At 44.6% G+C, this 243793-nt stretch overlaps 1 protein-coding gene across 3 annotated transcripts; it reads left to right on the forward strand.

Moving 5' to 3' along the window:
• Window positions 1-88409: 88409 nt before the first annotated feature.
• LOC139260389 (TBC1 domain family member 12-like) lies at window positions 88410-243111 on the forward strand. Of its 3 annotated transcripts, XM_070876956.1 has the most exons (14): window positions 88410-89109; window positions 159801-159924; window positions 192137-192193; window positions 203397-203512; window positions 222190-222272; window positions 223456-223573; window positions 223682-223788; window positions 224755-224835; window positions 227653-227747; window positions 230240-230311; window positions 234408-234536; window positions 236146-236255; window positions 236533-236791; window positions 241257-243111. In XM_070876956.1, the coding sequence occupies exons 1-14, from the start codon at window positions 88463-88465 to the stop codon at window positions 241323-241325; spliced, it is 2067 nt and encodes a 688-aa protein (XP_070733057.1). In that variant the 5' UTR covers window positions 88410-88462; the 3' UTR covers window positions 241326-243111. The 3 variants fall into 3 exon arrangements, with proteins under 3 accessions (XP_070733057.1, XP_070733060.1, XP_070733058.1); XM_070876959.1 differs by lacking the exon at window positions 230240-230311; XM_070876957.1 differs by lacking the exon at window positions 192137-192193.
• Window positions 243112-243793: the final 682 nt, after the last annotated feature.

A 243793-nucleotide genomic window follows, 5' to 3' on the forward strand; every position in this document is an offset into this window, starting at 1 on the left:
AATGGCATCGAGTTTAGATTTTTCCTGTCATGTTTAGGTGAGCTCATCGAGGTGAGAGTTTATCGCAAGTAATGGAACCCATGTCAACACCAAACACTCCCAGGTAAGGTGTTTCATAGCCAGCAGCACAGCAAAATGGTTTGCTCTCCTCAGGTACTGTTCCGCTCTCCTTCAATTCTGCCGTCATCACCACTCTCCTCAAAAAAAAAACCCTTGCAAGCTTCCATCCAATCTCCAACCTCCCTTTCCTCTCTAAAGTCATTGAGCATGTTGCCGGCTCCCAAATGCATCTTTCCTGGAACTCCATGTCTGAATCCCTCCAATAGGGATTCCCCCCCTGCCACAGTACCGAAACGGCACTCCCCAAAGTCATAAATGACATCCTTTGTGAGTGTGACAAAGATAGACTATCCCTCCTCGTCCTCCTGGACCTGTCTGCAGCCTTTGACATGGTTGACCACTCAATCCTCCTCCATCGCCTCTCCACCAATGTCCAGCTGGGTGGGACTGCACTCGGCTGGTTCCATCCTTATCTATCTAATCGTAACCAGAAAATCTCCTGCCCCCGCATCATTATCTCTGGTGTACCCCAAGGCACCCTTGGCCGCCCCCCCCTCCTATTTCTCATCTACATGTTGCCCTTGTTGACATCATCCAAAAACATAGCTTCAATTTTGACATGTACGCTGACGACTCCCAGCTTAACCTCACCACCACTTCTCTTGACCCCTCCACGGTCTCTATATTATCAGACTACTTGTCCGACATCCAGTGCTGGATGAGCAGAAATTTTCTCCTATTAAATATTGAGAAGACCAAAGCCATTGTCTTCAGTCCCCATCACAAACTCCATTCCTTAGCCACCGGCTACATCCCTCTCCTTAGCATGTGTCTGAGGCTTAACCACACTGTACGCAACCTTGGTGTCATATTTGACCCCAAAATGAGGTTCCGACCACATATCCACGGCATAACTAAGACCGTCTATTTCCACCTCCATAACATCGCCCGTCTCCACCCCTGCCTCAGCTCATCCACTGTTGAAACCCTCATCCCTGCCTTTTCTAGCTCTTATTCCAACGCACTCCTGGCTGGCCTCCCACATTCTACCCTATGTAACCTCGTCTGCCCACGTATTAACTCGCACCAAGTCCTGTTCATCCATCACCCCAATGCTCGCTGATCTCCATTGGCTCCCGGTTAAACAACGCCTTGATTTCAACATTTTCATCTTTGTTTTCAAATCCCTCCATGGCCTCGCCCCTCCCTATCTCTGTAATCTCCTCCAGCCACAACCCCCCGAGATATCTGCAATTCTCAAATTCTGCCCTCTTGAGCATCACTGATTATAATCGCTCAACCAGCGATGGCTGTGCCTTTAGCTGCCTTGGCCCTAAACTCTGGAACTCCCTCCCTAAGCCTCTCCACCTCTCTACCTTTCTTTTCACCTTTAAGATGCTCCTTAAAACCTATCTCTTTGACCAAGTTTTTGGTCATCTGCCCTAATTTTTATTATATGGTTTGGTGTCAAATGTTTGTCTTATAATATTCTTGGGAAGTGCCTTGCGACGTTTTACTACGTTAAAGGCACTATTTAAATACAAGTTGTTGTTGTTGTTGCCCCCAGAAATATACTTCCCTTCAGTTTCATTGAACATCCAGTACGGCACCAATATGACCTCTCATTTTCCATACTAGCCATCCCTGTAGTCCCTCTTTGTACAATTACCGGTTTACTGCCGGATAGTGGTAAATTAGGGGAACTTTCTGACCGCACATGCCAAATTCAACTTGCATAACTATTCCAGCCAGCAGAAGAAGAAAACTTTCACCCATTCACACAGCACCTCACCATCCAGTCATGTAACATAGTGTTCATATGTTGTGTGGAAGATGTGAGCTGTCGGGAAGTGAGTGTTGCAATAGTTCTGAGAGTAGGAGGGGCAGAGTGTATGAGTACGAGGAGAATGAGGTGGAGTGAAGTGAAGGGAAGCAGTGCAGGGGAGTAGTGTGAGTAGTGAGGTCGCAGAGGGTGCAGGTGTGAGGAGAGAATAATAGAGGCAAGATTATTACCTTCACAATTCTGGTGAGGTCATTGAACTTATTTTGGCATGGCAGCCGTGTCCTGAGAGTTAAGCTTCTGGCATTAACCTCCTCAGCAACTTCTACGCACTGGCCATGAAGGTCTTGCCTCGATAGCTTTCTGCTCCCAGGGGGAAACTGGATCTCTCTACACCACCTGGACCAGGGCCTCTAACGCTGCATCAAAGCATCTAAGTGCCGTCTCTAGACCTTACAGCCAATTTTCTACTTGTAAAGTTACCCCGCTGTCTGCAGCCGGAGTGCAGAAGTTCGAGCCGCCTCTAAGTGACATCAATGAAGCCCGATTTCCCATCTCCCTCAAACAGACGCAGAGCCAATGAACAGCGTGGAACAGCAATGACTGCACGCCTAAGTCATGAAAGTGAACTGTCAGCACCAATTGCTCGTAGTCCCGGTGACCATGTGAATAGGAATGTGCTGCAGCGCCCTGTGCCTTGCACATCCATTTACGGGCATCAGCAAATATCTAAGCCATGTGCTTTATTTACCAACCACTTTTCTTAAAAAGGAGGGAGAGAGAAAACAGGGAATTTTTGACCGGTCAGCCTGACATCGGTAGTGGGTAAAATGATGGAATCAATTATTAAGGATGTCATAGCAGCGCATTTGGAAAATGGTGACATGATAGGTCCAAGTCAGCATGGATTTGTGAAAGGGAAATCATGCTTGACAAATCTTCTGGAATTTTTTGAGGATGTTTCCATTAGAGTGGATAAGGGAGAACCAGTTGATGTGGTGTATTTGAACTTTCAGAAGGCTTTCGACAAGGTCCCACACAAGAGATTAATGTGCAAAGTTAAAGCACATGGGATTGGGGGTAGTGTGCTGACGTGGATTGAGAACTGGTTGGCAGACAGGAAGCAAAGAGTAGGAGTAAATGGGTACTTTTCAGAATGGCAGGCAGTGACTAGTGGGGTACCGCAAAATTCTGTGCTGGGGCCCCAGCTGTTTACATTGTACATTAATGATTTAGACGAGGGGATTAAATGTAGTATCTCCAAATTTGCTGATGACACTACGTTGGGTGGCAGTGTGAGCTGCGAGGAGGATGCTATGAGGCTGCAGAGTGACTTGGATAGGTTAGGTGAGTGGGCAAATGCATGGCAGATGAAGTATAATGTGGATAAATGTGAGGTTATCCACTTTGGTGGTAAAAACAGAGAGACAGACTATTATCTGAATGGTGACAGATTAGGAAAAGGGGAGGTGCAACAAGACCTGGGTGTCATGGTACATCAGTCATTGAAGGTTGGCATGCAGGTACAGCAGGTGGTTAAGAAGGCAAATGGCATGTTGGCCTTCATAGCGAGGGGATTTGAGTACAGGGGCAGGGAGGTGTTACTACTGTTGTGCAGGGCCTTGGTGAGGCCACACCTGGAGTATTGTGTACAATTTTGATCTCCTAACTTGAGGAAGGACATTATTGCTATTGAAGGAGTGCAGCGAAGGTTCACCAGACTGATTCCCAGGATGGCAGGACTGACATATCAAGAAAGACTGGATCAACTGGGCTTGTACTCACTAGAGTTCAGAAGAATGAGAGGGGATCTTGTAGAAATGTTTAACATTCTGATGGGTTTAGACAGGTTAGATGCAGGAAGAATGTTCCCAATGTTGGGGAAGTCCAGAACCAGGGGTCACAGTCTAAGGATAACGAGTAAGCCATTTAGGACCGAGATGAGGAGAAACTTCTTCACCCAGAGAGTGCTGAACCTGTGGAATTCTCTACCACAGAAAGCTGTTGAGGTCAATTCACTAAATATATTCAAAAAGGAGTTAGATGAAGTCCTCACTACTCGGGGGATCAAGGGGTATGGTGAGAAAGCAGGAATGGGGTACTGAAGTTGCATGTTCAGCCATGAACTCATTGAATGGCGGTGCAGGCTCGAAGGGCCGAATGGCCTACTCCTGCACCTATTTTCTATGTTTCTATGTTTCTATGTTTTTCTGAAGTATACCAATCATTAACTGTGCACTGCCTTTACAATGACAGTGGCCCCGATTTTTAAGGGTGAGCGGTGATGGCGCAAACCCAAAAGCAGGCGGCGAACTCAGGGAGTCCAAGGACTTGGAGGCCCAGCCGAACTTAATGGCCAGGCCTCACTGCCATAACTTTCATTGGATTCCCACCCGAACCCAGCCAGATGCACTACCTGACTGGAGCAGAAGTCCGCAGACCGGGCCCCATGGGATCAGTCCCCGGTCTCCGTAGTTACATAAGTGGCAAGAGGCAGAGGGGGCAAAGGCAATTGGGGGAGGAGGGGGGAACCTGGGGTAAGGGAGGCCCAAGGCATCCTTGTGAGGGCAGAAAGAGCACCTTGGCCCACAAGGAAACCTAAGGAAAAATTTGAAACATACTTGCCTGGGCCTCTTCTGGCTCACGATCTCCCTCCTGACATGTTTGGACTGATGGGGAAGCTGTCACTGCTCCTCTGCTCAGGCCCCAACTAAAATTGCAGATCAGCTATTCTGCATCAACCCCCCCCCAAATGACTCAAAATATCATTTTAAAGGACTACTTGCATCAGTCAGAGCATTAATTCTCCTTTACCATGCGCATTTTTCTGTTTGATTAATCCAAGTTGCATGATTTTCTCAAACTTTATGAACAAGAAATTTTAATCTTATTCTGTAGTGTCCCAATGTTTCACAAAATCACAGATTCTTATATAATATTAATGGGGTTATAAGGCAACTGTGATAAGCTAGTCAAAGATTGAAAAGATTTCATGTACTGATTTTAAAAACATTAATAAATTACACAGGACATTTCACATTTCTAGCTCATACATTTTTATGATGTTATCAAAAAATGGTGACAGTAATTGCAGCATTCACTTGCCTCTATGATGTTGGAATAGAGAAATGTCAGGCAACAATTTGAGATGCTGCCACTAAATTGTAACTTGATATACATGAACCATCAGTTATCACCTACGTCTATTCAAGATTCATCAGTGGCCTGGCACATTAATTAATATACAATTATACATACTCAACTCTCTTTATACTTTCACAGACATTCATAAATATCTCTCCTCAGTAAGTTTTTGATGTTGTAGCCATCCATTTGAAATCAAAAGTGACACTTTTATTGCACAATTAGATAAAATATGATTTATGCCAATTGAACGTAGGTCCAATTCTTCCTATCATTTATTAAACACAGCTGAGGGAACAAACAGAATTGAAAGGCTCTGGATGTAATTATACAAGGCAATTAGTTGCTTATCATTCAATTTCAGCACGACAAGATAATTCCATATATTTAAGCTGTGTAATCAACGTTTGCCTATCACTATGTGGTTAGCATTTTATGAAATTAAAATAAGTTAATTGCAAACATTAAACCTCCAACGGGTTTAATGGTATAAAGGGTGCTGGTTGTTGGCATTGTGACAACTGTAATCAGCAAGATGAACCCAAAGCTGAATAAAATTATTGCCATGAGCTTCAGAGTCCTCCCAGAATGGTTTCAAGGATGTAATTTCAAGACTGGTACCCCTGGACAAATTCTTCAAGTCTTTCTATGCTATCAATAACTCTCAGGGTCAAATTCGCAAGACTTTCATTGTTGTTCTAGTTGTCTCTGGATGCCCCCTGTAGATATGCCACTAATATAGAGTCCAGAGGGTTGATTTTAACCCTGCTTGTGGGGTGGGGAATGGTGCAGGCATGGTGTTTCAATGATGAGAAGGGGTCGCACAGTATTTCTGCTGCGATCTTGCCTCAGATCAAGCACAGGAGGGCCGCCAGTCCCATGGGAAAGTCATGGCCCGATGACATCATTGGCATCGCAACCCCATTCCTGCCAGCTTCGAGCAGGAGGCAGTATCGCCTTATTTAAATAAGGCCCATAAGTTAAAATGGCCCGGGGCCCCATCTTGAGGAGTCCACGGGTGCTCCCAGCAACTGCCCCGTCCCCAAGTTAAAGTTGACCCTCTAATTGAGAGGCTGATTGTTCCAAGGGGGAGGGGGTTATGTACATTTGACCCCTAGTGAGGCAGATGTGAGAGTGGGAGTGGGGGTTGCTTCTGTATTTCCTGGGGAGGTGTTGAGACTTGAATCAGCAGCAGCTTTGGGATCTGACCGTGAGATTCAGTGTGTTGATTATCTGAAGCTGTGATGTCAAACTCAATGCCGAGTGTGGGTTTATATATGCTATATTTTTTGTTTGCTGATTATCTATCACAGATGGGACTTTTTGATATTTTTACACAAAGATTTAGAGGGAAAAAAATGTAGCATTAAATGGTCTATTTTAAAGCATAATGTATTCTAATCATAATTGGTGCTCTTGTGCGTTCATATGATGTGAAATAAAGCAGCTGAACAACGTGTCTTATCAAGTGCTTTCTCAGTCTGCCAGCGGAGAGATTGAAGAAGCTATGAAAGACACGAATGTCCAGTTGGCATCACATGGGGATATTGTTGTTACACCCCTGGATTATACTATTGTATAGTTAGATATTGGGCAGTATAGGAACACCTCTAAATGTAAGACACTCAGACTGGAATTTTCCCTATCGTGGCAAGTCCCGACCCTGCTGCTGGCTCCATCCCGCTATAGAAAATGAACTTGCCTTAATGGGGGCTATTAAGCCCGCCCAGCGCGTTACCCAGCCCAATTAGATGGAGCGGGTCTGGTGACGTCATTCATGACGCGTTTTAAGCTGGGATCCTTAAAGGGACCATGGCCACATTAAATTTTAAATTTAATCTAACATAGTGGGTGTTGAATCGTTACTGTGCAATAATATATGATTGACAAAGAAATATTTAAATAATATCATTAAGTAATATGACTCCATCTACAAATACAATCAAGAATTATTAAAAAGTACATTAATTGGGAATTACTGGTGCTTTAGTCACAAATCTATCAAATTTGGTATCAGTAACTGGTACACATAAAAGATGTGTGTGTATAGGCAATACATAAAATTAAGCAGATTTTAACTGTAATTGTAAAGGGGTGGATTTACAGTCTTATGCAAGTTCAGCGAAAGTGCTGTGGAATCCTTGACAAACAGTGTAAGTGGTGCTTACAATGTGTTTTTGGGGTTTCTACAGCTCTTCCATTGAAGTTAACAATGGACAAGTGAGAGAATCTCTGCAGAAATTCACCCTAAAGTCTCACACTGAAAAATTAAATTAGTTATATTCAGGGACTGAAATCAAATTGGACCAGTGGAATGAATGATGAGAATGAAATTGTTACGGTTGATGACTTGATTTAATTGATGTAACTCGACAATCACAGTATACTGTGAGAAAAACCTGACCAGAAACAACACAAAAATTTTATTAAAATATATGTGTAATTTTTTACAGTGCGGATTAATTCACTGCAATTACTGTTGAGTTGGAAGGCAACAGCCAAGAATGGCTAGTGAAAAATGTATTTCCCTCACCATTTACAACCCTGCAAGAATTTCTGAATGATAATTTACCAGTAGTTTTTCAAGTAGAACAGAATCTGCATCAATCTGTTAGCTGATGTAATCAACATATTTTTATTCTGGTTTGTTTTCCATGCTGTCACGTAATCAGCTGGAGCAATGGCCATGAAAATCACGCCTCAGGTTGACAAACGTGGTTCCCGAGCTGTGTGAATCCCGTGGCCATGCAGGGAAACTTAAAACGTAGGGTGAAAAGCCTCTTAAGTGCCTGTAAAGTACCTCAATGATTTCAATTGGGTCCCCGACCGCTGCCAGTTGGATCAAGCTCCACGTTGCCAGATGCGCCTGTGGGAAAGGCGCGTGGGAGCGAGTTAGCAGCGAGTTCCCAACCCACTGTCAAATAAAACAACTTCCCACCTGACCCACCACTGATCCCGCCCACTACCACCATGGAAAATTCCGCCCTCACACTGCTTGGGGGAGTAACTGGCACCACTGTAACTACTGAAAGACGCTAAACTTGTAACACTGCTAGTGAGTTTTGAATTTATTTTTATGATCTTTTTTATGGCCAGTTTAGAGATTGAGTTTTATCCTAAGAAGCTTATTAATGTATTGGGTGGAATTTTAAACCCCCCACCTTGCAGAAACCAGGCAGCGGGGCAGTTAAAATAAGGCTAGAAACTGACCCAAGGATTACGCTGGATTTTAACCTGTTTTTGAGTTTTCTTTTTGCACTTTAGCCCCAGATGTCTCTCTCCCGCACCCACCTTGTCGAGAGGGTTTGCAGATGTAAGGAGGTGTAGCTTGATGTGCTCACGCCTAGTCCTCATTCCTGAGGGGAGTCCCATATCTCACTGCTTTGTGATGCAGAACATTTTCACCTGCTTTAAAGCTGGTTTGCTGCAGTGTTAACAGCCACACCATTTGGGAGTACAAGCACCTCCTTATGCCTTCCTGCAAAGCTGTTCTTACTGCAATCCATGTTATTGCTCGGTCAAAATAGGCATTGTCAGAAATGTCGCATCATAACATATGTACACAATGGCCCAGAATTTATAAGAAAAGGAGGAGGACATTCAGCCCCTCGAGCCTGTTCCGCCATTCAATGAGAGCATGGCTGATCTGTGACCAAACTCCATATCCTCGTCTTTTGCCCATATCCCTTAATACATTTGGTCAATACAAAGTTATCAATCTCCCATTTAAAATTAACAATTGATCTAGCATTGATTGCAGCTTGCGGAATAGCGTTCCAAACCTCTATCATCCTTTGTGGGTAGAAGTGTTTCCTAATTTCACTCCTGAAAGGTCTGGCTCTAATGTTTAGACTATGCCCCTAGTGCTAGAATCCCCAACCAGCAGGAATAGTTTCTCTCATTCTACCCTATCTGTTCCCCCTTTACAGCTTGAAAACTTCGATCAGATCACCCTTCTAAACCTTCTAAATTCTAGGGAATACAACCCGAAATTGTGTAATCTCTCCTCGTAATGTAACCCTTGAAGATTGGGTATCAATGTGGTAAACTTACGCTGCACTCCCTCCAAGGCCAATATATCCTTCCCAAGGTGTGGTGCCCAAAACTGCTCACAGTGCTCTAGATGTGGTCTAACCATTGTTTTTTACAGCTGCAGCATAGCTACTATCCCCTTGTCATCATCATAGGCAGCCCCCCAGAGTTGAGGATGACTTGCTTCCACTTTAAATGTGAGTTCTCAGGTGACTGAGGAGTCCAATGCAGGACCTACAGTCTCTGTCACAGTTGGGGCAGACAGTGGTTGAAGGAAAGGGTGGGTGGGGAACTTGGGTTGACACACGCTCCTTCCACTGTCTGTGCTTGGTTTCTGCTTGTTCTCGGCGATGGGACTCGAGGTACTCAGCTCACACTTGCCGTGTCGGAGCTCAACATAGAGCGCTTGCTTTGGGAGTCTCATATCGGGCATACAGACGATTGTGGCCCGCCCAACGGAGCTGATCGAGCGTGGTCAATGCTTCGATGCTGGGGATGTTGGCCTGAGCGAGAACACCGACGTTGGTGCGTCTATCCTGCCAATGGATTTGCAGGATCTTGCGGAGGCAGCGCTGGTGGTACTTCTCCAGTGTTTTGAGGTGTCTGCTGTATATCGTCCACATCTCTGAGCCATATAGGAGGGCGGGTATCACTACTGCCCTGTAGACCATAAACCTGGTACCGGATTTGAGGTCCTGGTCTTCAAACACTCTCTTCCTCAGGTGACCGAAGGCTGCGTTGGCACACTGAAGGCGGTGTTGGACCTCATCGTCAATGTCTGCTCTTGCTGACAGTAGGCTCCCAAGGTATGGAAAATGTTCCACGTTGTCCAAAGCCTCGTCGTGGATTTTGATAATTGGGGGGCGGTACTGTATGGCAAGGTAAGGTTGGTAGAGGACCTTTGTCTTACGGATATTTAGCGTAAGGCCCATGCTCTTGTACACCTCAGTGAAGATGTTGACGATGGCTTGGAGTTCGGCCTCCGAGTGTGCGCAGACACAAGCACCGTCTGCATATTGTAGTTCAATGACAGAGGATGGGACAACCTTGGATCTGACCTGGAGGCGGCGGAGGTTGAACAGATTCCCATTTGTTCTATAATTTAGCTCCACTCCAGCGGGGAGCCTGCTAAAGGTGAGATGAAGCATTGTAGCAAGGAAGATCGAAAAGAGCATTGGTGCAATGACGCAGCCCTGCTAGACCCCGGTCCGGACGTGGAATAGGTCTGTGATGGACCCATTGGTCAGGATCACGGCCTGCATGTCATTGTGGAGCAGGCAGAGGATGGTGACAAACTTTTGAGGGCAGCCGAAACGGAGGAGGCCGCTCCATAGTCCCTCGTGGTTGACAGTGTCAAAGGCCTTTGTGAGGTCAAAGAAGGCCATGTACAAGGGTTGATGCTGTTCCCTGCATTTCTCTTGCAGTTGTCGCGCCGTGAAGATCATGTCCGCTGTACCCCTTAGTGGACGGAATCCGCATTGCGACTCTGGGAGGAGCTCTTCAATCACAGGGAGAAGACGATTGAGGAAGATTCTTGCAATGACTTTCCCTGTGGCCGACAACAGGGAGATTCCTCTGCAGTTACCACAGTCAGATTTGTCCCCTTTTTTGAAGATGGTCATGATTACAGCGTCTCTGAGATCTCCTGGCATGCTCTCCTACTTCCAGATAAGAGAAATGAGGTCATGTATTCGTGCCAATTGTGCTTCTCCTCCATGTTTTAATTCTTCGGCGGGGATTCCATCTGCTCCTGTTGCCTTATTATTCTTCAGCTGATGGATGACAGCATTCCATTAGCCTTTGATTATTTCCTGTACCTGTTCATGACATTTTAATGATCTATGTACCTGGACCCCCAAGTCTCTTTCGACCTCCACTGTTTTTAGCTTTTCACCATTTAGAAAGTACCCTGTTCTATCCTTTTTAGGTCCAAAATGGATGACCTCCGACCCTCCGACCTGTGAGAGAACACCGGCGGCAGTGGGGATAAAGGAGCCAGCCCCGCAGGGAGCATCAGGAGCAGCTCAGAGAAGGTGGCAAAGGCGAACAGGGTGACTACATTCGATGTCACAGGAAGTGATTGGTTGGTGAGTTCCTCTCTCTTTTCTTGGGCATTGCTTTAAATTACGGGCCGGGATTAAAAACTAAATCTAATTAATTAAATACATTGTAGATGGCAGGGCAGGCGATGTGTCATTGCTGGTGGACACCATTGAGGCCCACGGCGACCACAACTGCAGCAAGTGTCTGCAGCTCGAGAACTTCGGCCCCGCGGTGATGAGCTGGAGTCCGAGCTGCAGACACGGCGACACATCAGGGAGGGGGAGAGTTACCTGGACGCTGTGTTCCAGGAGCTAGTCACACCCCTCAGATTAATTAATTCAACTTTGATCCGTGGTCAGGGACAGGAGGGTGTGACTAAGATTGAGGCAGGTATGGGGAATGTCTTGCAATTCTCCAACAGGTTCGAGCCTCTTACTCCCCGTGTGGACGGGAGCAGGGACTGCAGGGAGGATGATCAAACTGACCACAGCACCGTGGTACAGGGGGCCGTTCAAGTGGGGGGAGTAAAAACAAATGTTGTAGTGGTAGGGGACAATATAGTTGGGGAGATAGATACAGTTCTCTGCAGCTGAGAGCGTGAGTCCCGAAGGTTGTGTTGCCGGCCCGGTGCCAGGGTTAAGGACATCTCCTCTGGGCTGGAGAGGAACTTGGAGTGGGAGGGGAAAGATCCAGTTGTCGTGGTCCAATGACATAGATAGGACAAAGAAAGAGGTTCTGCTCAGGGAGTATGAGCAGTTAGGGGCTAAATTAAAAAGCAGAACCACAAAGGTAATAATCTCTGGATTACTACCTGAGCCATGAGTAAATTTACACAGGGTCAATAAGATCAGAGAGTTAAACACGTGGCTCAAAGACTGGTGTGGGAGAAATGGGTTTTGGTTCGTGGGACACTAACACCAGTACTGGGGTAAGAGGGAGCTGTTCCGCTGGGACGGGCTCCACTTAGACCGTGCTGGGACTAGGGTCCTGGCGAATCAAATAATTAGGACCATAGAGATTGCTTTAAACTAAATAGTGGGGGGGAAGATTCAGGTGAGTGGAAATTTTAAAAGTCAAAGAGCAAGGAGAAGGCAATAGAACAGGGTAGCACTGGGGGAAATGATAACCAGAGTGTGACAGGAAGGGACAGAGTGTATAATAAAGGTGAATCAGAAAGTGGGGTCAAAGCAGGAAGAAATGGTTAAAAAAGCAAAATTAAAAGCTCCTTATCTGAATGCACGCAGCATTCAAACAAAATAGATGAGTTGACGGCACAAATAGATATAAATGGGTATGATCTGATAGCCATTACAGAGACGTGGTTGCAAGGTGACCAAGGCTGGGAACTGAATATTCAGGGGTATTTGACAATTTGGAAGGATAGACAGAAAGAAAAAGGAGGTGGAGTAGCTCTGTTAATAAAGGATGAGATCAGTGCGTTAGTGAGAAACGATATTGGCTCAGAGGATCAAGATGTGGAATCAGTTTTCCCCAATGCTGTTTTTTTGGCGTATTAAAGAGTTATGCCCGTTTATTTTGGCCCTGACTACTCAAAAAAAAATGCAGCCAGTTTCCCCGTTCTACTTTTTGAAATTGGCGCCGTGCAGACTGTTCTTTGACTTTGGGGGCTGGAGCCTAATGTCTGCGCCGAAAAAACGATGTAACACCCTCCTTCTGCACATGTGCGAAAAAAAAGGCCGGTTTTTACATGACTGCTATGGGCGCGCATGCGCAGTACAGCTCCCGGTCTGCACTCGGACAAGAGCCAGTTAATTCTCATTGGGAAAACCAGAGCTGCAATACAAGATGCAACGCGGCTCAAGGATTAGGAATTTCTCACCGGATGAAGTGGAGGCACTGGTTACTGTGATTGAGGCCAGGTAGCACAAGCTGGACACCAGCCGAGGTCACATCAAAGTTTCACCAAAAGAAACGAAGAAACACTGGAACCAACTTGCAGAAGATTACTGTGCAATGATGACCCAACCCGAGGTCTAGAAGCCAATGTAAAAAGAAGTGGCAGGACCTTGGTCAGGTAGTTAGTGTAAGTAAAATATTCATTTATTCACTGGAATTGCAATTGTAAATGTGACCATCTGTATATGTCCCACCCAGCAGAAAGACACTCTCTCTACAAAGCTGCATTTTCATCTTTGCAGAGCAAGGTGGCACATAATAAAAGGGAAAGAACTCGAACAGGAGGAGGCCCGGCAAATCTGCACCCACTGACACCCTTGGAAGAGAGGGTCGCTGCTTTGATGGGTCCTTCCTGGAGAAAAGCAACCACCTGGGCCCACACTCGAGGGAGAGGGTAAGTCCTGCAAATTCCACAGTCTGGCTTTGCTAAATGTTAAGTGTTAAGTACTGCGTAGGCTTCGGTTCATGGGGATGTCTCCGTCAGCTACGCTTCAGTTGATGCAATGTGCTTTCATTGATCATGGTCCTTCAAATCAGCCTGCTGCCTGCGCTGTGTGAGCCTGCTCATGCCACCCACCCTGCGCCCTCCTCTGCTGCTAACCATTTGTCTGCTCTGTTATATTTTGCAGAACTTGAGGACAACCCTGACGAGGCTGAAGCCGATGCAGAAGACGATTCAGACGCGGACAAGCCTGAAGAGGAGAACATCTTCCAATCCCACCTACCAGACCAAACTCATGGGGATGAGGGGGAGGGGCCGGGGGAGGGGAAGGGGATGGATGAAGCCCCCACTCTTGTACTCACTCTGGAGGAGGTCCAGGTGCCGCCCATTGCGGTGCCAGGCTCTTTCCTGAGTGGTACGAGTGTTGGGACATTCCATGGTTTCTCACTGTCCGAGGTTGCGGGTCCCAGTGCGATGCAGCGAGGCACACCCAGGGTCCCACTGTCCAAGGTTGCGGGTCCCAGTGCGATGCAGCGAGGCACATCCAGGGTCCCACCGTCCGAGGTTGCGGGTCCCAGTGCGATGCAGCGAGGCACACCCAGGGTCCCACCGTCCGAGGTTGCGGGTCCCAGTGCGATGCAGCGAGGCACACCCAGGGTCCCACCGTCCGAGGTTGCGGGTCCCAGTGCGATGCAGCGAGGCACACCCAGGATGAGGAGGGGAAGGAGAGCTCGACAATGCTCTCCTGAGGTGCAGGATCTAACAGATGTGGTTCAGATGATGACAATGAGTGGGGAGAGCATTGACCTAACAGGATCACTCCTGGACACCATCAGTGGGGTGGGTGATGAGGTATCGGGACTGTCGGGAGAAGTAACAACACTCTCACGAGAAATGGGAACACTGTCCGGGCACGTGAGGGAGGGAAGGTCACAGGCAGCTGATACAATGTCGGTGAAAATGAGGGAGGAAATGTTGCAGGTAGTTGATACACTTTCGGTGAACATGAGGGAGGGAATGTTACAGGTAGCTGATACACTGTCAGTGAACATGAGGGAGGGAATGTTACAGGTAGCTGATACACTGTCGGTGAACATGAGGGAGGGAATGTTACAGGTAGCTGATACACTGTCGGTGAACATGAGGGAGGGAATGTTACAGGTAGCTGATACACTTTCGGTGAACATGAGGGAGGGAATGTTACAGGTAGCTGATACACTTTCGGTGAACATGAGGGAGGGAATGTTACAGGTAACTGATACACTTTCGGTGAACATGAGGGAGGGAATGTTACAGGTAGCTGATACACTTTCGGTGAACATGAGGGAGGGAATGTTACAGGTAACTGATACACTGTCAGTGAACATGAGGGAGGGAATGTTACAGGTAACTGATACACTTTCGGTGAACATGAGGGAGGGAATGTTACAGGTAACTGATACACTTTCGGTGAACATGAGGGAGGGAATGTTACAGGTAGCTGATACACTTTCGGTGAACATGAGGGAGGGAATGTTACAGGTAACTGATACACTTTCGGTGAACATAAGGGAGGGAATGTTACAGGTAGCTGATACACTGTCAGTGAACATGAGGGAGGGAATGTTACAGGTAACTGATACACTTTCGGTGAACATGAGGGAGGGAATGTTACAGGTAACTGATACACTTTCGGTGAACATAAGGGAGGGAATGTTACAGGTAGCTGATACATTGTCAGTGAACATGAGGGAGGGAATGTTGTCGGTAGTTGAGACACTGTCAGGTCACATGAGGGAGGGAATGTCGGAATTAGCTGCTGCAATAAAGGAACACACCCCCACCCCGCTCCCATTGCCACTCCCACTCCAATCCCCAGACCAGCCAATGAAGAGCCCAAGCCGGGCCTTCCACATTACCACCTGCCCTCCACTCCCACCCCGCCCTCCCCATCAAGAAGTGCGCATTACCCAAAATGTTCGAAATAATACGCTTGGTACCAACCCGAGAAACGCTGTACCACCGCCTGCGGGCAGGGGTGGAGTCACCAAGACCAAGCGCAGCGGGCGGTCTTAGAATAATGTGGAGGAGAGATGGGTGTAGCCTTTCTTTGCTGCTGCTGTTGTTGTTATTATTATTATTGTTGTTACTGTTGTAATTGTTCTCAAATTAAAAGTTTTTTGTAAGTTATGTAAATTTACAAATGTAAAAGTTTGTAAGTAATCATGACTGAAAACTTTAAAATTTGATACAAGAATATTTTTATTAAAGTTAAGTTAAGTACAAACAAGTATTAAACTTTTGAATAAAATATATTTTAAATTATAACTGCATCAGTTACATTATTTGTTCCATTATTAACACAACTTTTTGAACAAAGAAGAATAATTTCTATTATTTTTTCCATTAACACAACACAACATTACGGAACAAGTCTAAACAGTAAACATGGTCCATGTGGAATAGTTGCCGCTGAGCCTTCAGGCAGCAAAGCGTTCACGGATGAGCTGCTGGCGCAAGGCTCGAGCATGAGGGTCCGCCTTCCTCCGCCGTCATGCTCTGGGTTCAGGTAGTTGCATGGCTTCCTCGTCCTCCTCCTCCTCGTCATCTGCGTCTTCCTCCTCATCATCAGCCACTCTCACCTCAAGTCGGTCTTCCACTACCAGTTGCTGACGCCTCATGATGGCTAAGTTATGCAGCAGGCAGCACACAACAGTGAACTGACCGACAATCTCAGGGGAGTATTGCAAGTAGCCTCTGGAATGGGCCAGTCATCGGAAACGCTGTTTCAATATGCCAATGGTCCTTTCTATTATGCTGCATGTCAGCTTCCATCCGGGTTACGCATGGGGCATCATGAGCCAGGTGGCTGCTGCTGAAACATGGAAGATATAACGCTCTCGCGTAGGATGAATGCATCATGGGTGCTCCCAGGATATCTCACATCAACTGACATGATGCGATGCATGTCGTCACACACGAGCTGCACATTCATGGAGTGGAAGCCTTTTCTGTTCCTGTACATCTCGGAATCCTCCAAAGGTGCTCGCAAGGCGATGTGGGCACAGTCAATGCAGCCCTGTACCTTTGGGAAGCCAGCAACCCTAGAGAAGCCCGCAGCCCTTTCACGCATTGCCTGAGTGGTCACGGGGAACATTATGTGGTCATTCGTATTTTAGTTGCACCTGTAAAACAATAAGTCATTAAATCAAGTGCCCCCTGATTAAAGGGGGTTGGCACTAAAACCGACAAACTTAAACAAATTAAACTTTAGACATTATGTGGTTCAAATGAAAATGGGGGGTGGTGATGCACTCCAGTCCCTCCGGCGCCCACCTCTCGCGGAAGGCCGCGAGCGTACCGGTGGACACCGCGTGCTCCATCGCCAGGGACACCTTGGGCTCGGACGTAACCGCGGAAGAGAAGCAGGCAGTCGGGCTGAACGACCCCCTCGACCGCCCGCTGCCTGGACCGGCCAACTTGGCCAACTTGGCCAGGCCCAAGAACAGTCCTACGAAAAGGCCTTCTGACCTGCCCGCTCCCCTCCGCACAGGGTGCCCCAAAATCAGGAGTATGGGACTGAAGTGCAACCAGAATTTGAGGAGCAGCCCCTTCAAATATTGGAAGAGGGGCTGCCAGCTCGCATACTCAACATAAACATGGAACACGGACTCTTCCAGACCGCAGAACTTGAGCCTCCTTCGGGGAATCCCCTCCATGCCTTTCAGTTCTGCACGGAGGGGATTCCTGTACAGGCTGCTCCTGCACACTCTCCATGTTGCCATCCTCGTCTACCGTCCGGACATGCCATGGCACACCATCTTGCCGTCTGGAGGATGCGGGGGTCCCCAATGGAATGCACTCTATGCGGGAGTCCTTGAACCAACTTAAAAACCTATTGCACGGGACTGCTCCGTGCACCACCCTCCAGGCCAAGTCCCCAATAAATAGAGGGAGGACTATAAATGTTTGACATTGCATATCCACCATCAACCCTTTAAGTATCACTTGCCAGTCTATTCGAGCCAATTGATGCTTCATGCTGTCAAAGTTAGCTTTCCTTAAGTTCAGGACCCTAGTTTCTGATTTAACTGTGTTGCTCTCCATCCGAATAAAGAATTCTACCATATTATGGTCACTCTTCCCCAAGGGGCCTCGCACAAGATTGCTAATTAGTCCTTCTCATTACACATCACCCAGTCTAGGATGGCCAGCTCTCTAGTTAGTTCCTCGATATATTGGTCAAGAAAACCATCCCTAATACACTCCAGGAAATCCTCCTCCACCATATTGCTACCAGTTTGGTTAGCCCAATCTATATGTAGATTAAAGTGGCCCATGATAACTGCTGTACCTTTATTGCACACATCCCTTATTTCTTGTTTGATGCTGTCCCCAACCTCACTACTACTGTTTGGTGGCCTGTACACAACTCCCACCAGTGTTTTCTGCCCTTTGGTATTTCGTAGCTCCACCCATACCGATTCCACATCATCCAGGCTAATATCCTTCCTTACTATTGCATTAATTTCCTCTTTAACCCACAACGCCACCCCGCCTCCTTTTCCTTTCTGTCTATCCTTCCTAAATGTTGAATACCCCTGGATGTTGAGTTCCCAGCCTTGGTCACCCTGGAGCCATGTCTCCGTGATGCCAATTACATCATATCCATTAACTGCTATCTGCACAGTTAATTCGTCCACCTTATTCTGAATACTCCTCGCATTGAGGCACAGAGCCTTCAGGCTTGTCTTTTTAACACACTTTGCCCCTTTAGAATTTTGCTGTAATGTGGCCCTTTTTGTTTTTTGCCTTGGGTTTCTCTGCCCTCCACTTTTACTATTCTCCTTTCTATCTTTTGCCTCTGTCTCCCTTTTATTTCCCTCTGCCTTCCTGCATAGGTTCCCATCCCCCTGCCATATTAGTTTAACTCCTCCCCAACAGCACTAGCAAACACTCTCCCTGGGACATTGGTTCCAGTCCTGCCCAGGTGCAGACCGTCTGGTTTGTACTGGTCCCACCTCCCCCAACCGGTTCCAATGTCCCATGAATTTGAATCCCTCCCTTCTGCACCACTCCTCAAGCCACGTATTCATCTGAGCTATCCTGCGATTCCTACTCTGACTAGCACGTGGCACTGGTAGCAATCCTGAGATTACTACTTTTGAGGTCCTACTTTTTAATTTAGCTCCTAGCTCCCTAAATTCGTCTCGTAGGACCTCATCCCGTTTTTACCTATATCGTTGGTACCTATATGTACGGCGATAACTGGCTGTTCACCTTCCCTTTTCAGAATGTCCTGCACCCGCTCCGAGACATCCTAGACCCTTGCACCAAGGAGGCAACATACCATCCTGGAGTCTCGGTTGCGGCCGCAGAAACGCCTAGCTATTCCCCTTACAATTGAATCCCCTTAAATATATTCAAGAAGGAGTTAGATGTAGTCCTTACTACTAGGGGGATCAAGAGGTATGGTGAGAAAGCAGGAATGGGGTACTGAAGTTGCATGTTCAGCCATGAACTCATTGAATGGCGGTACAGGCTCGAAGGGCCGAATGGCCTACTCCTGCACCTATTTTCTATGTTTCTATGTTTGTATGAATCCCCTATCACTATCGCTCTCCCACTCGTTTTCCTGCCCTCCTGTGCAGCAGAGCCAGCCACGGTGCCATGAACTTGGCTGCTGCTGCCTTCCCCTGATGAATCATCCCCCTCAACAGTACCCAAATCGGTGTACCTGTTTTGCAGGGGGATGACCGTAGGGGACCCCTGCACTACCTTCCTTGCACTGCTCTTCCTGTTGGTCATCCATTCCCTATCTGGCTGTGGACCCTTTACCTGCGGTGAGACCAACTCGCTAAACGTGCTATTCACGTCATTCTCAGCATCATTGATGCTCCAGAGTGAATCCACCCGCAGCTCCAGTGCCGCAATGCGGTCTGTCAGGAGCTGCAGGCGGATGCACTTCCCGCACACTTAGTCGTCAGGGACACTGGAAGCGTCCCTGAGTTCCCACATAGTACAGGAGGAGCACAACATGTGTCCGAGCTCTCCTGCCATGACTTAACCCTTAGATTAACCTAATTGAGCAACAACAATGTTAAACGGTTACTGATAAAGAAAGAAAAAGAAAAAGAAAAAGAAAAACTACTTACCAATCACCAGCCAATCACTTACCCCCTTGGCTGTGACGTCACCTTTTGATTTCTTTCTACTTCTTTTTTGCCTTCTCACCCTGCTGCAGCTGCGCCTCTCCAACGTGCTGGGCCTTTTTATAGGCCTCAGCGATGCACCTCCCAAGCCTCTCCACGCACCTGGAACTCCCGAGCCTCCTCCCGACGTGTGGATTTGGATGAAGGGAGCGAGTGTAATGTCGTCAAGTTTGCTGATGATACAAAGATAGGTGGGAAAACAAGTTGTGAGGAGGACACAAAAAATCTGCAAAGCGATATAGCCAGGCTAAGTGAGTGGGCAAAAATTTGCCAGATGGAGTATAATGTGGGAAAATGTGAGGTTGGCAGAAAAAATAAAAAAGCAAATTATTATTTAAATGTAGAAAAATTACAAAATGCTGCAGTACAGAGGGACCTGAGGGTCCTTGTGTATGAAACACAAAAAGTTAGTGTGCAGGTACAGCAAGTGATCAGGAAGGCAAATGGAATGTTGGCCTTTATTGGAAGTGGGATGGAGTATAAAAGCAGAGAAGTCCTGCTGCAACTATACAGGGTATTGGTGAGGCCACACCTAGAGTACTGCGTACAGTTTTGGTTTCCTTATTTAAGGAGGGATATACTTGCATTGGAGGCTGTTCAGAGAAGGTTCTTGAGATAAGGGGTTGACTTATGAAGATAGGTTGAGCAGGTTGGGCCTGTACTGGAGTTCAGAAGAAAGAGAGGTGATCTTATTGAGACATATCAGATAATGAGGGGGCTCGACAAGGTCGATGCAGAGAGGATGTTTCCACTTGTGGGGAAATCTCGAACTAGTTGTCGCCCATTTAAAACTGAGATGAGGAGGAATTTCTTCTCTCAGCAGGTTGTAAATCTATGGAATTCTCTGTCCCACAGAGCAGTGGAGGCTGGGTTATTGAATATATTTAAGGCAGAGATAGACATATTTTTGAGCGATAAAGGAGTAAAGGGTTATGGGGGAGCGGGCAGGGAAGTGGAGCTGAGTCCATGATCAGATCAGCCATGATCTTATTGAATATTGGGGCAGGCTCGAGAGACCAAATGGTCTACTCCTGCTCCTATTTCTTATGTTCTCATGTTCTCACATTTGCCTGGATTGAAATCCATTTGCCACAGTTTTGCCCATTCACTTAATCTGTCGATATCGCTTTGTAATTTTATACTTTCATCTACACTGCCTACAATGTCACCTATCTTTGTGTCATCGGAAAATTTGGATATATAATTTTCTATGTCATCATCTAAGTCGTTAATAAATATTGTGAATAGTTGAGGCTCCAACACCGATCCCTGCGGGACACCATAGGGAGGCGACCTGGCAATTTGATTATCTAACTACGGGCTAGAAATTGGGTGGCGTCCTGTTTAGGGCGTTCATTTTTGAAATATTGAAAAATTAGTAGCAAATGTTAATGATTCTGAACTTCCATTAAATTGGCTGTTAGCGCTCCAAGAAAGAACTGGAGTGCTAAATCAAGTGCTAATGATCTCATTACCAGCAGAGCAATAATGCATTTCAGGCGCAATGCGATCGAGCAAGATCCTACACAGTGACTCCTTCTAGCTTGAAAGGGGAGGCTCCATCATTATGCAAGTCCTCATTATCAGCATTGTGGCTGCAAAGGCGAGTTGTGAGCAACTGATTGCCCTGATGGAAATGGTTGATCCCACTCCCAGGGAAAGAGCCCGTCATTTCACGGATGAGGCTTCGGAGGCATTGGTCGCGGAAGTGGAGCGAAGGAGGGCAGTGCTGTTCCCGGACACTAGAAGAAGCCCTTGCCCCAGGTCTTCAGGGCAATGTGGAGGGAAGGGCCTATGAGGTTTCGGCCAGTAGTGTGGTCGTCCGGAGCCTGACACAGGACCGGAAAAAATTTCAACAATCATACTCGGGTGGTCAGAGTGAGTACATGGTTCAACAGGTCCTATATACACTATCACTATGTACAAATCATCATACCCCTACCACTCACCCACCAAGCATCTCCATTTACTAAAACTCACATACACATCTCTTGCGTTGCCTACAATTACAGCTTTCAACTATGGCAGGCACATCTCCCAAACACATAGCTGCGCTCTCACTCACACACATTAATTTCTCTTACAGGCCAAGATGGCCCACTACAGGAGGGAGCAGCAGAGAACAGGTGAGCATGATGCGCAGCTCCAGCAGCTTACAGACCTTGAGGAGTGAGTGCTGCGACTCATTGGTGGGCGCCATGGCGATCGGTGATGTTGATCCCATTGGGGGAAACAGTATCTTCATCCTCCTTCTCTCATCCCAATTCCCCTGACACCACAAGCTTTTCTCACTTTGCAGCTCCTGTTACTGTCTGCATTCCTCGCTCCATTCCTGCCCCCTGCCCTCACCTTAACGTGAGTCATGTGTCTTTATGCTATCAGATAATCAGCAACCAGATGACCAACCTGTCCCTGAGTCCCCCAGTGAGAGTGAGGAGGGAGAGGAGGGAGAGGAGGAGGAGGAGGAGGAGGAGGAGGAGGAGGAGAAGAAGGAGGATGAGGATGAGGATGAGGATCCAAGCACCGTGTCACTGCATCTCTCACCCGCAGGCACCACCTGAGAGACTACCACTGCGCGATCTTTAGAGGTAAGTTTAGTAGAGGGGTCCGCACTGGGTGATGCACCGGGGACGAGTGGGCTGCAGCAAGACCAAGGGGAAAGGATAGCTCGGGAGCCATATTCCCAGAGTGCGAGTTCGTATGCAGGTTCTGCTGCACAGGAATCAGATGAGGACCTCGATGGGGAGGCGTTCACAAGAAAGGACATGGGAATGCACTCCGAGACGATAGGTGCAATGGCAAGGGTGCCCGAGAGCCTCTCAGCAATGGTAAGGAGTGTGGAGGAGTCCACCTCCAACATTGCACAGAGCTCTGTCCACAGCATGGAGCCCATCAGTTCCACTCTGCAGAAGATGGTTGACTCCCAGAGAGACCGCGTGGATCCAAACGTCATGACGCGTGTCATGGGCGATGTGGCAGCTTCCATTGCAGCACAGGCAGAAGTCACGCAATGTCTTAGTGCTGTGATGCAGGCAATGGTTGGTGGCATCGGGTCCCTGACTGCTCTCATGCAGTCTCAGCTCTGACTGCTGCCACCGTCACTGGATCACCACAGTCCACCGGGGATCGCTCGGTATTACAGCAAACCAGCAATCTGTGCTCCAGCAGACCCCGGGGGAGTGGCAGTGGGCCACTCTGCCATTGCACTTGTCGCTGCCTGTCATCCAGCCAGCCCAGACTGCCGCCGCCCAGCCTGAGGTGGTGCAGTCTACAGCCGGGCCTTCCAGGCCCACAGCTGGTCAATGGCGTCTTACAAGGCCATCGGTAATTTCTGGCACCGACACCCAGCAGCCTTCCAGCAGCCCTGCTGCAGCCTCTGGGGAGACAGTATGTCGGAGCAGTAGATTAGGAAAAGGCACTGCAAAGAGGGGAAGTAAGGGTTTGCACAAGGGTGATTAATTAATATTGTTGTATACATGTGGTTACTGAATTTAGATACATTTCTTAATGCAATGTGTCAGATTTGGTGCTGTGTTTCATTTCAGCTTTTGGGTGTGATATGGAATGAGAAATTGATATAATGATGGGGACGTGCTGAGCGACCGAGAAGTGGCCTTGAATTCATTGGAAGTGAAGTCTGATCAGGTGCTTGCAGACTGTCCTTGCAGAAGGCCGATGAAGTGGCTGATTCCTCCCTCGCTGCTCTTCATTCTCCTGTTTGTCCTCCTCCTCCTCGTCTTCACCTCCCTCTTCCTCCTCCTGAGGTGGTGCGGCAATGGCTGCGCCCTCATGGTGGCCAAAGTTGTGAAGCATGCAGCAGATGACGACAAAAAGGGGCACCCATTCAGCCGAGTACTGGACAGCTCCTCCCGAGCGGTCATGGTAGCAGAACCCTCGCTTGAGCACGCCGGTAGTCTGCACAGTGACGTGCCTGGTCACAGCATGGCTGACATATGAGTGCTGGACATGAGTGTTGACGCTGAAAGGGGAGTCATGAGCCAGGTGAAGAATGGATAGCGCTTGTCTCCAACCAGCAGCCAGCCGCGAACTTGATGTGGTGGTTGGAACAGAGCTGGCACACACCGGTCTCACACAGGATGAAGCCATCGTGGCTGCTACCAGGATAGAATGCATTGATGGTCAGGATTCGTGTGTGTGGTCACACACCAACTGCACATTAAATATGTCATGTATTCTACATGGCTACTGTTGGTGCTATCACAAGGGGTGCCACCAGAGGGCACTGCAGTGGGAGACTTGTAGGTTACCTGTACAGGTGTGCCTGGCCTAGTATAAAAGGCAGGCCACCAGGTGTGATCCTCACTCTGGAGTTAACTAATGAAGGACTAAGGTCACGACAGTTCAAGTACAACACGTTGCCTCGTGGAGTCATTATTAGAGCATCGAAGGACATAGCAAAATAAGTGCAGCCTTTGTGGTTACAGAATACCTCAGGATTGTTATGCGGTGCCCGCAAAGCGACATCGGTGCAGTCAGTGGCGCCCTGCACCATGGGGAGGCCCGCTATCCTGGCAAACCTACATGCAACCTTGTGCTGCTTCACTCTGGAGATGGGGAAGGAAATGTGGTCCCTTCTCCTTCTGTAGAGAGCATCTGTGACCTCGCAGATGTAGTAATGCACGGCGAACTGCGACATGTTAGATATGTCTCCCGTTGCATACTGGGAGGATCCGCTGGCATAGAAATTGAGCACGATATTGACCTTGACTGGCACTGAGGCTGGAGGTCTGGTTGTCGGAGATGGAAGAGCTCTGTGATCACGGCCTCGGTAAGGTAGAACCTTCTAAAACAATGCTCCTCAGTGACATTGATGTCGGAGAACTTCTGCCGCAATGACCAAGAGGCCTGTTGGCCCTCCTCTTTCTCTCTGCCTCTGCTGCCTCTGACATGGATGCTGGAGAGTGAGGTCCAGTACCAGTACAGCCCCCCATTAACATGTGCAAATGTTGCACTTTTCAATCTCACCTAAATGATACTGAATCATTTTTTTCTGAAGCAGAGACTCCTGAAAGTGAAAAACGCTGAAATCGCTCAAAACGGCTCTTTGCCTATGTCAAACTGACAAGGCAGCATTCTTTACCGACGACAAACAAACCGGATGTTGATGCCTTTAACTACCGCTCCTCCTGCGGCCATCCAACTGCATACCGCCTCCTCTTCCTGCCATTGTTGGCGGCAGGCACTCCGGCAGGAAGCAAGAGGGAATTTATGATCAGGGACCGTAACGAGGTGCTGCGCACCAGATGACGTCACAATCAGCAGGGTGCTTGGGATTGAGGCGGTAAGTCTTAGCGCCAGCGCAAAACTGGCGAGGAAGTTTGCGGGCATCGTTGAATTCACTGCACCTGGTCGCAAACCCAATTGTGCCCCATTATCGCCCCCTGGAGGTGCTAATGGGAGGCGCAAAGGAAGCCAATTTCTCCCCTGTAATGTTTAACTGTCAGACTTGTGTTAGTTTGTGTGTGAGATTTTAAAGTACTCTGGGGAATTCTGTACTCTCTCGGCTGGCTATTCTTTTCCAAATTCCAACTCCGACACTGCAGCATAACTGACTGGCAACGAACAATGCGACAAGAGACCTATTGGTGTATCGAAATATCTATAATATTTTTTAAACAATCTAGTGTACGCACACACTCTTCCTGCTTGCACAAATTAACTTCATGTGATTTAATTTCTGTCACATGTTTTGTGTCAGCCTTTTCCTATTTATACATTGCTATGTCTACATTTACAATGCTTTTGTACATGTGAGCTCATTACACCATCTGGCCACTCACTTCCTACAAATCACTCAAAATGCTTTCTTAAATTAGTTACATGTGCACTTTTTCTCAGTAAATGAAATCTCTAATGTCCAAAATAAGATCGTAACAATTGCATATTTTGCAATAACATGACTAAATTAATCTATTGGTTTTTCTTTTGTAATTTAATGCCTTCATTGTTTCTTTTGTAATTTAACAGCCAGTTGTCGTGGTACATGTAGGTATCAACGATATAGGTAAGAAGCGGGAAGTGGTCCTACAAGCTGAATTTAGGGAGCTAGGAGTTAAATTAAAAAGTAGGACCTCAAAGGTAGTAATCTCTGGATTGCTACCAGTGCCACGTGCTAATCAGAGTAGAGGGAGCAGGATAGTTAGAATAAATACGTGGCTTGAGCAGTGGTGCAAGAGGGAGGGATTCAAATTCCTGGGACATTGGAACCAGTTCTGGGGGAAGTGGGACATGTACAAAAGGGACGGTCTGCACTTGGGCAGGACTGGAACTGATGTCCATGGGGTAACATTTGATAATGCAGTTCGGGAGTGTTTAAACTAATATGGCAGGGGGATGGGAACCTATGCAGCGAGACAGGGTGAAGTAATATGGAGTCAGAAACAAATGGTAGAAAGGTAAAAAGCAATAGTGGAAGGCCGAGTAAACAAAGGCAAGAAACAAAAAGGGCCACACTACATCATAATTCTAAAAGGACAAAGGGTGTTAAAAAAAACAAGCCTGAAGGCTTTGTGTCTTAATGCAAGGAGTATCTGTAATAAGGTAGATGAATTAACTGTGCAAATAGATGTTAACAGATATGATGTGATTGGGATTACAGAGACTTGGCTCCAGGATGATCAGGGCTGGGAACTCAACATCCATGGGTATTCAACATTCAGGAAGGATAGAATAAAGGGAAAAGGAGGTGGGGTAGCATTGCTGGTTAAAGAGGAGATTAATGCAATAGTTAGGAAGGACATTAGCTTGGATGATGTGGAATCTATATGGGTAGAGCTGCAGAACACCAAAGGGCAAAAAACGTTAGTGGGAGTTGTGTACAGACCTCCAAACAGTAGTAGTGATGTTGGGGAGGGTATCAACAGGAAATTAGGAGTGCATGCAATAAAGGTGCAGCAGTTATCATGGGTGACTTAAATATGCATATAGATTGGGCTAACCAAACTGGAAGCAATACGGTGGAGGAGGATTTCCTGGAGTGCATAAGGGATGGTTTTCTAGGCCAATATGTCGAGGAACCAATTGGGGGAAGGCCATCTTAGACTGGGTGTTGTGTAATGAGAGAGGATTAATTAGCAATCTCGTTGTGCGAGGTCTCTTGGGGAAGAGTGAACATAATATGGTGAAATTCTACATTAGGATGGAGAATGAAACAGTTAATTCAGAGACCATGGTCCAGAACTTAAAGAAGGGTAACTTTGAAGGTATGAGGCGTGAATTGGCTAGGATAGATTGGCGAATGATACTTAAGGGGTTGACTCCAATGGCAGACATTTAAAGACCGCATGGATGAACTACAACAATTGTACATCCCTGTCTGGCGTAAAAATAAAAAAGGGAAGGTGGCTCAACCGTGGCTATCAAGGGAAATCAGGGATAGTATTAAAGCCAAGGAAGTGGCATACAAATTGGCCAGAAATAGCAGTGAACCTGGGGACTGGGAGAAATTTAGAATTCAGCAGAGGAGGACAAAGGGTTTGATTAGGGCAGGGAAAATAGAGTACGAGAGGAAGCTTGCAGGGAACATTAAGATGGACTGCAAAAGTTTCTATAGGTATTTAAAGAGAAAAAGGTTAGTAAAGACAAACGTAGGTCCCCTGCAGTCAGAATCAGGGGAAGTCTGATGGCAGACCAATTGAATAAGTACTTTGGTTCGGCATTCACTAAGGAGGACACAAACAACCTTCCGGATATAAAAGGTGTCAGAGGGTCTAGTAAGGAGGAGGAATTGAGGGAAATCCTTATTAGTCGGGAAATTGTGTTGCGGAAATTGATAGGATTGAAGGCCGATAAATCCCTAGGGCCTGATGGACTGCATCCCAGAGTACTTAAGGAGGTGGCCTTGGAAATAGCGGATGCATTGACAGTCTTTTCCAACATTCCATAGACTCTGGATCAGTTCCTATCGAGTGGAGGGTAGCCAATGTAACCCCACTTTTTAAAAAAGGAGGGAGAGAGTAAACAGGGAATTATAGACCGGTCAGCCTGACATCAGTAGTGGGTAAAATGATGGAATCAATTATTAAGGATGTCATAGCAGCGCATTTGGAAAGAGGTGACATGATAGGTCCAAGTCAGCATGGATTTGTGAAAGGGAAATCATGCTTGACAAATCTTCTGGAATTTTTTGAGGATGTTTCCAGTAGAGTAGACAAGGGAGAACCAGTTGATGTGGTATATTTGGACTTTCAGAAGGCTTTCGACAAGGTCCCACACAAGAGATTAATGTGCAAAGTTAAAGCACATGGGATTGGGGGTAGTGTGCTGACATGGATTGAGAACTGGTTGTCAGACAGGAAGCAAAGAGTAGGAGTAAATGGGTACTTTTCAGAATGGCAGGCAGTGATTAGTGGGGTACCGCAAGGTTCTATGCTGGGGCCCCAGCTGTTTACATTGTACATTAATGATTTAGACGAGGGGATTAAATGTAGTATCTCCAAATTTGCGGATGACACTAAGTTGGGTGGCAGTGTGAGCTGCGAGGAGGATGTTATGAGACTGCAGAGTGACTTGGATAGGTTAGATGAGAGGGCAAATGCATGGCAGATGAAGTACAATGTGGATAAATGTGAGGTTATCCACTTTGGTGGTAAAAACAGAGAGACAGACTATTATCGGAATGGTGACAGATTAGGAAAAGAGGAGGTGCAATGAGACCTGGGTGTCATGGTACATCAGTCATTGAAGGTTGGCATGCAGGTACGGCAGGCGGTTAAGAAAGCAAATGGCATGTTGACCTTCATAGCGAGGTGATTTGAGTACAGGGGCAGGAAGGTGTTGCTACAGTTGTACAGGGCCTTGGTGAGGCCACACCTGGAGTATTGTGTACAGTTTTGGTCTCCTAACTTGAGGAAGGACATTCTTGCTATTGAGGGAGTGCGGCGAAGGTTCACCAGACTGATTCCCGGGATGGCGGGACTGACATATCAAGAAAGACTGGATCAACTGGGCTTGTATTCACTGGAGTTCAGAAGAATGAGAGGGGATCTCATAGAAATGTTTAAAATTCTGATGGGTTTAGACAGGTTAGATGCAGGAAGAATGTTCCCAATGTTGGGGAAGTCCAGAACCAGGGGTCACAGTCTAAAGATAAGGGGTAAGCCATTTAGGACCGAGATGAGGAGAGACTTCTTCACCCAGAGAGTGGTGAACCTGTGGAATTCTCTACCACAGAAAGGTGTTGAGGCCAATTCACTAAATATATTCAAAAAGGAGTTAGATGAAGTCCTTACTACTAGGGGGATCAAGGGGTATGGCGAGAAAGCAGGAAGGGGGTACTGAAGTTGCATGTACAGCCATGAACTCATTGAATGCCAGTGCAGGCTCGAAGGGCCGAATGGCCTACTCCTGCACCTGTTTTCTATGTTTCTATGTTTAAAGTCTTCACTCAAAGACCTCAGCCTCTTTGGAAAAAAAACAAGAGTTTGGATTTGATGTAATTAGCCAGAGCCATGTCTGTGCGGTGAATTTGGATCATGGAGTCTGAGCATGTGCAGTACTTCCCATGATGAATCAGTACTATTCAGTCAGCTATACTGATGGAATAATTTTCTTCAGCTTCTGGCACTTTCTGCTCAATTGTGTTTATGTGTGTAAAATAAAGTACCTTGGGAAAGTTTTACTACGTTAATGGCAATATAAATCCAAGCTGTTGCTGTATTAAGGTAAGGGACAAAGATTGAGATAGGAAAGTTTCGGTATGTGTATGCATTTCGTATTGCTTCAATATTCAAAAGTACAATTTGAAGCCAACTAATTATCTCACTTGTGTTTTCTTGACAGAAAAGCTCGATGGTGCTTGCTTACACCTGTTCGAATCTCTAGTTTATACCAGCTGAGACAGAGAGGAAAGGGCAGTTTATTTCCTCATTCTAATTTGATTTCTCTTTAAAAAAAACACAGTTGAATTTGGAAGTCAAACGTGGCCTCCTGAAGGAAGCAAATAGGAAGGCAGGGTAGATGGGGAACTGCTTCAGGGTGAGAGATGGTGGGGCCTCTGGACTATTAACAGAAGGGTTGGGTGAATGACAACAGAGCAAGCACAGAGGAGGAAACAGAAGTTGAGCAGCTAGTTCAAATGGAAAGAGTTATGGGAAGTATTGAGAGTGAGGAAGAGGAATTGGTAGTGGAAAAGCGATGGGTCTGAGGGAGACAAGAGGGTAGGGATGGTATACACAACTGGAGAGGGCTTGGAAAATGAGCTGCTGAGAATTCTGCTATTCCAGCCATACTTGCTCCAATGCAACTATTCGTGGCTCCAATCCCCACCTTGGCACCCACCACCTTTCACCGACAAGGAAAGAAGAAAAGTGAAAGAAGAGGATAGAGAAGTAAAACATAGAATAGAGGAGAAAGAGACACAGAGACAGAAGCAGATGAGGAAAGATAAGGGGAAGAGAGAGACAGAGACTGGGTAAGTTAGAAACTATATTCGGCCCCACATTCCATGGGGCTTTGCACGGCAAGTTGCTGTCAGCGCTTTCTACAGGGCATTTGTGCGGCGTTGGGAATCTCCCAAGAAAAGGTCTGAACACATGGGACAATAAATTTGTGAAGACACGCCCACCAATTCAGTCAGGAGTGTTTAGAGGGACAAATAGAGTCTTCAAATGACCTTTTAAATACAGAAAGTTAGTTTAATTTTTTCAAAAGCTTTTTATAAAAACACAAAACCATTGAAAGTTAACATTTACAAACAGAAAAAAAAATGGCATAGCAAATGATTGATGAGAACATGTGTCACAACTTTAGTGCTTAACGATCTCTGCAACCTCCCCGCAATGTGGTGGAGGCAAGGCAAGGTGGTTTCTGGGGACCAAGAAGTGTAGGGCGCCACGGAAAGTCAGCGTGTTGGTTTTGAAGGAATTGGCACATTCCCTGAGTGTGAATTGCACCATGCCAAGGACAGCGGAACAGGGCTGCAAAACATTTAATGACTGACCGCTGGGTTTGTAGAGATTGTTAGAGATTTTTTTTTAAATGTCCTTACTGTTGCTGATGAAATGAAATAGCAAAGAGCTTGTTTATGGGTGTTCATGGTTCATTCTAATGTCAATTGGTCGTAAACCTCAGTTGCCATTGAAGAAGCGCCTCACTAATCTGTACTCTGGAGATTTGAGGTGTCAAATTGCAAATAGTGAATTAGACCTTGTCTCCACACCATCAGTTTGTCTCTCTCACACCAACAAGCACAAACTAATTTTTATTTTTATGTCTGTGTGGAGCAAGATGACTCAATGCCCAATGACCGGTGGTGATGTGCACTGTTCTCTGTGCGCCCACGCAGAGTGGAGAGCTGGAGCGAGGTAGGGGCCCAAGGCGCTTTATTAAAATGGTGAAGTGCAATGCAACTCACTTCAAATCTGGATGAATTAATAAGGAATTGAAAATATAAGAGTAAAGACATCTTACTGCAATTATGTAGGGCCCTGGAGAGACCACACCTGGAGTATTGTGTACAGTTTTGGTCTCCTTACCTAAGGAAGGATATACTTGCCATAGAGGGAGTGCAACGAAGGTTCACCAGACTGATTCCTGGGATAGCGGATTGTCCTATGAGGAGAAATTGAGTAGACTAGGCCTGTATTCTCTAGAGTTAAGGTGATCTCATTGAGACATACAAAATTCTTACGGGGCTTGAGAGGGTAGATGCAGGGAGGATGTTTCCCCTGGTTGGGGAGTCTAGAACCAGGGGTCACAGTCTCAGATTAAGGGGTCGGCCATTTAGGACTGAGATGAGGAGAAACTTCTTCACTCAGAGGGTGGTGAATTTTTGGAATTCTCTACCCCAGAGGGCTGGGAGGCTCAGAGGTTGAATATATTCAAGACAGAGATCGATAGATTTTTGGACATTAAGGGAATCAAGGGATATGAGGATAGTGCAGGAAAGTAGAGTTGAGGGAGATGATCAGCCATGATCACATTGAATGACGGAGCCGGCTCTAGGGGCCAAATGGCCTCCTCCCATTCATAATTCTTATGTTCTTATGAACTGTTCTGAAGTGTCGGTGAGCAGATTATTGTAGCGACTTTCCGACTATATATTGCCAGAATTTGCACTGTATTTCCTGCTGCTCTTTCTCAATTGCTGCACGTGTTTATTTTGAGAAATGAATGTTTGGCCCTATCACCATTCAGGTAAGTAGCAACTGAACCCGACGAGCAGAACAGAGTTAGCGGTAAAACTGCTTTTCTGCAGGTCTGCGGATCTCCCCCATGTTTTAAGAGCAGAAGCAGCAGTACACCTGTAATTATTAGGATTGTACATTGTGGTTCGCCGATACAGCTAAATGACACGTTAATGGGAATTTTCATGTTCATAAATCTAAAATCGATTAAACGCAACAATAAAAAAAATCAGCAAACATAACTGGGGTGTTGCACAACAGAAGTATTTTGTTGGTTGGACAAGTTATACATTTGTTGATAATATTGTGGAATGAGCACTATTGCAAAATGCTGAGGGTGAGAGGGAGATCTCATTAACACCTGGGTGAGTTAGGTGATCCGTAGCCGGAACGCTAAGCTTCCGAAATCAGTTGCACTCACTTTTACCCAGAGATTAAAAATATGCTGTTTAATAAAAATGGCAATGATGGATTTCAGCAGCATGTAATGTCAGTGTGAAAGATCCCATTTAATATACTTTTTCAGCATTAATGAAATGATTCCCCCACAGTGCGGGGTGTTGGTTCTTGTATGAGTTTTCTGTGTTTGAGTCTCCCGTCCCTTGGTGTAAATTTATTATCTGATTACAATCCCTCTGAATCTCCTTGGGGAGCTTGCCCTACGTTAAAGGTGCTATATAAATGCAATTTGTTGATAAATGTGAACTGGAGCTTGGAATGTCCATTAGTATTAGTTAAAATTTAAAAAATATATCGAAAGATCAATGTGTGAACATAACCCTTTAGTTGTGAACCTGTTCCTCTCCTTAACTTCAATTCCGGAGTTCCTACTTTCCCTCGGTTTATTTTAAAAAGGGGATTGGCAATATCATTCGTGGCTTTTTAAAAATTTAGCACTTCAATAAATAGAACAAAGTCTTCATGTAGCAAAATACAATAACTGAATTTTAGTTTTGTAAATTGCATTGGTGATAAAGCAGAATCTAAGGACAATTTGTAACATCCCAGCATTAAAACTGATGGTTATACAAGGAATAAATTCAAACTTCACAGAGCCGGCTAAATATTGTTTACATATATATGTTTTAAGTTAACCTTTTCCCATTTGCATCTTTTGCTCTTTAGTGGGAGAATTTACTTCAAATGGTGAAGATTCCCTCCGTGTATTGGCTGCAGCAAAATCCTATAATCTTCCTTATAATCCACATATTAAGCTTGTTAGCAAAATTGAAGCTCATGGGATAAAGGGGGCAGTGGCAGAATAGATGCAAAACAGGCTAACGGATTGAAAACAGAGTTGTAGTGAGTGGCCATCTTTCAGACTGGAGGGAGATACACAGTGGCGTTTCCCAGGGTTCAGTACTCGGACCACTGCTGTTTTTGATATACATTAATTACTTAGATTTGGGGGTACAGGGCACAGTTTCGAAATTTGCAGATGACACAAAATTTGCAAGTGCAGTAAACAGTGAAGAAGATAGTAATATACTGCAAGGGGTTGGAATGGGCGGATACGTGGCAGATAGAATTCAATGCAGAAAAGTGTGAAATGATACATTTTGGGTAGGAAGAATGAGGAGAGACAATATAAGCTAAATGGTATAATTTTAAAGGGGCTGCACAGACAGGGAGACCTGGGGGTGTTAGTGCACATATCTTTGAAGGTGGCAGAGCAGGTTAACAAAGCAGTTAATAAAGCATGTGGGATCCTGGGCTATATAAATAGAGGCATAGAGTACAAAAGCCAGGAAGTTATGCTAAACCTATATAAAACCCTTGTTCGGCCCCAGCTGGAGGATTGGGTCCAATTCTGGACACTGCACTTTAGGAAGGACGTGAAGGCTTTGGAGAGGGTTCAGAATGGTTTCAGGGATGAGGGATTGTGGATACATGGATAGACTGGAGAAACTGGGGTTGTTCTCCTTAGAGCAGAGAAGGGTAAGAAGAGATTTGATAGCCGTGTTTAAAATCATGAAGGGTTAAAATAGAGTAAATAAATGTGAAAAAAATCTGACAGCCGGCTCTCCCAGCTGTTTTGTACAAGTCTGACAGCTAAAAGAAAATTATCTCTGGCAGAATCCTGGTTTAACTGGCTTCTCACGTCAATTCATACAGGCCCTAACTTTATGTTTAGTGAGTTTAGTCCGTATCTATGGATGTCACTGCAATAACTTCACACCGTTCAGTACATTTGAGTGGGAAGCCAGACAGCGGGATGCCGTTTTTGCGCAGCTTACGGAGGAGCTGCGTCTCTCGGACAGCAACTTCTGGATTTTTGCGAACTGCAACACAAGTGCACTTGCCGGAAGTTGCTGTCTGATTTGCGCATAAATAATGGTGAGCACTGGTGGCCTCGCCGTTGTTTTCACACCAAAATCCAGCCCATTCTCTTATTTACCTGGGGTAATTCTCAACTCCACTGCCTATGTGGTAATGTGGCGGAACGGGTTACTGACCCATTTTCAATAGAATGAAAGTCAAGCTAATTTTACAATTGGCGGGTGATCTGATCTGCTAGATTATCGAGCGCTGTGTGCAATACCACAGGAGATTGATTAGTAATATTAAATATATTATGCCTGTACACAATTTGTCATCTTTTCCCATCATAAATTTCGATTTTTCATATTTATTATAGGATCTGTCTAAGCTTTGTAATTACACTCTCATTAGTATTGGGACAGTAGCGCTTCAACTTTGTGTCTCCCAGTGCCTCAGCCTGAGTTGCAGAGAACTCCTACACTCCAACCAACGCTATCTCTGCTTCCTAAATAGTCATCAAATGTAACTATAAATATCAACTCAAAATATTGTATGAAAATAAGGACACCATTTCTGACTTTAAAATGGGAATAAATTATAATTGCACACCTTGATCCAATAATGCCCTGGCCTATAAACACATTTCATGTGAAGACGACCGATGTAAACGTTTACAATTTAACTTCCCTATGTAAACAGTTACCTATAACTTTAGTGAATTCACTGAATCACTCAAAATGTTTTTTGAAAACATTTGATGTCATATTTTCTCACTGACATGTACAATGTCCAAAAATAAGGTTTTAAATTTAAGAAAAATTTTAAATCAAGAAAATTACATATTTCACATGATGTGATTAAATTTACCTAATGAATGATGTGTCTTTTAATATCTTCAACGCTTCAGCCTGCCATAACAGCCTGAGCTTTGACTAGATCATTTTACCACACAACGGTTCAGAGAGCGCATTTTGAACATATGCGGTTTGCAGAATTTCCCGGAATGCAAGCTATGTTTTTGGTAGGCTTATAAAAAGAGAGGCAGTCACAAGAGCACACCAACTCGTGTGGAGAGGACACCACGGGAGGTACCACCACACTGGTCCTGGAGTGAAGTGGGAACCGAGTGACAACCGTACTTCCACAACAGGATTTTGGCTAGCGTGGGAGTAAGTAGTTCAGATTATTTTTCTCTTTTTTAACCGAACTTTAAATTGCTGGCAGTGGTAGACGAAGAAGTAGTGACTATCCACAGATCAGAGAAAATGAGAAGGGACAGGCTAGCGCCAAAGAAAATTATACTCTCCAATAGGTCATGTTGTTCCTATTTTCAAAAAAGAGGACAATCAGAGCCAGGGAACCACAAGCCTATCAGTCTGAAATTCATTATTGGGATCGTAAGAGATGCCCTTTATGATCACTGGGAAAGGGAAGGAGCCATTAGATAGTCACAACACGGCTTTCAAAAAATAGGTCTTGTCCAAAAAAATTTGAGTTTTTTGAGGAAGTCACTAGGGCAGTGGATGAAGTCTACCTGGATTTTCAGAACGCCTTTGATAAGATACCTCACGCTAGGTTACTTCACAAGATAGATTCTTGTGGGATCAGTAGAAATTTGAAAAGCTGAATCAGACATTGGCTCTAAACCGCAGCCAAAAAGTTGTAGTTACCGGATGTGATTCAGCATGGAGACATGTTACCATTGGTGGCCCACAGGGATCAGTCCTAGGCCCACTACTCTTCATGGTCTTTAATAATGACCTGGATAGTGGTGTCGCGAGTATAGTAAGTTTGCAGATTATACCAAAATCTAAAAGTTAAGATGGTAGATGGGTGCTGTCAAATCCAAAATGATTTTGATTGCCATAGGACGGGGGTTCACAACCAGGGGTCCGTGGGGGTCCAGAAGGTTTCAAGGGTCCATCTATGGCTCCCTGTTTCCACCGCAGAGACAATTTAAAGTTGATTTACTGCCAATCCCCGGAGGTTACTGCCATGTATCTTACATTATTATATATAATTGTATCCGAACATACTATACATGACTGCAATAAGATATGACCTGTAACCACCAGCATACCTTACCACCAGGGGTGCACTTGCAAGACACAGGTATATAAGGACAGGTTTCAGGCAAGTGCAGCATTCCAGAGCTGTGAAATAAAGGTGCAGGTCCAGAGTGACCTTGACTTCACTACATGCCTCGTGTGAATCTGTAGTGAGGGGACAGGACTTTACAGTGGCGACGGGTTACGGGATTACAGAATCCACAGAATGGCAAACAACGGCTCAGATGAAAAGTACAATGCTGGAGACAATTGGGAGGACTTTATAGAAAGGCTTCAGCAAAGCTTTGTAACCAAAGACTGGTTAGGCGACGATAAGGCAGACAAGAGAAGAGCCCATCTCTTGACCAGCTGTGGCTCGAAAACATACGCTTTAATGAAGGCACCCGAGAAACCAGCAAGCAAGTCGTTTGAAGAAATGAGCACACTGGTAAGAGACCACCTGAAGCCAGCGAGCAGCCTACACATGGCCAGACACAGGTTCTACAACTACAGACGCTGTGTGGGCCAGAGCATACCCGACTTCGTGGCGGAACTTCAGAGGTTGGCTAGTTTATGTGAGTTCTCCGATGAACTGAAGAGAGAAATGCTGAGAGACTTTTTCATTGAAGGAATAGGCCACGCAGGCATATTCCGAAAGCTCATAGAGACCAAGAACCTGACCTTAGAGGCAGCAGCACTGGTTGCACAGACATTCTTGACAGGGGAAGAAGAAACGAGGTTGATTTACAATGCAGGTACGACTACTAACGAAATATCGGAACAAGGAGTTCACAGCGTGAAACAAACTGCTACCCCCACACACAGACAAAAGTGGGAGAGCAGGCCCTCAACAGCAGGCAGTGGTGCCAGAAGCCATCAAGGGCCACAGGAACAGCCGTTCACACCTCATCAACCCACAATGCGAGCAATCAACTACAAACTGAGAGAAGCTCAAGAGAGATCAGCCAGACGCAGCTCATTCTTTGGAAACAATGGAAGCGGTCTGTACTGGAGGTGTGGGGGTGGGCACTCATCAAGGGGATGTTGATTTCAGCAGGCTGTTTCAAGGAACTGTGAATATACAGAGCATCTGGCCTGCATGTGCAAAACAATGGCAGCTCGGCTAGTATATGAATCGGATGGGTCGGAAAGTGGACCAGAAGATGGTGGGGACAGCACCTGGGACACCGATGAACAGTGGGTCAACACGATCAATGGCGGCTGCTTCTACAACAAGACGCCTCCTATAATGATGAGGGTCCTACTCAACGGGATACGTGTCAACATGGAGCTGGATATGGGAGCGAGTCAATCTCTCATGGGCACTCAACAATTCGAACAACTGTGGCCGCATAAAAGAGACAGACCAAAACTCACAAGGGTCGACACCAAACTAAGGATGTATACCAAAGAAATCGTCCCAGTCCTCGGCAGCGCCATGCTCTCCATCACACACAAAGGGAGAGTGAACCGACTTCCCCTGTGGATTGTCCCCGGAGACCCCGCAGCACTGCTGGGGAGAAGCTGGCTGGCAAAACTAAACTGGAAATGGGATGATGTTCATGCCATGTCGTTAGAGGAACAGATCTCCTGCTCAACAGTTATAAACATAGAAACATAGAAAATAGGTGCAGGAGTAGGCCATTCAGCCCTTCTAGCCTGCACCGCCATTCAATGAGTTCATGGCTGAACATGAAACTTCAGTACCCCATTCCTGCTTTCTCGCCATACCCCTTGATCCTCCTAATAGTAAGGACTTCAACTAACTCCCTTTTGAATATATTTAGTGAATTGGCCTCAACAACTTTCTGTGGTAGAAAATTCCACAGGTTCACCACTCTCTGGGTGAAGAAGTTTCTCCTCATCTCGGTCCTAAATGGCTTACCCCTTATCCTTAGACTGTGACCCCTGTTTCTGGACTTCCTCAACATTGGGAACATTCTTCCTGCATCTAACCTGTCTAAACCCGTCAGAATTTTAAACGTTTCTATGAGGTCCCTTCTCATTCTTCTGAACTCCAGTGAATACAAGCCCAGTTGATCCAGTCTTTCTTGATAGGTCAGTCCCACCATCCCGGGAATCAGTCTGGAGAACCTTCGCCGCACTCCCTCAATAGCAATAATGTTTTTCCTCAAGTTAGGAGACCAAAACTGTACACAATACTCCAGGTGTGGCCTCACCTAGGTCCTGTACAACTGTAGCAACACCTCCCTGCCCCTGTACTCAAATCCCCTCGCTATGAAGGCCAACATGCCATTTGCTTTCTTAACCGCCTGCTGTACCTGCATGCCAACCTTCAATGACTGATGTACCATGACACCCAGGTCTTGTTGCACCTCCCCTTTTCCTAATCTGTCACCATTCAGATAATAGTCTGTCTCTCTGTTTTTACCACCAAAGTGGATAACCTCACATTTATCCACATTATACTTCATCTGCCATGCATTTGCCCACTCACCTAACCTATCCAAGTCACTCTGCAGCCTCATAGCATCCTCCTCGCAGCTCACACTGCCACCCAACTTAGTGTCATCTGCAAATTTGGAGATACTACATTTAATCCCCTCGTCTAAATCATTAATGTACAGTGTAAACAGCTGGGGCACCAGCACAGAACCTTGCGGTACCCCACTAGTCATTGCCTGCCATTCTGAAAAGTACCCATTTACTCCTACTCTTTGCTTCCTGAATGCCAACCAGTTCTCAATCCATGTCAGCACACTACCCCCAATCCCATGTGCTTTAACTTTGCACATTAATCTCTTGTGTGGGACCTTGTCGAAAGACTTCTGAAAGTCCAAATATACCACATCAACTGGTTCTCCCTTGTCCACTCTACTGGAAACATCCTCAAAAAATTCCAGAAGATTTGTCAAGCATGATTTCCCTTTCACAAATCCATGCTGACTTGGACCTATCATGTCACCTCTTTCCAAATGCGCTGCTATGACATCCTTAATAATTGATTCCATCATTTTACCCACTACCAATGTCAGGCTGACCGGTCTATAATTCCCTGTTTTCTCTCTCCCTCCTTTTTTAAAAAGTGCGGGTTACATTGGCTAACCTCCACTCGATAGGAACTGATCCAGAGTCAATGGAATGTTGGAAAATGACTGTCAATGCATCCGCTATTTCCAAGGCCACCTCCTTAAGTACTCTGGGATGCAGTCCATCAGGCCCTGGGGATTTATCGGCCTTCAATCCCATCAATTTCCCCAACACAATTTCCCAACTAATAAAGATTTCCCTCAGTTCCTCCTCCTTACTAGACCCTCTGACCCCTTTTATATCCAGAAGATTGTTTGTGTCCTCCTTAGTGAATACCGAACCAAAGTACTTGTTTAATTGGTCTGCCATTTCTTTGTTCCCCGTTATGACTTCCCCTAATTCTGACTGCAGGGGACCTATGTTTGTCTTTATTAACCTTTTCCTGTTTACACATCTTTTGAAACTTTTGCAATCCGTCTTAATGTTCCCTGCAAGCTTCTTCTCGTACTCCATTTTCCCTGCCCTAATCAAACCCTTTGTCCTCCTCTGCTGAGTTCTAATTTTCTCCCAGCCCCCGGGTTCGCTGCTATTTCTGGCCAATTTGTATGCCACTTCCTTGGCTTTAATACTATCCCTGATTTCCCTTGATAGCCACGGTTGAGCCACCTTCCCTTTTTTATTTTTACGCCAGACAGGAATGTACAATTGTTGTAGTTCATTCATGCGGTCTCTAAATGTCTGCCATTGCCCATCCACAGTCAACCCCTTCAGTATCATTCGCCAATCTATCCTAGCCAATTCATGCCTCATACCTTCAAAGTTACCCTTCTTTAAGTTCTGGACCATGGTCTCTGAATTAACTGTTTCATTCTCCATCCTAATGTAGAATTCCACCATATTATGTTCACTCTTCCCCAAGGGGCCTCACACAACGAGATTGTTAATTAATCCTCTCTCATTACACAACATAAAGTGATTTGAACATCTCTTTCAGCCAGGTGTAGACACTTTCAAAGGGACCAAAGTCAGGATGCTAGACCGGTCCATCACAAGGCCAGAGCTGTACCCTATGTGATGAGGGAAAAGATTGAACACGAACTAGACAGGCTTCTGCGGGAAGGCATTATATCACCTGTGGAATTTAGCAACTGGGCAAGTCCCATCGTCCCAGTCATGAAGCCTGATGGATCTGTACGAATCTGTGGGGATTACAAATCTACCATAAACAGAGTCTCCCTACAGGACCAATACTCGCAGCCCAGAGCGGAGGACTTATTTGCCACATTGGCTGGAGGTAAACTTTTCTCAAAACTAGACCTCACATCTGACGCAAGAATTGACCGAGGAATCCAAGCTACTCACCACCATAAACACACATCGAGGCCTTTTCATGTACAATTGATGCCCATTAGGCATCAGGTCGGCAGCTGCCATATTCCAGCGCAACATGGAGAGACTGCTCAAGTCCATCCCGGGGACGGTTGTATTTCAAGACGACATACTTATCACGGGCAGGGACACCGACTCCCATCTCCGTAATTTGGAGGAAGTACTAAAGCGGTTGGATCGGGTAAGCCTACGAGTTAAGAAATCCAAGTGCCTGTTTCTCGCACCCGTGGTTGAATTTTTGGTCAGAAGGATTGCCGCTGATGGAATCCGCCCAACAGAGTCCAAAACAGAAGCAATTCACCTGGCACCCAGGCCCCGGAATGTCTTGGAACTGCACGCCTTTCTCGGGCTACTCAATTACTTTGGGAACTTTATGCAGAACTTAAGCACGCTGCTAGAGCCTCTCCACGTGCTACTCAGGAAGGGGTGCAATTGGTTTTGGGGGGACGCCCAGGAACGCGCCTTCAATAAGGCACGCAACCTTCTGTGTTCCAACAGTGTTTTGACTTTCTTTGATCCAGGTAAAAAGCTAGTTCTCACATGTGATGCGTCAGCGTATGGGATCGGGTGCGTTTTACAACATGTCAATAGTGCAGGCAAATTACAACTCATAGCTTATGCCTCCAGGTCACTTTCGCGGGCGGAGCGCGGGCACGGAATGGTAGAGAAGGCGGCGCTCGCGTGCGTGTACGGTGTCAAAAAGATGCACCAATACCTTTTCGGGGCCAAGTTCACGTTAGAAACCGACCACAAGCCCCTCACATCCCTCCTATCCGAGAGTAAGGCAATAAACGGCAATGCCTCGGCGCAAATTCAAACTCATGCTGGCGTCCTACGACTATACCACAAGGCACAGACCAGGCACCGACATGCTCAGCAGGCTACTGCTGGCGACCACGGAAGGGTCTGACGAACAGGACTGTGAGATAGTCATGGCAATCAATGCCTTTGAGTCCTCAGGTTCGCCCATGACGGCTCGCCAAATCAGACCCTGGACGGCCAGCGACACCACGTTATCCTTAGTAAAAAGATGTGTCCTAACCAGTGACTGAGCAGAGGCTCGCGATGCCTGCCCCAAGGAAATCAAACCCTTTCATAGGCGCATGCATGAGCTATCACTACAAGCGGACTGCCTGATGTGGGGCAGCCGAGTAGTCATGTCTCTGCGAGGCAGAGAGGCATTTGTCCGGGAGCCCCACTGCGAGCACCCGGGGATCATTCTCATGAAGGCCATAACCAGATCTCACGTCTGGTGGCCTGGTATTGACGCGGACTTGGAGCTCTGCGTCCGACAGTGCACCATTTGTGCCCAACTCAGCAACGCCCCCAGGGAGGCTGCACTGAGCCCCTGGCCCTGGCCTACCAAACCGTGGTCGCGGGTGCACGTAGACTATGCGGGCCCATTCATGGGCAAAATGTTCCTCGTAGTTGTAGATGCATTTTCAAAGTGGATCGAATGCACCATTTTAAACTCGAGCACAACCTCCACCACTGTGGAGAGCCTCACAACCATGTTTGCAATGCACGGAATCCCTGACATATTGGTCAGTGACAATGGTCCATGCTTCACCAGCGCAGAATTCCAAGATTTTATATTTGACCACGGCATAAATCACGTCAAGACAGCACCGTTCAAGCCGGCCTCCTACATCCAGGCAGAGAGAGCAGTGCAAATCATTAAACAAGGCATGCTTAAAATCCATGGTCCCACGCTGCATGGTCGCCTGTCGTGACTGTTGCTGGCATACAGATCTCATCCACACTCACTGACTGGGACTCCCCCCGCGCAACTGTTGATGAAAAGGACTTTAAAAACAAGGCTCTCATTAATCCTCCCAGACATGCATGAAATTGTTGAGGCAAAGCGCCGTAAGCTGACTGAGTACAATGACAGAAATTCGAGGGGGAGATGGAATGAGATAGGGGACAAAGTGTTTGTACTAAACTATGGCAGGGGTCCCAAATGGCTTGCAGGGACAGTAACGGGCAAGGAAGGAAACAGGCTACTGGTGGTACAAATGGACAATGGCCAAACCTGCCGGAGGCATGTAGACCAAGTCAAAAGCAGATTTACCAACAACACTGCGGAACCAGGGGCAGACTACAATGTGGAACTCGCACCACACCTGGTGGACAAACAGAGGGAACAACCTGAGGAAAGGGCAATCCCAACAGACAGCCCAGGCGAGTCAACAACAATCACACCAATCGAAACAGACAGCCCAGGCGAGATACCAGCAACCATACCCAAAGAAAAACAGACACCAAGGCAAACAACTGAACCACAACTCAGACGCTCCACGCGAGAGCGTAGACCACCTGAGAGACTGAACCTATAAAGACAATAAGACCTTGGGGGAGGGTGATGTCATGTATCTTACATTATTATATATAACTGTATCCCAACATGCTATACATGACTGTAATAAGATATGACCTGTAACCACCAGCAAACCTTACCACCAGGGGTGCACTTGCAGGAGACACTGGGATACCTGCCCCAGACAGGTATATAAGGACAGGTCTCAGGCAAGTGCAGCATTCCAGAGCTGTGAAATAAAGGTGCAGGTCCAGAGTGACCTTGACTTCACCAAATGCCTCGTGTGAATCTGTACTGAGGGGACAGGACTTTACAGTTACAATATCCAGGGCACCTTCCAACCCCGAGTTACCTAATCAACACCAGCACAGTCACACTTTAGTCCCCAGCCCCAGACCCCCACAGGACATGAGGAACCGGAAACCACCACTTGACCCCAGAGGCGCGTGGCTATAGGTCTGTCATGTTGCCAAGAAGATGGAGTCCAGACTCAGCGGGCGCGCTCCGCTCGGCTCATTAGTAACGGACAAGAGGAGAAGTGAGAGCTGGTACGGCCATCAACACCATGGCCGGAATTTTCTCGGGTCTGAGCGGGCAGGATTGGAGGCGGATCTGGAGGGAAATTTGAAATAACTTGGAGGGGATTGGGAACCGGCTGTCATCCCTCCTTTCCCTTGGGCACGTTTGCCAGTGTGGCAGCGACCTAAATGGCAGAGGCAGCTGAGCTAATTCGGGTGATTATTAGGTACTTGTCAGTCTCTTAAGTTTATTTTTAACCCTATCTTTCAAATTTCCATGGATAATCATGCAAATCACGCAGGTCGGGAACCATGTCTGTGAACCTGAGGCAGAAGTTCAGTGGTCATTGATCCAGCTCATTAGTGCACAACATGAAAAGCACAATAAATACTCCTATTTGATACCTGGTAACTTTCCTCTGAGTGCATTGTCAGTGCAGCTTTAGCTTTCTAGATGTTGCAAGTCTTTTCAGCAAAGTTGGGATTCACTGTCACCCCATTGGTATAACCTCTCACACCATTGACAGATTGCTTCTGTCATCTCTACTTGACCTGCCATATTACATAAGCATGGGTGCCGCTTATACTGTCTCACCTTGGTCCTCAGAATCGCATCCTCGATGAGCCCCAACACTAATAGCACCAGGCACACCAGCAGCACCAACAACAACACCACCAACCTTCTCCTCACTAACCCGATGCTGCACAGGAGAGAGGGCATCAGTGCAGTGCTGCACTGCGCCAGAGGCGATATCCCCAATACAGCGTATACAGGCAGAGAATGAGCTTCCTCAACATGACTGAGCAGCAGAGCCAAAGGAGGCTCAGGCTATCGCGCCAGGTTGTCGCAGACATTTGCACATTGCTGGAGCAAGACCTGCTGCCCAGAGGAACGGGTGGACACGCCTCATCAGTGGCTGTAAAAGTCACCCGCACCCTCAACCTCTTTGCCTCAGGTTCCTTTCAGTAATCTGCGCAGACATTTGCGCCATCTTGCAAGCAGCCGCCCGCAGATGCATCACCCAGGTCACCGACGCCCTGTTTCACAAGTCAGCCGATTGTATCAACTTTGCCACTGATCAACCCAGTGTTACTGAGTGGGTGCAACTATCGGGAGATCATCGTGCATGTGTGCGCCAATTTCCCTGGCGGCTGCCATGACTTTCATGCTGCACCAGTCCACCCTCCCTCAGCTCTTCACTCCTCCAAACAGACTTTCCGGCTGGCTGCTTGGGGACAAGGACTATCCACTGAAGACATGGCTCATGACACCCTTGAGGCGGCCAAGCACTGAGGCTCAAGAGAGATATAATGAAAGCCACATTTCCACCAGATGTGTTATACAGCAGACAATAGGCATGCTGAAAATACGCTTCAGATGCCTTGACAGATCTGGAGGAGCCCTTCAGTACACACCAGCCTGGGTCTCCAGAATCATCGTGGTCTGCTGCGCCCTGCACAACTTGGTGCAGCAGAGAGGATTAGCACTGCATGAGGAGCAAGGTTCTGAGCACACAACCTCTTCGGAGGAGGAGGAGGAGAACATATGAACATAAGAATTAGGAGCAGGAGTCGGCCATTTGGCCCTTTGAGTCTGCTCCGCCTTCAATAAGATTACGACTGATCTTCTACCTGCACTATCCCCATATCCTTTGCTTTCCTTAATATCCAAAAATCTATCGATCACCACCCTCTGAATGAAGAAGTTTCTCCTCATCTCAGTCCTAAATGGCTGACCTCTTATTCTGAGACTGTGACCCCTGGTTCTAGACTCCCCAGCCAGGGGAAACATCCTCCCTGCATCCACCCTGTAAAGCCGTGTAAGAATTTTGTATGTCTCAATGAGATCACCTCCCATTCTTCTGAACGCTAGAGAATATCGGCCCAGTCTACTCAATCTCTCCTCATAGGACAATCCCCCCATCCCACGAATCAGTCTGGTGAACCTTTGTTCCACTCCCTCTGTGGCAAGTATATCCTTCCTTAGGTAAGGAGACCAAAACTGTGCACAATACTCCAGGTGCGGTCTCACCAGGGCCCTATATAATTGCAGTAAGATGTCTTTACTCTTATACTCAAATCCTCTTGTAATAAAGGCCAACATACCATTTGCTTTCTTAATTGTTTGCTGTACCTGCATGTTAACTTTCAGTGATTCATGTACAAGGACACCCAGGTCCCTCTGAACACCAACATTTCCCAATCTCTCACCATTTAAAAAATACTCGGTTTTTCTATTTTTCCTACCAAAGTGGATAACTTCACATTTCTCCACATTATGTTCCATTTGCCATGTACTTGCCCACTCACTTAACCTGTCTATATCCCCTTGAAGCCTCCTTGCATCCTCCTCACAACTTACATTCCCATCAAGCTTTGTATCATCAGCAAACTTGGATATATTACATTTGGTCCCTTCATCCCAATCATTGATAGAGATTGTGAATAGCTGGGGCCCAAACACTGATCCTTACGGTACCCCACCAGTTACAGCCTGCCAACCCGAAAATGACCCGTTTATTCCTACCCTCTGTTTTCTGTCCGTTAACCAATCCTCAATCCATGCTAGTATATTACCCCCAATCCCATGAACCCTAATTTTGTTTAATAACCTGTGTGACACCTTAACAAATGCCTTCTGAAAATCCAAATACACCACATCCACTGATTCCCCCTTATCTATTCCATTAGTTACAACCTCAAAAAACTCCAGCAGATTTGTCAAACATGATTTCCCTTTCATAAATCCGGACGAGGACCAGTTGGAAGATGAGGAGGAGGAGGACCAGGAGGAAGCTGTGGTCCAGAACCCACCAGCAGCGGTGCACATTGCTCCCTGGGAGCCAAGAGATTACCTCAGCTTGGCCAACTTTACTTAACTTCAGGCATTACACCCACATGGCTGCCACATACTGCGCCAGGTTGGCACAATCCCACAACATCCCTCTTTCTGGATGGTCCCCGAGGCTCAGCCTCTGCATGCAGCTGAGCAGAACTGGGAGTGTCCTGTGTCTTCCGGCGAGGAGCCTCCACTGCTGTCCCTGTCTCCACCATCTGCTCTTGCTCACTTGTGACCCGTGAGACATCAGATGACAACACTGCCTCATCTCGCGTGGGACCCTATGTATCTGCACTGGTGCTGGGTGCACTTATGCCTGTTGACACTGTACTCTCAGAGGCTGCTGCTCATCTGAGGAGTCATCTTCCTCTTCCTCCTGGGCTGTGGGGGGATCTTGATGGACCTGTGGGAGAGTAAAGAGATGAATTAGATATGTCACATCAAGAATGGGTAACGATACCATTACGCACATGATGACCATTCACTGGCTGCTGACATCAGTCCCCATATGAGTGACTGCTGCATGCCATGTGGTTGAGATGTAATTCTGTCACCAGGTTGCTGAGATGTCCCCCTCTCTCTGTCTCCCACTTCCAGCTGCTCTGTGACTCCTGAAACTTCCAGGGCAACCTCCTCTGCTGCTGTTAAGACAGTTCTCTCTCTCTCTCCTGCAAGGAGGCAAAGAAGAGAAGTTTGAGTGAGAGTGCTGGAATGAGTGTAAGGTAACATCTTTAGAGGGTAACTATGAAGGTGTGTCGCGCCAATGCCAAGTGGCCTCCCTGTGTGTTGTGAGTTGGTATGATTGCATTAGGATGAAGGTGAGTGTGAGGGATGATTGGTCCAATAACGTAGAGAGAGAGAGAGGGATGGTTGGACACGCAAGGTATGTTGGTGTGAATAAGAATATGCAGGAGTAGGGTTGGGAAGGCAGAGTGATGGGATGTGATGAGAGGCACAGCAGAATGAAGTTGAGTGTGGCTTTGCACTCACCTTTCATGATCAAATGAAATAATTGAAGCATTTCCGGTGCTGCATCCTTCTGGCAACATCCCTGTTGTTGACCTTCTCTGCTATTTGGAGCCAGGCTGTTTTGTTCTCCCTTGGAGGTATCTTCTGCCCATCCGAAGGGTAAGGACCTCCCTGCATGCTCACTCCCTCCACAAGTATAAGGAGGGAGTCATCTGAGACCCTGGGTGCTGCCCTCTGCCTCTGTTCAGTCACGTTTGCAAGTGTTTGGAACACTCCAATGCTGCAGTACAGTGCCTGCACAAGATGAACCTTCAAATGCAATGTGGCCATGGCTCCTTTGAATATCCCAGCTGAAAACGCATCATTGATGACATCACCAGACCCACACCATTTAATCGGGCCGGATAACGTGCAGGCCTGCCTTAATCGGCGCCATTAATGGAACGTTGATCTCAGAAGCGGAATGCAATGAGTAGCGGGGTCACAATCGCCCCGGGCGACCACCCGCACTCAACCCGCCCAGCTGAACAGAATTCTGGCCCACGGGTCTCATCAGCACTCTATCAGCTCCAGTGACATTTTACCAACCTGTGGGCCTGAAATTGAAGACCTTACCGCCCACTGCCGTTGACATTCCTCTGGTGGACCAGACCAAGTGCCACTTTTTGACGTGGCCTGGAGAGGGGCGGGAGGAGAGAGCTGCCGGGCAGCACCCATCGAGGTCAGCGGACGGCTGAGTCACACAACTGACGTCCCGCCCGCCGAGCTGCGATATTCACGTGGGCGGGACTCGCGCGGCAGTCGGCGGCAAAACGTGGGTAGACCGCTGGCTGGAGGCTGGTCTGTCCCCGACGCGGTAGGTAGCAAGATGGCGAAAAAAGGCTGGTACACTTTTTTGTAATATATGTCGTTACAGGGACTTACCTGGACGGGGTTCCCTGAAGGTCTTCAGATGGTTTTTACGGTTTTTTTTTTTATGCTTTTGCTTTTTAGCTCTTCGACTCTGTGTGGGCCCCAACTCCACCCTCGGCGGCACTTGGGCAGCAAGCGGCTCTGCCGCCGACAATAGGAGCTCCCGCCGGCTGCCGCCCAGATTGGCGCTCATTGCCATATGTCGACCTTCGCGGGACCTCCCCGATGAAAATCCCGCCGAAAGTACCGTCAGGTACCTCGGCAGCCATCGAGGGACCTTTGGGCGGCACTTGGGCAGGCGGAGGCCTTCATCAATTTTGGGCCCTTGGTGACTCTTTACCAACCTTACTGACAGTCGACTAACTCGAACTGCGGAGCAGGCTCGAGGGGCCGTATGGCCTACTCCTGCCCCTATTTCTTATGTTCTTGCGTTCTACCAACCTCAGCAACATCCGACTAACTTGAACAGAACTCCACCAACCTTGCTAACAATCTGAACCTCATGATAAGTAAGTAAAACAAAAATAATAATAAATATATGCGTAACTGTATAACGAATTTTATACAGAAAATACATGTGTTGTGTTGCAGGGGGTCTGTATAATGTTTATAACACGGGAGGGGGGTCTCAGAAGCAAAATGGTTGAGAACGCCTGCCATAGGATATGATTTATGTACTCATGGGGACTGGAAATGATCCATGGGATAAGATTCATGCACTCATGGGGTTAAGGAATAATCATTGATACTAGACTCTGGTACGTTCAGTACCAAGTATTCTTCCTTTTCATGTTGAAGTTTTACTCATTTTAAAATGCAAATGAGGATATTATGAGGCGGTCTGTTTGGTACACAAATTATACAAACCAATGTATAAATACCTCAGGCTGTTAACTTCATTTATCCGTAACAATTAGTTTTAATTGCCTCATGCTTGAAATCAAAATTGACTTGATATATTTTGAGCAAAGCACAATAGTGACATCTAGTGGTATAAACTTGAAATTACACAGCCTTGAGATACCACAAAATGAAAGACTATGGAGCTGAAATTCGGTTGCTAACGCCAGCTGATAATGCCGCTGTTAGGCGTTGACTGGGCAGCCATGGCTTCACGCCGGTGTTAGGTGACATTGACGCCTAGTGCAAAATTCGGTTCTGGTTTTTCAAGGGCATAAAGATAAGCTGCCCTACCGACTCCTGCCATGGAAATCGTGACGTCAGTTCGCGGCAATGCCTCGTTGGCACCGGTCTCTCGCCAAATTCACTTTTGCCGCCTCACTTACCTGCTGGCAGCCACAAAAAGCTGGCGTTCACAAGGCAGGGTAAGGGGAGGCATGTAAACGGCGTTGTAGCCAGGGGCTGTGCAGCGTTTGGTGTTGTAGGAGTTGGCGTGCTGTGCCTGCTGACTACTCAGCTTGATTACTAGGATTTTCCAAACATTGGTGGGCTTCAGGTCGTTGACATTGGCCACTCGCATCTCACTGTTACCTCTGCAACTCAATGGGGGCAGTGATAGCACAACACGTCGTCCTGCGGCAAAGACTTCAAAGGCACCAGCTACACAGACAGCTTATGGCGAATGTGGGTCCATGCCAGAGGAGAGGCCCAGACGTCAGGGCAGGAGGCCATACACACACACACACAGGGTTTACCATGCCCGTTACTCTTACCTTGATATGTCCGATGAACAATGCATAAGACGTCTCCGGTTCGGCAAGGAGGTGGCGACGGAGCCTGGCACTGCTGTGGCTGGAAGGGCTGCTCATCAGAGAATCATCGCGCATCGATGCCAGTGAATGAGACTAGACGAGCCGCATGGCCACCCTATACCCCTTGGCATCTGCTGAACACATCGCTTAACTCAACGCAATAACGTAAAAAATCAAAAATTCATTTATTTAACTGAAAAACCATCGTGTGCTGTAAAATAACCACAACATAACGCCATAATCCTCAGCAAATAATCAGACCCACAAGACCCTTCAAACATTCCCAGCGACATCCAAGTGCAATGATTTACATGAGTTCATTTTACAACAAGGTAGCTGTTCAGTCCTGACTCTAATGTACTGACTTACACGAGGCACATGCTGAAGTCAAGGTCACTCAGGACCTGTACCTTTAATTCCAGCTCTCCAGTGCTGCACTTGCCTGAGACTTCCCTTTATATACCTCAGTGGGACAGGTATGGAGTGTCTCCTGCAAGTGCACCCCTGGTGGTAAGGTATGCTTATTGTTACAGGTCATATCCAGTTACAGTCATATATAGCATGGTAAGATACAGTTATGTACAGTAGTGTGAGATACATGACATCACCCTCCCCCAAGGTCTTATTGTCTTTATAGATTCAGTCTCTCAGGTGGTCTGCGCTCTCGCATGGAGCGTCTTAGTTGTGGTTCAGTTGTTTGCCTTGGTGCCTTTTTTTCATTCGGTGTGATTGCTGGTATCTCACCTGGGCTGTCTGTTTCGTTCGGTATGATTGCTGGTATCTCACCTGGGCTGTCTGTTGAGATTGCCCTTTCCTCAGGTTGTTCCCTCTGTCTGTCCACCAGGTGTGGTGTGAGTTCCACATTGTAGTCTGCCTCTGGTTCTGCAGTGTTGTTGGTGAATCTACTTTTGACTTGGTCAACATGCCTCCGGCAGGTTTGGCCATTGTCCATTTGTACAACCAGTAGCCTGTTTCCTTCCTTGCCTGTTACTGTCCCTGCAAGCCATTTGGGACCCCGGCCATAGCTTAGCACAAACACTTTGTCCCCTATCTCATTCCACCTCCCCCTTGAATTTCGGTCATGGTACTCAGTTAGCTTTTGAAGCTTAGCCTCAACAATTTCATGCATGTCTGGGAGGATTAACAAGAGGCTGGTCTTTAAGGTTCATTTCATCAATAGTTGCGCGGGGGGAACCCCAGTCAATGAATGCGGACGAGATCTGTATGCCAGCAGCAGTCGTGACAGGCGGCTCTGCAGCGTGGGACCTTGGATTCTGAGCATGCCTTGTTTAATGATTTGCACTGCTCTCTCCGCCTGGCCATTGGAGGCCGGCTTGAAAGGTGCCGTCTTAACGTGATTTATACTGTGGTCGTGAAATTCTGCGCTGGTGAAGCACGGACCATTATCACTGACCAATATGTCAGGAATTCCGTGCATTGCAAACATGGTTCTAAGGCTCTCCACAGTAGTGGAGGTGGTGCTCGAGTTTAAAATGGTGCACTCGATCCATTTTGAAAATGCATCAACAACTACGAGGAACATTTTGCCCATGAATGGGCCCGCATATTCTACATGCACCCGCGACCACGGTTTGGTGGGCCAGGGCCAGGGGCTCAGGGTGTCCTCCCTGGGGGCATTACTGAGTTGGGCACAAATGGTGCACCGCTGGATGCAGAGCTCCAAGTCTGCGTCAATACCAGGCCACTAGACGTGGGATCTGGCTATGGCCTTCATAAGGACGATCCCCGGGTGCTCGCGATGGAGCTCCCGGACAAATACCTCCCTGCCTCCTAAGGGCATAACTACTCGGCTGCCCCACATCAGGCAGTCTGCCTGTAGTGAGAGTTCATGCATGTGCCTATGGAAGGGTTTGACCTCCTCGGGGCAGGCATCGCGAGCCTCCGCCCAGTCACCGGTTAAAACACAGTTTTTAACTAGAGATAACGTGGGGTCGCTGGTCGTCCAGGCTCTGATTTGACGAGCTGACATGGGCGAACCTGTGGATTCAAAGGCATTGATTGCCTTTGAATCCACAGGTTCACCAGGGGTAGCCTGCTAAGCGCGTCGGCACAGTTGTCTGTGCCTGGTTTGTGCTTTATTATGTAGTCGTAAGACGCCAACATGAGTGCCCACCGCTGAATGCGTGCCGAGGTGTTGGTGTTTATTGCTTTGCTCTCGGATAGAAGGGATGTGAGAGGTTTGTGGTCGGTTTCTAACGCAAACTTGGCCCCGAAAAGGTATTGGTGCATCTTTTTTGACACCGTACACGCATGTGAGCGCCTCCTTCTCAACCATACCGTACCCGCGCTCCGACTGCGAAAGTGACCTGGAGGCATCAGCAACGGGCTGCAATTTACCCGCATCATTGACGTGCTGTAAAACGCACCTGACCCGTACGCTGACGCATCACACATAAGGACTAACTTTTTACCTGGGTCAAAAAAGGCTAAAACACTCTTGGAACATAGAAGGTTGCGTGCCTTATTGAAGGCGCATTCTTGGGCGTCCCCCCAAAACCAATCACACCCCTTTCTGAGTAGCACGTGGAGAGGCTCCAGCAGCGTGCTCAAGTTCTGCATAAAGTTCCCAAAGTAATTGAGTAGCCCGAGAAAGGCGCGCAGTTCCGAGACATTCCGGGGCCTGGGTGCCAGGCGAATTGCTTCGGTTTTGGATTTGGTTGGGCGGATTCCATCAGCAGCAATCCTTCTGCCCAAAAATTCAACCTCAGGCGCAAGAAACAGACACTTGGATTTCTTAACTCTTAGGCCTACCCGATCCAATCGACTTAGTACTTCCTCAAGATTGCAGAGATGAGAGTCGGTGTCCCTGCCCGTGATGAAACACAACCGTCCCCGGGATGGACTTGAGCAGACTTTCCATGTTGCGCTGGAATGTAGCAGCTGCCAACCTGATGCCGAATGGGCATCAATTTTACACAAAAAGGCCTTGAAGTGTGTTGATTGGGGTGAGTAGCTTAGACTCTTTGGTCAGTTCTTGCATCATATATGCAGATGTGAGGTCAAGTTTCAAGAAAAGTTTTCCTCCAGCCAACGTAGCAAATAGGTCCTCCGCTCTGGGCAGCAGCTATTGGTCCTGTAGGGAGACTCTATTTATGGTAGACTTGTAATCCCCACAGATTCGCACAGATCCATCAGGCTTCATGACGGGGACGATGTGGCTTGCCCAGTTGCTGAATTCCACGGGAGAAATTATGCCTTCACGCAGAAGCCGGTCCAGTTCGTTTTCAATCTTTTCCCTCATCACATAAGGCACAGCTCTTGCCTTGTGATGGACCGGTCTAGCATCCTGTGTGATGTAGATCCTAACTTTAGCCCTTTTGAAGGTGCCCACACCTGGCTGAAAGAGATGTTCAAAACGGCTTAGAACTGTTGAGCAGGAGGTCCGTTCCTCTGACGACATGGCGTGAACATCATCCCATTTCCAATTAAGTTCTGCTCGCCAGCTTCTCCCCAACAGGGCTGGGAGATCTCCGGGGACAATCCACAGGGAAAGTCGGTTCACCATCCCTTTGTGTGTGACTGAGAGCATGGCGCTGCCAAGGACTGGGACGATTTCTTTAGTATAGGTCCTTAGTTTTGTGTCGACCCTTGTGAGTTTTGGTCTGGCCACAGCTGTTCAAATTGTTGGACGCTCGTGAGGGATTGACTGGCCCCCGTGTCCAGTTCCACGTTGACGGGTATCCCATTGAGTAGGACCCTCATCATAATTGGGGGCATCTTGGTGTAAGAACAGTGGACATTGATCGTGTTAACCTGCTGTACCATGCACTGTTCCAACCGTCTTCTGGTCCGCTTTCCGACCCTTCCGATTCGTATACCAGCCGAGCTGCTGTTTTTCTGCACATGTGAGCCAGACGTCCTGTATAGTTGCAGTTTCTGCAAACGGCATGCTGAAATCGACACACCCTGGTTGAGTGCCTTCCCCCACATCTCCAACACAGACCGTTTCCATTATTTCCGAAGGATGAGCTGCGTCTGGCTGATCTCCCTTCAGCTTCTCGCAATCTGTTGTTGATTGCTCGCATTGTGGGTTGATGAGGTGTGATCGGCCGTTCATGTGGCCCTTGATGGCTTCTGGCACCACTGCCTGCTGTTGAAGACCTGCTCTTCTGTCTTTGTCTGTGTGTGGGGGTAGTGGTTTGTTTCACAATGTGAACCCCTTGTTCCGATGCCTCGTTGGTTGTCGTACCCGAAGTATAGATCAGCCTCGTTTCTTCTTCGCCTGCCAAGAACGTCTGTGCGACCAGTGCTGCTGCCTCTAGAGTCAAGTTCTTAGTCTCTATAAGCTTTCAGAATATGCCTGCGTGGCCTATTCCTTCAATAAAAAAGTCTCTCAGTACTTCTTTCCTTAGTTCATCGGGGAACTCACATGAACTAGCCAGCCTCCGAAGTGCCGCCACGAAGTCGGGTATGCTCTGGCCCACACAGCGTCTGTAGTTGTAGAACCTGTGTCTGGTCATGTGTAGGCTGCTCGCTGGCTTCAGGTGGTCTCTCACCAGTGTGCTCAACTCCTCAAACGACTTGCTTGCTGGTTTCTCGGGTGCCAGTGGGTCTTTCATTAAAGCGTATGTTTTCAAGCCACAGCTGGTCAAGAGATGGGCTCTTCTCTTGTCTGCCTTATCGTCGCCCAGCCAGTCTTTGGTCACAAAACTTTGCTGGAGCCTTTCGATAAAGTCATCCCAATTGTCTCCAGCATTGTATTTCTCATCTGAGCTGTTGGTAGCCATTCTGCGAATTCTGTGATCACGTAACTCATCGCCACTGTTAAGTCCTGACTCTAATGTACTGACTTACACGAGGCACATGCTGAAGTCAAGGTCACTCAGGACCTGCACCTTTAATTCACAGCTCTCCAGTGCTGCACTTGCCTGAGACCTCCCTTTCTATACCTCAATGGGACAGGTATGGAGTGTCTCCTGAAAGTGCACCCCTGGTGGTAAGGTATGCCTATTATTACAGGTCATATCCAGTTACAGTCATATATAGCATGGTAAGATACAGTTATATACAGTAATGTGAGATACATGACAGTAGCCACCATTCAGATTTAAACAAGGTTTAACAAGGCCAGCATTTGTGATCACCATCTCCCAGTTGTTTAATGGATTTTGCTGAGTGTTTTCCCATCCCTTCCCTTCTCCCCCCCCCCGCCCTCCCATGCCTACTGCTCCTCCTCAATGGGGTCTCAGGGCCTGCAGCAAGGCTGGTAGTCAGTTTCTCATTCTAAGCCACTGCCACACGTGATGGCTTAGCAGGATGTCCCTGACCAGCTCGGGCCCTGGAAGGCCCGGCTGCAGACTGCATCACCACAGCATGGGCGGCAGCATACTGGTGTGGATGGGTTGCAGAGAGCGGCAGGTGTAATGGCAGAATTATGTCGTCCTGAGAGAGGACATCAGGTTCCAACAGGCCCAACACGCTACTACTCCCCCGGGGCAGTGCCTCAGCATCTGGGGCAATCTGGGTGAGCACAGATTGCTGGCCTGCTTCGACAACGTTAGTTCCCCGTTGAACTGATGGGGCCCCAGACACAATGGCAGTGCTCAGTGCGTCCATGGCATCAATTCCCTCTGCATTAACACAGACTGCGACTGCAGCACACCACAGAGCTGATTGATGCCACCACGCACTGACAACATTACATTATGCAGGCCTCCAATAGCGTCGGCCTGGTGCTCGATGGCTACCTCAACGTCGGCCATAGTCCATGCCACCACGTCTGAGACCCCACGGTCACTTGTTGCATCCGACATCCGTTGGTCTCTACCAAGGATGGGCTCGGTGGGCTGCTGAGAGGCAGGTGCAAAGCTTGAGGTCGGCTCCTCTATCCTCACAGCGAGTGCACCGAGACTCTCGGTCAATCTTGCCAGTAACACCCAGCAGATCGTGCTGCAACCACAATGATTGTCTTGCGACCACCTGTGATTCAGCCTCATCATCAGAGTGCTGCTGAGCATCACTCGGGCGCACTCTCCCTCCGGGGAGCTGGTCCCCGGACTTCCTCTCCCCCCGTGGCATTGCTGCAGGCCACTGGGTCCCAGAGCAGCACCCATCTCCGCCTCCACGGCCACGCCCCCCTCCCGAGAGCTGCTGACCCCGCTCTCTGAGGCCGCTGTCTCCTGTGTGATGTCCATAGAGGTATCTGTCCTGTATTTCACCATCTTGCAATGACTATAAGTATGTAACTGTAACTCATGCACACTGTACCTGTACCCTTGTAATGCACACCCTGACCACCGGGAGTGAGCTCCTCACCTGGGCTTCCAGGTATAAAAGGGGAGGTCCCACCCAGGATCAACACTCTTTAGTCCTGGGAATAAAGTGAAGGTGACAGAGTGACCTTGTCTGATATATCCATGCCTCGTGTGAGTTTGTAACAAGGTGCAGAGACACTACAGTATCCTCCTCCTGTGCAACATCTCCTGCAGTCAAAGGCTGACGTGCAGGCTCCGGTCCGTCTGGTTGATCATCTGAAAGCACAAAGCCAGAGCAGAATGGTTACCTGCAGAGAATGGGGCCAGGACCAGGAAAAGCATTTGGAAATGCCAGTCTCATGGAAAGAGCTGAACGATTGTGGTGTCAAGGTTAAATGGCCTGCTAAACGCTGCAAAGGAACTCAGCGTATCGTCTCTGTCCCGTGGGGGTTGCGGCCTCATCCACCCCCACTGCATCAACTTGAGCGCCCATCAGGGCTGAGATGCGTCCCTCCAACGCAATAATGGGCTGGAGGTCAGGGTCCCCTCCTCCGTTCCTCATCTGCTCCCTTTGCCTGTGGGTGAGGTTGCCCTGCAAGATTAACATAAGAACATAAGAATTAGGAACAGGAGTAGGCCATCTAGCCCCTCGGGCCTGCTCCGCCATTCAACAAGATCATGGCTGATCTGGCCGTGGACTCAGCTCCACTTACCCGCCCTCTCCCCGTAACCCTTAATTCCCTTATTGGTTAAAAATCTATCTATCTGTGACTTGAATACATTCAATGAGCTAGCCTCAACTGCTTCCTTGGGCAGAGAATTCCACAGATTCACAACCCTCTGGGAGAAGAAATTCCCTCTCAACTCGGTTTTAAATTGGCTCCCCCGTCTTTTGAGGCTGTGCCCCCTAGTTCTAGTCTCCCCGACCAGTGGAAACAACCTCTCTGCCTCTATCTTGTGTATCCCTTTCATTATTTTAAATGTTTCCATAAGATCACCCCTCATCCTTCTGAACTCCAACGAGTAAAGACCCAGTCTACTTAAAGAGAACGTCAGAGTTAGTGTCCTTCTAACGGTCAGTCCCAAGTCCGTTACATAGTTGAGTACATGTTACCGTATGAGCGTCTTCACAGGTCAAGGAAACTTAGATTAGCTGCGTGTCCTTGGTTAGCCAATGAGGGGGCCAGGACCTGACAGTAATGGTGAGGTTACCGTCTTCTACATGAAGAGCGAGGAGGTAACAAGGTGAGGGGTGGCTGTAAAAAACAGATGAGGAAGGTTACCAGCGCTTGCAAGCCCTTGGAGTGGTTGAGACTGCAAATGCGAATGTTGCATTTCGCCTCACTAACGTAGAGCATGGGGCCCGGCACATTCACATTGAGGACAGGCTGCACATTGAGCTGACAGCATGGCATGGTCAGTTTAATGTTAAAGGTACCCCCAGCAGCTGCGTCATGTTGGTTCCACTTCTTGTGGCATTGAATGGCTGTCCTGTGCACAGCAAGTGTCACTCGCTGACACTCTTTCAGCCACTTCCCTCCATAGGCATTGAATAACCTGTGGCACTGGCCTTCTCCCAGCCTCTGGCCTCAGTAGTTTCGACGCCTCTCCAGGGCGTGAAGGAGTGCATCGCTGGCGGTGTCCGAGAAGCGGGGAGCGTGCTGGCGTGCTGCTGCTGCATCTGCCATCTTCACCGTCTGACTGAGTGCGTAGGAAGCGACTATAACCACGAGGCGGTCAGGCGCCCGGTCACCGCCTCAGTTGAGTACAGGTGACGCAGCTGCAAATGTTTCTTAATGCATTTGCCGAAAGTGGCAAATTATTAACCGAAAAAATACGGCAAATTTGTAAAAATGCTACTGCTGCCGCCCCACTTAATGCCATTTACGGCCTCCAGAGTAGTGTGCAAAGGCATGATTTAAAGCTGCAATCCACTTTGCAGACGGCAAAATTGAATTTCGCGGTTCCAGGCAGCAAATGCCGCCTGGCGTTAAAATCTGCACTCAGCCAGTATCATGGCCTCAAAACCGGCAATGCTGAATTTCAACCCTGAAAGACTTCAAAGAAAGAATACATTTGGATTTATATAGCACGGTTGATGTCCTCAGGATGTCCCAAAGTGCTTCACAGTAAATCCAGCACTTTTGAAGTGTAATCAGCTGTAGTGTTAGGCAAACATGATAATATTTGCACACAGCAAGGTCCCACAAACAGCAGAGATAAATGTACAGGTAATCTGTTCTGTGGTGTTGGTGGGGGGCTAAATGTTGCAGGAGAGCATAGAATATCATACACCACCTGAGAGGGCAGAAGCCTCTTGGTCTAACAACTCATCCAAAAACCGTTGTCTCCGACTGTGCAGCGCTCCCACAGTACTGCACTGGATGTGCTCAGGACCAAGGAAGTGGGCTTGAACCCATGACCTTCTGACTCTGAAGCAGGAATGCTACCTCTGAGCCGAGGCTGATACTGCAGAGAGAGATGACTTGCTGCTCTTTGTATTGACTGCTTTTTCCCTGGTCAGAAAAATGGGGACAATGTACATATGAGTTTGTCACAGTAAGGAAGAGTCAGAATCATTGGGCCATAAACTGCGGCCTCCCCAGGTGTGTACGATCGGCTGGATTTTACGGCGGTTTGCGACCGGGTTTTTGCCGCGTTTTGACCCTCCGCGGTGAAAACTCGGTCGCTCAGCCCGGTTGCGATCCTCGTTTCTTTTTTTTGCAGCGGCGCTTGGAAGCACCGCCAGAACGAGCAGCGCCTGGGATTGCATTACCCTCCAAGTTTCGGCATTCACTCAACCCGGACGCCACGCCCCGAAGACCGCCAGCTAAAACCTAGCGGTGCAGTCCTGCCGGCAGCGGTAAGTTGGAAAACCTGAAAAAAAGGTATGCTCATGTTTTTATTTTTTTGCAACGATTTGTTCGGTAAGGGACTTGGTAGTGTTTTTTGAATGTTTTTTTGAATTATTTCCCCCCCCCCCCCCCCTCCCAAGGTCTCTCGCAGCGCTCCTGACCCCACACTACAGTTGGCGAGGATCGTGTCTTTGCACCCCGATTAATATTGCAACGCCTCCCTTTGCGCTGCGCACCCCGGCGTAGACCCCAAGTGCCGAAAGTTGGGCCGTAAATCGGTAACGGAGCGAAAACGGTCATTTTCACGTATTGTTTACGTTTTCGCCCCGAAATGGAGAAAGTTGAAAATCCAGCCCTGACTCCCTCGGTGTCCTTGATGAGTGTTTCCCCGTTCTTGGCCAGCAGTGGGGTGGGGCCTTGGGAGTTTGGCCCGTTGGTGGCCTTGACTGCGATGAAGAATCCTCGCACATCATGGCTGTCGGCCAGCTGCTGTATCTCCTGTACTTTCTCCATCCACCACCTGTTCTTTAGGTCCCGGGTTTTTTGTTGGACCTCAGCCTTGAGCCGTCTGTAATGCTGCTTTGCTGCTCCCCAGTTGGGTTGTTGTTTAAGGCTCAGAAATACCCTGCGCTTGCGATCTATTAGCTCTTGGATCTCCTGATCATTCTCATCAAACCAGTCCTGGTGTTTCCTGGTTGAGTGACCGAGTGTCTTTTCGCAGGCGCTGGTTATGGAGGCCTGGAGGGCAGACCAAGCGCTGTGGGCATTCTGTGTCTCGGGCACCAGGTTAGCTGTGAGGTGCTGCCTGTATAGGGCTCTCTTAGCTGGGTCCTTAAGTGCCCCTGCATTAACTTTTTTGTGACACTGCTTCTGCTGCTCCCTCTGCTTTGAGGCTATGTTGATGTCGATGATGGATCGGATTAGGCGGTGGTCCGTCCAGCAGTCGTCAGCTCCTGTCATGACGCGGGTGATGCGCACATCCTTGCGATCCCTGGCTCGGACGATGACATAGTCGAGCAGGTGCCAGTGTTTGGAGCGAGGGTGTTGCCACGATGCCTTGTATTTCTCCCTCTGGAGGGACAAGGTGTTGGTGATGAGAAATTCATGTTCATCGCCCCAACCCTCTTCTCAATCTTCCTCGCTGCCATGCTCCACCTCACAGTCGACAAGTTCCCCACTGGAGTGGAACTAAACTACAGAACCAGTGGGAACTTTTTCAACCTGCGCCGTCTCCAGGCCAGGTCCAAGACCACCCCAACCTCTGTCGTCGAGCTACAGCACGCGGACGACGCCTGCGTCTGCGCACATACAGAGGCTGAACTCCAGAATATAGTCGACGTATTTACTGAGGCGCACGAAAGCATGGGCCTTATGCTTAACATCAGCAAGACAAAGGTCCTCCACCAGCCTGTCCTCGCCGCACAGCATTGTCCCCCAGTCATCAAACTACAGTCACTGCCGGGCGTGTATTATAGACCACCAAGCAGTGGGAGGGAGACATGAGGAGCAAATATGTAGGCAAATTGCTGTGAAGGGTAGTAATAGGGGATTTTAACTATCCAAATATTGATTGGGACAAATTTAGTGTGAAGGGTACAGAGGGTGCAGAATTCTTGAAATGCATTCAAGAGAATTTTTTTAGTCAGTATGTAGCAAGCCCAACATGAGAGGGGGTGGTCTTGGATTTAGTTTTGAGGAATGAAGCTGGGCAGGTTGAAGGGGTATTAGTGGGAGAGCACTTGGATTCCAGTGACCATAATTCAGTCAGATTCAAGTTGGTTATGAATAAGGACAAGGATAGGCCTGGAATAAAAGTTCTGAATTGGGGAAAAGCTAATTTTGCTAAGTTAAGGAGTGATTTGGCCATAGTGGACTGGAAAAAGCTACTTGTGGGTAAATCAGTGTCGGAACAGTGGCAGGCATTTAAGGAGGAGATCCGGAAGGCTCAGGCCAAACATGTGCCCTTAAAGAAAAAGGCTGGGGGAAAAAATTCTTGAGCCCTCTGGATGTCTAGGGACTTACAGGGGAGGATTAAGAATCTTTAGAAGAATATAGAAAGTTAAGAGGTAAAATTAAAAAGGATATTCGGAATGTTAAGAGAGAGCACGAGAAATTCTTGACCAGTAAAATTAAGAAAACCCTAAGATGTTCTATAAATATATTAAGAGTAAGAGGGTAACTAAAGAAAGGGTAAGGCCTATTAGAGACCATGAGGGTAATCTTTGTGTGGAGGCAGAAGATATTGGGAGGGTTCTTAACGAATACTTTGCATCTGTTTTCACAAAGGAAAGGGGCAATGCAGATACAGCTATCGAGGAGGAGTGTGAAATTCTGGATGAAGTAAATATAGTGTGAGATGAAGTATTGAGGGGTTTAGCAGCTTTGAAAGTAGATAAGTCCCCAGGCCTGAATGAAATTCATCCCAAGCTGTTGAGCGAAGTAAAAGAGGAAATAGCAGAGGCCTTTGACCATCATTTTCCAGTCCTCTTTGGATCCGGGCATGGTGCCGGAGGATTAGAGGACTGCTAATGTAGTACCCTTATTTAAAAATGGAGAAAGGGATCGGCCGAGTAATTACAGGCCTGTCACCGAACCTCAGTGGTGGGAAAATTATTGGAAAAAATCCTGAAAGACATAATAAATCTACATTTGTAAAGACAAGGATTAATTAGGGACAGTCAGCACGGATTTGTTAAGGGAAGATCGTGCTTGACTAACCTGATTGAATTTTTTGAGGAGGTGACCAGGAGGGTCGATGAGGGTAGTGCGTACGACGTAGTATATATGGACTTTAGTAAGGCTTTTGATAAGATCCCACATGGTAGACTGGTCATGAAGGTTAAAGCCCATGGGATACAGGGCAAAGTGTCAAGTTGGATCCAAAATTGATTTGGAGGTAGGAAGCAAAGGGTAATGATTGAGGGATGTTTTTGTGACTGGAAGGATGTTTCCAGTGGGGTTCCGCAGGGCTCAGTACTGGGTCCCTTGCTTTTTGTGGTATATATCAACGATTTAGATTTGAATATAGGAGTATGATTAAGAAGTTTGCAGACGAATTTAAAATTGGCTGTGTGGTTGATAATGAAGAGGAAAGTCATGAGCTGCAGGAGGATATCAATCTACTGGTCAGGTGGGCAGAGCAGTGGCAAATGGAATTTAATTCAGAGAAGTGTAAGATGCTGCCCTTTGGGAGGGCGAATTAGGAAAGGGTATACACATTAAGCGGTAGGCTACTTAATAGTGTAGATGAACAAAGGAACCTTGGACTGCTTGTCCACAGATCCCTGAAAGTAGCAGGCCAAGTGGATAAGGTGGTTAACATAAGAACATAAAAACATAAGAATTAGGAACAGGAGTAGGCCATCTAGCCCCTCGAGCCTGCTCCGCCATTCAACAAGATCATGGCTGATCTGGTCGTGGACTCAGCTCCACTTACCCGCCCGCTCCATATATTAATTCCCTTATTGGTTAAAAATCTATCTATCTGTGACTTGAATACATTCAATGAGCTAGCCTCAACTGCTTCCTTGGGCAAAGAATTCCACAGATTCACAACCCTCTGGGAGAAGAAATTCCTTCTCAACTCGGTTTTAAATTGGCTCCCCCGTATTTTGAGGCTGTGCCCCCTAGTTCTAGTCTCCCCGACCAGTGGAAACAATCTCTCTGCCTCTATCTTGTCTATCCCTTTCATTATTTTAAATGTTTCTATAAGATCACCCCTCATCCTTCTGAACTCCAACGAGTAAAGACCCAGTCTACTCAATCTATCATCATAAGGTAACCCCTCACCTCCGGAATCAGCCAAGTGAATCGTCTCTGTACCCCCTCCAAAGCTAGTATATCCTTCCTTAAGTAAGGTGACCAAAACTGCATGCTGTACTCCAGGTGCGGCCTCACCAATACACTATACAGTTGCAGAAGGACCTCCCTGCTTTTGTACTCCATCCCTCTCGCAATGAAGGCCAACATTCCATTCGCCTTCCTGATTACCTGCTGCACCTGCAAACTAACTTTTTGGGATTCATGCACAAGGACCCCCAGGTCCCTCTGCACCGCAGCATGTTGTAATTTCTCCCCATTCAAATAATATTCCCTTTTACTGTTTTTTTTCCCCAAGGTGGATGACCTCACACTTTCCGACATTGTAGTCCATCTGCCAAACCTTAGCCCATTCGCTTAACCTATCTAAATCTCTTTGCAGCCTCTCTGTGTCCTCTACATAACCCGCTTTCCCACTAATCTTTGTGTCATCTGCAAATTTTGTTACACTACACTCTGTCCCCTCTTCCAGGTCATCTATGTGTATTGTAAACAGTTGTGGTCCCAGCACCGATCCCTGTGGCACACCACTAACCACCGATTTCCAACCCGAAAAGGACCCATTTATCCCGACTTTCTGCTTTCTGTTAGCCAGCCAATTCTCGACCCATGCTAATACATTTCCACTGACTCTGCGTACCTTTATCTTCTGCAGTAACCTTTTGTGTGGCACCTTATCGAATGCCTTTTGAAAATCTAAATACACCACATCCATCGGTACACCTCTATCCACCTTGCTCATTATATCCTCAAAGAATTCCAGTAAATTAGTTAAACATGATTTCCCCTTCATGAATCCACGCTGCGTCTGCTTGATTGCACTATTCCTATCTAGATGTCCCGCTATTTCTTCCTTAATGATAGTTTCAAGCATTTTCCCCACTACAGATGTTAAACTAACCGGCCTATAGATACCTGCCTTTTGTCTGCCCCCTTTTTTAAACAGAGGAGTTACATTAGCTGCTTTCTAATCCGCTGGTACCTCCCCAGAGTCCAGAGAGTTTTGGTAGATTATAACGAATGCATCTGCTATAACTTCCGCCATCTCTTTTAATACTCTGGAATACATTTCATCAGGACCAGGAGACTTGTCTACCTTGAGTCCCATTAGCCTGTCCAGCACTACCCCCCTAATGATAGTGATTGTCTCAAGGTCCTCCCTTCCCACATTCCTTTGACCAGCAATTTCTGGCATGGTTTCTGTGTCTTCCACTGTGAAGACCGAAGCAAAATAATTGTTTAAGGTCTCAGCCATTTCCACATTTCCCATTATTAAATCCCCCTTCTCATCTTCTAAGGGACCAACATTTACTTTAGTCACTCTTTTCCATTTTATATATCTGTAAAAGCTTTCCGTTTTTATGTTTTGCGCAAGTTTACCTTCGTAATCTATCTTTCCTTTCTTTATTGCTTTCTTAGTCATTCTTTGCTGTCGTTTAAAATTTTCCCAATCTTCTATTTTCCCACTAACCTTGGCCACCTTATACGAATTGGTTTTTAATTTGATACTCTCCTTTATTTCCTTGGTTATCCACGGCTGGTTATCCCTTCTCTTACCGCCCTTCTTTTTCACTGGAATATATTTTTGTTGAGCACTATGAAAGAGCTCATTAAAAGCCCTCCACTGTTCCTCAATTGTGCTACTGTTTAGTCTGTGTTTCCAGTCTACTTTAGCTAACTCTGCCCTCATCCCACTATAGTCCCCTTTGTTTAAGCATAGTACGCTCGTTTGAGACACTACTTCCTCACCCTCAATCTGTATTACAAATTCAACCATACTGTGATCACTCATCCCGAGAGGATCTTTTACGAGATCGTTTATTATTCCTGTCTCATTACACAGGACCAGATCTAAGATAGCTTGCTCCCTTGTAGGTTCTGTAACATACTGTTCTAAGAAACAATCCCGTATGCATTCTATGAATTCCTCCTCAAGGCTACCCCTTGATTTGATTTGACCAATCGATATGTAGGTTAAAATCCCCCATGATTACTGCCATTCCTTTTTCACATGCCTCCATTATTCCCTTGATTATTGCCCGCCCCACCATGAAGTTATTATTTGGGGGCCTATAAACTATGCCCACCAGTGACTTTTTCCTCTTACTATCTCTAATCTCCACCCACAATGATTCAACATTTTGTTCATTAGAGCCAATATCGTCTCTCACAACTGCCCTGATATCATCCTTTATTAACAGAGCTACCCTACCTCCTTTCTCTTCTTGTCTATCTTTCCGAATTATCAGATACCTCTGTATGTTTAATTCCCAGTCTTGGCCACCCTGCAACCACGTTTCTGTAATGGCCACCAAATCATACCCATTTGTAATGATTTGTGCCGTCAACTCATTTACTTTATTTCGAATGCTGCGTGCGTTTAGGTAGAGTGTTTTAATACTAGTTTTTAAACCATGATTTTTAGTTTTGACCCCTCCTGCAGCCCCTTTAGATTCAGTGGCCCTTTTTGTTTTTTGCCTTGGGTTTCTCTGCCCTCCACTTTTACTCATCTTCTTTCTGTCTTTTGCTTTTGTCTCCTTTTTGTTTCCCTCTGTCTCCCTGCATTTATTCCCATCCCCCTGCCATATTAGTTTAACTCCTCCCCAACAGCACTAGCAAACACTCCCCCAAGGACATTGTTTCCGGTCCTGCCCAGGTGCAGACCGTCCGGTTTGTACTGGTCCCACCTCCCCCAGAACCGGTTCCAATGCCCCAGGAATTTGAATCCCTCCCTGCTGCACCACTGCTCAAGCCACGTATTCATCTGAGCTATCCTGCGATTCCTACTCTGACTAGCACGTGGCACTGGTGGCAATCCTGAGATTACTACTTTTGAGGTCCTACGTTTTAATTTAGCTCCTAGCTCCTTAAATTCGTCTCGTAGGACCTCATCCCATTTTTTACCTATATCATAGGTACCAATGTGCACCACGACAACTGGCTGTTCACCCTCACTTTTCAGAATGTCCTGCGCCCGCTCCGAGACATCCTTGACCCTTGCACCAGGGAGGCAACATACCATCCTGGAGTCTCGGTTGCGGCCGCAGAAACGCCTATCTATTCCCCTTACAATTGAAAACTCCTTAAGAAGGCATACGGAATGCTTGCCTTTATTGGCCGAGGCATTGAAAATAAGAGCAGGCAGATTATGCTTAAATTGCATAATACATTGGTTAGGCCACAGCTGGAGTACTGCGTGCAGTTCTGGTCGCTGTATTATAGGAAGGACGTGATTGCATTAGAGAGGGTGCAGAGGAGATTTACTAGGATGTTGCCTGGAATGGAGAATCTTAGTTATGAGGACAAATTGGATAGGCTGAGTTTGTTCTCATTGGAACAGAGGAGATTGAGAGGAGACCTCATTGAGATGTACAAAATATTGAGGGGCCTGCACATAGTGGATAATAAGGGCCTATTTCCATTGGTGGAGGGGTCTATTATGAGGGGGGCATAGTTTTAAGGTGGTTGGTGGAAGGTTTAGAGGGGATTTGAGTGGGGGCTTCTTTACGCAGAAGGTTGTGCAGATCTGGAACTCGCTGCCTGGAAGGGTGGTGGATGTAGAAACCCTCACCACATTTAAAAGGTGCTTGGATGGGCACTTAAAGTGCCGCAATCTGCAGGGTTACGGACCTAGAGCTGGTAATTGGGATTAGACAAGATGACCTTTTGTTGGACGGTGCAGATATAATAGTAAGTACTGCAGAGAATAGAATACGGCCAGTGTGATCTCCTGGACTAGTTTTGATCACCTGGATGTGTCGGAGAGGCATTTTCCCAGATTTTTTTCTCTCTAAATTGGCCTGGGTTTTTATCTGGTTTTTGCCTCTCCCAAGAGATCACATGGCTCCATTTGGGGTGGAGTGTAGAATGTTTCAGTTGTGTGAGGCGGACTGTTTTGGCTGGGTGCTCCTTGCCTTTCCATCATTGTTCATGGGTTTATATGTAACCTTTAGGGCTGCTGACCGAGGGCCGTGTGGCTCTTTGTCGACCGGCGTAGACACGATGGGCCGGAATGGCCTCCTTCTGCGCTGTAAATTTTTATGTTTCTATGTTTCTATCAGGATCCATGGTGCGGCCCTGGACAATGTGGACCACTTCCCCTATCTCGGGAGCCTCCCATCAACAAGCGCAGGCATTGACGACGAGATCCAACACCGCCTCCAGTGCACCTGTGCAACCTTCGGCTGCCTGAGGAAAAGAGTGTTTGAAGACCAGGCCCTCAAAAGTGCCACCAAGCTCATGGTCTACAGGGCTGCAGTAATACCTGCCCTCCTGTATGGCTCAGAAACATGGACAATGTACAGTAGACACCTCAAGTCGCTAGAGAAATACCACTAATGATTTCTCCACTGTTGTGTATAGAAGAACGCCACGAGGCTGAGTACTGTGAGCTAAACTTAGTGTGACCTTAGTCTTCTTTATTACAATTCCAGAGTGCCTAAACAACATGGCAGCCAACCTTTTATACTGGTCCTGTATGTGTGAGCAGGTGACCATTAGGACTCCAACAGTCGCGCCCTCTGGTGGCAAGTATTACATAGTTACATACATAACATCACTCCCCCCTCTTCGGTACAAGTTATTTACAAGTTGAGGCGATCCGGAGCCCTTCGCTCCCTGGTTGATTGTTTAAGTTCAAACCCTGGCGTGTGTGAGTTGGCCGGACCATTGCTGCACTGCACCGTGGCTGGTCTGACCGGACTTTCAGCAACGGTGGGTTCATCCTCGCGATTGACAGCGAGGTCGATTGCTGGTTGGGTGTGTGTTGGTGGATCGTCGATGATGATATCCTCTTCAAATCGTTCCTGGTTGTCAGTAAATCGCAATTTGTTCTGATCTAAATGCTTTCTGCACGTTTGGCCATTTAACAGTTTGATTATAAACACCCTATTCCCTTCCTTGGCCAAAACAGTGACAGCAACCCACTTGGGACCATGACCGTAATTCAGGACAAACACAGGGTCGTTAACATCAATGTCACGGGAAACAGCCGCGCGATCGTGGTACATGTTCTGCCGGTGTCGCCGGGTTTCCACATGATCATTAAGATCCGGGTAGACTAGGGAGAGGCTGATTTTGAGGGCTCCCTTCATGAACAATTCTGCCGAGGGAACCCCGGTGAGCGAGTGGGGTCGCGTCCGGTAACTGAGCATAATGCGAGACAAGCGGGTCTGCAGGGAGCCGTCCGTCACGCGTTTCATGCTCTGCTTGATTGTTTGGACTGCCGCTCCGCTTGACTGTTAGCCGCGGGCTTAAACGGAGCAGACCTGTCATGCTTGATGCCATTGCAGGTCACAAACTCTTTGAATTCCGAGCTGGTGAAACATGGTCCATTGTCACTGACAAGGACGTCGGGCAAGCCATGAGTGGCGAACATGGCCCGGAGGCTTTCAGTGGTGGCTGTGGACGTGCTGGATGACATGATTACGCATTCAATCCATTTGGAGTAAGCGTCCACGACTATTAAAAACATCTTTCCTAGAAAGGGGCCGGAAAAATCTACGTGGATCCTGGACCATGGTTTGGAGGGCCATGACCACAGACTTAGTGGAGCCTCTCTTGGTGCATTGCTCAGTTACGAGCAAGTGTTGCACTGATGCATGCATGACTCCAAGTCCGAGTCAATGCCAGGCCACCAAACAGACGACTTGGCAATTGCCTTCATCATGACAATGTATAGGTCACGTATAAATGTTTCCTTGTCTTTTTTTGGCAAAACCACGCGATTACCCCATAAGAGGCAAACCGACTGGATGGACATTTCATCTTTGTGTCGGTGAAACGGCTTAATTTCATCTTGCATTTCCTTGGGAACGGCCAACCAGTTCCCATTTAGGACACAGCTCTTTACTAATGATAGCACAGGATCCTGGCTGGTCCAGGTCCTGATCTGGCGAGCTGTGATGGGTGACCCCTCGCTCTCAAAAGCATCCATGACCAGCAGCAAGTCTGCGGGCTGCGCCATTTCCACCCTGGTAATGGGCAGTGGTAGCCGGCTGAAAGCATCGGCACAGTTTTCAGTGCCTGGTCTGTGGCGGATTACATAGTCATAAGTGGATAATGTTAGTGCCCATCTTTGGATGCGGGATGAAGCATTGGTGTTTATATCTTTGCTCTCTGAAAACAGAGAAATGAACGGCTTTGTGGTCAGTTTCAAGCTCAAACCGAAGTCCAAATAGGTACTGGTGCATTTTCTTAACCCCTATACACATGTTAACGCCTCTTTCTCGACCATACTGGAGGCTCTCTCGGCCTTAGACAGACTTCTAGACGTGTATGCAACCGGTTGGAGGTTGCCCGATATATTGGCTTGCTGTAACACACAGCCGACCCCGTACGATGAGGCGTCACAAGCTAGCACTAAACGTTTACATGGATCATAGTGTACAAGTAACTTATTTGAACATAGCAGGTTCCTGGTCTTCTCAAAGGCTGTGTCTTGAGATTTGCCCCAAACCCAGTCGTCACCCTTGTGTAGCAACATGTGTAAAGGCTCTAACAAAGTGCTCAACCCGGGTAGAAAGTTAACGAAATAGTTGAGGAGTCCCAGGAACGAATGCAGCTCCGTCACATTCCGTGGTCTGGGTGCATTCTTGATGGCCTCTGTCTTTGAGTCCGTGGGCCTGATGCCGTCTGCTGCAATCTTTCTCCCCAAAAATTCGACTTCTGGTGCCAGGAAAACACACTTGAAGCGTTTCAGCCCGAGTCCCACTCTGTCTAGGAGACTTAGAACCCCTTCCAGGTTGTGTAGATGTTCGATGGTGTCACGACCGGTGATCAGCACGTCATCTTGAAACACAATGGTGCGCAGAAAAGATTTCAGCAAACTTTCATTGTTTCTCTGGAAAATGGCTGCACCTGAACGAATCCCGAAAGGGCATCTGTGGTATATAAACAATCCTTTGTGTATGTTGATGCATGTCAGTTTTTTCGACTATTCAGCCAGCTCCTGTGTCATGTAGGCGGAGGTTAGGTCCAACTTGGTGAATGACTTCCCCCCGCTAACATTGCGAACAGGTCATCCACCTTGGGCAGTGGGTACTGGTCCTGTAGTGAGACTCAGTTAATCGTTACCTTGTAGTCTCCGCAGATTCTGACCGTGCCATCGCTTTTCAACACCGCAACAATTGGACTGGCCCACTCATTGAACTCGACTGGCAATATAATTCCTTCACGTTGGAGTCCATCCAGTTCGATCTCGACTTTCTCCCCCATCATGTACGGAACCACCCAAGCCTTGTGATGGACAGGCCTAGGTGAATCTGTATCTTGGCACCTGTGAAGTTGCCGATGCCTGGTTCGAATAATGAGGGAAACATGCACTTCAGCACACGAGGCATCATCCACTGAAGATAGTGCTTTGATGTTGTTCCAATTCCATCTAATCTTTTCGAGCCAGCTTCTGCTGAACAGCGTTGGGCCATTGCCTGGAACAATCCACAATGATAGGTCATGCACAGCTCCATCATACGAAATCTTCACTGCCGCACTTCCAATGACTGGTATGAGCTCTTTGGAGTAGGTACGCAGCTTTGCATTAATCGGGCTCAGTTTGGGCCTTTGTGCTTTATTGCACCACAGTTTCTCAAAAGTCTTCTGGCTCATTATTAACTGACTCGCACCCGTGTCCAACTCCATGGATACTGGAACTCCATTTAATTTGACTTTCAGCCTTATAGAAGAGGCTGAAGGTATGTACCCCATATACTACTTCCTCGGGTTGAGTTGCCTGTGCTGCGTGATCCGCGCCGGATCGATCATCCTCTGCCACGTGGTGTGTTGCAGCACATTTGTACATTCACTGGAGGTGTCCCATTGTTGCACAGCCTTTGCACACGTGGTGCTTGAATCGACATTGATGGGCCCAATGACTACCCCCGCAACGCCAACACGGTGCTAATGGATTCACATTCACCCCCGATGGCGGACTCTGAGTCACCACAGGTCCTGCAGCCACAGACGTATAGGCCCTGCCATATGCAGTTCGGTCTGCTAGTGACGTCATGTTATGCACAGTACTGGCCGGTGAGCTTCGATGTTGAGAAGATGTCGGTTTGGGTGTTATCATCCGTGGCCATGCTTGCCTGGGTGATCGCGATGGCCCTGCTCAGGTCTCGGGTTTTGGCAGCCAGCAGCTTTCGAAGAATGACCTCTTGGCCGATGCCCAGCACGAAAAAGTCCCGCAGCATTTGCCCCAACGCAGCTCCAAAATCACAATGTCCCGCGAGACGTCTCAGGTTGGCGACATAATCCGCCATGTATAAGATTCTGATGGGACTGGACAGGTTAGATGCGGGGAGAATGTTCCCGATGTTGGGGAAGTCTAGAACCAGGGGACACAGTCTGAGGATAAGGAGTAGGACATTTAGGACGAAGAAGACTAGAAACCGGAGCGATGGTGCGTGTAAAAACGATACCTGGCCATTCTCCTTCGGCTTGAGGAGGTCCCGAACCAGCGTGCACAGCTCTGTATGTTCCTTCTCATACAAACATAGAAACATAGAAAATAGGTGCAGGAGTAGGCCATTCGGCCTTTTGAGCCTGCACCACCATTCAATAAGATCATGGCTGATCATTCCCTCAGTACCTCATTCCTGCTTTCTCTCCATACCCCTTGATCCCTTTAGCCGTAAGGGCCATATCTAACTCCCTCTTGACTATATCCAATGAACTGGCATCAACAACTCTCTGCGGCAGGGAATTCCACAGGTTAACAACTCTCTGAGTGAAGAAGTTTCTCCTCATCTTCGTCCTAAATGTCCTACTCCTTATCCTCAGACTATGTCCCCTGGTTCTAGACTTCCCCAACATCGGGAACATTCTTCCCGCATCTAACCTGTCCAGTCCCATCAGAATCTTATACGTTTCTATGAGATCCCCTCTCATCCATCCAGTGTATAAAGGCCCAGTTGATCCAGTCTCTCCTCATATGTCAGTCCAGCCATCCCTGGAATCAGTCTGGTGAACCTTCGCTGAACTCCCTCAATAGCAAGAATATCCTTCCTCAGATTAAGAGACCAAAACTGAACACAATATTCCAGGTGAGGCCTCACCAAGGCTCTGTACAACTACAGTAAGACCTCCCTGCTCCTATATTCAAATCCCCTAGCTATGAAGGCCAACATGCCATTTGCCTTCTTCAACGCCTGCTATACCTGCATGCCAATGACTGATGAACCATGACACCCAGGTCTCATTGCACCAACCCTTTTCCTAATCTGCCGCCATTCAGATAATATTCTGCCTTCGTGTTTTTGCCCCAAAGTGGATAACCTCACATTTATCCACATTACACTGCATCTGCCATGCATTTGCCCACTCACCTAACCTGTCCAAATCACCCTGCAGCCTCTTAGTGTCCTCCTCACAGTTCACATCGCCACCCAGTTTAGTGTCATCTGCAAACTTGGAGATATTACACTCAATTCCTTCATCCAAATCATTAATGTATATTGTAAAGAGCTGGGGTCCCAGCACTGAGCCCTACACTTCACTAGTCACTGCTTCCCATTCCGAAAAGGATCTGTTTATCCCGAATCTCTGCTTCCTATCTGCCAACCAGTTCTCTATCTACGCCAGTACATTACCCCCAATACCATGTGCTTTGATTTTGCACACCAATCTCTTATGTGGGACCTTGTCAAAGTCCTTTTGAAAGTCCAAATACACAACATCCACTGGTTCTCCCTTGTCCACTCTACTAGTTACATCCTCAAAAAATTCCAGAAGATTTGTCAAACATGATTTCCCTTTCATAAATCCATGCTGACTTGGACCGATCCTGTCACTGCTTTCCAAATGCGCTGCTATTTCATCCTTAATAATTGATTCCAACATTTTCCCCACTACTGATGTCAGGCTAACCGGTCTATAATTACCTGTTTTCTCTCTCCCTCCTTTTTTAAAAAGTGGTGTTACATTAGCTAACCTCCAGTCCATAGGAACTGATCCAGAGTCGATAGACTGATGGAAAATGATCACCAATGCATCCATTATTTCTAGGGCCACTTCCTTAAGTACTCTGGGATGCAGACAATCAGACCCCGGGAATTTATCGGCCTTCAATCCCAGCAATTTCCCAAACACAATTTCCCGCCTAATAAGGATTTCCTTCAGTTCCTCCTTCTCACTAAACCCTCGGTTCCCGAGTACATCCAGAAGGTTATTTGTGTCTTCCATCGTGAAGACAGAACCAAAGTATTTGTTCAATTGGTCTGCCATTTCTTTGTTCCCCATTATAAATTCACCTGAATCCGACTGCAAGGGACCTACGTTTGTCTTCACTAATCTTTTTCTCTTCACATATCTATAGAAGCTTTTGCAGTCAGTTTTTATGTTCCCGGCAAGCTTCCTCTTGTACTCTATTTTCCCCCTCCTAATTAAACCCTTTGTCCTTCTCTGTTGAATTCTAAATTTCTCCTAGTCCTCAGGTTTGCTGCTTTTTCTGACCAATTTATATGCCTCTTCCTTGGATCTAACACTATCCTTAATTTCCTTTGTTAGCCACGGTTGAGCCACCTTCCCTGTTTTAATTTTACTCCAGACAGGGATGTACAATTGTTGAAGTTCATCCATGTGATCTATAAATGTTTGCCATTGCCTATCCACCGTCAACCCTTTAAGTATAATTTGCCTGTCTATTCTAGGCAATTCACGCCTCATGCCGTCAAAGTTAGCTTTCCTTAAGTTCAGGACCCTAGTTTCTGAATTAACTGTCTCACTCTCCACCTTAATAAAGAATTCTACCATATTATGGTCACTCTTCCCCAAGGGGCCTCGCACAACAAGATTGCTAATTAGTCCCTTCTCATTACACATTACCCAGTTTAGGATGGCCAGCTCTCTAGTTGGTTCCTCGACATATTGGTCTCGAAAACTATCCCTAATACACTCCAGGAAATCCTCTTCCACCGTATTGCTACCAGTTTGATTAGCCCAATCAATATGTAGATTAAAGTCGCCCATGATAACTGCTGTACCTTTATTGCACACATCCTATATTTCTTGTTTGATGCTGTCCCCAACCTCACTACTACTGTTTGGTGGTCTGTACGCAACTCCCACCAGCATTTTCTGCCCTTTGGTATTCCGTAGCTCCACCCATACCGATTCCACATCATCCAAGCTAATGTCCTTCCTTACAATTGCATTAATTTCCTCTTTAACCAGCAACGCCACCCCGCCTCTTTTTCCTTTGTCTATCCTTCCTAAATGTTGAATACCCCTGTTGGTTCTCTGTTGGTTTTGTCGGTGCGATCAGATACTTGATGAGGCCGTATATTTCAGGCCCACAGATGGTGAGGAAAACCGCCCTGCACTTGGCCATGTTAGTGTCTCCTTCCAACTCGTTGGCCACGAAGTACTGGTCAAGACGCTCGCCGAAAGTTTCCCAATCATCACCCTCTACGAATCTTTCTAATATTCCAATGGCAGCCATGGTTGCATGAAGGTTCGTATTCTGTTACTCGTCACCAATTGTTATGTATAGAGGAACTCCACGAGGCTGAGTACTGTGAACTAAACTTAGTGTGACCTTAGTTTTCTTTATTACAATGCCAGAGTGCCTAAAAAACATGGCAGCCAACCTTTCATACTGGTCCTGCACGTGTGTGCAGGTGACCATTAGGACTCCAACAGTCATGCCCTCTGGTGGCAAGTATTACATAGTTACATACATAACATCCGCAAGATCCTACAACGCCCCTGGGAGGACAGACGCACCAACATTAGCGTCCTCGACCAGGCCAACATCCCCAGCATTGAAGCACTGACCACACTCGATCAGCTCCACTGGGCAGGCCACAGTGTTCGCATGCCAGACACGAGACTCCAAAATCAAGCGCTCTACTCGGAACTCCTTCACGGCAAACGAGCCAAAGGTGGGCCGAGGAAACGTTACAAGGACATCCTCAAAGCCTCCCTGATAAAGTGCGACATCCCCACCGACACCTGGGAGACCCTGGCCAAAGACCACCCTAAGTGGAGGAAGCACATCCGGGAGGGCGCTGAGCACCTCGAGTCTCGGCGCCGAGAGCATGCAGAAATCAAGCGCAGGCAGCGGAAGGAGCGTGCGGCAAACCAGTCCCACCTACCCCTTCCCTCAACGACTATCTGCCCCACCTGTGACAGAGACTGTGGTTGTATTGGGCTGTACAGCCTCCGAAGAACTCACGTTAAGAGTGGAAACAAGTCTTCCTCGATTTCGAGGAACTGCCTATGATGATGATGATGATATGAGTTGAGAGTAATTTGAGGACTCCATGAGGTTATTTCATCACTGCTTTTCATCACTGACTCATGTTCAAATGTAACTGAAGATCCTTGCTAATGCTTTAGAATATTCATTTTTTGGGAACTGTGTGAAGTTAAATCATTTATTCTGTTTTTCTACAAATGTATTCCTGTTTCAGTATAATCTTACTTCTTACAATAAATTTTAATTGATAGATTAGGCTGAGTGTTGTAATTTCCACCAACTCTGAGAGATCTGGAGACACTGTGGATAGACCATATTCCAATCATTTAAGGTTTCAATTGTTTACTCTATGGCACTCTATCTCAACTGAGTACAGCCCCAACATTAAGAAGCTTGACACCATTCAGGACAAAGCACAGCATCCACCACTTTAAACAGTCACTCCCTCCACCACCGGCGCACCATGTCTGCAGTATGTGCCCTCTACAAGATGCACTGCAACAACTTGCCACGGTTTTTTCGATAGCACCTCCCAGACCTGCGACCTCTACCACCCAGAAGGACAAGGACAGCAGGCACATGGGAACAACACTACCTCCAAGTTCCCTTCCAAATCACTCAGCATCCTGACTTGGAAATATATCAGCCGTTCCTTCATCGTCGCTGGGTCAAAATTCTGGAACTCACTCCCTAACTGCATTGTGGGAGTACCTTCACCACACGGACTGCAGCGGTTCAAGAAGGCGGCTCACCACCACCTTCTCAAGAACAATTAGAAATAGGCTATAAATGCTGGCCTTGCCAGCGACACCCACATCCCATGAATGAATACAAAAGTATATATTTCAAGCTTCAGTCCAGAGGAAGTCGGGACATGCTAGTGGAAGCCAACTTTTTGTGAAGTTGTGAAGGCCTGAAATTTCCGCTAGATTGCACTGGGTTTTTCAGTGCATTTTGCTTGAAATCGGCCAAACAAGCGCAAAAGGTCAAGGAATTTCAAATGCAAATGACATCCAGCGCAAATCAAGCTTCTACGATCTTTTGCGTTAGTTTAAAAAACATCACGCTAGAAGCCGATCCCGCCCACACAAGAGATCACACTCCCAGATCGAATTAATCACCATTTTCACTAATTGCCCATTTGTGGATCTTCTCGGAGGCTCTTGAAATTAAACTGGTTATTTTAGACGCAAGAACGTTGGCATGTTGTAAAAGCTTTTTTAAAAAATTTACCCAGAAACCGACTAAAGTACACCAATGTAACTAGTAAATGGTTCGGTATAGTTTTTTAAGTCATTTTTCAGTTATTTGAAATCTGGTCACTCACAGATGGTGGACTAGGCACTGATTCAAAATTCATATAGAAACATAGAAACATAGAAAACAGGTGCAGGAGTAGGCCATTCGGCCCTTCGAGCCTGCACCGCCATTCAATGAGTTCATGGCTGAACATGCAACTTCAGTACCCCATTCCTGCTTTCTCGCCATACCCCTTGATTCCCCGAGTAGTAAGGACGACATCTAACTCCTTTTTTTGGTGATAAACCTATTTTCAGCTGTATTAATAAAACTGCACCAGGTTACCACTCTTAAATGTATTAAGGAATATTTTTTAATGCAAATTTTAAAAAAAATGTTCTGAAACACTGCTCGATTGTGAAAGTACCTGGCAGATTTTACATTTGCTGATGTACAAATGAGTTTGAACGGGAACTTGAACTAAAAAAAAAAATCACTTCTGAAAACAAGCGTAATTTTGAGCCTGGATCACTGATAGAGCCCAAAATGAAAATTGTTGGCCATGATCTTTTTCTTGCTGTAAGGAGCAAAATTGAAATCCATGAGTTGTTCTAAGGTGCACTGATGTACATGTGTGTGCAGGAAAACTTGCATTTAAAATAAAAGTCCACAGTGTTAGCTGTGGCTCAGTGGTTAACACCCCCTTGCCTCTGAGTCAGAAGGTTGGGGGTGCAAGTCCCACTCCAGGAACTTGAACACATAAATCTAGGCTGACATTCCAGTGCAGTGCTGAGGGAGTGCTGCACTGTCGAGTGTACCATTTTTCAGATGAGACGTTAAACCGAGGCCCAGTCTGCCTGCTCAGGTGGGCGTGTACTATTTTGAAGAAGAGCAGGGGAGTTATCCCCGATGTTGTGGCCAGTATTTATCTCTCAATCAACATCACAAAAACAGATTATCTGGTCATTATCACATTGCTGTGTGTGGGAGCTTGCTGTGCGCATGTTGGCTGCCATGTTTCCCACATTACAACAGTGACTACACTCCAAAAGTGCTTTGAGATGTCCGGTGGCCGTCTGCAAGTCTTTCTCTTCTTTTAATGCTGACCTATAACTTCAAAGTAAACAGTAAAGGTGGAGAATCATAGATTAAACTTCTAAAGCTAAGGAGCCAGGAGAAAATAATTTACAAAATGGGCAGAAAGCAAAAAATAAATATTGGGCCATAACTTGCAGACTGTCCGGGTGCGTACTGTGTGCAAATGTCAGTTCTCGGCGCGCAATGCGCATACACTAAGATCTGAAACTCCCTGCCTAAACCTCTCCTCCTCTCTATTTCTCTTTCCTCCTTCAAGACGCTCCTTAACACATACATCTTTGACCAAGGTTTTGGTCACCTGCACTAATTTCTACTTATGCGGCTCGGTGTCAAATTTTTAGCTCAGAATACTCCTGTGAAGCGCCTTGGGATGTTTCACTATGTTAAAGGCGCTATATAAATACAAGTTGTTGTGGTTGTTGTTGAAATCTATCAGCAGAACCCTCTATTCCCTTCTCCCCCATGTGCTTAAAGCATGATGGGAAAATGCACAAGTATGGGGAGGCATTTTGTCATGCTTCCCTGACAGACAACCTTAAACTTCTATGTGGACACTAGACAGTGGTCACCGTGCACCTTACATTGCAGCTGTTCTTGATCCACACCTGTTGGGCGGCTTGAAGATTCTTTTGGTACCAGACCTTTGAAACTGGTAGCTAGCTATTTGACTGGTTGTCAACTAAAATGTAGTTTGGCATTATCTATTTGTCAAATTGTGAGGTATCAACACAATTGTCTAACAATGGCTCTGCCTAGAAGCTAAAAAACATAAACTGGCTCCAAAGAAGCTATCCTAGAAATAGCAGATGAATGATTAACTCATCCCTCTGCCTGATTTAACTTAAATGGGTCAATACTGCTGCTAAAATACTGGACAGAGCAATGTTACAAGAATGCATCAAGCAGTCATCCACTAATATTGCCAACAGTAATTATTAAGCAATGTATCCTGCATCGTCGCCGTGAATCAGCATTGTTGATGGAGGGGCTGTGTGCTGTTGAAAGGTTTACTAAACAGTACAGGTTAGTTTGATATTGGTATCCTGCACACTTTGAATCAGTTTTATTGTAAACTGGATGGTAGTATCACAGGAAAGAAAACACCATTGCCTCATGAGGCAGAGATACATATGGGAAATGCTTTTAATTGGCTCATAGCTACAAGATGTCTAGTAAAAATACATGGCGTAAAGTTAGCTTCTTCTGGAAATAACAGGGGACAAAACAAGTAGCAATTTGCTATCAATGTATATTCTCAGAGCTTACTTGATTATTGCTGTAAATATTCTTCTCAAACAAATTAAGATGCTATTAGTATATTGGTTAATACAGCTCATTTAAATGAATGACTGAATCAGATAAGAAGATGTACTTTGGAAACTTGGTGGAGGCCAGCGAAGTTCATGCTATGGATTTCAGGAATGGGATGATGACTGATATTAGCCCAGTGATCAAAGGAATGAGGAGTAAGGAAATTACTACTGTAGAGTTTTTGGCTAAATCAACATCTCCATTTCTTGCTGCAGTAACTGCTAAACTGACAAAACTGTCTTTGGATATTGCACACCAATGGAAATAAAAGCACACATAAGACTTGCATCTATATAGTGCCTTTCACGACCACCGTACGTCCCAATGAAGTACTTTTTGGAGTGTAGTCACTGTTGTAATGTAGGAAATGCGGCAGCCAATTTGCACACAGCAAACTCCCACAAACAGCAATGTGATAATGACCAGATAATCTGTTTTTGTGAAGTTGATTGAGGGATAAATATTGTCCAGGACACCGGGGATAATTACCCTGCTCTTCTTCGAAATAGTGCCATGGGATCTTTTATGGACATAGTTATTTGCACAAGCAAAATGCTCTGATTGTCTCTGATAGGCTCTCCATGATCACATGACCTGATTGCTGATTGGTCCCCTTGGAGGATAAGACACACCCAGACGTTTCTTTGGAATCTGTAATTAGAACCACTTATCCCAAGTTCTGAGTGACTTTGCAAAGTGTAATTCGAGCCATTCTGACTACGGACCCCAGACAGGATAGAGCTTCCCCATCCCAGCCCAAGTTCCTGCCCCATCCCAGCCCAAGTTCCTGACACCCCCAGCCTTAGTTCCTGCCCCCTCCCAGTCCAAGTTACTGACACCCCCAGCCCAAGTTCCTGCCCCCCCGCCCAAATTCATGGCCCCCCTAGTCGAAGTTCCTTACCTCCCCCAGCCCAAGTTTATGAGTCTCCCCCCCACCCCCAGTTCATGAGTCTCCCCATCACCGCCCCCCACCCCTGGGTCGGGGCGGTTTGGCAGTGGTGTGGGTCGGGATGGCGGAGCAGCTCACAAAAGCACGATACGGGTTCGAGGAGTCTGTGCATGCACAGGAGGACAGGGGCGGAGTCCTGATGGGCGGCGGTGCAGAAGGATGCTCAAAAAACTAGTGCAAATAATCACACTGATCTTTTCTGTCCATCTGAGAGAGCAAATGGGGCCTTGGTTTAACAGCTCATCCGAAGGACAGCACCTCTGACAGTGCGGCACTCCCTCAGCACTGTACTGGAGTGTCAGCCTAGATTTTTGTGCTCAATTCTCTGGAGTGGGACTTGACCCACAACCTTCTGACTGAGAGACAAGGGTGCTACCCACTGAGCAACTGGCTGGCATCACACATTTAAAAAGTAAAACAGTTGAGACAAGATGGAACCGATTATATGAAATGTCAGCTGCCTTCTAAATGTACTGATACGTTTGACAAGGCACTGAAATTCATATATAATAGATTAATTGTAATGAGCAATGAGCTGGTTGGGAGTTGCCTGTAGGTGAGGTTGCATTTGTTACTTTTTCATTGAGTAAATTATAACCTTCACTCAGCAACTTTGATAAATGATTCTGGCTGTGTATTTCAAATCCAACATAAATGTCACACTCTTTTGCAATTTTGGCCAAAACATTTACAGTATGGAAATGTACCTACAATGCTGTGGAAATCCAAAACGAGATCACTGCTGTAATGTTGCTGCACATGTGCGAATCTAACAGAGAACAACTGGTGTAGTATGCCCTCCAAATGTAAGTGCAGTAGAAATTAGTCTGGGTCTCCTGACTCACTGCTGCGGGAGCAGTGTGCATCAACCTCTTTTGGTTATTTCCATCTGGTTTTGAATGTTTCTGCTTGAAAAGCAAGTATAATGGGAGGACCAGCTTTGAATTAAATCAGTAGCGATAATTGTTAACAGCTAAACATTGGAGTTGGCTGCAGGACACTCTAAGATGAGATCACAGATGACAGTCTTTAATTTTAAATATGTAGGTGATACCAAGGCTGCATTTATTGTCTGTTCTTAGATACCCAGAGGAAATGTTGACGGGCTTTCTCCTTGCGCTTTATGATAGTGTTAAGTAGGGAATTCCAGGATTTTACACACAGCGATGATGAAGGAACAATGCTTTGGGACCAATCCTAATGGTGTGTGATTTGGAAGGGGATTGTGAGATGACAGTGTTCCCATGATCTTGTTGCTTTTATCCTTCTCTAGTGGTAGAGGTCACGGATCTGGGCCATGCTGTTGAAGTAATCTTGGAGAGTGGCTGCAGTGCCTGCGGCAGCTGATACAACTATTTTGTTGAAGACATTAATACAAGTGCCCCCTGATTAATGGTTAGGGGGTGGGGGGGGGCAAAACCAACACAATTAAACTTAAATCAAATAAAAATTTGGTTGCCGGGGGTGATGATGCACTCCAGTCCCTCCGGCGCCCACCTCTGGCGGAAGGCCGCGAGCGTACCGGTGGACACCGCGTGCTCCATCTCCAGGGACACCCTGGCTCGGATGTAACCGCGGAAGAGAGGCAGGCAGTCGGGCTGAACGACCCCCTCGACCGCCCGCTGCATGGACCGGCTGATGGCCCCCTTGGCCAGGCCCAGGAGTAGTCCTACGAGGAGGCCTTCCGACCTGCCCGCTCCCCTCCGCACAGGCTGGGCAGCTGATAGATACTCCAGCCACAAGTACAGGTGGTGAAGGGGCTGGATTTTCAACCAGGGGCAGCAAGGCTGATCATAGCCAAATAACCCGCTGAATACGATCAAAGACAAATAGCAACTTGCAAAGGTACCAGCAGACTGTACACCATCATAAATTACCACCTTCAGCAGAAAGGGGAGAAACAACATACAATTCTTAGCGCTATACATGTTTGACAAATGCTACTAAAGTGAAACATAGGATTGTATAAGATATACAGTACAGGAACAGACCATTCAGCCCAACACGTCCATCCCAGCGTTTATGCTCCACTCGAGCCTCCCGTCTTTCCTCATATCTCCAATCCGCGCCTGCCACAGTACTGAACCGACTCTCATCAAAGTCACAAATGACATCCTTTGTGACTGTGACAAAGGCAAACTATCCCTCCTCGTCCTTCTTGACTTGTCTGCAGCCTTTGACATGGTTGACCACTCTATCTTTCTCCAACGCCTCTCCACTGTCGTCCAGCTGGGTGGGACTGCACTCGCCTGGTTCCATTCTTATCTATCTAATCATAGCCACAGAATCACCTGCAATGGCTTCTCTTCCCACCCCAGCATCGTTACCTCTGGTGTCCCCCAAGGATCTATCCTTGGCCCCCTCCTATTTCTCATCCACATGTTGCCCCTTGGCGACATCATCCGAAAACACAGCGTCAGTTTCCACATGTACGCTGATGGCACCCAGCTCTACCTCACCACCACTTCTCCCGACTTTCCACGGTCTCTAAACTGTCAGACTGCTTGTCCGACATCCAGTCCCGGATGAGCAGAAATTTTTTTCCAATTGAATATTGGGATGACTGAAGCCATTGTTTTCGGTCCCCGCCACAAACTCCTTTCCTTAACCACTGATTCCATCCCTCTCCCCAACTTCTGTCTGAGGCTGAACCAGACTGTTCGCAACCTTAGTATCATATTTGACCCTGAAATTAGCTTTCGAGCATGTTATGTCTTTAGATGCTCTGATAATGACTCCACGAAGCAATGTATTGTACTTGAACTGCAGAGACCTTAGTCCATTTAATGTAACTCCAGAGTGAGAATCACACCTGGTACACCTGTACAGACAACCTACAAGTCTCCCACTGCAGTGCCCTCTGGTGGCACACCTTCGTGACCATACAGCTGGTGTACAAGTTTCCCATAGTAGTGCCCTCTGGTGGCACATCATATGTAATAGTACAAGCAGTAAACATGTCTGGATACATGATATCACTCTCCCCAAAGTCCTTAGTGCAAATCGCCTTCATGCATTGACTGTGCTCTGGGTTTAGCTCTATCTAGTTGACTCTTGGAGGGTCGTTTCCATCTTGGGTGTGTCAGTGGTGTTTCGTTGGCAGTAGAGGTGCTGGTGGTTTCTGTTTGTGTGTCCATGACCACTCCATTCTCTCCCCCCCACATATAGATTATGTCGGTGGCTCATTACATTCATATACATGCAAGTCCAGAAAAAAAATTTGCATTTACATCATTACATTTGTGGTACAGTTGTGAGGAAAGTTCATTTGACTGGTGAGGTGCATACTTGGCACATACTTGGAATCAGTACTGGTGTGTGAGGACAGACTAGTACCAGAACTGCTGGATGGTGTCCAGGTAGTCTGGTGGTGGCGTGGTGCCCAGTGCTGGCAGTGGGAACCCGGTTGGCTCAAGTTGCCTGCTCCCGGGCCCTTTGCTGTTGCTCCTAGTGTCGGGCAGGTTCACAGATGCCTGTGACCTCTCTGTCCTCTCCTTGCGCCCCACATTGCTGCCGCTCCCTGAGGAACAGTCGTCTAGCAGTGTACAGGGAACTGCTGACTCGCTGGCCTGGGCGTTGTTTGGTTTGGGATCCTGGCTGGTCCCGGTCCCATTTGGGAGAACCATTGCGGGTGACCCTTCATTCCCGGGTGCAGCCTTGGTGATGATGGGGTCTGGGGTCTGCACCTTAGCGCAGTTTGCTCTTTCAGGCTCGTGGCGGTTGGTGCCATCGGGTGCCTGAGAGGCTGAGCCGATCAGGGGCAGGGTATCGATACCGGTGCCGTTGCCCTCCTGAGATCACTTGCTCTGCAGCTTGTATATATTAGCTGCTTGTGGCCATACTCTGTGGTGCATCACTCTGGTCCCAGGGACACAGGCTACAGCATTGGGTAGCCCGCTGGACCTGTGTGCTCCCGTGGGTGTTTGCCCGCTACATTAACTAAATGCAGTTGAAATCCTACATCGCTCAACGTTTCATTACTCATTGTAGATAAACTGTAGCTCCGATCGCAATCGCATGACTTTTCTTTGCTTATTACATGTATAAAACTCTGATCATCAATTACAAGCTTTACATTTAACTCACAGTTGCTGTTACATTGATTGAGTGTGTGGAACTGTCCCTTTAAGTGTGCTGAGTTGCAGGCCTCCTTTAAGAGAGCCTTGCTTTCTTTACCCCAATCCTCTTCTCCGTTTGGTGCCAGGTGTTGCTCCATCAGCGCTGCACCTCGTGGTCTGGCCGCCGCCATCTTTTTCTTCAGCGCTTCACCTCGTGATTCAGGCGCCATCTTTCCTCCATCCACGATGTCGACTGCGGTGATCATCTTCTCCCCCGGTTCTGCCACCGATGCTGGGAAGTCGCCTTTGGATCCGATTTTCTTCCTCCGGAGTCCTGCCACTGTAGCCTGGAAGGTGCATTCGGGGTGGTTGCCGAAATTTCGCAATCTCTTGGCCTTCGGGCCGTCGGTGGGTATAAAACCGGTGTCTGGCTGTGAGGATGCTCTCTTTGGGCTTGAGTTGTTCTTGGATCAGCGTTACAAGCTCGTCGTACGTCTTGGTCATTGTCTTCGCTGGTGCCAGCAAGTCCCTGACGAGGCCCTAGATGGTGGGCCCACAACTGGTTAGCAGGATAGCTCTGCGCTTGCCAGCCAGTGTGGCCAGATTGTCGCCTGCCAGATCATTTGCTGTGAAGAAATGGTGGAGCCTCTCCACAAAGGCCTCCCAATCATCACCATCGGCGAACTGCTGCAATGTACCAAGGGTAGTCATTTTCGCATGGAGGTCTGTAATCTCATCGCCAATTGTTATGTCTTTAGATGCTCTGATAATGACTCCACGAGGCAATGTATTGTATTTGAACTGTAGTGACCTTAGTCCATTTAATATAACTCCAGAGTGAGGATCACACATGGTGGCCTGCCTTTTATACTAGGCCTGGCACACCTGTACAGGTAACCTACAAGTCTCCCACTGCAGTGCCCTCTGGTGGCACACCTTAGTGACCATTCAGCTGGTGTACAAGTTTCCCATAGTAGTGCCCTCTGGTGGCACATCATATGTAATAGTATAACCAGTAAACATGTTTGGATACATGACAGACTACATATGCGCAGCGTATCTAAGACCGTCTATTTCCACCTCCATAACATCGCCCGCCTCAGCCCTTGCCTCAGCTCATCCGCTGTTGAAGCCCTCATCCATGCCTTTGTTACGCCTATACTTGACTGTTCCAATGCACTCCTGGACGGCCTCCCACATTCTATCCTACGTAAACTAGAGGTGAGCCAAAACTTAGCTGCCCGTGTCCTAACTCACACCGAGTCCCGCTCACCCATCGTCCCTGTGTTCGCTGAGTACATTGGCTTCCGGTTAAGCAACGCCTCAGTTTCAAAATTCTCATCCTTATTTTCAAATCCCTTCATGGCCTTGCTCCTCCCTATCTCTGTAACCTCCTTCAGCTCCACAACCCCCCCCCCCCCGAGATATCTGCACTCCTCTAATTCTGCCCTCTTGAGCAACCCTGATTATAATCGCTCAACCATCGGTGGCCGTGCCTTCTGTTGCCTAGATCCCAGGCTCTGGAACTCCCTGGCTAAACCTCTCCGCCTCTCTTTCCTCCTTCAAGATGCTCCTTAACACATACCTCTTTGATCAAGCTTTTGGTCACCTGCGCTAATTTCTACTTATGCGGCTCGGTGTCAAATTTTTAGCTCAGAATACTCCTGTGAAGCGCCCCTGGGACGTTTCACTACGTTACAGGCGCTATATAAATACGAGTTGTTGTTGTTGTTGAAATCTATCAGCAGAACCCTCTGTTCCCTTCTCCCCCATGTGCTTGTCTAGCCCCCCCCCCCCTTCAATGCATCTATACTATTCGCTTCAAACACTTCCTGTGTTAGCGAGTTCCACAGTCTCACCACTCTTCGGATTAAGAAGTTTCTTCTGAATACCCTATTGGACGATGTACCTGCATTAAGATAGCAGCAGTCTGACCTTAAAAGCAGGTTGCAGGAGCAGAGTGTGGGCCAGTCCATGGGATTGCGATTAGTGCGCAGCTCAGGGGCCCTGGGGAATGATGAATGAATTGGGAATCGCCGAAGGTAGTGAAACTCTGCCTGAAGTGTCAGCTCAGGCAGCGCCCCCACCCCTCACAGTCTTGTCTTGTCTTGGTTAAGTCGGCATTTACAACTGGAGTGCATGGGGTAGATGTTGCATAGCCCAGCCACAGTTCACAGGTGGTCAACCAACTACAACCAGGCTGATCATAGCCAAATAATCCGCTGTCTACGATCCACATACAAATATATAGCTGTACTCCGCCAACTTTGTAAAGGGTGAGGTCACGGCCAAGGGGGCCATCAGCCGGTCCAGGCAGCAGGCGGTCGAGGGGGTCGTTCAGCCCGACTGCCTGCCTCTGTTCCGCGGTTACATCCGAGCCCAGGGTGTCCCTGGAGATGGAGCACGCGGTATCCACCGGTACGCTCGCGGCCTTCCGCGAGAGGTGGGCGCCGGAGGGGCTGGAGTGCATCGTCACCCCCGGCAACCAAATTTTAATTTGAACCACATAATGTCTAAAGTTTAATTTGTTTAAGTTTTTCGGTTTTGGTGCCCCCTTTAATCAGGGGGCACTTGATTTAGTGATCTATTGTTTTACAGGTGCAACTAAAATAGTTGGTAAGAGGTGAGGTCACTGCGACATTATTAATTCAAATTTTTCAGCTTATAGTCAAACCATGCGCTATTTTCCAGGGGAGCAAGGAGGGCCTCTGAGATTCTTGACCTGACCCGACCCAGCACAAAAATCTAGACTGACACTCCAGTGCAGCACTGAGGGAGGGAGTGTCAGAGGTTAGATATGGCCCTTACGGCTAAAGGGATCAAGGGGTATGGAGAGAAAGCAGGAATGGGGTACTGAGGTGAATGATCAGCCATGATCTTATTGAATGGCGGTGCAGGCTCAAAGGGCCGAATGGCCTACTCCTGCACCTATTTTCTATGTTTCTATGTGTTGTCTTTCGGATGAGACGTTAAACATAGATACATAGAAAATAGGTGCAGGAGTAGGCCATTCGGCCCTTTGAGCCTGCACCACCATTCAATAAGATCATGGCTGATCATTCATCTCAGTACCCCTTTCCTGCTTTCTCTCCATTGATCCCCTTGGACGTAAGGGCCATATCTAACTCCCTCTTGAATATATCCAATGAACTGGCATCAACAACTCTCTGCGGCAGGGAATTCCACAGGTTAACAACTCTCTGAGTGAAGAAGTTTCTCCTCATCTCGGTCCTAAATGGCTTACCCCTTATCCTAAGACTGTGACCCGTTGTTCTGGACTTCCCCAACATTTGGGAACATCCTTCCCGCATCTCACCTGTCCAGTCCCGTCAGAATTTTATATGTTTCTATGAGATCCCCGCTCATCCTTCTGCTCTCTCGGGTGGATGTGAAAGATCTGGTGGCAGCATTTTATAGAAGAGCAGGCAAGTTATCCCTAGCATCTTGGCCAATATTTCACTTTAACAAAGAGATGATGTGGTCATTATCATATTGCTGTGTGTGGGAGCTTGCTGTGCACAAATTGGCTGGCACGGTTTCTTACATTACAACAGTGACTACACTCCAAAAATAAGTACCTGATTGACTATGAAGCGCTTTGGAAGCTCCTGAGGTGGTGAAAGGCGATATATAAATGCAAGTGTGGAAGGTCTCTCAGCCTTGCTGTCTCTCGCTTGTTGTCACGCACTTACCCGCCGGGGGTGGGGGGGTCCTGGGTAATGGTCAATAGCAGGACCCCTGCCTGAAGGGAGAGGGGTCCTGGCTAATGGTCAATAGCAGGACCCCTGCCTGAAGGGAGAGGGGTCCTGGCTAATGGTCAATAGCAGAACCCCTGCCTGACGGGAGGGGGGTCCTGGGTAATGGTCAATAGCAGAACCACTGCCTGAAGGGAGAGGGGTCCTGGCTAATGGTCAATAGCAGGACCCCTGCTTGAAGGGAGAGGGGTCCTGGCTAATGGTCAATAGCAGAATCCCTGCCTGACGGGAGGGGGGGTCCTGGGTAATGGTCAATTGCAGGACCCCTGCCTGACGGGAGGGGGGTCCTGGGTAATGGTCAATAGCAGGACCCCTGCCTGACGGGAGGGGCGTCCTGGGTAATGGTCAATAGCAGGACCCCTGCCTGACGGGAGAGGGGGGGGGGTCCTGTGTAATGGTCAATAGTAGGACCCCTGCCTGAAGGGAGGGGGGTCCTGGCTAATGGTCAATAGCAGAACCCCTGTCTGAGGGGGGGAGGGGGTCCTGGCTAATGGTCAATAACAGGACCCCTGCCTGAAGGAGGGGGGTCCTGGCTAATGGTCAATAGCAGGACCCCTGCCTGAAGGAGAGGGGTCCTGGCTAATGGTCAATAGCAGAACCCCTGTCTGAGGGGGGGGAGGGGGTCCTGGCTAATGGTCAATAGCAGGACCCCTGCCTGAAGGAGGGGGGTCCTGGCTAATGGTCAATAGCAGGACCCCTGCCTGAAGGAGGGGGGTCCTGGCTAATGGTCAATAACACGACCCCTGCCTGAAGGAGGGGGGTCCTGGCTAATGGTCAATAGCAGGACCCCTGCCTGAAGGAGGGGGGTCCTGGCTAATGGTCAATAACACGACCCCTGCCTGAAGGAGGCGGGTCCTGGCTAATGGTCAATAGCAGAACCCCTGCCTGAAGGAGGCGGGTCCTGGCTAATGGTCAATAGCAGAACCCCTGCCTGAAGGGAGGGGGGTCCTGGCTAATGGTCAATAGCAGGACCCCTGCCTGAAGGGAGAGGGGTCCTGGCTAATGGTCAATAGCAGGACCCCTGCCTGAAGGAGGGAGGGGGGTCCCGGCTAATGGTCAATAGCAGGACCCCTGCCTGAAGGAGGGAGGGGGGTCCCGGCTAATGGTCAATAGCAGAACCCCTGCCTGCAGGGTCCCGCCTCCTCCCGCGACGTCACGCGAGGGTGGCAGGCAGCCGCCCGCCCGCCGTGGACGCCGCGGCGGTTTCCGGTTTCCGGTGAGTAGCGCGCTGAGGCGGCGGAGCGGGCGCTCCATGTCGGGCATGATCTATCTCCACAGTAACCATGAGAGCTGCCTGCGGGGGCCCGACACACAGCGAGCGGCGGCCGCGGCCTCGGCCTCTCGCTTCCACAGCCGCACCGACCCCGCCTTAGGCGACGTCTTCAACGGCTGCTGCCCGGCGGCGGGGGGCAGCGCGGCGCCCCAGCCCCCGCCCGCGCCCGCCGCCTGTCCCGGGGCTGTGCGGAGCGGCAGCGGCAGCTCGGCCTCCTCCTCCTCCAGCCCGCTGCCACCGGCCGGCGGCTCGGCCTCCTGCTCGTCGGCCTCCTCGCTCTCCTCCTCCGCCTCCTCGTCGTCGTCGTCCCCCCCGAGGGAAGAAAACACTAACGCTCCCGTCACCTCTACCTCGGATGGACTCGGTGCCCGGCACGGCGGCTGTCCTGCGCCGGGCTTCAGGACTGAGCAAAGCGGCCGGCAGACTCCCGGCCCGCCGCCCGGCCCCGAGCTGCTGGATTTCATGGACGTCAGCCTGCATTCGAGGAACTCGTTCGAGTCGAGCCGCAGGCGGAGCGCCCCCGAGCAGCTGGCCGACGGGCTGGAGCCGCCCGCGCCCGCACCCGCACCGGCAAGTGACGAGGGAGCCAAGCCCAGGAGGCTGGGTATCGCCGACTACATCAGCAGGTACATGGTGCACCCACACACTCACTCACATAGTCACACTCACACTCACACTCACACACACTCACATAGACACACACACAGACACTCACTCACATAGACACACTCACACACACATTCATAGACAGACACTCACTCACATAGACACACTCACTCACACACAGACACTCACTCACACAGACACACTCACATAGACACTCACACACACACACACACACACACACACACACATAGACAGACACACTCACATAGACAGACACTCACTCACATAGACACACTCACACACACATTCATAGACAGACTCTCACATAGACACACACACAGACACTCACTCACATAGACACACTCACATAGACACTCACACACACACACACACATAGACAGACACACTCACATAGACACACTCACACACACATTCATAGACAGACTCTCACATAGACACAGACACTCACTCACATAGACACACTCACATAGACACACACACACACAGACACTCACATAGACACACCCACACACACACACACACACACACTCACATAGACACACTCACACACACATTCATAGACAGACTCTCACATAGACACACACTCTGACACACTCACATAGACACACACACTCAGACACACACACATTCATAGACAGACTCGCAGACACACACTCTCAGACACACACACATAGACACACTCACAGACACACACGTAGACACACTCACACACACATTCATAGACAGACTCACATAGACACACACTCTCAGACACACACACACACTCTTATACAGACGCACACACATACACCCCCCCACACACACACACATACACCCCCCCCACACACACACCCACACACACTCACTCTCAGACACACTCACACAGTAGGGGCTCCGCCCGTCTCATCCTCTCCCTGCAGGGTAGCCGTGCACTTCCCCTCACACTGGGGCACCCACAGCTGTCACTGGCACCAACAAGCTGACCCCAGCCCCACACAGCCTCTGGTCTGCTCGGTGGTAGCGAGTTACTAAGCACCACAAGTCGAGATCAGGAATATTTAAAATAAGGCTGAAAACAGAAGAGGCACCCCTGAATAGACGATGCACTAGTATTTGTTTTGATTGCACATCTGCTGAAGCAGAGCTAAGAATGAGCTTTCCTTGTAGAAATATTTAATGTTTTTACATATTCAAATGTTGAGTATGTGTCCTCTATAAATAAATCTTAAGTTGTAGTTCCGCTGTGTTTGGCTCATAGTAACTAGATTAGGGTGTGGTACAAATGCTCTTGCACAGCTGGAGTGAATGGAGTTTACATCACAAGATCGTTGTTTTCAAGTTTGCGTATTTAGTTTTCTCAAATTACAGAAGAAACACCTTTCGGAGTCACCCGTATCTCAACCGCAGATTTCCAACAAGACGTGGAGTTTGCATTTTGGCAATGCTGTATGAGGAACATTGTTTCTCTCTCCCCGTGTACCAAGTGTTTTTTGGTTACCTCCTTTCCAAAAATATATTAAATGCTAATTTACAAGTGTTTATAAAGCATCACCCCTTCCACCAGCAGTGCTTTTTATATGCTCTTAAACAGAAACGGTTTATAGACGATCGCAATGCAACAATTTTTTTGTAACTATTCCTAGACTCCCTCATCTCGAGTAAGAAGATGCAGTTTTCAAGACTTTACAAGTCCAATTAGTGCCGTTTATAAAATGAATTTGGATGCCTGCTATTTGAATGTTAATGAATCAAACTCCAAAACATTTTATAAACATTTATCTTGTAGCAAATATTTAAGTTTAGAACTTAATGTGATGCATTTTAGAAGGTCATTGACAAAAGGCAGTATAAATTAAATTTTAAAGGGTGCAGGAACAGAAACACGGGGGTTCTCGCACACACATCTTTGAAGGTGGCAGGGCATGGATAACACTTTAAAAAAAAAACATACAGTATCGTTGGCTTTATAAATAAAGGTAGAGTGCAAAAGCAAGGATGTTATGCTAAACCCTTAAAAATCACTGCATTCGATCTCGAGTATTATGTCCAATTCTGGGCACCACACTAGAAAGGACGTCAGAGCCTTGGAGAGGGTGCAGCAGAGATTTACTGGGGTGGTACCAGGGGTGAGGGGTTTCAGTTATCTGGAGAGACTGGGATTGTTCTCCTTAAAGCAGAGAGGTTCAGGGGAGAGAGATGCTCAAAATTTATGAGGGGTTTTGATAAAGTAGATAAGGAGAAACTGTTTCCACTTGCAGGAGGATCGATAATCAGAGGACACATTTAAAATAATTGGCAAAAGTTCCAGGGGGAAGATGAGAAATAGAGTTGTTGTGATCTGGAATGCACTGCCTGAAAGGGTGGAGGAAGTAGATTCAATAGTAACTTTCAAAAGGGAATTGGATAGATACTTTTTTTTTAAAAAAGCATTGCAGGGCTATGGGGCAGGAGAAGGGGAGTGGGACTAATTGGTAGCTCTATGAGCAGGACCGATGGACCGATGGCTGTGTGCTGTATGATTCTTGGAACTTTTTTCATATTCACTTTAATATGCTGTTATTTTAAGTGGTTTTTAACTGGCACCCTGACAACTTTTGCAAAGGGTTTGAGTTTGATGTCCCAGTCTGAACAATCACAGACATCAGTGAATGAAGTGTCTGCTAGGCCACTAGATGGGAGCATTTTGTGGCACCATCTCCTGGCCTGGCTGGGAAAACTGAGGACCCAATCTGCCTTGCATAAGAAATGTTGGGTGACAATGGAACACTTACTTTTGTGCAGATGTCCATAGCCTAGATTGCCCTCATCATCATCATAGGCAGTCCCTCGGAATCGAGGAAGACTTGCTTCTACTCTAAAAATGGGTCCTTAGGTGGCTGAGCAGTCCAATATGAGAACCACAGTCCCTGTCATGTTAAAGGAGTGGAGGATGCCTGTGGGTGAGTTCTTTTAACATGGGATGGCCGTTACACACCAGCTACCATGGGCTTAGCTGAGCAAGGTCTTGGTCCAGTGGCAAGGGGGTCCAAGACGACTGGAGACCAGGCACTGCTGTATGGGCCTAGTTGCCTACCACAAGCTGTTGGCCGCAAGCTCGGCACTGAGTAGCGCCCTTGATGGATGGCCGCCGGGATGGCAGCTCCCTGGGGAGCTCCCCTGCCAAGCAACTCCCATCTTCTGCCATCCGTCAACTTTCCACCCTCAACCTCCCGGCTCCCATTGTCTAAACTTCCCCTAGCCCTAATAGGGGGTGCATTCACTTAAATCCTTACTTTAAACCCAACCCTGCAAATCCCACAAGTTTGGGCCTATCTCATGCTTCCCACCACACCACCCATAGACAGCGACGACCGGGCCCAGGAGATTGCCCTCTCCCATTAATGGCATACAAAACTATTCATTAACTTGAACTTCTTCCAAATGTGTATTTTCTCAAAAATGTGGGATGTTAAAAGTTGGTGCAGTGCATGAGAGCCACAGTGTGTATTGTTTCAAAGTAGCAGGATGTGAGTTAATAACTGCAATTCCTTATACACCACACATGTTAGCTGTGCTTTGGGGAGATGTTAAACAGTTGTCAGATACATCCATACAGAAAATGGAGAAAATTGGAGCTTATCACTCGAGTCCACTCTGGGCTACCACTTGAGTACACGGCTTGAAGGATACTATGATGTTTAAGTGCAGGTTACCAGCTCATCATCTCGGTGAGGCAAGGGATATGATTCAGAGACACAAAAAGGGGAAAACATTTATTGATAAAATTCAAAAAGGGTTGTGGGCTCCCCCTGGGTGAAGAGCACTGGTTAAAGAGGTACGTTACAGTGCTGTATATTTGGTTTTCAGTGGTGAGATCCTTTGGGAAGACTCCTGTTTATTAGCATAGACATAACTTGTCACTTTAAGTGGAGTTGCCACACTTGATCACTTTCTAAGTAAATAAGTCCATGGTGAATTTTCTCCGAGTCAGATAAACAGATGTCTGAAAAATTAGTATGTTTGCCAAAGCTAATTCTTATGCCTTTATAATGAGAACTGTTCAGCTCGTGCCTGTTCTGGTGATTTTTTTTCTGCTTTTCAATTGGGCAGCAATTGATCATTTTTTGTAGCAATAATTAGATAATTTTAGCTGCCATACAGAAATATTTATCTATTGGCGAGAAAGCAGGAAGGGGGTACTGAAGTTTCATGTTCAGCCATGAACTCATTGAATGGCGGTGCAGGCTAGAAGGGCTGAATGGCCTGCTCCTGCACCTATTTTCTATGTTTCTATGTTTCTATGTTAAAGTTATATTTGTTTATAGTTTTCTGACCACACATTCCAGCACACACTAGCTGTTTTTATTTTGAGCCATCTACTATTGTGAAAACACTTTTTTACCAAACTACAAGGCCTGTGACATGATATGAAAATAATCAATTATGTTCCACACCATCTCTTTTGTAAAGCAGTTGATTTATAATTACTATTATAGGACATCAGTTTTTTCCCCCACTAAATGTGTAAATATTTTTGCCCATCCCTCCCCAACCACCACCGACACTACCAAAATAAAGAACATTTGTCTGCAGTTTAAGAATTTGTTAATCAAAGATGCCAGACACTGCAGAAGATCAATAACGTGTGGAAAAATGGCTACAAATATGTTAGCAAAGTGTAGTTTAAGATCCGTATATTAAATCAAGCTTCTATTTTCTACAAATGCTAATGGATTGTTGTCCTTTTAATTGCTGGTGTTGGAGGTTGGTAGTGGTGTAACAGTAGAAGCAGGGGTTTGAACAATCTGGCTATGCTGAACAGAGGCAAAGCATGATGTTGAGTCTTGCAATCCTATATCTATAATCAAACATTTAGTAGGCCAAAAGCTACAGCAACAAATTATTTATAAATTACAGTGACCAACTTTTGAAAAGCAAAACAATATTGAGCAGTGTTTTAAAAATTAAAATAGATATATAATACCTTTGTAAACTGTGATTCTATACTCTGGGTTACCTCTGCACTTTTTTTATTATGAATTTTGTATTTAAAATCACTGGCAACAATGGAAATGTTGTGTGCCAGTTTTTGAAAGGCAGTCAATTCCCAACTTTGTAACTACTGATTGTCCCTCAAGGATCAATCCTTGGCCCCCTCCTATTTCTCATCTACGTGCTGCTGCTTGGCGATATCATCTGAAAACACAGCGTCACTTTCCACATGTACGCTGATGACACCCAGTTCTACCTCACCACCACTTCTCTCGACTTTCCACAGTCTCTAAATTGTCAGACGGCTTGTCCGACATCCAGTTCTGGATGAGCAGAAATTTTCTCCAGTTGAATATTGGGAAGACCGAAGCCATTGTTTTTGGTCCCCGCCGCAAACTCCGTTCCCTAGCCACTGACTCCATCCCTCTCACCAACTTCTGTCTGAGGCTGAACCAGACTGTTCGCAACCTTGGTGTCATATTTGACCCTGAAATGAGCTTTCAACCTCTCATCCACAGCATCACTAAAAACGCCTATTTCCACCTCCGTAACATGCCCGTCTCAGCCCTTGCCTCAGCTCATCCGCTGCTGAAGCTCTCATCCATGCCTTTATTACCTCTAGACTTGACTCTTCCAATGCACTCCTGGCTGGCCTCCCACATTCTATCCTATGTAAACTAGAGGTGATTCAAAACTTGGCTGCCTGTGTCCTAACTCGCACCAAGTCCCGCTCACCCCATCACCCCTGTGCTCACTGATCTACATTGGCTTCCGGTTAAGCAATGCCTCGATTTCAAAATTCTCACCCTTATTTTCAAATCCCTCCATGCCTCACCCCTTCCTATCTCTGTAATCTCCTCCAGCCCCACAAGCCCCCGAGATGTCTGCGCTCCTCTAATTCTGCCCTCTTGAGCAGCATCCCTGATTATAATCGCTCAACCAGGCAGTGCCATGTTTTTTAGTATAAGGCGTGTTGCAGTGGTGTGCGGTGGACTGGTTGGACTGGGTGCTCTTTGCCTTTCCGTCATTGTTCATGGGTTTGTCTGTAACCTTTAGGGCTGCTGACCAAGGGCTGCGCGGCTCTTTGTTGGCCGGCGCAGACACGATGGGCTGAAATGGCCTCCTGGGCTGTAAGTTTCTATGTTTCTATCTGTTGCCTAGGCCCCAAGATCTGGAATTCGCTGCTTAAACCATTCCGCCTCTCTACCTCTTTCCTCCTTCAAGATGCTCCTTCAAACATACCTCTTTGACCAAGGTTTTGGTCATCTGCGCTAATTTCTACTTATGCGGCTCTGTGTCAAACTTTTTCATCTCATAATACTCGTGAAGCGCCTTGGGATGTTTCACTACGTTAAAGGCGCTATATAAATGCAAGTTGAATTCTTTTGAGTTTTGAATGTCACTATTTAATAAAATATGAATACATATATATGTGGTATCAGCCAATGTGGTATCAGACGAGAGTGGTGCAAGACTATTCCCTCTGAGGAGTCGCCCTCCTCTCCACTCCAGAGACAGATTAGACACTGAAGGCTGCATATAGCGTATAACATTAATCCTTAAATTTACCAGGCATAGCATTTGTTGTGCTAATTCTATTCCACTGCGTTAGGTTAGAACCTTGACATTTAGCATGGTCCTGCTTGATCAAAATTAGTGCAATACATTCAGCATTGGCTAACTCGACATTGGGAGTATGATGCACTGATGGATTAATGTAGATATTCCAATGTATGTTCTGTGTATTGTTTTGCAGGAAATTTCTTGTAATTTGCTTTTTAGAAACCACGGAATTTATCTACAAAAGCACTGGAATTACAATTGTTTTATTTTATAAAAGGCCAGTGCTTTTTACTGCAGTGATGGCCTCTTTGTCAGCCTTGATTTTCAGGTCTGAAATGTGTATTTGTATTTTCACTTGTGTGTGTCACTACTGTACAAATATCTGGGTTTAGGGTAAATAATCCCGAGTCATCTCAGCAGCCTAAAGGTGTTCTACTTCAAAATTGCTAATTTTTGTACGATCTTGCCTCTGCCTTCTGAGTTTGAATTCACTTTAAAATGGACTAATTTATATTCCTGACAGCTACAAATGTTTTACTTAAATTAGACTGCCTCGACCGCAATCTCGCCCACTGCACCAATTGGCGTTAAATTGATCATCTTACTCGAGCGGCCACAAAGATTACTTATGTAAAATATTCTACTGGTGCAATAGGTGTGCTCACTCAGCTGATGTTGGGGCATGTAGAAGACACGTTTCTGTGCATCTGGGAATGTTAATTGCGGTACTAAAGAGTGGAATTGTTTCATCTCCTAAAATGATGCTCCATAATTTTTAATTGAAATATTTACACATGAAAGCTTAAGATTTTCATAATTTCTAAATAAAACTTGTTTTTTCTTACCTAAAGTTTGTTTCCTGCAATCCTGTCACCAGAAAATGGGTAAGTTTGACTTAAGCCAGTATGCTTTCATGTGTTCTCATTTTGTGATACTTTTTAATTCATCACTTCAAATTATTCGAATTAACCTAACATAAGACTCTGCTGATGTTGCCAAAATTTGAAAGGACAAAATAAATAATTGCTCTATTATTAAAAGGTGTGCAACCTAGATGGGCATGGTATGAAAACATTCCACACCACGATTATTTTTTTAGTGAAATCCTAATGATTACACTGCAATAAACTAAAGATGGGTGGTAGCTGCCCTTTGCTTCTCCGTTTTCTGTAACTGCAAGCCATTTTGTTTACATTTTAAAATGATGCTTAAATGCCTTGATCCTGGCTAGCTTCGATCAGTTTTAACTGTATACCTGTAAAGTTAAACAATGGTGGTGGTGTACAGTAGTTCTGTTCCAATGTCCTAGTTTTGGATCCATTATTCATTTCAATTTTTATAAGCAATCGAGACACGGATGTAGGGAGCAGCATTATAAAGTTTGAGGATGTTAAAGTAGTAGATAGTGATGAGGATAGTTACTGGCTTCAGGATGACATGGGCAGGAGTGTGAAGTGATACACTTTGTGAGGACTAATATGGAAATGGGCGTATACTATAAATGGTATGTTTTTGGAAAATGTGGATGAACAGCGAGACCTTGGTGTCCATATACACAAATCCTTAAAGGTGGCAGTGCAAGTTGATCAGGTGGTTAAAAAAGCATATGGGTTACTTGGATTTATAAATGCAGAGGCATGGAATATAAAAGCAAAGCGATCACACTAGAACTTTATAAATCATGTTGGGCCTCAGCTGGAATATTGTGAACAATTCTAGGCACCACACTTGAGGAAAGATGTAAAGGCCTTCGAAAGGATTCCGAGGAAGTTTAACAGGATGTTGTCAGGGATGAGGGGAGGTTGGAAACCTTGCGACTGTTCTCCTTGGAACAGAGAAGTTTTCAGGATAATGAGGTTTCGATAGAGTAGATAGAGAAAAACTATTCCCTCTGGCGAGTGAATCAATAACCAACGGTCATAGATTTAAAATCATTGGCAAAAGATGCTAGAGGGGAGATGAAGAGAAATGTTTCACTGAGTTGTCGGGATCTGGAACGTTCTACCTGAAAAAGTGGTGGAAATGTCTGTCTGTCTGCTGTGAGGGATGATTTTACTATGGTGAAGTGGAATATTGTCCTGCCTTGCATCCATTAACAGCATCTATCACTTGCACATGTGGTTATGGCCAGATGGAGTGCAAATGTCACCGTTTATCAGTTGCAGGACAATCTGAGAGAACATCCTGATTGGACAAGTGCAGTAGTTTTTCCTAATCTAATTTTCATGAGTTTCTGAATTGATGCCAATTAATGCTCAAATTGGGTGCTTTTTTCTGCTGTTTACTAATACACATTTGGTAACTAGGAGGAGACTGTCCCGAGACACTTAAGTCTCTTCAACTATCTAACATTCAAAATCTTTCTTCGACCGAGCCTTCAGTCACCTCTCCGGTGGCTTGGTGTCTGTTATCTTATTTCTTGTAACATGCCTTGGGTCATCTTGGACATTAAGTGTTATGTAAATGAAAATTGCTATCTGATCTCAATAGATTGGAAGTGTAAAGGCAGTGAACTTGTATTCTATCTGGACTCTGGTATGGTCTGCAATAGAAAGATTTGCTCTATAATAAACTTTTCAGTGTTGGCAACATCTGCCTTTTAGTGTGCCCAAAATTGCCCCGTGGCATTTGTTTAATTGAAAAGGAGCTGCTAGCAAACACTGGTAATTTCAGTGGAGCTTTGCTTAATGACCTCCTGGGACTCTATGCTCTAAAATCATCACTTCTATAAATAGCTTTAAAAACCCAAATTGAAAGAGCTGTGCTTTCCATTTAAAAGGACAAGTAAATCCATGTGCTGACAAATTGTCTGGGGTCAATTCATCACCTCAATTTGCTCCCTCCATTACCAATCCAATGGACTCCAAACTTTTAAGAACAAAGTAAATTATTTTGCTCCTGAAGGCATGACAATGACCTGCAGTCCGCCCTAATAATCACGAACATAACTGATAAATCATCCCATTTGTCTTCATAATGTATTTTGTTTATACTATCCATCAAAAATTAGGTATATTTATGTATGATGGTGCAACGTGTTCCTTTGATTACTGATCCAGTGCATTGTAAGCTCTGCGAGAGTGCTTGCTAAGTTATGTGGTATGGATGTAGAATGTTTGGAATATTCTCCTCAGTGGCTGCTTGGAGAGATTATAATCTGAAGCGTTTGTTTGTCATTAAGAGGAGAAACGACCCCTTCCATTGCCCCCCCCACACCCCCGGAAGATGCCTGTTTTGAGGAAGAGATATTGGGCCTGAAATTGCGGTCGGAGGCTTCCCGCGGGGGAATGCCTTCGATCCGCAAATACAATCCGCGTCTACCTAGACCCTCGGGATTCACGGTGATTTGCGCTCCTTGGCCTCTCCGCGACCGCGCGGGTAAAGGCACACGTATCCCAGAGGTGCACGCAGTTTGCAAGCGTCTCTAGGATCACGTGGACCGGCCCAGCCACTAATAGAAGGGGGATCCACATTCATACTTCTGGAGATTCTGTATGTACGATTTATACAAAAATTTAAATTTTTGAAAAATAAATGTAAATGTTTTAAAGGGGCTAAAAATAACGAACTTATTTTACAGGTGTTTTAATGTGTAAATAATTAAACAAAATTATTTTTATATTAGGCTAAACTCTTACACTAGTAAAAGCAGGCCGTACGCTTTTACCAGGTGTAAGAATTTCCCGGGTATTCTGGACAGAGGTTGGGCAACTCCCCGCCCGCCTTTGCCCTTTTCCTGGGGATGAGTTAAGATCTGTCAAGAAGATTCTAGTATAAGTATGCAAGTTGACCGTTTCAATTTATAAAAAACAGTAAATATTGGTATTGCACTAGCTTTAGCTGCACATGTAAAGAGAAAAAAAGTTACTGTCTCAGATATAACCCAGTGTCAGAGTTCTGTCTTCCCAGCATTTTCTGTGTTTGTTTTCCAAAATTTTGCAGTTTTTAACAATTTATTGCCACTTATAGTTGACCAAACAAAGAATGTGGTTCTTTTACAAGCATCATTGATTTTCTTGGTAATATCTTAGTAATTAAATCAGTGCAACTTGTTTTACATGTGGGACATTTCACATGGATTTCACTATTGCTGCAGTTTAAAGGCAATTACATTGGGGACTGTAGAAGATCTAATTTTTGTCTCTATTCTTGGCAGAATCCGGTTAGCGAATGTTTTCCAGCTTCCAGTATGTGATTTATTTGACAATGTGGTCTATCTTTTTCTGTTATCCTGTGCGTCAGCAGAGCTGGTTGAATTGTGACCATAAACACCAATGTACAATATTTTGCTGAGATAATACTGGCCAGCTTGCCTGTTATCATGTTAATAACATAATAAAGTTCTATTATTGTGGTTCAAACATTCCTGGAATGCTTTTTTGCATAAGGTTGCAGCTGGTGATGACTAATGAGAACAATGTTAATGCTAGTATTTGCTGATGGACAAAGTGTATTGTAACAGGCAACACATTTCCTATAGCAATGCACGCTATCAGTACTGGATAGCCAAGTGTCTCATTCTACATTTAAACTTCTCTTTACAGTGACAGACTTCGAGCTTGTTTGGAAAATAGTTCCATAGAAAGTAGAAGAGATTTTGGAATGATGCAGAATGTTGATGTGCAGCTACAGCAGCTTTCGTACACTACTTTGTATAAAGCTGGAAGTTCTGGATTCAGTCTTTAAAATTGTCATGGTACTGTTTCAGTCAGTCGTATGTGAAATGACAGCATCAGTGCTTACTGGTGTTGTATCCTTCGAAATGCTCCCTACCGAAAACCCAACTTTGAAAGGACAAAGGCTGTGATCCTACAGCATAAGTGTCAATGGCATGAACATTTTATACAACCATTATTGTGTTTTGCTCAAACCCAATTTATAACATTGGATCATGTATATTTGATTCTGAAGTCATGCAGTTGAATGTTGGTGATTGAAACAAGTTGGCAACCATTGTAGAGTTTGGATAGCCAGGCAACATAAGTATTTTTTTTTCTTTTTCTCAAGTTGCTGGTTTGACATCGAACTGTTGGTGTTGAGGCTGGTTTAAAGTGCTTAGATTTCAATGTTTTGAGTGTCATGGTGGTTCCAGCCTTGTTCTCAATATATTTAACATTTTCTGGGAGATAGCAGATGTGTCTAAACACATTGGGATGAGTCAGATTTGTAGTTGGGTAGCGAAAACACAGTGCTGCTAACTAGCATACTAGATAACTACAGCCTATGATGTATAGTATTTTATTGGTTACGTATGCAATATCTCTCTCTCTCAATCTCTTTCTCCCCGCCCCCGACCCACCAACCTACCCTATCCTATAAATTGCTTCAAGCCGCCTCGTTCTACAACTCTACCTATTGCTACACCCTCGCTGAGTGCTCTTCCCTCATGCTGAAACTTGTTGCTCTCCTGGGCTGACTCACTGCTTTGCTCTTTCTCAACCTGGGAATTTTCAATGCATATGTCACTTGTTGCATTACAGCAGTTACTCTCATTACCTTAACTCTCTTCCCATGGTGCTTTCTCAAATTCTCTCCCCATTTTCCTGCACCTTTTCTGGTGCGCCCCCTTTTCTGAACCCCCTCGGGATCCTCCAGTGAATCTCTGGTTACCCACCTCTTGCACAATGCCCTACAAAATGCTTGCTCTCTTGCAACAAAAGACTCTCTTTATCCATAACTTCATCTTCGAGGAGCACACCAGCATCCTGGAGCTCACTAAAATCTGGTTTACCTGTGCAACTCCTTTCCACCTCGCTGAGGTTGCCCCACCTGGCTTCATGTTCCATCTCCTCTCTCATCCCTACTGCAGCATTAGCAGTTTAGCACTCGTCTTCAGATCCCAGCTTGGCTTATTCCCTTATTCTTCTGGCTCCTTCTCCATATTTGAACAACTCATCCTCTTGCCCCTCCAACTTCTTTCAGGATACACTTTGTCTACTGCCCCACTGCCTGTGTCTTTGTCTTCCTCCTACCCAACCAAATCTGCTACTCCAAGATCATCTTGGAGAACAGTAGCAACTCCATATACCTGCTTACCAACTCTGATCTCTGTCCTCTATATCCTCTATCTTCACTGAGGACCTTATGGGCTTCATATCTAACACAAGGCCACTACTGCAGCTGCCCCCCCCCCCCAGATTACAAGTTATTCAGAATACCTTGGCCCCTTTCCTCATCTGCACCAAGTTCTGCAACCTCATCTCGTTCTCTTCCCCCCCACCCCCCCACCCCCCCAAAAGCTCTATTGGCTACCCATGTCCTAGTGAATTGACTTCCAATATCAACCTCACTTTCAAATATCTCCATGTTCTTGTCCCAACCTAATTAGCGATCTTGTCTAGCCATATCTCTGCATCCATGTCATATGCTACTCTGACTAGCTCTTGTTTTGTGCTCTCAGCACTAGTCACCACTTTTTTAACCAGTACCCCTCGCTCCCTGAAACTTCCCCCCTCGATTACAGCATTAACTTGCATTTATATAGTGCCGTTAATGTATAAAACTGCCCCAAGGCGCTCTGTCATGTTTTCCCCCCTCCCGCCCCATTTTCAAAAAGTTCCTCAAAACTTTTTGGCTATACCGTTAGCCACCCCTCAATTTTCAGTTTCCTTTCCCCCTTCTTGATGAGGAGTGATACAACTCAGAATTGAAATCTGTTGATGTTTTAGGTTGCGTTGCATTTCAGTTATTTGAAACATGGCAAATTATAGTGCCCTGCATTCCAGTCAAAAGTTGCTGCAGTGTGTGTCTTGCTGTGTCACATCTGATTTTTCAAATCAAATCTTCTCTCCCTGCACCCCAAAAAAACACGTCCTGGGTTCATTTTAATAACTCTTGTATGTTCATTGATTTGAAATAGAAAGAGATAAGTTAGAGAAAGCAGGAAAGGGGTACTGAGGTGAATGATCAGCCATGATCTTATTGAATGGTGGTGCAGGCTCGAAGGGCCGAATGGCCTACTCCTGCACCTATTTTCTATGTTTCTATATTTTGTTTCCTTTCCACTTGGTATTTATGAAGCGAATGGGACTATGGGCCTTGCACTTGATTTTGATGCAAAGCCATATTTCCTTTTGCAGCTTGTATTCCAATGTCACAACTGTGTGTTTATTTTACAGCCTTGTACAAAGGCATCAGTGTACTTGCAGCTTGTTTAGTGTTTCACTTAAATAGAGCATTTACCTCAATTAACACTGAACACTGTGTTCCTTTTTTTGTGGTGTTTCACTCTTCACTTACTGGCAAACTGAACACAGTAATTTATATAGAACTATACTAGTTTACAGCACAGGAGGCTGTCATTAGGCCCATTGAGTCTATGCCAGCTCTTTGCTGGCATAGTGCAGAACTTCTTCCACTGCCCTGCCTTCTCCTCGTAGTCTGCTTTAAATATTTCTCATTTTCTCTGAAAAGATGCATGGGCCACTCATGGCAAAGTGTTCCATGTTTCAACAACCCTCTACATAATTTTTTTTTTCTAATGCCTCTCTCTCTCCTGGTGACCATTTTAAATTGATAACCCTTTGGTACTGACTCCCCCAACCAGAGGAAATAGGTTATCACTCCACACTTCATCAAAACCCTTCAGAATTAAAAAAAATTCTATGGAATCTTCCTCTCCTCTGCCTCAATGGACACTACAATAGCCCAGTATCTGTTTCCCATCCCTGGCATCATCCTGGTGAATCTGTTGCATGATCTCCAGCTGGATATATTGGGTATACAATTAGTACTTTACAAATGCTGTGGCCTTTTTATGGCTTTATCGAAGTGTTTGTACTTACACTTGTCTGTTCATTCACGCCCTTCAGCACCTTTTCGCTGAGTTCGTACTGACATTCCTTGTTTTTCCTTCCAAAATGTATTCTCTCACTTAGCCACCTTAAGTTACATCTTCCACTTGTTTGCTCACACTGCTAACCTGTCTTTCTTCCTGAAGTCATTTGTAGCTCTCGTCAGTACTTGCTAAATGCTAGAGCAACACCACAGGGATATCAGCTAGTGTATGAAATTGGGGAGCATTTAGAAATGCATGGGTTAATCTGTGGATTTTGAGATTGTGCTCTCATGTCCAAGTCCAAATAAATAAATATGCAAAAGTGGACCCATCACTGATCCTGAGGATACATCATTTCCGATCCTTTGCCACTCCAACCAACGCAAATTTGCCGTAACTGTTTCCTGTCCATCAATCCACGTTCCAGCCACGCACCTGAGTGTTTCAAGTCAACTTATCAACAGTGTTCTGAAAATCTCTATACACCAAAGCTACACTCACTTTATCCAATCAGTAACCTCTTCAAAACTCCAATTAAATTTGTCAAACATAGCTTGCTTTTAATAGATTTGTGCTGGCTGTCCTTGATGAATCCATGCAATTCTAAATGCTCACTCATTTTATACACTAGTTGGCCTCCTGTGGCATTGCCTATTGAAGGAAAATAAAACCATTTTAATTCAAGAGCACGCTGTTCAAATTTTTCTTGGTTCGTCCTTTTGGATTTACATTTTAACTCACTTTTTTAAAGATTTTTTTCTCTTTTTTTGTAAAATTCTGGTTGCAATGCCCAGCATCAGTTTCAAAATGCTGTACAAATATCCACCTGGACCCATGACCAGTGCCAGTTCCCCTCAGCAACATGCAAGAATTCTCATGTTAAACTAGCTGAATTTTTATTTGACGGCTTAAATTGTATAAAATGCTGACTTTAAAAAAAAAAAAAATTGTGCAAATTTTCTGCGAGGGTAGCAGTATATTCTGGGTATTCCAGTTTTCAGCCTGTTCCTGTGGAACTACAACTCCCAAAGTGCATCTTTCACGGATGGAGGATTTATCAACAGTAGTGGAAATTGTAGCTCCCAGTCCCAAGAGAAATTTCCACTGCAGCTTCCAAGTAGAGGGGCAGGACAATTGAGAGGAAGCTTGTTGCAGGTATTTCCTGGCCAATGTTCATCACTCAATCAGTACCAGCAAAAACAGATTAACTGGCCATCTCATTGCTCCTTGTGGGATCTTTTCCACGTGCAAATTGACTGTTTCCCAACATTACAACAGTGACTGTGTGTCATCGGCTGTGAAATGCTTTGGGCGTCCTGAAGACAGGTACTGCAAAAATAAAAGCTGCTCTTTCTTTCCTTCTTTCTCTCTTCGTGTTCACAATTGTATGGATAATTTGTGATTGTTTTTTCAGAAACAGCACAGCTGTTAGAATTGTACATAGTCCAAGCTATCAGCATCAAATAAGTGCCTACAAATATCTGACCAGACTAGTGCAGTGGTGCACCCCGCCCATCCATAACTAAAGCAGCAGGGCTAGAAATTGGGCAAATACCACTATCGCCGTTTTTTTTTAGCACTAATTGTGTTTAACGTCTTTTTTAAGCACCAAAATAGCGTCAAAAAATAAATATGCAAAATTGGCCAAGCATTTTTTGCCGATCGCTATAGCGGTAAAAGTGCGCCGTTTTTTTAAAAAAAAAACTTGTGTGCACCGAAACTAATTTTTCACTGGTTTAAAAAAATGCCGTTCTGTGTTTTTTTTTCTCTCGATCCTTTTGGCATCTACCAGGTCACGTGAAGGGTGTGCATGTGCAGTACATCCAGGGCTGAATCAACCATTTTTGGGAGGGGATTTAAACATCAGTAGAGTTCATCACCACACAGTTCATCACATTTCATCAAAAATTAAAAATGCAGGGTGATTGAGCAAGGAAGAGGGCCAGGAAATTCACTCGATGCAAATGAGGCCCTCATCACTGCTGTAGAAAGCAGATGGGGGGGGGAGGGGGAGATCTCGAGCAAGGGTCGTGGAAAATTACACTCATCTATTATAAAACGTGTGTGGAAAAGTGTGGCTGAGCAGGATTCCTCGATGGACTCTTATCAAGAGGGACCATGTCCAGTGCAGGAAGAGGCGGAATGACCATTGTAAGGTCGTCAGAGTAAGTAATATTTTTATTTATGCATTCCAATTACTCAAATTGTAAATGTGACGCATGTTGGTATCGCTAGACTTAGCATTGCACCTTATTTGCCATGAATGATCGTCACATATTATAAAGGCTGCCTTTCGACATCTTAAAAGATGTTTCTATACTTCGATGTTTTCCTGATGAACCACGGGCAGCTATCAGGCCCATTAAAAAGAGCACTATTAAATGCACACAGTATGGTATAGGTGCTTTGATGACTGTGTGCCACAAGAGCAGAAGGGCTCTCTTTTTAAAAAAAAAAAAAAAAATTTGTATTGTCATCTTTGGAGGAAAAGTTGTCCCACAGTTGCCGAGAGCAGCAGAAAACAGGTGGCGGACCGGCAAAACTGGTCCCACTCACCCACATTGAAAGTCGCGTGGCAGTTCTGATGGGTGCCTCGCAGAGATCGACTACACGTGGGGGTGCTGACCCCACGTTGGGGAGTGAGGGTAAGTCCTGCAAAATCCAAGGTCCTGGGTTGGCTCAATATTATGTACTGTCTGTGGGCTAGGCTTCAGTTTATAGAAACATAGAAAATAGGTGCAGGAGTAGGCCATTCGGCCCTTCTAGCCTGCACCGCCATTCAATGAGTTCATGGCTGAACATGCAACTTCAGTACCCCATTCCTGCTTTCTCACCATACCCCTTGATTCCCCTAGTAGTAAGGACTTCATCTAACTCCTCTTTGAATATATTTAGTGAATTGGCCTCAACAACTTTCTGTGGTAGAGAATTCCACAGGTTCACCACTCTCTGGGTGAAGAAATTCCTCCTCATCTCGGTCCTAAATGGCTTCCCCCTTATCCTTAGACTGTGTCCCCTGGATCTGGACTTCCCCAACATTGGGAACATTCTTCCTGCATCTAACCTGTCTAACCCCGTCAGAATTTTAAACGTTTCTATGAGGTCCCCTCTCATTCTTCTGAACTCCAGTGAATACAAGCCCAGTTGATCCAGTCTTTCTTGATAGGTCAGTCCCGCCATCCCGGGAATCAGTCTGGTGAACCTTCGCTGCACTCCCTCAATAGCAAGAATGTCCTTCCTCAGGTTAGGAGACCAAAACTGTACACAATACTCCAGGTGTGGCCTCACCAAGGCCCTGTACAATTGTAGCAACACCTCCCTGCCCCTGTACTCAAATCCCCTCGCTATGAAGGCCAACATGCCATTTGCTTTCTTAACTGCCTGCTGTACCTGCATGCCAACCTTCAATGACTGATGTACCATGACACCCAGGTCTCTCTGCACCTGCCCTTTTCCTAATCTGTCACCATTCAGATAATAGTCTGTCTCTCTGTGTTTACCACCAAAGTGAATAACCTCACATTTATCCACATTATACTTCATCTGCCATGCATTTGCCCACTCACCTAACCTATCCAAGTCGCTCTGCAGCCTCATAGCATCCTCCTCGCAGCTCACACTGCCACCCAACTTAGTGTCATCCGCAAATTTGGAGATACTACATTTAATCCCCTCATCTAAATCATTAATGTACAGTGTAAACAGCTGGGGCCCCAGCACAGAACCTTGCGGTACCCCACTAGTCACTGCCTGCCATTCTGAAAAGTCCCCATTTACTCCTACTCTTTGCTTCCTGTCTGACAACCAGTTCTCAATCCACGTCAGCACACTACCCCCAATCCCATGTGCTTTAACTTTGCACATTAATCTCTTGTGTGGGACCTTGTCGAAAGCCTGAAAGTCCAAATATACCACATCAACTGGTTCTCCCTTGTCCACTCTACTGGAAACATCCTCAAAAAATTCCAGAAGATTTGTCAAGCATGATTTCCCTTTCACAAATCCATGCTGACTTGGACCTATCATATTACCTCTTTCCAAATGCACTGCTATGACATCCTTAATAATTGATTCCATCATTTTACCCACTACCGATGTCAGGCTGACCGGTCTATAATTCCCTGTTTTCTGCCTCCCTCCTTTTTTAAAAAGTGGGGTTACATTGGCTACCCTCCACTCCATAGGAACTGATCCAGAGTCAATGGAATGTTGGAAAATGACTGTCAATGCATCCGCTATTTTCAAGGCCACCTCCTTAAGTACTCTGGGATGCAGTCCATCAGGCCCTGGGGATTTATCGGCCTTCAATCCCATCAATTTACCCAACACAATTTCCCGACTAATAAGGATTTCCCTCAGTTCCTCCTCCTTTCTAGACCCTCCGACCCCTTTTATTATCCGGAAGGTTGTTTGTGTCCTCCTCAGTGAATACCGAACCAAAGTACTTGTTCAATTGGTCCGCCATTTCTTTGTTCCCCGTTATGACTTCCCCTGATTCTGACTGCAGGGGACCTATGTTTGTCTTTACTAACCTTTTTCTCTTTACATATCTATAGAAACTTTTGCAATCCGTCTTAATGTTCCCTGCAAGCTTCTTCTCGTACTCCATTTTCCCTGCCCTAATCAAACCCTTTGTCCTCCTCTGCTGAGTTCTAAATTTCTCCCAGTCCCCGGGTTCGCTGCTATTTCTGGCCAATTTGTATGCCACTTCCTTGACTTTAATGCTATCCCTGATTTCCCTTGATAGCCATGGTTGAGCCACCTTCTCTTTTTTATTTTTACGCCAGACAGGAATGTACAATTGTTGTAGTTCATCCATGCGGTCTCTAAATGTCTGCCATTGCCCATCCACAGTCAACCTCTTCAGTATCATTTGCCAATCTATCCTAGCCAATTCATGCCTCATACCTTCAAAGTTACCCTTCTTTAAGTTCTGGACCATGGTCTCTGACTTAACTGTTTCATTCTCCATCCTAATGCAGAATTCCACCATATTATGGACACTCTTCCCCAAGGGGCCTCGCACAACGAGATTGCTAATTGATCCCCTCTCATTACACAACACCGAGTCTAAGATGGCCTCCCCCCTAGTTGGTTCGTCGACATATTGGTCTAAAAAACCATCCCTTATGCACTCCAGGAAATCCACCTCCACCGTATTGCTTCCAGTTTGGTTAACCCAATCTATGTGCATATTAAAGTCACCCATTATAACTGCTGCACCTTTATTGCATGCACCCCTAATTTCATGTTTGATGCCCTCACCAACATCACTACTACTGTTTGGAGGTCTGTACACAACTCCCACTAACGTTTTTTGCCCTTTGGTATTCTGCAGCTCTACCCATATAGATTCCACATCATCCAAGCTAATGTCCTTCCGAACTATTGCCTTAATTTGCTCCTTAACCAGCAATGCTACCCCACCTCCTTTTCCTTTTATTCTATCTTTCCTGTTCGTCGGATGAGGACACCACGTTCCGTGGTTATCCGAGGCCCTGGGTCCCTGTAGTTTGCAGTAAAGCACACCCAGGGCAGATGGCCGTATGCCGTCCGTGCGGAAGCTGAGTCGGCAAAGCCACTCTGCCGAAAAGCAGGCAGACAAGCAAATGTATTTGGTGGACTTTGGAGAGAGCATCCAGCTCAGCCAACAGCTCCTCGAGGTCATGGGTGGGATCTCTGGAAACATTGCAGCACTATATGTGGACAATAAGGGAGGGTTTTTCGCAGCTTGTAGTTGCAACAAGGCAGAACACCGAGGCTGTCAATGCCCAGCAGCAATTGACGGTCTTGACTCGAGGCACTCCAGACCCCAGTGTCGGGTGCGGGAGATCGAAAGGCCCATAAAAAGGGCGCGGAGTTCGGGATCTCATTTGGATCTCTTTCTTATTATTATTCTTCTCCCTCCTTCGCTCTCATGCATTGCCTCAGGGATAGGCTTCTCATGTGTTTGATGCTGATTATCGTAGTTGTCCCCAAGGAAGTGTCCCTGATTTCCCACATAGCACAGGAGGAGCATGACACGGGTCTGGGCTCTCCTGCCATGACTTGACCCTTAAATTAACTTAATTTGGCAACAATGCCAAAGGTTTCCTACTGATAAGAAAAGAAAAAGATAAAATACTCACCAATCCACCAGCCAGTCACTTACCCGCTTGGCTGTGACGTCACACTTCGATTTATTTTTACTACTTTGTTTTACTTTCGGGCCTTGCTCTCCCGCTCCCGCTGCTGTGGCTGCTTCCGAACTCCGCGCCTGTTTTATGGGCCTCTCGACTTCCCGCTCCTGCTGCTGTGGCTCCTCCCGGAGGTAAAGGTTACAAAGGCAGAAAGGAAATGGGTGACCATCAGGCAGAGCAAGAGTAGGAAGGTAGTGCAGGGGTCCCTTGCGCTCATCTCCCTCCAAAACAGATATATCACTTTGTATACTGTTGGGGGGAGATGGCTCATCAGGAGAAGGCAGTAGCAGCCAAGTTCATGGCACCGTGGGTGGCTCTGCTGCACAGGAGGGCAGGAAAAAGAGTGGGAGAGCTATGGTGGTAGGGGATTCTATTGTAAGGGGAAGAGATAGACATTTCTGCGGCCGCAATCGAGACTTCAGGATGGTATGTTGCCTCCCTGATGCAAGGGTCAAGGATGTCCCGGAGTGGCTGCAGGACATTCTGGAGGGGAAGGGTGAACAACCAGTTGTGGTGTGTATAGGTACCAACGATATAGGTAAAAAACGAGATGAGGTCCTACAAGCTGAATTTAGGGAGCGAGGAGTTAAATTAAAAAGTAGGACCTCAAAGGTAGTAATCTCAGGATTGCTACCAGTGCCACGTGCTAGTGAGAGTAGGAATCGCAGGATAGCTCAGATGAATACGTGGCTTGAGGAATGGTGCAAGAGGGAGGGATTCAAATTCCTCGGACATTGGAACCGGTTCTGGGGGAGGTGGGACCGGTACAAACCGGACGGTCTGCACCTGGGAAGGACCGGAACCGATGTCCTAGGGGGAGTGTTTGCTAGTGCTGTTGGGGAGGGTTTAAACTAATATGGAAGGGGGATGGGACCCTATGCAGGGAGACAGAGGGAAGTAAAATACGGGCAGAAGCAAAAGGTAGAAAGGAGAAAAGTAAAAGTAGAGGGCAGAGAAACGCAAGGCAAAAAGCCAAAAAGGGCCACATTACAGCAAAATTCTAAAAGGACCAAGAGTGTTTTTAAAAAAAAAAACAAGCCTGAAGGCTCGAAGTCTCAATGCAAGGAGCATTTGTAATAAGGTGGATGAATTAACTGCGCAGATAACTGTTAATGGATATAATGTAATTGGGATTACGGAGACATGGCTCCAGGGTGACCAAGGCTGGGAACTCAACATCCAGGGGTATTCAATATTCAGGAAGGATAGACAGAAAGGAAAAGGAGGTGGGGTAGCGTTGCTGGTTAAAGAGGAGATTAACGCAATAGTAAGGAAGGACATTAGCCTGGATGATGTATGGGTAGAGCTGCGGAACGCCAAAGGACAGAAAACGCTAATGGGCGTTGTGTACAGACTACCAAACAGTAGTCATGAGGTTGGGGATGGCATCAAACAGGAAATTAGGGATGCGTGCAATAAAGGTACAGCAGTTATCATGCGTGACTTTATTCTACGTATAGATTGGGCTAACCAAACTGGTAGCAATACAGTGGAGGAGGATTTTCTGGAGTGTATAAGGGATGGTTTTCCAGACCAATATGTCGAGGAACCAACTAGAGAGCTGGCCATCCTAGACTGGGTGTTGTGCAATGAGAAAGGATTAATTAGCAATCTTGTGCGAGGCCCCTTGGGGAAGAGTGACCATAATATGTTAGAATTCTTTATTAAGATGGAGAGTGACAGTTAATTCAGTAATTCAGAGACTAGGGTCCTGAACTTGAAGAAAGGTAACTTCGATGGTATGAGACGTGAATTGGCTAGGATAGACTGGCAAGTGATACTTAAAGGGCTGACGGTCGATAGGCAATGGCAGACATTTAAAGATCACATGGATGAACTTCAACAATTGTACATTCCTGTCTGGCGTAAAAATAAAACGGGGATGGTGGCGCAACTGTGGCTAACAAGGGTAATTAGGGATAGTGTTAAATCCAAGGAAGAGGCATATAAGTTGGCCAGAAAAGCAGCAAACCTGAGGACTGGGAGCAATTTAGAATTTAGCAGAGGAGGACAAAGGGTTTAATTAGGAGGGAGGAAATAGAGTATGAGAGTAAGCTTGCAGGAAACATAAAAACTGACTGCAAAAGCTTCTATAGATATGTGAAGAGAAAAAGATTAGTGAAGACAAATGTAGGTCCCTTGCAGTCAGAATCAGGTGAATTTATAATGGGGAACAAAGAAATGGCAGACCAGTTGAACAAATACTTTGGTTCTGTCTTCACTAAGGAAGATACAAATAAGCTTCCGGAAATATTGGGGACCGAGTGAGAAGGAGGAGCTGAAGGAAATCCTTATTAGTCAGGAAATAGTGTTAGGGAAATTGATGGCATTGAAGGCCGATAAATCCCCAGGGCCTGATAGTCTGCATCCCAGAGTACTTAAGGAAGTGGCTCTAGAAATAGTGGATGCATTGATGGTCATTTCCCAACATTCTATAGACTCTGGATCATTTCTTATGAATTGGAGGGTAGCTAATGTAACCCCACTTTTTAAAGAAGGAGGGAGAGTGAAAACACAGAATTTTCAACCGATCAGCCTGACATCGGTGGTGGGGAAAATGTTGGAATCAATTAAAGATGTAATAGCAGTGCATTTGGAAAGAATGACAGGATCGGTCCAAGTCGGCATGGATTTATGAAAGGGAAATCACGCTTGACAAATCTTCTAGAATTTTTTGAGAATGTAACTAGCAGAGTGGACAAGGGAGAAACAGTGGATGTGGTGTATTTGGACTTTCAAAAGGCTTTTGACAAGGTCCCACACAAGAGATTAGTGTGCAAAATTAAAGCACATGGTATTGGGAGGTAATGTATTGACATGGATAGAGAACTGGTTGGCAGACAGGAAGCAAAGAGTAGGAATAAACGGGTCCTTTTCAGAATGGCAGGCAGTGACTAGTGGGGTACCGCAAGGTTCAGTGCTGGGACCCCAGCTATTTACAATATACATTAATGATTTAGACGAAGGAAGTGAATGTAATATATCCAAGTTTGCAAATGACTCGAAGCTGGGTGGCAGTGTGAGCTGTGAGAAGGATGCTTAAGAGGCTGCAGGGTGACTTGGACAGGTTAGGTGAGTGGGCAAATGCATGGCAGATGCAGTATAATGTAGATAAATGTGAGGTTATCCACTTTAGTTGCAAAAACAGGAAGGCAGAATATTATCTGAATGGTGACAGATTAGGAAAAGGGGAGGTGCAACGAGACCTGGGTGTCATGGTACATCAGTCATTGAAAGTTGGCCTGCAGGTACAGCAGGTGGTGAAGAAGGCAAATGGCATGTTGGCCTTCATAGCATAGCGAGAGGATTTGAATATAGGAGTAGGGAGGTCTTACTGCAGTTGTACAGGGCTTTAGTGAGGCCACACCTTGAATATTCAGTTTTGGTCTCCTAATCTGAGGAAGGACATGCTTGCTATTGAGGGAGTGCAGCGAAGGTTCACCAGACTGATTCCCGGGATGGCAGGACTGACATATGAAGAAAGACTGGATTGACTAGGCTTCTATTCACTGGAATTTAGAAGAATGAGAGGGGATCTCATAGAAACATATAACATTTTGACGAGATTGGACAGGTTAGACGCAGGAAGAATGTTCCCGATGTTGGGAAAGTCCACAACCAGGGGGTCACAGTCTAAGGATAAGGGGTAAGCCATTTATTTCCGAGATGAGGAGAAACTTCTTCACTGAGAGAATTGTGAACCTGTGGAATTCTCTATCACAAAGTTGTTGAGGCCAGTTCGTTAGATATATTGAAAAGGGAGTTATGGCTAAAGGGATCAAGGAGTATGGAGAGAAAGCAGGAATGGGGTACTGAAGTTGCATGATCAGCCATGATCATACGGAATGGTGGTGCAAGATCGAAGGGCCGAATGGCCTGCTCCTGCACCTATTTTCTATGTCACCCAGACTGACAGCACCAGTGAGTGGTGAGGCTGAGCAACAGCCTTGCCACTCAGAAGCTTGCCTTCCACAGCCCCAGTTTCTGCAAGGGGTCCAGTGGCATCTCCTATGTCTCTTCCCCCAACAACACCAGCGCCCTGTGTGTGTTGCTGCAAAACATCTTGGACCCAACGTGGACAGGGGCAACAGGGGGGTTCAAATTAGGGGGCTGCACCTGAAGGATGTTTGGTGCAGGTTTTGTTTTGCTGCTGTTTAAAATTTACATTTGAGAAGTTTTAACATTCATAAATTTTATTGAAGTTACTAAATTAACATTTGCAAAGTTTCATTGTATAACTGTACAAATGTTTAATAAATTTGAATACTTTTTCACCTAAACCAAACATGTGCAGTGTCTCATTTGAAGAATCACAGGGGAAATAGTCAACATGGTGCGATAGTGGGTAGGCAATGATGAAACATGCCGATCAGCCTTCATGCAAAGCATTCAATTTTCAGCTGTTGTCACAAGGCTTTTGCAGTGGGGCAAGCTCCACAAAGCCCCCCTCCCCTGTTGTTGTGGGGGTTGTGGTGGCATTGGTTCCTCGCCGTCCTCTTCTCTCCCCCCACCCCAGTTGCGCAATCCCCAGTGGCAAATCCTGTCCACTCACGATGGCTAAGTTGTGTAGCATGCAGCACACCACAATGAACTCAACAACCTGCTGAGGGTAGATATGCAGGCAGCCTCCAGAGTGGTTCAGGAATCGGAAGCGCTGCTTCAGCACTCCAATTGTCTTTTCGACGACGATGTGTGTGGCTATATGGCAGATATTGTAGCAATGCTCGGCTTCTGTCTGGCGTGGGGGGGGCGGGGGGTGGTCATGAACCAAGTGGCAAGCCCGTAACCTTTGTCCCCCAGCATCCCGTTCTGGCTGAAGCTCAAACAGCTGTGAGACAGTGCTCTCACGCAAGATGAAAGTATCATGGATGCTCCTTGGAAATTGTGCCATGATGCGCTGAGTATGATCGTAGACAATCTGTACAATTCAGTGAGTGGGATCCCTTTCGGTTTTGATAAACCTCTGAATCCTCAAAAGGTGCTCGCAAGGGCATGCTGTCAATGGGTGCCTGTACCTTCGGAAGCCAGCAATTCATGCAAAGCCTATAGCCCTCGCGTTCTGTGCCTCCATGGTCATTGGTAAGTTTATGAAGTCCTCCCGCGTGCAAACAGTGCAGTCGTCACCTGGCGAATGCAGTGATGTGTAGCAAACTGCGAGATGCAGCATATGTCCCCTGCTGATGCCTGAAAGGAGCTGGAGGCATAGAAGGCAAGTGCCGCTGTCACCTTCACTTCGACAGGCAGTGCAGTCTTCCTCACGCTTGTAGCTGTATGTCTGCCTTTATGAGCTGGCATATCTCTGTGACCACCTCTTTTCAAAAGCGCAGCCTTCTAACTCACTGTGCCTCAGATAGGTGCAGGTATGAGCACTGTTCCCTGAAAACTCGTGGGGGAGCGGGGTAGGGCTTCCTCCCCATAAGTCTGCGAGCTCTTTGCTTACACAATAATGCTGTTCAATCAGCCCTCATCCAGGTCTCTGCTCCATAGAAAAAGCAGCCAGCAATAATAGCAGAGATACATAGGCCCCGTTCTTTTTAATGTCCTTAAAAATGAAGTATAATCTCTCAAAAAAGCTCAATGTAAAACGCAGCCGCCTTTCCAAATGCTTTCATTCACTGAACTGTAGCTCCATTTTTCAAGATGGTGTACCGTTGGCATCGATTTCGTTGTGAATTCAGTAAGACTTGCATTTTTTGGATGTTTCTTTCGCGGTATTTAAAAATGACTATTGGTCAATTTTTCAAAAACGGCGGTATCGGAGTGTTTTGACGCCGAGTGACGTCATGAAAACGGTCCCAAAAAAAAAGCGGACGGTATTTTATACCGCTGGCCAATATTGCAAAATTACAAAAACGATTTAGCGCCAAAAGACACACTTACCGCAAAAAAATGACAGTAAAATGGGTGGTATACCCGGCCAATTTCCAGCCCGCAGTGTCTGGTCAGACTAAACATTTCTGTGGGCTGTATTTAATCATTTGATGGTTTGAGAATCGAACAATGAATTCTAATTCGGATTGTCAGAAATATTCAATCTTTTGTGACTGTGCACGTGTAATAGTTTTGTAATTTCTGTGATATTTGATGGTGAGAATTTTTTCAAATTCAACACAAAATAAAATGAGGCAACGCGGTTTAATTTGGCAGCACTTTTATTTGTAAAATTCCAGTCATACAGTTAAAGTAGAAGCATGAAAAATGATACGGTTTCATGACCCAGGAAATGTCTCTTTCAGGACCACGCCCTATTTCACATTGTGAAGTCTGCTCATTTGAGTGAATTGGTTTGTGTTTCAGCCAAAACTCTGCAATGATTGGATTTTTGGAAACAAAATCTAATTTGTACCTGCAGCTTGAATTTAATATTGCTTTGTATAATCTCATCTCAAAATACTATGAACAGCAGCAATGCATCTCTCAGGAACTGCCATGCAGTCCACAACATGCACATTTATTTTTTTCAGTCTGGCTTCCAGCTGTTTGTACTCTTTGATGCTCTCCAGTGACCATTTATGTGACTGATTTCAACGCCCACAGTATAGAGTCCCAACTTTCCGAAACCTTTGTTTTGAGAACCTGTTCCTATATCTGAAAGTTTGGCTTATTTGCCTTTGTCTCTCCAGAACTGGTGTTTTTCAGTTAGTGGTGTCATCAATTAATAGGCTTTATAAATATTGCTGTAAAGTTGACCAGCTGCCTAGTTTGTATGATTTCACACTTAAGTAAATTAAACCTATAATTTATTTTAATCTATTCATAAAGAATACATTTTTAGTAATGTGGGTATTATTGCATAAAGGAATGAAACAGCAACAAAAATAAAATGTTCTCTGTCTCTAAATTGATTTGCGGTTAAAAGGAGAACGAATGGCATTTTTTCTGGAATAGTGGTGGAGTTGCATCTTTAGTGAAATGTCTTTGTTGAATGTTAACATTTCTGTTTTGCTGAGTATTTGAGTATGTGAAGACATGTAACTATGTTTGATCTGTGTGTTTTGTAAACTGCTGAGGGGTAATGGTACGGTACTGTATTAGCTTCCCCTACTGAGAGAGAAAAGCAGAGTTAATTGGCTTGTTTTTCAGTAGAACTATTTTCCGATTTCCTTTGGTCTTGTGGGCAATATAACTGACTAAAGTATGTTTGTCTAAGGTCTGCTTTTCATTTTCTTTGAACAGGAAATACAATTTGGGACTAGCCAAATGAACAAATCCACATGTTAAAAATTCTGTGTAAAGGATATGTGCAGACTTTGAATATAAAGAATGCATAAAAATAATTCCAAATGCATCTTACTAATGTATATGCTGTACTTACATACGGTTGCGTGAAGAAATAGCCACTCAGCTGAATAAGCATGTAAAAAGAGAAAACGTGGACTTTCAGAAAGCACTGCATAAGCTTGCTTCCCAAGTGCATACTATTAATTGAGTCAACTTAAGGTGATGCAGCTCTCTTCAAATGTCTACCACACTTGATTGGCTCAGATTTCATATTCATAAAACAACAGTAAATCACAGGTCAGCGACTTGCCAATCAAAAAGGGAAAAGTGCAAACAAAAATCAATGAGAGAGACTGCTAAAGGCATTAAACAACAAATCAAGCATAAGCAATAGTTGAAATAGATCAGCAAAGAGAGAAGTGAAGCTAATTTGCTTCTTATTTTTGAGAATCCTTTTAGCTGCTTTTTGATTTCTTCACTATACAGATAGAGCGTCCGAAATTCCAAAATTCGGACTTTTTTTTTTAAACCTATTACTGCTGCGAGTTGGGCCTAGGGAGGAGAGACACAGTGTCAGTCAGGTGTTTAAAGCTTAAAAATCACAACATTCACAAGACCCTTTTCTAGCGAATCGCTGCAAAAGAATTTAAAAAAAAATAAAAACTTTATCTTACCTTTTTTGCAGATCTTCATACCTACCCCGCTGTCCGATTGGCTGCAGGTTTTACCTGGGTGTTTTTTTCCAACTAACTGGGTCACCGCTGAGCGTTTTTTTTCACAACAGTAAATAAGCTCCTCCCCCACACACACTGACACACTCACCCCCAAAAAATTGCAAAGAATAAAGATTTACCTACTAAATCGTTGAAAAAGAATTAAAAAATAAAAAACATTAACTTTTTTGCAGGTCTTCATACCTATCGCTGTCCCAAAGGCTGCAACGCAGGTTTTTCCCGGACCTGCAGCACCTGAACAGTCGGCTGCCCCCACACCCGCAGCACCCGGACCTCAGCCCAGGTGGAATCCGAAATATCCGAACCTCGGTCCCGAGGTTTCCGGATTTCAAACGCTCTACCTGTACTAGGAATATGGATTGTAGCATAAACTGTAAAACCCCCAAATAATGAAGCATGTTTTCCATCAGAAGCTTGTGCTGTTAATTAAAAAGATTCAGCAGGCATCTGTATTTATAGATCCGAGAATTTTATTGATTGAACGAAATATACATTTGTTTTTATTGACTTAAAATTCCCGATGTAAAGCATAACTTATTTTGGTGAGTTGAGGTCCTCTTTGAGCAGAAAAATGGTTTACATACAAGGGGTTGTTTATGTTTGTTGAAGCTGGAGTGTGTTTATATACTGTTTCAAAGATCTTTCACTCCCAGTCACACTCCACACCCTCAGGAATATTAGCCTGGTTGCATTTTTATTCCCAATAAATGCAGGCCTGGATTCAAGTGTTTGGAGTTCTTTAAGCGCCTTGTATATTCTCTCAAGTTGATCTGGAACTGAACACACTGGCCATTTGCCACTATGCACTATACAGCTACTGTAGAAAAGAATTCAGCAGCTACAAGATCTTGAGCCACCCTTCTTTCCTACCCGACCGCCATCACCTTTTCCTCTCTCTCCTATCCTGCTCACCCCAGCTACATCACAGAGAGGATTGTTGATAAAGTTGCTGTCTTGTAATGGACTCCTTTATATTTACTCATCGCAATATATAGTTATATATTTTTAGTATGTAGTAGTATATTACTAGGAAGGATGATGTATGGGTGAACAAAAATTAACATTTTATCTATTTTACACAGTATAAATTAATTTGCCTGCCACAAGAGATTGTGATATTAGAGTGGGTAAATGTCACTTGGTTGCCTGAATGGGATGGGCTTTGATAGCCTTTTGTTTTCCTTTTGCTATGTCATTGTATGACTGGGTCAGCAGTTTTAGGACTTGTGCTGCTTATTAATGCAGTTCCTCTATCTAACCTATAGTAGCGTACACTTTATGGTAGGGTGAGTTAAATATCATGAGTATTATGTTGTATGATTTAGCATTTGCATGTTTTATGCACAATTCAACATTTTTAGTGCTTTCAATAGTTTTTACTGTAACCTCAGGAATATAACAGCCCTCTATTGGATTGCTGGGCCTATGATTAATAAATAATAGAGACCCATGAGAATATTACTGTTTTTAAATCGTTGACAAAATTAGATGAAGGGCTAAGGCCCAAAGTACAAAAGAATAGATATATTGGGTAATATTGATTAGGTACGGCCCAGCTTAGGTTTAAAAACTGTGGCCCATATCTTGCAGCCCCTACTGGTGCGTACGTGCCCGTAAGGGCTGCACAAGTTCCGGGTATTCGCACGTGAAGCGCATGCGCGAAAACCCAGCACTTGCGATCTGTCCAGAATCTTATTGACTGCTCATCCGCATCTCCAGGCCGAGAGTTGGGCTATTTGCCCAGCGAATGCCCGTGAAATTGTTACACCTAGCATAAGGCTTGCTTTTACCAACGTAAGAGTTCAGATAAATATAAAAATATATTTTTTCAATTATTTAAACAAAACACCTGTAAAATAAGTTAGTTATTTTTAGCCCTTTTAAAACATTTATATTTTTCAAAAAATTTAATTTTTGTTTTAAATGTTTAATGAAATTGTATTTTAATTAATTTAAAATGTATTTTTAAAAATGTTTTTATGTAAATGTGTAATTGTGATCACCATTCATGCTTATGAGGATTCCGTACATAAGTATGAATGAGGATACCCATTCTTTTATTGGTTGGGCCGGCCCATGTGATCCAGGGACTCTTGTGAACTGCCTAAACCCTGGGATATGTGGAACTCTACGCAGGCCTACGTCTACAGGCCCATGAGCGCGAGTCTGCATGAATCCAGAACCATCAGGTCGGTTCATAGATTTTTTGCCATTCGGAGGCATCCGCCTGCAGCAAGCCTCCGACCGCTAATTTAAGAAGGAAAAGCAGAATGGGGGAACTAAAGAGTTTGACAATTTTGAGGTCCTGGGAACAAATTTTAAAAATGATCTTGATTTCAAACTATGTAGGACAATTTTTTTGGAACGGAAGAGGAACAAGAAAGGAAAGTTCAGAGGAGCAATGAGCATAATCATATTGATTAAAATGGAACAACTTGAAAGGTAGTGATTATTGTAAACTTATTTGAACTTGTTCTCACACAGGTAGCCTTGCAATTCATTTGAGGCAATTTGAGCCACCTTTGATACATACCAAGATCCTAAAAATTGGATTGGTGAATAAGGTACATTTTTTTTCATGTAGTTAGAAAGTCTGTGGGTATTATGAAACATTATTCAAATTTTCCCAATCTTGTACACACCACAAGCGAATCCCAATGCCTTGAAATTATGCTGGGCAAATCTAAAAGGCTAAATGTTTAACATATTTGTACACCATTCCGGTCTGTGTTGACCGGTGTTGCCCTGTCTAGCTGAAATGGATTAACACTGCTTAGAATAGAGGCCAAAGAAATTGCATATAAAAGTATTTCAATTTTCATACTTACTCTGATGAGTAGGGCCAGTGGTGGATTTATTAAATGACTATTTTAGAGGAGACACTAGTAAAATAAGGAATTTGATCTTTTTGTAACGGTATAACTTGATTTTAAAAAGCTACATACAAAACACATATTAATCATTCAAGCATCCCTAACGCATCATAGAAACTTGCCTTGGTTTGAGAGCAATGCCATTTTCCTCTGACTTCATCAGGACTGCCCTTCATGTGACCCCCCTCTTTCTGCCCTGTGTAAAAGCCAAGGACCTGTGTGATAGCTAATTCTTTTTAAACGTGGTTTTACAAAGGTTTTCTAAACTACTTTGCTTTTTGACTTCCAGAGCCAGGCTCTGCAGTTTCATTAGAAAAGGCAAGTACTGTTTTTAAGCTATTTTAAGTACTTGGTTGTTAAACTTTTACATGTATTGGTTATTTCCCTTCTAGTTGATTCCTCGTGCACCCATGCTCTTTGGGGGTCACTGATTCCTTCCTATAACTCGAGGACACTGGTCTCTTTTTTAAAACTAATATGAAAAGAATTGCCCATTTGGAGCTTGAAATCTACTGTTCTCGAGCTCAAAATGCCAAGTCCTTGTTTGTTCAACAGATCTCATCCATAAAGCAATAAATGCTTGAGATTCTCTGATTAAACCAGTGCGGGTTTTGGTTACATCAGTTATATCTCGCGAGTATAACCTTTTGTTTTAAATTTTTTTTTAAATGTTCTGTCTGGAAGCTGCTGACACTGATACATCATGCTGGGGTATTATTCCATCATAATAAGGAGAGTAGGGGAAAGAGAAATCCTACAGATTAAGAAAAGACCTATAAAATTAGATTAACGGAGCTAATATCCAAGCTTAGTTTATCAGCTGGCAAAATCTCTAAGCGGTCTAGCTGGCTAACTTTTGTAGTTGTACATTACGATACAACAGTGACTAAACTTCAGAAGTACTTCATTGGCTGTAAAGCGCTCTGGGACGTCCCGAGGTTGCGAAAGGTGCTATATAAATGCAAGTTGTTTCTTTACATCTATAGTGCCTTTGTGCAGAAACCATCCATGCCAGATGTTGGACTTTTCAGCTTTTTAACCCATGTGTCGGCCTGTTGGTGTTTCATAAAGAAAAAAGTAGCATTTTTTCACCAGGGCTAGAAGCTATTGATAATCAATTGATCAGATTGGTTAATTGATAGTACTGAAGGCTGTTAGATGCTACTTACCTATCTTTTTAACTGTGTACAAACTTGAGACAGTAATTGTTCAGATAAGCTGAGTTGTGGTTACTTGTGAGCTCAATCAGTGTTTTCTTCTGAAGAAATTAAATATAACAAGTAAACTGATAAAATGAAGCATTTTTTTAAAAAAAATCATCTTCCTCCAAGAAACTTTTTGAAGCATGGCTGATCAGTTTTCCTATATAAAGGTTTATTTTCTTAACGTTGCAGAAACCTTTTTATGATAATGGTGTTGTTCCTATTGCGAATATATTAACCAGGTTACTTAAGCATTCCTGTTACTGCATTTGCAGAATTACTAGAGTTTGGGAATGAGGGGGATTGGGATTGGAATGGTGAGTTCGATTTCACTTACTGTTCTACAGGATATGCTGCAGACAGTGGGCTGGTTTGAGGTTGATATGTGGGGCCTGGTTATGTTGTAACACATTGAAAGTGCTTTTCAGAATGTTTACATGCTGGTGTGGAGGCCCCATTGTTAGCATGGAGCAATTGGGGAGTGAGCCAGCACCATCTGTATTAAAGTGATCAACATCCAATGAGGAAATGGGAAGGAGTGACAAACAGTAAGAGTATAATAGATTGCAAACCCCAATCTGAAATTCGCTCCATGATTCCTGCAGACCATGGCCCAGCAGTTGCTGTCAGTGGTGAAGCGGCAGCTATGGTGAGTTCCACAATGCAGCCTGTGGCCGAGCAGAGAATGACTGACCACAACTTTATCTACGCATGCGCTAAAATCACGAAGGTATGGCCAGTTTCAGAGGGGTAATGACTGCGATCGCTGACCGTTTTAGCATCATTACCACAGCAATTTCCTGGCCCATGTTTTGTGCAGAAGCAAAATTTTGCAGATGCTGGAAATCTGAAATAAAGACAGAAAATGCTGGAAACATTCAGCAGGCCAGGCAACATCTGTTTTGTGCATTTTAAGTTTGATAATAGTTGCAACGTGCAATCATTTTTATTTCCAGTTCAAGAAAATAAACATTTCTGACAGTTAAGAGAGCACCATAAACTCAAAATTACTGGGCCCGAACTTGGTGGAAGCTAAGTGCTGCCTAAGGACCGTTGAGACACCAGGCGGTACTCTGGGCGGGAGTTTCGTTAAAAAGTCCTTGAATGACTGGCCACCGGCAAAAAAACGACTTACACCATGAATCTGGGCGGGAGCTCCTAATCCCAGTGGCAAATGCAATGCTCGGCAAAGTACCATTGAGGATTGAGTCAGGCCGGGGGTGGGGGGGGGGGAGGGAGGAAGGAACACACACACACAAATTTACACACACAAAAAACACTGGAAAACCTACAGGGGAAACCCCATCCAGAATCGCTGAACTAAAAATAAAAGTTAACTTTTTTTGCAGGTCTTCATACTTACCGTTGACTTTAGACTTGCCTCCAAGCGGCGGTTCTTCCCCCTGCTGCCACCGACTCCTGCCCGGAGCAAACAGGCAGCTCGGCGGGCAGGAGGACGCTTATGTCAGTTGCGCACTAGCAGACGTCAGCGGGGTGGTTCCCCGTGGTCTTCCCTCCCCGCCAGCGGAAGGCCTCCACAGAACTGGCACCGAGGGGAGACCGCCCAGAAAACTCGGCAGAAGTCGGCCTCTGTGAGCGGCAACAGGCAGTGAGTCCACCAAGTTCGGGGCCCCTGTTTTTAGTAATAGATAAATGTTAAAACATACTGAGATGACTTTCCTCTGCCTGATATTTTAATAGAGGATATTAACTGATTTATTTTAAGTGAACTCCATTGTTAAAGTAGACAGAGGAATGTTCATTTATTAACACCAGCAGAAATTTCTATCCCCGTGTTAGAAAATGTTTGAAATGTGTAGTGGGTTGATCAGCATCTGAAAGAAGAGAAGGTTGGTTAATGATTGGGTGTGATCCTTCATAAGAACTCGCTTCTAAGGTTATGTTGCAATGATATTGACATATCTTGGTCCTTTCTGAAGCTACATAAAATAATTGTTTATTTAAAATAATTAAATGAGCATAACCTTACTGCGTGAGGATAGTGATGCTGAACCTGTTTGCTTTGAGCATGTAGAATACACTATTGCTTGTGATTACTGCTAGATGTGATCTTTCAGTTCACAAATTAACATGCTGTATCTGGGGTCAGATTTACTGGGCCCTGTAAAGCTGTATTGAAGTTCCTACAACTACTTTTATTTTCAAATTTGAAACCCTTCCAGGAGAGAAAATTTTTTTGTTAGAAAGACAGAACTGCAGTAGGCTCCAAATAATAAAAAATGCACTAAAATAAATGCCAAATTATAATTTTCTGGGTTTCCTTAGGCAATAAATCTCCTGCGTTCAGCATTTTGTCAATAATTTCTAAATTCACCACTGCTGCAAACTCTACTTCAGTATTTTTTTCTCCTACAATCAAAATGATGCAATGTTGAGTATACTTGTAGTTTATGACAAGCATGTGCTCCACTGCACTAAGTCTAGTTCCTTGTTTCCACATGTCATTAGACCTGTATATATGGCTGATTTCGACTGTCAGCAATTTGGCGGTTGTCTGCTTTCTTGCAGCTGTGGGTCAGCTTTTTGCCAGTTTCCTAGGTTATCATGTAGGAGAGTGTTCTGATCTCTCAGTTGCTGTTTCGTACAATCACAGCTGTTCCTCTGAGCAGTGAAGCCTAATTGCTGCTTTTTTTGTTTTCCTGTTTTTAGTCCATACTTCTGTGTTTGCCGTGTGGAAACTATGCGTTTACAGCGCCATTAGCTGTAGTGTGGCATTTTGCTCCTAAGATTGCCTCAAGCTGAGATTACAATCTTGATTTGTTTCTCAGGTGCTGCAGGATACATCAGTTCAGTGTTCTTGTGTGGTCTTTACCCGTTTCAAATTCCACTAATCCATTTTAAAAGCCAGCTGTTGAATTTGGATTTTGTAGTTTTTACACTGCTGCCCATGTGTTCAAAGTGATCAGAGAGCACGTAGCTATGTTTGTAAATGTACATTTGTACTGAGGTTGTATTTTGTCTTTTTGAAATGGTCATATCAAAGTAAGTAAAATACACAGCATATGTTGCTTCAAGCATCTAAAATTATTCCTGATATCCCTTGCTCCACCATTGATGGTTGTGCCTTTAGCCGTCGAGGTCCTAAGCTCTGGAATATCTCCCTAAACCTTTCCGTCTCTGTCTCCTCCTTTAAGATGCTGCTTAAAACCTACCTCTTTGATCAAGCTTTTTGTCACCTGGTCTAATTTTGTCTGTTAGCGCTCCGCCTTGGGACATTTTACAACGTTAAAGGCGCTATATAATGCAAGTTGTTGTTGAGTGGGGACATTATTAAAGTTGCTTTTATGTTGATGGGGCACCAGAATAGAAACATAGAAAATAGGTGCCACTCGGCCCTTCGAGCCTGCACCACCATTCAATATGATCATGGCTGATCATGCAACTTCAGTACCCCATTCCTGCCTTCTCTCCATACCCCTTGATTCCTTTAGCTGCAAGGGTCACATCTAACTCCCTGTTGAATACATCTAACGAACTGGCATCAACAACTTTCTGTGGTAGAGAATTCCACAGGTTCGCAATTCTCTGAGTGAAGAAGTTTCTCCTCATCTCGGTCCTAAATGGCTTACCTCTTATCCTTAAACTGTGTCCCCTGGTTCTGGACTTCCCCACATCAGGAACATTCTTCCTGCATCTAACTTGTCCAGTCCTGTCAGAATTTTATGTTTCTGAGACCCCCCCTCATCTAAATTCCAGTGAATATAAGCCTAGTCAATCTAGTCTTTCTTCATGTGTCAGTCCTGCCATCCCGGGAATCAGTCTGGTGAACCTTCGCTGCATTCCCGCAATAGCAAGAATGTCCTTCCTCAGATTAGGAGACCAAAACTGTACACAATATTCAAGGTGAGGCCTCACCAAGGCCCTGTACAGCTGCAGTAAGACCTCCCTGCTCCTATACTCAAATTCTCTCGCTATGAAGGCCAGCATGCCATTTGCCTTCTTAACTGCCTGCTGTACCGGCATGCCTACCTTCAATGACTGATGAACCATGACACCCAGGTCTCGTTGCACCTCCCCTTTTTCTAATCTGTCACCATTCAGAAAATAATCTGCCTTCCTGTTTTTGCAACCAAAGTGGATAACCTCACATTTATCCGCATTATACTGCATCTGTCATGCATTTGCCCACTCACCTAACCTGTCCAAGCCTTCCTGCAGCCTCCTAGCATCCTCCTCACAGCTCGCACTGCCACCCAGCTTATTGTCATCTGCAAACTTGGAGATATTACATTCAATTCCTTCGTCTAAATCATTAATGTATATTGTAAATAGCTGGGGTCCCAGCACTGAACCCTGCGGTACCCCACTAGTCACTGCCTGCCATTCTGAAAATTACCCGTTTATTCCTACTCTTTGTTTCCTGTCTGCCAAACAGTTCTCTTTCCACGTCAATACATTACCTCCAATACCCTGTGCTTTAATTATGCACACTAATCTCTTGTGTGGGACCTTGTCAAAAACCTTTTGAAAGTCAAATACACCACATCCACTGGTTCGCCCTTATCCACTCTACTAGTTACATCCTCAAAAAATAGAGCCATTCAGTCAGAGACAAAGGACCTGTGAGCGCTGCTCTTTTTAAAAAAAATAAATAAATAAAAAATAAATAAATAAATAAATTTTAAAAAATCCTTTTGTAGTGTGCTTTTGGTCAGTGTTTTGAACTTCCTGATAGCAGGACCCATAAAAATTAAGTCTTGGAGTCGAGCAGTTTGTTTTACTGATAAGATGCCAGAACCAGCAACACGTTAGAGTGCAAAAGTCCCACAAGTAATGCCTTGAGCAATCAGCTAAGCTAATTTACTATTATTTTGCTGCAATGGCAATTCATTTTGCCAGAATTAGTTTGTTGCTCTAATTAATGGTTTTACATAGAAAATGCGCAACAGATCCATCTAAATGTCTTAACAGAAAAGGGATTAACGTTTCAGATGTAAATGCTTTGTCCGAACAACAACAACTTGTATTTATATAGCGCTTTTATGTAGTGAAACGTCCCAAGGTGCTTCACAGGAGTATAAGACAAAAAATTTGACACCGAGCCACAAGTAGAAATTAGCACAGGGAAAGAGGTAGGTTTTAAGGAGTGTCTTGAAGGAGGAAGGAGAGGTAGAGAGGTTTAGGGAGGGAGTTTCAGAGCTTGGGGCCTAGGCAACAGAAAGCATAGCCACCAATGGTTGGGCGATTATAATCAGGGAAGCTCAAGAGGGCAAAATTAGAGGAACGCAGACATCTCGGGGGTTTTAAAACTTTCCCTTCGGATCTCGGGTACTTCAGTGGCAAAGCTATCTAAAGCCATTTTATATTGGTAATGCAGCATTCATGCAAAGTGTGCCAACTACATTACAATATAAAGGAGGCAAACCTCGTGCCTCTGCATCCTGGTCATAGCTTTTCATGGACCCCAGGAAGAGCTGTTAAAAACAGCAAATTCATCTGGTTCAAATTGGCCTCCCATGGAATTGTTAAAAAGAGCAGCAATGTTCCAATCTCGCCGGCCATTGCTTTAAGCAAATCTCTTCCAATATCCTGCATCAGTCTAAAAGTTCCTGGTTGTTTAGTTTGATGTCCAATGCTATTTCCAAGCAGAAATGTGAAAAAAAATAATGGGAACACATGTTCTGGAGAGTCTTCACATTCTTTGTGCATAGGCAGTTGGTAGTTTTAAACTCTTTAAATTCTGTGTTGTTCCCTTTGCAGAGTATTTCTGTTAATTGCATTGGATGTTTTTTTATAAACTTACAATGATTGAATTTTTAACTTACGTTTTAAAATTGAGAATACAAATCATTTCCAAAGACCTCACAATTAGCAAGAACCTTGTAGCTTTATTAGAAAGGAGAAGAAAGCAGAAGTATAAAACACAACTAATCTATTTATTGTGCTGCACCAGCTGAGCTCATTTAAATTTCTCAATTTGAAGCAAGTCCAAGAGAAAATGATTTTGCAGATTCTTCCTAAATAGTATGGACTGCAAGTACTATTTTTCAGATTTTGAGACTGTGGTTTCTCCCTTCCCTCTTCCAAAGTACTAAACCAGGTAAGTAAGTTGAAATTGTTTGATGGTCTACCAACTAGCTACTGCAAAGGCACAAGCAGTTTGTGAGCATAATGATTGATGTGCAAGTTCCCAGTCGTGGCCAGGCACCTTGTTCGGTGGATGAGATGGGGGTGGAAAAAATGCAGTCCAATTTTTTTTTTTCTTGTGGATTTCCAAGCAGCAGGCTCAACCAATGACCAAAAAGATTGTCTGAGGTAACAGCCGAGCACCATATGCCAGATATTCTACAGATTGATCAGGTTTGTTATGTTACTCACCATTCCTCCAACATACAGTTCTGATCAATTAATGGTGTGGTGCCTGTTTTTGGTACAGCCACTGAAATTGGAACCCATCTGATGTCCACAATAGATTGCATTGATGCTGCAAAGCAGGAAATTCTAAGGATTGGCTTTCTGATTTTGGCATGAGCAATGCTCAATAATCGCCCTGACTGAATTCTGGGACTGTTGATTGGTTAAAAAGGGAATTTTATGACTAAATTAAACTGTTAAGATAAACCGTATGCTACAAATTTGTCCGCTGATACCAGAAATTGCAGTCTCTCTATTGTTATAGTTGTACTTGAATGATGGAATGTGGTTTACAAAATGCCATTGAACTTTTATAATTTGCCAGGGAAAGCATTCAGATATTGTTAGGTGTAACTCCTTTATGTGACTGCTTACATTTTTTTCTCACCAGCAATGATTATTTTAGGGCTGCATACCAAAACAGCCATCAGTAAAAGCTGAATATGAAGTGTCACCTGTCAAGTGATAACTAAAATCATTTTTAGGCAACAACTATAGAAAGCTGTATGGCTCCTGTGAGATTTGGTGCATACAGTTTGAGCTTGTGGGACTTTATCTTCCTTTGCAGCAATCAGTGGCAGAAAAGCTATCATTTAGAAAATCTGAATTACTGAAATATTCACAGTGTGTATTGATTTTGAAAGTTAGTAAAATGAGGTGGCTATTGTGCCTTGCTATCTGCGCCACTGTATAACATTTTGCACATTTGGACAGGCATGTATGGAAGGTTTTTCCCCTAAGGGGAGCTGAAATTGGTTCTATTCATCAAAATAGTACTAGATTGCATGCATACTTTTTATTTTTCAGTTTCCATTTTGTAAAAGGGTGAGTTATACACACAATTGCACTTTCAAAGGCATGCCATTCTTTTTGACATTGTGTCTGCTGCCTTCAGACTCCTACTGTAGTGTATGCACCTGTCTTACGTTTTCATGAAATGCAAACTAATGCAAATAAACTTGCAGCTGGATATTCTCCAATAGTCACAGTCAAAGCTCCAACAATTTAAAGAAAATCTAGGCACTTTCTATTCGGAGCGCTGCTGCACACAGTCAGTGGAGAGATTTCTGGGGATTGACTGCATCAGGTCAGGTGTGCAGGCTGGTCCAAAATGATGGTTAGCACTGAAGTGAATAAATCCACCCTGGGACTTGCATTCCAGTTCCTGTAGGTGATGTCACCTGAGGTGTGTAGGTCTCTGCAAGACAGCCAATTGTCCAACGGTGATTTGTAAGAAATATTTATTACTATTATGTTACAAATTTGTGTTTGCCATAGGTACCTTCAATAGCACCACTCATTCCTGGAAGCGGATTCCAAGTCCCTTGTGTGCCAGAGTTGATTCACATGATCTAATATCTTGTTGTTCAGCAACATAACCCAACAGTTTCCCCCCTTGTTATTTGAACCAAGTATCTGTGTCTTTTGCATGTGCCGCACATGCCTTTCCAATCTTTTTGAATGTAGGCAGTGAAAATACTTGCTAAGACAAGGCTGAATACAAATGAAGCTGCTTTATTGTATAAGTGAACATACTCTTAGGCAGTCCCTTGGAGTCGAGGATGCCGAAGTGAACATACAGAGCAACAGTCATGATCAGACGCACTTAACTCAATCAGTACAACTTATGTAATACAACATACTGAACGCGGTATGGTTTTCACTTTAATGGGTTGTTTTGTTTGACTTAAACAAAATAGCTTCTAATGACCCTTCTACATTCCAGCCTTCTGTGCCTGGTGAAAGCTTGCCCTTACAGTTTTCTGGTTAAACACCTGACTGACACTGTGTGTCTCGCTATCTTTTTTAATCTCCTTGTGTTCACAACCTCGGGGAGGAGTTATGCCCAACAACCTTCAGTGCCTGGGCCCAGGGCTGCCCTCAATGCGTGAGAGATTTCTTGATACTGAGGAGCCACTATTTATTGTTTACACTCTTTGGGGAAAATTTTGTAAAGCCTAATTCATTTGTATTTTAACCACTTTTTGTCATTTTTAAGGGGCGGGGGGGAGGTGAAGGACTTTGAGCGGAAGGTATTCAGACTTTCTTTTTGTGCTCGTTGAGTTAATATTTTAGCTTGTTGTCTAATCACTTGACTAATTCCACAGTGCAGCGAAATTGTAGCACAAAATGATTTTATGCTAGAGTTTACAACTATATCTTCATGTTGCTCTAGTCTTTGCTCTGCTACCCCATTTAGTTTCTTACTTTCCAAGGTAAGGTTTTTTTTAAACAAAAATTAGTGCATGTGGCTAAAACGGTATTGTGGCTAGTCAGCAATGGAAGTATTCAGATTTTGTACAACATTAAAACTCACCATATTCATGAAGTATATGCTAAACATTTTTTTCATCAACTTGGTTAACTGGTATCACTAGAGTTTTATAGCACGTGTATGATGTCATGACTAAAGGATACAAGGCTCCAAACAAAATGGCTTTGTGAACACTTTGCAAAGAGCTTTTTAAAGGGCTTTAACCCTGGCCTTTGGAATGCTGGTGGTACATAAACAGCAGTAAGCTATTTCAGAGACTGTTGTTAACATTACCCCAAAATAAAATACTATAGATGCTGGAAATCTGAAGTAAAAACAGAAAATGCTACAAACGCTCAGCAGGTCAGGCAGCACCTGTGGAGAGAGGAAGGATGGGTTTGGTTTCAGGTCCATGACCGTTCGATCAAAACCATTTTTATTTTTATTGTCCACATTGAACCTGCCTTTACTGCAGTTTCTGATTACATCGAGATCATGCCATTAATGCTGTGAGTGCTGCACAATATTTAACATATATATTGCAAGACATTTTATTGCAAAACTTTTAAATTGTGTTAACAAGAGTTGATTGTGAAGCTAGCAACTTGCAAACTCCTACCTTGTATTGAGCTTCAGTAGTTTTAAAAAAAATTGTAAATGACTTGGAGTAGTTTTCAAAATACTTCAGATGGTACTGGAATCTCTTAATTGCTGCAAGTTGTTCTCCTTTTTACCCAGTAAGTTTGTAGATTGTTTAGTTAGTGAGTTGCTGCATGTGTTCTGATTGAATACCTGAAGTGAGTTAATAAAGTGAGATATTTTAAAGAATTAGTAGGATTAATTTTAACTCTGGTCGATAGTGTAACATGGCAGAAATCAGATCGGCCGTCCATTAATACATCTCCCGTTTTCTATCTGGTACTGTTTTTAATTCAATTCTGAGTCCCGTGAATTCCATTGTTAAAAGGGACGGAATCTAGCTCTGCTTTTAGATTTACCTAGAGACCTGACAGCAGCTTGTGTGAACTGGGAAAATATAAGTTATTGCATCTTTGCGGGTCAGGTCATTTATATTGTAGTGCCATCAGCTCCTGTGGATGATGTTTTATTAATGTAAAACAACCTCATGATTAAATTATCGAAGAATTTCTCGAACTAAATTTTCAGCGGAAAATGGGTGCTGAAATTTTACCAGCTTGGAGATGAGATGGGCATTTAGGAAGCAACCTTTTAAGATGTACATGAGCGAAAGTGTTGACCGAGCTCTGTTTTTGTCGGCACCTCCATTGACTGCCTGATGAAGGGGAATTAACAGAATCACATGGTTCAGCCATTATTATAAACAACGGTGTTCTGGTTTATCAAAGTTCCTATGACCAGTTGAACACCACGTTAATGAACAGCAAACATTAGAAATACACAGTAGTTCTGTCGACATCTGAAAAGATAGTTTAATGTTTTGAATGTAATCATTTGAGAGAACTGGGGACTAGTTCTGATTTATGGTCTACACTTGAAACTTTAATCCTATCTTTTCATTCTTTAAATGCTGACTGACCTGCTCTGTGTTTTATTTGATTTCTAGCATTTCCTTTTTGTTTTTTTCCTTTTCATCTCCGTATGGACTTGGAAGCAAGTTAGCAAGACGATACAAAACATGCCTGTCTAATCATATCGGCCTGCTCTTTTGGTCACTCTCTTCCACCTCCCCCACCAGTTGCCACAGGTGCAAGTACTTGATGGAAAACAATATTTAAAACTTTAAAATAATCTGTATTGTAACACTGATGTTTATAGTATTTGGTAGTGGGGCTAATTATGAAATACAAGTCATAATGAACTGTATACAAATGTACCCATCTGTTACTTTAGCTCTCGAGTTATGTCATCCTAGAATATTTCCCATACTCTTTCCAATACTTTTATTTTTGTAACTTGATCAAATCCAGACATGGCCACCATTGAGGTCCAGTGCTTTTCCAGCTGTACGTTATGAACCAAATTTTAAAGTAAATGCTGGCTCAGCAAAATGTGTTGGCTCTTACTGATTTCAAGTAACTGTGCAGTTGTGTAAAATGATTTTTTTTTTGTTCCATGTTCTAAGTAAGAAATGACTTGGTCCATAAAGCTGCCAGTATTATAAATTTCATGATCATGTTAGTCCTGTCTGACACTTTTAATATTGCTGTATTTTGTTAAAGCAAATTTACCACAGTATATGTCAATTTTACTGTGTCGAGGGGAATGGTACGATTATTATGTAAAAGGTCTGTAATTTGTCCCAAGTAGCTGAGTTGGTAGTCTTTGGTAAAAATAATTACAGGATCTTTGCGTACATTCTTTGCCAGTTCATAAACCACAATAGACTGAATTATCCACTAGTGGTTTTCAACTATTCTGCATGAAGGATCCTGTGCAAATATAGCGACCACTGTGGGAATTCCTTGCCTAACTTCTGAGAGTCAGACAGGAAAACGGTGCCTTAATTGCACAAAACATTATTATTCAGCAAAAGAAATAATATAAGTAGGAAGTAACATTGCAGGGAAAGTAGAGGGGAACAGAGCATATTGAGTTGGGGACAGGGAGCGGTACATAATTGGGGGGCAGAATGGGGCCAGGCAGTCGTGCACTAAGGAAGGGAATGCCACGGAGTAAAGCACAGTGGGTGGGAGGGGGTGGAATTGTGCGCAGCTGTTAAAACACTGACAAGCATATTACCCATTTGCAGATTTAAGAGCTCCCAGCATGCCCCACAAATGTATTGGGCTGGAAATTCATCAAAACCGGTATTTTGGCGGTATTTGCGGATCTAGTTTTTTTTTACAGCCGAAATACCGCTACGACTGAATGCCGCTAGTTTGGTCAATTGTTGACCGGTGGTAGCGATAGTGGTATTTTCAGTCTTGCACGACTCGGGTTTTTGGCGCCGAAAAGAAATGGACCCCCTGCACATGCGGAAAGTGCCCCCCCCCCCCTCCCCCGACCCCGCGATTCTAGTCAAGTGTCGGGGTCAGAGTGCGCCTGTGCATGCACAGTACACCCAGCTCTGTCATCCATTTTTCTGAGACTTTTGAAAGAGAGAAGATGCAGCACGGTCAGATAACCAGGCAGAGGGGCCAGGAAATTCAGCTTAGATGCCCAAAAAGACATTGGTGGCAACAGCGGAGGCCAGGTAGGGACAATTGTTTAGGGGTGGTTGAGCAAAACCCAGCCCAGCTGTTGCAAGAAGAATATGGGCTGCTATTGCTGAGGAGGTGTCCTCCTCAGACGACATCAACCGGTACTCCCAGTAGTGCAGGAAGAGGTGGATTGATCTTTGCACGCCCGCGAGAGTAAGTAATATTTTTATTCATGCACTCCTTGATTACTTACTTTGTAAATCTGACACGTGTTGCTGTAAGTAGTATTGCACCTTATTTGCCATAAATGATCTTTACAAATTATTAAGATGGCTTTCTGAGATCTTAAAAAATGTTTCTGCACTTCGATGTCTTCCTCATGAACCACGTGCAGCTTAATGGGACATTAAACAGAGGACTGTATTAAATGCACACAGTATATTGTAAGTGCTTTGATGGCTATCTGTGTGCCACAAGAGCAGTAGGGCAATTCGGTTAAGCATTGATGTTGTCATTTTTGCAAAAGAAACTGGCTTACAATCGAAGTGAGCAGCGACGCATGGGGGGGGGGGGGGTGATCCACCCAACATGCAGCTGTTGAGAGGTTGAGGAACGCGTGGTAGCCCTGGTTAGTGCCCACAACAGATCAACTACCCGTGTGGGTGCTGAACCTATGACTGCAACTGAGGGCAAGTCCTGCAAAGTTTCCCGGCTGGGTTGGGATATGTAATGTCATGTCGTGTCTGTGGACTCTGGTTCGGGTAATTTCATGTGTCTCTCGACGGCATATAATGCAGTAGTGGTGGTCCTTCAAATAAACCAGCGCTATGTGACTGTATTCATGTCACCCTGCCCCCTCCCCCGCTGCTAACCACTCGTCTATTTCTAGATGAGTCACATGCGCCACATATGGAAGCCTCCACCTCATACCATCATGCTTGGGTTGCCAAGGAAGAGGAGGACCCATGGGAGGAGACAGCTGTTGCGTGGGGGTCGTTGTCGGTGTCCGTGGGGGTGGAGGGGTTGAACGAGTCAGCGCCGATTTTAGCTGCAGCCACAACTCGGGAGGGATAAAAACTTCATGGGATCCCCACCTCTGAGGCAGTGGGACCAAGTGGTGTGCAGCAACGCACCCCCAGGGTAAAGCCCCGTATGCTGCACACCACTTGATCCCACTGCCTCAGAGGTGGGGATCCCATGAAGTTTTTATCCCTCCCAGGGAGTTGTGGCTGCAGCTAAAATCGGCGCTGACTCGTCCAACCCCTCCACCCCCACGGACACCGACAACGACCCCCACGCAACAGCTGTCTCCTCCCATGGGTCCTCCTCTTCCTTGTCGACCCAAGCATGATGGTTGAGTTGGCAAAGCCGCTCTGCTGAGAGACAGGCTGGCGCAAACCTGGACATGGTGGGACTGTCAAGGGAGAACGTCAAACTGGGTCGAGAGCTCCTCCAGGCCCTGGGTGGCATTTCCGGCAACATGGCCGCACAAGCTGCCAGACAAGCTGCGGACATGTCGCAGATGGTTGGTGCGATCCGAGAAAATACAGACAGTCAATGTCCTGCGGCAATTGATGGTCTCGACCTTTGGCACTGCAGCCCCCAGTGTCGCAGCACCTGTGAATGGGGAAGCAGAACAACAGCCTTCTGACTCAGAAGCCGGGCCTTCCATACCCCGAGCTTCTCCATTGGATCCACACATGGCGTCTCCATCGTCTATCCCCCGACAACAGCAGCGCTCTGGCCGTATTGCTGCACAACTTCCTGGTCCCAATGTAGGTAGGGGTGGTGGGAGGAGGCGGAGAGGCGATGGGAGAGGTGGCCGCGGTTAAAAATAAGTTTGGGGGTGGTCGTTCTTGTTGTTCTTGGGGTTTTTTTTTGTTATCATTACTGTTCTTAAAAAATTATTTGAAGAGAAAAAATTATTTCTTTATTTGGCTATCAAAGTTTTCAATGTTTCAAAAATGTAACATGTTTTATAAATTGCTTTGTTCAAAATCATTCCTATGCAGTGTCCCATTTTTAGAATAAGAGGGGCAATAGTCAACATGGTGGGATAGAGTGGCCAGGCAAAGGTGAACGTAATTTTCACTGTTCAAGCAGAGCGTTGATTTATGTGCTGCTGACATAAGAGTTTTACAGTGGCGAGAGCTCCAGGAGGCTTCCCCTGTCGTCATGGTGGGGGTGGGGGTGGGGGTGGTGGCATGGGTTCATTGCCAAGCTCCTAGTCATCCTCCTCCCCTCTCTCAGGTGGTCCTGCAGTCCCCATTGGCAATTCCTGTCCCCTCATGATAGCTAAGTTGTGCAGCATGCAGCACACCAGAATGAACTCAGCGACTGGCCGAGGGGAGTATTGTAGGCAGCCTCCAGAGTGGTCCAGGCATCGGAAGCGGTGCTTGAGCACTCCAATTGTCTGTTCGACAATATTGCATGTGGCTATATGGCTGTCATTGTAGCAATGCTTGGCTTCTGTCTGAGGGTTCCGGAGGGGGGGGGGGGTCATGAACCAGATGGCGAGGCCGTAACATTTGTCTCCCAGCATCCAGCTGTGACCTTGTGGCTGACGCTTAAAAGGGTCAGAGACGGTGTTCTCGCAAGATGAAAGTATCATGGATGCTCCCTGGAAACTGGGCATTGACTGCCATCATGCGCCTCGTACGGTCGCAGACAACCTGTTCATTCAGAGAGTGGAATCCCTTTTGATTTCGGTAAACTGCTGGCTCCTGTGAAGGTGCTCGCAGGGCGATGTGCGTACAGTCAATAGAACCCTGAACCTTAGAAGCCAGCAATTCGTGCAAAACCCACAGCCCTCTCATTCTGTGCCTCCCTGGTCATTGGGAAGTTTATGAAGTCCATCCTGCATGTGTACAGTGCAGTAGTCACCTGGCGAATGCAGCGATGTGTAGCGTGCTGCGAGATGGAGCATATGTGCCCAACTGTTGCCTGAAAGGAGCCGGAGGCATAGAATGCAAGTGCCGTGGTCACCTTCACCTCGACGGGCAGTGTAGTCCTGTTGGTGCTGGTGGGCTGCAGGTCTGCCTTTGAGCTGGCATATCTCTGACCACCTCTTTTTGAAAGCGTAGCCTCCTTAGGCACTGTGCCTCAGACATATGCAGGTATGAGCGCTTCTCCCTGAAAACTCGTTGGGGGTAACGCCGCAGCCTCATGTCTGGTGGTAAAAATGGTGATATTGGCGAAATTACTGCCGCGCTGCACAGATTGACGTCATAAAAACGGTGAAACTTTAGGGCCGGCGGCATTTTTTTTACCGCCAGCGGATAATCACCGATGAGTTTACCGCCGGAGGTATTTTGGTAGTAAATTATTAGATCGGCGGTATTTCAGTGGTAAATAATTTTATGGTGGTAAAACGGTGGTAAATGGACATAAAGCTGATGAATTTCCAGCCCGTGTTGTTTTAAGGAGTTCTCATCGCAGTTTGATGCTAGCTATTTCAAAAGTTAGGACTACCTAAGTCTTTAGTGCAGCATCAGCAGCCCTTTAAATTTTCTTTTCCTTCCCAGCCTTGATTAGCATTACCGTGGCTGCCACCACCTCTCCCTCCACCCAAATAGTGTTCATAACAAAAGCCATCTCCAAGGTAGTCATTGCCATTATATGTAATTGGCTACTGAGGGCTTCAGAAAATTGTTACGTAATTACAGTTTATTTCCTTTTCTACCTCCAGCGTTAACTTTTTGTTAAGCGAGATGAAATGTCACAGCCCAACAATCTGATGATATCTTGAGTATGGTAGTATGATTGACAGGGTTCTGGATCAACCAAGTTTGGATGTTAAATAGAATCATAGAAATTTACAGCACGGAAGGAGGCCATTCCGGCCCATCGTGTCCGCGCCAGCCAACAAAAAGCTATTCAGCTCAATCCCACTTTCCAGCTCTGGGCCCGTAGCCCTGCAGGCACTTCAGGTGCACATCCAAGCATTTTTTTTTAAAAGTGCCGAGGGTTTCTGCCTCTACCACCCTTTCAGGCAGCGAGTTCCAGACCCCCACCATCCTCTGGGTGAAGAAACTTCCCTCACTAGTTGTGTCTTTTAACCAAAAAAAGTGAACATTGCAAGCTCCCCTCTACCCATGCTCGCAGGCTCCTGTTGCATGTTCAGCCATGAACTCATTGAATGGCGGTGCAGGCTTGAAGGGCCGAATGGCCTACTCCTGCACCTATTTTCTATGTTTCTATGTTCCTTCAGACCCTCCCTTGAGTACCTCCAAGCTGAGCTCACTCTGCTGCCCCAGCTCCAATCCTGGACTGTCCACTTGCTTCTTGGTTGTGTCCTCGACTCCCTACTCATACCTAGCCCTCTCAATTTTCCACTAGTACATTCGAGCATTCATTCTTTCTTTGTCCAGTGCTAATATCTGCATCTCATCCAATATAAGTTGGCTGCCATTTTGCTGTGCTCCATGGTTTTTAAAAATGGAGAGAGATAGAAATTTGAGTGCATTGGTAAAGGGACATGAGTGACCATCAGAAATTGATTGGAGATGTATGGAATGCAGGAAAGAGAGTGGGTAGGAGAGACGTTCAGAAAAACATCGTTCAAAAAATAGTTAAATGAAACCATGAAAAAAAAAGTGTGACCCAAAGAGAGAAAGACATGGAAGACAAACAAAGGCAGAGAGTGATGCAAAGAATTAGATAGTTGGAAAGAAGAGAGAAACCATTACAAGAGGCACTTTTCTGGTTTGTGGGCAGGATGCAGCAGTGCTTATACTGTAATACTAATGTGATATCTAAAATGCGTAACATAGCGCCTCCAAGTAGGCGATAGCATTACTTATCTGGCACTGATAGCAAGTGAGACACTGGCACTGAATGAGAGGCATTGGCACTTTTTATTGCTAAGCAGCAATACAGGAAATCACTAGTGTGAACAAATGAATGATTGTGATGTGAATGACATATACTTTTTTGGGTGGAAATATTTCAACAGCGTATAAACTATGCATTGTTATTTTTGACATGTTTATTGAATTTATTTTTCTTTCTAAATGGGAGTATTAAAAGTGAAGAGCACTGCTGACTTACCTCCGTTACATTGAGAAGTTATTTAAGGTTTATTATTTTTGAGAGATTTTCTAGTGTGCTTTGGCTCCAAATTTCAGTATGTAGCTTTACTAGCTGATGTATAAAATTAGAAGTCTCCTGTTGAGATGTAGTGTGACTTGGCTGCAGACATGCGCTTTAGAAAATCACACGTCACTTCACCAGTAGGAATTTCCCCTTTTCCACAGCAGCAATCATCGTAGCCTCTGATTCAGATTGGCAGGTCGTTCTTATTGTGGGCAGTTTTGTGCTGTTGAACTGCCCAATCTCATTTCACATATGACTCTTACAGCAGTAAAGAAAACTGCAAATGTTGGAAATGTAAAATACGAACTCAAAGCTAGCAGTACACAGCTGGTTTCTCAACTAAAAAGAGAAAAATGGGTCGACATTCTGTTCTGTTCAAAATTTTACACTGAACCTTTAACTGATCATTTCTCCTGATAGGCCTGCTCTGTATTTCTAGCAAAGAGAACTTGAACCCATCATTCTGAGCTGATCCAAGCCAGGATTCCAGAGGTGAAAAGATAATATACTGTAGTAAGTAACTATGCCACCAGACTGCAATGCCTCCTATCTTTAACATTCTCTACAGAGGAAGTAAGTTGCAATTACATGCTCATCTTGGCTCCCAACTTAGTACTTGCTGCTGAACCGATTTGAATTTTCATATTTCTATTAATTAAACAAATCTGATTCACTGCTGTGCAGAAATTAAATTGGATTTACAACTTCAGTTCTGTACAGAAGCCTGCCACCCAGCTGATGGCTCTAACTATCAAAGGGACATGCTGTAACTGAAAGTGCTCTCTGCTTTGGGAAAAGGAAGGGTGGAGTAGAAAAGGATCCCACAGTTTAGATTGCAATCCTGTGTGCTATTTTGTAAGCCCATGCAGTCAGAACTACAGCAGCTTCGCAAAGTGGGTGTGTTTTCACCTTTTTGAAAGTTAATTTTGGTAGTTAATAAATGTCTGTGCTAATAATTCAAAACTCTATTTCCATTTTTCTTGCATTCTCTTCTGAAGGCACTGACTTCTGCAGCAGTACAATTATGTGGCCAGAGATAGCTCTCGGTATCTCGTACAAATGGTCATTTCTAAACTCTAAGCATAGACAAAGAAAAAACTTGCATTTATATGCTGCCGTCCACATCCTCCAGATGTCCAAACATACTTCCTAGCTAATCAGCTAGTTTTCAACTGTAATTATTATTTTGCAGGTAAACGTGGCAGTCAATTTGTGCAAAGCAAGATCCCACAAACAGCAAATTAAATACATGAATAATCTGTTTTGGTTGTGTTTAAGGTACCAGAAGAACTCCCCTGCTACTCTTTAAAATAGTGCCATGGGATCGTGTGTGTCCTCCTGAAAGAGAACACACAAGATGAGGACTTGGTTTAACATCTTGTCCAAAAGACAGGACCTCTAACAATGTTGCACTCACGTGTGAGCCTCAGATCAATGCTGAAATCCTGCACTGCTGCTTGAATTCAAACTTCTGACTCTGAGGTGAGAGTGTTGCCCACTGATTCAAGGATGACGCCGAGAATATTGGGTTATTTGACCACAGAGGGAGTCACAGTCAAGCCTGTCCTTGTTCTCTCCACCATCCACATATTAAATTTGCAGCAAAGGATACTGGATAGTAATTGGAAGCAAAACTGTCGCTGATAATTTTTACTCCCCGGTCTAGGGGTAAGGAAGCCCCAATAATTACCTTCATAACCCAGCAAACTTGGCATCAACAGGGAATCAAGCATGGGATCTAATCTATGTGGCAAAGTCCTAAAATTAAACAATTGAGAGCTTTTATTGCTAAATCCTTTTTGCTGGAAGTTGTATAAATTTTGCTCGTCTGTTGTGGCGTGCTTAGAAAGAGTTCAATCTGCGGTAAGTATATAAGTTCCATTCTGGGAGTGACTGTCTAAATATTGGGTGAGGCTGCAACTTCTACAGAGTAATTTGTGGTTTGTCTGTAATGTGCGATACTGTTGCTTAAGGTAGTAGTATATGAAGATATGTTTTAATCGATGGAACTGAAGAATGGACCTCATATGGTAAATGAACACCAATACAATACTGTATCAGACCTCAATTCTCTGTTACAATATAATTTAGTCTAACATGCAGGACTATGCTTTCATTTATTGGTTACAGTTCACATGTAATCGTTATAGATTAATTAACATTATTCAATATTTTCTATTCAGCACATTGACCCAAGACCCTACATTTGGGACCTTTGAGCCCATGGCCCCCTGTTCCTGGGAATTGTACAGTAAGCGTACTGTAGAAATGACCTACCGACCTGGCACAAATTACATTTGGCACATTGTCTTGATACTGGTATCATGGAAAAGAAAATTAAACTGAATTTGGTAAACCTGGCTGCGAGATGAAGTTGGGAAGGCAGTAAAGAACAAAGTACTGCCTTGTTTTACTCTTAACGTTTGGGAAATGCCTGAAAGTAAGATGATGGCAGGTCGATATTTGTTATAGAAGGTTCAACTCATTATCTCTCAATTATATTTGTGATGGTTTGTTTTGAGAGTTTGTTCAAGATTGTTCCTCGAATGAATGGAGAAACATTGTGGTGAAGTGTAGAATTTTCTGATCGAGTTACACCAATATGTATTTATATAACACCTTTAACCTAGTAAAACGTCCCAAGGCTTCGCAAGCGTTATCAAAGCATAATTTGACATCGAGCCACAGAAGGAGATATCAGGACAGATGAGAGATTTTAAGGAGCATCTTAAAGGAGAGAGAGGCAGAGAGGGTTCGGGAGGGAATTGCAGATCTTCGGGCCGGGGCAGCTGAAGGCACGGCTGCCAATGGTGAAGCGATTAAAATCGGGGATGCGCAAACGGCCTGAATTGGAGAAGCGCAGAGATCTCAAAGGGCTGTAGTGCCTGGAGGAGGTTACAAGAGATAGGGAGGGATTTGGAAAAAAAGCTGAAAATTTTAAAGCTGAAGCATTGCCAAACCTGGAGCCTGTAGATCAGCAAGCACAGAGATGACGATTGAACGGGATTTGGTGCGAGTTAGGATACAGGCAGCAGAGCTTTGGATGAGCTTCAGTTTAAGCAGGGTGGAAGATGAGAGGCCAGCCAGGAGAGCATTGGAATATTCAAGACTAGAGGTAACAAAGGCATGGATGAAGGATCAGCAGCAGATGAGTTGAAGCAGGGGCGGTGTCAGGCAAAGTTACGGAGGTGGGAGTAGGCAGTCTTGGTGATGAAGTGGATATGTGGTCGGTAGCTTATCTTGGTGTCTCATACACCACCAAGGTTGCGAACTGTCAGCTTCAGACAGTTGCCAGCGAGAGGGAAAGAGTCGATGACCAGGGAATGGAGTTTATGGCAGGGACCGAAGGCAGTGGCTTTGATCTTCCCAATATTTATTTGGAGGAAATTTCTGCTCCTTCGGTGTGACAAATCAGACAGTAGAAGGATCGAGAGAGGTCCTGGTGAGATAGAGCTGAGCGTCATCAGTGTACATGTGGAACCTGAAGTGTTTTTGGATGATATCGCCGAAGGGCAGCATGGAGATTTGATGTTTGGGGGACTCGAGGTAATGGTACACGGGAGCAGAGAAAGAAGCCATTGCAGGTGATTCTCTGGCTATGACTGGATATATAGGAAAGGAACAATGCAGGGACAGTTCCACCCAGTTGGACGACGGTGGAGAGGCATTGGAGGAGGATGGTATGGTCAATTATGTCAAAGGCTGTTGACAGGCTAAGGACAAGGATGGATCGTTTATCACAGTCAGTCACTCAGGATGTCATTTGTGACTTTGATAATGGGTCACCTCACCACACCTGAAAATAGTTTCGAATAGTCCTGGGAAAGTGTTTTTACTGTGTTACTATACAGCATTATATACAGGTATATAAAAAGGAAGAGAGTGGCTAAAGTAAATGTTGGTCCCTTAGAGGACGAGACCGGGGAATTAGTAATGGGGAACATGGAGATGGCAGAAAATCTGAACAAATATTTTGTATCAGTCTTTACGATAGAGGACACTAAAAATATCCCAACAGTCTAGGGGCTATGGGGGGTGAGGAACTTAACACAATCACAATCACTAAGGAGGTGGTACTTTGTAAGATAATGGGACTAAAGGCAGATAAATCCCCTGGACCTGATGGCTTGCATCCTTGGATCTTAAGAGAAGTCGTGGCAAGCTTTGTCGATACATTGTAATTTACCAAAATTCCCTGGATTCTGGGGAGGTCCCAGCAGATTGGAAAACTGCAAATGTAACGTCCCTATTTAAAAAAGGAGGCAGACAAAAAGCAGGAAACTATAGACCAGTTAGCCTAACGTCTGTGGTTGGGAAAATGTTGGAGTCCATTATTAAAGAAACAGTAGCAGGACATTTGGAAAATCAAATTCGGTCAGGCAGTGTCAGCATGGATTTATGAAGGGGAAGTCATGTTTGACAAATTTGCTGGAATTCTTTGAGGATGTAATGAACAGGGTGGATAAAGGGAAACCAGTGGATGTGATGTTTTTAGACTTTCAGAAGGCATTTGACAAGGTGCCGCATAAAAGGTAACTGAATAAAATAAAAGTTCATGGGGTTGGGGGTAATATATTAGCATGGATAGAGGATTGACTAACAGAAAACAGAGAGTCAGGATAAATGGTTCATTCTCTGGTTGGCAACCAGTAACTAGTGGAGTGCCGCAGGGATCAGTGCTGGTACCCCAACTATTTGCAATCTATAACGACTTGGAAGAAGGGACTGAGTGTAACGTAGCCAAGTTTGCGGACGATACAAAGATGGGAGGAAAAGCGATGTGTGAGGAGGACACACAAAATCTGCAAAAGGACATAGACAGGCCAAGTGAGTGGGCAAAAATTTGGCAGGTGGAGCATAATGTTGGAAAATGTGAGGTCATGCAATTTGGCAGAAAAAAAATCAAAGAGCAAGTTAGTATTTAAATGGAGAAAGATTGCGAAGTGCTGCAGTGCAGCGGGACCTGGGGGTACTTGTTCATGAAACACAAAAGGTTAGTATGCAGGTACAGCAAGTGATCAGGAAGGCCAATGGAATCTTGGCCTTTATTGCAAAGAGGATGGAGTATAAGAGCAGGGAAGTCTTGCTACAGCTATACAGGGTATTGGTGAGGCCACACCTGGAATACTGCGTGCAGTTTTGGTTTCCATATTTATGAAAGGATATACTTGCTTTGGAGGCAGTTCAGAGAAGGTTCACTCGGTTGATTCCGGGGATTGACTTATGAGGAAAGGTTGAGTAAGTTGGGCCTCTACTCATTGGAATTCAGAAGAATGGGAGGTGATCTTATCGAAACGTATAAGATTATGGGAGGGCTTGACAAGGTGGATGCAGAGAGTATGTTTCCAGTGATGGGGGAGACTAGAACTGGAGGGCATGATCTTAGAATAAGAGGCCGCCCATTTAAAAGAGATGAGAAATTTCTTCTGAAGGTTGTGGATCTGTGGAATTCGCTGTCTCAGAGAGCTGTGGAAGTTGCGACATTGAATAAATTTAAGACAGAAATGGACAGTTTCTTAAATGATAAAGGGTTATGGGGAGCGGGCAGGGAAGTGGAGCTGAGTCCGTGATAAGATCAGCCATGATCTTATTGAATGGCGGAGCAGGCTCGAGGGGCCGTATTGCCTACTCCTGTGCCGATTTCTTATGTTCTTATTACAGCATTGTATAAATACAGGGAATTGTACCCATTATGATGCATTGCTGAGTACATCAGTTGAATGGGAAACTGAGTGCCACGGATACGATTGATGAGTGTCTCCTTTTTTAACTCCTAAATTAGTCCGAGGGGCCGACTTTCATCGATGTCCCGCCCACAGCCACTGAGGTTCTGCCGGAAATGGCCGTTTTCTGGGCGATTCCTCTGGAACTGCCCATTTTCCGTCAAGGATCCGCCCGGTGGAAGATTGGTGGGGAAGGGTTCTGCCCACATTGCAGTGTCCCGCCCACTCATGACGGAGGTTCGATAATCGCCATTTTTGATCACTCTTGCTGCTGTCCCGCTGCCGCCCGCCAGAAGGACTGCTCTGGAAAAGCAGGTGTGAGCTGGGCAGCAGTGGGCCAGCAATCGCACATCGGGCGGGAGGCAGCACTATTTCGGTATCAATCGGGAGGGCGGAAGGGAGGGAGAGATGGAGGGCATTGGGCCAGCTCTGGCACATCGGCCGGGCGGGAGGGAGAGATGGAGGGCATTGGGGTAGCTCTGGCACATCGGCCGGGAGGGAGGGAGAGATGGAGGGCATTGGGGTAGCTCTGGCACATCGGCCGGGAGGGAGGGAGAGATGGAGGGCATTGGGGTAGCTCTGGCACATCGGCCGGGCGGGAGGGAGAGATGGAGGGCATTGGGGTAGCTCTGGCACATCGGCCGGGAGGGAGTGCTGGTGGCCATCACATCAGGGCAGCCAGTCGGATTCTGCACCATATCAGTGGGACTGCTGGAAAGAAGTTAGGTCAATGTTGCATTACTTTCTTGCTGATGGTGATGTTTAAATTGGATGTGATCAAACCGACTGAAATGTGTGTAAGCTAATGGAAGCTTTCTTGTTTCACCTTGTGGAAAGTCCTTCATTGAGAAGGCCAATGGCGAAGGGAAAATTATTCTGAGTGACAAGTGTTCAGCATCTCATGTTGTACATCCAAGCTGATTCATTAATTGTCTCTCACAATGTACTGCAATGTAACTGATAACCATGTTATCTCAGGGGTGGAACTCCTCCATCTTTGGCCTCGCAAAAAGAGGGCGGCAGTGCAAGCCTTAAGGTCTGCCCTGCAACTTGATAAACTCGAGTAATTGAATGGCAGCCTTCCTGCATTCATTGTCGATTTGCAATGGCCTGATGACAGGACCCATTATACAGTGCAGTCAGATGTGGATGGGAAGATATTCCTGATGAAGCAGATGACCTGAGGAACAGATGTGTGGTTGGCACAACGCACCACAAATATGATTTTAAAATGACACGCACAAACAGAGGGTCAACAATGTGTGTATTTACAAGTGCACAATGACGAACGTTTCATAATATTATCACGTATACATACATTTAGATGAGGAAGCAACACCCACCCCTCGATACGGCACCACCACCCCTCTTCCCTCCCTCCCCCCCTCACACCCCTCCCGGTCCTGCAGCCATGCCCGCGTTCCTCTTCCTCCCCACGCCTACAGGTCGGAGTGGCCCTCCCCTGCCCCTCACTGCCTCTGGTTCAGGAGTTGTGCAGGAGGGCAGCGTGAAGTGTATAGACGTGTGCGTCTCGGTGACGACGTAGGCACGGGGCCGAAGGTGCCGGGATCTCCTGCTCCTCCGCATCGGTGTGCCTTGAGGGTGTGGGGTCAGGGGCTTGCACCACACGTGCAGAAGCCATCTCCTGCCTTATGGCCACGACGCTTTCTGATGAGAGAAGGCACTCCATCCTTTGATCGTGCTGCTGAGCGATTGTGGCGATGCTGGCAGCTATTCCAGCCATGGTCTGCTGCATCTCGTGACCTACCTCCACGCCGGTGGTTGAGAGTTGGACCATCTGGCTCACTAGAGCGAGCCGTCCTGCATCCGCAGGTGGTTGCCCGATGCTGCTGGGTGCTGGGGCCTTGCTTCCCTTTGCACCACGGACGCTGCACTTGCTTGAGTGGAGCTGTTGTAAACCTCAGGAAATCTGAGCCCGATAGCCGAGGTTCTGCAGACACTTGGCTGACATGGCAGGGGGATGATGTCAGGCGCTTCCTGATCCTCAGGTGGAGGGGCACAAATATGGTCCCTTCTCCCTCCTCCTCTTCCTGGCCCTGGGTGGCAAAGGTGGGAGCGGTGATGTGGGCTGGGGGTGCAGAAAGGATGTGTCCTCTGATGTGGAGAACGTCTGGGTGGCTGATGCTGGGGTGTGAAGGCTTCTGTGAAGGCCAGAGGTCGATGGTCTCAAGATCCGTGATGTCCGAGTCAGCAGCTTCAAGTAGAGGACAACATTTCAGAATGTAGTAGGGGAGTGGTGGTGGTGAAAGTGAGATGTGAGCCGTTCCGTGTCACATTATGGCAGCAAGGAGTCCCATCCAAACATGTCCACATTAATAATGGGCGACAAAGTCTGCGTTCAACCACTAGTGCATTAACGTTGCAAGTACTTTCATGCAATGACCGTGGCTGACACCAGAGATGAGTGTAGCCTTACTCTGTGGTAGCACTGGATCTGCAGAAACATTGGTGCTGCTCCAAGAACAATCCGTTATTTTTGAAAGACTAAAAAGGGAAGCAATAAAACAACAAAGTCCCAGCCCGATAACTCGCAGGAGGGAGTCTGTTTGGACAGTGATTCGCTAATGGGGCATTTTCTGGGATGTTACCCCACTCAGCAATGGGGTGAAGGGGCGCATAGGCCCCGACCCGCAAGGGCCATCAGCAGGTCGGGGCCTTCAAAGGAGTATACCACTTAAAGGTACAGTGCATGCTGGAGTGCGACGGCTGTGAAGAGGTCGAATAGATTGGGGACATCACCATAATCCAGGTCGCTGATTGGAGCGTGGGCAGATACAGCAGGAGCGGCGAGTGATAGTGGAGCGACGTGGTCGGGGCCCACAAGAGGCACGGGACCAGGGGCAGCACGGGCCAGCCCACACTGTGATATGTGTACGCACTTGGTCCGTGCAGCAGAGTTGGTCTCCAGTCGTCTTGGTTAATCCTTGCCACTGGACCAAGAACTACCTCTGTCAAGAGTGACTAAAGTAAATGTTGGTCCCTTAGAAGATGAGAAGGGGGATTTAATAATGGGAAATGTTGAAATGGCTGAGACCTTAAACAATTATTTTGCTTCGGTCTTCACAGTGGAAGACACAAAAACCATGCCAAAGATTGCTGGTCATGGGAAGGGAGAACCTTGAGATAATCACTATCACTAGGGGGGTAGTGCTGGACAGGCTAATGGGACTCAAGGTAGGCATCCCAGGGTATTAAAAGAGATGGCGGAAGTTATAGCAGATGCATTGGTTATAATCTACCAAAATTCTCTGGACTCTGGGCAGGTACCAGCGGATTGGAAAGCAGCTAATGTAACGCCTCTGTTTATAAAAAAAAAAAAGGGGGCAGACAAAAGGCAGGTAACTATAGGCCGGTTAGTTTAACATCTGTAGTGGGGAAAATGCTTGAAGCTATCATTAAGGAAGAAATAGCGGAACATCTAGATAGGAATAGTGCAATCAAGCAGACACAACATGGATTCATGAAGGGGAAATCATGTTTAACTAATTTACTGGAATTCTTTGAGGATATAACGAGCATGGGGGATAGAAGTGTACCGATGGATGTGGTGTATTTAGATTTCCAAAAGGCATTCGATAAGGTGCCACACAAAAGGTTACTGCAGAAGATAAAGGTACGCGGAGTCAGAGGAAATGTATTAGCATGGATCGAGAATTGGCTGGCGAACAGAAAGCAGAGTTGGGATAAATGGGTCCTTTTCGGGTTGGAAATCGGTGGTTAGTGGTGTGCCACAGGGATCGGTGCTGGGACCACAACTGTTTACAATATACATAGATGACCTGGAAGAGGGGACAGAGTGTAGTGTAACAAAATTTGCAGATGACTACAAAGATTAGTGGGAAAGCGGGTTGTGTAGAGGACACAGAGGCTGCAAAGAGATTTGGATAGGTTAAGCGAATGGGCTAAGGTTTGGCAGATGGAATACAATGTCGGAAAGTGTGAGGTCATCCACCTTGGGGAAAAAAAACAGTAAAAGGGAATATTATTTGAATGGGGAGAAATTACAACATGCTGAGGTGCAGAGGGACCTGGGGGTCCTTGTGCATGAAACTCTTTTTGGAGTTTATCTGCAAAACAAAAAAACATTAAACCGTGCCACCCGACCTGGGTGACACACCAGACATTTACAAGGCCCCTTTTTTTTCCCTCTTTTTTTGTGTTTTTCTTTTTTTTTTGGGCACTAAAATCACAATTTTCCCCAGTGTCCCCAATAAAAGGGAAGGGGGACACTAAAAGCACCGGCAATTAAAACAAATTAAACTTTAAAACATAAAATCAAATTAAAATTTGGTTGCCGGGCGTGATGATGCACTCCAGTCCCTCCGGTGCCCACCTCTCGTGGAAGGCCGCGAGCGTACCGGTGGACACCGCGTGCTCCATCTCCAAGGACACCCTGGACCGGATGTAAGATCGGAAGAGAGGCAAGCAGTCAGGTTGAACGACCCCCTCGACCGCCCGCTGCCTGGACCGGCTGATGGCACCCTTGGCCGTGCCCAGGAGCAGTCCTACGAGGAGGCCTTCGGACCTACCCGCTCCCCTCCGCACAGGCTGCCCAAAGATCAGGAGAGTGGGACTGAAGTGCAGCCAGAATTTCAGGAGCAGCCCCTTCAAATAATAAAACAGGGGCTGCAACCTTGTGCATTCCATAAAAACATGGAACACGGACTCTTCCAGACCGCAGAAATTGCAGGCGGCCTGGGAGTCCGTGAACCGGCTTAAAAATTTGTTGCACGGCACTGCTCCGTGCACCACCCTCCAGGCCAAGTCCCCGATGAATAGTGGGAGGACCCCTGCGTAGAGTGCCCTCCATCGGGGACCCCCACCTCCTCCGGACGGCAGGATGGTACGCCATGGCGTGTCCGGACGGCAGGCGAGGATGGCAAAGTTGAGAGTGTGCAGGAGCAGCCCGTACAGGAAACCCCTCCGCGCGGAACTGAAGGGCACGGAGGGGATTTCCCCGAGCCGGCTCAAGTTGTGAGGCGCCGGCCCCTGAGGGAGGTTCCGGGGTTTGGCAAGTTAGTTTGCAGGTAATCAGGAAGGCGAATGGAATGTTGGCCTTCATTGCGAGAGGGATGGAGTACAAAAGCAGTGAGATGTTGCTGCAACTGTACAGGATATTGGTGAGGCCGCACCTGGAATACTGCGTGCAGTTTTGGTCACCTTAAGGAAGGATATACTAGCTTTGGAGCGGGTACAGAGACGATTCACTAGGCTGATTCTGGAGATGAGGAGGTTACCTTATGATGATAGATTGAGTAGACTGGGTCTTTACTCGGAGTTCAGAAGGATGAGGGGTGGTCTTATAGAAACATTTAAAATAATGAAAGGGATAGACAAGATAGAGGCAGAGAGGTTGTTTCCACTGGTCGGGGAGACTAGAACTAGGGGGCACAGCCTCAAAATACGGAGGAGCCAATTTAAAACTGAGTTGAGAAAGAATTTCTTCTCCCAGAGGGTTGTGAATCTGTGGAATTCTCTGCCCAAGGAAGCAGTTGAGGCTAGCTCATTGAATGTATTCAAATCACAGATTGATTTTTAACCAATAAGGGAATTAAGGGTTACGGGGAGCGGGCGGGTAAGTGGAGCTGAGTCCATGGCCAGATCAACCATGATCTTGTTGAATGGCGGAGCAGGCTCGAGGGGCTCGAGGGGCTAGATGGCCTACTCCTGTTCCTAATTCTTATGTTCTTATGTTATGATTTTCCCCTTTGATGCAATGGCAGTACTGCACCTATATCTTTTAGACCTTTTCTTTACAAGAGGCTGTGGGACATTTTAAACCTTCACACTACTCTGCTTTACAATTTTAAGAACATCATTGCAAAATTGGCAGAATTTGCATTCAAACATAACTAGTTTGATAACCAAAGTTTTTGTGTAGTTATTTTTGGAGTTTAGTTACTTTGCTATTCTCGAATACTATCTTTTTTTCTACTTTTCTCCTATTCTGAAGGCAGTGATGTGCCCAGTATGATTCCATGGATAATCGCAACTTGTCAAAATGGCCGTTGTGTTCGAGTCTCGACGGTGAATATTGATAGGATTAATCAAAGAGAAAATGGAGGAATGCACGTTGCAGCATTGTGGTCAAGCCGGATCATTATTTTGCCAACATCCACACGGGCATCCTTTGAACAAGTAACAGATTGAATAGTGATCAGGAATGGCAACTCCAGTTGATATTTCTACACCCTTCCTTTCCCCCAAAACAAGTTTGTTGATTTGATATGTATGCTCATTGGGTTGTACTCTCGCCACTGAGTCAGAAGGTCAGGGGCTCAAGCCCCACTCCAAACATCGAACACATTTTGGCTGACACTTTATTTAGTAAAGTACTGAGACACGTATTGTCTTTCGGATGAGTTGTTAAACCATCTGCCCATTCAGTTGAATATAAAAGATCCCACCCCTTTGTTCAAAGAATAGTGGGGCAATTATTGGGGGGACCTAGCCAATATTTATTCTTCAACCACCACAAAAAATATATTTTCTGGCCAGTTATCTTTGTTTCTGGAATCTTGCTGTGCACACATTGGCTGCATCACTTGTCCACATACATGACTACACTTCAAATTAATTCATTGACTGAAATGCTTTGGGCTATCCTGAGGTTATGATTGTGTCGTTGCCATAGCTGATCTCGGCCAATGCAGCACAGACCAGCGATCAAAAGTGAAACTTTGCTGTCTGTGTTGCATATATCCATCTTTGCTGTGCCTTTGTATAGTGAGCGATCGAAGGAGTTCCCTTTCTTGTGGTGTTCAAGAATATTGAAATGAATGTCATGTATGTGAAGAAATTTAATATCTCTCAATGCCATGGTCTGCACTATCAAGGAAAGCTCAATATAGTGGGGGAATGTGATCCTCTGATTCAGCTCTAGCTCTCTGAAAACTGTGGTAGAATTTCTGTGTCAGGCTGTTTAACAGTTGCAGGAAATATTGACATTGTGACTAACTACTCTATGCTCCTTTGGTTTTCATTATAATAGTAATTCACAACACACAGTTTAAGGAACCAAATCCTGTATTTGAAAGCTGCAGATGTACAGAATATCAAGGCCAAGTAAATTGGTAGAATCTATATAACAATATGAATTGTAAATGCATGTGCATAGAAATAAATCTGATTATTTTTCAGAGAAACAGTAACAAGGTAAAAATAAGGTGCAAATTTCCCCTTGTATAAATCATTTTTGCACATGTGCTCAAAAGTCAATAATGCATTGTTATTATAACTGAGCATAATTGCAGCACTGTATTAACATTGTTACTGGGTCCAATTATTTTATACAGAAAAGATTTATTAATGTAACTATGTTGTAAATATTGCAACTCTTCATAAAATCTGTAGGTGTGTTCGCCCATGCAGGGCCCACAGTCGCTAAGCTACCATTTGTCCTGTCATGTAGAATTACTCCTAGTCTGCTTTAATTACTCAGCTGAGAGCACTGTCCAGATTGGAAAGTGGTATTCTCAAGCTAGTGTGCAAATAAATTTGTCTTTGTAGACATTCACTGACACTGGCTGCCCAGAGTGACGCAGGCGTAGACACTGGCTGCCCAGAGTGACGCAGGCGTAGACACTGGCTGCCCAGAGTGACGCAGGCGTAGACACTGGCTGCCCAGAGTGACGCAGGCGTAGACACTGGCTGCCCAGAGTGACGCAGGCGTAGACACTGGCTGCCCAGAGTGACGCAGGCGTAGACACTGGCTGCCCAGAGTGACGCAGGCGTAGACACTGGCTGCCCAGAGTGACGCAGGCGTAGACACTGGCTGCCCAGAGTGACGCAGGCGTAGACACTGGCTGCCCAGAGTGACGCAGGCGTAGACACTGGCTGCCCAGAGTGACGCAGGCGTAGACACTGGCTGCCCAGAGTGACGCAGGCGTAGACACTGGCTGCCCAGAGTGACGCAGGCGTAGACACTGGCTGCCCAGAGTGACGCAGGCGTAGACACTGGCTGCCCAGAGTGACGCAGGCGTAGACACTGGCTGCCCAGAGTGACGCAGGCGTAGACACTGGCTGCCCAGAGTGACGCAGGCGTAGACACTGGCTGCCCAGAGTGACGCAGGCGTAGACACTGGCTGCCCAGAGTGACGCAGGCGTAGACACTGGCTGCCCAGAGTGACGCGTGGAACGTTGTCTTCAGTACCCTGAACTGCTCTATAGTTCTTAGTTTTCTTTTCCTTGATCTGGAAACTGTACTCAAAAGATCTAGTGCTGCATCAGAGAGTTTTGGTATATTCGATTTCCTGAATAGTATAGTCCAAGCCATCATTAAATACTTGATATACAAGTCAATGGTGTAGCAATATATAATATGGCCCGGATTTTGTGGTAGAAATAATGGTGAGGCTATCCGCGCGCTCAGTTATTGAGTAAATCAGGACGTTGCTGTCTGACTTGCCCTGCTCCTCCAGAAGCTTTGCTACAACAGTATCTCTTCCAAAGATTCGGCATTCAAATGCATGCAGTGGCATGAAGTTGGGGTACTTGACCACTGGGTACCGACTAGATAACAACACAGTGGGTAGCACTAGATACCCACTAGATAACAGCACAGTGGGTAGCGCACACACCTATGAGCCAGAAGGTTATGGGTTCAAATTCCACTCCAGGGTATTGAACACTTAAATCTAGGCTGACACTCCAGTGCAGTGCTGAGGGAGGTGCCTTCTTTCGGTTGAGACGTTAAACTGAGGCTCCGCCTGCCCCCTCGGGTGGACGTAAAAGATCCCATGGCACTATTTCGAAGAAGAGCAGGGGGGGTTATCCCCGGTGTCCTGGCCAATATTTATCCCTCAATCAACATAACAAAAACAATTTATCTGGTCATTATCACATTGCGGTTTGTGGGAGTTGCTATGCGCAAATTGGCTGCCGTGTTTCCCACATTACAAAAGTGACTACACGCCAAAAGTACATCATTGGCTGTAAAGCGCTTTGGGATGTCCGGTGAGCGTCTTTCATTTATTTGAGAAAAATATAGGGCTTGTCCATTTATGTGTATGTGATTTTTTTTTTTAACGGCTTGATCAGTTTTAATTACTGCCAAACAACCTCTCTGGTGCTGAAAATTTACTTTTACAAGCGTGGAGTCTCATTCCTTCAGATTTTAATTTTTGTTGGAGATTTAAATAAAATTGATTTCCAAAAATGTTTTCTTTCTCCTTTTCCTCTCTCTCTCCCATCTTTCTTTTCCTCTCTTTCGCTCTCTGTACATGATTTGACGTTGAATTAACTATTCTAACTGACACTTCCTGGGTTAGACTCTGCGTGTCTCAGTAAGGGATTCTTCAATCTGGTTCGAGAAACATATCGGTTCTTTCCCTGTTCACAGTTCCCAGATCCCCTGTAGAGAATTCCGGGCTGTTAATTTCTGATAACTGCAAAAGCTCATAGAAAGTCTGTGGGTAAGTGTAATGATTGGCGAGCGCCATTCATTCTCCACTAACTGCAAAATCGGAGTCATTATCTTTAAAAATAATTAATATCGTTTTTTTCCTCTACCGTGATTGTTCTTCAGTATCAATAATTCCAACTGAACTTAGATTTCAGAATAAGAACATAAGAAATAGGAGCAGGAGTAGGCCATTTGGCCCCTCGAGCCTGCTCCACCATATAATAAGATCATGGCTGATCGGATCATACGCTCAGCTCCACTACCCTACCCGTTCCTCATAACCCTTTTTTCCTTTATCGCTCAAAAATTTGTGTGTCTCCGCCTTAAATATAGTCAATGACCCAGCCTCCAAGCTCTCTCGGGCAGAGAAATCCACAAATTTACAGCCCTCAGAAGAAATTCATCTTCATGTCAATTTTAAATGGGCGACCCCTTATTCAGAAACTATGCCCCCTAGTTCTAGATTCCCCCATGAGTGGAAACATCCTCTCTGCATCTACCTTGTCGAGCCCCCTTGGTATCTTATATGTTTCAATAAGATCACCTCTCATTCTTCTGAACTCCAATGAGTAGAGGCCCAACCTACTCAACCTATCTTCATAAGTCAAACCCTTCATCTCAGGAATCAACCCAGTGAACCTTCTCTGAACTGCCTCCAATGCAAGTATATCCCCCCTTAAATAAGGAGACAAAAGTGTACGCAGTACTCCAGGTGTGGCCTCATCAATACGCTGTACAGTTGTAGCAGGACTTCTCTGCTTTTATACTCTACCCCCCTTGCAAAAAAGGCCAACATTCCATTTGCCTTCCTAATTACTTGCTGTACCTGTATAATAATCTTTTTGTGTTTCATGCACAAGGACCCCCAGCATTTTGCAATTTTTCTCCATTTAAATAATTTGCTTTTTCATTTTTTCTGCCAAAGTGGATAACCTCACACTTTCCCACATTATACTGCAGCTGCCAAATTTTTGCCCACTCGCTTAGCCTGTCTATATCCCGTTGCAGATTTTTTGTGTCCTCCTCACAACTTGCTTTCCCACCCATCTTTGTATCATCAGCAAACTTGGCTACATTACACTCGGTCCCTTCATCCAAATCATTAATATAGATTGTAAATAGTTGAGGACCCAGCACCGATCCCTGTGGCACCCCACTAGTCACTGTTTGCCAAACGGAAAATGACACATTTATCCCGACTCTGTTTTCTGTTAGTTAGCCAATCCTCTATCCATACTAATATATTTATCCCCAACCCCGTGAGCTTTTATCTTGTGCAGTAACCTTTTATGTGGCACCTTATCGCATGCCGTCTGAAAATCCAAATACACCACATACACTGATTCCCCAGAATTGTCGTACTGTTTTTGCCATTTACCATCCATTATACCATTTCTGAAAAACTCAGTGTGCTGTTTACACTGGGCCAACCAAGAGGGGCTTCAAGTAATATATCAAAACCTCCTTTCTTTCAAAAGGAATTTTTGGACCTTATTCTCTCCTGGTGATCTTTCCAGACATGTCACTGTCTCAAGTTACACAATAATCCGTGTGATAGTAGTATTATAAGGATATTGGTAGCTGTTAGTGAAGTGGGAATAGCAAGAATATCAGTTTTTATGGATAATTCCAGTGTTTTGAAGGGCTGTGGAGATATATATAATGTGTGTATCACCTGGCTGACCTCTCACATTGCACCCTCCATAAACTTCAGATCATCGTTGGTGGCAGTGCCTTCAGCTGCTTAGGCCCTTGAGCTCTGGAATTCGATCCTGTAAGGGGAGCTTTCGGGTGTGGGTTCGAATCCACACTCCCCTGGGGTTCTGTACGTGCGATTTATGAGGATGGGTGATTAACGAGGCACCAGACACGGTGGGTAAGAGTGCAAAATGGCTAATGTTGTTTATTTAGAATAGTAAACACCAAGATAGAGGGCATAGGAAGAGGTCGTAAATAGCAGTAATGGCACAATCTCACTCAATAACACGAAACATTCTCGCAACAGGGAAGGGGAAGATAAGAGGTTGAAACATTCCACCCACACACAACCCCACCTCCCACTTCCACCCTTCTTACCAATTCCTATCCTAAATTGAGTCTGTGAGGGGGTTTGGTCTATACTCTCAATCCTATCAACTCCGGGGTTCTGGGGGCACTTATTTCAGCTCGGGGTCCCTCTGGGATGGGTTTTACGTTGTCGGTCGGTTCGGTTTTCCTCCTCGATGTTGCGTCGGTTTCTTCTATTTGCCTCTCGGTTGGCTCCTAAGCAAAAAGCTGCTGGAGTTAAGCACACCTTCCCCAGAACGAGGGCCCTGTGAAAAGCTGACTCAACTCCCCTTTAACTCAACTCAACAACAACGAAAACTGACTCCCACCTTCTTAACTCAACTCTACAACTCAATGCAAAAGCTGACTCCAACCTCCAAACTCCAACTTCCAACCCCCTTGTGTGTTTTTGCAGCTTTTCTTATAGTCCGTTCATCTTCGCGCCAAAACTGCATGCCATTGTCTTGGGTCTTCCTTGAATAAAATGGGGTGTGAATGGCAGTTCGATGTGTTTCGATCTGTCTGGAATGGGAGATTAGCCACACCTCCTGTATCCTGTCGCTCGCTGATGGGGTGAATTGTTCACTATCTCGACAGAGGTGCCACTCTGTCTGGGCTGGCCAAAATGATTGCATCAGACCTCAAACTGACACCCTTTGTGTTGCCTTGTGTATTACTGGGGAGATTTTGCCTGGACATGTTGCCTCTTCTGTGAGGGTTTTACACGAAAAGCTGGAGAAATGTCCTTTTAAAATATAAAGTTGCCATGTATCCATTTTCCTGGAAGAACCAAATGTACACTCTTCCTCCTTACGGTAGCTGGCTCATCCCCCGTCCGATTCTGTGCCCCTGCAACACTGTCTGTTACTGTACAGAGTGGCCAGAGTCGGTTTACAGACTGTTGGCTGCAGTTGGTCATTTTAAACATGGCATCTTCCCATTCTCCCTGCCACATGTCTCCGTGGTTGGTTTTGCAGAACCTTACAATCCCTAGCTTTCCACCTTTCTATTCCTCTCTGCTCTTTTTAAGATGCTCCTTAAAAACTACCTGTCCTAATATCTCCTCATGCAGCTTGGTATCAATTTTGTCTGATAATGCTCCTGTGAAGCAGCTTGGGACATTTTGCTATGTTAAAGGTGCTATATAAATCCATGTATATCTGGCTCAGAAACATCGTTGTTGATTCACTAATTACAGGTAGTCCACAATTTTTCTGTGTCTGACATATAACTCAAAATTTCCTGTTCAGTAATCTAATTGTCCTACCTGAAGATTGTCTAGCTTTATAAATTGTTTGCCTTTCCAATGTACCTATCTGGGAAAGGCAAACAACTTTATAAAGTTAGACGACCCTGTAGTACAAGTACAAGTTTTAATATTTACTAGCATGGTATTTGAACAACCAAATAGTAGAACTTAATTTTGTAATATTGTTTTAATAAAAATGCCTTTCAGCCCATTCACTATTAAAATTTCATTTCAAAAGTACTGGCTCACCTACAGTGTCTGAACAGTAATGTTGAATAAGTAAACTGCTCAACTACTCGTACTGAATTCTCTATTTCTACTGCATGCTAACCTCTTGATTTAGAAATTTTAAAGCTCATTTTCATAATGGGGGCTTTGAAGGTCATTGTTCCAGCTGAACATTCAGTGTGCTGCGGCAGTAGAATTTGTAGAATAAATATGTGACCTGGTGAGATTATGAATTGAATATGCAAATTTTAAAAACGGCAGTATATGAAATAATTAGCAACAAATCTTTAAAGAGTTTGATTTGATTTGGAACTGTTACGTCCACTATGTGTGCGTTTCATGTGACGTGGGTTTTGGAAATCTAAAACTGATTGCACAAAGACTTTGTTTAATGTATTTATATTGAAGAATGACTTCAAGAAGCATTTCTCCAAACTCCTGTTGTTGCAGAAACTGTACCAGACTATGTAAACTTGTCATACTGTAATTACAACCTCCTGCCAGTAGTGGTACTGTGGCGGCACATTTTTGCAATTCCTAGTTCCCTTCATCTTCACACTCAGTTAAGAGAAACTCTTAGAATTATAAGTCTTGCAGCACTGTTGGGCCTGTGCCGGTTCTTTAAAAGAGCTGTCAATTTAGTCCCATGTCCCAGTTTTTTCCTCATAACACTACAGATCAGTTGTCCAATTACATGCCCAATTGCCTTTTGAAAGTTCCTTTTGAATCTGATTTCATAACACTTTCAGGTAGTACGTTCCAGGTATTAACCATCTGTGTGGAAAAAATTCTCACTTCCCCTCTAGTTCTATTGCCAGTTATTTTAAATCTATGACCTCTGGTTAATTTGCCAGAGGAAACCGATTCTCCCTACTTGCTCCATTAAAACCCCTCATAATTTTGGATACCTATATTAGGTCTCCCCTCTGCTCTAAGGAGAACAATCCCAGCTTCTCCAATCTCTCCACATAACTAAAGTCCCTCATCCCTGGTACCATCCTGGTAAACCTCCTCTGTACCCTCTCCAAGGCCTTGACATCCTTCCTAAAGTGTGGTGCCCAGAGTTGTGTACACTGCTCCAGCTGAGGCCTAACCAGTTATTTGTAAAGGTTTTGCATGAATTCCTTGGTTTTTATATTCAATGCCCTTAGTTACAAAGGTAACTATCCCAAAAGCTTATCAACCTTATGCATATAACGCATACCACATTATCAACTTGCCCTGCCACCTTCAAAGATTTGTGAATATGCAGGCCCAGGTCCCTCTGCTTTTGCACCAACCAGCTCTACTACTCTCACCCAATTGTTGTAAGTTTCTCTTTATAACTGCAAATCATATAAAATCAAATTATTGTATAAAAATACTTGACCTGGAGACAATGCTGATCTTAACTCCCATATTCAATGACACGGGAGATGAACTTTTATAAAATAGAAACAGAAAATGTCAATACACAGGTCAGTCGGCATCTACAAAGTCAAAAGATGGGTAAAAGTTTTAATTTTTAAGTTTGCATTTCTAGCATCTTTCACGACCTCAGGATGTCCCAAAATACTTGACAAATTGTTTATCCTCATACATATAGAACAAGGAAGGCCTGTGTAACTTATCAGAAGGCTCATTCATTAGCTGAATAATAAGGAGCAGTTTTAAAAAACAATGTTTTGCCTACCTTATGTGAAACACTAGTTTCTTCTGTTTTTATTTCAGGCCTAATCTGATTACACTGTTCTGATTTGAGCTTTCTTCTGTTCTGTTATTTCTAGACCTCAGTTCCTATGATTTCACAGCTGTTCAGGTATATGTAAAACTCACGTGACTATTGTAAGAAAAGCAGAGAGTTCTCCCGGTGGCCTGGACAGCATCAGTCCCTCAACCAACACCAAAGAAACCGATTAATTGGTTCTTTGTCTCATTTATTTGAAGGATCCTGCTGTGTACAACATTCTGTTGCAGTTCATATGGAATTCATTGGCTGTGAAGTGCTTTGGGACATCCTGAGGACAGGCTAAAGCTGCCATTATATTCAAAGTTCTTTCTATCTACTCTGGAAAAAGTAATGCTTTTTGACAATGTGTATTTGTTAAAATGTATGTTTTTCTCCCCTTAAATCCCAACTCCCTTTTAGATTCCCCTCACACCACACTTAAATTATTTCCAAAGAGGCTGAGCATGTAGTCTGCTGTCCAGTATCTGCGACTGTTGCTCTGTAATTAAGCCTAAATGAGGTGTATGAGGCACCCAGTGATGACTTTCTTGCTATTTTGATTTCTTCTCATGCCAGCCTAGTGCCTAGCATCAACCAATTGGACGAAATGAGGATCTCAATTGGTAGAGAATAGTCACTTCCTGTCACAGTGCTTCATGCAGCAACTGCTCTGCCTTTTTTTTGTTAATTTCTTAAAATTAAATCACTAAAAGTGAAGATATATTTATATGTATCCCTCCAATTGGGAGATTGTGGACATTGGGGGGCGAAGACATGCACCAACATAACTCCATTATTGAAAGAAGTAATCTTGTAAGATACAAAAGCTGTCGTACACGGAACTGTGTCGAAACAACTTTGTTTTGCCTTAATAGCAGTATAGAACTAACTGGTCAAATCTGAAATTTTCTCTGCAATATCTTTTGAAGTGATGAAATCACTGATCCATGTTTCTTCTTGTTTCTTAGAAGCTTTTTTACCAAGAAGACGAAGGAACCCATTTCTTCTGCTTTTAGTGCTCCTGGCTGGAAGTTATTTGGGAAAATACCCCCAAGGGAAAATTCACAGAAGGATTCCAAAACAATACAGCAGGTATACATTTACAAGAAAATTATGAAGTACCAAATATCTCTTATATAATGTACCTGTTTAGATTGAAAATGATGCTCTGTTTATCGCAATGCCTATAATATAAGAATGACACTATCCGTTTGAGTAATTTAATGTTAACTTGCTGGTTGCAATTTCTTTTCATTACAAAATCTCTCCATGATCTGCCAAAGCAATGACAAATGTAAATGATAAATATTTTCTGTGAATAAGATCAAACACTTCTATAAAAAAAAATATGAATGCTAACAGAAGCCTGTATAATTATGCTGTAGGTAAATAGATGGGAACGTGAAGCAGGAAAAGTTAAAATCACAAATTTGGTGCTTTTTTGCAAAAAAAAATGACTGCGATAAATGGGAGAAACATTGGGTAAATGGAGACAAATGATACAATTTAACATGTACTCAGAAGGTAATTGCTAAATAAACTACGGAAATTGAATTGCAATGTGCTATAACAGTTTTTCATAAGTAACCTTGTATTACACTATGTAGTGGAGTTCTTTTACATGGCTTGCCAGAGATGGCTTATATGAAAAAAGTGGTGCAAAATGGCAGCAACTGATCTACTTTCATGAGACTAGGCAGTGTCTTTGTGTTGAGTGCTTTAATTCCTATACCGTGTGGGAGGTGTACTTGAGTTTGTTCCAGATCATGTATCCTCATTCATAGTTTAGTGAGGTGGAAAGGTCTTTAGTGTTGTCTCAGTATTTCTGCTTCATTTGATGACCAAGGGTGGAAAAGTTGGTGTAAAGTTTCAGCTTTGGGAGTCATCAGCGATCTGGGCACAAACTGTGCCCAAAATTGCGCCCATTTTTGAGATGGCTTTATTTCTCGAGTTTCCGCTCAAACTTATTTACATATTGCCAAACGCAAATTTGCCATGAACCAGTGCAATTGGGCAGCATTTTAAACGGTCATTTTTTTTTTAGAATGTTGCTTTAAAAAATATTCCTTGATCTATGTGGCAATTGGTGTAGTTTGATGCAGCTGAAAATGGATTTATCACAAAAACTAAGCATTTATAATCCGTGTCTAATTTACCACCTATGAGTGACCCAATTTTTAAATTAGTGAAAATGACTTTAAAAAAAAATATACAGAACTATTTGCTAGTTATATTGGGGCACAGTGGTCAGTTTCTTAGTAAATTTAAAAAACAGCTGGATTCAAAAGCTTTTAAAATATGCCTACTGGTGTCTTGCGCCCAAAAGAACCAGCTTAATTTTTAGAGGCCTCCTTGAAGGCCCGCAAACGAGCGCAATTAGCAGAAACTCCCAATGGAGAGTAATTCACCCTGGGGGCGTGCCCAGTTTTATGGGCGGTGCCAGCTTTTAGCGCGATGTTTGTTTAATTCAGAGAAGTGTGAGGTGATGCACTTTGGGAGGGGTAATAGGAAAGGGTTTACACATTAAGCGGTAGGCCACTTAATAGTCTAGATGAACATAGGGACCTTGGAGTGCTTGTCCACAGATCCCTGAAATAGCAGGCCAGGTGGATAATGTGGTTAAGAAGGCATACGGAATGCTTTCCTTTATTGGCCGAGGCATAGAATATAAGTGCAGGGATTTGCGCTGAATGCAATTTCACGATCTTTTGCGCTGGTTACAGATTTCAGGCACATTGCGTCAAAAAAATCAATGCATAAGTGGAAACTCTACCCTGCTGTCTTTAGCCTAATTGGACCTGAAACAGCACTTCCCCTCAAATGTTTTCCTTCTTCTGATTTTTGAAGAAATTCAATGAATTTGGCTAAACAGGATTAGAGAGGTAGCCTATATCTGAGACTTTGAGAATGTTGGGTGCTGTTCCAACTTTACAAAGTCTACATTTTAAACTGCAGTGACAGACTGATGCTGGATTGTTCGTGAATTTGACTCTAACCATTAGAAACATAGAAATTTACAGCGCAGAAGGCGGCCATTTTGACCCATCGTGTCCGCGCCGGCCGACAAAGAGCCGCACGGCCCTTGGTCAGCAGCCTTAAAGGTTACATATAAACCTATGAACAATGACGGAAAGGCAAAGAACAACCAGTCCGCCTCACACAACTGCGACACCCCTTATACTAAAACATTCTACACTCCACCCCAACTGGAGCCATGTGATCTCCTGGGAGAGGCAAAAACCAGATAAAAACCCCAGGCCAATTTAGGGAGAGAAAATCTGGGAAAATTCCTCTCCAACCCATCCAGGTGAACGAAACTAGTCCAGGAGATCACCTTTGGCCGTATTTGATTCCTTGCAGTACTTACCATTATATCTGCGCCGTCCAACAAAAGGTCATCCAGTCTAATCCCAATTACCAGCTCTCGGTCCGTAACCCTGCAGGTTACTGCACTTTAAGTGCCCATCCAACCATTTCTTAAAAGTGGTGAGGGTTTCTGCATCCACCACCCTTCCAGGCAGTGAGTTCCAGATCTCCACAACCCTCTGCGTAAACAAGCCCCCCCCCCCCCCTCAAATCCCCTCTAAACCTTCCACCAACCACCATAAAACTATGTCCCCTCGTTATAGACCCCTCCACCAATGGAAATAGGCCCTTACTATCCACTATGTCCAGGCCCCTCAATATTTTGTACACCTCAATAAGGTCTCTCAACCTCCTCTGTTCCAATGAGAACAAACCCAGCCTATCCAATCTGTCCTCATAGCTAAGATTCTCCATTCCAGGCAACATCCTAGTAAATCTCCTCTGCACCCTCTCGAGTGCAATCACGTCCTTCCTATAATACGGTGACCAGAACTGCACGCAGTACTCCAGCTGTGGCCTAACCAAAGTATTATACAATTTAAGCATAACCTCCCTGCACTTATATTCTATGCCTCGGCCAATAAAGGAAAGCATTCCGTATGCCTTCTTAACCACATTATCCACCTGGCCTGCTATTTCAGGGATCTGTGGACAAGCACTCCAAGGTCCCTTTGTTCATCTAGACTATTAAGTGGCCTACCGCTTAATGTGTAAACCCTTTCCTATTACCCCTCCCAAAGTGCATCACCTCACACTTCTCTGAATTAAATTCCATTTGCCACTGCTCTGCCCACCTGACAGTAGATTGATATCCTCCTGCAGCCCATGACTTGCCTCTTCATTATCAACCACACAGCCAATTTTAGTGTTGTCTGTAAACTTCTTAATCATACTCCCTATGTTCAAATCTAAATCGTTGATATATACCACAAAAAGCAAGAGACCCAGTACTGAGCCCTGCGGAACCTCACTGGAAACATCCTTCCAGCCACAAAAACATCCATCAATCATTACCCTTTGCTTCCTACCTCTAAGCCAATTTTGGATTCAACTTGACACTTTGCTCTGGATCCCATGGGCTTTAACCACCTTGACCAGTCTACCATGTGGGACCTTATCAAAAGCTTTGCTAAAGTCCATATACACTACATCATACGCACTGCCCTCATCGGCCCTCTTGGTCACCGCCTCAAAAAATTCAATCAGGTTAGTCAGACACGATCTTCCCTTAACAAATCCATGTTGACTGTCCCTAATTAATCCTTGCCTTTCCAGATGCAAATTTTACCAATAATTTTCCCATCACTGAGGTTAGGCTGATAGGCCTGTAATTACTCGGCCGATCCCTTTCTCCCTTCTTAAACAAGGGTACTACATTAGCAGCCCTCCAATCCTCTGGCACCATGCCCAGATCCAAAGAGGACAGAAAAATAATGGTCAAGGCCTCTGTAGAAGTATAATCCAGTAGTTGATTATGGACCTTTGTACACTTTTCAAGGTTTGGTGTGTCTTATTGCTAAAATTACTTGAACATTACATTGTTTCTGTAAAAAATTTAGTTACCTGCTTAGCCATGTTAGGAGTTTTATTTATTCAAGAGGGCGAAAAATTAGCAAGTATCCTTTTCAGCTGAGGGTGACATAGTGGCTATGGAATCCTGTTTATTATTTATCAATTATATTTCATTGAAATCTAAATTTGCAGCATTTTAAAATGTATTCCTCCATAGTACATAAAAACTGCACCACATTTGGTGTGGTCCACTGTCTATCCCTTGTCTGCTGCACACACAGATTTCCTGCATCTGCTTTCCTAGTGGCCTTTTTGCAGCATGGTTGAAAAGGTCCTTTTGCCTGCTGCGTACCGAACTTCCCTCCATGTGCTCCTCCCATGCCTTTTTCCTGATGCACACGCACAATGGACATGGGTGGTGGGGGGGTAGCACATGGAGCAAAACTGTAGGCAGTCTTCATCGTCATTACAGCACAGAAGGAGGCCATTTGGCCCATCAAGTCCATGCTAGTTCTCTGTAGAGCAATCCAGTCAGTCCCATTCTCCTGCCCTGCAAGTTTATTTCCCTCAAGTGCCTATCCAATTTCCTTTTGAAGTCATTGATCATCTCCGCTTCCACCCCCCTCGTAGGCAGCGAGCTCTAGGTCATTACCACTCGCTGCGTAAAAATAATTCTTCCTCACATCCCCTCTGTATCTCTTGCTCGAAACCGTAAATCTATGTCCCCATATCCTTGTACCGTCAGCTAATGGGAACAGCTTTTCTTTGTCTACCTTACCTCATCATAATCTAGTACACCTCTATCAAATCTCCCTTCAACCTCCTTTGCTCCAAGGAGAATAACCCCACCGTCTCCAACCTAACCTTGTAGCTAAAATCCCTCATCTCTGGAACCATTCTGATAAATCCCCTCTGCACCCTGTCAAGAACCTTCACATCCTTCCGAAAGTGTGGTGACCAGAACTGGACGCCACACTCCAGTCGTGGCCTAACCAGAGCTTTATAAAGGTTCAGCATAACTTCCCTGCTTTTGTACGCAATACCTCTATTTATGAAACCAGAATCCCATATGATTAGCTAACTACTCTCTCAGTATGTCCTACCACCTTCAAAGATCTATGCATCTGAACTCCCAGGGTCTCTCTGTCCCTGCACACACTTTAGAACTGTGCCATTAAGTCTATATTGTCTCTCCCTACCCCTTTTGCCAAAATGCATCACTCCACACTTCTCGAAATCAAAAAAAGCAGTGGTCCTCCATCCTCTAGTCTGAAAAACAACCATTCACCACGACTCACTGTTTTCTGTCCTAAAGCCAATTTGTTATCCAAGCTGACACTGACCCTTCTATCCCATGAGCCTCACTTTTCTTAAACAGCCTTTTATGTGGCACTTTGTCAAACACCTTCCTAAAATCTATATAGACAATCTCCATTGCATTCACTTCATCAACTCTGTTACTTCATCAGAAAATTCATTTAGATTAATCAAACATAATCTGCCTTTACAAATCCATGCTGGCTCTCCTTAATGAACTTAAAGCTCTCCAAGTGCCTGTTAATTTTTTTCTTGATTATTGTTTTTAAAACCTTACCCACCACTGATGTTAAACTGACCGGCCTGTAGTTATTAGGAATGTCACATTTGCCATTTTCCAATCCTCTGGCACCTCCCCCTGCATCCGTTATCTCCATCCCCACTTCCCCTAGCAACCTGGGATGCAAGCCATCCGGACCGGGCGACTAATCCACTCTTAGCCTAGCCAGCCTTTTCATTACACCCTGTCTTATATCCAGCTGTTAGTACCTATACCATCCAATTTAACTTGACCACCCCTCGTCTGGAAAAATCCAATATCCGGCCAAGTCCCGAGGGTTCCGGATAAGGGAAATTCAACCTGTGCCAACTTTTAGAGATATTGTAGGTTTACCCCTCAGACTTCAGACAAAGCACAGTGCCAACACATCCTACAGAACACACAAAACACAGCGCTAACACTCACAGAAACATAGAAACATAGAAAATAGGTGCAGGAGTAGGCCATTTGGCCCTTCATGCCTGCACCACCATTCAATAAGATCATGGCTGATCATTCACCTCAGTACCCCTTTCCTGCTTTCTCTCCAGACCCCTTGATCCCTTTAGCTGTAAGGGCCATATCTAACTCATTCTTGAATATATCCAATGAACTGGCATCGACAACACTCGCGGTAGGGAATTCCACAGGTTAACAACTCTGTGAGTGAAGAAGTTTCTCCTCATCTCGGTCTTAAATGGCTTACCCCCTATCCCCAGACTATGTCCCCTGGTTCTGGACTTCCCCAACATTGGGAACATAAGAACATAAGAACAGGCCATCTAGCCCCTCGAGCCTGCTCCGCCATTCAATAAGATCATGGCTGATCTGGTCGTGGACTCAGCTCCACTTACCCGCCCTCTCCCCGTAACCCTTAATTCCCTTATTGCTTACAAATCTATCTATCTTTGACTTGAATACATTCAATGAGCTAGTCTCAACTGCTTCCTTGGGCAGAGAATTCCACAGGTTCACAACCCTCTGGGAGAAGAAATTCTTTCTCAACTCGGTTTTAAATTGGCTCCTCCATATTTTGAGGCTGTGCCCCCTAGTTCTAGTCTTCCCCCACCAGTGGAAACAACCTCTCTGCCTCTATCTTGTCTATCCCTTTCATTATTTTAAATGTTTCTATAAGATCACCCCTCATCCTTCTGAACTCCAAGGAGTAGAAGACCCAGTCTACTCAATATATCATAAGGTAACCCCCTCATTTCTCGAATCAGCCTAGTGAATCGTCTCTACCCCTTCCAAAGCTAGTATATCCTTCCTTAAGTAAGGTGACCAAAACTGCACGCAGTACTCCAGGTGCGGCCTTACCAATACCTTATACAGCTGCAGCAACAACTCCCTGCTTTTGTACTCCATCCCTCTCGCAATGAAGGCCAACATTCCATTTGCCTTCCTGATTACCTGCTGCACCATGCAAACTAACCTTTTAGGATTCATGCACAAGGACCCCCAGGTCCCTCTGCACCACAGCATGTTGTAATTTCTCCCCATTCAAATAATATTCCCTTTTACTGTTTTTTTTTCCCAAGGTGGATGACCTCACACTTTCCGACATTGTATTCCATCTGCCAAACCTTAGCCCATTCGCTTAACCTATCCAAATCTCCTTGCAGCCTCTCTGTGTCCTCTACACAACCCGCTTTCCCACTAATCTTAATGTAATCTGCAAATTTTGTTGCACTACACTCTGTCCCCTCTTCCAGGTCATCTATGTATATTGTAAACAGTTGTGGTCCCAGTACTGATCCCTGTGGCACACCACTAACCACTGATTTCCAACCGGAAAAGGACCCATTTATCCCGACTCTCTGCTTTCTGTTCGCCAGCCAATTCTCTATCCATGCTAATATATTTCCTCTGACTCCGCGTACCTTTATCTTCTGCAGTAACCTTTTGTGTGGCACCTTATCGAATGCCTTTTGGAAATCTAAATACACCACATCCATCGGTACACCTCTATCCACCATGCTCGTTATATCCTCAAAGAATTCCAGTAAGTTAGTTAAACATGATTTCCCTTTCATGAATCCATGCTGCGTCTGCTTGATTGCACTATTCCTATCCAGATGTCCCGCTATTTCTTCCTTAATAGTTTCAAGCATTTTCCCCACTACAGATGTTAAACTAACCGGCCTATAGTTACCTGCCTTTTGCCTGCCCCCTTTTTTAAACAGAGGCGTTACATTAGCTGCTCTCCAATCCGCTGGTACCTCCCCAGAGTCCAGAGAATTTTGGTAGATTATAACAAATGCATCTGCTATAACTTCCGCCATCTCTTTTAATACCCTGGGATGCATTTCATCAGGACCAGGGGACTTGTCTACCTTCAGTCCCATTAGTCTGTCCAGCACTACCTCCCTAGTGACAGTGATCATCTCAAGGTCCTCCCTTCCCACATTCCTATGACCAGCAATTTTTGGCATGGTTTTTGTGTCTTCCACTGTGAAGACTGAAGCAAAATAATTGTTTAAGGTCTCAGCCATTTCCACATTTCCCATTATTAAATCTCACTTTTCATCATCTAAGGGACCAACATTTACTTTAGTCACTCTTTTCCGTTTTATATATCTGTAAAAGCTTTTACAATCTGTTTTTATGTTTTGCGCAAGTTTACCTTCGTAATCTATCTTCCCTTTCTTTATTGCTTTTTTAGTCATTCTTTGCTGTTGCTTAAAATCTTCCCAATCCTCTAGTTTCCCACAAACCTTGGCCACCTTATACGCATTGGTCTTTGATTTGATACTTTCCTTTATTTCCTTGGTTATCCACGGCTGGTTATCTCTTCTCTTGCCGCCCTTCTTTTTCACTGGAATATATTTTTGTTGCGCATTATGAAAGAGCTCCTTAAAAGTCCTCCACTGATCCTCAATTGTGCCACCGTTTAGTCCTTGTTTCCAGTCTACTTCAGCCAACTCTGCCCTCATCCCACTGTAGTCCCCTTTGTTTAAGCATAGTACACTCGTTTCTGACACAACTTCCTCACCCTCAATCTGTATTACAAATTCAACCATATTGTGATCACTCATTCCGAGAGGATCTTTTACGAGGAGATCGTTTATTTTTCCTGCCTCGTTACACAGGACCAGATCCAAAATGGCTTGCTCCCTTGTAGGCTCTGTTACATACTGTTCTAAGAAACAATCCCGTATGCATTCTATGAATTCCTCCTCCAGGCTACCCCCTGCGATTTGAGTTGACCAATCGATATGTAGGTTAAAATCCCCCATAACTACTGCCGTTTATTTTTCACATGTCTCCATTATTCCCTTGATTATTGCCCGCCCCACCATGAAGTTATTATTTGGGGGCCTATAAACTACGCCGACCAGTGACTTTTTCCCCTTACTATCTCTAATCTCCACCCACAATGATTCAACATTTTGTTCATTGGAGCCAATATCATCCCTCACAACTGCCCTGATATCATCCCTTATTAACAGAGCTACCTCACCTCCCTTCCCTTCCTGCCTATCTTTCCGAATCGTCAGATACCCCTGTACGTTTAATTCTCAGTCCTGGCCACCTTGCAACCATGTCTCTGTAATGGCCACCAAATCATACCTATTTGTAATGATTTGTGCCGTCAACTCATTTACTTTATTTCTAATGCTGCGTGCATTTAGGTAGAGTGTTTTCATCCTAGTTTTTAAACCATGATTTTTAGTTTTTACCCCTCCTGCAGCCCTTTTATATTCAGTAGTCCTTTTTGTTTCCTGCCTTTGGTTTCTCTGCCCTCCACTTTTACTCATCTCTTTTCTGTCTTTTGTTTTTGTCTCCTTTTTGTTTCCCTCTGTCTCCCTGTATTGGTTCCCATCCCCCTGCCATATTAGTTTAACTCCTCACCAACAGCACTAGCAAACACTCCCCCTAGGACATTGGTTCCGTTCCTGCCCAAGTGCAGACCGTCTGGTTTGTACTGGTCCCATCTCCCCCAGAACCTGTTCCAATGCCCCATGAATTTGAATCCCTCCCTGCTGCACCACTGCTCAAGCCACGTATTCATCTGTGCTATCCTGCGATCCAAATATACCACATCAACTGGTTCTCCTTTGTCCACTTTACTGGAAACATCCTCAAAAAATTCCATGCTTGACAAATCTTCTGGAATTTTTTGAGGATGTTTCCAGTAAAGTGGACAAAGGAGAACCAGTTGATGTGGTATATTTGGACTTTCAGAAGGCTTTCGACAAGGTCCCACACAAGAGATTAATGTGCAAAGTTAAAGCACATGGGATTGGGGGTAGTGTGCTGACGTGGATTGAGAACTGGTTGTCAGACAGGAAGCAAAGAGTAGGAGTAAACGGGTACTTTTCAGAATGGCAGGCAGTGACTAGTGGAGTGCCGCAAGGTTCTGTGCTGGGGCCCCAGCTGTTTACATTGTACATTAATGATTTAGACGAGGGGATTAAATGCAGTATCTCCAAATTTGCGGATGATACTAAGTTGGGTGGCAGTGTGACCTGCGAGGAGGATGCTATTAGGCTGCAGAGTGACTTGGATAGGTTAGGTGAGTGGGCAAATGCATGGCAGATGAAGTATAATGTGGATAAATGTGAGGTTATCCACTTTGGTGGTAAAAACAGAGAGACAGACTATTATCTGAATGGTGACAGATTAGGAAAAGGGAAGGTGCAACGAGACCTGGGTGTCATGGTACATCAGTCATTGAAGGTTAGCATGCAGGTACAGCAGGCGGTTAAGAAAGCAAATGGCATGTTGGCCTTCATAGCGAGGGGATTTGAGTACAGGGGCAGGGAGGTGTTGCTACAGTTGTACAGGGCCTTGGTGAGGCCACACCTGGAGTATTGTGTACAGTTTTGGTCTCCTAACTTGAGGAAGGACATTCTTGCTATTGAGGGAGTGCAGCGAAGGTTCACCAGACTGATTCCCGGGATGGCGGGACTGACCTATCAAGAAAGATTGGATCAACTGGGCTTGTATTCACTGGAGTTCAGAAGAATGAGAGGGGACCTCATAGAAACGTTTAAAATTCTGACGGGTTTAGACAGGTTAGATGCAGAAAGAATGTTCCCAATGTTGGGGAAGTCCAGAACCAGGGGTCACAGTCTGAGGATAAGGGGTAAGCCATTTAGGACCGAGATGAGGAGAAACTTCTTCACCCAGAGAGTGGTGAACCTGTGGAATTCTCTACCACAGAAAGTAGTTGAGTCCAATTCACTAAATATGTTCAAAAGGGAGTTAGATGAAGTCCTTACTACTCGGGGGATCAAGGGTTATGGCGAGAAAGCAGGAAGGGGGTACTGAAGTTTCATGTTCAGCCATGAACTCATTGAATGGCGGTGCAGGCTAGAAGGGCTGAATGGCCTGCTCCTGCACCTATTTTCTATGTTTCTATGTTTCTACTCTGACTAGCACGTGGCACTGGTAGCAATCCCGAGATTACTACTTTTGAGGTCCTACTTTTTAATTTAACTCCTAGCTCCTTAAATTCGTCTCGTAGGACCTTATCCCTTTTTTTTACCTATGTCGTTGGTACCAATGTGCACCACGACAACTGGCTGTTCTCCCTCCCTTTTCAGAATGTCCTGCACTCGCTCGGAGACATCCTTTACCCTTGCATCCTGGAGTCTCGATTGCGGCCGCAGAAACGCCTATCTATTCCCCTTATGATTGAATCCCCGATCACTGTCGCTCTCCCACTCTTTTTTTATGCCCTCCTGTACAACAGAGCCAGCCACGGTGCCATGAACTTGGCTGCTGTTGCTCTCCCCTAATGAGTCATCTCCCTCAACAGCACTCAAAACAGTGTATCTGTTTTGCAGGGGGATGACCAGATGGGACCCCTGCACTACCTTCTTTGTACTACATGACCTGGTATAACTCTTGGGTTGTTATGCAAAATGTAATGTTGTTGAGTAACCATTCTTTATGTTATTGTTCAGTGACTTCTCCCATGCGGGCTATTTTGGTTTTCCCTGACTGGAAGCTTGCCTTGTGGATTGAAAGGCAGGGAGACCAAGTTATTGCTAAACAATATTATTTTGGCTTAGATGATGAATGAAGAGGCCTTGTGCTTCAGAAAATAAAGCCTTGCCTTTGCGCTGAAGTTTTTAATTTCCTCAACACAAGCATGTTAAATTAAATCTGTTGAACAAATATTTATCTAATTTTACTGATGAAATCTTGAACATACAGAAAGTGAAAAAAGTGCCGACAGGAAAACCATTCTGAAAATGGTTTTCTGTGCTGTGCCACCTGCTAATAATTAAACAAAAGTTTGTATTCTCCTGTGGCTGCACTGATTTGCATATTTCTATATGGTAGCAATGACACTGTGATTATACAGGTTAGCTGGGAGGTTATTTTTTATATGAAGGCAATCCTGAGTAAATTAGGCTTGTGGTTAGAAGACAACGTCGATTTTCTTTGAGTTGCATGCATACCACATAATTCTGCTCAGAAGTTGACCTCAAGGCACTGGAGAAGTACCACCAGCGCTGCCTCCGTAAAATCCTGCAAATCCATTGGCAAGATAGGCGTACCAATGTCGTTCTCTCTCAGGCCAACATCCCCAGTATCGAGGCATTGATCACACTCAATCAGCTCCGATGGACTTTCCATATTGCCCACATGCCTGATACAAGCACTCTACACCGAGCTTCGACACAGCAAGCGAGTCCCAGAAGGGCAGAGAAAACACTTCAAGGGCACCCTCAAAGCCTCCTTGAAAAAATGTAACATCCCTACCAACTCTTGGCAACTCTTGGCTCAAGACTGCTCAAAGTGGAGGAGAAGCATTCGAGAAGGCGCTGAACACTTCGAGTCTCTTCGTCGGGAGCACGCAGAAGCCAAGCACAAACAATGGAAGGAGTGTACGACAATCATCATCATCATAGGCAGTCCCTCGAAATCGAGGAAGACTTTTGCTTCCCCTCTGAGTTCTCGAGTGGCTGTATGGTCCAATGCGGGAATTACAGTCTCTAACAGGTCGTTGAAGGAAAAGGTGGGCGGGGAAGCCTGGTTTGCCGCACGCTCCTTCCGCTGCCTGCGGTTGTTTTCTGCATGCTCTCGGCGACGAGCCGCGAGGTGCTCAGCGCCCTCTCTGATGCTTTTCCTCCACTTTGGGCGGTCTTGGGCCAGGGAATCCCAAGTGCCAGTGGGGATGTTTCACTTCATCGAGGAGGCTTTGAGGGTGTCCTTGAAGCGTTTCCTCTGCCCACTTGGGGCTTGCTTAACCACGTAGGAGTTCTGAGTAGAGCATTTGCTTAGGGTACGACAAACCGACCACCCCACCCGCCCCTTCCTCCGACCACCCCTCCCTCCGACCACCCCACCTGCCCGTCCCTCCAACCACCCCACCCGTCCCTCCGACCACCCCATCCGCCCCTCCCTCCGACCACCCCACCCGCCCCTCCCTCCGACCACCCCACCCGCCCCTCCCTCCGACCACCCCACCCGCCCCTCCCTCCGACCACCCCACCCGCCCCTCCCTCCGACCACCCCACCCGCCCCTCCCTCCGACCACCCCACCCGCCCCTCCCTCCGACCACCCCACCCGCCTCTCCCTCCGACCACCCCTCCCTCCGACCACCCCTCCCTCCGACCACCACACCCGCCCCTCCCTCCGACCGCCCCTCCCTCCGACCGCCCCTCCCTCCGACCGCCCCTCCCTCCGACCGCCCCTCCCTCCGACCACCCCACCCGCCCCTCCCTCCGACCACCCCCTGCCCCACCTGTGACAGAGTCTGTCGATCCCACATTACCTTGGAACCTTAGTCACCTTAGAACTCATTAGTGTGGAGGCAAGTCGTCCAGGGGACTGCCTGAGAAGAATGCACGTGGTAACCAAATTGAGATCTGTACACATGGTTTGCCAAATTTATATTAAAACTAAATGGAAAGTAAGAGTAGGAAAAATACATTCTGAAATTTTTAATACATTTGTTATGAACCATTTGAAATAAGTGTATTGTTTGAAGAATAGCACATTTGATTAACACACTGCAATGCACAAAATCTGATTAGAAAGTTCTGTCAATTCCTCCAAATGAAGTTGAAATTGATCTCCCATCTTAGCTGTTTAAATTATTCCTGTTGCTGTTCTTGCCTGTGGTACTCCACACTGTAGAAAGCGTATGAATTGAAGAATAATAATCAGCACAAGAGGCAATTGTGTTGCTACAGTAGGTTTGACATTGAGTATATAATGAAACCGGTAGTAAATCTTGAATCCAATGAAAAAAGATATTTGGAGTTTAGAAGGATTGTTGAGGGATATCCTTGTAAATATTGCCATCATAACATGCAGAAATCTTCCTGATTCTTTGTTTTTCATTTTAAGGTGAACTGGACGGCTGTTGAAATAAGTAAACCAAGATTTGACTTCTAGGATTTAGATTACAGCAATATCAATATGATTGGTAATGAGCCAAGGCCAGCATAGGTATGGATTCATATTAGTCTAAAACCAGTATGCACTGGATTTACTCCGAAAATTAGATATTGGTGTGGTGAAAGTACTTGTACTTGGTATCAACCGAGCCTTTGCTTTTGGTCTCAATGGTGCAAATGTCTGAGAAACTTAGCAAATGGAGATTTGCTACCAGCTCCTCAAAAGCCTTTTGTTCATTTTTTCTTGGGGCAGGGTTAAGGTTAGAACAGTTTAAAGCAAATGTGTTGGTTGTATTTATAAGATTAACTTTACATATTGTGTGTCTGTCATTTAAAATAGCTGGAATGAGCGGTTTGGATGTGCTACGTTGATGTAAGAGAAAATTAGAATAATGTCTTCTAGACCTGTCAGAAGCACCCACTCACTGATTACTGGAAGCTCCCTCTAGTTGCCAAACACTGCAAGCACTGGCACCATACTGAGCAGATTTCCACTTTTAAGCTTTGGTTTCAAATCTCCAGATACTGCCAGAGCCGGAATTTATATGTCTATAAAACATTCTCAACCCTTGTAGTTGAGTCAGAGAATGAGCATACAACTTTTTCAATCGACATACTGTTCTGAGTTGTCTCTTGCAAGGACCTCTTACTTTTTATGGCTCCATCATACTGCAGCTTCAAAAGAGCTAACAACTCTAAATAACTTTGAATATAAGGCTATGACATTTGAAAATAAATAGTTGCGCCAGAAGTACAGCGGGACATACAACTTAAGCTGTAGGAATACCCAAAATTCATTCACATGTATTTATGGGTTATTTTTTACCAGTACATGAAAACCTAAAGAAATACAAGTCCCTGACGACTACGTGTGCGGAAAGTGTATCTGCCTCCAGCTCCTGATGGACCGCGTTGCGGAATTGGAGCTGAAGGTGGATTCACTCTGGAGCATCCACAATGCTGAGAATGATGTGAATAGCACGTGTAACGAGTTGGTCTTACCGAAGGTAAAGGGTCCACAGCCAGATAGAGAATGGAAGACCAGCAGAAAGAGCAGTGCAAGGAAGGTAGTGCAGCGATCCCCTGCGGTCATCCCCCTGCAAAACAGATGGGTAATGTTGAGGGGGATGACCCATCAGGGGAGGAGCAACAGCAGCCAAGTTCATGGCACCGTGGGTGGCTCTGCTGCACAGGAGGGCAGGAAAAAGAGTGGGTGAGCGATAGTGATCGGGGATTCAATTGTAAGGGGAATAGATAGGCGTTTCTGCGGCCGCAACCGAGACTCCAGGATGGTATGTTGCCTCCCTGGTGCAAGGGTCAAGGATGTTTGTGCGAGGCCCCTTGGGGAAGAGTGACCATAATATGGTGGAATTCTGCATTAGGATGGAGAATGAAACAGTTAATTCAGAGACCATGGTCCAGAACTTAAAGAAGGGTAACTTTGAAGGTATGAGGCATGAATTGGCTAAGATAGATTGGCAAATGATACTTAAGGGGTTGACTGTGGATGGGCAATGGCAGACATTTAGAGACCGCATGGATGAATTACAACAATTGTACATTCCTGTCTGGCGTAAAAATAAAAAAGGGAAGGTGGCTCAACCGTGGCTATCTAGGGAAATCAGGGATACTATTAAAGCCAAGGAAATGGCATACAAATTGGCCAGAAATAGCAGCGAACCTGGGGACTGGGAGAAATTTAGAACTCAGCAGAGGAGGACAAAGGGTTTGATTAGGGCAGGGAAAATGGAGTACGAGAAGAAGCTTGCAGGGAACATTAAGGCGGATTGCAAAAGTTTCTATAGGTATGTAAAGAGAAAAAGGTTAGTAAAGACAAACGTAGGTCCCCTGCAGTCAGAATCAGGGGAAGTCATAACGGGGAACAAAGAAATGGCAGACCAATTGAACAAGTACTTTGGTTCAGTATTCACTAAGGAGGACACAAACAACCTTCCGGATATAAAAGTGGTCAGAGGGTCTATTAAGGAGGAGGAACTGAGGGAAATCTTTATTAGTCGGGAAATTGTGTTGGGGAAATTGATGGGATTGAAGGCCGATAAATCCCCAGGGCCTGATGGACTGCATCCCAGAGTACTTAAGGAGGTGGCCTTGGAAATAGCTGATGCATTGACAGTCATTTTCCAACATTCCATTGACTCTGGATCAGTTCCTATCGAGTGGAGGGTAGCCAATGTAACCCCACTTTTTAAAAAAGGAGGGAGAGAGAAAGCAGGGAATTATAGACCGGTCAGCCTGACCTCAGTAGTGGGTAAAATGATGGAATCAATTATTAAGGATGTCATAGCAGCGCATTTGGAAAATGGTTACATGATAGGTCCAAGTCAGCATGGATTTGTGAAAGGGAGATCATGCTTGACAAATCTTCTGGAATTTTTTGAGGATGTTTCCAATAAAGTGGACAAAGGAGTACCAGTTGATGTGGTATATTTGGACTTTCAGAAGGCTTTCGACAAGGTCCCACACAGGAGATTAATGTGCAAAGTTAAAGCACATGGGATTGGGGGTAGTGTGCTGACGTGGATTGAGAACTGGTTGTCAGACAGGAAGCAAAGAGTAGGAGTAAATGGGTACTTTTCGGAATGGCAGGCAGTGACTAGTGGGGTACCGCAGGGTTCTGTGCTGGGGCCCCAGCTGTTTACATTGTACATTAATGATTTAGACGAGGGGATTAAATGTAGTATCTCCAAATTTGCGGATGACACTAAGTTGGGTGGCAGTGTGAGCTGCGAGGTGGATGCTATGAGGCTACAGAGTGACTTGGATAGGTTAGGTGAGTGGGCAAATGCATGGCAGATGAAGTATAATGTGGATAAATGTGAGGTTATCCACTTTGGTGGTAAAAACAGAGAGACAGACTATTATCTGAATGGTGACAGATTAGGAAAAGGGAAGGTGCAACGAGACCTGGGTGTCATGGTACATCAGTCATTGAAGGTTGGCATGCAGGTACAGCAGGCGGTTAAGAAAGCAAATGGCATGTTGGCCTTCATAGCGAGGGGATTTGAGTACAGGGGCAGGGAGGTGTTGCTACAGTTGTACAGGGCCTTGGTGAGGCCACACCTGGAGTATTGTGTACAGTTTTGGTCTCCTAACTTAAGGAAGGACATTCTTGCTATTGAGGGAGTGCAGCGAAGATTCACCAGACTGATTCCCGGGATGGTGGGACTGACCTATCAAGAAAGACTGGATCAACTGGGCTTGTATTCACTGGAGTTCAGAAGAGTGAGAGGGGACCTCATAGAAACGTTTAAAATTCTGACGGGTTTGGACAGGTTGGATGCAGGAAGAATGTTCCCAATGTTGGGGAAGTCCAGAACCAGGGGTCACAGTCTAAGGATAAGGGGTAAGCCATTTAGGACCGAGATAAGGAGAAACTTCTTCACCCAGAGAGTGGTGAACCTGTGGAATTCTCTACCACAGGAAGTAGTTGAGGCCAATTCACTAAATATATTCAAAAGGGAGTTAGATGAAGTCCTTACTACTCGGGGATCAAGGGGTATGGCGTGAAAGCAGGAAGTGGGTACTGAAGTTCATGTTCAGCCATGAACTCATTGAATGGCGGTGCAGGCTAGAAGGGCTGAATGGCTGCTCCTGCACCTATTTTCTATGTTTCTATGTTTCTATGTCTCGGAGTGGGTGCAGGACATTCTGAAAAGGGAGGGTGAACAGCCAGTTGTCGTGGTGCACATTGGTACTAACAACATCGGTAAAAAAATGGGATGAGGTCCGACGAGGCAAATTTAGAGAGCTAGGAGCTAAATTTAAAACGCAGGACCTCAAAAGTAGTAATCTCAGATTTGCTACCAGTGCCACGTGCTAGTCAGAGTAGGAATCGCAGGATACGTGGCTTGAGGAGTGGTGCAGAAGGGAGGGATTCAAATTCCTGGGGCATTGGAACCGGTTCTGGGGGAGGTGGGACCAGTACAAACCGGACGGTCTGCACCTGTGCAGGACTGGAACCAATGCCCTAGGGGGAGTGTTTGCTAGTGCTGCTGGGGATGAGTTAAACTAATATGGCAGGGGGATGGGAACCAATGCAGGGAGACACAGGGAAATAAAAAGGAGGCAGAAGCAAAATATAGAAAGGAGAAGAGTTAAAAGTGGAGGGCAGAGAAACCCAAGGCAAAAAACAAAAACAGCCACATTACAGCAAAATTCTAAAGGGGCAAAGTGTGTTTTAAAAAAAACAAGCCTGAAGGTTCTGTGCCTCAATGCTAGGAGGATTAGGAATAAGGTGGATGAATTAACTGCACAGATAGCAGTTAACGGATACGATGTGATTGGCATCACGGACACATAGCTCCAGGGGGACCAAGGCTGGGAACTCAACATCCAAGGGTATTCAGCATTTAGGAAGGATAAACAGAAAGGAAAAGGAGGCGGAGTGGCGTTGCTGTTTAAAGAGGAAATTAATGCAATTGTAAGGAAGGACATTAGCTTGGATGATGTGGAATCGGTATGGGTGGAGCTGTGGAATACCAAAGGGCTGAGAATGCTAGTGGGTGTTGTGTACAGACCAGCAAAGAGTAGTAGTGAGGTTGGGGACAGCATCAAGCTAGAAATAAGGGATATGTGTAATAAAAGTACAGCAGTAATCATGGGCGACTTGAATCTACACATTGATTGGACTAACCTAACTGGTTGCAGTGCGGTGGAGGAGGATTTCCTGGAGTGTATTAGGAATGGTATTCGAGACCAATATGTCGAGGAACCAACCAGGGAGCTGGCCATCCTAGACTGGGTGATGTGTAATGAGAAGGGACTAATTAGAAATCTTGTTGTGCGAGGCCCCTTGAGGAAAAGTGACCATAATATGGTAGAATTCTTTATTAAGATGGAGAGTGACACAGTTAATTCGGAAGCTAGGGTCCTGAACTTAAGGAAAGGTAACTTCGATGGTATGAGGCGTGAATTGGCTAGAATAGACTGGCAAACGATACTAAAAGGGTTGACGGTGGATAAGCAATGGCAAACATTTAAAGATCACATGGATGAACTTCAGCAAATGTACATCCCTGTCTGGAGTAAAAATAAAACTGGGAAGGTGGCTCAACCGTGGCTAACAAAGGAAATTAAGGATAGTGTAAAGGCCAAGGAAGAGGCATATAAATTGGCTAGAAAAAGCAACAAACTTGAGGACTGGGAGAAATTTAGAATTCAACAGAGGAGGAGGATTAAGGGTTTAATTAAGAGGGAGAAAATAAAGTACGAGAGGAAGCTTGCAGGGAGTATAAAAACTGACTGCAAAAGCTTCTATAAATATGTGAAGAGAAAAAGATTAGTGAAGACAAACGTAGGTCCCTTGCAGTCGGATTCAGGTGAAATTATAATGGGGAACAAAGAAATGGCAGACCAATTGAACCAATACTTTGGTTCTGTCTTCACGAAGGAAGTTACAAATAACCTTCCGAAGGTACTAGGGGACAGTGGGTCTAGTGAGAAGGAGGAACTGAAGGATATCCTTATTAGTCAGGAAATTGTGTTAGGGAAATTGATGGGATTGAAGGCCGATAAATCCCCGGGGCCTGATTGTCTGCATCCCAGAGTGCTCAAGGAAGTGGCCCTAGAAATAGTGGATGCATTGGTGATCATTTTCCAACAGTCTATCGACTCTGGATCGGTTCCCATGGACTGGAGGGTAGTTAATGTAACACCACTTTTTAAAAAAGGAGGGAGAGAGAAAACAGGTAATTATAGACCGGTTAGTCTGACATCAGTAGTGGGGAGAATGTTGGAATCGATCATGAAGGACGAAATAGCAGCGCATTTGGAAAGCGGTGACAGGATCGGATCAAGTCAGCATGGATTTATGAAAGGGAAATCATGCTTGACGAATCTTCTGGAATTTTTTGAGGATGTAACTAGCAGAGTGGGCAAGGGAGAATCAGTGGATGTGGTGTATTTGGACTTTCAGAAGGCTTTTGACAAGCTACCGCACAAGAGATTGTTGTGCAAAGTCAAAGCACATGGTATTGGGGGTAATGTACTGATGTGGATAGGGAACTGGTTGGCAGACAGGAAGCAGAGAGTCGGGATAAACGGGTCCTTTTCAGAATGGCAGGCAGTGACTAGTGGAGTGCCGCAGGGCTCAGTGCTGGGACCCCAGCTCTTTACAATATACATTAACGATTTGGATGAAGGAATTGAGTGTAATATCTCCAAGTTTGCAGGTGACACTAAACTGGGTGGCGGTGTGAGCTGTGAGGAGGACGCAAAAAGTCTGTAGGGTGACTTGGACAGGTTAGGTGAGTGGGCAAATGCATGGCAGATGCAGTATAATGTGGATAAATGTGAGGTTATCCATTTTTGGGGCAAAAACACAAAGGTAGAATATTATTTGAATGGTAGCAGACTAGGAAAACTGGAGGTGCAGCGAGACCTGGGTGTCATGGTTCATCAGTCACTGAAAGTGGGCATGCAGGTACAGCAGGCGGTAAAGAAGGCAAATGGTCTGTTGGCCTTCATAGCTAGGGGATTTGAGTATAGGAGCAGGGAGGTCTTACTGCAGTTGTACAGGGCCTTAGTGAGGCTTTACCTGGAATATTGTGTACAGTTTTGGTGGTCTAATCTGAGGAGGGAGTGCAGCGAAGGTTCACCAGACTGATTCCAGGGATGGCTGGGCTGTCATATGAGGAGAGACTGGATCAACTGGGTCTGTATTCACTGGAGTTTAGAAGGATGAGAGGGGATCTCATAGAAACATATAAGATTCTGACAGGACTGGACAGGTTAGATGTGGGAAGAATGTTCCCGACGTTTGGGAAGTCCAGAACCAGGGGTCATAGTCTTAGGATGAGGGGTAGGCCGTTTAGGACTGAGATGAGAAACTTCTTCAGTCAGAGAGTTGTTAACCTGTGGAATTCCCTGCCGCAGAGTGTTGTTGAGGCCAGTTCATTGGATATATTCAAGAGGGAGTTAGATATGGTCCTTACGGCTAAAGGGATCAAGGGGTATGGAGAGAAAGCAGGAAAGGGATACTGAGGGAATGATCAGCCATGATCTTATTGAATGGCGGTGCAGGCTCGAAGGGCCGAATGGCCTAATCCTGCACCTATTTTTCTATGTTTTTATGAAGACACATAATTTATTTTCTGAAGAGTGTCTGTGAGGCCAAATGCTTTTTGCCAATTTTAACTGTTTAAAAGTGCCAGACTTGGAAGACTAGTTCCCTGTCCGATGAGGCTTTTGTACACTTCTGTTGCTTTTGGACCATTTACAAGAAAAAGCTTTTTATCTGATGGTGATCTTTCTCTTATCTGCAATCTAAATATCTTTCTTGCTCTCTTTTTTTTGTTTGTTTTATAAGTATTATGCACAATGCTCCATTGAAGCTAAATGTATTATCTGTGTGCAAAAGCATTAACCACTCTAGCAATTGTGCTATAGGTACATTCCTATACATCTGGAATACCAGCTTATATCAGGACATCTGTGACCTGGAGCACCCCTTTATGAATCAGTCCTCTGCATCAGCTTTCAATCCAAAATACAAAAATAATGATTATTATTCAATGCTATTATTTATTTATTATATACTTTGAACCTTCAGAATGTGAAGAATGTAGGTTACAGTGACTGCTTTCCTTGTGATAATGGCAAGATGGGAAATTGCACAGTGTTGCCAGTAGTTATCGCATGCATTCTTTTTGACTCCTTTGTGCAAGGTAAGTTTACCATCTGCATTGTTATTGTAATGTACTCCAGCACTCAACTTAGTATTACCATTCTACAGTGAGGTTTCTTTACACCGGTCTTTACCGTGTCATATGGCTGAGTAATAACCTGACGCCTTGATGTAGAATGCAATTTTCCTGGCTGTCATGGCAAAGATAATCGAATTAATTAGCAGCAGACAAATAATGTTTGTGTATTTGCGTATACAGTATTTGTGAGTTATATTAAAATTCAACTGTTGGGGACATTGTATTGGAGGTAAAAGGTGGAGAAAGACAAAATAGTCTGTATTTTTGTATTTTAAGTACCTTTAAAATGCCTGAGCTACGTGTCTAAAATATTCAAGTAGAATGTATAATTAATCTTATACTGAGGTTCGGTTGTGCGTAAAATATTTTGAACCACACTGTTTCATTTGGCCTGGCAGGGTTATACTGTGAATAGTAGGAATGTCTGTTGGATGGTTAGATGTATACCTTGGAACTTCCCTACAAGTCCATGTGAAAATACAGAACCATGAAGAGCATTATATAAAATGAATAGTAAAGGACATCTGAAATCTATTTTCTCTAATGACTCCATAGAATCATAAAGTAGTACAGCACAGAAGGAGGCCATTTGGCCCAATGAGTCTGCGTCATTCCCCCACACCTGCCCCATATCCCTGCAATTTTTTTCTCCTATTTAGCCAATTCCCTTTTGAAAGCTACAGGTGCAGCGTCCCGAATCCAGAACCCTCAGGACTGAGGCCGTTCCAGATTTTGTCTTTTGCCGGATTTTGGAGCTCAGGTTCGGGTATTTCCATATTTCCGAACATCAAAGTGAGGTGGAGGGTGGGGTGGGGGGTCGGGGGGCGGGTGGGGGTCGCCGGTCGGGTGGGGGGGGGGGCGGGGGTCGCTGGTTGGGGCCTCGCTGCCGAGGAGCTGTTCACGGGGGGCCTGCCGCCAAGGAGCTGTTCACGGGGGGGCCCCGCCCACCGAGGAGCTGTTCCTGGGGGGCCCCACCGAGGAGCTGTTCCTGGGGGGCCCCACCGAGGAGCTGTTCACGGGGGGCCCCGCCCACCGAGGAGCTGTTCACGGGGGGCCCCGCCCACCGAGGAGCTGTTCACGGGGGGCCCCGCCCACCGAGGAGCTGTTCACGGGGGGCCCCACCCACCGAGGAGCTGTTCACGGGGGGCCCCGCCCACCGAGGAGCTGTTCACGGGGGGCCCCACCGAGGAGCTGTTCACGGGGAGCCCCGCCCACCGAGGAGCTGTTCACGGGGGGCCCCACCGAGGAGCTGTTCACTGGGGCCCCACCGAGGAGCTGTTTACTGGGGCCCCACCGAGGAGCTGTTCACGGGGGGGGCCCCACCGAGGAGCTGTTCACGGGGGGGGCACCACCGAGGAGCTGTTCACGGGGGGCCCCGCCCACCGAGGAGCTGTTCACGGGGGGCCCCGCCCACCGAGGAGCTGTTCACGGGGGGCCCCACCGAGGAGCTGTTCACGGGGGGCCCCACCGAGGAGCTGTTCACGGGGGGCCCCACCGAGGAGCTGTTCACGGGGGGCCCTACCGAGGAGCTGTTCACGGGGTGGGCACCACCGAGGAGCTGTTCACGGGGTGGGCACCACCGAGGAGCTGTTCACGGGGGGCCCCACCGAGGAGCTGTTCACGGGGGGCCCCACCGAGGAGCTGTTCACGGGGGGCCCCACCGAGGAGCTGTTCACGGGGGGCCCCACCGAGGAGCTGTTCACGGGGGGCCCCACCGAGGAGCTGTTCACGGGGGGCCCCACCGAGGAGCTGTTCACGGGGGGCCCCACTGAGGAGCTGTTCACAGGGGGGGCCCGCCGCCGAGGAGGTGTTTGCGGTGGCAAGGGGTGGTGTGGTGAGGCCCGAGATCCGGTGGCGGCACCTCGAGGTCGGCAGGGTCCGGATTCCAGAACATTTTACGGATTCCGGACTACCCTGTCACCAATTGGTTCGGATTCCGGAACTCCGGATTTTGGATGCTGCACCTGTGCTTGTGAATCTGTTTCCATCACCCTATCAGGCAGTGCATTCCAAACCCTAACCACTTATTGTGTAAAAATATTTTTCCTCATGTTGCCTTTGGATCTTTTGCCAATAACCTTTCATTGGTGCCCTCTGGTTATCAACTTTCAGCCATTGGTAAACAGGTTGCCCTTTACTCGCTCTTCTTAAAACGCCTCCATCAAATCTCTTAGCCATCTCGGCTCCAATCCATGACAACTCTATCCTTGTCCAATCTTTATGGTAGCCCATTTAGTTCCCTCATCTCCAACTTTTAATTCAGAAACCAAGGTGCATGGTGAAAAGCCATTGTGCAGTGCCAAAACAAGGTTGAAAAAAGTAAAAGATGATCAGGCACTTTGAAGGCTTTTTTCAGGCAGGTAAGTAACTCTTTTCCTCTGCTTAGTTTAAATATCAAAATTTGCCGCTCCTTTTTTTTTAAAAAAAAGACCCAGGCTACATTGAGTCCCTAACTAATTTGTTTTAAAGTTATTTGTACGAACTAAAACTTGCTATATGAACTTGAGTTTTACGTTTAGTTCATAGATGACTAGCTTGCTTAATTCATGTTACTCTGTCAATGAAGGGAGTTGGAAAAACTTGTTGATGTCAAGGGAAGTTGAGGTGGTGATTGGGACTGAAACTGGTCTCTGCTAATTCCAGTAATGGAGACGAGCGCTAGTGCGAAGCCATTGCCCTGATAGCTAACTCAGGACAGCACCAAGAGAGTGTTCATTTTTATCCTCCTGCCACAGAGATTCCATGTCAAGTTTCCAATGGACTGCCTCAGCACTCAGTATTGGACTGGAGTTATACTGAGGCACACTGAACTCAAAGTGGCGTGAGACGACATCCTCGAAGTTCTTCTCACACCACTTCATGTAGTAAGTTTGAAAGTCTGATCAAGACTGGCCACCTGAGTTATGCTGCTACTGTGTGTGGAACCGCACTGCATTCATACAAAGGTGCAGTATAACTACATCCGTGATCATATTGAAAAGGAATAATCAATAAGTGGCAACTAATGAGGAAAGAATGAGTCAAATACTCCTCTTGCCTGATAAGACATTGGCTACAACACTGGCATCTATCTGACAATGTGGAAAACTTCCCAGGTATGTCCTGTTCACAAAAAGCAGGACAGATCCAATCCGGCCAATTACAACTCCAGCAATCTACTGTCAATCATCAGCAAAGTGATGGAAGGTCGACTGTGCTATCAAGCAGCACTTACTCACCAATAACCTGCTCACTGATGCTCAGTTTGGGTTGCGGCTCCAGACCTCAGTACAGCCTTGGTCCAAACCTGGATAAAAGAGCTGAATTCTAGAGGTGAGGTGAGAGGAACCGCCCTTGACATCAAGGCAGAATTTGATCGAGTATGGCATCAAGAAACCCGAGTAAAATTGAAGTCAATGGGAATCGGGGGGGAAAGCTTTCCACTAGCTGAAACTCTCCATACCTAGCACAAAGGAGGATGGTTGTGGTTGTTGGAGGTCAATCATCCCAGCCCCAGAATATTGCTGCAGGAGTTCCTCAGGGCAGTGACTTAGGCCCAACCATCTTCAGCTGCTTCATCAATGACCTTCCCTCCATCATAAGGTCAGAAGTGGGGATGTTTGCTGGTAATTGCACAATGCAATTCGCAACTTCAGAAAATGAAGCAGTCCATGCCCGTGTGCAGCAAGACCTGAGCAACATTAAGGCTTGGGCTGATAATAAGAACATAACATAAGAATTAGGAACAGGAGTAGGCCATCTAGCCCCTCGAGCCTACTCCGCCATTGAACAAGATCATGGCTGATCTGGCCGTGGACTCGGCTCCACTTACCCGCCTGCTCCCCGTAACCCTCAATTCCCTTATTGGTTAAAATTCTATCTCTGTGATTTGAATACATTCAATGAGCTAGCCTCAACTGCTTCCTTGGGCAGAGAATTCCACAGATTCACAACCCTCTGGGAAAGGAAATTCCTTCTCAACTCGGTTTTAAATTGGCTCCCCCGTATTTTGAGGCTGTGCCCCCTAGTTCTAGTCTCCCCGACCAGTGGAAACAAGCTCTCTGCCTCTATCTTGTCTATCCCTTTCATTATTTTAAATGTTTCTATAATATCACCCCTCATCCTTCTGAACTCCAACGAGTAAAGACCCAGTCCACTCAATCTATCATCATAAGGTAACCCCCTCATCTTCGGAATCAGCCTCGTGAATCGTCTCTGTACCCCCTCCAAAGCTAGTATATCCTTCCTTAAGTAAAGTGACCAAAACTGCATGCAGTTCTCCAGGTGCGGCCTCACCAATACCCAGTACAATTGCAGCAGGATCTCCCTGCTTTTGTACTCCATTCCTCGCAATGAAGGCCAACATTCCATTTGCCTCCTGATTACCTGCTGCACCTGCAAACTAACTTTTTGGGATTCAGAGTTTCATGCACAAGGACCCCCAGGTCCCTCTGCACCGCAGCATGTTGTAATTTCTCCCCATTCAAATAATATTCCCTTTTACTGTTTTTTTTTCCAAGGTGGATGACCTCACACTTTCCGACATTGTATTCCATCTGCCAAACCTTAGCCCATTCGCTTAACCTATTTAAATCTCTTTGCAGCCTCTCTGTGTCCTCTACACAACCTGCTTTCCCACTAATCTTTGTGTCATCTGCAAATTTTGTTACACTACACTCTGTCCCCTCTTCCAGGTCATCTATGTATATCGTAAACAGTTGTGGTCCCAGTACCGATCCCTGTAGCACACCACTAACCACCGATTTCCAACCTGAAAAGGATCCATTTATCCTGACTCTCTGCTTTCTGTTAGCCAGCCAATTCTCTATCCACGCTAATACATTTCCTCTGACTCCGTGTATCTTTATCTTCTGCAGTAACCTTTTATGTGGCACCTTATCGAATGCCTTTTGGAAATCTAAATACACCACATCCATTGGTACACCTCTATCCACCATGTTCGTTATATCCTCAAAGAATTTCAGTAAATTAGTTAAACATGATTTCCCCTTCATGAATCCATGTTGCGTCTGCTTGATTGCACTATTCCTATCTAGATGTCCCGCTATTTCTTCCTTAATGATAGCTTCAAGCATTTTCCCCACTACAGATGTTAAACTAACCTGCCTTTTGTCTGCCCCCTTATTTAAACACAGTCGTTACATTAGCTGCTTCCCAATCCACTGGTACCTCCCCAGAGTCCAGAGAATTTTGGTAGATTATAACAAATGCATCTGCTATAACTTCCACCATCTCTTTTAATACCCTGGGATGCATTTCATCAGGACCAGGTGACTTGTCTACCTTAAGTCCCATTAGCCTGTCCAGCACTACCACCCGAGTGATAGTGATTGTCTCAAGGCCCTCCCTTCTCACATTCCTGTGACCAGCAATTTTTGGCATGGTTTTTGTCTTCCACTGTGAAGACCGAAGCAAAATAATTGTTTAAGGTCTCAGCCATTTCCACATTTCCCATTATTAAATCCCCCTTCTCATCTTCTAAGGGACCAACATTTACTTTAGTCACTCTTTTCCGTTTTATATATCTGTAAAAGCTTTTACTATCTGTTTTTATGTTTTGCGCAAGTTTACTTTCGTAATCTATCTTTCCTTTCTTTATTGCTTTCTTAGTCATTCTTTGCTGTTGTTTAAAATTTTCCCAATCTTCTATTTTCCCACTAACCTTGGCCACCTTATACGCATTGGTTTTTAATTTGATACTCCTTTATTTCCTTGGTTATCCATGGCTGGTTATCCCTTCTCTTACTGCCCTTCTTTTTCACTGGGATATATTTTTGTTGAGCACTATGAAAGAGCTCCTAAAAGTCCTCCACTGTTCCTCAATTGTGCCACCGTTTAGTCTGTGTTTCCAGTCTACTTTAGCCAACTCTGCCCTCATCCCACTGTAGTCCCCTTTGTTTAACATAGTACGCTTGTTTGAGACACTACTTCCTCACCCTCAATCTGTATTACAAATTCAACCATACTGTGATCACTCATTCCGAGAGGATCTTTTACTAGGAGATTGTTTATTATTTCTGTCTCATTACACAGGACCAGATCTAAGATCGCTTGCTCCCTTGTAGGTTCTGTAACATACTGTTCTAAGAAACAATCCCGTATGCATTCTATGAATTCCTCCTCAAGGCTACCCCGTGCGATTTGATTTGACCAATCAATATGTAGGTTAAAATCTCCCATGATTACTGCCGTTCCTTTTTCACATGCCTCCATTATTCGCTTTATTATTGCCCGCCCCACCGTGAAGTTATTATTTGGGAGCCTATAAACTACGCCCACCAGAGACTTTTTCCCCTTACTATCTCTAATCTCCACCCACAATGATTCAACATTTTGTTCATTAGAGCCAATATCGTCTCTCACAACTGCCCTGATATCATCCTTTATTAATAGAGCTACCCCACCTCCTTTCCCTTCTTTTCTATCTTTCCGAATCGTCAGATACCCCTGTATGTTTAATTCCCAGTCTTGGCCACCCTGCAACCAAGTTTCTGTAATGGCCACCAAATCATATCCATTTGTAATGATTTGTGCCGTCAACTCATTTACTTTATTTCGAATGCTGCGTGCGTTTAGAGAGTGTTTTAATACTAGTTTTTAAACCATGATTTTTAGTTTTGACCCCTCCTGCTGCCCCTTTATATTCATACTATTGTCCCTTCCTGTCACCTTGTGGTTTACACTTACCCCAGTGCTACTCTGCTCTGTTGCCTCCTGCCTTTTGCATTCTTTCTTGGGATCCTGTTCATCTGAGCTCTCACCCATTCTAACTAGCTCAGAGCCCTCTCCTGTGTTCCGAATACTCCTTGCATTGAGGCACCGAGCTTTCATGCTTGCCTTTTTATTACACTTTGACCCTTTAGAATTTTGCTGTACAGTGGCCCTTTTTGTTTTGTTTCTTGGGTTTCTCTGCCCTCCACTTTTACTCATCTCCTTTCTGTCTTTTGGTTTTGTCTCCTTTTTGGTGGCAAGTAACATTCGTGCCACAAAAGTGCCAGGCAATGACCATCTCCATCAACAAGCGAGAGTCTAACCACCACCTCTTGATATTCAACGGCATTACCATTGATGCATTACCCACTATCAACATTCTGGGGGTCGTCATTGACCAGAAACTTGACTGGACCAGCCACATTAAATACTGTGGCAACAAGAGCTGGGTATTCTGTGGCAAGTGTCTCACCTCATGACTCCCCAAAGCCTTTCCACCATCTACAAGGCACAAGTCAGGAGTGTGATGGAATACTCTCCACTTGCCTGGATGAGTGCAGCTCCAACAACACTCAAGAAGCTCAACACCATCCAGGACAAAGCAGTCCACTTGATTGGCACCCCATCCACCACCTTAAACATTCACTCCCTCCACCACCAGCGCACTGTGGCTGCAGTGTGTACCATCTGTAAGGTGCACTGCACCAACTTGCCAGGGCTGTTTCGGCAGCACCTCCCAAATCTGCAAGCTCTCCTACCTAGAAGGACAAAGGCAGCAGGTACATGGGAGTGCCATCACCTGCAAGTTCCCCTCCAAGTCACATTCTGACTCGGAAATATATTGCCGTTCCTTCATCGTCACTGACTCAAAATCCTGGAACTTCCTCCTAACAGCACTGTGGGAGTACCTTCACCACAAGCACTGCAGCGGTTCAAGAAGGCGGCTCACCACCTTCTCAAGGGCAATTAGGGATGGTCAATAAACGCTGGCCTTGCGAGCGACGCCCATATCCCGGAACATATTTTTAAAAAAACTGAACCAGGAAGTAACGGGGTTAGGAAATAGTAAGCCAGGTTTTAAAAGCCAGAAGACTCTGGAAAGAAGCAAACATTGAGGGAGGTCATAGTTCCATGGTTTGTGGTACTGGGAAAGAATTTAATTGGAACAATAGTCCATCTAATAAGTCTAGATTTCAACATAGTGAGAAAAGCTTGTACATTTGGAACTTGGAAGGAACAACAGCAAAAAGTTCAATTAAGCACTAACCCATAATATCATCAATTAAAATTGTTAGTGACAAAAAGAGATGTGATGGGAAAAAGCTGGAGACACGACATGAGAGACAATCAACTCTCCAACATCAAGCTTTTGTTGTCCAGGAACATGGGTGAGGTGTTTAAGAGCCTTTCTAATATGGACAGAGGTAAGGGTTGTTGCGGTGAGAAGAATTTAGGATGAAAGAGAGAGATTCTTGGAGGCAGCTTCAGCATCAAAGATGTGAGAATTCCATTTGAGATTGGAGGAGATAGTGAGGTCATGAAGATCAGTAGGTGAAGAAGGACTTAATGACATGCTGGTTAGTCTAGAGACATATCAAAAAACTGTCTTGAAGAAAGGAAAGAATTTTGACTTATTCTCTCATCAAAGAGCATGGAGGCAATCAAGACCAAGTGATTCAACCACTAGTTGCACTGGAGGTTGTGTATGTGTGAGTGGATTAATCAGCAAAAGAGTGTATAGGTTTGGATGATAGGTAGAGATCAGGATATGAAGGAACAGAGGGGAGAGAGGATGTTCAGTGGAGTTAATTGAACAAGAGCTGGAGGATAAGTCATCAAATGACAGCAGATAGAACAATTTTAGGAGTAGTTAAATAGCACTGACTACAACCCTGCTGACTGACCATATGATGGTAATTTGTTCAGAAGTGCACTGGGTTAGATCTGGCAAAGGCTTTGTAGATGTCCACTGCATTGACTGATGATTCACCAAAGTGCTCAAGAGCAGAAGGTGCCTCCAACAGAAGGAGCAAAATGACCAGTGAAGCAGGTATACCATGGAAATGACTACTGCAGTCGATGGTACTGTTCTTGCTTTAAGGCACACTACTAGCTTAGAGTAGCCGAGCTTTACTCTTTAACCAGTCCTGTCACTGACTTGGGAATACCTGATGTGGATACTAGGTGGCCAGAGAGAAAAAGTGTTATACTCCCAATACTTGCATCCTCCACTTTGACAGCTACAAAATCACTGCCCGTCATTGAACTCCAAATGTTTAACCATTCTAGACCAGTAGTTTTCAAACATTTAGGTTGAGACCCCTGCAAATATTGACACAGTTCTGCAGACCCCTTGTCCTAAATCCCAAAGACCATGTCAGCTGCCCACCGGTAAACAGTGCTGCCTTTGCAAGTAAATTGGCTCAGTATTGATACTAGCAACACAAGCAATGTTTGTCAAAGACTGAAAAGTACAGAGAGAAATTAAATATAGAATTCTCAAGACATGCTGGTGCAGTTAGGCACACTAGGGGTGTTAGTGTTGAGATGTGCTTGCTTCACCTTGCCCAACAAATGATTCATGAGGCAATGATTGACTGGATGGTAGCAAGCCAAAGTCTTTTTGAAAACAAATTCTCGGGTGAAGTGCGTCATGACTGGAAGATTGGCTTCAGATGGTGGAACAGGGGGAATGGGGAGGAAGCATAATTCAGAGCTGATTTGTTCAGTATTATTGGATAAGCTCATAATGACCGTGATGGCCAGGCCTATAAGCAGCTAGCAGTCTGTATGACACATGGGCCCCCATTATGGATCTTGTCTGTCATCCCTGGTTTGACATGTATAGGCTGCTGCTTGTTTCACAGCAGGATCAGCAAGAAGCACTGCTGATATGTTAGTGCATATACAAAATAACAGGTAATCAGCCATCCTGGCTATCAGCACAATGCACAGAATAACATGTACTTTAAGCACCAGACACTGTTTGACATTATTTCAAATTGTTTGCTGACATGGTTTTTGTTCTGTAATGCAGTTGCACATTGAGATATTTAACTTTAGTAAGACTCTCTCCTGTTGTTTCCAGTGTAGCACTGAACTAGAGAATTAATCCAAGAAAAAAAAAACTTTTTTTCAAGTATTAACTAAATAATTTAATCACGGTTTTATAGCCCAGTATTGATTTGAGCTACATCTCCAAACAGTGAGTAGTACGATGTGCACAGATTCAGAGCAGTTTAATTGTATAACAAAAAAAATAATGATTTAATACCAAATATATACTTATAATAGTGATTGTCCATTAGGTCGCATCTCTCTTGATTTGACATCTCGTGCAGCCAAAGCTTAGTGTGGAGGCTGTAATTTGCATGACTAATGTCGATAAGGGCAAATGATCTCCGGACCACTCCAAATAAGGGGTTGGTGGTACCATATGCCCCTAGAGTGCTGAATGGTATTAATGCCGCTTTTTTTCCTCCTCTTAACAATCTTGTGGATCATCTGAGATTATCTCATGGCCTAGTTGGAAAATCTTTAGATAAATTGATGTTTACATTTGCTGTGTCTGTTATGTGTGCTTTAATGAAAAAAAATTGATTATGACATGATTTCAAATTATGCAGAAAGTAGAAATATTTACTTTGTTGTCATTCTGTGATGGAATCATACTGCAAGTGATGTAATAAGCAGGTTGTATTATATACCCTGTTAGGGAGGGCTCCTTAAGTCTGCAATTCAAAATTGCCTTTTTGATCGGGCTGATTTGAGATGGAGGGGGTGGGAGGGAGGGAGATTAAAGGTGGAATAAAAACAACAAATGTAGATAAAGCTACATTTTCATTTTACACATTTATAGCTATTTCATGGACATTAGGTCATACATTTTAGATAGATTTGTAATGAGTCATCCTGTTGTAAAATTACCTTTTCATTCTTCAGGTTTTTATACCCAAGAACACTTGTGCTTATGAATTATTTTTTTAAAATGTGATTGTGTATCTATCTGTTTCTGTTGTCGCTGACTAAAGTTGGGCTCTGTTTCTTTCATCAGGACAGCTATGGTTGCAGTCTTGCGTCAGTGTCTGCACCTAACCTGTTCAATACAGGGGTATGAAATTCCTACATTTCCTTCGTCAACTTTCAAACCATGCATGACATTATGTTGACCTGTGTTTGTGTTTCACCTACACATCCCTTTATTTGAGCATGATGAGCACAATTCATATTACTGTACTGACATTAGAACATTGAAACACCCATTTGAATGCAATAAGGGAATGCATTTGAACTCACTATTGTCTTTAATCCCTAAAACACCATTTACCCAGTCATTATGCACTTTACATTGATAGCACCGTACTAGATAAAATATTCTAATATTGGTAAATTTAAACAATATATAGCAATGGTTTAATTTACCTTCAGGTAGGTTATTGTAACTTAGCCAATGTTTTATAGGTAACCACATTAACTTAGAGGTAGTTTCGTACTGTGATCCATGACTATTGCGAACAAAATTGAGACAGCCCAAACTAATTTCCAGTGTTGTCACTGAGATTTTTGGTACCAGTATGTTATAGGAAATGTTGCACTTAAACCTGTGCACTTGGGATATTCCACTATCCTACTTGGACAATACTTTTGATTCAGATACAACTCCAGTTTGGATGGGTAAAATGTATAAGTTAATTGTACTGTTCGAATTTTTTTTTCAGTTTAGTATGAAAATGTCTTCATATACCATTATGATTTACTAATATCCTAGTGGCAAAACTGTTGTAGGATTCTCTCAGCCAGTAAGTAGACTTTTATCCCATCAGTTTGTGCTGGATTTGAACACAGGTTCCAGAAATGAAAGACCATTGTCTGGCCCAGTCTCTACAGGCTGCTGTTAATTGTAACTGCTTAAATCTGCATGACTAGAAATTAACTTCTTCCCTTCTGATGGGAGGGGAACAGTTCATTTTCCCTCTTATTGTTTGAAATCACACCTGTAAATCAAATTTTTATCAAAAGCGGTTGAATAAGCTATTTCTGGACGATTACATAGTAAAATCTAATACTACTTGTTTAAACACAACATTGCAAAGGGCTTGCATGTGTTCTCAGTCTGTCTAATTGTACTATATCTAAAGCTTACCTTACAAAAAACTGCATTTTAAAATAATCTATGATAGTGCTAATTAAAATAAAGGAGAAGTGAATGCCCTATTCTAGCACATTATATGGCGGACCATTCACTATAGTAATTAAAGGTGTATGTGGATTGGGATAAGCCACTTTAATATTTGTTTTAGGCAAGCATACTTTCTTGGTGTGCAGAAATTTTAAATGCATTCTTAGTGTTTTAATAAATTTTGTTTTCCAATCCCAATTACTTTGCCAGGGATTAATGACCTTTGGCCTATCAACCAATTTTAGATTTGATTCCACGGCGTATTAACACACATTAACAGCTTTTAATTAAAGGTCATCGGCTTTATTTTGTCTTGCTTGTGAATTGTTCCAGGTTCAGAATGTTGAAGCATAGAATATTAAAAATGTATTTATATTATAAATGTATTTTAAGTTTAAAATAGAATACATAGGCACAGAAAATTCCAGGAGCATCCCTATGCAAGTTGTTTTTCAAGTGTGTATCTTTGCTGATATGTTTATTGTATAAATATTGTATTGTTATGGCTATATTGCTGAATTTCTCAGCTAAGATTACAGGAAAGCACAATACCTTGCAACTCTTGAGTTGAAATTCCATTGGAAAGATTTCTGGTGCACAACTGGTTCAGCCATCCATTGCCAGATCTGGCTGGGCCACAAAACACTGTCTCGCGCCTTGCACTCCTCTGGCAAAATCACTCTCAACTAGAAAACAGTTGGACAGCATTTTGGTGCTAGTGATCATAATTCAGTTAGATTTAGGGTAGTTATGGAAAAGAACAAAGATAGACCAAGAATAAAAGTGTTCAACTGGGGAAAAGCCAATGTGATAAGCTGAGAGGTGATTTAGCCAAAGTGGACTGGAAACTGCTACTTGAAGGTAAATCAGTGTCAGAGCACTGGGAGGTATTCAATGAGGAGATCCTGAGGGTTCTGAGCGAGTATGTTCCCTTAAAGAAAAAGGGTGGGACTATCAAATCTAGAGCCCCACTGATGTCAAGGGACATGCAGGGAAGGATAAAGTAAAAAAGGGAGGCTTATGACATACTGAGGGCTCAATACTGTAGAAACTCTGGAGGAGTATATAAAGTGCAGGGGTGAAATTAAAAAGGAAATTAGGAAACCAAAGCGAGAACATGAAAAAATATTGGCAAGTAAAATCAAGGAAAACCCAAAGATGTTTTATAAATGCATTAAGAGCAAGAGGATAACTAAAGAAAGAGTAGGGCCTATGGGGGACCTTAAAGGTAATGTGTGTGGAGGCGGAAAACAGGGGTATGGTTCTTAATGAATAACTTGCATCTGTTTTCACAAAAGAGAGGGGCGATGCAGACATTGCAATCAGGGAGGAGGAGCGTGAAATATTAGATGAAATAAACAGAGAGAGCAAGTATTAATGGGTTTACAAGCTTTGAAAGTGGATAAATCCCCATGCCTGGATGAAATGTATCCCAGGCTGTTAAGAGAAGCAAAAGAGGCAATAGCAGAGGCTCTGACCATCATTTTCCAATCCTACAGGCATGTCAGAGGACTGTTAATATGGTACCTTTGTTTAAAAAGGAAGAAAGGGAAAGACCGAGTAATTGCAGGCCAGTCAGCCTAACCTCGGTGGTATGAAAATTATTGGAAAAAATTCTGAGGGTCAGGATAAATCTTCATTTAGAAAGACACGAATTAATCAAGGACAGTCAGCATAGATTTGTTAAGGGAAGGTCATGAATGACTGACTTGATTGAATTTTTTGAGGAGGTAACAAGGAGGGTCGATGAGGGTAGTGTGTATGATGTAGTGTACAGGAATTTTAGCAAAGCTTTTGATAAGGCCCCACATGGCAGACTGATCACAAAAGTAAAAGCCCATGGGATCCAGGGCAAAGTGACAAGTTGGATCCAAAATTGGCTCAGAGGCAGGAAGCAAAGGGTAATGGTTGATGGGTGTTTTTGTGACTGGAAGGCTGTTTCCAGTGGGGCTCTGCAGGGCTCAGTACTAGGTCCCTTGCTTTTTGTGGTATATAATCAGTGATTTAGATGTGAATGTAAGGGGTATGATTTAGAGAAGTTTGCAGATGATACAAAAATTGGCTGTGGTTGACAATGAAGATGAAATCTGTAGACTGCAGGAAGATATCAGTGCACTGGTCAGGTGGGCAGAACAGTGGAAAATGAAATTCAATCTGGAGAAGTGCGAGATATTGCATTTGGGGAGGGCTAACAAGGCAAGGGAATACACATTAAATGGTACAACACTGAGGAGTGTAGAGGAACAAAGGGACCTTGGAATGCATGTCCACAGATCCCTGAAGGTAGCAGGCCAGGTAGATAAGGTGGTTAAGAAGGCCTACAGAATACATGCCTTTATTAGCCAAGGCATAGAAACATAGAAACATAGAAAATAGGTGCAGGAGTAGGCCATTCGGCCCTTCTAGCCTGCACCGCCATTCAATGAGTTCATGGCTGAACATGCAACTTCAGTACCCCATTCCTGCTTTCTCACCATACCCCTTGATTCCCCTAGTAGTAAGGACTTCATCTAACTCCTTTTTGAATATATTTAGTGAATTGGCCTCAACAACTTTCTGTGGTAGAGAATTCCACAGGTTCACCACTCTCTGGGTGAAGAAATTCCTCCTCATCTCAGTCCTAAATGGCTTCCCCCTTATCCTTGGACTGTGTCCCCTGGTTCTGGACTTCCCCAACATTGGGAACATTCTTCCTGCATCTAACCTGTCTAACCCCGTCAGAATTTTAAACGTTTCTATGAGGTCCCCTCTCATTCTTCTGAACTCCAGTGAATACAAGCCCAGTTGATCCAGTCTTTCTTGATAGGTCAGTCCCGCCATCCCGGGAATCAGTCTGGTGAACCTTCGCTGCACTCCCTCAATAGCAAGAATGTCCTTCCTCAGGTTAGGAGACCAAAATTGTACACAATACTCCAGGTGTGGCCTCACCAAGGCCCTGTACAATTGTAGCAACACCTCCCTGCCCTTGTACTCAAATCCCCTCGCTATGAAGGCCAACATGCCATTTGCTTTCTTAACCGCCTGCTGTACCTGCATGCCAACCTTCAATGACTGATGTACCATGACACCCAGGTCTCGTTGCACCTCTCCTTTTCCTAATCTGTCACCATTCAGATAATAGTCTGTCTCTCTGTTTTTACCACCAAAGTGGATAACCTCACATTTATCCACATTATACTTCATCTGCCATGCATTTGCCCACTCACCTAACCTATCCAAGTCGCTCTGCAGCCTCATAGAATCCTCCTTGCAGCTCACACTGCCACCCAACTTAGTGTCATCCGCAAATTTGGAGATACTACATTTAATCCCCTCGTCTAAATCATTAATGTACAGTGTAAACAGCTGGGGCCCCAGCACAGAACCTTGCGGTACCCCACTAGTCACTGCCTGCCATTCTGAAAAGTCCCCATTTACTCCTACTCTTTGCTTCCTGTCTGACAACCAGTTCTCAATCCATGTCAGCACACTACCCCCAATCCCATGTGCTTTAACTTTGCACATTAATCTCTTGTGTGGGACCTTGTCGAAAGCCTTCTGAAAGTCCAAATATACCACATCGACTGGTTCTCCCTTGTCCACTCTACTGGAAACATCCTCAAAAAAATTCCAGAAGATTTGTCAAGCATGATTTCCCTTTCACAAATCCATGCTGACTTGGACCTATCATATTACCTCTTTCCAAATGCACTGCTATGACATCCTTAATAATTGATTCCATCATTTTACCCACTACCGATGTCAGGCTGACCGGTCTGTAATTCCCTGTTTTCTCTCTCCCTCCTTTTTTAAAAAGTGGGGTTACATTGGCTACCCTCCACTCCATAGGAACTGATCCAGAGTCAATGGAATGTTGGAAAATGACTGTCAATGCATCCACTATTTCCAAGGCCACCTCCTTAAGTACTCTGGGATGCAGTCCATCAGGCCCTGGGGATTTATCGGCCTTCAATCAAGCCATAGAATACAAGAACAGGGAAGTTATGCTTGAACTATATAAAACACTAGTTAGGCCACAACTTGTGTGCAGTTCTGCTCACCACATTACAGGAAAGATGTGATTGCACTAGAGAGGGTACAGAGGAGATTTACGAGGATGTTTTGCCTGGACTGAAGAATTTTATCTATATTAACGACTTGGAAGAAGGGACTGAGTATAACGTAGCCAAGTTTGCTGACGCTACAAAGATGGGAGGAAAAGCAATGTGTGAGGAGGACACAAAAAATCTGCAAGAGGACATAGACAGGCTAAGTGAGTGGGCAAATATTTGGCCGATGGAGTATAATGTTGGAAAATGTGAGGTCATGCACTTTGGCAGAAAATAATCAAAGGGCAAGTTATTATTTAAATGGAGAAAGATTGCGAAGTGCTGCAGTACAGCGGGACCTGGGGGTACTTGTATAACGTAGCCAAGTTATGAAACACAAAAGGATAGTATGCGGGTACAGCAAGTGATCAGGAAGGCCAATGGAATCTTGGCCTTTATTGCAAAGGGGCTAAAGTATAAAAGCAGGAAGTCTTGCTACAGCAATACAGGGTATTGGTGAGGCCACACCTGGAATACTGCGTGCAGTTTTGGCTTCCATATTTACGAAAGGATATACTTTGGAGGCAGTTCAGAGAAGGCGAGGGGGTTGACTTATGAGGAAAAGTTGAGTAGGTTCGGCCCCTACTCATCGGAATTCAGAAGAATGAGAGGTGATCTTATTGAAACGTTTAAGATTATGAGGGGGCTTGACAAGGTGGATGCAGAGAGGATGTTTCCACTGATGGGGGAGACTAGGACTAGACGGCATAATCTTAGAATAAGGGGCTGCCCATTTAAAACTGAAATGAGGAGAAATTTCCTCTGAGGGTTGTAAATCTGTGGAATTCGCTGCCTCAGAGAGCTGTGGAAGCTGCGACATTGAATACATTTAAAACAGAAATACAGTTTCTTAAACGATAAGGGGTTATGGGGAGCAGGCAGAGAAGTGGCCATGATTGTATTAAATGGTGGAGCAGGCCCGAGGGGCCGTATGGCCTACTCCTGCTCCTATTTCTTATGTTCTTATGAAAGATTAGATCGGCTGGGGTCGTTTTCTTTGGAACAGAGGAGGCTGAGGGGGAGACCTTATTGAGGTGTATAAAATTATGAGGGGCCTAGATAGAGTGAATAGGACAGACCTATTTCCTTTAGCAGAAGGGCCAACAACCAGGAGACATAGATTTAAAGTAATTGCTCAAAGGATTTGGGGGGAAATTTCTTCATGCAAAGGGTGATGGGGGTCTGGAGCTCTCTGCCTGAAGTAGTTGGATGTGCATTTGAAGTGCCATAACCTACAGGGCGACGGACCAAGAGCTGGAAAGTGGGATTAGGCTGGATGGCTTTGTTGGCCGGTGCAGACACGATGGGCGAAAATGGCCTCCTTCCGTGCTGTAAATTTCTATGATTCTAAAGTAAAGATAACTGCTCCCCCCAACTTCTTGACCCATGACAGGCTGTCTCTTTTAAATCCCTTTTCCCTTACCCCTCCACCCTCACTTCCAACCAGAAGTGTGAGGAGCTCAAGACTACTTTGTCACTAAGATTGAGACCATTCATTAACGTGCCTCTGCCACTTCCCCTTGCCCAGCAAGCCAGACCGGAACTAAAATCCCCCCTACCCTGGCCTTAAACCCACATCTTCCTTGTTTCTCTCCCATCTCCCCTCATGCCCTCTCTGAGCCCATCTTGTCCATGACACCCACTTCCTGCTCCCATGTCCCCGTTCCCATTAAACTTTTGATGTCCCAACTTCCTATCCTCTCCCCTATGCTAGCAGACATAAATGCTTCCCTCTCCTCGGGTACTGTACCCATCCCTTTCAAAAACAGCATATTCACATTCTCCTTAAAAAAAATTAATTTTGTTCTTGCAAACCACTGCCCCTATCTACAACCTCCCTTTCCTTTCAAACTCTTGAATGTTTTGTAACTTCCCAATTCATGCCCATCTTTAATGCAACTCCATGTTTGAATCTCTCCAGTCAGGTTTTCATCTATGCCTGAGCACTGAAACGGCAGTAATCAAAGTCACAAATGACATCTCTGACCGTGTCCATGGTGCATAATCCCTCCTTGTCCTTCTCAACCCCTCTGTAGCCTTTGATGTGTTCAACCACACCATCATCCTCCCAATGCCTTTCCTCTGTTGTCCATCTCAATGGGACTGCCTTTACTTGCTTCCAATCTTAACTATTCAGTCGTAGCCAAAATATCTCCAGCAATGGCTTCTCATCAAGCCCTCGCACTGTTACATCTGGAGCCAAGGATCTATCCTTCGTCCTGCCTCTTTGACCAAGCTTTTGGTCACCTGTCCTAATACCTCTCCTTTGGCTTATTGACAATTTTTCTCTGATTATGCTTCTGAGAGGCACCATGGGGCATTGTTCTATAAAGGCACATTATTGGTGCTTTGTGCCACTTTTGCAAACATATTTCAGACCCTTCAACATTCTGTCATGCATTGTTTTTAGTCACAATAACTAGATTTCCTAGATATTAGATATAGATGCTGTGCTCTATGGTATACTCATTTCCTTTTATGTGCAGGATGATCCCATTATCTAGTACCTTCCAATGGAGAATTAATTGATTAGCATTTGTCTGAACAATTAAACTTTTGAGTTCAGACATGCCATTTCACTGCTCCTGAAATCTTGCCAATATGCAAATAAGTGACCCTAATTTAAGTTATCTGTGCAGTCATTACTTTAGAGCTGTTTTTGCATTAAGTGAAATGTTTCAAATGAATAATAGTCCACAGATGGTCTTTGAAATACTGCAGTGCCAGCTGTCCAATTTTTGCATTTAGTGGTTTCCCAACCCTTGAATGGTCTATTGTTATATTTAATAGGCTTCAGATCAGAGAATATTAAAGTGTAATTTTAAAAGCTGTGATGTTTTCTCTTGAATGGAAATGAATAATCTGCACCAGCTGTTGGATGAGCTGACTGGCACCATGTACTCGAATATGTGTGACTCAGATATTGTGCCTTTGTTCAGAATGCTGTTAAATTCACATCAGTCATGCTTGTGTTTCTGTTGATTTGATAGTTCTATAATTGTATTTTAATTATTCACCTAGAATTACTTCTAGCTGTTTTGTTGAGGTGTGTTGGAAGACAGAATACGGAGACAATTCTATTCCCTGCATTTTTTCTTTCAGCCAGCTGGACAATTAATTCTCAGAAGGGTTTACATGATTGCAATATTTGATAGAGTTTGACATTAATTTATGTTTATGATCAGTGTATCATTGTAACATTTATTTTGGTATATCTTGTAAAACTAACCAGAAAAGCATTTTTGTATTTTGGTGGAAAATGCCCCGAGATGCTTCAATTGGTCAATTCAAGTTATGCAACTTATTTCAATGCAGTATCGCTATTACATGAAAGTGGTTTGATATTCTGTAATCAATCAAGTATTTTGAGCAGAAGTATTACTTCTGATATTTTGAGTGTTAACACCTTTAATATTGCTTTTGTGCCTCCAAAGAAACAGCACAATTGAGAGTGGGAAAAATCTGCAAATTGGCTCTAGTTCACAATGAAACAAAATGCCAATGTCATTTTGGAATCTACATAAACTAGCGTCACTGTTTACAGTGATAAATAGAGTAGGCTCATAATTGCACCTGTCCTGGGGCCAGCATGATGTGCTGGATTGATGCTTGTGGGTGTGGGGGCAAGGAGAGAGAGGACTCCATTTTAAATTGCTTTATATTTAAAAAATTCAGCTTCCTATTGCATGACCAAACAATGACTAAAATAACTAAACTTATTTTTTGTTCTGAATATTATTAATATAGGAACGTGTCTTCTTTTGATCATTATATAAATAAACATACGTATAGTGCATTTATTTTGTTGGCACATAACAAACCACGTCCTTCAGTTTCCCAAATACACTCGAGATGCTGAATTACAGAAAATTATTGTCTCTGCTTGACAACTGCCATGATATTTTTTAGGACTTAAAACTTCATCTATTTTCTGAGTTTGAGAAATGTACCATAATATTTTTTTGAGGAAATATACTCAGAGGAAGGTTCCAAAATAGTTTGTGAGCTATACTTTTGGACCTGTAAGAAATTAAGTGGGGTGAAACATGTAAACTGGGATTTTCAGCTACTTTCTTTTAAAATGTTATAAATGAGTTGGGAATGACCATGCAAACAGTTTAACAAAAGTAGTGCAGCATGTAAGCAAAAATTCCGAGCAAACATACCACAGAATGGCAGTGATAAAACGAATCATGCACGCATTGGAATTACTGGGGCAAAAGTCACCCACTACACATGGGGCAAAGAGGTACCTCAGGCTCAGCTGATGTAAAAGAGGCAGCAAATCCTGACAATCCAAGTATGCTTAAAAGATGTGCTGAGCTAGATTGCATTCTTGGAGGGGCTCACTCATCCATGTTGTCTAAAAGAAACACTAACCCCAAACTAATAATAACCTTAAAACTGTGCTCTAAAGGGAAGAGAAGGTCAGGTAAGAGATGCCCAGATAAGTTCAAACCAAGCCTCAAAAGTCCTGTATCTGCAAACTCTTAGAAAGCCAAAGCCAAAATATTTTCAAAAATTCAATGTGTCAATTAGCAGGTTTCTTTTTGGACCTATTACCTTGTTTCCTGCACTAATTGTGTGCAAGCACTAAACATGGAATCTAGCACTCTCCCACTTCAGCAATGAACCTAGCCATGACTTGCATTGCAGCCTTGGTTTGAGTAGTCTGCATTCCCAGAAGGCGATATTTTCTAACTTTTTACAGCTGATGGATACGGCATGCAATAAACCACATACATGTCTGTCGAGCACAGGAATGGGTCGTGGTTACAGCTGTTCTGATGTGACATGGAATTTGATTATTTTAAACAAATGCAACAATGTAATTTGAGATTTATGTTTTAAATATCCTTTTGTAAGCCTTTCCTATAGTATTCCTTTCATTTAAAAAAAAATGTTAAACTGACATGAGTACATATAATATGTGTCTCCAATATATTTCTCTACTAATCTCCAATCATTCTGTTCCCTCCTCTTCTCCCCAGGAAGGGTATGCTTGTGTTTTTCCTCCATTAAGAGTATGTTTGCATGCCTTTCCCATTGAGTATGTTTATGTGTTTCCACTTTTCCTGCTGATTTATTTTACTAAAATTTATATTGGGCAGTCAGATATTAGTAAAGAAGTAACCTGTTCAAGGATTATCCAAATGGCAAAATAAAACGCACATAACTTTCCATATTTTATGGGCAGTTTGCTTAAAAATATAGTTTTAAGTTTGACTGTTGAAACAAAACCCCCAATCTGCAAGAACTGCCTTATTCTCATATATATCCAATTGTAGTCTGCTCCTGATAATTTGAAATTATTTTGTGATTAAAAAAAATTAAATGTCAATAATTTGAATTAAGCAACATAAATAACACAGCAAAGTGAAAATGCTTAAAAAGTACTTAATTCAAAGTTGCTTAATTGTAATTTAACAGGATTAACCTTAGTATGTTGTTGCAATATGACAGAAAATTGTTGGAGAGCAAAATAGTTTACGAAGCATATAGAATAGAGATTATTTCCTGTTTTAGAATTATCGCCCAAAACGACCAACAAAAAATGAGTTAACTGTTTAAAATGTCCCAAAGAAAGCACCATTATACTTGGCATGCCTTAGTGATGATCCAAAACGCAATTGTGCTATAATCAATGGAATTAAGCCTGGCTTACAGTTGTGCTCCTGAACAAAGGACACATTATGTGCCATAATTATTGCAAAAAAATTGAGGGCTACTGGTGAGTTAGAATTCGATCTGAGTTTATAATCTGGAATAGCAGAAGTAATTTGGAGGACAGGTTTTATCATGAAATGGTAACTATGTCCTGCTACTGAAAATATGGTGTCTTAAAACAGAACTGCAGAAACATTTACTTTCTTTGACTGACTGTCAGAAATGACTTTTGAACTATTGGTCAGTTTTTTCCCTCGTCCATTGGCTTGTCCTTTTTGTTTCCTTTGGTTTGAAGGGGGGAGAAGACTCTGAATCAATTTGAATTAAATTGTTAAAAGTATATTTGCAATGTGTTGATTTGTTCTTTCTGCTGAAAATAGGAATATGAAGCCCGAACTGGCAGAATGACCAAAACCCCACTCCAGTCTGGGCGACGACGAAATCTTGAATTTGAGCCACTGTCTACTACAGCGCTGATCCTAGAGGATCGGCCAGCGTAAGTAAAGTTTCTTATACAGTCTACAAAGATGATTGGTACAATTCACTGATGGTTACAGTCTTGTATTCCTTGAGTGTTGTCACACACTGCACTAATTACCATGCATAGTGCCCATTTTAGCATCTAATTCTGTAACAGGAATATATTTGTAGGAGAAGACATCAACTCTTGCAAATCTCAAACTTACCAATGCTATGAAAATTTGTCTGTGGCATTTTAACCAGATTCTTTCTGTTTGATAAGTTATGTATAAGAGCATGCTTCATTAACTAGTCATTTAACTTTATGGAACACATCATTTTAATGTCTATCCCTTTTGGATTTCTGTTTTTTCACACACTGCGCTCACCTTCGACCGAGTAAGCAGAGCCTCATTCCTAGCAGACTTGATATGCTCTGGCTTGTCACCTTACAACTCTGCACAATCTTAATTTCTGGAAAGACTTAAAAGTTTTTTCTTTTAGCTTCTGAGACCTTCCTCTAATGTTCTTTCACCTTCTATCTTTGTACAGTGCTCAATCTTAAATATCTTCACCTATAGTGATCATCGTGTTAAATGATCTGACCGATCATATCATCCATTTGTATAAATCATCTCAAAGCACTATCCCACTATACAAGCATGTTTTGGAAATTGTGCCATAGATTAATAAGGAAATTTAGCCCTGTCTTGGTTGAGCATATATTTTTAAAGGGCTCCCTCAAAATGCATGCTGTAGTGGATTTCTAAGCCATAGAATGGAAGCAGTTTGCTTTAATGTCTGGGTGAATAGGCAGTTTCTCTTTGATCAAGACTTAACTAAAATAAAATAAAGGCGCTCATTGATAACAGCATGTTTAAAATCCTAGTGTCTGCAGAGTGCCAATAGCCTGCCAATGTTTTGACTACTTTTAAGTTGTACCATTGGATCATAAAAAATATTCTTCGAGTATCTCAAGCGGTCAGCTCCTATAATGTATTTGAAACTTAGAAATGTTATGGGTATGTAATAAAGCAATACAGCTTTTAACTATTTGTTTAACCAAGCTTGATGCTGCCTTCAGAGAGAAAAGTGTTTGAGTTCTATACCCTTGGTTTGTCTTCGTTCTTTTTCATTGAGCATGTCAGAAGGAAGAAACTCTTAACAAAAACCAATGTTACCATATTTTCATGAAGGGGGACTTTACTGAATTGTTGGTGTTGATTGCTTTAACTGAAGGTAGTCTGAAACTTGTGGATTGTTTCTATATTGTGCTGTATAATACTTCTACAATATGTTTGCTGCTGTAAATTGTTTAATTGTAAATAAATTTGATAATTTTAGTCAACATAAAGTGGGTCCAGTGTTTGATATTTTCCACCTTCCGGAGTGACGGAAGATGATATAAAAATGCTAGAGCACAGCTTTGCTGTTAAAGGGGGTCATTGTTAGCCCTGAGCTGTGCAACCTAAGATGCAGAATACTAGACTATAAAGGCCGTGGTCACTTCTTGCACAACTATTGAGAGGGGAATATTTTTAAAAAACCTTAACTAACAGTACAGGCAAATTCAAATTTAATTATATAAAAAAGCTTGAACCTGTGCATGCACTGTGTGGAAACATTAGTAAAATGGCATGCTGTACTAATAATTCTGTCTCGAGGGTTTAATACACAATCCCATCAGCCAATAAGACTTGGTTTCTTGTCCCTTTCGAAGCCCAATGTCTTTTGGCACAAAGGATAAAAATGCTCCTTTGTTGAATTGATTGGAGATTTTCATCAGAGAGAGAGAGAAAGTGTAATGTTGCATGAATGTCAACTCATGGATTAGCCATCTGTCACTTAAGTCATCCTGTTCTGTGGCATGGGGCTTTCAAAAGGGCAGGAAAAAGAGATAAGATCATAGTTTAAAAATTGTCTAGGCTGTATGTTCAGATTTGCTTTTATTACCACACATGCGTACGGTGTCCAGTACATTTGTCTGTTGCTTCATCCACTGAATTTCTGAAAATCCAGATCTGCTTCCATTACAAAATACATCCAGCTCTAGTCTTATTGGTGCATGTAAGTCTTTCCCAAGCCCAAAATTGGTTGCGCTTTGGGTCTGGCTAGAGCTCTGCAATAAGGTTATCGTAGTAAGTCTCATTGTATGCAATGGGGTCCAAGTGAATTACATACTGTATCAGGTAGTCTGATAGCTTACGGTATTGGAACCTTAGAGCCTTAGATTCTCAATTAATATTTGCACTTTTATGTCATCTAGGACAGGAAAAACAGCTCTGCCCGTGCAGCTTGAATGTTTCAACACAGGCTGGTTGAATACCTTTGACTATCTACAGTGACATGCATAGGCAGGATAGTCTTAACTTGGGGGTATTAACATTAAGCATGGAATACAGAAAGTCCATTAGGCTCATCAGACCTGCTCCTTGATGGACAATTCAGCAAATGTTTCCCTGTCCGCTGAAGGTAATCAACTGAAACCCCATTCCTAATCAAATATTCAATGTAGCATTAACTTTCCATTTGTTAGATCTCTTAATTTCCAATGAAATACGAACTCCGATGGTAGTTTTAACTTTTTAATCTCGGCAGAGAGCAACAAACTGCTGGCTGATTGCCAGTTTCTTTGTCTTACTGAGACACATGGTCAAAATGGCTGTACTTTATACCTGGATCAATTTACAGAAAAGAACTCGCCGCCTTTGACCTTATTGGCTCAATTGAAAGTCTTTTAACGTTTTATTGGCTCGCTACCCAAGGTCCGAAAATGTCAAGTTGATTGATGAGTTAATGCAACATGCTGAGCAGCACGTAGTAGCTTTGACTTGGGGGTCTGTGAATTTTCAAAGCCTGTCTAAATGAGCCTGTTTGAATACTCTATCAATCCCCCCTTTGATTCTTTCACAAACTGAATCATAAAACTTCAGGTATCACTGGTTAAACATTCTACAAAATAATTTCATACATGTTAAGAGTTTCCTTCTAAAATTTGTTGATGTGTTTCGCCACATGTCCGGACTAGTAGCTTCCACACAAATTTACACCAACCCGAGTTCCATTGTGGCCACAATGGAAGTCTGGTTTTAATAGGTTAATTAACCTTATTCCAATTTAATCCAAATCAATATCTTAATTCAACTAGTAAACCACCTTTCCTTAAGCATAACATACCCCTGTGCCACGTACAGACGGTCTGCTGGGACCTGCAAGGTGTCTCACCTGCGGGACAGCAGCTCCAGCCGCCTGGTCGCAACAACATTTAATCAACATAAACAAACAATATAAAAGTAAAATAATTACAACAAATAGAATTAAACCTTCCACCAATGAAGTTCCTATTGAACCTAGCCATTCAGTGGCTCCACTCCACAAAGTGAATGATGGGGGTTGCTTAAGTTTTTCTACCTCCTTTTGGATATGCTCCGCTAAGTGGGTAATTTCTTCGGAGCTATCTGGGATATCTGTGCAACACTCAGTTCCGAGTAGGGCGCAAGTACCTCCCTTTTCAGCCAGGATGTAATCAAGGGCCAGTCTATTCTGTAGGGCTACTGTGTGGATTGCTACCATTTCTGCATTGATTTTAACTAGGGCCTCTGAGGTATCATTGGCTACCCGTTCCACAACAGATGCCATGTTAATGGATTCCCTTGCCAGTTTGGCGGACCCATACCCAGGGATCAGGATGGCAAAGAACCTCTCTGTTTCTGTGATAGCTCTCTTGGGACGGTGTAAATGTTCCGACAGTGACTTTATATGATACATATAAGGCACAATGTAGGCTAAATAGCAGGATCCCGTCCAATTCTGGGGCAGCCAAGGGTAGGCCTTGTGGCCACACACCCAATAGGTGCCATTATATGCAATGAATGTTAGCTGTTTCTTTGTCAGCAACACTCCGGGGCCTGTCCAGGCTTTTCCATCTGTTTTATTCAGAATCCCTGTTACGTTAAAAATTCTCACATCGGCCCAGTTTGGACGGTTCCGTGGCTTGATTATATTATAATTCCGGGAGCAGTTACTATACCCCATATTTTGGCCTCCTTTAATGTTTCTAATCAGACAGACCGATTCCCCCGGTCTTCCTATTCCCGTTGTATTAGTGATGATAAAAAATGGGGGCCGTTTGGAATTATTGTACCACGGTTGGTATCCCCCCTTCAAAGGTAGTCAGATTGTAACCTGCTGACTTCCATTTACATGCCCAGTTTTCCGTATTCTGAAACGCATTGCCTGTTTTATTATCCACTCAGCCATTTCCGAGATATTCAAGGGAACTGGCCTCAAGGGAATCCCTCCCTTTGAGTGAATAGGAATATGCGCACACACCCAACAACTAGAAATGTTACCTTGTTTGGCATAAATGTATGACATATATAAAAAGGTATTTACATGTAATTCCCTTGCTACCCTACTATTTCCCTTTGGTGCAGAGGGTCGGCTAGTAAGAAGTAGGCCTATGCCTATAATACCTACAATCAATAATACAGTAAATTTATACATTTTCGCAAAAAGTAATTGTCCTTATTAGATTTCAGCTTCAGTTACGGGTGCTCGTTTAACGTGTGAAGTGTGGATCCAGGCTTTCTTTCCTTGGACTTTAACAGCTGCCTGGGTGGTCAATAACACTTGATAAGGTCCCTCCCACTTGGCACCCAAAGGTTCTTTATGCAACTTTTTCACATACACCCAGACTCCCGGGATGATGTCGTGTCCTCCTTCGGGTGGATTACCCCAAGCTGCCAATACCTGTCGGGAAATAGAACTAATAGCATTGGTTAAGTTCTGACAGTATGATAACAAAGTGTCACTCATTAAGTGAACATCAGCTTTCCGTAAATCGATAGTTCCTGGCAGCGACATGGGTCTTCCTGTTTTAATTTCAAATGGGCTTAGACCTGTAGTTCTGTTCGGGGTTGCCCTAATGCTACATAGCACTATTGGTAGTGCCTGGGGCCATGGTGTTCCTTCTTGGTGATTTGTGCTTTGTTGATACTAGCTTTATGTCCTTTCAGCCGAAGGTGATCCAGCAAAGCTCGTAAATCTTGTTCATGCTGTTCTTCTGTGTTTGAAGCTAGCAGGATATCGTCTCCATATTGTTGGGGTAAGCATGTTAATTCCGCCCCTGTGTCTAAAAGACAGTCCACATCCTTATCGCCCACCCTCAGTTATATATAGCCCATTTCCCCTTTGTTGTATTAGTGCGAGGAGGGGGGCCAGGGTGGGCTCTAATCGTTTTTTGCTATCCCAAGTAACTCCTTCTGTTGTATTGTCAGTCACTTAAATGCTTCTATGAGGTCGTTATCTTGTGGCAAGCCTGGTTTGTTGGCTGAATTGTATCCCTGGCTGCGTCCTCTTCCCCAGCCACGACCTTTCTGTTTTGCCCTGCACGTCTTGGCCCAGTGACTTTTCCCACAATAATGACATTTTCCGGGTAATTTTCCTAATGACTGTTTATCGAAATCCTGGGATTTCTATCCCATAGCCTGTACAGCTCGGACTTTAGCTCCCATATCCCGATCTAATTGGTTACATCGATCCACCAATGCTGCAAAGGTAGTTCCTCTACCTTCCCAGTCCGGTAACACTACCTTAAGCATTTTGGACAGTTCTGGCTTTAGACCTGCCACAAAAGCTGCTTTCAGGGGTCCAAACGCTTGTTCATCCATTTCCTCATCCGTATTATTCATACCCGAATGTTCTAGCCACGTGCATCTAAACTGCTCGTCATACTCCAGGACCTCCTCTGTTCCTTTCTGTTGGCAAGCTGCAATTTTTCCCCAGTCTGTCTTAGCTGGACTGAAGGCTTGCAGCCAGTGTTTAATCGCCTCCCATCCTGCGTCTAATTCTTGCTCATTCTGCCCCAAAGCTTCATCTATCTTGTCGTGCAATTTTCTTCCCTGTGTTTTTGGCACCATTATGGTCAAAATTTGCACTCCGTCCCAGGGATGAAGTTGATATATATTTCTTAAGCGGTCCAATTGGTCCCACGTTTTTACTCCCCCTTTCTTTGGATTGGGCAGTTCCTTGGACCATTTATCAATTTTCTCTGGGTCTGCCGGATCATGAACTAAATATTTTTCGTACACTCTTCTCTTTGTTTTTTTTTTCTGCCCTCATCCGCAGTCTCTTCTGATTTGACTACAACTCGTCTTTTTTTAAATGGGGCAAAGCGCACCCCTAATTCTTCATCATCCTCCGACACTGTATTGTCGGAGGATTCAGAATCCGTATCTATTCCTCGGTCGTGTCTTCGGGTTTGTGCTTTTAATTTATCCAAACATGGGTACCCTGGGAATTGATCAATACATTTTCCTTTTCCTATTGCTGTCTCTTGACCTAATGATTTTTTCCATTCTTTAATTTCACCTTTAAGATCTTTAACTTCCGCTTCCAGCTTTTCAAGTTCAAGCTTTTTCTGTCGCAGCTGTGCACAAACTGCTTGCAATTGACCCTTTGTACTGGTCAGTTCTCGATCATGTTGGGAACGCATTATAATTTCATTCCGCTTTCGAATCTGGCCCATAACCGCTAGGGACCATCTAGTTCGCTCTTTATTTTTCATACGAGTCGTTTTTCCCCAGACCCTTTTAATCTCGTCCAAGGACCATTGTCCTTTGGAGGTTCCGTACTTTTGTTCGATCTTAATACAGGTTTTAGATAAGTTGAATTGTTGCTCTATGTATTCTTTCAACTGTTCGAGAATTAAATCTAGCGAAACTTGAGGTGGTGCCTGCCCACCTTTAACAGTTGTAGGCAATTCTTTGCCCTTTTCTCCTGCTGCCATTTCTTTACTGGGTTCTATACTGGGGTCTCGAGTCGTAGGCTTGCTAGCCGATCAATAGGTCGGTGATTAATTAACTAACACACCGCCGAAGTTTAGACGTCTATGGGACCTCGAGCCGACTACCAACCGGAGGGTTCGCAAACCGGAGGCTTTCGGAATCGCGTAGAAGGAGAGGCGAATTTAGACTTTTGACCGAGGACTTTTTTTTAAAAAGAGGAGTCCTTACCTCAATGTAGGTCCGATGTCCAAAATTCAGTTTCTTTCCTCAGCGATCCTGTTCGCAGCTCCAAAATTGTTAGATCTCTTAATTTCCAATGAAATACGAACTCCGATGGTAGTTTTAACTTTTTAATCTCGGCAGAGAGCAACAAACTGCTGGCTGATTGCCAGTTTCTTTGTCTTACTGAGACACATGGTCAAACTGGCTGTACTTTATACCTGGATCAATTTACAGAAAAGAACTCGCCTTCTTTGACTTTATTGGCTCAATTGAAAGTCTTTTAACGTTTTTTTGGCTCGCTACCCAAGGTCCGAAAATGTCAAGTTGATTGATGAGTTAATGCAACATGCTGAGCAGCACGTAGTAGCTTTGACTTGGGGGTCTGTGAATTTTCAAAACCTGTCTAAATGAGCCTGTTTGAATACTCTATCACCATTTGATTTGCAGTTATTCCACATATCCACATGTCCCTGGGGTAAAAATTCTCTCGTCTCAATTCTTGCATTGAGGCTTTTTGGTTTTATACTACAAGTTGGGACCCCTCTGGTTCGGGACACTCTGGTCTGAAAACATCTGTGGTTCGGCATTAGTTGGGCCTGAGGGAGAGGAGGTTTTTTTTTTAAAAAGGACCAAACCAGCATGTTAACCACCGCTAGGAGTGGCAGTCAGTCAGTGTGTGCGCGGGTGCTGAGGGAGCTGCCCAGTGGGTGCTGAGGGAGCTGCCCACAGGCTGCCAACACACGCGCGCATACACAGGAGCCTGGGCGCTGTCGATGGGTAAACCTAGGCTAGGCACCGGTCAGGTCCCGAGGGTGCCAGACCACAGAGATCCAACCTGTAGTTGCCCCTAGTCTTGCATCCACGATATAAGTCAGGTAGCCCACCTGTATCTCTATTATCGGTTCTCATCTTAAAGAATTATGCCCCAAATCATATTTCCTCCAAAGAAAGGCTTTAGAGCATTACATATTTTTCCTCCTAATTTTGCAGCTATCCCTAAGTCATGGATTCACCCTCTCTATCCTTCTCTGAGACCCCTCCAGTGCATGGTCGTTTTGACAACAGGGAGCGCAAAACTACACACAGTATTCTACTTATGACCTCAATAAAGATATTTACAAGATTAACTAAATAACATTGAGATGCATCACAGTACTTCATTAACCTTATTAACAGGTTTACACAGACAGGCTGCTCTGAGTTAATAACCAACAATAATACCCAACTCATTGTGTCCTTGCTAATAGGCACCCTTGATTATGTACCACGTGTTCTATTTTGATAATTACTTCACATTAATTACTAAAATACATAATTTAATAAATCTACTTTATTGGTCCAGATCGTATCCCTTCTACTTCAGCTGTACACTCCTTGTAAGCTAGGATCATATATCGATGTATGAGATAGGGGTTATTATGGGATTTGGAAATAGGAAAAAATGATCTTTATATGGACGTCATGACAAATAGTCTCTCCCACCCTACTACGTACCTGCCAAATAATTTTATCACAACAGATTTTTTTTAAATCCCAAGCTTACCCATAATCGTGCCTAAGCAATCCTCTCTTTGCCCCCCTCCGCCCTTCTCTTTTCTCTCTTTTCCCCCCCCCCCCCGGCAGCAAACAGTACAATGCACTCTGTCTCTGAACACCCTGCACTCCAGATCCCCCCCTCCCCCACGCTCAAACCTCATGATTCCCACCTAGTCAACTGCTGCACATCCCTGTGTTCCATTTTGAGGCCTCCCCAACAAGATTGAATTCAGCACACGTTGGGCCTGTAATTAATGGGCAAACTGGCCAGCTTATTCCAGACATTCACAAGCCTCCCAACATTCACCCACAGATACAATGCACACTGGTTTTCAATTTGCATCTCTAATGAGGCTACAGTTGCCTAGAACTATTACAAGAGTGCTCCAAAGTATTTACAGCTTTCTTCATTGTAAAACACCAGTGGAACTACCATGTGGAACAGTCATTCCCTACTTAATCCAACGTGTTCAGTTCATAATGTATCCAGTATGTTCTGTTTCTGGATCTCTTGAAACTGTGTTTTAAATATGCCTTTAAATATATTTTTGATCTCACCACAAACATTTTTTAAAACTTGCCATTGATGACCCCAGTCCAAAGACTTTACAGCCAATGAAGTACAGTACTTTAGAAATGTATTCTCTGTTGTAATGTAGGAAATACAGCAGCCAATTTGCGCACAGTAAAGTTTCACAAAAGCAATGTGATAATGACCAGATAATCTGTTTTTAGTGATGTTGGTTATGAGAGTAAATATTGGCCAGGACGCCAGGGATAACGGATCATCTTCAAAATAGTGCCGTGGAATCTTTTGCATCTGCCTGAGGGGGCCTCAGTTTAACGCCTCATCCGACAGTGCAGCACTTCCTCAGTTGGCAGCACGGGCCCAGCCCACACTGCGATATGTGCGCACACTAGGTCCGTGCAGTAGAGCTGGTCTCCAGTCGTCTTGATCAATCCTTGCCACTGGACCAAGACCTCGCTCTGCCAAGCCCGTGTGGTGGCTGGTGTGCAACGGCCACCACATGTTAAAAAAAAAATCCACGCACAGGCATCTCCCACCCTTCAAGATGTAGTTCGCAATCTGGTGCATTAGGTCCTTCATTGAAACACCTGTGAACTCATCCCCTTTTCGGCGTGGAAGCAAGTCATCCTCATTTTGAGGGACTGCCTATGATGATGATGACTTCCTCAGTACTACACTGGAGTGTCATCCTAGATGTTTGCACCCCAATCTCTGGAGAGGAACTTGAACCCACAACCTTCCAACTCGAGACAAAAGTACTACCACTGGCAAACACCTGGGTACTTGTTGTATGACCTCCTGGAGGTGTCATCCATTGCTCCAGCTCGGGTAAAGCGGACAGATGGAGCACTGCTTTCTTTTTCGTTACCTCATGCAACAAACTAGCAAATCTCAATGTATTATTGTTAAACCTTGGCACGTGTACTCCTGAATTTTCCATTCTGCTGTCAACGCTTATGACATCCATACAAGAACAGCTCTTTTGTGGAAGCAGATTAATCTTCACTGCACCATTTTTTCGAAAACATTTTAAGGGGTTATTTTGCATCTTTATCTCGATGCTAACTTCACCATAGGATTTTTTGTAACCTTCAATAATTTCATTAGGTATCTTTTTACAGTTTAACAATCGTTTGATGAAGGTTATTATACTTTTTAATTATCTGCAGGTACAGGAGAAGATGGTTGTAATTGGATTTTGGGTATTCGTGGAAGAATGCAAAAAGTTTTTTTGAATTCTGAGTTGTTCTTGACAAATGTAATTTTTAACTAGCAATATTAATTTTGTTCTTTAATAAAGCTGTACATCCTCAAAGTGTTTTGTTTGTCCAGTAATCATCCTGCGTGGATTTTTAATTTCAGAACCCGATTTAAATTCATGACCTCCAAAATGCAATGGGACCGTTCCAATTTGCTGGTCCGGTTTGTGATAAGCTGGTTAATGTTTATTGGGGCGCTAGGGCCGCCTACTCGACGCAGCAGCAACAATCTCCGACTGGGCTCACTGGGTTTGCTAAGGCCAGTTGCTAGGGAGATGTGCTGAAGCAGCAGGCCTTAGTGAATCTGGCAAGTTTATTCTGGGATTGCTATATTGGCTGTGCAAGACCTGCTTGCCAGGACGCTGGTGGCTTTTACGTGCAATGTAAAAGCAGTTTAGAGTTCAACACAATATAACAGAACAAAAATTAAATGAGAAAAGCACAGTTTAAGGAGGTAAAGTAATGATGCAAGAAAGAGGGTTGAAGATGTAGTATGCTGCAAAACAAAGTCAGTGGATGGTGCAATGACGGACAATATAAATTCTATTTTTGTCTAGCTGCAGAGCTTTAAAGCTCCACTCACGCCCCCACACCCCACCAAACCCCCCCCCCCCCCCCACACACGACATTGAGGTAGCACATACCTGGGTATATACAGACTTTCAATTTTTTCATGAAGTGTACTACAAAAGTAATCGTTTTTTAACTGAGACATATTTAAAAACATCTGCATTACCTTTGTAATGCACTTCACAAAGATTGATTGAGCATGTGCTCCATATTTGAAAAGTCTCAAACATGGGAAAATGCCAGTATTCAAGCACCAGATGAAAGAAGCTAAATATATATGTCATTTAGAAGTCAGTAAGTCGTGCTATGCATTTTTATATATTTTTTTACAGGGTAACAAATTGAGGCAGAGCAGCTTTAAACAAAGGAATTTGGGGCATTGTGAACAGGTGCATTTATGTGAAACCAATTGATTTCTTTAGAAAATAATGTAAAATTATCTGGTGTGGAATTCTATTATTGTTATATATCACAAGATGTATCTACTCTGGAGACCAAAACTAGTCATAGATATGATTGTCACCATTAATTCCAATAAAGAATTCAGGAGGAACTTCTTTACTCAGTGGTAAGAACGTAAAACTTGCTACCACATGGAGCAATTGAGGTGAATAGTATTGATGCACTTAAGGGGAAGCTAGGTAAGCATGAGAGAGAAAGGAATAGAAGGATATGCAGATACCGTGAGATGAAGTAGGGTGGGAGGAGGCTCGTATGGAGCACAAGCACCGGCACAGTTCAGTTAAAAGCATAAGAAATAGGAGCAGGAGTCGGCCACCTGACCCCTCGAGCCTGCTCGGCCATTCAATAAGATCATGGCTGATCTGATCATGGACTCAGCTCCACTTCCCTGCCTGCTCCCCATAACCCTTTATTCCCTTATCACACACAAATCTGTCTATTTCCGCCTTAAATAATATATTCAATGACCCAGCTTCTACAGCTCTCTGGGGCAGAGGATTCCACAGATTTACAGCCCTCCGAGATGAAATTCCTCCTCATCTCAGTGTTAAATGGGTGGTCCCTTATTCTAAGACTATGTCCCCTAGTTTTAGTTTCCCGCATGAGTGGAAATATCCTCTCTGCATCCACCTTGTCGAGCCCCCTCATGATCTTATATGTTGATATGATCACCTCTCATTCTTCTGAACTCCACTGAGTATAGGCCCAACCTATTCAACCTATCTTCATAAGTCAACCTCCTCATCTCCGGAATCAACCTAGTGAACCTTCTCTGAACAGCCTCCAATGCAAATATATCCTTCCTTAAATACGGAGACTAAAACTGTACGCAGTACTCCAGGTGTGACCTCACCAATACCCTGTACAGTTGTAGCAGGACTTCTCTGCTTTTATACTCCATCCCCCTTGCAATAAAGGCCAGCATTCCATTTGCCTTCCTGATTACTTGCTGTACCTGTATACTCACTTTTTGTGTTTCATATTACAAGGACCCCCAGGTCCCTTTGCACTGCAACACTTTGCAATTTTTCTCCATTTAAATAATTTGCTTTTCTATTTTTTCTGCCAAAGTGGATAACCTCACATTTTCCCACATTATGGGCCCAAGTTTCCATACGATAAAAAACGGGCGCCCCTCCGAGCTGGGCGCCCGTTTTTCTCGCCTAAAACGGCGCCGGAAAAAAAACTCGCGATTCTGGAGCGCCCTGCAGCTCCTTGTCTGCTTGGTGCGGCGCCCAGGGGGGGCGGAGCCTACACTCGCGCCGATTTTGTAAGTGGGAGGGGGCGGGTACTATTTAAATTAGTTTTTTTCCTGCCAGCAACGCTGCGCGTGCGCGTTGGAGCGTTCGCGCACGCGCAGTGTGAAGGAAACATTGGCACTCGGCCATTTTTGTAGTTCTTTGTAGCTGTTTAGTTTTTGAACATTTTTTAATAAAAGCACATTGCCGTCAGCACTGAGAAGGGTGCAGGAAGCCTCAAAGTTGAGGCAGCCATTTCCCGACGACCTCCCCCTTTTGCCGTCGGGAAATGGCTCCTCAATTTCTGAGGCTTCCTGCAGCCTTCTGTCTCCTCCGCCCCCCCCCCCCCCCCCCCCCCCCCCCCGCGTTCGGTCGGTCGATCGATCCCCGCCCGGCCGTCTGGAACGGCTTCCTTCTTCCCTCCCCCCCCACCCCCCCGCGTTCGGGAACGGCTGCCTCATTTTGTGAGGCTTGCTGCAGAATTCTCCCTGGCTGAAGCACTTTCACACAGGTAGGAAGATGGTTTATTTAATCTTTTCTTTGCTTCTAAATGTTTATTCAGGTTGGATTTATTTGTATAATATTTGTAGAAGTATAAATAAGGATTTATTATAGAATTTAATGACTTCCCTCCCCCCCCCCCCCCCCCCCACCTCGTTCTGGACGCCTAATTTGTAACCTGCGCCTGATTTTTTTAATGTGTAGAACAGGTTTTTTTAGTTCTACAAAAATCTTCACTTGCTCCATTCTAAGTTAGTTTGGAGTACGTTTTCACTGTGGAAACTTTCAAATCAGGCGTCAGTGGCCGGACACGCCCCCTTTTGAAGAAAAAATTCTGTTCCAAAGTGGAACTGTTCTACCTGACTAGAACTGCAGGAAAAAAAATGTGGTTTTCTAAGATAGTCCGTTCTCCACCAGTTGCTCCTAAAAATCAGGCGCAAATCATGTGGAAACTTGGGCCCAATATGCCATGTGCCAAATTTTTGCCCACTCACATAGCCTGTCTATATATCCCTTTGCAGATTTTTTGTGTCCTCGCAATTTGCTTTCCTCACCTATCTTTGTATCATCAGCAAACTTGGCAACATTACACTCTGTGTCCCTTCATCCAAGTCTTTAATATAGATTGTAAATAGTTGAGGCCCCAGCACCAATCCTTGCGGCACCCCACTAGTTGCTATTTGTCAACTGGAAAATGACCCATTTATCCCAACTCTCTGTTTTCTGTTAATTAGCCAATCCTCTATCCATGCTAATATATTACCCCCAACCCCGTAAACTTTTACCTTGTGCAATAACCTTTTATGTGGCACCTTATCGAATGCCTCTGGAAATCCAAATATACCACATCCACTGGTCCCCCCTTATCTACCCTGCTCGATACGTCCTCAAAAAACTCCAGCAAATTTGTCAAACATGATTTCCCTTTCATAAAACCAGACTGACTCTGCTTGATTGAATTATGCTTTTCCAAATATCCTGCTACTGCTTCGTTAATAATGGACTCCAGCATTTTCCCAACCTCTATAGTTTCCTGCTTTTTGTCTACCTCCTTTTTTAAATAGGGGCGTTACATTTGCAGTTTTCCAATCCGCTGGGACAGCCCAGAATCCAGAGAATTTTGGTAGATTACAACCAATGCATCCACTATCTCCGCAGCCACTTCTTTTAAGACCCTAGGATGTAAGCCATCGGGTCCAGGGGACTTGTCCGCCTTTAGTCCCATTATTCTGACTTGGACATATTTGTTCATGGTTGCTGGGTCAAAATCCTAGAACAGCACTGTGGAAGCACCTTCACCAGACAGACAGCAGCAGTTTTCAAGTAGGCCCTGCACCACCACCTGTCCGAGGGAAACTAGGAATGGCCAATAAATGCCAGCCTTGCCAATGCTGCCCACATCCCAATAAATCATTTTTTTAAAGCTGCCAATGGCTGATTTCATTGGCTAAGAAGCTGGAAAATATCACTATCAAGTCCTGCCCAGTCTCGTTATCTATGTGCAGCCCAACAGCCCCTTTGTGCAAGACATTCGGCCCAAGTTTCCCCAGGAGTAGCTTTTTTTTTGGAGCAACTTGATTTTTCTGGACTATCTTTTTAGTTGCAATTCTGGCTATTTAATTTGCGCCAGTGGAAGTGAGTTAGTTAGGTTTTTTTGGGTTTTTTTTCCAAAAGGGGGCGTTCCCAGCCACTTACCCCGGTTTTAGGCATTTGGCCAGCAAATAGTTGCTCCAAACTAACTTAGGCCAGCGTATGTTGCCACTTCTGTCCGCACAGAAAAACCTTCCTTACAGTAAATGAATCGGCGCAAGTAACTACAGTTAAAGCACCACCAAGCACCAAACAAAGCACAAAAAGTAATAAGCAATTAATTAACAAATAAAATAGAAGGAACCCCTGCACCTAAAGCACCAAAATCAATCGGTAAATAAAAAATAGAATTCCTACCTTGGGGAACACAGCGGGCACCGATGAGGGAGACCATTCGGCCAGGGCTTGGGACGGCGTGCTTCGGGCCCCTCCCACACAGCCTGCAGCGCGCGTTTGCAGAAACGGCCTGCCAGGAGCTACTGCACATGCGCGCAGACTCTAGCGTGCATGTGCAGAGGTCCCAGCACTGTTTTCAGCGCCGGGACTTGGCTGCGCCCCCAATCCATTGGGCCACACTGCGCCACGACCGGATGAGAGGCTGGGGAGCGGCCAGAATACGGACGTCTTTTTTCAGCGCGCTTGGAGGTGGACAAAAGGGGCGCACCTCAGGCGAGGGCGCCAGAAAAACAGGTTAGGGAAACTAGCCCAGTGAGCTTACCTTGGCGGAGCAGCAACAATGAGTTAAACAATGAATTAAAAAAGCCACAGAAACTTAAGTGAATGAAACTGAAGCAGTTCAGATATTTAAATCACCATCAACAAAGCAATTATGTGTTTGTTTGTGCAGCTAAGTGATGCAATATCGCATGTAATTGCTTGCCCTGTTGTGGGAAGTGGAAGGAAAGAAACTGATGAGTGTATGGTACGTATTTAAACCATTAATATTGAGCGGCCTTGCAACTTTGAAATCCTGGGGAAATGAGCCCTATTCCAAAAATGCTTAAGTATGAGGTATTAATTTAAAATTCAGCTCAATAAATTGCTGTTAATTTTTAATCTCAGCGTACTTATTATGATGTGTGGCGCATTGCGGAGGGAAAAAAATAATATCCATTACTTCAAGTATTGGGATGAGCAGCATAGAAGCCCTGTGAAATGGCAGATAATGGAATCTATGGGAAAATTAGAGATGGATCAGTTAATAGAACCTACCATTCCTGTCAATGCCAGGACCAGGCGGTTGGCCTGATTGGGAGATTGTCATCGGTTTGGGCAGGATGAGACGTGATCCATCATGAAATTACATAGAAGCAAAATCATCATGTTTTGCAGCATTATCCAATTTTATGGAGATCTTGCCTGAGTGAGATTGCCAAGCTAATGCCAAATGAATGGAGTTCTACGCTGTGGACGTGCTCTGAGTTGCCATTGCTGAAATGTCTTCCTTTATGGTACCTAGCCAGTCAGCAGAGAAGAAACTTTCACCCTATCTGTTTGAGCCAAGAGTATAGGCTATGTGGAAATGTGCACTTATGAACGTGCGTGACTATTTCATGGAATCTGGTAACTTCATCCAAATCGGAAAGACTTGAGATATTATCAAAATAAATGTGTGTCCCAATTGTGAGCACAGCCTGTAAAAGAAAGCACAAGCACTTAATCGGAAGGATGAAATTTGGTGGATGCTGATTGATCTGACAATCAAATTGATTCTTACTGAATCACGCTGTCCATTTTTAACTACTTTTATGGGCTAGATGTCTGTAGTGTAGCAATGAAATAATTGGGTGAAAGTGACTTGTATCATTTTGAGAAATCAGTTTCTGAGTGTATGGACGATGGATTAGAGGTTGTACTAGCTGGAAAATAACTCGTGCATTTAGATTTCAAAGCTGCCAGCTATTAAGCTAAGTTTTCCTCAATTAAATTCGAGAATTTTTTTTTTTTTTTAAACTGACGGGCAGCATTTTACTGCTGTCTGGGGTTTTGACATTACAGCCTAGATTTTCCAGTTGGCATTGTTGTAACGCTAGCAATAACCATCACCATTAAAGTAACACTGATCAGAAAACCTAGGCTCAATTTTAGGAGGATAATTTGATGATTTTTACTGATTAGTGAGAAAGCAGCAAACCTATTACATTTTAAAAATAAATTTAATACATTCAAGCATGCAGACACCAGTACTTCACTAATTTATTCAAGCAGGTTTGCTATATAATCCACCTCTAATTTCATTTTAACAAGAGATTGGTGTGCAAAATCAAAGCACATGGTATTGGGGGTAATGTACTGACGTGGATAGAGAACTGGTTGGCAGACAGGAAACAGAGAGTCGGGATAAACGGGTCCTTTTCAGAATGGCAGGCAGTGTCTAGTGGAGTGCCGCAGGGCTCAGTGCTCGGACCCCAGCTCTTTACAATATACATTAATGATTTGGATGAAGGAATACAGTGTAATATCTCCAAGTTTGCAGATGACACTAAACTGGGTGGCGGTGTGAGCTGTGAGGGGGTCGCTGAGAAGCTCCAGGGTGACTTGACAGGTTAGATGAGTGGGTAAATGCATGGCAGATGCAGTATAATGTGTATAAATGTGAGGTTATCCATTTTGGTGGCAGAAATACGAAGGCAGAATATTATCTGAATGGCGGCAGATTAGGAAAAGGGGAGGCGCAACGAGACCTGGGTGTCATGGTTCATCATTCACTGAAAGTGGCCATGCAGGTACAGTAGGTGGTAAAGAAGGCAAATGGTATGTTGGCCTTCATAGCTAGGGGATTTGAGTATAGGAGCAGGGGAGGTCTTACTGCAGTTATACAGAGCCTTGGTGAGGCCTCACCTGGAATATTGTGTTCAGTTTTGGTCTCCTAATCTGAGGAAGGATTATTGAGAGTGCAGTGAAGGTTCACCAGACTGATTCCAGGGATGGCTGGACTGTCATATGAGGAGAGACTGGATCAACTGGGCCTTTATTCACTGCAGTTTAGAAGGATGAGAGGGGATCTCATAGAAACGTATAAGATTCTGACAGGGCTGGACAGGTAGAATGTTCCCGATGTTGGGGAAGTCCAGAACCAGGGGACATAGTCTTAGGATAAGGATAAGCCATTTAGGACTGAGATGAGAAGAAACTTCTTCACTCAGAGTTGTTAACCTGTGGAATTCCCTGCCGCAGAGAGTTGTTGATGCCAGTTCATTGGATATATTCAAGAGGGAGTTAGATATGGACCTTATGGCTAAGGGGATCAAGGGGTATGGAGAGAAAGCAGGAAAGGGGCACTGAGGGAATGATCAGCCATGATCTTATTGAATGGCGGTGCAGGCTCGAGGGGCCGAATGGCCGACTGCACCGATTTTCTGTGATTCTATCTCCCTGTCCACTTTCAGCCAATTGATAAAAATGCTCATACAAGCCTCATTATCTGATTCAATGTACTATAGTCTCGCATCTGCCATGAAATCTAATCTATCAACAGTTTAAAAATAAGCAGAATGTTGCATTTTTAGTATAAAATTTTCCAAGTCCATATCCAGTTCCATGTCTCAAATGTGGAAAGGTAGTGTTTGAATACACTGCCACCATTTAACTATTTATAGTACAGTTTGACTCCATTTCCCAGCTACTATACAAAATGGCAACAGAAGCATGCCTGTGGCAAAGTACCTGCTTTGTACATGCATTTTTTTTAAAATTCCCCCCTACAACGTTCCACGGATTTGAAAGAGGCAGTGTCCCGACAAATGCTTGTATAACTTGCATGTCTAGCATGGGGAGGAACAGCAGGGTTTTGGATCCTGAGGCCAGTTGTTTATAATTTTTTTTTAAATCACCTCATGGATAGGTTATGAATAGCAAGAAGATGAAACTCTAAATGTAGACAGGTGATTTTGACGGAGTTTCCATACTGTTAATGGAGAAAAGTACTATGTGCACGTGCAGACATATTTTCATTTTAACATTTGGCGTGGAAGCTTTTCACTCCTTTATTTACCAGAAAACTGTCTTTCTTTTTACAGACACCTGCCTGCAAAGTCTGCAGAAGAGGCTCAAAGACACAGACAAGAATATGATGAGATGGTGGCAGAGGCAAAGAAACGAGGTGCTCCAATTAGTTACTTTATTACTTTACTGGGAAAGGTGTAATGACGTACGTGAAATAATCTATGCGATTTATCCCCTGGTACTTCAAACAAAATGCTATGCGCCAGTGTTCTTATGATGATTGTGCCGTGTATAAAAATAACCTATTTTGCACATTTTGCTATGTCACCTTCGGATTTCTAATCACACATTTACAGCCAATAAAAATGGCTGGACCTTGTTGCGTTTGTGCAGAATGACTGAATTCATAAATTGAGTTATCACAAAATTACTTCAATAGGTAGTTGGCGGATTGATATCCTGGAGCTTAACCATGAAACTCAGGAGTTCCCAGATTTGATCCCTGGTCTGTGCTGAGTTAACTCATCTCATTCAGAATGACTGGTTGCAGTTTCCCTGGGTTTGGGAAGGAGAGTTGACCAGCACTTCGGTACCCTTGTTGCTATACAACAATAAGCTGCCAGCCTAGTTTACTGTTGAAGCTCACACAAATAGTGGCCTCTTAGGCAAGGTATTGAATGGTGATCTGAACAACCGCAACCCAGGAAGCAGTTAACACTTTTTTGGGGCGAGGAGAAAAATTGGCTAGAGGACAAAATAAATTCTGGAGAGCAGGAATAATGCAATCCAAATGGAAACTATTGAGTTTGGGAAAACATTTATATATTGATGATGAAGGAAATACTGATCAGTACAAAGATTAATTTACAGCTGACTTTTTGGGGGAAACAAACTAATTAAATGCGACAATACAGAATGTGATCAAAATAGACTTTGTAAGATACATTTAGCAACTGAGAATTGCAGTAATGTGCCTTTCGTCGCTGGGTGCTGCTGTCGTCTATTAAAGGGATAACTGGAGTGTCCGTGGTCAGAGGCTTGGAAGGATAAAATGCAAGTTCAGTTCCTGATCTTAGCCACGTTATGCCTGGTGAAGACGATTGCTCCCAATAGTTTAAGGTGGGGGGAGGAGGAGGAGAGGTAGAGAAGGGAAATCTGAGGGTATGTCTTTTCAGGGTAGTAGCTCATGTCTCCTCAGGCGATCAGAGATGGAATTGTCAGAGCTCTGAAAATAGAATAATTGTCTGACTCCTCAAGGGTATGACTTCAGGCAGATTTGGAGATGAATAATTTGTAACTTGTGAATAGTAACTGAAATGTTGGGAACTTTGATTTGATAGAGATGAAAGACGCTCAACGAAGAAAAAAAATTATGAAAGAGCGATTTCGACAGGAAGAAAGTATTGCTCATGCTATGATTATTTGGAACACGGATATTCTTCCCAACTGGGAGACCATGTAAGTGAAGCATCTTCCAGGTAAATGGATCACTATTGAAAAGCAGTTACCTTTTAATTGTGATAGTTGTGCATATCTGTAATACCTTATTGTTTCTCATATACTTAGTCGAAATACACGGAAGGTGCGGGAACTGTGGTGGCAAGGTATTCCGCCAAGTGTTCGAGGGAAAGTATGGAGCTTGGCTGTTGGTAATGAACTGAATATCACTCATGGTATGTATCTCTATATAAATTACTTGATTTGTTAAGGGAAAGGAAGGAAAAATGTTCTGTTTCAGAAACATTCTAACATATGCACTGTTCTGACAGCCCTCCAGTACCTTCGAAGAGTGCCTTCTGCTTATGTGAATGTAATTGGTGAGTTTGGCAGGCTGTTGGACTGTGAGTGATACCACAGGTCTAACTGACTCTGACCGTGCTTTATTCCAGCTGAATTTAGACCAGGAAAAAGAACTCTTACCGATTTTGTCTTCCCCAATAATTCCAGGCAACTGAGTCCAATTAATATAATCCTACTGCCATCCAACTGAAATCCACTAGGTCAGCGCAGATCACGACTGAACCTGGAACCTTTTGTATGGCTGTGTCCTCGGGGAGCTCATTAACCCATTGGGCGATTATAGTTTGTGTGATTGTTGAATGAAATGTTGTCAGTGTTTTGGTGATCATTATCTTGTGTTGCTATTTCTGCAGATGTGTGTGTAAGATTTATCAAGAAGAGATGTTAGTGTTACAGGATATAGTTGTGCAACTAATAATTACAACTGAACGAGATCTAATTTTAGCTTGTTCATAAATAGCACTGGGTCCAAAGATGATTAGGAAAATACGCTCTTTGAAACTGAACTAGGTCTGGAAGTGAACGAACATTTTTCCTTCAGCACAATATTCAGACCATTTAACTGAAATGGCAAGCAGAAAGGAACAGAAAATTGACGAGTTTGTGCCAATATTTCCTCTCAAGTAATTAGTTATAGATTTCAGCTATACTACTGGGGGGACACTGAATGGGGGGAGGGCCATGGCTTCCCAAAGGAAGAACTGATTGTCCTGGACCTGTGACACATTGTAGAGTGGCTTTCTTAGGTGCCCAGGATCGGGTTAGCTCAGTTGGAAGGGGTAGAAATTAACTTGTCTTAAAATTGCCTTAATTGTTTATAGAGTTTTTCCATTTCACAGAGCTTTATGAAATCTTCCTGTCCCGAGCTAAGGAGCGATGGAAAAGCTTCAGTGAGATTGGATCCGAGAATGAAACTGAAGGTAAACTTGGCACTTGAAGCGCCTCACATGGAGCAAATTACTAAATTATCAATGCAGAAAAGCAAGGCAAACCCCTTCGCTGTTGCCTCCTTGCTTTATTGCAGGTCTGTTATGTCTGTACTCCATGCTGAAACAGTGACACTTCTACTCTACCATTTGTGATTTACTCTTGTGCCCAGACCATTTTATTTTCCTCCTTTACTAAGTCTTTGATAGCATAAATCTACAGCTGTCATTCTCTCATTTGTGCACTGGTAACACAATCAGACTAGCCCACTCGTTATCCATTGAAAATATTTCTATTACAGGTGTTGGAAACCTCCTCTCGTCTTTTGCTTTCACCGTGCAGTATTTCTCAATACAGAATAAGTGTCAGCTTTAAAAAAAAGTCGCCAACATAGTTAAAACCACAATTTAATTTTAAAAGCTCAACACTTCATTCAGCTTGAACTACAAACATGGATGGTATTCATGTTTCATATTTTGTTTTTCTAAATATTCAGGGGGAAAAAAAAAATGAAGATTCAAGGTGGGAAAACTTGTATAATCTTTTGAAATTAAATGAACCTTTAGTGTTTCTGTGGTAACAGCTGAAATCCATGCATGATCCAAGCACGTATACTTTACTTCAAGTGATGGGTCACCAGTAATTATGGATCATGATGTTTCAGTACAGCATGGGAAGGAAGTGCACACACAAATCTTGTTAACGTGCAACTGAACACTAGGAAACTCATCGCCAAAGTGCTGAAACCAGCACTGACCGTCTGGCCCCTTGTCCTTGCATATCGTGCCACGACTTCCGAGAAGAGAAGCTGCTCTCATCTGAGAACAAAACCAGGCCCTAGCAAACTCCGATCTGCTTCGTAATGAAGCTCCCGAGGTGCTGCCTTAAGTTCAAGAACTGCATCTGGTTAGCAGGTGAAACACTCAAAACCAAGGAACTCTCACCTAAAGTCAAATGCTGGAGGATGTGGGAAAGCAGTGGGGTCATGAATCAAGATCTGATCGTGAACCCCGCCGCTCAACCATGCAGTGTAAAATAGGGGGCACTGTGAACCGCATCAGAATTTATATTGGCGTGGCAACCATAATGGGAAGATGAAACGGTGTGCGACTGTGGAGAAGCTATCCAAGCCATGGAGCATCTTGGGAACTATTGTTCTCCAAGATCCTTTCCTGCAGGAATAGCTTCCACTCACTGGGTGTCACCAGAGGCCATAGAGCGGATGATGAACTTGCAAGTCAACATCTAATGTTGCTTTTCAAGCTGCAATGTGAAGGAATTATAGCATTGGTCCTTTACAGTTGAATCTTGCAATCAACTTTGTACTGTCTGGAGCTTGTGCATTATTTAGCTGTTGGTGAGAGAATTGCTAATGTTGCAATCCTAGCATCAAACAAATGCTAAATAATGTTTAATTCAAAGTAGAATAGCACTCCTAATCCATCATGACACCATTTTGCATGTGGGAACTGATGTAGTGTGCTTCCTATCAGCCTTTCTTGATATGCTGTTTAAGATCTATGAATATTTTTACTCAAATTTAGATAACAAACAGCCAAGTGCTGTAAAGTTGCTTGGTACAATTTTTGTTTTCAAAGCTGTTACAAATGTTCCATGCATCAATGTATACAACAGATAAACTTTGTTCTCCGCTATCTTCTGATTTATTATTTATCAGATTTCTTGCTTCAACATTCGTGATCAATGTAAAATAAATATATTGCAAGTGTATTTTAAATGTTAAAATAGATTAAACCAGACCAAACTAAAAAAAGGTCAATAATCAGTGCATCTAGCATATTGCCAAACGCTCTTCAAACTGTCTGTACTGCTCCTCTCCCTTCCCAACAACCCCATGCTGTGCCTACAGAGTGATATTTAACACCCATGTGTGGTGAAGTCGCAAGTTATTAATGCTTCCCCATTAAATAGTTTGTGTGTTCTATGTACCATTATGTAATATTCCGTTTCTACTAAGTCTTGATGTTCTAAGCTATTGATTGCAATCATAGATTATTTTTTAAGGATTTCTTGGGTTTTGAAGGCAAGTGATACTGTTGTATGATTGGAACTGTGGGTGCTGAAGCATTATTGCCCTGTTCTTGAGTGTGTATAAATGTCATGCTGGATTATCTCGAGATTGTAGTTGTATATGTGGGTCTTTGAGGGCATCGTCTGTGAAATGTCATGGTCTTGCATCTTCCTCTGATGTATGGCAGCAAATGCAAAATGAAAGTTAATCATTGTCATCTGTAATTCCGTGTGCTCTTAGTACATTTTAGGTTGGTTTTATAAAATGCAATTTCTAGAAGTAATGTTCGATCTACTGTGGGTGTGACGTTTCCATGTGGCAGATGCTGGAGACATGACATAAAGCAAATAAATCCCTGGAAGTAAAATATAAAGCTATAACCTAAGTAAATGTTCAAAACAATATATATCCTTTATCTTGCTTTCCGATAGGAGAAACATGTACAGCGTTTGTGCAACTTTACAAATGAAAACATTATTTTGTATGAGCTCATGATTTTTTCCTTTTACAACTTCCCAGTATCTTCACACAATGCTGAATGAAAATCATAGCTTTTCTGTTTCCTTGGAGCATAATTACCATAAGTATATGAGAAGATAATTCACAGTAGATTAGGGAAATTGCATACATTGTCATTAAAATAGGCAGCCAACAAATTTTTGACCAACTTGATTGATTCCATCACAGAAAATCCATTCTATTGTCAGTTAAAACACAATGTAGACTCAAGTTCACATTCCACATTCTGTAATGATTTTTTACTGTCATTGATTTCTAGAACCCGGAGCATCGGGGGCTGACAGAGAGGCCAGTCTCGAACTGATAAAGCTGGACATCTCCCGTACATTCCCTTCTCTCTTCATTTTCCAAAAGGTTTGCAATTTTACTTGGAGCTTTATTACTGAGAGCGATCATCGCGCGAAGTTAGTTATTACATGCCAATTTAGGAAATATACCAACTTACTGAAAATCTCTTCCTCACTAACCAAGAAAGATGTTCCAGTTGTGCACACATCTGGTAAACGGTTAAAAGGATTATAAAGCTTTGTAACCTTCATTGTATGTTCTTATGGTTAGTAATTTGCAATAAAAAACAACCGCTGGGTAATTATTTTGACATTATTTCTGAAAATAAATCTTATCAGTATTTTGTTGAGACCAATTTTGAGTAAATTGTCAGAACAAAATATACGGAGATTAAACTGATTCTGAAAGAATGCATTCAAAGAGAACTAAGCATTTCAATTGAGCATGAACTCAATCTATAATGGGTCTCATTTAAAATAAAAATATTTTTAATGGTCAGCAAAATTTCGGGATAATTCTGACATGGGATTGGTTTGTTTAAACAGGCACTGCTTTCATGTAAATGTTTTGGGAAAACTTCTTTGCAGAGGAAATGCTAACAATTTAGTCGCACAACGATACATTTAAACATGATTTAAATCATAGTTTTAAATGTTAAAGCTCATAAAGGTGATCCCTCTGGAGTAAGGTTAACCATTGATAGATCAATTATAGAATTCCCCCCCCCCCCCCCCCACCCCCCAAATGTTTTTTTTTTATATGATTCTATAATTTAAGCTACAGGGTTTTTCCCCTGTTTAAGCTGTGAATAGTAATCATGTGGCAGAAGACTTGTTCCTGCAAGAGAGGATTACTTCCTATTTTGCATGCCTTTGATTAAGGGTTGATTGCACGACGAGGCCTTGGAGAACGTGGACCATTTTCCATACCTCGGGAGCCTACTGTCAGCAAGAGCAGACATTGATGACGAGGTTTAACACTGCCTTCAGTGCGCCAACGCAGCCTTCGGTCGCTTGAGGAAGAGAGAATTTGAAGACCAGGACCTCAAATCCGGCACCAAACTTATGGTCTACAGGGCAGTAGTGATACCCGCCCTCCTATATGGCTCAGAGACATGGACTATATACAGCAGACACCTCAAAACTCTGGAGAAGTGCCGACGCGGCCTCCGCAAGATCCTGCAAATCCATTGGCAGGATAGACGCACCAACGTCGGTGTTCTCGCTCAGGCCAACATCCCCAGCATCGAAGCATTGACCACGCTCGATCAGCTCCGTTGGACGGGCCACATCGTCCGCATGCCTGACATGAGACTCCCAAAGCAAGCGCTCTACGCGGAGCTTCGACACGGCAAGCGAGCCCCAGGTGGGCAGAAGAAATGCTTCAAGGACACCCTCAAAGCCTCCTTGATAAAGTGAAATATCCCCACCGACCCCTGGGAATCCCTGGCCCACGACCGCCCAAAATGGAGGAAGAGTATCCGGGAGGGCGCTGAGCACCAAGTCCTATCGCCGAGAACAAGCAGAAACCAAGCACAGACAGCGGAAGGGGCGTGCGTCAACCCAAGCTCCCCACCCACCCTTTCCCTCAACCACTGCCTGCCCGTCCCACCTGTGACAGAGACTGTAGGTCCTGCATTGGACTCTCCACTCACCTGAGAACTCACTTTTAGATTGGAAGCAAGTCATCCTCAACTCTGGGGGGCTGCCTATGATGATGATAATTCCAGGCAACTTCAATTCAAACAATGTTAATCACAATTCAAGAGGGTATTGTGTGATATTTTCGAATTTGAAAGGTGCGCACCTCCACTGTCGAAATAAAATGGCAAATGCAGTTATACCACATTCAAAGAAAGAGATGATTTATGATGGTTAATTAGCAACAGGGAAAGCCCATTTATGAAATGTTTCCACATCAAAAAAGCAATCACAGTATCATTCATGGGCACAGAAACGAGCCATTTGATCCTTCAAGTCTTCGCCAGTGTTTTTCTAACTTAAGCCACCTAGTCAAAACCCATTCCCAATTTAATATTCATATTAGGTTGATCATTGTTTGAAGTTAAGCCTTGCAAGCGTTTTATCAGCTGCCATTAGACTGGCAGATTGGCTGGATTTTTCAACATCTATAATGTATAACTAGTCAATCTCCTGTGGCTTCGTACATTGGTAGTCAAGACCGATTTAAATTATTTTTCAGGTTAAGCAGTGAGGGCGGGTTGGGGGGAAAGAGAGCGAGAGAGAGAGAGGCAGGGTTGGGGACAGGAGGGGTAGGTGGAGAGGTCAAGGAATGGAAAAGGGGGGCACAGAAGGGTGTGCCGTGCAGTGTACTGTGTCTCCAGCTGTGAAATCCTCGCAATTCATTCGGGGGATGCCAATCACGGAGGTTGCCGAGAGGAATTCAAATCAGTGGGGATAGGGTGATTGAGGCATGAGCTGGCCATTGGGGAGGATCGGATCAGCCAGTTTTTTTTTGAGGGGCGGGGATGTTACTATGAAAAATAAATAGTTCTGTCATTCATATTAAGATCTGACCGTCATGTGTTATACTTGAAGGGTGGACCATATCATGATCTCTTACACAGTGTCCTTGGGGCATATACCTGCTATAGGCCTGATGTAGGATATGTAAGTATTTGACTTTTTATGATGATGTATTTGTAAAATTTGGTTTCCAAGTGATACCTGTTTGTAAGTCATTCTCCTATTTGCCAATTGCACTTTTAGTGAAACCAGTTGTATTGCTATGCATATGTTTCATATTTTGACATAACCCAAGCATGAAGGTTGTACTTGTACAACAGGTTTTGTGATAACTAAATTCAGGTTAATAAACATGGAAAGGTTTTGATATTTCTGGTCTGCAGTCCATGGCTTTTAGAAACCTTTGTGTCACATTATTATGGTCCTATAAGGCTTCCTGATTATGTTGTTTATCTAGGCTAGAATCTTGCCAGTAGAACAGTGAGGCTGCTTGTTACAAGTTTAATTTACCTTCTCGCGTTTAGGGGCTCCAATAAGTGATCCTGGTCAGCTCCTTTATAAAAGAACCCAAGTCATAGAATCATAGAATGATTACAACACGGAAGAAGGCCATTTGGCCTGTCGAGCCCGTGCTGGCTCTCTACAAGAGCACCTCAGCTAGTCCCACTCCCCTACCCTTTCCCCGTAGCCCTGCACTTAGCTATTTCCCTTTTGAAAGCCGTGAATGAGTCAACCTCCACCACTCTTTCAGGCAGTGCATTCCAGATCCTAACCACTCGCTGTGTTTAAAAAAAAAAAGAGTTTTTTCTTGTGTCGGCTTTGGTTCTTCTGCCAATCACCTTAAATCTGTGTCCTCTGGTTCTCGACCCTTCCGCCAATGGGAACAGTTTCTCTGTACATAGTCTGTCTAGCCCCCCCATGATTTTGAACAACTCTATCAAATCTCTTCTCAATCTTCTCTGCTCTAAGGAGAACAACCCCAGCTTCTCCAGTCTACCCACATAACTGAAGTCCTTCATCCCTGGAATCATTCTCGTAAATCTTTTCCGCACCCTCTCTAAGGCCTTCACATCCTTCCTAAAGTGCGGTACCCAGAATTGGACACAACACTCCAGTTCAGGCCGAACCAGTGTTTTTATACAGGTTCATCATAATTTCCACACTTTTGTACTCTATGGGCCCAAGTTTCGAGCCGCGCCTAGAACGGCGCAGCCCCGACCTGGACGCCCGTTTTTCGCGCCACAAAGTGCGCCTAAAAAAAACTTAGATTCTCCGGCTCCCTGCTGGTCCTCTGGAGTCGGGCGCGGTGCAGCACAAGCTGTGGGGGGCGGAGCTAGGTCCCTGCGCTGAAAACAGTGCCGGGACCTCTGCACATGCGCACTACAGTGGGCGCGCAAGTGCAGTAGCTCCAGGTGCCCAAAACTGTGTGGGAGGGGCCCGAAGCACGCAGCCCCTAGCCCTGGCCCAATGGCCTCACTGGGACTGCGTGAATAAGGCTGTCTCCCACGGCCAGCTCCTGCTTCCTCCCAACCCGACTCGACTCCCGCTTCCCTGCCCCCGGTCCCGACACGACTCCCGGACCTGACCCGATCCGCGCTCCTCCCCCACCCCCCCCCCCCCCCCCCCCCACCCGACCTGACCGCCCTCTCCCTCCATCCCCCCCGACCCGAACCGACCTCCCTCCCACCCCCCCCCCCCGAACCAACCCGCGCTCCCGACCCCCCCCCCCCCAAACCCGGACCCGACCCAACCTGACCTCCCTCCTCCCGCCCCCCTCCCTCTGCCCTCCCACCCCGAACTGAACGGACCCGACCCGCGCCCCCCCCCCCCCCCCCCCCCTCCTGGACCCGACCCGTGCTCCTGACCCAACCCGACCTCCCTCCACCCCCCCAACCCGACCCACGGACACGACCCGACCAAAGCCACCTACCTGTAAATCTGGTGCCGGGGACGGGCCCTGCCCGAAGTCTTGGGCCCGGCCGGGCCCGTTCAGCCTCCCCCACCTTTCTCCTTTCTCTCCTCCCCCCCCCCCCTCTCCTTTCTCCCCCCCCCCCTTTCCCTTCTCCTCTCTTTCTCCCCCCTCCCCTTCTCCTCTCTTTCCCCCCCCCCTTTCTCCTCTCCTCTCCCTCCCTTTCCCCTTCTCCTCTCCCTCCCTTTCCCCTTCTCCTCTCCCTCCCTTTCCCCTTCTCCTCTCCCTCCCTTTCCCCTTCTCCTCTCCCTCCCTTTCCCCTTCTCCTCCCCCCCTTCCCCTTCACCCCCCTTCCCCTTCTCCCCCTCTTCCCCTTCTCCTCCCCCCCTCTTCCCCTTCTCCTCCTCCCCCTCTCTCTCTCCTCGCTCTCAGAAACACAGACACTGACAGACAGAGAGATAGAGACACTGACAGAGACACACTTGGGGGGTGGGGGTGGAGGGGGGTGGTCCCAGCACACTGTTGGAGGGCTCCCGGTGCTGCAGTCGGTAAGTAGAAAATGTTTTATTTATTGATTTTTTAAAAAATTATTAATTTTTTTTGGTTGATTTATTGATGTTTTTATCATTTATTATTGATGATGGCTCTTTATTTGTAAAACTGAAGTGTTTAATGTTTGTAAACTTCCCTTTAAACCCCCCCCCCCCCCCCATTCCCTACGCCTGATTTGTAACCTACACCTGATTTTCTAAAGTGTAGACAAGGTTTTTTCGAGCGTACAAAAATCTTCACTTACTCCATTCTAAGTTAGTTTGGAGTAAGTTTTCACTGCCGAAACAGGCGTAAGTGGCCGGACACTCCCCCTTTTGGAAAAAAAAAATTCTGTTCCAAAGTGAAACTGTTCTAACTGACTAGAACCGGAGCAAACTAAATGCCGAGAATTTGAATTTCTAAGATACTCCGTTCTACACCAGTTGCTCCAAAAAAATCAGGAGCAACTGAGGCCGAAACTTGGGCCCTTAGCCTCTATTTATGAAGCCCAGGATCTTGTAAGCTTTTTTAACTGCTTTCTCGACCTGCCCTGCCACCTTCAACTATTTGTGCACATATACCCACTTTAGGATAGTACCCTTTAGTTTACATTGCCTCTCCTCATTCTACCAAAATGCATCACTTCACTCTTTCCTGCGTTAAATTTCATCTGCCACGTGTCCGTCCATTCCACCAGCCTGTCTATGTCTCCTTGAAGTCTATCACACTCCTAACTTCACTATACTTCCAAGTTTTGTGTCATCTGCAAGTCTCTTGTGTTCTGGAGTTGACTTGCATCTACCCGTATGCTAGAATTGCCCATGGGATCTAACCATACATCCCCAAGACGTACAAAGTAGATATTGTAAACTGCATGTACGCTCCTTTAATATTTCGATCGGCAGAATTTAAGTTTGTTTTTGGGAAATGGGTGACAGTTATGACCATTTCTATTTGTCCTGAGGCCATTAACAGACTGGAGTCACATGTAGGCCAGACCAGGTAAGGACGCAGGTTCCCTTCCCCGAAGGACATTATAATAATCTGGCAGTTTTCATGATCATTTATTTCTGGTGCTTGCCTACAAATTGTCACATTTATTGAATTAATCTGACCATTTGCTTGTGTGGGATTTGAACTCTGGGTTGCAAGTCCAGTCCCACAACCATTACACTACCATACCTTGAAGAACACCATCGTAAAACGAGGCTGATGATAAACCAAGAAACTGTTTAATTTTGCTTAATACACGTGGCTGAGCAAAAGTAGCACTTCTCCAACAACACTTCCTGTAACAACATAAAACAATAAAAACATGCTGCGCTCTCCTGAAGAATTCAGTTTTTTACTTTGATTTTCTTTCAGGTCAGTTGTATCTTAATTTCCAGATCAAGGAAGACCTTCCATCTTGCAGTGCTTGTTAGACATAACTGACTCAGAACAGTTCTGTAATAGCCAGTGCTGTTGCTAGTTATATCTCAAAGGAGCTTAGATGTTCCCTGTAACCGTGCACGGTGATTACCTCCCTCCAATCTCTTACTCCAGTTGTGTTCCCCAAGATTAGAGAAAACGGGCTTCATGGCTTCAAATTGCTGGAGCAGATTATAAACAATTTTGTAGTTTGCAAGTAGCAGAACCGCAAAGGGTAATGCAGGTGGTGTTAAAATCTTGGTAAAGAGAAGGAAAAGTAAAAACGCATAAAATTCTGCACATTCTGACACGACAGTGTGGAAGCCAGATCATGAGTTGATTGTGACTAATTGCTTGATTGAAGTTTAATAAACATGCCATTTCCTGCAGGTCCAAGGAATGTCCTTTGTTGCAGCAGTGCTTATCCTTAATTTGGAAGAAGCAGATGCTTTCATAGCTTTTGCCAACCTATTGAACAAACCCTGTCAGCTGGCATTTTTCCGTGTGGATCATGGCATGGTAAGGACATTGCAGTGCACAGATATCTTGAAATGGATGACAAGATTACTTGATGCTATTTTTGTTGCTTAAGAAAGGGTTGATGCTACCTCAAACCAATTGTGGAGCCACCAATAGCTGATCTACGACACCAGCATTGGGTTTGTTTCTGATGTACCGTAGGAAAAATGTCCGTTTAAGCCATAGAATCTTAATAATTGGAACATGCACAATTGTATCATGTTATGCCTAGTGCCCATCTCCCTTTGCTAAAGTTGCACCATTCCTCATCCATTCTCACATATCCGTAAATGACTTAAAAATGGTCACATGTAGGAGTCCGGCAGCGAGGTCAAACAACACTAAGGTTGATAATTCAGGAACCTAAGAACATAAATAGAAGCAGGAGTAGACCATTTGGCCCCTCAAGCCTGCTCCGCCATTTAATAAGGTCATGGCTGATCTGATTTATCTCACATGGCATTCGTCTGCCACAAGCTGGTACGCTTATTGTCTTTTCTCTTTCTGCTTTTGCTCCCTCCCTGTGGGCGGAGGGATGTTAACCTTTGGCTCGTCATTCCTGCTGACTTGATCAGGGGGTGCACAGCATGGGGTAATCCCACCTGCAAACATGCATTATACATTCATTGACTATGTCACCAAAATATTAATTAATGCACCATTTTAAAAACTTAATTTGAGCATTAGCTGTTATGTGGAGGGAAGGTAATTGGAATGTAAGAGAACTAGTGATGAAAAATATTTGAGGAAAAAATCTTTGAAAATTAGAGGAACATGGGCTCCCTAAGGCTCAATAATACGGTGTATTGATGAAGCACATGGATCAGAAAGGTCCCACTTCATTCCTTGATTTATCCTCGAGTTAGCAAATGTTGGCTATGGTAAAAATGGGGATGATATAATGACCTATGCATCCCTGGGCTGGGTGGGGGGAACAAAATCCGTTTTCTTGCTCTTGCTATTTCCTGACCTCTCTTGGAAAGTGTGTCTGTGAACTTCAGGTCAGACCAGATTGTGTGATCCCTCCCACAAGTCAAATAGCATGACACACTCTAGGCTCCAATGAAAATTGGGCAAGGCAGCATGTCTGACAGGACCTGCGGAATGATGCTTCATAGATGAGCGAACACCTTCATGGGACAGGAGAAAAAAAAAATCAAAGGGATATTCCAAGGAACATTCATAAAATTCGTAACTGTGAACCATATGATGGTGCACCACTCTCTCAATGAGTAGTCATTTCCTTTAATGATATGGATTGCCCAATATGTCATTATAGTAACTGCTCAGGTCAACTCAGTTTAACAATGAAACTGGTATCCAGCATTCTTGTCATGTGGGTTGTTTTTGTGTACTGTAGTCAGGCCGTAATCACCCCAATTTTAATTTAATCGGATTTAAAAGTCAAATACAGAAAAAGGTTCAGAGCTTGATTTTTGTGAGCCAATGCTGAGTATTCCTTTCAAGACAAATCATTTTATTTTAAAAAAGGAGCTTTTTTTAATTATGAAAATGTTAAAATTGGTTGACTGGTTTTTAGAACATTTACTTGAACAACTGAAATCTTTTATATAAAAAAAAACTATTGAACAAATATTATTCTCCTCAGATACTGAAATATTTTGCATCATTTGAAGTGTTTTTTGAAGAAAATCTTCCCAAACTTTTTACACACTTCACGAAAAATAATTTGACTCCAGATATCTACCTTATAGATTGGTAAGTACAATAACCACTTGTTTGGATGTTGAACTTTCAGTAATAATGAAAATGTTGCAGTTAGGGTCAGTGTGCACTATATTTGTTGACTGATACGCAGAGCAAGTGTTTAACCTTTAGAAATAGTTCAGCAAACCCGATCAGATTTTATTCCATTCCTTGCACAAGTATATGTAACTTGTAATAAATAGTGCGGACTGCATCGTATTACGTATTTGAATTGTACATGGCTACAGCAGCCACGATGACACTGTTCTTTTGATTTTTTAAATTGCAGGATATTTACACTCTATAGTAAGTCACTGCCTCTGGACCTGGCCTGTCGAGTCTGGGACGTCTTTTGTCGTGATGGGGAAGAGTTCCTTTTTCGGACAGCATTGGGCATCCTCAAATTATACGAGGACATTTTAGTGCAAATGGACTTTATTCATATAGCTCAATTCCTTACCAAACTGCCTGAAGACATCACATCAGAAAAACTTTTTGCTTGCATCACTACTGTTCAGATGCACAGTAGCAACAAAAAATGGACACAGGTAAGGAAACACATCGTTAACTGATTGTATTAAGTGTTTAGTTCAAGACTATTACTGATACAGAATGCATAATTAATGTGGAAAATGCTTGATATGTGAAGACCTTTATTTCAACAACAATACAGGCTTTGGTATGTCTCAAAGCAATCTGCGGTCACTTATAACATGATAAACTATAAGAACAAAGCTTGAATAATTAATTAACATATTCTCAAGCACAAGGTGTGTTACTGCTTTGAAATATAATCTATTGTGTTCTCTGAAATGGAGAGATTTGGGTATTTGTTACTGGTTTTATTTATTTTTACTTGTGTAGGATTTTGTAGCTGACAGCAATATGTGTATTGCACAAATGATAGCCTTCTGAATTGACAAGTGATGATGGAAATATTTTAGCCTTTTTATTGATTACATTTTCCTGTGAAGTAATATCCCCTTAAATATTATGCAGCAGTTTGATAATGAAACTTTCCTGACTATTTCCATGTAACATGTGTCTATGCTTTCTGCTTTCATAGCTCAACTATTTTGCTTGTGCCCATTTTATTATGTTTGTTGCCTTGTATGTGTGTTTATGGATATATTCCCCAAATCTTGGGAAATTTTCAAGATTGAGTACAGTGAAAGGCAGCATGTAGTCTTGATTTCCTTTTCCAAGTCATCAGGCTTAATTACAATACTCAAGACCCCTAATAATTACGGATCAAACATTGAAGTTTTGATGTAGTAGTGTGAGCCACGTTATATGTTCTTGACTTAGGATGGACGTTAATGAGACAGGCAATCTCGTACCATGATATCATTTTCAGGCTGTCACAAACTCAGGCTCTCACTTAAGGTTCTTAGCCATGTTCTTCAGTTTATAGCTTTATGGCATCGTTTTAAACTCCTTAATGGACCTTACAACAAAATCACATCTATACTTTTAATTTAAAAGGGTGAAAATGGGCATTTTGTAAAAGAATCTGCGTGTATCTTGGTGTTTAATTGAAATTGTAGAGCTTTTTATGAGCTGGAATTGCAGTGGTTCATGGTTTCTCGTGCATATGTTGCACTAGTGGCACCATTGTTCATTGTGGACTAACTGAGCAGTCTTTCTATACATTAGTCACTTGATTAATCTTCAGTCCTATCTGAGACTAATCATTTGGACATGAGCATTAAAAGGGTATATGCTGAACAAAGTTTAAAAATTACCTTCCGGCTATGGGGCTTTTGGATAAAACCTATGGGAAAAGAGGAAAGCTTGCTGAGATGCAATAGAGAGCAGGATAAAGTAATTATATACAGTAGGGAGGAAAAGCAAGAGTGGTGGTGTCAAATGAAGCAATTTGAATAATTGTCACTAGGAGGTGATGAAAGGGGAGCAAGGATAATGAGAGACGGGGCAGGATGGAGTGAAGGGAAAAAAGTGGGATGAATGATGAAAAGAATATATAATCCCATGGGATAAGATGAAATGTGGTAGGAAGTTTCAGTATTTGTGATGTGTTTTGAGACTCTTGATTGCAGATAGCAAGATGATTAAAATGATAATTATCTGAAGCAAAATGGGAAGTGAAGGGTTTGAGGGGATTTTGTGTCTTCAGCCTGAGGTGCCTTTTACATCTCTCCATACCATGTTTTCCCAGGTGAAAAAGTTTTTAAGGAGCATCTTCATGGAGGAGAGAGGCAGAGTTTTAGGGATGAAATTCCAGAGCTTGGGGCCTAGACAGCTGAAGGCATGCCAACCAATGGTGGGGCAAAGAAAGTAGAGGATAAACAGGAGGCCAGAGTTGGAGGAACGCAGAGTTCTAAGAGGGTTGTCGGGCTGGAGGAGGTTAGAGATAGGGAGGGGCAAGGCCATCGAGGGATTTGTACACGAGGATGAGAATTTAAAAATTGAGACGTTCATGGACTGCGAGCCAATACAGGTCAGCAATCGTGGGTGGTAAATAAATGGTTCTTGCTGCAGGATAGCGTACAGGTAGCAGAGTTTTGGCTGAGCTCAGGTTTATGGACGGTGGAAGATGGGGTGCCAGCCAGGAGAGCATTGGAAGAGTTGACTCTGGAGGTAACAAAAGCATGGATGAAGCTTTCAGCAGCAGATGAGCTGAGGCAGGGGTAGCGATAGGGGATGTTACCGAGCTTAGGAGTAGGGTGATGGAGAGGATATGGACTTGGAAACGCAGCTCAGGTGGAAAAGGACAGCAAGGTTGCACTACTGTTTGACTATTTTTGTAGTTTGAAAATATTCTTATTTAAAAGCTGTTCATCTCTAACATCTTCCAGTTCTGATGAAAGGTCAGCGACCTGAAACATTAACTCTGTTTCTCTCTCCACAGATGCTGTCTGACCCGCTGAGTGTTTCCAGCATTTTCTGTTTTTATTTCAGATTTCCAACATCTGCAGTATTTTGCTTTTGTTCTGAAAGTACTGTGCTGGTTGTGATGAATATGGTATTAATGTAAAAATTGTTTAGATTAGAAATTTATTAGCATCAACAGTTCAATGTGTAAAGAAAACTGTTAATTAAATTCTATGTTAATTGGGTAATGGAAAGCTAATGTTTCAGCAGTATTCTACTATAAGAACATAAATAGGAGCAGGAGTAGGCCATACGGCCCCTCGAGCATGCTCCACCATTTAATAAGATCGTGACTGATCTGATCATGGACTCGGCTCGCTCCCCATAATCCCTTATCCCTTTATCGTTTAAGAAACTGTATATTTCTGTCTTAAATTTATTCAATGTCCCAGCTTCCACAGCTCTCTGAGGCAGCGAATTCCACAAATTTACAACCCTCAGAGAAGAAATTTCTCCTCATCTATGTTTTAAATGGGCGGCCCCTTATTCTAAGATCATGCCCTCTAGTTCCAGTCTCCCCCATCAGTGGAAACATCCTCTCTGCATCCATCTTGTCAAGCCCCCCTCATAATCTTATACATTTCGATAAGATCAACTCAAGCTTCTGAATTCCAATGAGTAGAGGCCCAACCTACTCAACCTTTCCTCATGTCAACCCCCTCATCCCCGGAATCAACCTAGTGAACCTTCTCTGAACTGTCTCCAAAGCAAGTATATCCTTTCGTAAATATGGAAACTAAAACTGCACGCAGTATTCCAGGTGTGGCCTCACCAATACATAATATAGCTGTAGCAAGACTTCCCTGCTTTTATACTCCATCCCCTTTATACTCAATCACCTCTAAAAATGTGTGAAACGGCCAGAAGTAACCACAATTATTTTTATATTACAAGCTATCGTCATCATAGGCGGTCCCTCGAACAAGGATTACTTGCTTCCACACCAAAAGGGGCGAGTTCACAGATGTTTCAATGAAGGACCCGATATTCCAGTCCTGAACGCCAATTGAGGGGGTGGAAGATGCCTGTGCTTGGATTTTTTTTAACGTATGACCGTTGCACATCAGCCACCCCATGGGCTTGACCGAGCTAGGCCTTTATCCAGGACAACTGGAGATCTGCTCTGCTGCACGGACCTAGTGTGCGCGCACATATCGCAGTGTGGGCTGGCCCGTGCTGCCCCTGGGCCCTCAGCTTTTCTGAGCCCGGTACCCTCATTTGCCGCACCTCCGCCACAATCCCTCATCGCTCCTTTGTCACAAACATTCACCCCACCTCCACAATGATCTCTCACCGCTCCTCTGTCACAAAACACTCACCGCACCTCCGCCGTGATCTCCCTCCGCACCAAACATTCGCCGAGCCTCCGCCACGATCCCTCATCGCTCCTCCGCCTCGATTACTCGCCACACCTCCGCCACGACCTTCCCGCTCCTCTGCTGTACCTGGACCCTGCTGATGCTCCTGTCCACACTCCAAATGGCGACCTGGGTCCTGATGATGTCGCCCACCTCGAAATCGTCGTTATACCCCGACCTATACGCTATAACACTGTGAAGTCTGAGGGAAAGGACCTTTCAGAATTGACTCTGCTTACTCATAGCACAGAAAATCCTACTTCAATTCGTGCTGGGGTACAAACTGACAAGTTAGAAATGATCTCTGCTCGTGATGCAAGTGAATGGACATTCCGGCAGCCAAAGGGATATAACCACTGGGAGATGAGGAACGTGTGTCTTTCCTCCTTCCTCCTATCCTCCAGTTGTTATCTCCATCTAGATTGATGCAGAATGTTGAAGCGCAACCATTAACGATGCATGCCTGGTTTAAGCACGAGCAACTCGTGCTACTCTGGCAACGATCTTGAAGCTCTCCAATATTGTCCAGGGTAGACTCTGGTGTGGAGTAGACTTTTCTCATTAAGTTCACTATTATTTTGGAGTCTGCTGGGTTCAGGACTGAGAGAGCTGTTTTATTTGCCATTTGATTCCTTAAGTACGTAATTACAGTAACTATTAGTGCTGCAGTGCAGCTCCATTCTCGGGTTAATTTGTAAGTCAGACTTCGTTTTTGGCCATTTGTTCAAAAAGTCTCATTCTTTCCTTTTATAATCTGCAGGTGTTTGCTTCACTGATGAAGGAAAACAAGGAAGTTGAGAAAAATCACAGCCCTGCCCCGAAAAGTTAATATTTCTTGGAGGACGTTTGATGTTTGCGATAGTCAGTGAGCAGGAGTTTGTTAGCATTAATGGTGTAGCAATACTATATGGAAATGTCTTCAGTGCATCTATTTAAAATTGATGTCTGTTTGGAGTTAAGGAACTGAATATTGTTGGACTGCGAATGACCCAAAGATCTGTGTATGTGATCCCCATTAATGAGAAGAGAGTTTTGGTGCAGTTGATCCTTTTGTGGCTTGCGTCCAACAAAATGAAAAAATGTTTACACTAATGTCAGTATTAAAGGAAAAATCGTGTCCTGTGCAAAGTAGTTTATTCTGCATTTACTAGCTGATTGAAAACTGAGATGTTAAATTTCTGAGCACTTATAGACCAACCATCTTACTGTACAAGTTTCTGGTGCACAGAATACCTCCGAAGCCAGCTGATTCCCAGAAACTACCTAATGTGGACCAAAAGGATTTTGAATTACTTTCTCCATTATGTGTAGCTTTTTAGTGATAGTCCTGTTTGGGAAATAGCTGATTTTTACTTTTTGATGCAGTCATTTTGCTTTCTAAGATTCTGAAGTAAAAGGCCAAGGCTGAGAGAGCATCAAAACCAGTACTGTTCTGCTTTACAGAACCACCATTCCTGTTGGCAATCTGCAAGTGCTTGGTTTGAAATATTCCACAACATCCCCTTTAATATTTCCAGGCATTTCCTGTAAACCTGGGAATGATCTTTTTTACTCGATTACTGAACTGTGGCATTTTTTTATTCAATTACTGAATTGTACTACAAATATTTTTATTGACCTTCATTTCAGTAATTAGCTGCTTTTTTGGTGCTTTCAACAATGGAAATAGGGGTGTTGTATCATTTCCAGGCCTAGGGATGAACTGCAAGCAGAATGGTAAAACTGTGAAACGTCCAAGTTTAGAAACTTCCAAATATTGTACTCCTACAGTTAAAAGTCAGTGTCTCTCAGCTGATGAAGCCTTTGTGATTGTCCTCAGACTGGTGCTGTGGGCTTGACTTTCGTAACTGTGTATGTTTTATGATGTGCAATACAGAAAACTCCAAAATGGCACAGTGCTTTGCACAAGTCTTGGAATGTAACCATGATAACATAATAACTTTTATTTCAAATCAGGATGAAAACTGACGACAGCTACAAGCTGTAGCAATGTGTACTATATTACATTGCTCAGGTCTATTGTCTGCTCACAATGGAACGATAAAGTGAGATTATTTATCACAAAAGGGCAGAGGGCTAATTATCAGGCTTTTTTCTAACCTGACTTGTAATTTCTGCAGTGAGTGTGGTGACAGATGTTTGTGTAAATTTGAGATTTGTCTCGCGTGCAAATTACAAAGTATACTTTCTTACACTTCTGTTTCTTTTTTTATTTGAAAGGATTTGTACTTTATTTTCTTGTATTCTTAGCAAAACCAGTTCCTGTATTCCCTGTATTGCAAATTATCTTATTGGAGTATAAAAATATGAATTGTGTAGGAATTTTGACCACCTAGTTTGTTTAGAAGTCTATTAACGGAATTGGCATGTTACATAAACCATAGTGTACTACAGATTGAGTGCAAAATACTTTGTTTGAATTATAAGATTTTTTATTTATATATGCTTTCATTTAGTTGAATGAAATTCTTTATCTTGCTTTCTATTGTACAGATTTCGTACTGACTACAGATGTAATGTATATGCAAATTGATTGTAAATAGAAGGGAAACAGTCCACAGCTAATACCACTAGACACCAGTTTCACATGTAAATAAACTATGAAGTCAAGTGCCTTCAAATGTGTGCTTTTTTCAGTTTGGCGTAACTTTCAATAGGGTTATCCTATTTGGTGTTCTCCAAATAGGGCGTGGGTAAGTGTTCAGTAGTTGGTTCTGTGAGGCAATAAGCAAAAGGGCACAGTTGTCATTCCCTCCTTGAGGCAGTTCTTCTTCCCTATGTTCTTCTCACTGTCTGTTTTGTGTGTGGGTCTGAGTTTTAATATTTTCCACATTATTTGGCTATTGCTAGCTAACATCAGTAATAGCAAGTAAAATGTTTCCTGACTGTATTTTCTGCAGAGCTTTTTAGTGTACTAAACAGTGTCTTATTAAAAGCCTGTGATGCTGCTTATTTTTTCAATAGCTCTCAGCACGTTATGGTGCTGAGCATGTTTAGTTTAGAATTTCCATTGATTTGGCTAATGAAAGGAGGTCAGATAAATATTTCCTTCCATTTTTTCTTATGCTTTTTGGGTCTCCCTGGGCACTCCAGCTGAAAGGTGGCCTGGTGATAGATCTATGGCCACGTTCAGCTGACCACTACCAGGTAGATTTGCAATGACTTGTCTTGGGAATTCCTCTTCCTGTAGGGAAGCCCTGGAACTTCACTTATGCCCTTTTTTTATTCATTCCTGGATGTGGGTGTCACTGGCAAGGCCGGCATTTATTGCCCATCCCTAATTGCCCTTGAGAAGGC

Source organism: Pristiophorus japonicus, chromosome 3, assembly GCF_044704955.1.
Source record: "Pristiophorus japonicus isolate sPriJap1 chromosome 3, sPriJap1.hap1, whole genome shotgun sequence".
Taxonomy (NCBI): Eukaryota; Metazoa; Chordata; class Chondrichthyes; family Pristiophoridae; genus Pristiophorus; species Pristiophorus japonicus.

Excerpts from the sequence above, each read along its gene's own strand:
- LOC139260389 (XM_070876956.1), top strand. The coding sequence starts at position 88,463 with ATGTCGGGCATGATCTATCTCCACAGTAACCATGAGAGCTGCCTGCGG. Across the intron at positions 203,513-222,189 it reads ATCCTAGAGGATCGGCCAGC|ACACCTGCCTGCAAAGTCTG; the intron begins GTAAGTAAAGTT and ends TTCTTTTTACAG. Across the intron at positions 236,792-241,256 it reads GCAACAAAAAATGGACACAG|GTGTTTGCTTCACTGATGAA; the intron begins GTAAGGAAACAC and ends TATAATCTGCAG.